This window comes from Podarcis liolepis, assembly GCF_965112155.1.
Source record: "Podarcis liolepis genome assembly, chromosome: 12".
Classification (NCBI taxonomy): Eukaryota; Metazoa; Chordata; class Lepidosauria; order Squamata; family Lacertidae; genus Podarcis; species Podarcis liolepis.
The window spans coordinates 38,684,900-38,973,257 of NC_139563.1; the positions used below are offsets into that span (position 1 = coordinate 38,684,900).

The following is a 288,358-nucleotide window of genomic DNA, read 5'->3' on the forward strand; positions in this document are numbered from 1 at the left end:
AAGAGACCACCTGGGTCAAGGTGGGCAGGGACTGCTTGGGTGTGGCACCTTTGCCCTGTAAACTGTTCAGCGGGCCCTCCCCAAATCGACAACTGCCTAGGCCCCTGAAGAGCCTGCCCTGAGCACTCAGACACTCTTGAGTCTGCCACTTCAAACCATGACAGACGCAACATAGTGAGTCGGGGTGGTGCAGTGGTTAGAGCGCTGGATTCAGCCATGGGAGACACAGGTTCAGTCATGCGCTGGGTGACCTTGGGACCGTCGCTATCTCTCAGCCTAACCCACCTCACTGGGTTGTTGTAAGGATAAAATGGGCGAGACGGAGAGCCATGCACGCCACCTTGAGCTCCGTGGGCAAAGGTGGGATATCAATGTAATAAATAAATAAATCCAATACACCCCTCCACACCCTGTCTCCTAACCACCAGCCCCCTTCTCTCCCTGCTTCTTTTCTCTTGTTAAGATTGTAAGAAGAGCCCCATGACCCATCTAGTCCAGTTTCCTGTCCTCAGAATGGCCAACTAGATGCCTGTGGGAAACCCACAAGCAGGATCTGATCCTGGGATTTCCAGCAACTGGAATTCTGGTTCCTTTGGAATTGCAGCTCCTTCAGCCCCCTGGTCTAGGGTCAGGAAACCTGTGGCCAGCGCTGGATTTAGGGTAGTGTAGGCAATTCTTCCATATACGGCACCAAGCAGAGGGGGCGGTATTATTATTATTAGCAGTAGTAGTAGTAGTAGTTGTAAAACACATATTTATACAGGTACCTACTCAAATGTGGTACTCTCAACCTGTGGTACTCTCAAGTGTTGTTGGACTCCAACTCCCATCAGCTGCAGCCAGCATGGCCAATGGCCAGAGAAGATAGGCAGCCTTTGGAGGGCTACAGCTTAGCCATCTCTGATGTATAGAACTGCAGGCTAAAAATCCTGTTCAGGAGCATGGACAGGGAGCCTACTATTGCTTCCTGCAGTTACAATGAATTTCAACTCACTTATTACTACCACTTGTCTTTTGCTTCAGGTATAAGGAGGTAGGTGAAGGTGCAGAGTTAAGGCACAAAATCACATTGTCTCTGCAGGGAAAAGAGTAATAGTGAGCCTACTCTTTAGCATGGACGTAGCCAGGATTTTTGTTAGAGGGGGCAGGCTTTTGTTAGGGGGGGGCAGAGCCTCAGATTTGTATTAATTTTTAGTGATTTGGGAGGGGCAGCTGCCCCCCCTGCCTCCCCTTAGCTACAACCATGCTCTTTAGGCTTGTCATCTTACTAGCCTAGAAGTTAACAACTGAATTCAGGCTTCTTTCCATCAGCTAAGTCCTAGTCCCTTACAAACTGCTTAGATACTCAAGTTTGTAGGAAACATGTTGCTTTCTATTCTGCCTATATGGAGGAAAGTGGGTCCTATCATTTGGAAGTGGGGGTTTGTCTCATATGCTACCAAAACCACTTTATCTTTATCACCTGAAAAGCACTATTTGCATTTTTCTGCTGCAGGTACCAACATGTCTTGGACCATGGCTGATATACAAAACAGAAAATTACAAATTCTGATTCAAAACAGGTTTACTCAGAAGCAAGTTCCACTCAGACCCACTGCGCTTGTAAGTAAAATGTGTTTGGAACTAGCCTAAATGCAAGGCTGTAACTAGGATAGGATAGACTGTACGATACTCTCACTTTACATAATAATTACCATCTAATTAGCCTTTCTAACCTTGCTGTCATGTGCTATAAAAGACTAACTATATAGGGCACAGGCTCTTCTAAAGGTTTTTACTTGCTGCCACCTCACAATAGAAAGGAAGCTGCATTGAAGGCTTATTGAGGGATAACAGGTCTCATTTGCAAATAACAGATAATCTAAATTATGCTGCCATCTAGCACAAAATAGAAGGAAAAATAAAAAAAGCTGCCTAAAGGGAACACATTTAGAAAGAAGAGCATAAAACAGGCTCATGTCCTTCATTATGAAAACACTGCCAGGGCGCATACATTTTCCAGTCATTTTACCATCTGACTTTTTATTCTTATCATCTCTTTTCTTCTTTCTCCCCTTGAATTTTCCTTTTGTGTTTGCACTGTTTTCCTCTCTCACACTCTTCCTTTACCTCATCATTTTTCCCCACTCATTGACTTGTCTAGCTTTCTGCCTATGCGAGAAAGCAGCATGCACTCCCAACAGGGGGGCCATATAATTGCACAGGTTTTTGATAGTGGCGTTAAAGCATCTGGGGAAGAGTGAAAGTGCAGCCTTTTCAGTATATTATTACAAGAAGTCGGGTCAGCAGCACTTCCAGCTCCAATCTCATGGGCACTACAGCAGTGGCTTCTAATATCACCCTGTGGATGGTTTTTAACATAAAGGTGAAACTTGAGGGATATCTAGAGCATCAAAGCTATTAAAAGTTAAAACTTAAGAGATGTTTCCTAAAAATAAAGTGAGTATCTCATACCAAAATGAAGCTATTTATTGTGCACTTTATTTAATTCCTGGTATGAAGCATAATTTGGTCAAGCTTTATGTGATTCAAAAGACACTACAGAATATTCTGTCTAGTCCACAGATAATGTTATCAGCAGCTACATAAAGAAATCATGTGTCGTAATAGTTACAGACGGGACTGGGTCTGAAATCTGCAGCACTTTTAGCCTTCACACACTGTCTTATTTGTAGGATAGATTCCAGCACATACTGGGGAACTTAGGTTTGCACAATTAAAATGGATTAAAGCACTCCATCACCCTAGCAGAACAAATTGACCTTTTAAAAGAAGCAGATTTTTTGAGGCTAGGCAAGTGATGCAGAACTGCACTGGAAGTGTGGAATGTAAGAATCAGGGCCGGACCACCCATGAGGCAAGGTGAGGCTAGTGCCTCAGGTGGCAGGATTCACAGAGGCAGCAGATCTGGTCTCCCAATGCAGCCAATGTGATGGGAAAATGGATCTTCAACAGACCAGCATCCTATTCCATGTGGTGCTAAACTTCCTCTTGCAGCTCTCTAATACCAGGTAAAGCCCATCAATATAGTATTGTTTCTTCTTCTTCTTCTTCTTCTTCTTCTTCTTCTTCTTCTTCTTCTTCTTCTTCTAATTTACTGCCCCTTCATTCGAAGATCTGAGGTTTACAGTTTGAGTGTTAGATAGAACAGTAGTTAAAGCTTTCCTACTTGTCAGTGTATTTTGGGCCACATGTGTACCTTATGTAGCTTTCTAGCTAATGTCAAATTGCCTTCGCCATTTTTACATTCCGGGCAGTGAGTCAGGAAACTGCAAAGACCTTTGCATGTCACTTGGCCCTTGGAGGAGCCATGGAGCACATTATTAGCAAATGAAACAAGTACTGTATTTTTCGCTCTATAGGACGCACTTTTCCCCCTCCAAAAATGAAGGGGAAATGTGTGTGCGTCCTATGGAGCGAATGCAGGCTTTCGCTGAAGCCTGGAGAGCGAGAGGGATTGGAGCGCTCCGAAGGCTTGTGGATAGCAGCTTGCAGCCCAACTGCCGCTACGCTCCCTGGGCTTCAGGTAGCTATCCGCAAGCCTTCTGAGCCCGGCGGGAGTTCCCGCCGGGCTCAGAAGGCTTGCAGAAAGCAGCCTGTTCCCCGCAAGCCTTCTGAGCGTGGCGGGAGTTCCCGCCAGGCTCAGAAGGCTTGCGGAAAGCAGCCTGTTCTGGGGTTGGGGGGAGCTCGGGCTTCCCCCGTCCCAGCCCCGTGGCTGAAAACAAAGCCGTGCGCAGCTTCTCCCGGCTGGAGAGGTTGCGTGTGGCTCTTTGGGGCTGGGGGGTGGATGGATAATTTCCCCCCCCCTTTATTTCCCCCCTAAAAACTAGGTGTGCCCTATGATCCGGTGCACCCTATCGAGCGAAAAATAGGGTACATTCAATTATCGGCATAATCACAGGGATTATGCTGGGAAATATGCTTTCCTAAAAGCCTTAAAAGCTGCCAGCTAGGGAAGACAATACTAAGCTGTTTAGTTGTTGTTGTTGTTTTGTCACTTTTAAACCAAAGTAACTCAAAGCTACTTACAATATATAAACACACACATACATTAAAACTGGCATAAAATACAACATAAATCTAAAAGACAATTCCGTTTTTAAAGGGCTGAATTAAAGCATCCCACCCACTCAAGAACGTAATTAAAAGTCAAATACCTAGCAAAAAAAGGAAATGAGCTAGATGGATTCATGGTATAAGTCGGTACAGGGCATCTTCCTATGTTCATGTGTCTCGCATTGGGACATTTCCCTTGAGTAGAAGTGTTTGAGTTGCGGCTCTGAGCAGGCACAGATCTCAGGCATGTCTACATTAGAGACCACAAATAATAAAGTATAACTGACTTAACGGTTTTAATACCCTAGCAGTGAGTCAGTACATCCCAAGAATCTTAGTTTGTTATAACTTCTCTTTGTATTTGAAATCCTTAAAACCCAAGATACACTGCAGTGACTAGCGCAATGAAAATGTCAGCTCCATGTGCAGCAGATGTGAAAAAAGGCAAATTTCATGATAGGGATAATTAGAAAAGGGACTGAAAAATAAAACTGCCAATATCACAACTCTGTTAATTTCTATCTATGGTATACAGTGGTACCTTGGGTTACATATGCTTCAGGTTACAGACTCTGCTAACCCAGAAATAGTACCTCAGGTTAAGAACTTTGCTTCAGGGTAAGAACAGAAATCGTGCTCCTGCGGCGCGGCAGCAGCAGGAGGCCCCATTAGCTAAAATGGTGCTTCAGGTTAAGAACAGTTTCAGGTTATGAACGGACCTCCGGAACGAATTAAGTACTTAACCAGAGGTACCACTGTACAAGAATACTGTGTAGTCTTGGTTGCCACACCTTAAAATGGTTATTGGAAAAGATTTCGACATTTTGGGTTTTTCAGTTTAGAACAAGGGCAAGTCAAGAGCGCTGCCATGGCAGAGGGGCATGATATGGAAAAAAGTTGACAAGGATTAAGTTCTTCTCACTTTTGCATAATACTAAAACTCAAGGTCATCCAATGATGCTGAATGTTGGAAGATTCAGGGGGGGAAAGGAAGTACAGTGGTACCTTGGGCTACTTAAGCTTCAGGTTACATACGCTTCAGGTTACAGACTCCACTAACCCAGAAATAGTGCTTCAGGTTAAGAACTTTGCTTCAGTGTGAGAACAGAAATCATGCTGCGGCGGCGCGGCAGCAGCAGGAGGCCCCATTAGCTAAAGTGGTGCTTCAGGTTAAGAACAGTTTGAGGTTCAGTACGGAGCTCCGAAACGAATTTAGTACTTAACCCGAGGTACCACTGTACCTCTTCACACATTGCAAGACATAGTGAAACCATGGTACTTGCTATAATAATATGCATGCCCTCCAACCTTAAAATAGGGGTGCCCTATTAGTAATAATAATAATAATAATAATAATAATAATAATAATAATACCCTGCCAACTGACTGGGTTGCCCCAGCCACTCTGGGCAGCTGCCAACATATATATATAAAATAAAACATTAAACTTCCCATACTGGACTGTCTTCAGATGTTTTCTAAAGGTTGTATAGTTGCTTATCTCCTTGGCCTGGGGGTTGCATAGTATGTGGCAATAGTCACCAACTTAAACAAGTTATTTTCCATGTGGTTATGTACTGCATTTGTGTTTGCCTCAGCAATCAGGATGTGGTTTCTGTATTAGTTATCTTTCATTTTCACCTTGTTTCCCCCCCTATTTAAGCCCATGTGTGTATAGACCTACCACCTTCCCAGAATTTACCTTGACAGGGTAAGCTGAGGTATAAAGAAGCTCATGTCAAAATAAACCAATGGGTCTCTAATGCACTGCAAGCAACTCTCTTTGTTGCTAGACTAAGTCATGACAGCGCTTCTGAAATTTGTAGTAATACTTAAGCCTAACACCCCATCTGCTGGCCAGTGATTATGTTGCAGTGGAAGTACAGTATTATAGCCCATGTTCAAAGTCAAGGAAATATGCATCTATTCTGTCACTTCTTATATTACAATGTGCTATCATGCCAACCAGCAAGATTCCATTATGTTTGTGAGGACCTAGGCTAGTGTTTCCGTGCGCTGTTCTGGTTTGCCAGAAGCGGCTTAGTCATGCTGGCTACATGACCCGGAAGCTACGGACAAACGCCGGCTCCCTCAGCTTATAGAGCGAAATGAGCGCACAACCCCAGAGTTGTTCGCGACAGGACCTGACGGTCAGGGGTACCTTTAACTTTTAGGCTAGATATATCTAAACCTATAAATTTACCAGAAAATCAGTTACATTTTATCATTGTTTGGCAATACCCCCCTCTGCAAATAAGCACATATATATTAAAATATTTGCATTTTGCCTTTTCACATGCATATGTACATACATAAACACACACACACACTTACTCCAGCAGCTAGATAAAGGGACCGCTGACCATTAGGTCCAGTCGTGACCGACTCTGGGCTCATCTCGCTTTATTAGCCAAGGGAGCCGGTGTACAGCTTCTGGGTCATGTGGCCAACATGACTAAGCCACTTCTGGTGAACCAGAGCAGTGCACAGAAACGCTGTTTACCTTCCCGCCAGAGTGGTACCTATTTATCTACTTGCACTTTGACATGCTTTCGAACTGCTAGGTTGGCAGGAGCAGGGACTGAGGAACGGGAGCTCACCCCGTTGCGGGGATTTGAACCACTGACCTTCTGATTGGCAAGTTCTGTGGTTTAACCCACAGCGCCACCCACATCCCTCTCCAGCACAGCTGCCAATGGTTAAAAGCAATGTACAGGCAAAAATTCTAGATTACACAAAACAAGGCTGGCAAACCTTGGGTCCAGGGGCCAAAATGTGGCCCTCCATAACTTTGTATGTCCCTAAGTCATATCTCTCACTGGCCTTGCTTAGCAAGTGTTTGTGCCAGCTATAATGTGCCTTTGAACCCTAATAACCCATCCTGTTTATCACAATGGAAGGTAGAGAAGGGTGTGTGCAGAACCCTGCAGTGGGGTTTTTTTTGCATTTGTTGCTCCACCCACTTTTGCCTCTGGCCCCACCCACCACTGGCAATGTGGCTCCCGAAAGGTTGCCCAGCATGAAATCTAGCTCCCGGCCTGAAATTTCACGAGCATACACACACACTGCCAACTTATAGAACACATTACAAGCAATGAATGCAGCAGCAATCAATGGAGCCATGAAATGACAACCACATTGTTACAGTGTCTGTTCTGGACACCCAAAAAGCTCTTTAAAACAGGATCACCTTGGCTGGGTTCCTAAAAAAGAGAGGTGGGCCCAAAGTGAACCTCCCTGGAAAGCTCCTCGGTTATTTGTTGCTGCCGCACAGGCGGCTCTGTGCTGCCCTCGTAAAACACGAGTGACTTCATATGAGAAACAGCAGGCAGTAACATATCCTAGACCTAAAGTGTAATACAGTAGTGTAATCTGGATGTCATTAAGACGCGAGTTACATCAACTAGGTTTTGCTTCTCGAGGAAGTGATGCAACTGGCAAATAACTGGTAAAAAAAGAAAAGTGCACTTCTGGCCATTATTTTTGCTTGCGAACTTTCAGATGCAGCCCTGGATCTGAAAGCACCCAAGATGCAATCCTGAGTCTCGAGTCGGAGTGCAATTCTGTCTGGCACTGGATGTAAACCTCCCCTCAGATCAGATGTATTCCTAATCAACAGCATTTCTTTTGTTGGATCTATGTGCCCTGCAATCCAGCAATCCTTGTGGCCACACTTTTAACTGCTATCTGAAGTAGTAGCCACATTACAAGTTATTTAGTAGAAGTAATCCATCCTATAATGGGACTGCTTAGCAACTGCATTCTGCACAGGAAGCATTTATCACCTTAAGCTGTAACACACTATATTAGACAGATTTATGGATGCTGTTCAAGTTTGGGACATAGCAAGTTTTTTTAAAAAAAACATTCTAAACTTGTGGGAAGCAGCCTTTAAAAATGCTAAAATGGTGCATGCATAATAGCTTCACTGAAATCAAAGCAGTATATCAAAGTTTAAATTTTATCAAGGTTGATTACATTCCGTAACTACAAGAGCTGCTGTGGGAACCAAATCTATGGCAGGATACTCTTGCTCTTCTGAAATATTTCCAGTTCATGGTTACAGGATTCTTCGAATATATATTCTCTTGCAAGTATAAGTTATCTGAACTTAAAAGTCCTGTATAAAAGGTCAAGCTTTAAGTACACAAGTTAAGTTGTTTCTGGCACACAAGGGTTTATGTATAGCTGCTTCTGATCTATCAGCTCAAGACTGTGATGGGACAGCTGGCAAGTGAAATAATGTGTATTGTTAGATGAGTTGACCTCGGAAAGTACAGACTATAGTTGCTTATTTGTCTGTATATTATTCTTGCCCTAACTACAAGGTTGGAGCCCATGTAGATCCTTTTATCTTGACGGACTTGGGAGTGCTGCAGCCCAGCCCCCTAATAAATTTAGATGTTACATGTGGGTCTATGCATGGAGGCAAGTTCAGAGGTCTGCTTTTTGAGATTATAAATTCTTTCCCACCCAAGTGGAACAAATTATGCCTATTGTTGCCCTCTGTGTCTTGTTTGACTGACATCAAATGTACAAGCAGAGAACAGGACCAAAACATGTGGGGCAAAGTGGGAATAACACTATCCCCTAATGATTCCTAATTGCTTTCTGGAGCAATGACTTCAGTTAGAGGCATGGGTGTAGCCAAGGGAGGGCTGGGGAGGCAGCTGCCCCCCCATCAATTAAAAAAAATAGCTGAGGTTCTGCCCCCCTAACAAAAGGCCTGCCCCCTCAACAAAAATCCTGGCAACGCCCATGGTTAGAGGAGAAATGTATGAATTCTAAAGAATTTTTAATCATTCTCATGTTTCACCCACACAGTAACTGTGTTAAGACAAAAGTACTACTAACACGCTGTGGTTATCCCTTGGTTTTCAAGATTCACTAAAATTGATAGCCAATCACAAAACAAATCCACTTCAAAGAGTTTATTTTGTGGAATTCTTCTCATATAAAACTAAAGTCTACATAATTAAACAGTTTTACAAATTCTTTGATTTAAAGTTGGTGACCAGTTTTAAAAAGCCCAAGATCACACTGTATAGTACTCATTCTTTCCACAATTTTAGGATATGGCTATTAGCCAAGATGGCTCAGTATAAAAAAAAAGTGCAACTCACCAAGTATAATTAATACCGTTAAGTTACATTCTTGAGTACACTTTTAATTATCAGTTCTCAAACTGATAAAACTAAGCAGCACACACAGTGAATGAAGTCCCCACTGATTGAATTTTTAAGGCAACACTGTACTTATGTACTTCTGGCACTAATTGAGTTGCAACTGGATGTCTTCACCTGATTCAAGTACAGTTCTAAAAATACCTCTGGCAAAAAAAACTTCGTTTTTTTAAGTGTGAGCTGGAAGTAAATAAAAAGTACTGAAGGTACAAGTTAAAATGTTAGAAGCAACTGCCAACATGCAGAAACATACATATTTTAAAGCTTAGGAATAAACACAACTTAACTCTTTTTTTAAACTGAACTCAAGAAGTTTTCTGGTTAGAAATTTAGAACAGTGAAACATCTAGAAAAGGTAAAACAAACACTTCTAGAAATAGATAACACACAACATTCTAACATGTCTAGAAATAGATAACATATAATTCAAACAAACTCCAACTTGAAACAACTTTTGCCAATAAGGCTACATAATTGTCAAGTGCGTTTTCATATATGTGTGTATGTAATCTCTCTCTTTTAAACGCAATCGATGAAGCACTTCAGGTCAGTGTCATTAATCAAACAGATTTGAGTACAGCTCTGCTTCTTCTAAAATGATGTGCCCTTTTCTCCTACAAAGGTGGCAAGGGGGAGGGAGAAAGAAAATAGAGAAATTAGAGCACAATTATACTTTTTATGAAGTTCTTTCCTCCCACACCCCTGCCAGTGAAAAAAAGAGGGGGAAGAATTTTTATTAATTAATTTGATTAATTTGATTTGAACTGATTTTATAATGAATTGATTTTAGAATGCTGTATTATTTTACTGTTGTTAGCCGCTCTGAGCCCAGCTTTGGCTGGGGAGGGTGGGATATAAATAATAATAATAATAATTTGGTGGCATTTATGTTGATTTCCCCTGAATAGCTTTCCTCCATATCAAAAAGGAAGCTTTTTATATTTATTTAAAGGAAACTATCTTTTTGCTTGCTTGCTTGCTTGCTTGCTTGCTTGCTTGCTTGCTTGCTTGCTTGCTAAATGGAGAAACTGGTGGGAAGAGGGCTGCAGCTGGGGCTTCTGTGGAGGGAAAGATTTAGCTGGCTCCCTTATGCTGAAATGGGAGGTTGGGTACTATGTGAGAATGATGCATAGGGCATTTTTCAGTAAGCAGTGCAAGGAAATGAGTGTCTACTCACAAGCAAGCCCTACTTAATTCAATGAGGCTTACTCCCAGAAAGTAGAAGAAAGTTTAACTGAACTCAGGGGGCTTATGCATGCACAGAATCCATTTTAAGGCCCTCCACCACTGCCCCTCAGCTGCTGCAGGGAAGCATGGCACACCTTTCTCCTGCCACCACCGCGGGGAGTACAGTCAGGACCCTCTGCTGCTAGGGGAAGTGTGGCACACCCTCTGCCACTGCGAAGAGACACTCTGCCACCGTGGTGAGGCGTGGCAAGGCTCTCTGCTGCTGCAGGGAAGTGCGGTGCACCCTCCACAATCGCAGGCAGGTACGGTGGAACACTCTGCCACTGTGGGGAGCCCAGCAAGGCCTTCTGCCACCGCAGATATATATTGTGATATATACAGATATTTACTTGGTGATATATTGTGATGCTGAGAACCATTTATCGCCCAGCCCTACCATCGCCTTACTAAATTTAGTAAGAACGTTTCAATGCCAAATTAAAATGTGGCGATAAGGCTTATGAAGGCAGGTGCTTATTTGTAATTGTCACTGTCAAGTCTGCAGCCAGAACACGTGATTATCCTGATTTCTTTAGGTCCCGAACAGGAGCAGCAGTAAGCTTTAAAGGTTGGCTCCAACTTACTTTTACCCAGAATACCTCTATCAAAATTAATTACCATGACCAATTTAGATACATTAATTTAAATGGGTCTACTCAGAATGCAGGGACACGGGTGGCGCTGTGGGTAAAACCTCAGAGCCTAGGACTTGCCGATTGCATGGTCGGCAGTTCGAATCCCCGCGGCGGGGTGCGGTCCCGTCATTCGGTCCCAGCGCCTGCCAACCTAGCAGTTCGAAAGCACCCCCGGGTGCCAGTAGATAAATAGGGGCCGCTTACCAGCGGGAAGGTAAACAGCGTTCTGTGTGCTGCGCTGGCTCGCCAGATGCAGCTTGTCACGCTGGCCACGTGACCCGGAAGTGTCTGCGGACAGCGCTGGCTCCCGGCCTATAGAGTGAGATGAGCGCACAACCCTAGAGTCTGGCAAGACTGGCCCGTACGGGCAGGGGTACCTTTACCTTTAATTCTGAATGCAAGTTAGTTGACCCAACACTTTAACAAATTAATAAAATTCAACTGATTAATAGTTGCTGCCCTAATGATTTTATCTCCTCTAGTAGTCTGCAATCATATTCATACCTTAAGATAGTCCTCCTGAGTTACAATATTGTTCCTCAATCTGTTGTCTGGGTTACATAGACATGACACTACCGTCTGTATGCTTCGGTCCACAGATTTCTAAAGTAATTACATTTTATTAGTTTATTTTCAATACAGTATGTACACCATTGGTAAAAACAAATAAAGTTGTCTGTACCAAGACCTTTGCTGCAAAGGTTGGTATTTCCAAAATCAGATCTTTATTGTTTTCGTAACCTTTCTAGTAGCCACTTTGGAAGACACCACAACACTAACACAAAATGAAAGTTTTATTAAAACCATTCCTTCTCTTTAAAATAATACCCTTCATCTACAGTGAGGATTTCCTAGCATTAAATAAATTACATCCCAAATAGCAGTCTTGAAAATAGTCTTGTTAGATTAGGTAGATCCTACCAACAATAACGTTATCAAAATCAACTTTTGTTTGATTGCTGCATTCTAGAACTAGCAACTAGGGAAAAACAGAGAAGAGAACAAGAAATAAATTATAACCCCAATGTATCATTTGCTTAGGGGTACAGGGGGTTTGGACAGAATGAACACAGTTTTTACTATGATTAAAAGTTACATAACTATAATGATTGATCTCGAATTCAATGGACAAAGTTCCAATACAACTCCAAATTCAGAGGTAACAAAATTGTAGCATACTGCTAACCTGTGAATATTTACACAAACTAAGTACATACACCATCCAGGGGACAGATATGAAGGACACATTCCCCACCTCTATGGGACTCATCCTCCACTTAAAAGGTTGTTCAGACATGCAAACACAGAACTTCAAAATGGCAAATATATATATATATATATATAGAGAGAGAGAGAGAGAGAGAGAAACCATGCTGGGGTCAAAGATTTCAGCAGTAAGCCATGATTCATAAACAAGTGTACGTCTCTGGAATAGAACATTCTACTCGGCAGAATACTACTGTAGCCTCCTGCCCATTTGAGGCATTTAATCATCTTGTGTAATAAGAAACAAGTAGATTCTGGTCTGGCCAAGGACCTCCAATAGCAGAAATACAAATCCCATGCTAATGAATTTAGGCCACATTGCTTTAATTATCATTGCCATGCTACTTTCTCCAGCAATGGGCTCACGCATAGGAGAATGCTAAAATGTAAAGGCCAAGCATAGGACAAGAGGCTGACTGAAGCAAGACAGTAGCCTTTTCTCATTTAACTAGAGTATTTCTATTCACCCTTGGTCACAAAAGAGAGGAACAGAGAGAAGCAATGCACACACACCCCTTTTTCATACTCTGCATTTCCTTATCTCTCATGTTCCCCTTTGGGGACGTTGAAAGAAATCATGGGTACCTTTTGTGGACTGTTTCCACAGGACTGTGCAGTCTCGGCCATAGAACACTCTGCCTGTTCTGCGCCTACCTCCAAATCACCACCATAATTCATGGTATAAGCCTATGTAAAATACAAAGTATGAGTTAATATAAATTGACTCTGTCTATTCCAGGTGCAGAAGAAATGGAAGTATTATATGCAAACTATTATATGAAATCATGACCTTTTGCTCCCACACCAGTTAAAAGCTCAAAGGGTTGGATGGGCCATCCAGTAATTAAATAGGAATGTGGCAGCTATCAGAAAGGTCTGTCCTTATTCTTCAAATAGCTAAAACCTTAGGCTGGCATAGGAGCAACTATAGAACCAGTAGTCACCATGCCAGTGAAGATAAACAACAAACCACAGGTTTTCATAGCATAGTATTTATTCATTTTTATTTTTAAACTCTTAACATGGATTGAGCTGTATCTTTGTTTACACTGAAGCTTATGACATGGAAAAATTACATAAAATTTAAACAAAACAATAAAAACTCAGATAAATGGTTCTGAATATATTAACAAAGCTATGTTGAAGTATATATACAAAAATTATTACGGATATGAAATAATGTATAGTAATGGGTATCTGCATAGATTGGTGACCATAAGTAAAAAGTATTTTCATAGAACGATAATAGCAGAGTTGGAAGGGATCACAAGGGTCACCTAGTCCAACATGTGCAATGCAGGAATTTCATACCCAACTCCTTCAACCATTCCTCATAAGGCTTGGTTTCCATACACTTGATTATCTTGGTCATCTCCTTCTGCACGTTCCATCCATCTTGTCACTATCCTTCCTACTGTGGTGCCCAGAACTGGACACAGTACTCCAGGTGTGGTCTCACCAAGGCATAATAGAGCAGGAGTATTACGCATATACAGGAATTTATAGGAAGAGGGGAAGGAGGGAGTGGGGGAGGAAAAAAATCAAATTTGCACTTCATGCACACCCGATAGATTTTTGTGGCTTTCTTGAAATGTCTAGTGCAAAGAATGGGATCTAAAATTTAACTCTTAATCTTAACATGTGCCAGATGCACAACTTCAGCACTACTCCGAAAAACAGACTGGGAACCTTTTTCAGCACTCACTTCCACTGTAGAAAAATCCTTCCATTTTTAATGAGACACTATTGTGGCAGTACTTCAGTATCTGAATTATTTTTTGTCAATTTAGCTTAATCAATCAAGCTTAAATACATGGTGTGACCCTCTTACCGGAGGCACAATATAGTTTCTGGGTTCTCCAGGTGGCCATTGTGGTGGAACCTTAAAAAAATAAACAAGATGTTTCAATATGCAGCAGCCTTTAGCAGTAGACAGTTCAGCAAGTTTATTTATTTCAAAAAAAACTTTACCTCAAAGAGGGGTTTTTTAATGTCAGTCCTAAGATATACAATAATGCTATGTGTGAGCAGAAATCTGAATGCATTTTCACCAAGTTTATGAAGATCTGTTGAATCAGGATTTGCACAAGCTGGATACAGTACTATAAACAGAATACATGATCTCTTCAAAGGGGCGAGAGGAGGAGAGAGAAGAAGCAAGCCATCTCAGTAACAGAACTGGACAAGGATAGGGCACCAAGAGTTGTATCCAACTAAGTAATCCCATTGGCGCAAGGACTTTTGCCTTTGTAGCAAGACATGCCTCACTGTTGCCAACATTTTATTCTTTTTAATGTGGACACTGCCCTTTTATTGTAAGTATTGTCAGGATTATTTACAATAGACTGAAAAAAGGTCCTATGCTTAAAGCAGCTCAGTGACCACAAAGGTAAATTCAATCAAATATCCATTCAGATATACTGCCAGCACAGCACTCAAGGCTACTTCCATTTTGGTAACTGTTCTTATAGAAAATCTTATTAACAAATCAAAATCATTTTATAGCCATTTATTCACAAATCTAAATCAATTTGAACAATCTGCCAGACATATTTAAACTAAGTATTCATCTAAAATTAAAGAGATCAGGCTTAATCAAGCTTGGCTTTCACATTTCAGTAGTAGAAGTGAAATGTATTTCAACACAAACCTGATAGTTGTAAGCAGGCTGAAACCCTACAGGTACCTGTTGCTGAATTAATAAAGCTGGTGACCCATAAGGATATGCCTAAAAGTTAAAAAAAAAAACCTATTGTTAGGCAAAAGCATATTCTTACAAGGCAACTATCATGGGCAAAGTGCCAGGTTAGCTAGTAAATGTATGGTGTGGTGTATACCCAATAGCAGACGATGACTTGTTAACCATGGCACAGCCTCATGCATCCTCTTCACCTTCATGCATAGACAGGAGACAGTATACTTCTTAATACCAGTTGTTGGGAATCATGAGTAACTTGAGTGCTATTGTCTTTGACCAGATCCAGCAGAGCTCTTAAGTTATTTAAAACTTCCTATTTCTTGCTGCATCCAAACTTGGCAAATATTTTCCTCAAATCACAAGTTCTTTTTAAATAAAAACAAGAAGCCAGGAAGCTTTAAATCTCCTTCCCTCGCATGTAAAGGGGGGGAGAATATGAGCCTGAGGTTACTGCTGGTTCGTTTATGTTTAAACCAAATACAGTGGTACCTCAGGTTACATATGCTTCAGGTTATAGACTCCGCTAACCCAGAAATAGTGCTTCAGGTTAAGAACTTTGCTTCAGGATGAGAACAGAAATCATGCTCCAGTGGCGCGGCAGGAGCAGGAGGCCCCATTAGCTAAAGTGATGCTTCGGGTTAAGAACAGTTTCAGGTTAAGAATGGACCTCCGGAACAAATTAAGTACTTAACCCAAGATACCACTGTATATATCTCCACAGGTCTAAGATAAGTTTAGTTAAACCAGATTTGAAGTGGAAAGGACCTGCAAACATTAACTGTATCTGAAGTTCTAATAGCAAGACACCACACAAAAAGGCTGCTGTCTTGAGCGAACTGACTAGTTAAGAGGTACATAGGAGTTATGACAAATTCAAAGCTGCATTTAGTTTAGTAGAAAGCTTTGTTTCAAAAGGTAAAAAGGCTGTTATACAGCTATTTACTGTACAAAGAGTCCCCCCCCCATATGAAATAATTCATGAGAATCCCACCTTCCCTGATAGACAACTTAGAAGATTTACATGCGTCTGGAAAGATGTAAATATGGAAGATTAGCAGCTTTGGGTTTAGATTAACAGTTTATGTCATATGGGAGGCACAAACTACATGAATATTCTGTGTCAGGAGAATGAAGCCTTTACCCCACATGCATTTTATGTTTGCCAGTTCTCATGTAATTTTTCAGAAGTATTTTAATCTGGGCTTTTTTCAGCCGGAACTAACTGGAACTGAGTTCCAGCACCTCTATAGAGTTGCTGTTCTCTGTCACAGTGCTCAGTGCTGTGCTATAGAGGCACCATGGCACTTGGAGCTGCGTGATGTAGGCAGTGGCAATTTATATTAAATGCCATGGTGAGCGGGCGAAGAAGAGATGTCCTCCTACATGAAAACAACTTTAATTGGTTGCTCGCCCCGCCCCTAACCAAAGGTTCCGGCACCTCTTTTTCTAGAAAAAACGCCCCGATTTAAATAGCTAAATGTAACCCATTCCAAGCCTTTGCAATAGACAAGGAAGCAAGGAGTAATGGTTACAACATACAACCCTTATTCTTGTAGTACTGCTTAAGTCACATTTGTCCACCATTTATGCAGAAAACACTGAATCGTTAAATTCATTTTTTTTTAGTAACTCGAAATATGAAATAGCTGTGGAGGGCTGTTCATTTGTATTAAGGCCCTACTTTAGAAAATGTTACCTGAACATATTGTGTGACAGGACTCATGACAGCTGGAGGCTGCAAATATGCTTCCTGGTTGCTCCAAACACTGTGGAACTGAGGTGTGGGCGAATTAATAAGCACTGGTCTCGGTGGCACATGATAGGCACCTTGGAAGACAAGGGAAGCATTGAGAACTTTCATATACAGTAAAGCCCACAACTTACGTGGGGGGGTTACATTCTGGGCATAGTTCCTAAAGCCAAAATCACATATAGTCAAAACACATTGGGTGCAATGGTGGGTGCTATTACCAAAGTTTTTTTTTTCTTGGGTGCCCACCCCCTTTTCAATTGTGTGTGGTTTTTTTAATTGCCAAGCATGTAAAGCTGAATACGCACAAGTTAAATGTGCCTAAGTTGCAAGTGTACTGTATTTTAAAATACAAGTTTAGGCTTCTTTATCCTGAAGGAATTGTACAGCTGGTACTGTAATATTTTTCTAGTTCCATAGAAGTCACAGACAGTACTAGCAGATATGCCACTGAACTACATCATGCACAAGAGTTACTCTTGTGAATGCACGTTCACCAAGTAGTAAATCTCACTGTCTTCAATGAGGCTTACTCCCTAGTTAGTGTTTAGGATTGCATCCACAAGAGGCAGTCAAACAAACACCCTATGTGAACTGGGTGAGGCACTAGGATAGCATATAGTTGTATCTCCACTGGATTTATTAAGAGAAAGGAATTGCCAGCTGAGGAGAGTTTTGCCATGTTGGCAGTCCCTGCTTTGCCCAAACAGGAAGCTATCACTGAAGGCTCTCCTGCTGGTGGAAAGCTCTGAACGTGTTTTAGGACAGGTCGCCAGTGGAGATCTTCTGAATTCAAAACTCCATGGATGCTTGGGCCTTTAAGCTATGTCAACCCAAAGAGTCTAGCAACAAGCCAGAAAACACCCATGAACACCACATTCTGCCATGGCTAGCACAAGCAAGCAGAGCTTGGGACATCTCTGCAGGTCTTCCCTGCTGTTCCCTGGGAAGAATTACAAATGCTCTGTAAAAATATTTGCTTTTATCAGCAAAACAACACACTATGGTACAAATCCGTATACATTCTTTATGTTTAAATTCCATAATTATTGCTGTGATTTATACTTATAAATTATAGTAACAACATTAAGTTTGGTACTACAAAGTTTCACCTGATATAGTTGAACGTATTTAACGATACTCACATAGGTTTGGGTGTTTTCTTATTGCAGGTCCTAGTTTGAGTTTCTTTCCATGGAAGTTGATTTGTGACTGAAAAGAGAGTTATGTGAGAGTTTGATCCCTACATTTTCTTAATTGGGTTAAACATTGCAGACTATGGAACATACAAATGCCACAAGCATCTGCAACTGCTTTCATGGTATGTCATTCTAATTAGTACTTCCTCTATTATAATTTATTTTTTCTAGAATTGTTAACTGACAAAACGGAAGCACAAATATATTCTGTAAAATAAGCAAAAAGGTGGAACAGTACCAGAAGAAGAAAAAAGATTTTTACCACACTGGTAGTGTACTGATACATTAAACACAGATTTCCAAAGAAGAGTTTCTTTTTAAACTTATTCGGGCAAAGAACTTTGATGTACCTTGATCTGGTGAAGCAGCTACCAGAAGCTTACTCATTTCTTCAATGAATAAAGTCAGTTATTCAGGAGTGATGTACACTTATCAATAAATCATTATTTTTCAATAGCAGTTTAAAACCTGCAAGCATTGTCTAATAATGCAACCATTTCTACAGAGCCTAAGAACCTATGTGTAAACAAATTATAATCAGAAGTATAGCAGACTGAGCACAACGCAAGAAGATACAGAGTTATCTGCTAGATGAACATTTGGAATGAGAAGAAGCAGTCTTTGGGTAGAAAGGAGACTCTTGAAAACAGTCAATTTGCATCCCACCTGAAACCAAGATTAGCCACTCTAATCCAATGTTCTCTTTACAAGTTGAACCCCTTACCAATCCCATGCCAAACCAGAACTGAACCCTTGGATATTGAAGATAATTCTCACATATAAGACATCCCAAATGACAACTTACTTCTACTATTTTCTGTACATCGACATTGTCCAAAAATGACACGAATCCATATCTGCAAAGGTAAGTCAAAATTAGCTACAGTAGTGTAACTTTTCAGCATTGGTACCACCACTTAAACTGAACCTCATAGACTAGAAGAAAAACATCAAGGCAAGTACAGTCCCAAGCCAAACTGAGATGAAGAATGGATGACGGCAGTTATGTTCCTGAAAGTTGGGGGTGGAGACACTACTAATTTCTCAAACTTGATTGTCACTTCCTTGTAATTCTCAAAGTCAAGGACAAGTGGATTTATTGATAGCCACATTGCTTCTTAATAAATTCCATTTATTTTGAAGATTTATATCCCACCCTTTGGCTACAAGATCCCACAAAGTGGCTTACAATATTGATTAAACACATATGTATTATTTTATTTGTTGCATTTACATCCCACTCTTCATCAAATTGTCAGAGGGAAAAAATAAAATACTTTAACAGATATAAAATACACAGCAGCATCACATGTAAAACAAGAACAGTATTCTACAGGAGGCAACTACTTTAAACTCCTACCTAATCTCTTCCGAAGGCCTGCAAACATATTTAGCAGGACAAAATCAAAACACTATTACAATAAAATACAAAAACACGAGTTAAAAATCAGAGAGACACTAAACCATTTACAGTGTTCATGGCTGCAATTTACCAATTCACAGCTCACATAGATCTGCGATGTGCTGGTATCTCCAATAGCAACTGATACTTCCTGTGCTTATCTTACCCCATCCACATTTGCCCTAGCAGCTAATAGGCTAATTTGGTAAGACTGACACCTTATTAATGGTCACATTGTTATCAAGGCAATCTACTCACCCCTTGGACACACCAGTTCTGTCGGTGATTATTTTCACTTCTTTAACAGTGCCATATCGTGCAAAGAAGCTCCGAATTTCTGTCTCATCCATCTAGAAGTACATGGCAGCATGTGAACAAAGGCACAGTGAAAATCATTGCAGTATCATGAATCTAACAAGTATGGCCTCAAAATTGTTTTCAAAGTGTTTGCAGCAAAATAATTAACTCTGAGCAGTTTATTATCCCGCAGCAACAATAACTTATTGTTGCTTAACAAAGTGCTAGAAGCTGAATGGAGCCAATGTACCTATTCTATGTGCTAGCAATATGCTGACTGACAGTGTTCGAAACTCCCATTGTTCTAGGCGTATTTTGTGACCGGAAATTTCATTAGCGTGAGCAGTTTATGAGCTCTGGGCACAGTACTGTGCCTAAGATTTCAGATTAAAACTGCAGAGTGGGAGGAAAGGAGGACCTTTTTCTGCCTCCCCACTTCCAGCTACTCTCTGAAGACTGGAGAAGACTTTCTTAAGAATATTAGGGGGTGGGCAGGGGAAGGACTAGAGCATGTGAAAAATGAACATAATATTTTAGCTGCAGTTCATTCATTTTCAGCTTTGTATTCTTATTAAAAAAGCACGCCTAGACATTCCAATGTTGTGCCCATAACCTAGGTTTAAGTTGCCATTTTGCTTCTAGATTTCATCTCAGTTTCTAACACTGCTGACTGAGGATATCTTAAAACTTAAACAAGACTTAAAATAGCTAGCTTCAGTCAGCAGCATAAGAACAGAAGGTAATGGGGGAAAGGCATATATGAGTGAGAGAACTGGAATCATCCTTAGTATGATTGCTGAGGGAGGCTGAGAAGTACTGAGTCTCAATGTAAGAAGGCAGCACACTGCCTAAAACTTCTCATTGGGTTTCTGAGACTTACTGCATATATTTTCTTCAATGCATCCTGAGCACAAGATATTTCTCCAAGCGAAAATAAGGTTGTAAAAATCATTTCTAAAGGCTGTGCAGTTTTTTGAACTCCAAATTAGAGATATTTTGACTAAAGTAGTAATGCTACTAGCTCTCCAGCTGCATTTGAAGATCTTGTGATTACAATGTGTCAAACATTTGCTCCTACTCTGGACAGCCACTGTTTTTTTAATTGTGGCAAGATGAAAATTCTGAAGTCTGAATAATGTATTTAAAAGCAGCACTAGTGATAATACCTCCACATAAAGCAACCAAATAAGGAATCTCAAGTAATGTCCGGGCTAGAGTAGTTTTTCAGTGCAATGCTATGCATATCTAATCAGAACTAAGTCCCCTTAAGTTCAAAAAGACTTAAGTTCCCATAAAAGCTTATTGTGCCTTTATTGTGCATATACTCATCTGCCCCAAGTCCTCAAGACAGATCAATGCACCAATTTTAACAAGTCTTAATAAGATCAAAATAAAAAGAATACATACCCGAATGTCAATTCCACCCACAAAAATGGTATTTGGCATGATTTTCCCTTCAGGCAGAACATAGCCTTGGCTTGTTGCAGGCAACTGAGCATTTTCCTCTCGGGTAATGTTTTGGGAGTCTTGATTTGCAGCAGACTATGAACAAATTTTATATACCATTTTATAAGAATTTTCACACTTGTTTATTAGACATTTTCTGCTCTATGTGGATAAAACTAACATGCAGAACAGAAGACCAAGTGCATTTTTCTAGCTAACATCAGGATTCTTTTTACTTTCCCTTGAAGTTTGTCTGCAACATGACTGTTTTAGAATGTTGCATTGGAAAATTTTAAGTACTGTGCCGCAAAGAGAAACACTTTGGTCGTATTGTAGATTCATTACAGTCTAAGCAACACATGCCTATACAACACATGTATAATAAAAATATAATAATAACAACAACAACAATAATAATAATAATTTATACCCTGCCCATCTGGCTGAGTTTCCCCAGCCACTCTGGGCGGCTTCCAATAAAGTGTTAAAAACAATACAGCATTAAATATTAAAAACTTCCCTAAACAGGGCTGCCTTCAGATGTCTTTTAAAGAGAAGATAGCTGCTTATTTCCTTCACATCTGAAGGGAGGGTGTTCCACAGGGCGGGTGCCACTACCGAGAAGGCCCTCTGTCTGGTTCCCTGTAACCTCACTTCTCGCAATGAGGGAACCACCAAAAGGCTCTCAGCGCTGGATCTCAGTGTCCGGGCTGAAATGATGGGGGCGGAGACGCTCCTTCAGGTATACAGGACCGAGGCTGTTTAGGGCTTTAAAGGTCAGCACCAACACTTTGAATTGTGCTCAGAAACGTACTGAAACTATTCTATGTGCTAGCAATATTTGAAACTCTTAAAATCTTAAGGCCTCGATTTAAGAATTAAACCGAATATTTGAGCAATTCTGTAGTTCTGTGGGGTCTTTACAAGATCAAAGCTACCTGTCCCTACCTAGATGCAGTGTGGGTTGCTGGTGCAAGTGTTGCACCCCCTTGGTGGACTGGGCAGCTGCCCTGCTCCTTCCTCCCCACCTTGTCCCACCCCACCCCGGAGGCCCCTCATGTCCCATGAACGTCGCTGCTGCCTGGACACTGAGAAGCAGCTGGAGCCCCTCAGAGAGAAAGGGGGAACAAGCAGGAGGCATTTTCCTTAGGCAAGAGATGGCTCGGGCTGCAAAGCAATCGCCAGGATGCTTAGGAGCCTTGCGGGCTGCTTGGGATCCCAAACCCTTGAAATAAAAGTGCATGCTCCCTACACCCTCCCCGCCCCCGATCTCGCAGGGCAGCTTGCACCGAGGCTGCACAGACTGAAGAAGCCCCTTCTCGCAGTTTCCTCCACGCCGCTACCTCCTAGTTGACAAGAGTTAAGTAACTACTAGACATGTTTCATCCAAGAAAGAAGCGAACCACAGCGAACAGGTGCCCCGCACCCCGATGCTTATTAGACACTTCCCGTTAGCCGCGAAACCAAATTAAGACGGTTCTTCTTTGGTCGCAAAGCGGCAGGGCCTGGCGCGCGTGCGCAGCACGAACGCAGCGGCGGTGCCCGCCATTCCTGCGCTTTTGGAGCCGCTCGCTTCGCACTCCACACACACAACACGCGTGCTCAAATTCAGCCTTAGCTGATCCGTTGGAGAGGACTATTCTCTTCCAGTTCCAGACACCCAGCAAATGAGTGGGAACCGTTTTGCGGGAGGGACAGCGGCTTCAAATAAAGTTTTTTTTAAAATCGCCGCGCGACAAAATGGTGCCCTTTTCTCCTCACCGCCTTCCCTCCTCGCGCTCTACGGAGGCCTTTCCGACGGCTTTTCACGAAGCCTTTCGAGGCCCGCTTCTCTTCCCGTCCCCCACGGCAGCCTCGACCCCTCAATAAGTGCGGAGGAGGCGACGCCGCCTTCGCCCCAAGCCGCTATTTCGAGGCCGAGTCGATCCGGCCTCTCCTCCCCTCACAAAAAGCGCACCTCGGCGCGCGCGCCGCTAGATTCCGAAAGGGGCGACGAACGGACTCCTTTTCCCCTTCCCTACATGGATGGGGGGGGGGAGCTCCCCCCACCTCCATCCCCCGACTTAGCCCTCGCGGTTCTCTGAAAAGCCGTTCTTTTTACCGACGAAGTAAAAAAACGTGGCTGCCCCTGAAGAACTTGGAAAACCACCTCTTTTACTTAACTTACCATCTTCTAGGGCAAACCTTTGAACTCGTTGAAATGGAAAGCAAAGGTTTTCTCTCCCCCCCTTTAAATAATAAATAAATAAAAACACCCCACCACCACCACAACCAAATCCACAATTTTCCCCTCCCCTCCCTTTAAAACATGTCAGCAGCTGCTCCAGAAAGCGCCCCTAGAGAGAGACCCCGCCCACGGCTCTTCGCCACACCCAAAAGGGGCCAAGGCGGGACTTGATCCTAATAATTTGCTCACTCCCCCCCTCAATTTTTAACGCTTATTCGGTTTATTTTTTAACCCGAGAGAGGCTGCCATATAGCGTGTCACGTAGGAAGACCGTTTCAAAGATATATATATATATATAAAAGACACGCCACCTCTGTTTTACTTCCTACCTTTCCCCCGCGCTGAGGTAAAACTTTAAAAGGGATGTTTGTTTTTTTTATTCATTGGGGAGTGCGCGCGTGTCGCCGACCCCCATTTTTCTTCACCGTTCAGGACCGTCCTGAGTAAAAAATAAATAAATTTAAGAGACCTTCAATCGACTTTCACGTCAGCGGCTTAAAAGCGCCATTGTGAAAAGCGCTTTTTTAAACCGACACAGACCCTCGTGAGGTTACAGGAAGGGGGATGGTTGCGCATCTGTTAATCTGGGTCTGAATTAAAAACGTTTTTTCGTGTAAAAAATAATAATGAAGTGCTTAGATGACCTACCTTTTCTTATAGATAGCAACTGCCCTTATGCATAGTCACTATGTGGTATGGTGCTGTCTTTTTTTTTTTTTTTTGGCAGTCTTAACACCTTAGTGGCCTTAAATTAGGTATGTGGTAGAAGATAATAGCTTTGGGCCTGCAGTCCTCCCGGGTTTAAAAAGTCACATTGAATTCAGTGGGGCCTAATTCTAAGTAGACATGCATAGGATTGTGCTGTTAGTTACTAGCAAAGGGGCCATTGGCTGGACTTGGGGGTTCTGTGAGAAACATGGGGTGCAATATTGGGGCCTGGGTTTGGTTTGTTCTCCCTTGCCTCAGAATCCACCGATTGGCCACACTCAAAAGTGCGGTGAAAGGCAGGAGGAAGGTGTTCAAAATGGCTGTTGCCTTATTAAAAAAAATAAAAATAGTGTGATCATACAGCAACCATTCATAATGCCTGTTAACTATGTAATTTTGTGCTCCACAATTTTGCACTAGGTTTAGATTGATAAAGGGTTGTTGAGATGCTAAGTGCAAAACAGTGGGATGGAACCGCACCTCCTTTTTTGAAGTATTTCTTTTTAAATAACACTTTAACTGTGTCCTCAATAAAAATTTGGCTAGAAAAATAACTTATTTTGGTCAGCTGTAGGTTCTCTGCAGGGAAAGGATTTTTGTCATGGGTCCGTGGAGCAGTAGGAGCTGTCTTGGGAGAGTAATATTTCCCCCCCTGAAGAGATTGTATTCATTGTAATAAGTGAAGTTTGCTCTATTTTAAGCATCCCTGAAACAAATTGTGTTGTAGATATGACTTAATAAAAATGTGTATTATAAGAATCATTATTTATTGATCTAAGAGTGGTACACATTGTGTTACAAATGATCAGCTCAGGATTGCAATAGATGAAAATGGACAGAACAAAAAGATTTCAGGACTGAATATTAAACATAATGTATATAATATGCCAAAAGAAATTAAGAGAAAATCTCTCAAATTATCTTAATGAATGTGTCCTAGTCAGTATCAAAGAGCTGGCTACCTACCTACATCATGTGAACCCTGCAGCCAACACATGGCTGTACTGATTCCTTTATAAACACTGAATGATATGCTACAGAAGCTCATTTCAATATGCTACCAATTAAGCCAGCTGGATCACAGAAGTCATGATATGAGACGTAGCACCAATCAATGGCAGCAGCACAGCCTTGTATCCAGTCCTGCACAAGAAAACTGACAAAGTCACAATGCATTCCACCAACTTGGATGACTTTAAAGAGGATTAGAAACATGCACGGGGAATAATATTTATCTTTATCAATAGAACTAACTATGATGGCTATGTTCTTCCTCTGCTGTTGGAGCCAGTAAGCCTACGAATATTAGTTACTGGGAATTGCAAGTTGGGAGAGTGATCTTGCACTCAGATCTTGCTTGCAGGCCTCCTACTGGCATCTGGTTTGCCACTGGTGAGAACATGATGCTGGATTAAATGTGCCTTTGGCCTGAGCTACCAGGGCTGTTCCTATGTTCTTACTAAGCAAATATGATTTTATTTCTGTTTTTTGAAATGGCATTTACACACAGACACATATCTTTGAACATTATTGATTATTCATAGAAAAATACCAGTGAAGCTGTAAAGAAGTGTAGAAACCTTGCCCTGCAGATCAAGCTAAACACAGCAGTCAGCCTAGAGAGATGTATGTTAGATGAAGGAAAGACAGCTGGTAAGTGGTGAACCAAGCTATTCCAACAGGCAAAATTGATTTCTTCTGTGCAAGAGACAACCCCTGGTGCCAGTTCTGAGCAGGGACTGCCAGGCTGGGGTCTGAGTTAAGAATATACAGCACAATCCTATGCATGTTAATTCAGAATAAAGTCCCACTGTTTTCAATGGGGCATAGTTCCCATAAATAGGGACAAAGCATGAAATGGCAACCTTTAAGAATCACACTGCCTTTCAATTTATTTCCAAACACAGTGATCTTTATCGTTCCTATTTTAATTTGTGGAATTTTGAAAGGATTGTTTCATCTAGAAGTGAAGCAAGTCATATTACAAGTCATATTGCACCTCCAATATTGCACAGATAAGAAGTTTCTTGCTCTTCACAGTCAAAAAATACTTTTCTCTATTATTATTTTAAAGAAAGGAATGGCACCGTATGGCCTGTAGAAAAGATTGCTTGCTTTTAGGATAAATGATAATATGGGGAGGTATGACTTTTCTGTGATGGTCTTCCTAAATGGAGTTATGAAAATTAAGAAAGTTGTTTCCTAAGTAACTTGGTAGAAAGAACAGCAGGTGCCTCAATGTTCTAAGGAAACATCTGGATTCAAGAGGAACAATTACCATTCTAGGGCTAACATAGTCTGGATTTTCCCAGACATTACTGGGATTTCCAAGGCAGAATTGATGTCTGGGGAGAATTTCTGAAAGGCAGTGCATTGTCCTGGATCTTAGGTAGTCAATCGAAAAAATGGGGGGGGGGGTTGCGTTTTTGTCTTTAAAAATTTCAGCAACTTTTTGGGTGTCCTGGTTTTTACTTTTTGAAATATGGCAACCCTAAGTTAGGCTGTCAAGGAACAGTGACATATCCTTTGTGATATCATTAACATAGTTTAAAAGTCAGCTAGTCAGACAGGTGTCAAGTGAGAACAGACAGATGAAGAGAGTCAGTCTAGGTTTGGCTGCTGTTTTGGGGAGAAGGGGAAGGGCTCTTACGCTTCCATGGACAGCTCACCCTTCTCATCTTCACCCCTTTCTGGAAGAGGTGCTTTGGTTCTTAAGGAATTGTTAAAATGACTGTTGATAATAGTATTAATTAATCTCCAAATAAGAAACAGAATATATTTTATATTTAAAAAGCAAGTCATGGTCAAGTGAGAATGGTCCATGATAAATAATTAAGAATCTAAAGAGGTAAAGAAGTAAAAGCTATACTTGTTTTAATGAATGAATGGTTTGTTTTCATAAACAAATTAAAATATTGGCTTATAATACTACTGTTTGGGGTTAATGGTTTATCTAAAGTTTGAGAAACTATCATTCAAAGTCACAAAAGTACTTTTAAGTTTTGTTCATCACCTAATGGTAAATAAATTTTGAATTAAGGAATGTGTAAGCACATTTCCTCAGAGAAATTTCAGTCAAGCTCCCTGGATGTTCTACTTTTATTTACCACTATCCCAACCACCAACAAAACCTAATTACTTGTGACTATTAAAAAACAACAACATGAAGTCATTATCCTCACCAGTTTTTTACTAAGAAGAAAACGGCTCCTGCCTTCCATCGTTTTGACCAATGAGAGCAAAGGCACTGGAATAACAGGTAAGCACCAGGCATTTATTTTTAAGCTTTATTTGATAAATGTACTTTTATTAAGATTTAGTACAATTAAATAACTGCAAAACAGATGAGGTTATCTAGGGTATCAAAGTCTTCTACACTGATTTACCTACTGTATGTCCCATGTATCCTTAAGCCTTCTCAACATAACATTTTTTGCTAAGAAGTGGGATAGATTTTTCCCACTTTGACAATGCATACTGTTAGGTTAATTGAGAGTCCTAATGTAGCACCCTGCTTGTGGTTAACGCTTAGCTGGAATGAAATATTCAACGCAGCAATAGAGAATTTAAAATAATTATTTATTTGTCAGACAAATAAATGAGAGGCACAGTGGTATATGGTTACCAAGCTCTGGCCTGGCCTCCTGCCATTATGGCCAGCACTTATATTCCCTTAATCCAGCCCCCTTTGCTCCTCCTTGGGCTGCCTCTGTCCAATCAGCCTGGTTGGATTTCCTATTGGCTGATTGCTATAACCAATCACAAAAAGATACACCCATATCCTTCTGTCCTTATAAGGAACACAAACAGCTATATATTGTTACATCTATAAATGACAAATAAGTAGTAATATATCTTACATGTGTCTCAACAAGGAATCTTAATTACCAGCTCACCTCTTGCCCTCCCTGCCCTATTGCCTTCTAAAACAAATGGTTAATCTTAAATTTTTATCTTAAACATATGTCAAGGATCTTGAGTTTCACATCAACATTGAAAGATATCCTTCATTTGAAGGTTTCTAAACAAATGTCTGACAGCTAATATATCAGGACAGCATTTGATGGCGTCTTCTTGTCTGGCAGGGGGCTGGACTGGTGGCTGACTTAATTCCAGGATAAATACAACTCTTCTAGCATTTGTTAAATCCTTTGCATAATTACATTTAAGCCAATATATTTAAGCTAATATATTTCATACATTATCATAGGTAACCTTTTAAAAGAATAAAGCTTCTCAAAGTAGAAAGGAAGGAACTCAGTTTAAAACAGTTTCAGAAGAAGGCTCTTCAGTTTACATCCCCCCCCTTCAGCAAGCTGCTTTTCCCATTATCTGTTTAAGGAAGAAACAGCTTTAAAAAGACTTCCCAGCTAGATGCTTTAAAAAGACTTCCCAAAAAGCCTCTCTTTCTCTGTCAGCTAGATGTTTTTTCTCCCATTTGCCTCTGGCCTTAGAAAATACAGCTCAAGGTTTAAAAGAGGCCCATGGTATCATTTTACTATTTGCCCATTCCTAATTATGTTTATCTCTGCTTTTTTATCTTCTGTAACATGTAGGGTCAATGTCCTGCTTTTAGTCTGTAATTTCAGCTTTTACGACTTTGAGAATTGCTTTCTGCTATCAATCAAAAGGGGCCCCTTGTCTAGGAAAACAGTGCCAGTGTTTTCTTAAGCAGCTAGCCTTCTTGCCTGGCATGAAACATTTGAAAATCTTTTAGGCTCTCTCTAATATACAAGTCCTGATCAAACATTAATAAAATGCAGGCTTATGCCTGATGCCTCATTCCCCCCTTTCAAGCTCAAGGACCTTCATCCCAAGTGTCCTTGATAGCTTGACCTTCATCATATTCCTGAGGTAAAGCTCTGTATAGGGCCATGATATGAGGTAGAGTTTCATTTGAAACCATCTTGCTAATTGTACTTCTAAAACATGAAATGATACATGGCATCATACATAAAACCATTACCACTACTGTCAAGAAAAACAAGCAAGACAATAGTATCCCTTTGAGTCCTGTGACATTAGGTAACCAATTGGTGAGCCATCCCATATCCCATCCTTCCCATGTTTGTACTGGGACATATGCTATATTCTCCATTTTTGTGGCCAACACACGGATTGCCTCACCATTATCTGAAATGTTAAAGCAACAGGCATTCCCTGTCAAGTTTAAGACTCCACATAGGCCTCCCTGCTTGGCAAGTACATAATCCATTCCCATTTTCAGCTGCAAAATGGCGGCTCTACTTTCATCCAATTGTTGTGCAATAAGTCTCAAACTCCGGGCCGTTGCATTGGTTACAAGTTCCACTACTGCTTGCAATCGAATTATTCTGTTTAGATTATAAATAGGATCCCGTGCCCCTTGTATGAGCTCACCAGGATTCCAGGAGGCAGGATCATAATAGGCTATAATGCGCTCTGGTGGCCAATCATCAGTACCGCTCCAACTTTGGGTACTTCCTCCTGCTATATGAGAAATATCAGCGTTTCTTCGTGTACGCTTGGCCAAATTAGTAGGCATAATCCACATTGGTGGTAATACCCATCCCAGGAAACAAGTCCCACTCCATTTGGAGGGGAGTTTCTTGTATGCCCATTCTCCACATATCCACCACAACCATCGTGTCTGAGGTCTTTGGTACGTGGAGTACAGAAGGCGAAATAGCAAAAGAGGTAGAGAGTTCACAGTGCAGTATGTTAGATTGCCTTTTTCTGTCACAGTTATGTTCCATACCACTTTCCATGCATGAATAAAAGGAGGTGCACAGGGCAAGGCATCCCGAGTTCGATAGGTAGTATCGTGTGCCCAGGTATTCTTAATATTATCCCAAGTATAGTGACAATGAGAAGAGCCTATCATGGTAGAATCAGCTGCATCTGATGATTTATGTACACAGAATTCCCCTTGTACAGGTATAACTCGTAATGGTTTAGTTGAGTTCCATCCGGGAAAATTCTGTACTTCTGTCTGGTGTGGTATTTCGCTTACCATACCAATGGCATCTAATGGTATCGGTAATAAGGGCATACCTCCCTCTGAATCATCTGGCCCGAGAGAGCAAACAAGGCAATTGGTCCTATTTGCAACATTGGCTACCATTTCAGCTAAACCTACCCACATATTGTGGTCATGGTGGAATCCATATTTAGTCAATTTGGCCAGATTCAAGGACCCTTCCCCTTCCCAAGGGATCAGGATTAATAATAGAATCATGTTGATGTCTAGCATATGCATTCCTTCCACAAAAGATTACCTTATAGTGATAGCAAATAAATATTAGTCCCAATATAATTCCCCCAGTGACAGAAATGGGGAACCACCAAGACCAAAACATATATCCCGAGGATCCCCAATGAGTAATATCTCTGATAATTGTTCCACAAGGGGGTGGGCAGTCAATTAATTGTATAAGAGAATCTTTCCTTTCACAATCGCTGGTTCAGATGCTCCTCAAGCTTCAGGCGTGCGCAGGTCAGCCAGCTTCCAGGTTGTGGCTGCAGCAGGCCGGTCGTCTAATGTTGCCCGTGACCTAGCCCGTTCCCGGTAGGGCTAGATACAGGGGTTTTTGGAGAGAGTCAGTTTAAGAGGATTAGAGGGGTCACCTTTGCACGTCCAACTGCCTTCGGACTTCTTCAAACGGGAGTGATGAATCCAGGGGGTCACCTCAGCTACCTTCACCGCTGTTGGAGTAGAGAGCAAGACGGTGTAAGGTCCACGCCACTTAGGTGCAAGTGGATCACGTTTCCACTCTTTCACCCATACGCTATCGCCAGCCTGGAACTGATGAATCGGCTCGGCAATGCTGCACGGCGTGCGCTCGAGGACCCACCTGTTAAGAGAAACAAAAACACGGGAGAGAGATTGCACTTGTCCCTGTGTCACATGGTCTCCTATTTGTTTAAGATCAGCTGGAATATCCTGAACAAAGGAGGGCGGTCTCCCATACAGGAGCTCAAAAGGTGACAACTTAAGTCTTTTTGTGGGTGCACACCGAACACGAAACAGTGTTATGGGTAACACATCTACCCATCCCAATCCCGTTTCCTGGGTTAATTTTGCCAATTGGGTTTTCAGAGTCCGATTCATTCTTTCAGTTTTCCCTGAACTCTGAGGCCTATAGGCTGCATGCAGTCTCCATTTCACTTGTAAGACTCGACATACTTCTTGTACTACTTGATCAATGAACGCTGGCCCATTGTCACTTCCAATGCATCTAGGTAATCCAAACCTCGGGATCAATTCAGTGAGGAGTCTCTTAGTTACCTCTCGTGCCTTTTCAGTTCGGGTGGGAAAAGCTTCAACCCATCCGGTAAGAGTATCTACAAACACAAGGAGATACTTGAATCCCTTAGAAGGGACCAGCTCTGTGAAGTCCACAATTAGGCTTTCCATGGGGACATATCCCACATGTTGGATTCCAGGAGGTTGTACCGGTCCCTGCCTGGGATTGTTTTTAGCACAAAGAACACATTTCTGTGAAATGCAAGTTGCTAATTGTGATAGGTTAATAATATACAACTTCCGACTGAGACTCTCTCTGGTTGCAGTACCGCCAAGGTGAGTAGATTCATGATAATTTCTTACAATTGTGCCTGCTAGATGATGAGGTACATAAATCCTATTGTCTGGCAGGATCATCCAACCGTCCTTCACAACTGCTCCTTCCTGTTCAGCCCACTTCCTCTCTTCTGGGGTATAGTGAGGTTTAACTTCTTCTGGAGCTACCTCTGGTATGAGGGCTGCTATAAATCCTCCCACAGGCTTTTGGGCTGCCTCTCGAGCTGCTTTGTCAGCAGCATGATTTCCTCTGGTTATTGGATCCCTTCCTCGTCCATGACCTTTGCAGTGCATTACAGCAATCTGTTCTGGAGCCCATACTGCTTCTAACAGGATTTCTACTTCAGGTCCATATTTCAAGGCCTTCCCGTGGGCTCCTATTAGACCTCTTTCTTTCCATAGAGCACCATGTGCATGCAGGGTTAAGAAGGCATATTTAGAATCAGTATAGATGTTTGCCTTACATCCGGCTGCCAATTGCAGAGCTCTAGTTAAACCTATAAGTTCAGCTTTTTGTGCTGAGGTGCCAGCAGGCAAAGCTTCAGCTTCCACAACTTCCTCATTGGTGACCACAGCATATCCTGCTCGTCTGGCACCTTCATGCAGGTAGCTGCTACCATCAGTATAATATACAACATCTGGATTTTTCAATGGTTCATCTTTCAGATCGGGTCTACTGGAATAAACTTCATCCATTATTTGGAGACAATCATGTGATTCTTCATCATCTACCTCTGGTAGGGGCAGCAAAGTCGCTGGATTGAGCATATTCACTACTCGTAGATGAATCCTGGGATTTTCACACAATAGGCCTTGGTACCTAGCCATCCTTGGGTTCGTTAGCCAATAACTACCCTTATATTCCATGAGTGTCAGAACAGCATGAGGTACATTCACATACATTGTCTGGCCGAAGGTAAATTTATCAGCTTCTTTGACAAGGCTTGCAGTGGCCGCTACTGCCCTTAGGCATGGAGGCCATCCTTTTGCTACTGAGTCCAATTGTTTTGACAAATAAGCTACTGGACGATTCCAACTTCCTAATCTCTGGGTCAGGACTGCCGCTGCAATCCCATTCTGTTCATGTACATACAGCTGAAAAGGTTTTTCCGAATTAGGCAGTCCAAGGGCTGGGGCCTCCATAAGTCGTTGTTTGATAACTAAAAAGGCTTGTTGCTGCTCAGGTCCCCATACGAATGGGTCCTTTTCTGCACCTCGAGTGCTTTCATGTAAGGGCTTGGCCAGACTGCTGAAATCAGGTATCCATAGTCTACAAAACCCTGCTGTTCCCAGGAATCCTCTGAGTTGTTTCCTTGTGGTAGGTTCCTTGATAAGGCAAATAGCTTCTTTCCTCTCTGGCCTCAATGCTCGTTGTTGGTGTGAGATGTCAAAGCCCAAATATTTGACCTTTTCTAAACATAACTGTGCCTTTTTCTGGGAAACTCGGTAGCCAGCTTGCCAGAGCAAGTGGAGCAGTTCCTCTGTACCTTCTTTACAGGTATCAAAATCCTTTGCTGCTAGTATAAGGTCATCTACATATTGCAGAACCACCTTTTCTCCAGGTATTGAGGGGTAACTTGTTAGATCCTTCGCCAAGGCAGTGCCAAATAAAGTTGGGGAATTTTTGAATCCCTGGGGCAATCTCGTCCAAGTTAGCTGGCCTTTTGTTCCTGTTAAAGGGTCTTCCCACTGGAAGGCAAATATAGGTTGGCTCTGTGGTGCCAGCCGGCAACAGAAGAATGCATCTTTCAAGTCCAATACAGTAAAAAATGTTGCTTCTGGTGGGATCAAACTCAGCAGGGTGTATGGGTTTGGTACATTTGGGTGCAAGGTCTCGATAGCCTGGTTTACGAGCCTCAAGTCCTGCACTGGCCTGTATTCATCTGTCCCAGGTTTTCGAACAGGCAAAAGGGGTGTGTTCCACTCTGATTGGCAGGGCTTAAGCAGACCATATTTTAATAGGCGGTCCAAATGTTTCTGGATGCCCTCTGCTGCTCGCCGGGGTAAAGGATATTGCTTTACAGATACAGGGGTAGCCATAGGTTTTAAGGTTACTACAATTGGAGCTATATTCTTGGCCATTCCTGGTGGGCTATTTTCGGCCCATACTCCTGGTGGCACCTGTAGAGTTCGGAGGAGCTTGTTTAACTCTGTATCCAATGTGGGTTGGACTTGCAGGGCTGACATTAGGCGCCATGATTGTTCCTTAGGTACGGAGAGGGAAATTATTCCTGCTGCCTTTGATGGCAGTTTCATTTCTGGACCTCGAGGAGTGAAGGTGATTTGGGCCTGCAATTTGGACAGCATATCTCTACCTAAGAGAGGTATTGGACACTCAGGTATATACAAAAACTGATGGGTTAAACGATGTCCCCCAATCTGGCATTCCAAAGGTTGGAGGAAAGACCTCTTAGCTGACTGACCAGTGGCACTTTTAATGACTACACTTTTGGATGCCTTTTTCTGCAATAGTTCTGGGAGTACTGAGTATTCAGCCCCAGTATCAATCATAAAGTCTATTAAATGGCTTCCTAATTGAATCGTGACCGTGGGCTCCTGGAAGCCTAACTTTATGGAGTCCGGTCTTTCCTAGTCTTGGGTAAAATCCTCCTCTGCCAGTCCAATGACATTGTCCCTACTCCGTCCTTGTCCAGGTCTCTGATATCTTCCATCTCGGATCATTCCCCGTCCCCGTCCCTGGTTTCTTGGGCCGGAGCCTGGGCCTGGGCCTGGGCCTGGGCGTACTTCTTCCAACCTCAGGGGTTCAGGACACTCCCGCTTCCAATGACCCTCCTTCTTGCAATTTGCACATTGATTCCTTCCCAGTGGTGGATTCCTTCCCCGCCCTCTTCCTCCATTTAAGGGGCGGTAGTCTTGCTTCACTGCTGTGGCTAGCATTACCATCTTTTCCTTCTGCCACTTCTTCTTCTCTTGTTTCTCAGCCTCATCCCTATTCCGATAAACTCGGCGTGCAATGGCCATAATTTGGCTCATCAGCATCCCTTCCCATCCTTCTGATTTCTGAATTTTCTTACGAATGTCAGAAGCGCACTGGGCCACAAATGTAGCAGTAATCATTCTGCTGTTTTCAGGGGCTTCAGGGTCAAAAGGAGTCCATATACGATAGGCTTCTTGCAGCCTCTCTAAAAAGTCTCCTGGACTCTCATTTGGTTTCTGTTCTACTTCTGAGACTTTAGACATGTTAGTGGGCTTCTGGCATGCCCTGCGGATACCTTGCACAAGCGTCTGGCGATAGGTGGTAAGCCTGGCCAGGTGAATTACATTGTTTGGATCCCAATTAGGATCTTCCAAGGGAAAGTTGTCTTGGAGATGATGGTCAATATTAAAAATATTTCCCACTCTGGCCTGCTCACGCAAATATATCTGTGCCTTTTCAATTATGTCTCTCCTTTCCTCAGTGGTGAACAGAGTATTCAGGAGCTGGCGGCAATCTGTCCAAGTAGGACTATGAGTATTTATTATTGAAGTCACCAAGTCCATCATAGCCTGAGGTTTTTCTGCGAAAGATGGGGTGTGTGTTTTCCAATTCATCAGATCCGTAGTTGTGAATGGAATGTACTGGAGGGTCGACGTTCGAGGTGGCCTTGGTCCAGGTAGCCCGTTAACCAGCACAGGCTCCTCAAGTGCATCAAATACTCTTCTGAGAGGGGCTACTACGTGATCTTTCTCTTCGCTTTGCTCTAGGGGCCTTAAATCATAGGGGATGGTATTTGTCCCAAGGCGTTCTTTTAGCAGCTTTATACGCCTGGCTGTATTGCTTGCTGACCGATTAAGGTCTCCCTGTAACTTCTGTAATAATTCTCTAGGACTTGGATGTACAGGAGTTTGGGGTAGGCAATCAGTTGTTTCACTAAAAGAGACTGTAGATGGAGTTCTACTGGGACTCACAGATGGAATAACCACTTCTGCTTGGGCTTTATTATAGGCCTCCAATGCCTCCTGAAGATATTTATCATAATCTATCAAGGAATCAAGTTCTGTGACTCCAGCCCCATTATTCATTCCACTTTCTTGCCTTGGGGTTACAACTGGTGGAGGGTTTGGATTAGGCTCCCTTCGATGTGGAGCATAAGGTGGAGGTGGAAGCAGCTCTTCCTCTGGTCCCTCAAAAATGGGTTTGAGTTTATTTGGCAAGATTCCTTTCCTAGCTTCGGCTTTTACAGCCAATAATTTGCATCGTTGGACTTTGCATTCCCTTATCCATGGAGGATTTTTATTTAATGTGCTCAGCCAGGAATCTATATATGAAAATTGTTCTGGGCACCCTCCAATTTCTTTGGCGATGTTAGACCAAAGTTTGCTTACTAAATTTATATCAAAAGTTCCCTGAGATGGCCATCCAGTATTTTGCTTCGGCCACTCTAATTCACATAGCGTTCTCAGGCGCTCTGGCGTCATTTTGACTCCATATGCCCCTGAGAAGGCTTTCTTAAAATTATTTAACATACATTCAAGAGGTGTATTTTCCCCTTTTGAACCCCCAACTCCCATTGTATGGCCCTGTGAAGTATCCACTCAGTCACTCACACACACGCTTCGTGGGTTTCCTTGCCCAGATGGAGTCGCCTCACTGGGAACCGAAGTACTACCCACTCCACACTCAGGTCAGCTACAGATTGCTCTGTACTTTCTCACACATACAATGCGCTAGATACTTCACCACACACTCTACCTCCCAACTTTCCCTTTTCCCCCACCAGACCACCATCTGATATACCCAACCACCTAGCGTACTCAGTTCCCACTTACTGAGACGCAGAAGTTTGATCAAGACTTCTCTTCCTCCCAATTAATTGGAGGGCCAAAAATCCCTTTGTGCACTTACCCCTGGTTGGTTCCGTTTCCCCCCGGTCCGTCGCCGCCAGTGAGCAGGGTATCAGACAGACGAGACTTCTGCGTTCCCCCTGGAAAAATTTACCAGTGCGCGCTTGGGTAAGCAGTTTAGAGATCCTCTCTCTTGTACCCTGCTCAGTAGAGCGAAGGGGCTGCGTTCCAGCAGACCACTTATCCGAGTCACAGGGCACCATAAAATGTAGCACCCTGCTTGTGGTTAACGCTTAGCTGGAATGAAATATTCAACGCAGCAATAGAGAATTTAAAATAATTATTTATTTGTCAGACAAATAAATGAGAGGCACAGTGGTATATGGTTACCAAGCTCTGGCCTGGCCTCCTGCCATTATGGCCAGCACTTATATTCCCTTAATCCAGCCCCCTTTGCTCCTCCTTGGGCTGCCTCTGTCCAATCAGCCTGGTTGGATTTCCTATTGGCTGATTGCTATAACCAATCACAAAAAGATACACCCATATCCTTCTGTCCTTATAAGGAACACAAACAGCTATATATTGTTACATCTATAAATGACAAATAAGTAGTAATATATCTTACATGTGTCTCAACAAGGAATCTTAATTACCAGCTCACCTCTTGCCCTCCCTGCCCTATTGCCTTCTAAAACAAATGGTTAATCTTAAATTTTTATCTTAAACATATGTCAAGGATCTTGAGTTTCACATCAACATTGAAAGATATCCTTCATTTGAAGGTTTCTAAACAAATGTCTGACAGCTAATATATCAGGACAGCATTTGATGGCGTCTTCTTGTCTGGCAGGGGGCTGGACTGGTGGCTGACTTAATTCCAGGATAAATACAACTCTTCTAGCATTTGTTAAATCCTTTGCATAATTACATTTAAGCCAATATATTTAAGCTAATATATTTCATACATTATCATAGGTAACCTTTTAAAAGAATAAAGCTTCTCAAAGTAGAAAGGAAGGAACTCAGTTTAAAACAGTTTCAGAAGAAGGCTCTTCAGTTTACATCCCCCCCCTTCAGCAAGCTGCTTTTCCCATTATCTGTTTAAGGAAGAAACAGCTTTAAAAAGACTTCCCAGCTAGATGCTTTAAAAAGACTTCCCAAAAAGCCTCTCTTTCTCTGTCAGCTAGATGTTTTTTCTCCCATTTGCCTCTGGCCTTAGAAAATACAGCTCAAGGTTTAAAAGAGGCCCATGGTATCATTTTACTATTTGCCCATTCCTAATTATGTTTATCTCTGCTTTTTTATCTTCTGTAACATGTAGGGTCAATGTCCTGCTTTTAGTCTGTAATTTCAGCTTTTACGACTTTGAGAATTGCTTTCTGCTATCAATCAAAAGGGGCCCCTTGTCTAGGAAAACAGTGCCAGTGTTTTCTTAAGCAGCTAGCCTTCTTGCCTGGCATGAAACATTTGAAAATCTTTTAGGCTCTCTCTAATATACAAGTCCTGATCAAACATTAATAAAATGCAGGCTTATGCCTGATGCCTCACTAATCCATGACAATGATTGTGAATTTGGAATTAGGGTGATGGTGTTGTTATTACAGATTAATAATTAGTGTGAAGTGTTGGCTGATTACTGAAAAGTAACATCTAGATTACTTTTTTTTTATTTAACAGGATTTGTATAGTGTTTAATCATCTAAGGTTATTATGATCAGAGGCAGTGTTTGTTTTCAATCCATCATATTTTAATTCTGCCCATGAGTTCAGCAGCATGCATGATGTGACCTCAAGTCAGTAAACTTTATTACTGAGCCAGGATTTCAATATTTTAAGATATAAGAAGTCATAAAGCAAGGGGTCTGCTGGCACTGCTGCTCTTTTTGTCCATAATTTATGTCAGTGATGTGTTAAGGGAATATTATTTTTCACCAAGCTGGGGATCCCATCCTGTGTTGAAAATACTCCTTATTGACAACTTGGTGCAATTATTTCAGCCCCAATTAGGTGTGCCTAGTTTTGTATCATACACAGCTGTTAAATCCTGAATTTCACTCAAGATGTAATCGACAACCATTTCACGTGGGGGTTCTTTTCCTGCCCCCCATGTGTGTCAGCATGAGCATAAGCACTTAAGTGTGCCCCATTCCGCCCTGCCTCCATTCTGCCCCCCTCCCACCCCTGTTCTGCCCTTTTAGTGATGTGTTTAGTGACACTTTCGGTCACCTCTGGGTTCACCGCTGTGCACATGCATACAATCATGCGTCATTCAGACATGTGTTAATCGGTTATTGCCTGTATATCTAAGGCAGGAGTGAGTACCAAAAGTGACCATCCAAGTTTCTCTGTTTGGCCCTTGAAACTTTCCCAAGGCCACACACCTTTACTAACTGTGCCCTATACCCTCACTGAGTGTGTCTGTCTGGTTTGAATGTGTCCTAAACTGTGATAATGCCTTTTGCTTGCCTGGATGGAGATTGGAGAGTTGTGGGTGGGGATATGTAAAAAATCTGGCTTTTGTGTGGCTGGAATAAAGTGTGTTGTACAAAGGTAAAAGTCACATCCGTTGCTTGGTCACTTTTGCTAGAAGGCTGCCCATATGAGACTGCAGCCCTTGGTCTGAAAATGATACCTCGCCAAAGGGCTAGCCAATTCTAAAGCTGCTGACAGCAGAAATGAATTGACTGCGTAGGATCAGACTATAGTTTTCATCGCCAACAAGATAGGGAGATAGAAAAGAGACCATATGTAATGATTGTATAGATGAGGGAATTTCAGCAAGTATAACTTGACAGGAAATGCCTATGGGCACTTTGATACTATGCAGTACATATATAGTTTTTACATCTTCTGTCTTGAAAAGCTCAGTTATATTTTATATCATAAAATATTATCTTTAAGAAACCTGTAATATATATTCTGTCCCACTGAACAACTTGCACTCAAATAATTTTAAAGTTGGAAGACACCCCAAAAGTCATCTAGTTCAACCTCCTGCAATATAGGAATCTTGCCCAATGCCATCCCTGGATGGGTTCGAACCACCAACCTTCTGATTAGCAGCCAGGTGCACTGATCACAGGTGAAATGTTACAGCCTACATGAGAATACATTGAATAAATTATGAATGCTCATATAAGTAACACAGCTTCTAAACACAGCTAGGAAGGCAATAAAATTACCTTTTCTTTAAAAAAAATTAAGCCTGTTCTTTAATTTTCAGTGATTAGACAATGGTGGGCATTCTATTTCATCCTATGCTTTGCTTCCTTCTTAGCATTTCAAACCCTTCCAAACAAGAAACAAGATTTAGCCCAACAAGAAAATGTAAACATTACATAGAAACTATTTGCGATCATTCAGAACAGCAGTAATTAATGATAATGCAATCATTCTGGCATGGGCAAATAAAATAAACATTTGTGTGGCAGAAAATCATTGTCTCTATTTGTACTCAAATGAATACAACCAAACTTCATTATTAGTTTGGAATTCAACTATTTCCCTTTGAAATTCTTCTGTTGGAAAGACTTCCACTGTTCTATCTTTGGATCAGTATTGTCTATGTTGGCTGCTTTTCTCATGCTGTTCTTTGTTCAACCTACAGATTTGTAAATGGATTTTAAAAAAATACCATAAACTACAGGGTGCTGTTTTCCAAAGTAAACTGAGTCTGCAAAGGCTGCTTATTATGCCACTACTCTGGGATGTGGAGCAGCACAATAACATTAAATAACTGCTCGTGGAATGTATAACTTCCAGAGGACTCCTATCAATCTTTTTCTATTTTTTGCACTTTGTGCAACAGGAATGTTCTAATGTCTACTATAGCTACAATGCTATTTAGGCATAATTACTTTAGAGGAAGTCCCATTGAACTCAGCAGCTGAGGCTGCATGTCTGGTTTAAAGAGAATGACAGGGGGACAAAGAAATGCCTAAGTTCATGGACTTAACACAAATCCAGAGAAATGTAATTGAATATCAGTTCCACATTAAAAACCATTTTTGAAATTCCCATCTAGTTCAAAAGCTGCGCAAGGTCTGGTGATTTAAAAAAGCAGGGGAAGTATGAAAGGTACCAAGGCTCATTAAATGAAATTCACAGGTTTTGGAGCCTGACAATTGTTTGGTATTTCCATAACTCATAAAACAGACAAAAGACCTGCAAGGTGCAAGGAATGACAAAAGAGGACAAAATGAGCAGCAGGTATAAAAATGAGCAGCATATGGGAAGTTAATAAGATGTTGAAAAAAGGAAGGAACTTGGTTATGTGTAATATTTTTATTTATTTTTTTAAAGGAGGAATTTTAACAGTTGGCATTTCAGGAGATGATTGTTTTGGATTAATAGGCAGAATAATTGTTGCAGTATACATGGCTAAGTAATAATATCATAATATGGTAATATTTTTTCAGATTTTCTGATCCAAATACATGGGTTTACTGTATATTTATGATAACCTTTTAAATTTTTTATCCTTTAAAATTCTATGACATGAACATACAAACTTTAACAACATTTTAAATATATAAGCTTTTGTTTGTGTTCTTACATTCCAGCCCAATAAAATTCTGCATTCTTAGCTTTCTCTGATGCAGTGTTCTAAGCACACAGATAGACTCTGGAAGCAGCACACTTCCGCCACATGGAGCTGTTATGGGGAGAAACATTCAGTTCCAAGATCTTAAATTTCTGTTGGAGCCACGTGTCCACATCTCTCTAGGCCAGTGTTTCCCAACCGGTGTTCCGCGGCACACGAGTGTGCCGTGAGACGTTGCCTCGTGTGCCGCGAGATGCCTGGAGGGAGGCGGGCGAGTCGGGCGGCGAGAGGCGGGGCGGCGGCGGCGAGGAGAGGCCGCGCCTCCTGCTGCTGCCTGGCGCTCCTCCTCGCAGCCGGCAGCGCTGCCTGGGCGCCTCCGCGCAACTCTGCCTCGCTGGGTTTGGTCTCCCAGCAGAGATGGGTCACACGCGCCCCTCCCTCCCTCCCTCAGCCTGCGCGGAGGGAGAGCCAGAGAGAGGCATCGCTCCTGCGCGGCGGGAGAGGGAGCAGCCGGAGCGATGCCCCAAACGAACGCATGGGACCGGAGGGGAAATCCTCTCCGAGGCGGATTGAGCGCAGCTGAGAGAAGCCTTTCGAGGAGCTGCCGTGTCCCCTGGAAACCCCCTTCCCAGCTCTGCCTGCCTGCCTGCCGTCGGGCTCGTATCGCCCTTTAAAGGGCGCGGGAAACTAGAAATGTGGGGACTTGGGGTTTTCCTCAGGCTGAATTCCGAGCTGAATTCCGAGCGAGGGACTGAGGGACGGCGGCAACTGAGGCGGCGGCGAGGATCCGCGTCGAGCCGGGGGCGGCTCCGCGGTGGTGGTGCCGAGCGGCGGGGCAGCGCGTGCAAAAGGGAGGAGCGCGAGACAGCGGAGGAGGAGGAGGCCGGCATGTCCGGGCAGCAGCAGCAGCAGCAGCAACTCCCGGCGACGGCTCCTCAAGCCCCGCCGCCGCCCCCTCCTCCGCCCGCTATCGCCGCCACCACCACAACAGCCGCCGCCACCTCAGTTGCCGCCGTCCCTCAGTCCCTCGCTCTGCTGCCTCCTCCCACCCCCAAAGCTTGGAGGTTCCCCAGCAAGGGGAAGGGAAAAAACTTTCACTTTTGTGCGTCCCTCCCGGCGTGACGCTGCGCGCTGACGTCACGGGGCTGGGCTTTAATGGTGGTGTGCCGCGAGATTTTTTTTCAGTAAACAGGTGTGCCGTTGCCCAAAAACGTTTGGGAAACACTGCTCTAGGCATACTGCATGAATTTATTTATTAAGAGTACTTTTAGTCTACCTTTTATCATATGAGGCCATGGTGGGGTACAATATAGTTGAAACAACAAAAATGTTTCTATATAGTCAAAAGACCAGATAAAAACATAACAAAACTTTAACTCCCATACCATTTAAAAAACCACAGCCCTACTCATTGACTCCTTAATTGCAGCAGCATACTGACACTAGTACTGTATCTAACAGTCGCGCAGGCAAGGTAGGCCTCTACTTAGTGTCAAAATGGTCAGTGCCAGTCACACTTCTAAGCAGAGGCCATCCCATGATTTATTGCATGAAACACTTGTAACGTCTGAGAACCGGGGGGGGGGGGGGAGGCGTCTAAGAACCTTTGCATCGCCATAATTTTCTTCCTCTGTTGACAAGAGTCAAAGGCTGTGAGAGACAGCAGCAGCAGCCCAATGAGGGAAGCAGGTGCTTGGGCCTCCATTTCTTGGTTGGGATTATTTCCCAGGAGCATATTTGAGGACTGGGACAAGTATCTTCTTATTTATTTATTTTAAAAAATTACCGCCCTTCAGGCCCATGCAGAGATTGACTGAGGCCTGGAGCAGGAGTCTTACTATAATAAAGTTATAACAGACACCCGAAGAATTACATTTGCTTCGTTAAAATAAAAAAAATTCCTTCCAGTGGCACCTTAAAGACCAACTAAGTTAGTTCTTGGTATGAGCTTTCGTGTGCATGCACACGAAAGCTCATACCAAGAACTAACTTAGTTGGTTTTTAAGGTGCTACTGGAAGGAATTTTTTTTATTTTGACTATGGCAGACCAACACGGCTACCTATCTGTATTTGCTTCGTTAGTAAGTTTATAACTTCAATGGAGGAGACTATGCGGATTGGTTTTGGCAAGTATGTTGGATTGCATTGTTATACATGGAATATGCTCTTCACAACTTATTTATATGGAAAATAGCTACAGCATGGGTTTTTTTTTTTGGAGGGGCAGAATCAAGTTGTATTGAATTACAAGTTGACCAATTAACTGTTTTAATTTATGAAAACTAAGGTATATCTCATTTCACCACAAGATGGTGTGTGATATCAGCATTGCTAGGATATGGATAAAAATATGTTGCTTATCCAGCTGGTCTATGAAAGCTTTTGTACTAAAAAGCAATATATTAACTGTTCTATAATGCTCTCTATCTCATTGGCCTGCCTAAGTGAAGAGTCAAATCTCAGTTTCCCTATCATGTCAAAAGGATATACTGTTAAAGGCTGCAATCTACATTTGAAAAGGACCAGTTTTCTCTTGATAGCATTCTCTTCTCTTTACACTGTGCATGTAACTTCTTATTTGTGAATTCGTCTCTAAATGAGACAAGAATCAGTTTGGATAATAAACAATAGACGACAAGCTGTGTGCAAACATCAAGAGTGCAAACAAGCAACCTTCCAGACCTAGAATAACTGATAAGATTGTGACTAGTGTTGATCTTAATCCTCTGTGATCTTTTAGCCCAACAGCTGATGTGCCTGAGAATTAAAATGCATTACCTTGTTCATTACAGAAGGATAGTTGAATTGGCTTCTTACAACCACCTGTAATGCCCGTTACTTCTTTTATGTAGTTTTGAAATGCAAAACCTATCCAAAGGAACTACTTTTTCAAACCAGATTTTATTTGTATGTGACTGACAATAAATTTGCTATCCCAGTATGATGAAGAGTGCCATAGCAAAGTTTATGCAAAAATAGTACTTAGTAAATATATAGTGTTATCCATTAGTGCTCAAAGCCTTTCATTTTACAAAGATTATAATGCAAACCCATCCAGTTTTGGATATGTCATTGTTAGCGTCCTAATACTATTATGTAAAAAGTGAATTTTGGGTGTTACAAGGAGGAGTATTAAAAGCTTACCACAGGCCAGGAGGAAGCCAAGCTGAAGTCAGGCAATATTCTGTATGTGTCTAAATTACATAAATTAATACAAATTTATTTGTTTAATTGTGAAATAATTTTTACTAGGTTTTTTTAATGTATATCTATCTGTCCATCTCCTTTGAGAATTGGGCAATGTATACTTTTACTGTAACTTTGAATCAAACTAGACCTTTGGCTATTTTTGTTGCTAAAAACAAAACAAAAATAAGATGCTTCTTTTAGTCTTGCTTTAAAGCTTAATAACAGACTTCCATTATGTAAATTCTCATAATGTGCATTCTAATCTCCTACTTACATTGATGAAAAATGATGCAATTAGGACTTAATTAAGAACTTATGCTTATTTTTTATATTGTTTTTAATAGTGTGTTAGAGTGTTTTTTTAAAGAGCAAAAAAGTAAAACAATTAACAACAGCTTAAGAAAACCAACCTTAAGGGAGAAAAGACATCTATAGTTGATTTAAGCAAAGTCAATAAGCTAAACCTGAAGCCAAAGACAGGTAAAATAATTCAGTGCAAAGTGTTAAGTACAACAAAGAATCCGGTGGCACCTTAAACTAACAAAAGCTTTATGGCATAAGCTTTTCTTGACCATACAGCAGTTTATCTAATTCATGGTTATCTTGGGTTGTAGGTGTAAGCCACCTTTCATTGTACAGTAATTGAGAGTACATTGAGTAAAAGAATGACATTATCCTTATTGCGATGAGAGAAATGAATAGCTGCCATATAATATATTTCTGCTGCGGTGAGGCTAGAGGGCCTGCGCCCTTTGCAAGGCCTTTACCATCTGGCCTAGGGGACAGGGCCTGGACTCACTGGAACAAACCTTGGGGCATTGCTGGGGGGGTGTGGTTCTGCTATTGTTTCCCTTCTTCTACTGTCTAATGTATTTTAAAAGGTGGTCAAGTAGCTTTTAATCTATGGGGTTTAAAATTCGGGGTGTTTTGTTTGTTTTGGGGTGGTTTTAAAGTTTAAATGGGGTTGTGTGTTAGTTTAATTTGTGTGCCATTGTAAATTATGCTTTTATTATTTTCTAGTAGGTTTATGGGTTTGTTTTGTTGTTTTTATAAGAAAACTTGTTTGAATTGAATTGGCTATGTGATTCAGGGATAGCCAACAAATCTTTTATAATCTTTAAACTATGCATTATCAATACATGCATGATTTGATCTCTGCCCAAATTAATAGCGTGTTCAAGAACTTTTGTTTTCAGTGACCTGGTTGATCTTGAAGCTAGAACTCCGCCATTAATAATAATAAAAACTGTCTCTCTTGTAGGATAATTAAAGGCAGATGCATTTAATTATAGTGGATGGTGCAATAATGAATACAGAATACTTATTTCCTAGTCAACTTGAATTTAAATATACACATTTTTAACTACTATGTGGTTTTACTCAAAGAATGGTTATAAGGCACTGATGTATGTGTGGGGAGTTCCCCGTTGCCTTTTTCTTGAAACATATGAGAACTTATTCATTCTTCTTGCATTATTATTCTAGCATGGCAATGGTGCCCCATCTTTCCATTGGAAGATAATTTTTCAATTTCATTTTAAACTAAATGAAATTTAGTTTAGTTGTCCTCTTTATGTCTTGCCACCAAACATAACTGCTTAATATTTACTAAATGCCTTGTGTCCTTTGTCACTGGTTTATTTCCACTTAATTTCAGCAGCAGTGAAGTAAATGTAGCAAGAGATCTTCAAAGCATTCTATAACACCTGGTGGCCCAGAATGCATTTCTGGAGCAATGCAAGGAGGACACCCACATACTGTAGTTCCTCCTACACTGCTAAACCTCAGAAGGGGCCTTGACTTTCATTGGAAGAGCAGGGGTGCTTCCAGATTACCTTTTGGAGCATTCCATTCTGATTTGTTGCAGTAGATCAGACAACATTGGCTGTTTACTGAGCGTTAATATTGATTCATTTGCTGTGAAGGTAGGCTATGTTGCATAACTGCAAGCATTAACCTAAAATTTCCAGTGTATTTTCTTCTCACTTGCCTTACTGCAAAAAGTCTGATCTTTTTGGGAAGCAGGTTTGTTGCACAAGATCTCCCAGTAAGCTTTAATTACACAACCTGAACTTGCTGGTGTGTGCCCTGGTTGAAGCCTCCAGAGGGGTGCATTGAGGCTCCCAGCCTCTGTGTGTATACAAATGTGAAGGGTATGTGTGCCAAACTCAGTGGCGTAGTGTGGGTTGTCAGCACCCGGGGCAAGGCAAGTAATTTGCGCCCCCTAACCCGTGGATTTGCGCCCCCTAACCCGTGGATTTGCGCCCCCTAACCCTAACCCCCAGATGTTGCGCCCGGTGCGGCTGGCCCCCCCTGCACCCCCCACGCTACGCCACTGGCCAAACTGGCTTTTTGACCCAGGTGAAACAAAGCCTGGTTTTGTCCCTGCAGCCTGGAAGCCCTCTAAGCTTTTATTTTGGCAGAGGAAACTTCCAAAATAATAGTTTTCATCAGCAGGCTTCACCCCTATCCATATCACTCTTCACTGGATAACAGGCTGCAATCCTAGGCACACTTAGCTTGAAGGAATCTCCATCAAAACATAGTGCAGGTTACTTCTGAATTAACATGCCTGGGCTTTGGACATACCTGGAAGTGCCACAAACATCCTCTTTCCATTCATCCTCTTTCCATGCTTATGAGTACTGTATTGGAGTACTGCTTTTATATCTGTCCTCTAGAGAGATGTCCAAACTCTACTACATCTAACTCATGCATGTCCCACAGCAGAGATGTGAAAGTCGCTGTTCCCAATGTTGGGAAAGCACATGGTTCCCACGCAAAATGTTTCCAGGTTTCCAGGGCATGGGAAAGACTCCTGCCTGAAACCCTGGGAATGTCGCTGCTAGTCAGTATCAACAATTCTGAGCTAGATGATTCAACGATCTGACTTGGTTTAAGGCAGCTTCCTATGTTACTATGTTTCTTGTAAGTGTTAAAAGAGGCGGCACTTGTAGATGACCAATTAAGCCACCTGGATTACTCAGTAGAACCTGTCCCACTTAGTCTGATAGCTGACCTTTTTGTATAATCTTTGAATTAAGGCATTTGTCAGGAGACAAGCAAAATAATACCATCCAGTAATGTACATCTCTCTCTCTCTCTTTCACTTTCTCTCTCTCCTCTGGATTAACTATAAGTGTCTGTCTTAATGTGAAATATTAAATAGAGCATTCAGTAGTCAGTGCCTTGTAGCCATCTAGGAAACATTTCTTTATTTAATTCATAGAGTCATGATATATATTACAGTAAGCTGATGCAGCAGTGTTCAGCGGGGGCGGGGTGGGGGAGAAAAAAGAAAACGCTTTCTATGTTGTTTTTCAAAATATGCCATGTATGTTAAATACTGACATCTCCAAGAAAAATACTTCAAAACACACTTTCAATAATTCCTTGAGGTTTAATAATCATTTGATTTTGAAGTGTAGCTATGTATCAGCATTAACAATAAACATACACTTGTGCTTTTTTAGATCAAAGAGAGCTTGTAAGACATGAGAATTGGAGGCACTTGCTGTCATCCTAACTTCAGGTATGTCTGTGCTCACTTTTAAGTTAGTTGTTAGAAGACAGTAGAAGCACAGCAAAATGTACACACAAGTCCCGTATCTGAACCAAGACCCAGACATAACCAGTTTCTCAAGAAGATAGTATTCTAACTTTAGAAAGAATTGGTAGGATCCTAGACTCTGTGTTGTTGGCATCTGTCTTGGAAGGTAATAGATTGCATTTCTGGGGGTGAAGTGAAATCAGTGGAGAATCACAGCGCCTGCTGTGGCTGCAGAGACCAGTAACTCATAACTTCTGCCTCCAGCATTGTTTTTGCTGCATTACTAGCACCGAACTGACCTCTCCAGGGCACAAGCCTGGGTAGTGTGTATGGAGCTTCTGGGCTGCCCAAACACCAAGATCCCCCTCTCAGCCTCATTGATGTCCAAATGAAAACAGAGCAATACATTTGGCACCAGCTTGGCTGCAGGAGTTGCTGGAAGGAGGTATACAAGATGCCATCCAAACACGTTAGGGGCTCTGTTCCAGATTTGTTTAGGGTTTACTCCTTAGCATTTTCTTCACCTTGGGTTTACTTCTTGCATATGAGTACAGCTGTAAGGCAGCTGAAGTTTAGGATCAGGGTTTTCCTTCTTCTAAATAGGCTACCTTGATGAGCCCCACCTGTCCCTCATTTCCCTCTGCAGCGTATGCGGTAACCACAGGGATGGACTTTGGCTTCTGCTAACTGCTTTCTTGACTATTGGACTAACCTATTGGTCTCGTCTGCTCAATCTGCTGGAGCCTGTGTTAGCATGCAGAGGAAGTCCATAGCTTACCAAGGGCTTGAGATCCATTGGCTACCCTCACCTGGTTTAACTGGCCAGTCAAAGCCATTTCCTGGAGTGTGGCCACTGTCACGTGCTGACAGCTTCTAGGAACCACAGTCATAGCTGAGTGCAGAGTAGGGACCAAAGGTGTACGAACTACCCCAGAAGAAGCACGATGTGTCTCCCACCAGATGTGTGACCCACCAGAGATACTACCTCTCCCCAACACCCATACACCTTAGATCAGGCATTGGCAAACTTGGCCCTCCAGATGTTTTGGGACACAACTCCCATCATCCCTGACCACTGGTCCTGTTAGCTAGGGATGACGGGAGTTGTAGCCCCAAAACATCTGGAGGGCTGAGTTTGCCTATGCCCGCCTTAGATTATAGACCACTTAATTATATAATGTGTGATACAGGAGTAACTTTGATACTATAATGTTCAAATTTCTGGGAATGGAGTATGCCCAGTTTTTGAGTACTATTTTTTGAATAATTCAAACATACACTAATAAACAACTTAAATTTTTCATAGTGCATTTATGAGCTCATACTTGCATTGTCAGCTTGAAAAAATGCCTTTTATATTTTAACCCACACACATTATTTTACAGGGTTGTAAAATAGCGTGTGTGGGCTAAAATATAAAAGGCATTTTTATATAAAAGATGCAACCCTATGCCAACTTATTATATGAAACATATGTCCCTTCCATGTGGGCTGCTTGTTCTGTGTCTTCTTATAGCATTAAACTGATGGTTTGTTCAGAAGGCAACCAAACTGTTAGAATTGTTGGGAGCATTTGTGTTTCCTAGTGCACGTATACAACCTTGACAACTATTGTCTGAAGCAGAGAAAGGTGTGCACAGGAAAGATGTAATTTGGCATGGTTGACAGATGTATTGTTTGATATCCATTACCAAACTGTATGTAAAGTGCTCAGTAATTAAGACCTTTATCTCTGTCACTGAAAACTGAGTAGAAATATTTATTGTCATTACTTTTTAAGAACAGCTTTGCATAAACAACGACCACTGCTTAAAATACAGGAGGTCCTCAGGATCATTCCACTAGCTAGGATGAACACAGCTTATGACACCGCATTGGGCATCCTAAAATGCAGTTTTGACAGAGAACTTGCAACCAGGTAGCAGGCATCTTCCCATGACTAGCAGAAATAGCTGAAGTAGGCTAATGCACTTAATTTGCCTGATTTACACAGGTTACAGAATCCAGCTTTTTGTGATGCAGAATTTAGGTTACCTTCATTCAGTATGTGTGTATGTGCACAAGTATCCAGATTTTACAAGTGTCCTATTAACCTAAAATCCTATGCATGTTTCGGCTGAAATTTAGGCTTTCATCATTTTTACCGTCTGCAAGTGTGTGGAACCTACTAGGGTGGCCCACTCTTGAAGGCTGATGAATCCAGTTTACTTCAAGGCAGCTCTGGGTGATATGGATGTCACTCTGTTAAAGTTCTGGCTGATTTGTGGGAAATGTAAATGGGCCAAGTCGTTGACAATTGCCAGTGAGTGCCCTCCTCTGTTTTGTAGAGCTTGCTTGGTTTCTTGATATACATCAGAGCTTAGGACAGTGAAAACTCCAGATGAATACAGTTGAACACTATTGAATGCTCATTATCAAGCCTACTCAGTGGCGGCGAAGTCAGCAAAGAAGGAATACTTTGCTTCCTCTGTTGCATCCTCACAGTGCCATCCAGCTGTGCCATCTAATCAACATATAGATTAAAAAGTGCCAAAACATTTATCTAATTCTTCACTACCATTGTGCTATCTTCTTATATTCAGTGTAATTTTCTCCCAGTAGCATATAAAAATATTAAATGGTGAAGAGCAGATTTAGGATAGAACCCTGCATAGCCCCAGTTCATAATATTCTCACTGGTCTATTCGCACACAAGTCTATTAATGCATTGGAAGCCTTTCTGGTTTTCAAAACATACAACCTAACACAAATCTAAGAAAGTACCACTGGCAGCTATACCCTACCTACTGGTTGAAATAAGATTTATTCTGGGCTGAACACATGTATTTGGTGAGAATTGTTATTTAAAATGTTATTCCAAAATTTACTCAGAATGAATTATGGAGATTTACTTTGAATTAATCCATCAACATACAATGGGACCTACGCCTAAGGTGTTGTGCATAGGATGGCAACCTTATAGATCAATCCTAACCATGTCTGCTCATAAGTTTTACTGAATTTAATAGCGCTTACTCTCAGGTAAGTGGGAGTAAGACGACAGCCTTAGCCCTGATTGTTGAAGCATCCTCTGAGCATGCAAGCAGAGCAATAGGCAGGTTTCTGCACGTGCAGGTTTATAAATTTGCTGACTCTAGTGTCAAGCAGTAACTTATACAGTGGTACCTCGGGTTAAAACTTAATTCATTCTGGAGGTCTGTTCTTAACCTGAAACTGTTCTTAACCTGTGGTACCACTTTAGCTAATAGGGCCTCCCACTGCCGCTGTGCCACCACCGCACAGTTTCTGTTCTCATCCTGATGTAAAGTTCTTAAACTAAGGTACTATTTCTGAGTTAGCGGAGTCTGTAACCTGAAGTGTCTGTAACCCATGGTACCACTGTATGTGCAAGTCTGCCATGTATTAGTCACCATTGTCAAGTCAAATAATATTATTCTGTAGTTCATAGTTCACGTATTGGCTGAAAGATAGCAAGTGATAAATACTGTATGTATGTATGTATGTATGTATGTATGTATGTATGAAAGAGCCTTGTGTCATAGTGAGCCACAGAACATATTCTCCATTGCATCTACCAAACACTAATACCAGGTTAAAACTGAATCTATCATTTTTTCTCATAATAGCCCCACCATCTGTTTGCTTGCAAACTAGTTCTCTTAGTATTTCTCTTTGTATTGTTTTGCTACACACAGCACCACACTTTGCTGAGTGATTACAAATATGATGATTGAACAGAAATAGGAAAATATGTGTTTAATTGATATGAATATATATTAATATTACACAACTATATCTATAATAAACATACAGGATTGCAAGTTATCCATATGTATAACTGTATTTAACTTTGTATTGTTTTTATACAACAATACATTTTTAAAAATGCTAGGGGCTGCCAGGATATGAATCTATTTATTTGCAAGGACAGAGCACTGGAGACTCATGACATTTTTATTTTACTACAGTGGATTTCTTTTTATTTACAAACAGACATTGAGCATAGGGGAGCAGGCAAGCACCCAGACAGCTTGCAGTGGTCTGTAAAGCAGTATCGGTTCCCTCAAAAAACAAACACCCCCCACCTTTGTGCTCTTCTTCCCCAATCTCTGACTCATTCATTCAGATAGCTGTAAAACTCAGATTTCTCTCATTGGCTGCATCTCTACTTCTCGCCCCATTGTATGACATGAGTCTTACTGATTTAGTAGCCCTCATTCATCATCAATGCTCGGTAAATAAATGTTTTCTTGCCATCAAATTCCCATTGCATCTTACGCTGGCTCTTTTTTCCTTTTTGATGATTAACTTTTGTTTCCACCATACCAGTCAGTATCAAAAGGTTTATTTTAGAAGCAAATTTGAATTTTCCACAGCTGGTGACTTATTGTTTGCTTTATAAAGGGCATGTACTCTTAATACTTTTCCCTGGGGCCATATATTCCTTTTGTATGACTGTAAGTTAAGTTTTTTGTTTTATGAAAAAGACAGTTCAACCAGTTTCCCATTGATGAGGTGAATTTCCCGTTGCATTTGAACTTTAGTTTTGAAAAGCAATTGAATGAGACAAATGTCATTAGGGTTGGAGTTCATCCCCAAAGCAGACATTAAACTGGACATCATTGGAAGCATATGAAAAAAATATTATGTGGACTCTTACAAAAACATCCTGCAGTTTCATCATTATAATCACTGCCAGACAATACACCTGACCTACTTGTAATTAATCCTTCTGCACAACAATTTCTAATTTTTCAAAAATTGTCTATAAATCTGTGGCAGTCTAGTTCTGATGCATAGTATAAACAGGTACCAGGTAAAGTAAGGCTTGTAGGAATGAATTCTATATTTTATCTCTGCACTGTGTGAAGAAGTACTTTCTTTTATCTGTCCCAGATTTCACAACATTCAGCTTCATTGAATGTCCCCAAGTTCTAATCTTATGTAAGAGGGATAATAATATTTCTCTAGCCACATTCTCCACAGCATGCATAATTTCACACACCTCTATAATGTCTCCTCTTACGTGCCATTTATCTAAATTAAAAAGGCCGAAATGTTGTAACCTTTCCTCATGCAGGAGTTGCTCCATCCACTTAATCATTTTGGTGGCCCTTTCCTGAACCTTTGCAATATAGTTTTTGAAATGAAGTGACCAGAACTGTATACATGATTTCAAAAACAGTTGCACCACCACTGTGATGTTGGCAATTTTATTTTCAACCTCTTTCCTATTGATCTGTGGTATGGCATTTGCCTTTTTCGCAACTGCTGAGTGCTAGGTCAACATCTTCATCAAGCTATCCACTACAACCTCAAGATCTCATTTCTGATCAGTCCCCACCAGTTCAGACCTCATTAGTGTATATGTGTAATTAAACAGGGTTTTTGCTCTAATTTGCATCACTTTGCACTTGCTTACATTGAATTGCATTTGCCATTTTACTGCTCAGTTCTTCAAAGATCCTTTGGGAACTCTTCACAATCCATTTTGATTTTAACCATCATGAACAATTTGGTATCATCAGCAAACTCAGTTACCTTACTGCTTACTCCTAACTCTAGTTAATTTATGAACAAGTTAAAAAGCACAGGTCCCGATATCAATCTTTGGGGACTGTCTCCATTTTCTATATCCCTCCATTGGGAGTACTGTCTATTATTACTTCTGTGTTCTCCCTGTTTCTTAACCAGTTACAGATCTACAAGAGGTGATATGTCTTGAGGCTATCTTTCTCCCTTAGCTAGGAACAGTGCTTTTTTTCTTTAAAAATGTTTAGGAGTACTCTCATTTTCCTACTCATATTGAAATACTGCCCCTCAATGAGGCCAAACTTAGATTCACAAAATGTTTAGGGGTATGTGTACCCCTGTGCCCCCCCCCCGAAAAAAGCACTGGTTATAAGCATGAGTTTTAACTCCCAGGTCTTTAACAGTATTGCCACCAAGGCTTTTTTCTACTCGTACTTTATAGTAGGCTGCTAAAATGAAGAAGAAGAGGAGTTTGGATTTGATATCCAGCTTTATCACTACCCTAAGGAGTCTCAAAGCGGCTAACAGTCTCCTTTCCCTTCCTCCCCCACGACAAACACTCTGTGAGGTGAGTGGGGCTGAGAGACTTCAAAGAAGTGTGACTAGCCCAAGGTCACCCAGCAGCTGCATATGGAGGAGCAGAGACGCGAACCCAGTTCACCAGATTATGAGTCTACTGCTCTTAACCACTACACCACACTTTCCCTTGCAGGGATGCACTTTCCCAGGCATGGATTTCAGTGTAGCAAGAAACCTGTACTGATATTGAAAACAAATTCTTCAGCTCTGCTCTTGCTCAAGATTTTAATCATGTGTCCTCCCTCCCCATGGGCAGTCATTTCCTTCCCCCTCAGCTCATGGAGTTTATAGAGTTTTAGGGTGGTGTTTTCTTTATAAAGGTGATCTCACTAATCCAACATCTGTCCTACATAATTCAAGCTACCATATGGAATTCACCTTGCTGAGAGGCACTCTTTCTACCTGGTTAACTAACCCCAGGTGCATCCATTTTTCTAGCTGAAAGCTCTGCGAGATCTGTTTTCTAATGCTGGGCTCCAGCTCAGCACAGTTTTCTTTCCAATTCCTGTTTTGGACTGTTCAAATCAACCAGAGGCCTCTTTCAGTTCCTTACTAGCTGCCCTGATATTGGGCCCTGTAACACAGCCAGAGCCAGCAAGCAGCAGACAGGCTTTTTTACTCCATCAAAAGAAATTCTCCTTGAAAAACTGCACAAGGAGTCGCCCCCTTTTTTGAGCAGGTGCCCCTCTCAGGGGCTAGCAAGGGAAGAAATGAAGCAGTTGCTGCTGCTACTAGCATGATCTAAAACTCATTTAACCCCCAGTCTTGCTGCCTTCTCTTATATCAGTGCATTCCCCCACATGGAGTTTCAGATTACTGGGTTCCTCAAAATAGATTCATAAGCGGAAATAGTAACTAAAGAGCTAAACCCCCTCGTTGAAATGGTTTCTATTTTAAGCAGAATGTTAAGAGACTCCTTCCCCATAAAACATGCCAGTCTTCAGCTACTGTGATGAAAACAAAAAACAATTTCCTGGAATTTAACTCTTCAGCTCCCCCACAACTGTTACTGGTATTTAACATGTATTACTGATCCATTGCCAATAGCACACTGAGGGCTGCAAGATAAGGGGCTGAACTCATTGGACCAACTCAGCTTGCTGTTCTGTCCTATGCAACTGGCTCTGATGACAGAATAATTGGTCTCAAGAGGATCACTTCAGTGTCAGAATGATACAGTGGATGGTGTTGGGTATCTTTCAGGGCTCTTAACATTTTATCCTTTCTGCAGCTGGATGCATGAAGGAAAAAGGTCATGGGATGGGGAAAATGAGTAATTGCCAGGCTGTTTCTGCAGTAAGTTCAAGGTTGTTGTTTTAATCTGCTTTCATACCATCCGTGTTTACAAGTTCGCCTGTTGTGTAGAGCAGGGATGTGTGGGAGAAAATAGATCAATATCTACTGGTGTAGCCATGAGTGATGTGCAGTAGACAGCAAGTGTTTCTGGCTCCTCCTTACTTGATGGTAGTGACAACAAAATTTTCCTATCCAAATTTGGCAGCTGAAATAGAGAAAATTCATGAGAAGTGGACTTTAATGTGAAAATACTCTGTGTTCAATTCATTTATGGTACCAACAACAAATTCCTAGGCTCAGAGACACTGTATTCTTTAATTCTAACTGCATGTCCATGGCTCTAGTAGATCTTGGCGTTATAGGAAAAAAACACAAATTTGATCTGAAAAGCTTAAAGTCTTCCCTCTCCTGAAGTAATGCGCAAATGATGTCATCCACCAGATTTGACAACTGTGTTTTCTTGATTCCTAAAAGTGATGCGGGTGGTGCTGTGGTCTAAACCACTGAGCCTTTTGGGGTTGCCGGTCGGAAGGTCAGTGGTTCAAATCTGTGTGATGGGGTGAGCTCCGGTTGCTCTGTCCCAGTTTCTATCAGCCTAGCAGTTTGAAAGTATGTCAGTTCAAGTAGATAAATAGGTACCGCTGTGGTGGAAAGGTAAATGACGTTTCTGTGTGCTCTGGTTTCCGTCACGGTGTTCCGTTGCGCCAGAAGTAGTTTAGTCATGCTGGCCACAAGACCCAGAAAACTGTCTGTGGACAAACGCCGGCCTAAAAGCGAGATGAGCATCACACCCCATAGTCGCCTTTGACTGGACTTAACTGTCCAGGGGTCCTTTTATCTTTACTTTTACCTTTATTGATTCAAAAAGAGAAAAAGAAAAATGTAATAGACCTGTGTAGTTGACATTATATAACATGCATGTAAGAAGTATAAAGTTTTAATACTTTAAACATTCAGATTAGGACAGATTTTATGTCACTTTGAGCAACAGGTTGCCATTACCTCTGTGTGAATGTGCTTTCTTACTACAGTACGGTGCCTTATAGGCATGAAGTGTGCTCAGAATAGAGTGCATTGCGAGTGTGAGTGTGAGCGTGTTATTATGTTTATAGCATATTTGTAGCTCTGGAGTTGTTTTGTGATCTTTTATGACTTATGACATCATTTATGAGCTCATTACTTTGATCTCCAGCTAATTTAGAAGGTTTGCCACTGATCTTTATGACCTTTATTTGTGCAGTGATTCTAATTCTATTTGCCATAAAAGGTATAGACATAATCCAAAGGAGGCTGCTGAGGTTGCCTCCAGGTCACATAAGAAAGAGTTTTAGATACCACCATTGCAGATATGAGTAGAGCAGGACTGTGTCCATTACCTGAGCAGAACTGAGCAGTAGAGCATATCTGTATCAGTTAACAACACAGCCTTTGGATGAGGATGTTGGGAAAACAAAAATTAGCATCAGAGGAAGGAGTCCCTGCTCAAGAGGCTATCCCATGCAATTAAGTGCTTGATTTGGCCAGGAAGTGTGTCTGAAATGGCAATTTAAGTGGACCATGTTGCTGGGCATCTGTAAGCTACACTCAACACAGCACTCCTACATGAGGTAAAGGTATAGAAGAAGACATTGCAGGGTTGTTGTATACTACTCTCTCAGCCCAGCCTACAGTGGTGGGGATAAACACAGTAGATAACCCTGCAGGGTTGTTGTAAACCCAACTTCTCTCAACTTCAGCCCAACCTGCAATAAATAGGGTCCAATACCTCTGGACAACATGGCAGGGTTCTTGCAAGCCTGAACTATACTGCAGGACTGTCATAAACTACTTCTAAGCAGCTTCCAAGTCTATCCAAGCAACAGCCCCTTCCAACCTGCTATTTGAGGTCATTTAGCTGCGTTGTCTGGAATTTGGATTGGCAAGATTGTTTTTGTTTTAAATCATACTAAATAAAAACTGAGTTAGAAAAAAGTTGGAAGCCTCAGGGGGAGGGGGAGTTGGGCACAAGTGTGTCCACCTCCAGCTGCATTAAAATATTGGGTTTCTCCACTGATATGTGTGGGTGGCTCTCATTTCTGTCCCTTGGGACATAGTTTTTCAGTATGAACCAGGTAGTGACATCCGGGCAATGGTTCTCCCTACAGTGTGTATGTGTGTGTGTCCTCTTGTTCCACCTTCTAAATTCTATCCTTCCCTCATATTCAGTTGTCAGTTTTCTCTCTCTTAGTGCTTCATACACACCATATATTTAAAGCACATTACTTACTCCAGAGAATCCTGGGAAGTGTAGCTTACCCCTCACAGAGGTACGATTTCCAGTACACTTAACAAACTGCAGTTCCAAGGATTCTTTGGGGGAAGTCATTTGACTCAGCACAAGTTGATATGGGAGTTGGGGGGTAGTTATTTTCCCCCAGTATATGTATTTTTTGTGTTCTTGGGGGTTAATGGCAGTTTGCTGATTCCTCACTCTTCTCAATGGGTCATTTTGGATACAGAGGCCTAGGGCTATCTTCAGGGAGGCGAATAAGCCTTGGACCCTGTTCTGTAAGGCACACTGTGGCTGGTACTGGTGGCCATGGCTGGCAGCCCTGTTGCCTCCCTCCCATTTGACAAGGCTCTCTCAAACCATCCCTTCCTAGAGGGAGCCTGGGAGGGAGGATGTGGAAATAGAGGACCTCACCAGCAAGGTTGCTGCTAAAGCAATGAATAGTAGGTGGGAAGGAACTGCCACTGCCACTGCCACTACCATCGGAAGGACAGTGCAGATAGGAGGATGTGGGAGCAATGGAAGAGGGTACATAGTGTTATTTGCCCCAGCCCTACACCCCCTAGAGACAGGGCTGTATAAGCATGAACATGGCAAGACTCTAACAGGTACAGTGGTGCCTCGCAAGACGAAATTAATCTGTTCCGCGAGTCTCTTCGTCTTGCGTTTTTTTCGTCTTGCGAAGCACGGCTATTAGCGGCTTAGCGGCTGTTAACGGCTTAGCGGCTTTAAGAAAAAGGAAACAAACTTGCAAGATCTCGCAAGACGTTTCGTCTTGCGAAGCAAGCCCATAGGGAAATTCGTCTTGCGAAGCGACTCAAAAAATGCAAAACCCTTTCGTCTAGCAAGTTTTTCGTCTTGCGAGGCATTCATCTTGCGGGGCACCACTGTACTAAACAATTTGATTCACACAGGAAGCTGCCTTATACCTAAGCAGACCAATGGTCCATCTAGCACAGTATTGCCTACACTGACTGGCAGTCACTCTTCAGGATTTAAGCCCCACCTAGAATGCCAGGGATTGAAGCTGATATCTTCTGAATGCCAAGTTTGGAGCTGAGATTTTCTTCATGCAAAGCCAATGCACAACCACTGAGCTATGATTCTTCCCCAATAGCCTCTGCACTTTTAACCACTTTAGGATTTACTTGGGGTGGTTGAGAGATTGTAGTTCTACTGTCCAATGTTAAAAGATCCCGCATGGAACACTAGATCAGTTTCATGAACAATTCCCATGCCCAGTTTGCATATTTTGGCAGAAAGCAAGCAAAATAAAGAGCTAGGCAGAAGCAAATTCCCATGATGAGGCTTATTTTTCAAAACCATAACTTGAGATAGGAATCTGCATTCCAGTTAATCTTACATCTCAAAATGTGGGTACTTGGTATGTTAGGTTTGTGTATGTCACTTCTCTGCTTTAAATAATAATTTAAGAGGGGTGCTGCAGAATAGTGAAAGAAAGCTGTTTTTATCTAATCTTAAAGAATGCAGAAACATAGACTCCCCCTTCACATTGCACACTGCCCTCTGAAATTAGGAATTGTCTTTCTGTGGGATGTATCAAGTTAACACAATTGGCGGCAACAGTGAGTAATGCACCTGATGTCTATCATTGGCATGGTAATCAACATTTCCATTATGCTGAAACATAAGTTATTTACTGGATAGCTGTTACTATGTCCCCCCATCTTCCAAAAGTTCCTTGTCATGACCCCGCAGTCCTGATCAAGCCTAGAATTATCGTTTCTATGTGACCTGTATTTTGTCTAAAGAGGGATGTTCATGTTACCAGTGCAGTGAATTTGCCCTCCCCTTTCACAGCTGACCCCCCCAACAGCTGTTCACATCAGCAGGGCATCAGTTCATTTCTGTTGTATACACACCAGGGGTCATAGACGGGGATGTATTTACCCTATGCAAAGGTGTTCACACCTTGGCTAGACATGAATTAGGAAAGGCTTAAGGACTCTAATCAGTGGGAGGCTGGGTTGAGAAACAATACACCAGACAGTAGTATAAAACAGTACAGGTGGCATGTATTTTGGATAACGTGAACACAGATTATAAATGCATCACTGGGAACAGTGTGTGTTCAGTATACAGTATACAGGTTGGTTGGTTGGTTGGTTGGTTGATTAAATAATAAATAATGGAGGTTATTGTAATGTTGGTCACACAGATGCTGGAAACAAAGTACCTAGGCCTCCATTCAAAAGTTAGTTTAGTTCTTGGCCAGTCAACCCCCTCTATCCTTTCCTAGAGTCTGACATACTTCTGACTCAAAACATCAAGATTTGATAATCTGTGAGAATAAAAATTAGGAAAAGCCATATTCAGTGACTTCCAGTCCAGTGGCTTCATTTCCAACACAGTCAAGAGACAAAGCAATGCCTTGACACAGCCTTGGTAAAAGAAAAAGCAAGGCACTTGTTCTCAACACTGTACACAACAGTGACCAATGTGGGTACAAAAACCACATTTCATTTGGTGAATTTAACTCCCCGTGGGCTCTCTCACTCCCAGTTAATTCTTGCATTCTCCCCTTTCCCTGCTATTACACTGAAATAATGTAAAGTGGCATTCATCAGTAAGCTAAGCTTCCCAGCCAAATGGAATGGGTGTGATTTGGCCAGAATCCTGCATGTGCTTTGCTTTATTTGCTCCTAATGTTTGTTTTTTCATTTTGATTGTACTGATTTTCTATAAATGAGTTTGCAGGGTCCAAAGGGCATAGAATGGAAGAAACAAATCATAAAATAAAGATTAAAGACCCTGCGGCACCATGGGGCATAGGCAGCTGTTGATTGCAAAACATTATGTCCTTGTCACTGCTCTTCCCCCCATTGGTGGCAACACAGCTGCTTCTTGCCCCTCCATTGGTGGTGCTGTAACATCCTCCCAGTGGCGTAGCGTGGGGGGTGCAGGGGGGCCCGGCCGCACCGGGCGCAACATCTGGGGGTTAGGGTTAGGGGGCGCAAATCCATGGGTTAGGGGGCGCAAATTACTTGCCTTGCCCCGGGTGCTGACAACCCACGCTACGCCACTGCATCCTCCTCTCTATCCAGAACATCATTTAAGATGTAAAGGGTTGCTTTATATACAGCTTGATGTTGGCTGATATTAGGTTGGCCGCACTGCCATGGTCTCCAGAAGACTGCACACACACACAGCTCCCCCATTAAAAGAAACTAGAGTTGACAAAGCCTCCCCTCATCTGAAAACTGTTGCCTGTCTAGCTCCAGTTCATAGGTGGGCAGAGTCAGGGCTCCTGCTCTGAGGATGTTCCCTAGGGGGACCAGATGCAAACAAGGATGAGATTTCAGTACAGTGGTACCTTGGGTTAAGTACTTAATTCGTTCTGGAGGTCCGTTCTTAACCTGAAACTGTTCTTAACCTGAAACACCACTTTAGCTAATGGGGCCTCCCGTTGCTGCTGTGCCGCCGGAGCACGATTTCTGTTCTCATCCTGAAACAAAGTTCTTAACCCGAGGTACTATTTCTGGGTTAGCAGAGTCTGTAACCTGAAGCATATGTAACCTGAAGCGTATGTAACCCGAGGTACCACTGTATCCCTAATAGACAGATGGTGCTGTCTGCACTGGTTAAAAGTCCCTCTTCTGTGCAACTATCAACTCCTAGCCTAGCTGCAATATTGGGAGCCAGATTGGGAAGTAAAGGACAGAGTGGCAAGGTAAGGTAGGAGAAGGTTCAGCTGCCTTCAGCCATGGGCACCTTTTGCTCGGAAATTTAGATTTCCCATAGTTCTCATCTGCTATGTGAATGGTGCAGAAATGCTAGCTTCTTCAGATGAACATCTCCAGCAAGGGGCCTTTTACATCTGTAGTAGATTTTTTAGAACTCTGGAAAATTGGGTGTTAAGCAGGTAGGCATGCTTTGGGGAAAGCAGCCTTGTGGGTCAAATGAAGAAGCCTGACATGTCAAATCTGGCCAACGGACCAGAGGTTCCCCACCTGTAATAGTGAAAGAGCAAATAAGACATTCCTGAAAACTTCCCAATTGCAGTAGAAAGGCTGGAAAAATTCTCTGCTTATGGCAGGTTCTAACTGGCTCTATGAATGAATTTCTACCCTGCCATATATTCAGATATTCCCAAGAGAGGCAGACCACTCTACCCCACCTTCTTACTATTTTCCATATCAAACCTTTTAGTGCTCCTACTGGTGACTCATATAGTCAGTGGCTTTTATTAGAATGTACCTGAGAGCTTAATCCAGCAGATAGATAGCTGTAGGAGCTGTTTTTATTGTAGTGATTCACCTAATTGATTTCAATTAGACTAATATGAGTAAAATAACTGGGGAAGTATTTACACACTTAAGGCTCCAAGATGCTGTGCTATAGGCTGGCACTTTACTCTCCTCACCTTGCCTCATGGGCGGGTGGACCTGCAAATGTGGTTGCATATGTAGAAAACAAGAATTCCTGCCTGTGCTGAAATGTTCTGCTTTGGGGTTTACTCACATGAAGAAGTTAATATAATATTTCATTGCCCGATAGATATACAAACAACTTACATTGGAGCTCCTCTTGCGACTGGCTCTTTCGCTAGAGATAACCTCTAAATTAATGAAGTGTCTCTAAATGCCAGCAATCACTGCATCTCCCTTTTCCTCCCAACTAGAAGCAACAACAAACACTCAAAAACATTAGCCCAACTGCCATTTATGATAAATGTTCCAAAGATTAGATGTTCCCAGCATGTCACCCTAATGTGAGTCTTTACCACACAGTTCCTTTCCCTGTGGCAGTCTTTTCAGAAAGGTTCTGGGAGGACAGCTCCCCTTTTCCGGGGGGGGGGCTGCATTGTGGGAGGAGTTCCAGGACCTCCCAGTGACCAGGGGTGGGCAGAGGGATGCTGCCCATGTCAATAGGACACCCGCCGCACTCACACCCCCTGCTGACCATCGGGTTAGCTGGGGGGGCGTGGCCACTTGCCATTTAAACCGAGGAGTGGCTGGGAGAATGACCTCCATTTGTCCCCTTCATCGGATCTGGGCTGGTTCTCCTGCGGGGTTTGACCTGGGCCTCGCCATGCAGTCATTATGGAGTATTCACCTTCCTCCCTGATGTTCAGAGCCTTTGTTCTTCCAGGGATCATCTCTATAACCCCATCCCTATCCCTTCCATTTCCTGTAGGAATGTGTCTCTCAATTACAGCACTCACTACACTGTTCTTGGTGCTTTGCCTAGGACAGCAGAGGACAGATCTTGATCTCCTAGGTTGCTGGATGATTTGCAGTAAGAGATTCTGACCCCTAATTATTTAACAATAGGAACGACCAAAACCTGCTAAATTAGGCAAATTATCTTTTTCTGTTATAGCTCAGATGAAACAGATGTATATCTGTATATTCAGATCATATAGCCACTACACTACCCTGCTACAGTTCCGTAGTTGGTGGAGGGAGTTATAAACAGCAAGTTCACAGGGAAAGGGAACAAGCTTTTGAGTTCTCCAGAATGCTTCATCAGGCTAGATGATAAACCAAGTAAATAGGGAGAGAAGGGGGTGGGGGAGTTAGCTGGTGGCAAAGCCATGAGTCTGTATCTTGTTTTTCTTCTTCTTCTTTGGCGATCACTCGTAGCCGAGTAAGATTGTCTTCCATAAACACGGTTTTAACCATGAGTCCGTAAGTGACTGTGGAGGCCAATTCTGGACCTGCATGTCCTTCCACAGGGGGGACATTGGTTCCTGGGCGGGAGTTGATCATGGTGTGGATTTGCCAAGCATGCCTTCCTCTACATACTTCTAGCTACCATCCCAAACATACCAAACAATCCATTGTATATAACCAGGCCCTCCGTTACAGCCGCATCTGTTCCAACTCTACAGACAGAGACTCTCACCTAAGAGATCTACAGCAAACCTTTTAAGAACTAAAATATCCACCTGATGAAGTTAAACAACAGATCAACAGAGCCAGACGAATACCCAGTCAACAGAGCCAGACTGCTTCAAGCCAGACCCAAAAAAGAAAATAACAGAACACCACTAGTAATCATATACAGCTCCCAAGTTAAAACAGTTCAACGCATCATCAGAGATCTACAACCTCTCCTAGACAATGACAGTTCTCTTTCTCAAGCTTTGGGAGGAAGACCTTTCATTGCCTACAGACAGCCACCCAATCTTAAACAACTCCTCACCCACAATAATGCAACAACCAGACTTAACATGGACACTGGTACCAGACCCTGCAATAAACCCAGATGCCAACTTTGCTGCCACATACACCTGAACAACACCATTACTGGCCCGAACAATATCAAACATACCATCTCAGGACTATTTAATTGCTCATCTTCTAACATTCTGTATGCCATCAGATGCCAACAGTGCCCTTCAGCCCTCTATATTGGACAAACAAGCCAAACCCTACGCCAAAGGATAAATGGACAGAAATCTGATACCGGGAATCACAAGACAGAGAAACCAGTAGGAGAGCACTTCAATCTCCCAGGACATTCTATACAAGATCTCAAAGTAGCTGTCTTCTTACAAAAGAATTTCAGAAATAGACTGGAAAGAGAAGTTGCTGAATTGCTACTTATTACCAGACTTAAAACCATGGAGAGACCTGGTCTGAATAGAGACATTGGATTCTTATCTCATTATACATGATAAAGCTATTTTTAGCCATCTCACCCCTTGCTTTTTCCTGTAAGACCAATTGCAGTCGTTAACAGTCGTCAACAGGTTTACCACACCTATCAGCCAATCACCCATTCCCACCACCCTTCTGAGTAATCCCCCTCCCCACCCTCTAACTTACCTTGCCAACAAAGGTCCGTATAGTTAAAGTCATGGTTTTCCCAGTAGTGATGTATGGAAGTGAGAGCTGGACCATAAAGAAGGCTGATCGCCGAAGAATTGATGCTTTTGAATTATGGTGCTGGAGGAGACTCTTGAGAGTCCCATGGACTGCAAGAAGATCAAACCTATCCATTCTTAAGGAAATCAGCCCTGAGTGCTCACTGGAAGGACAGATCATGAAGCTGAGGCTCCAATACTTTGGCCACCTCATGAGAAGAGAAGACTCCCTGGAAAAGACCCTGATGTTGGGAAAGATTGAGGGCAAAAGGAGAAGGGGATGACAGAGGACGAGATGGTTGGACAGTGTTCTCGAAGCCACAAACATGAGTCTGACCAAACTGCGGGAGGCAGTGGAAGACAGGAGTGCCTGGCGTGCTCTGGTCCATGGGGTCACGAAGAGTCGGACACGACTAAACGACTAAACAACAACAACAACACCCTCTAACTTCTGTTTCAGTGTATCTGAAAAAGTGTGCATTCACACGGAAGCTCATACAGTGGTACCCCGCAAGACGAATGCCTCGCAAGACGGAAAACCCGCAAGACGAAAGGGTTTTCTGTTTTGGAGGCGCTTCGCAAGACGAATTTCCCTATGGGCTTGCTTCGCAAGACGAAAGCCCATAGGGAAATCTCCGGGGACATCTTTTAAATGCTGGTGGTGGGGAGCAAAGCCTTTCCCCCCCTCCGGCCTTCAGAAGAGGTCCAGGAAGGCCGGCGGGGGCCGAAAGGCTTTGCTCCCCACCGCCAGCATTTTAAAAGCAGTCCGGCATAGCAGGGAAGCGCTTCCCGCTATCGCGGACGGCTTTTGAAGGCAGGCGGGGGGGAGCAAAGACTTTCGCCCCCCGCCCGCCTTCAGAAGAGGTCCTGGACCTCTTCTGAAGGCCGGCGGGGGGCGAAAGTCTTTGCTCCCCCCTGCCTGCCTTCTCGGGAGAGTGGAGAAAGGCAGCGCCTTTCTCCGCTGTTCCCGACGGCTTTTGAAGGCAGGCGGAGGGGGGAAGACTTTCGCCCCCCCGCCCGCCTTCAGAAGAGGTCCAGGACCTCTCCTGAAGGCCGGCGGGGGGCAAAAGTCTTTGCTCCCCCCGCCTGCCTTCCCGGGGCAGCGGAGACTTCTCTGCTGTCCCGGGCGATCTTAAAATGCTGGCGGGCGGCAGCGAAGCTTTCGCTGCCGACCCCCAGCATTTTAAAAGCCCCTGGGGCAGCGGAGACTTCTCTGCTGTCCCGGGCGATCTTAAAATGCTGGCGGGCGGCAGCGAAGCTTTCGCTGCCACCCACCAGCATTTTAAAATCGCCCCGGGACAGCGGGGGCTTTTAAAATGCTGGCGGGCGGCAGCAAAGCCCTCCTGTCCCCGGAGCTTGCGGGGCGGGAGGTGGGGAGAAGGGCTTTTCTTCCCACCCCCAGCCTTCAGAACAGCCTTCTGAAGGCTGGCGGTGGGAAGAAAAGCCCTTGTCCCCCCCCCCAGCCTTCAGAAGAGGTCGGCGGAGGACAGACTGTCCCCGGACCTGGTCTGAAGGCGGTTTCCCTAGGAACGCATTAATTGATTTTCAATGCATTCCTATGGGAAACCGTGCATCGCAAGACGAAAAACTCGCAAGAAGAAAAAACTTGCGGAACGAATTAATTTCGTCTTGCGAGGCACCACTGTACCAGTAAACAAACTTAGTTGCTCTCTAAGGTGCTACTGGAAGGAATTTTTTTTTGTTCCAAATGCATTTGTTGAGGATGGTATTCAATTAAATTTTAATCAGAGTAGACCCATTGAAATTTAGTCATGCTCATGAATTTCAATGGGTCTGCTCTGAGTAAAACTTACATTGATTATCACCCAATGTCTTTTATCATAGTCATTGACAGCCAAACACTATTTCAAAGATAGCAATACAATATCCAGAGCACAGGTAACATGGGGAAGGTAAACAGGGCATAGGCTATTGCCAGGGGAATATCTGTACAGATGTGGCTTTCTTTAAATACACACACACACACACACACACACACACACACACACACACTCACACACTCCCTCTCAAGAGAAATGTGTGTTCCAGCACTGAAAAGATGCTTAGGCCATCACTTAGCTCAATAAATTTTCCTGTTGCTTATCTCTACCAACTGCTTGAACATTTCTTACAAATTTTATCTCATCTATATAGGAAAGAGAATAAAAAGTGATAAATGTGGTAGATGGTTGCTGGATTTCTAAAGATCAGCTATAGTTCTGGCAGCAAGGATGTATTGAAGACTTGTCTTCTGAGGCCTCAGGTGGTGTGATAAAAGATTTGACAACCTGCTGTGTGGCATGATCTCCATCATTTCTTGCTTAAGTGCAAGAAATTGAAAAGCAACACTCTCAAGACTGACTCAGCTCCTGTTTTCTAAAAACAAAAATCCTTACACTGTAGGGTTGCCAACTTCCAGCCAGACACAGCCTTCTATGTCCTCCTCGTAGCACCTGCTTGCCATGTGACCCAATACCTCTACCCTCATAAAGTGGAATTAACTGCACCACACAGGGTAGCCTAACTCAAGAGGGAAGCTCTGTTTTTAGTACCATATGCAGCTGCATAGTGTTTGAGGAAGTGGAGAAGTTAAAATAAACAAGCAGTTCAAGATTGTGTGAATAGGACAAAGGAGGGATTAATGACATGCCTGCCAGTGATGTCATAGGCACTGTCCAATAGGGTCCTGCAACATTTGCATAACCACTGTCCCCAGCAAGTAACAGGAAGCACAGCAGCTGTGTTTTATGGGGCAAACAACAGTTAAACATATTTCACTTACGATACTAGAGGCCCAAGTGGCACCTGCAGCATACAGCAGATTCCACCAGATGGTGCTGGTGTGCCAAATGCGACCCCTCCTGGACAGAAGCAGCCTGGTCATAAGTATCTGGTAACCTTCAGATCAGATTGCTGCAACTCTGCTATAGGCGGGACTACCTTTGAAGAGTGCTTGGAAGCTGTTGTTACTCCAAAATTGTGTAACTGCTGGGCTACAAATTGGGACCAGGCAATGGAAACTATCTCCCTGGTTTTAAAACAGCTGCACTGGCTGCCATTTCATTTCTGAACTCAAAGCAATGGGCTTGATGATGAAAGCCCTATAGAGATTGGGAGCTGGGTAACAAAAGGACCACATTGCCCCACATAAGCTTGTCCATGTGTCAGGTTATCTGCTGGCCTGTATTGCACCTTTACATACCGTATGTGGGTTGTAACACACATGTCCAACTCACAGGTGGACTCTGCATTCATTTCTACTGTGCAGGTTAAAAGCTTTCTGTGGTGGGACATCATTGGCTTCTATGTCCCGAGTGCACTAAAAATATACATCCTTGGTTCTGAAATATTTAAAACAAAACAAAACAGGAAACAGTCATTTGCAGAGGGTACCTGTCTTAATTTGTTGCAGCAAAAACAGTTATTCTGTCATCTTAAAGACACATTTATTGTAACATGAGTTTTCAAGGTCTGCAGTCCACTTCATCTGATGCACTATGTGTTTGTTTACATTTTTATGCTGCCTTTCCTCCAAGCAGCTCAAGGCTGGTACACACAGTTCTCGCCTTCCCCATTTTTATCCTCACAACAACCATGTGAAGTTCAGCCAACAGAGCATGACTGGCCCAAGGTAACCTAGTGAGTTCATGGCTGAGTGGGGATCTGAACCTGGGTCTCCCCAGTCCTAGTCCAGTACACTAGCCACTATACTATACTATACTATACTATACTATACTATACTATACTATACTATACTGCCACAGTTATATAGTCAGTGGAGGGGATTATAAATAGCGAGTTCACAAGGAAAGGGAACAAGCATAAATGCAACAAAACAGTGCGCAAGCTTTTGAGTTTTCCAGAACGCTTCATCAGGCTAGATGATAAACCAAGCAAATGGGGAGAGAAGGAGGGTGGGGGAATTAGCTGGTGGCAAAGCCATGAGTCTGTATCTTGTAATAGTCTTAAGAAGGGGGAATGTAGCAGACATTCAAATGATGCGTTATAGGTGCTTTGCGGGTCTTTGGCTACACCAAAGCCTTTTGGGAAGGTGGAATACACAACTTTTCCCATCTCTGGAAATGGAAGAAGCTGCTGTTACCCAAATCTCTCTCCAACCTTAGGTGAAACACACAGATTCCTTGGTAGGTAGAAAACAAGAATAAAGACAAACTGCATATTTTTTATATTAACAAAGGTGCAAGTTAAATTAGGTGGTTTGGTAGGCAAATTTCCATAATTATGTGATTAACAGTGGTCATTCACAAAACAGCTATTGTTGCTGATGCAGATATACTGGGATTAGTAAGCCAATTAACACTGGTGGTGTAACAAAAACCCTTTTACCCTATTCAGTTCACAGATAACAGCAATGAACCTCTTAATGAATTGTAATTGAGCACTTTCACAGTGCAGTCTCCCTTTGAAGTCCCTCTGTACAGACACTTTAAAGTCAGTAGCAGAATAAGCTGGGAAGTTGAAAACCCTATTAGTTTCTGAATATATTGCCATTTCTGCTGTCAGATCTGTGCCCATTCTTTTAGGTAGAGACTAACCTGTTTTGCCCTATGCAGAATGCAAAAGCAAGAAATATAGCCTTCAAACGTTAGATGTCCACCACCCAAATATTTGCTTAGGAATAACAGCATTTCACAACAAGAGTTTTTTTCATGACCTTATTGACTCAACTCTGCCATTAATGATTGTGTGAAGCCCAGCTGGAAGTTCACAATAATATTTGATTGATGCCATCAAAAAATGGACCTGCAATCACATGCGCAGGAGTGGTCTACCAGACTGCTTCCTCATAATAATCCAAGCAGCTCTTCATTTGATTGCAATTCACTTCTGTGTCTCAGTTGTGCTTGGTTAGCAGTGGTGATCAGAAAAAATGTCACACTTCAAGCATACATGGTCTCCTTTTGTGTATATATTTAGCTAGAACCTCAGTGCCCTGTGATTTTTATAAAAAAAGTACAAGTCTAGAGTAAATGCTCTGCATAGTTAGGAAATCCTCCCTAACTGTGGGGAGACTTAGACCACAGTCCATCTATTTCTACATTGCATTTCTCAAAGTCTATTTGAAAACCCCACAAATGGAATACGATGCTGATAGCCCACCCTCTGCTGCTGGTCCCTGGTATCTTGAGATAAGAAGTATGCTTCCTTTGAATATTATGGTTCCATCTTTGGCTATTATGAGTAAGAGCCATCAACAACCAACTTCCTGCCCTTGAATTTGTCCTATAAAAGGAAAAAAGCATCATAGGGTTAGGGCACAATTTCATTTCCGACTCTCTTCTGCTTCCTAACTCTTAAATGGAAATAAGGGACAGAGTGGCTGCAAAAGAGTGAAAATGTATCTTCCAGCATCCAATAAAGCTGAATGTTGGAAGATTCCAGACAAATGAAAGGAAGTTCTTCTTGACACAGCACATAGCTAAACTATGGAATTTGCTCCCACATTATGTAGTGAGGATTAGATAAATTCATGGAGGGTAAGGCTATTATTAGTGGCTAAACGAACAAAAGAACTTCAGTGGGAGGTTGCATTGTGAAACTGCTCAATTACAGTTCATCAACTGCTTCACTCAAAAACTGAACTAGGAGAAAGGATTTTTATCACATTACATCTGTTAATTGATTTACCAATGTGACCATTGTTAATTAAGTAATTGTCGCTGTCTGCATTTTCTGCATTACAGTTCCCACTGTTTACCATCCCGCCTCTATCTGTAACTCAGGATAACGCTACATGCATCTGATGGAGTGGACTGTAATCCAGGAAAGCTGATGCCATAATATATTACTTACTCATTAAGATGCAATAAACCTCTTTCTTGTTTTGTTAGGTAAATTGCTACTCTAGTCAATTTTTTTAAAAAAAATGGATTAGGAAAAAGTATCCTGACAGCCAGACCTCTTTTGAGTGTTTTGAAGGAGACAGCCATCAGAGTTTGAAGAAGGTGAAACATACTTATCTACAAGAAGAGGGAAGGGGTGTGGGTGTAAGTGAGAGAAAAGTATAGGGGAAAGAGAGATAAGTTTATCCTTTTCAGAAGAGGTGTATAGATGGAGCCAATTTACAGCTGGGAATTTGATATGGCCTTGCTTCTTTTCTTATCTTAGTGAATACTCTCTTTGTATATTTGTAAATAAAGGAAATATTACTACAATGTACTAAGTCTCCAGTGGTTTCACTTCCAAAAGAAACCATACTTGGGTAGTACTTCCCCTGGAACTTTTAATTGATTGAGGAAGTGGGCAATACACAAAAGAAATCTCAGGTATTCTCAGGCCGTGGAATGAAAAGATCCCAGCTTTATCACTGGCAGTTCCAGTAGGGCTGGAGGGAGCATACTTAGTGATAGAATGTCTGCTTTGTACACAAAGATCCCAGAATATCCCTGGCATTTCCAGTTAAAAACTTATGGGGAAGACAACTGAGACTCCGGAGCCACTGCCAGCCAGAGTAGGCTGTACTAGGATAGAGGGACAAATAGTCAGATCTATGATGGTATCTTGGGTCCCTTCTATTGAAATACACAAAATCTATGCCTGCCGTTTCTATGCAAAGATCTAGCATATGCAAGAGAAGCCAGGGACTGTTGACCACAGTTATTTTCTGTTCTCCAAACAGTGGTTACTAGCCACAATGGTTACGCTCTACCGTTACTGGTTGTACGCTTCTGAATACAAGTAGATGGGAATTGCATGTGAGAAGAGCACTGTTGTGCCAAGGTCCTACTTGCAGGTTTCCCATGGTTGGCCCATCTGGTTGGCCACTATGAGAACTGGATTCTGTGCTGGACTGGGTGGATCAATGACCCAGCAGAGCTTTTCTTAAATTCTCCAAATTCTATAATTGGGAGATTATAGGATGATTGGTCAGGAATGCGATAGCTATATGGAATTTGGTTGCATGAATGTAATGTTTTTGGTGAGGTACAGTTACGTTAATACATAATTTCCACACATAATACATTTTTGTGCTATCAGTGAAAAGGTACACAAGCTATGCCTTCACCAGGTTGTGAACCTCTACAAAAGATGATGTTTAAAGTATTTTCTCATTGTAAGATGCTTGCATCTTTGTTCTACAGCTCCAGTGTAGCAACACATTAGTAGCAGAGGGACATATGGGGAACGCTGCCTGCTGGTACATGATTCTCTATGACTTGAATTGACCCTTTTGTGTATTACTGCCAACTGCATGGTGTTGCAAGCAATATCACGTTTGGGTAAGGATCTACAGTACCAGCCAGAATGTTAAGGTTGACACATTATTGGCTAAAAATACGCAAGGAATCCATGTGTTCCGGGCTGTAGAACTGCACTATGTTTGAGAATTGGAGAGTGGGAACTTAAGAGGTTTGAGATTTCATTTCACCTCCCCCCGCCATTAGTTTCCTCCTGCTGCCAGATGGAACTTTTTATTGTTGTTATTAAGCCAAAGACCCAGGTTGGCCTGTGAAACACCATTAATAAAGCAAAGTATCCAGTTCATGAATGTAGCTTAGTGATGTGAGATGTGTTTTCCAAGTCTCATCACAGCTTGGAAAGACACTTCCTTGAAAGACAAAACTGCGTTGGAAAGATCATGGTCCGATTCAGTGTGGCCATTTCATAGGTTCATATGAACAGAGAAATCAGATGCTGGATTAACTGTCTCCTGTTTATTTTAAATGTAATAATTTGTATTAATGGGAAAAGCCATTTGGCCTTAACATGTCAGATATATAGTCTACAAATACTTAAGAGATTGCATAGGGTCAGAGCTGCAAACAGATCTTTCTGAATATAACCTAGCCCCTAGTGGAGGAGCCTGATAAAATAAAAAAGCCCTCAATCTGTTAAGTCATTGTTAGGTCAAAGGAGGGCACTGTAGCCATCCACTTTAACAGATTGGTTGTCTGGGATGGGGGTGGAAGAGGGAGAAATTTCATCACAGAGATGAAGTGATTTCTCAATTGCTGAGGAAAGGAGCAGAGGAACTTGTGAGTGTGTAATGTCACATAATTCTTTATCACCACACTGTGAAATATAATCCCAATGTTTTGCAAGCCAATAAAAGACAAGATTACATTACAATTTTAACGTTCACACTACAAATTATATATCCACTGCAGATTCCAGTGTACAATACGAAATGTAGATTTACATTTCCTGTTGTAGAATTAGGGTTAAGCCATTTGGGGGTGCTGAATACAGGGAGGGGCAGTTGGTTAGGGTCCCAAAGATTTGCATATGCAGGCTCACACTCAGGTACACACATCCTTCCACCCACCCCCCACAGAGACATGCACACAGCCACACAACTTTGCAGGCCCATGTGCAGTGGGCTGGGGGCTACTGGGATGCAGAAGTAGCAAAAATGACATGACACCAGCTTGGGATCGAAATGGCCACATTATTATTGATTACAGATGCAATGAGGTTCTCCTTCATAGCTTCATGCAGCTACTCCTTGGGACAAACGCTAGCTCAACCACCTCCCCAAGCTCGGCACTGGTGGGAAATATAGGGACATTCTGGGATCAAATCAGAAGCCAGGATGACTTTCATAATTCCAGGACAGTCCCTGGAAAATAGGGACACTTGGAGGCAATGGGAAGGAACCTTTGTAAAACATAGTAAATGCTCAGGCTAGTGCTTTGCACCTCTGCTGTTAAAACAAATGGGATGCTTAGTTTAATCCTGTGCTTGCCTATTTGGAAGTATAGAATCATACAGTCATAGAGTTGGAAGAGACCACAAGGGCCATCGAGTCCAACCCCCTGCCAAGCAGTAAATCTCACTGTGTTTAACTTGGGCCTATTTCCAAACAAGCATGCATAGGGTTGCAGTCTTACAAATGCCCAAGCTTGGCTGGACTGGATGTTGCCTATTAGTATTTAAAAGGTTACCTCCCCAGGTACAAAAGGTCGAGGAGAGAGTGTGCCCAGATCCAATAGAAACCAGGGTATCTGCAACTTTAATAGCTGTGTAGAAGAAGAAATTTCAGCAGGTGAGAGTTTGTCATGCAGTTAAAATAAGCAAAGAAATGTCCATGGAACATTCAATGCAACAATGAAGGTTATATAACAGTAGGCTGGTAATTTTAGGTGTTCCACCGTCTAAAAGTTCTGTGGCTTGGTTGGTGTGTATTTGGAAGCTTAAACTTTCTGAAACTTACTCATTAGGAGGTGAAACTTTGCCAGGATATTCCCCTGTTTTCCATCTAAGAAATCAAATAAAAAATTATCACACAGTGTTCGTTATTGCTGGACATGCATGCACAGCCATATCATTTGGTTGCCTAGCAACCTGGGGGTGGGGAGAGGACTGGCAAGAGGAAGAAAGAGAAAGAGAAAGCTTAGCAGAAAACACTCTGAGCGGCAGAAGAAAGGCAGTCTGACATTTCATTTAAGGTAGGTTTGGATTGGTTCTGGCACAGCACAGTGTGGTCCAGGTTATTGATGATGGTTCATAAAGGGGAACCTCACCTGTCTTGCAAAATGGCTAAGGTTTTGTAGCAAAGCTTGCTATGTCAAATCCTGTGAGTTTCAAATCTTTCTTATTTAGAAACGGGGAGGAAAAGGTGAGGGCTTGTTTTTGTGGAAACAAATGGCATTCAGTCTGCAACAACACAATACTTGTGCTGTGGACTTCGGTCAAGACAGTCTGTAAACATGAGAATTGAGTTGCTTTTGAAATATAATAGCTTCTGTGTAGAGGAGTGAGGGCATATTTTTCATCACCACTATTGTTGAGTTGCAGAAATACTTTGTGATCAGAACATGATCTGCTCAGAGGGTAATAGAATGCCCTTTCTGAAAGCAAGAAATAAAATAAAATAGTATTACTCTTAGCAGCAGGAAGACTAATTTTTAATACTGTGTTTTGATTGTTGCAAGCCACTCTGGGACCTTGCGGGTAAAAGGTTGGCAATAAACGGTAATAATTATTTTAAAATTATTTTTGTCTTACTTGATGTGTATGTTACAAAGTATACCATTATTAGAGCAGCAGGAATAAGAAGAATTATTTTGATAAAATTGGAGGAGTGGTTAGAGTTCATGTTTTTCATGCAAAAGGTTCTGAGCTATGATCAATGGTCTGACATGCTAAAAGCCAACTTTGTGTTGCTGAGTATAAGGTACAAACGTGATTAATTAATTTTCCATTATTTGTTACTCCTCCGTACTTTGAAAGATCCTGGCAGAAGTAGGCGGTTATTTTCCTCCACCCTCAAAACGCAATAGGTTTTTCTGTCTGCCTCTGGAGATATTGAAAAAACACACAACTGTTGACACATTATATGACAACAATTTGACTTGGGAAGAACATGCAACTCAAATGGATTTGAGAAAGAAGTTTTAGTTGTTGAGTGGGCAATGTCACTTGAACCAGGCTTTCTGATATTTGATAACTAGTCATTCATTTAGTCCACAGGGACATTACAGATATTTAGACACTGTTCTAAAATTTTGATTAGCGACTAGGCAGATCCTATTGCACTTTTTGTTCTACAAACAAAGGGAAATGTCAGTCTTTCAAGATCCAACAATTAAATTCTATCTATGTCTTCTTGTTGTTCTTATTCTCTCTAAGCACATCCACCTTGATTTTCTTCCAATGGATTACCAATTTGATTTCAGGCAATCGGAACAGGAAGTTCCATGTGACAGCCCTTTAGATATTTGAAGATGGCTATCATAGCTCCCTCCGCTCAGTCTCCTGTTACCCAGGCTAAACATACCCAATTCCTTCAACTATTCCTCATAAGGCTTGGTTTCCAGACCCTTTATCATTGCCTTCCTCTGCACACCTTGAAACCTCCCAATGACAAGAAAGATTGCTGCCAAAATGATAACCACTTTGGCGGCAAACAACCTTGCTGTGTTGCACGAGGTAGCATTCTGGATGGAGATTTGGCCCCGTCAAGGTCCTCCGAGTTACCTGTTGTCAGACTCTTCACTCTGCAAACAGGCAAGCTTTCTGAGGACTGAATTTTTCTAAACAAGAGAAGCCTATCATTTTATCATCAACTTCAGCTCTTTGCAAGGTAAGTGCTTGAAGTTGTGTAATTGGTAGCACTTAGTGCCCCACATCCGACATCTAAGGTACTTTTTCTTCTTCTCCTTAGATCTCTTAAGTTTAGATTACTTGAAAATACACCGCTCTCCCCCCCCCCCGCCCCCATTTCTGTTGTGGTTAATAATGAGAATAATTAAAAATGCCATTTAATTTACAGTAATTCTTAAGTGGCATTCCATTTGCATAACAACTAGAACACACTGGATAAACAGTTGCTAGGTAACTGGAAATTCTTCTTCACTCTTCTCCACTATTCCAAAGGAAGCTCCCACGCCCAGAACCTTTCACATCGTACAAGGTAAATACTTTGTCAGGAGGATATGGGAGGAAATGCTGAGGATTGGGCGTAAGACAACAACCCCTGGTTTCACGTTCCATGAACCAGGGAATGTAGCACATTTTGCTCCAATATGCCATCATCAGTACGCTAAGAAATAATCTTAGCTGCAGAGCATAACTTGCTGAGAACCCACAGTGAATGTAGTTTATTTGCTCTCACTGGTAGTGGAGTGGAGCAGAACAGACTGAAAAAGAGCAATTAACAATAGTGTACCCTGATGCGCAGATAAGGCCAATATGATTGATGCTGGACTTTGCCGCTTCAGGAGACTGGTCTAACTAGTCTCCTTCCTATTGTGTGAGTGCCAGATTTCCCATTAGGCAGGTGATCTGGGTTTAGATCCTTGAATGCCTTTTCTAAAGCTTCAAAGCAGCTATTGAGTAGGGCTGTGAATTTCTTGAGGATAGCAACAGGGAAAGGGCATATTTAACCCTTTCCCCTTGTGACATGTTCATGACTGAAGTCCTCTTCCTCCACCCAAGCTGAAGGCATTAATACAGAGGTCGGCAACCTTATCAGAGGACGGGCCGGTTGACGCTTCGTCCTCGGAGGATGGGCCAGAACATGTGCACACGCGAGCTCTTCCAGGTCAGAGGAGCGCCCGTGCGCGTGCGCACGCTATTTCCCGCGCTCCTGCGACCTGGATGTGTGCTGGAAATAGTGTGCGCACATGCTCATGGGCGCTTCTCCATCCCACACACGTGTGCACATGCTATTTCTGGCGCACATCCGGGTTGGAGGAGCACCCGTGCGCATGCGCACAGGTACCATCAACTCGGATGTCAGTCCCAGTGCCATGTTGGTAAAAGCAGGCGACAGGGTGCGCCATGAGCCTGTTAGATAAGCCTCGTGGGCTGCTACAGGCCCATGGGCCTTAGGTTGAGAACCACTGTATTAATATAACTGAGGGTAGGGAAAGAGGACACTTACAGAAGCCTGAACCACTTTTTGTCACCATTTGCATTAGGCATAAATTTGTTGCCATTGGGAATTCTTAAAACAAGACTAAGTGTTAACCCAGTAACACTTAATAAAAACTGTTATTTTAAGGATGTGGAGTCGGTGAGAAATTGAAGTATTTTAAGGGTAGCCAATCTAGTTGCCGCCAGATGTTGTGGACTAGAACTCCCATCCCTGACCATTCGCCATGCTGGCTGGGGATGATAGGAGTTGTAGTCCACAACATCTGGAGGGCCCCATGTTAGCTACTCCTGGTGTAATGCTTCGTTGTATGGAAGGGAAAAAAATATAGAAACTAATCTGATATCTCGGCAGCCAAGTACACTATGGTGACTAGTGCAGAGAAGGAACTAAGAGATGAACTATGTGCCAGATATTGATTTATTTATTTAGGACATTTCTATCCTGCCTTTCCCCTAAAAATAGTGCTCAAGGTGGCTGATAGAAATGAAAATCAGCAGTGCAAATACCATCTAAAAAAAGCTGCCCGAAATCAATAAATTAGTAACAGCAGGAGTAAAACCACACAGTGTGAAAAGCACAGGTGAACAAGATGTTAATGACGAAGTTAGGCAAAGCTATCTGGAGAGGGGATTCTAAACACAGCAAACATTCTCTCTGGAAGGCACCCTACAAATATGTAAGGATCAGGAGGGCACAGAGAGAGAGGCCTCATTCTGAAGGACTTAATTTATGTTACGTTTGTTAGGGAGTAGTGCCTTCAGGGATCATGGTCCCAATCCAGTTAGATCTTTAAAGGTTAAAATCAGCACTTTGGACTATGCTTGGAAGCAAAACTGGCAGCCGGTGTTGAACTTTTTAAAGAAGTGGTGGCCGAAGATCACCCATATGCCTTTGTGGGTGATTACTCAGCAGAACAAAGTAAACAAATATAGACAGAAGTGAGATTCTGCTGAATCCTGAGGAAACAGACTGAGGGTGTCTCTTTAGAAGGAGCAATCCTGTGTCAGGTTCTGAGGAATATTAGCAGGCTTGGTCAGTCGTGCCTTCTGTTAAAGTAGGGGCGGGGAACCTTGTTGAGCCTCAAGGCTGCATTCCTTCATGGGCAAACTTCCAAGGACTGCAAGCTAGTGGTAGGTGGAGCAACAGGTGTGACTCATACCTTTCTACAGTGGGCTACATTCCAGCCGAACAAAGCTGGAGATTTCTACACCTAGATCTCCATTCTCTGACCAGGTAAGCAAGAAACACCATTGCAGTTTCAAGGCCAAATTCTTGCCAGGCAAAAGCACTCAAGCAATATGTGGAGCAGGGCTAGTGATGGATGTGGTCTGGGGTGAGTTCCTACAGACAGAGAGGCAAAGCCTGAGGTCCCCCACCCAAGGCTCTCTTCCTCCAGCTTTTGACCCACACAGCTCTGAGAGAAGAGGCAACCTTTGGCCAAAATGTGGCTCCTTGGTCTTCAGCAGTCTTAAACTTCTGGTTAATGTGTGTACACAACAGAAGTTGATTGGGGACAAGTGCCACAGAGGCCTTTAATTTCACACCTTGCCATTGTGTGTTCATTGCATTCTGGTGCCCATGTGTTGGATAATCCTATGGATGTGGTTTACAACAGTATGCAACAGCCTTCCCCTTCCTCCATTTTGTTTTGTTTTGTTAATAACTTACTATTGAAAAGTGTATTGGTTTATACAGATAACATTTCCCAACCCCCTACTTCCACTTTACCTCTTTTTCTCCCTTTAAACCAGTTTTCTCCAACCTGGGGCCATCTACATGTTTTGGATTACAACTCCCATCATCCCTGACTGACATCCATACTAGATGGGGATAATGGGAACTGGAGTCCACAATCTGGAGGACTCCAGCTTGGGCGAAGGCTGCTCTAAAGCATTAATTGCTATAAAGTCAATTATCCAAAGCTAACAATATTATTGGCACCTAACTTTCACCATTTTCACGTTGAGGAAAACACCATCAAGCTGCACATTGTGAGCCACACTTATAGGCATGGTGACTGCAGCAGGCAGTGTAGTAGATTGGGTGAGGACTGCAGAGACCTTTGGAAACAATATTGGTACCTGTCTGAGCTCTTAAAAGTGGCAGTCTCTGTGTTGGGGCATAGCAATCCTACTTATAACAAAACACATCTACTGTAGAACTCTTTATTGTGCACATACAGTAAGCCTGCAACTTAAGCACATTTAACATTCAGCTTTATGCATTTGGCAAAATAATAATAAATATATAATATAATAAATTATATTATTATATATTATGTATGCACGATGGCGAACTCTGCATAATCAGAGTTACAAATCACCAGGGCAGGGAGTGGGATGGAGCCTCTACAAGTACAAGAGATTCCCTGCTTTAACCTAAGGACAGCTGTAAAGACGGAGACCATGATATGCTGAGAAGAGGACGGGGGCTTGTCAGCATGGCTAAATAGGGCTACAGCTTTATGTAATTCAAATTCAGTCAAACATAGCCAGCCATCTTGGCTGTGAGTCCTGGAGTACCAGCCCCTTGTCTTGTTGGTCTTTTTGACATCTGGCTTGGGAGGTCAGGGCTGACTGACTCCCGCTACAAAAGTTGAAGTTGTTGAACAGATATTGGGCTGGGGTATTGTTTGGGCAGAGCTTTCCAAACTTTTTATGTTGGTGACACACCTTTCAGACATGCAGCATTTCACGACACAGTAATTCAGTTTTGCCAGCAAACCAGAGATTAAACTAACCCCTTTCGGGCCCCGGGAGGAGCGTGGGAAGCGTTTGTGCAACACACCTACACACTGCAGCCAACAGAGTAACGTGTCGCGACACACAGTTTGGAAAGCACTGGTTTAGGGGGTTGTGTTGCTGCTATTGATACTAAAATTTTTGTGATTATTTTTTAGATATTATTTATGTGGAAGTTCTTTAGTTTGGTTGTGTACTTTTTGATGTGTTTTATTATTTATGACTACTTTCGATGACGATAAAACAGGAAAGCGGATAGAAAAGTTGTGCCTAAATTTCCAGTTGTGAAAATGGTTTCTGATTGTATTAGTTTTGAAAGTTGTTACTGTGCTTCTTCTCTCACATCTGGTTAAACATTCCTGATATTTACTGACTTTTCTGCTCCGCAAGGGCTCCAACTGATGTCTATGTTTTAAACAAAAGAATTCTCCTCTCTTTCAGTATTGACTCAACAAACATAGCTACGCTTAGGGTCTCCTCAAGTATTTGGGTTCTTGCATGGTCAGCACGTAATGGATTGATCTCAAGGATCAGAGATTGGGACAAGCAGTTAGTACTACTCGGCCAGGTGTAATCAAACAGAACATCTGAATAGCAGGGAATATAACATTGGCACTGAGCCAAAGTGAAAGAAAAGGAAAACAGAATCGAAGTGCCAGTAACAGCCCTAATGAGGATTTCTGAAAAGAACTAGATGGAAATTGATAGAAGAGCCATCATATCCTACTGTGCTAAAGAAAGAGCTGATGTTTCTTTTTGCTAAATTACAGAATTACATTACTGACAGACTCTGCTAGTGCAAACAGTCTCTACTAGTACAGCATAGGTGGGGAAATAATCATGGAAACATCCGAGCATAATGCACGTTCACATTTACATTGTGAACATCTGTATCATGCTTAGTTGTTGTTGTTTAGTCGTTTAGTCATGTCCGACTCTTCGTGACCCCATGGACCAGAGCACGCCAGGCACTCCTGTCTTCCACTGCCTCCCGCAGTTTGGTCAAACTCATGCTGGTAGCTTGGAGAACACTATCCAACCATCTCATCCTCTGTCGTCCCCTTCTCCTTGTGCCCTCCATCTTTCCCAACATCAGGGTCTTTTCCAGGGAGTCTTCTCTTCTCATGAGGTGGCCAAAGTATTGGAGCCTCAGCTTCACGATCTAGCCTTCCAGTGAGCACTCAGGGCTGATTTCCTTAAGAATGGATAGGTTTGATCTTCTTGCAGTCCATGGGACTCTCAAGAGTCTCCTCCAGCACCATAATTCAAAAGCATCAATTCTTCGGCGATCAGCCTTCTTTATGGTCCAGCTTTCACTTCCATACATCACTACTGGGAAAACCATAGCTTTAACTATACGGACCTTTGTTGGCAAGGTGATTTTAAACAGATTCATGCCCCCAGTTGACCTGAGCCAATATTATTGCTCTTATTGTGTGACTTTCAGATTAAGTTCTTTGTTCGCCCAGTGATTCCTATTTATAGTTTGAGCCTTAGCCTATTTAGGTTAGGTTGGTTTTGCAATTCCTTCACTTTCGTTTACACAAAGTTCACACTCTCTTGAAGCATTTGATGGAAAGATTAGAAACATCTGAGCCCAGGCAACTTCTATCTGTGGCAAATCAACAGCGTTAAATACTACCAAGCAATTTGATCACATTTTTTGTAACACCGAGAGCTGTTAAACACAACATTTGACTTCTTACAAGCAATTTAAGAAGAAATGTTTCTCAGTGAAAAACTGAAAAACGTCATCACACACAAAAACAACAACAACTCACCTATACAATGCGCTTCAGTACCTCCGCCGTCAGGTAACATGCAAGTTTATACTGGATTTTCTTTCCTTATCAGATTATCCACAAATCAGGAGAATCCTTATTTACCAGTGGGAAGGTGAGGACTGCCACTTGGATCAGGATAATGTCATGTGGACAGTGAAAAAAAACAAATAATTAGTGATAGAAGCAGTTTCAAACCCACATTAAGCTCCACTGTAGATGAGCCCTATTAATCTTGGAACAGGCGCATACAACACTGGCTGTAAACTATAATGAGGTGAAACTATATTGAAATATAGCTATTGGAAACCACAGACTAGTTATACTGGGAGGCAGGAATAATTTGAACACTGATGATCTAGCCTGTGCTCCTGGTGTTTCCTGGCTGTCTCTCCATTATTCTTGGCAGCATCATTCATGACTAATCTTCCTACTGGTGCTCCTGAATCTTTTTCTAATGTGCAGAAGGAATGAGATGTTGCAAGATCATGAAAGAGACATCTTAAAAAAATAATGCAATATCTGTTTTAGTATTGTTACGGACTGCAGCTCAGCTGTATCTTCTAAAATCTTCCTCACATTGTTCACGGAAGGCTTCCCAACATCTATGCTAGAGAGGATCTTGTGTGAGCTCCAGCAGAGGAGAAATTGCCGCACACACACCCTGGATGATTGACTGCATCTGCGCATTGATGCTCCCTTTCAAATAGCATATTAATAAACCAATGGTACAGTCATCTCTATTCAGAGAGTTTACCAAAGTAGCAATATTAGTACCTGTATAGTTCATTAGAGAGTATTTCCACAACCAATAACAATCATGGGTGCTATTTTCATATAACCACAGAAGAGTGCTTCTGCATGTTTACTACTTTACATAATTTCCAACATGGAAATGAATGGCTTTGAATATGCTCAGCTGAGCAGCATGCGCACAAAGGGTAAGGGGGATGGGGGGGGGGGCAAAAACAGAAGCCTGTTCACAACCCTACATCTTGCATTTAAGAGTTGAGGGCGATCAATAAGATAATACTGTAGTGCTGAAAACGCAGATGTTTGTCATCCAAGTGCCTCTTGGCTGTATTGATGACCCTGCTTAAAATTGTGAGCAATGATACATTGCTGTTCTGCTGATTTTCATATATTTCCAGTGCACATTTCAGATAACACATTACAGATGCCTCAAATTAGCATTGGCCTGTGCAAAGAGCAAGTTGTTACATAAGCGGAAAAATGTCCTTTCTGATATAAATTTACTGTCATTTTTACCTCGATGGGGATAAAAAATACATTTTGTTTTTTTCTTTGTCTTGACTTCTTTAATCTTAGCAGCATAGAATGCCAATTCCTTGACTCCAAATAGCTGCTTCCAGAGTTTCCTCCAGAGAAAATATTAGCTGCATGAGATGCCTAGTGAACCAAATCTCTATTTTGGGCAGTGGAATAAAATGAATAAAAAACAGAATAAAAGAAGCTGCTATTGTATACATATGTGTTGCAAGAGCATCATGCTTAGCTCAGTGGTGCCTGCAAAAGTTTCCTGCTTCAGTCCCTGGCACTGTGACTGAAACCCTAGAGAACAGCCCTCAGTCAGTATAGACAATATGACTAGATTAATCAACAGCCTGATTTGATGATAAGCAGCTCCCTGCGATCATCACTCCCCTTTCCTTCTCCAAAACATATTGTGGAATCAGCTACCAGAGGAGCAAGAAGAGGTGTTGCTGGCAGACAGTCTGCTAGACTCACATATCCCTGGAGATTGTGGATAAAGCTGTGGGAAGGGAAGGGGGATAGAAAGAGAAATAAGGCCAGAGGAACAAGCTGCTGGGAGGAGCTCTTGCAGAGTGAAAAATGTCATCATGGCTGCTGGAATAGGAAAAGTTTCAATGGTGGTGATGGCAAGGTTCAGGAAGGAGATGTCCGGTGTAGTTTTATCCATCTGTACTTAGAAGTAGTTTGTTCAATGGGATATACGTTGGATTGCGGCCTTAGTTGCATCAGCTGTCATCTTGTGGCTCTTAAGCGTGGGGACTTGAGATGTCTCATTGTCCCTTTTGTCATTTTTGATTGTACAAAATGTAGTTGTGCTTGCACTGCAAAAGGACACAAGCCCCGCCAAACACAATTTTTATTAGCACTGAGGCTTGTAGGATGAACAGCAGACAATGTCTTCCTATTACTTAGTACATTTCACCCTCAAGTGGAGTAGCTGTGCTTCCCTTTGTAATATGTTCAGATTTTGCTAGGCTGGTGACTAAGGAGAACATATCACCTTGAAATCCTTTAATAATATTCCTTGGCTGAGGTAAAAGCAGAAAACCGCATCAGAGCAAAAGGGGGAAAGCAGAGTAGCCCAATGGCTTCTTTGAACATAGCATTTTTTAAAATATTGCTGTACATTTGGGGAGGGGTGTTAGTCTGCATGATGCCTGGCTCCTGGATCCAGCAAGGGCTAAAATCTAATGGAGGATTCAGTTGTTGAACTAGCCAGGCTAGTTAATGGGCCTAAGTGTGGCTTTGTACCAGAGGGCAATGGGCAGGTCCTGCTTCCCTCACCTGACTGTTAGTTAGAAGGACAATGGCTAAAATTATGTGAGCTGGGCTAGAAGCAGGCAGAAAGCCAGAGAGTGAGAGCCATGCTTGATTTCTGCTTGAATCCAAGGCTCTGAGGATGGGAGAAGCAAGACCTTCTGGGGTTTTAATGCTGTAAGTCCTCCCCCTGCCATCATAGTCTCAGGTTGTATATATGTGCAAGTAAATGGGTGGACGCAGGTGGCGCTGTGGGTTAAACCACAGAGCCTAGGACTTGCTGATCAGAAGGTCAGCGGTTCAAATCCCTGCGACAGGGTGAGCTCCCGTTGCTCAGTCCCTGCTCCTGCCAACCTAGCAGTTCAAAAGCACGTCAAAGTGCAAGTAGATAAATAGGTACCACTCCGGCGGGAAGGTAAATACCGTTTCCGTGCGCTGCTCTGGTTCGCCAGAAGCAGCTTTGTCATGCTGGCCACATGACCCAGAAGCTGTACGCCGGCTCCCTCGGCCAATAAAGCGAGATGAGTGCCGCAACCCTAGAGTCAGTCGCGACTGGACCGAATGGTCAGGGGTCCCTTTACCTTAAGCCATATAGCATAAAGACCACAATCTCTGCTGTCCCTCATTCCAAGGAAACCGAATCCTAGGAAAATACCTGGAATCTCACACTGCTCAAAGATTGAGCAATTTGGATTAACCATTTATTCTGCGCAAGGTGCACTCCAGGAGAGAAACAAATTCAAAACAAAATAGATGACTACACACAACGTGTGTAGTTGTGTGCAGATCTTCATTACCATGTGTAGGAACACTGTCTTATACTGAGTGAGTCCCTTCATCCATCTAGCTTAGAATTGTCCACACTGACTGTTTGCAGCTCCCCAGGATTTTAGATGGGGGAGCCCTATTTGGAGATGACAGAGATTCAACCAGGAACCTTCTGCATGCAAAGCAATATTCTACCATTGAGCTAGAGGCCTTCCATTGTAGTTTGAGAACTCCTGGTACGGCAAAATAATAATAATAATAATAATAATAATAATAATGGCTGATAGTGAAATAATACCTGCACCCAGTGGTACAGGGGCAGGGGTACGCATACCCCTAAACATTTTATGAATCAAAGTTTGGCCTCATTGAAGGGCAGTATTTCAATATGTGTGGGAAAATGAGAGTACCCCTAAACATTTTTTTTTGGGGGGAGCACTGCTTGCATCTATAATTAGGGTTTCAGTGGTGACAAACAAAGGATTTATTTGGAGTTTGGTTATTTACCATTACAAGATATTCCTCTGTTTCTCTTTTTGAGTATTCCCAAGGATACTAATGCCCTTGATGAGGAACAAAAAATTCTTATCGACATTGAAAAGTTCTACTGCTTTGATAAGCAGCATGCTTTCAGTCCCCTTCTGTTGTGTACTTGCTCCTTAGACAACAGATAAATGTGTGACTACTGTACACTGTTTACAGCAGGGTTAGGAATATTTACAAAATATAAACAGAAAGACAAGGCCTGAGCTTCTGATCCCAAGGACACTGGGCTTCACAGGAGGACACACCATCTGGCTAAAATAAGCCCACACAATTCATGTATTCAGTGTTCTCCTTCCTTGGCTTCTCTGTTTTGGCTGATACATTTGAGTGCCATTAGGAGTATGCAGTGCTCTGTATACAGTATTGGGAAACGATTTTGTTGCACAGGAAACCTTTAGTCCTTGTGTCTAAATCTCTTCTGTTAATAGTAGGTCTTTTTCATTTCCTCTCTGTTCCTCTCTACATCTCATTGACTCATTATAGACAGAATGTTTCTCAATCTAGAATCTGAATACTCCTCCTTCCCCCTCTGGCTTGTGTGCTGCTTCTAACCTCACTTGCTGAAATTCCTCCTTTTCCCTTTCAGTGCTAACTGTGGTGAGCATTACAGATGCAATGAGTTGAAAACTCAGGGTACTTAGCTTTAAACTGGAGCACTATCTGTGGTTAGCATTCAGGTTGAGGCAACAGCTGCTAACCATTAGTGCTGAAAAGGAGTGAGATGCTGAAATCAAGTGGCAGGGAGTGTGTGAACCTCAAGAGGAAATGGGAGGAGTTTGGGGAATCGTACCTGCACCAAGCCACTGATATAAAGTAGGCGTATTCCAACAGACCAGTGTACCCTTTCTCCTTTTTCTTCCTTCTGCTGTTCTCAGATTCCTCTCCAGTGGACTTTATTTATTTCCATTCCCCATTCATGAATTTTATGCTCCCTATGCATAAAACAGCCCCTTCCTCTATTTGTCAGGCTGTCTTTTTATCCTCCACATATGTTCAAAACACACTTATTTGAGGAGGCATCCACATGAGCTGTTTTGGCCAGATTCAGTCACAGTTGTTATTCAAACAAATGAACAAAAAAATGGCTGGTTGTAGATGGAGGAGCTGATTAAGGTTTTCATTGTTGGCTTTTGTTTCAGGATCTGCTGTTAAGATAGGGTTGCCATATTTCAAAAAGTGAAAATCCTGCCAAAGTCTACTGTTCCAACCTGGGTTTCTATATGTCCAGATTTTCCCGGACATTGCAGCGCTTTCTTCCCGGACACTGTTTCCGATGGCTAAATCCTGGCTGTGTCTGGGAAATTCCAGACATATGGCCACCCTAGTTAAGATCTTCTGCAATCCTCCTTGTAGTGTCCCAGATTTCTTGAGGAACACTGAGTTTGCAGGCTTGCATTTGAAAAATAGCAGATTCATATACTTTTGAACTGATCATCTTAGAGCAAGTGGTAGTAAAGGGATCCTTCTCCACAACATCATTCCAAAATGCCAGTCTCTATAAAAATAAATATGTGAATATTTATAAATATAAATAAATAAATATGTGAATACGTCAAGGAATGTACATTGGAAAGAATACTAAAGCTTGTCTCCTGCCTCTGGCAAACCCAGTGTAGAGATGAGGGGAAATGTTCCCTCAACAACTTTACAAATTATGGCCTATTTATTTTGCCCTATAGAACTCAATGGGGCGCGGGTGGCACTGTGGGTTAAACCAGTGTGCCGCTTGGACTTGCTGATCAAAAGGTCAGCGGTTCGAATCCCTGTGACGGAGTGAGCTCCCGTTGTTTGGTCCCAGCTCCTGCCAACCTAGCAGTTTGAAAGCACGCAGTGCAAGTAGATAAATAGATACCGCTCTGGCGGGAAGGCAAACGGCTTTTCTCTGCTGGCCACATGACCCGGAAAAACTGTCTGCAGAAGCGGACAAACGCTGGTTCCCTCGGCCTGTAAAGCGAGATGAGCACCGCAACCCCGGAGTTGTTCGCAACTGGACTTAATTGTCAGGGGTCCCTTTACCTTTACCTTTATAGACCTCAGTGCAGGCTATTTAATACAACGCCAATTCACAAGGCAGCATTGCACAAGGCTGAAGGTCTCTCTGGTTCTAGCCCAAGTGTTCCTGGCCACTCCCATTTTCGGCCATAGTGGCAGAGCATCTAGTATCCATGACCAGCACCTGGTGTGGAGACTGAAGCAGAGCCAGAAAGAGTTGGAACAAACCACAGTGAGGGAGGGCTCCTGCACTCAGTTCCTGCTTGTGGGTTTCCCACAGACATCTTGTTGGCCACCATGAGAAAGGATGCTGAACTTGATGGGCCATTGGGTTGATCCACCAGGCTGTCCTTATGTCTTTACAATCTCTTGGAGAACTCAAGAAGATTGCTTTAATTTCCATTAATTTTTCCAAAACAGACATTGGGCCAACTAGCCTATAGCTTTATGCCCCCTCCCAATTACCTTTAATGCTAATACTGTAGCATCAAGATCTGTCCTTAAGAGGAAATCATAATCTATGTTTATGGTTGGGCAAAGGCAGGCATCTCAAAGTGTTTTATACTAGGTTTAATCAGTCCTGTCTCATTTTCTTTTCAGGAGGTATGTATCATATAATACTTCAGAAGCCATTTGACTAAAATAGAATGATGTAACTTGTATGCCACATATCAGACTGATACTAATTCCTTTGTGATCCTTATCACTTACTCCCATTGGAGTATAGTGCGTCATCAGCTTTCAGACTGGCAAGATAATTGCTAACATCAGAATGGAGAAACTGTACAACTGAAATGAATATGTGTCAGATTTCCATCTTCCTTTAGGAGGCTGGGCAAGAAGAAACATGGAGATATGTGCTATAGATGTATCCATGAATGAGGAATTCTCAAAACAATTTTCTTTTCTAAGAACCACTGTGATGATTGTTAACTTTTGACTGGAGCAACTTATATTCAAATAGTGACACTGTATCTCCTGACCAAATGAAAATGGTATTTGAACCAGGGATGTAAGATATCAAATTAGGACTCTTCCTCTGAACAATTTACAAATAGGTTCAGTGATTTCAGATATGTAAATTATAATGGCGATAATTTGTTTCATAAGGTTGCATCTGCAGAAATAATGAAATTGGGTTCCTTAGCTGAAGAACATGAAATAGTCATACAATATTAGGATCCAGAGATCTAAACTCAGGCATAGGCAAACTCAGCCCTCCAAATGTTTTGTAACTACGACTCCCATCATCCCTGACCACTGGTCCTGTTAGCTAGGGATAATGGGAGTTGTGACTTAGGTTTTAGTGGCAACCATGCAAATAATGCCTGTATGCAAATAAGACCCATATGCAAAACAGTGACTAGCCTATCAATGGTACTTTAATTCCTAGAAAGGTTCAGTATTGGAATATGTGTGTAAGTCATGATGACTTCAGGTATCTTCCTGCAAATTACCCAGCTCAACCCAGCTTATTGTCTATTTACAAATTCAGGGATAGGAAGCTCCATTTCCTGCCACCTTGTCCTCCCCTTCAGTGTAGCTTTAGAACAAAACTTTCCAAACTGTGTGTTGCGACACAACCCATTAGTTTGTCAGCTACATTGTGTAGGTGTGTCATGTGAATGCTCCCCATGCTGCTTCTGGGGCTGGAAAGGAGTTAGTTTAATTTCCGGCTTGCTAGTAAAATTGAATTACTTTGTTGTGAAATGATGCATGTCTAAAAAGTGTGTCACCAACTGAAAAAGTTTGGAAATGTCTGCTTTAGAAGATGAAGCTTTTCCACCAGCATCTCTAGGCAGAGAAACCTGTCAGGGGGAGGGGGGGGAAGATGGCACTCTCCTGCTACACCGTGCAGCTGCAGTCAGCTACATACTGTTTAGAACCACACCATTGTGTGCCATATTACCTTGGGGTTTCCTGCAGCCATACCACAGTATGCGGGTGGCGCTGTGGTCTAAACCACTGAGCCTCTTGGGCTTGCCAATTGGAAGCTTGGCGGTTTGAATCTGTACGATGGGTTGAGTTCTCGTTGCTCTATCCCAGCTCCTGCCATCCTAGCAGTTCGAAAAGCACACCAGTGCAAGTAGATAAATAGGTACCGCTGCGGCGGGAAGGTAAACAGCATTTCTGTGTGCTCTGGTTTCTGTCGTTCCGTTGCAACAACTCATATCACCCTAATCATGGGCCCTGCTGGATGGGGCTGATGGGAGTTGGAGCCCTATAATGCCCCAAGGGCCACTGCTCTTCCATCCCTGTTTCAAAAGTAGACAAACCCCTGTTATTGCCTTCAGGTTAGCACTGTACGTATGAAGTTTTAAAGCAAATCTAATTATTGCAGGGATCTATCTCATGACTTTATGAATGCTTGCCTTTTCAATACTGCACTGTGTAACCTAGGCATTGCTCAGAATTAATCTTCAGAGGGTCTGAAGATAGAATCTGGTATATAGCTTCAAAGTCTGATACATAACTTACAATTTATTAACATTTATGTGAAGAAAATTACTTTTTCTCTCTCTCTGTTTCTCGCTCTCAGCTGTAAGTGTGTGTGTGTGTGTGTGTGTGTGTGTGTGTGTGTCTCTCTCTTGCGACCTTGCTGGTCTTAGAGATTTCAAACAGGGAATGAGACAAAAATCTGTATCTATTAATAAGTCAACCTAGAACAGATTTGTTATCCTCATCTTTTCAGGAAAACATATGTGTTTCAGTTTAAGTGCATGTGGCTCAAGAGTTGATTCTCTGGGGTGTGGTTTTTTTATTACTTCTGCTCAAAAAAATTAGCAGGAAGTTAATTTATAACCATCATCATCACAAGTACAAATATGCAGAATCCTAACATTTGATGATGATTATGATAAGGCTGTACTTGAACAATTGTTCCCCCTCTTATCAAAAACAATACACAGACTGTATGGCAAATGCATCCTGTTTATGATTGGATATTGTGGCCAGGGGTGGAGGACCGGGGGTGCGGGTCACCCTGGGAGTCACCACTGGGGGGGGGGTGACAAAATGACGGGCGGCGCTCACCGCGGGGTCTGCAGCGCACTCGAGCCACACATCTCTCCTGGGAAAGATGCAGTGGCTTGGGTGTGCAGGCTCCACGCTACCCAAACGGTCTGCCCACTGCCTCCCCCCCCCCAGCTGTAGGGCAGCTGAGTGGGAGGAGGCAGGCAGACTCTGGAGGCCCCACGGTGCATCCAGCCACTATGGAAGGCTCACCCCACCCCTGGGTGTACCGCCCCAGGCGCCCGAGCGGCTTCCTCTGCCGCTGATTGTGCCACTAGACAACCATTGTGGCACCTGAGTTCTGATGCTAGACACAAGACAAGGACTTCAAGATTTGGTTTGGACATCAATTCAGTGCTTTGAAAAACAACCCATCTCAGTCAGGAACGCTTTGTAGGATGGCTGATTTGCCTTAGGGTCTGCCCAAGTTTGCTTTGCTTCCCTTTTGACAAAAGTGGATGAAATCTGCAGGTATGCTACCCTTCTGGAATGAATAAAGCCTGCCAAATTACAGGCAAATTGTGTGTGTGTATGTGTGTGCAGGGCATCTTCTAAAGTTCAAATTTCCTTTTCCTAAAGGGGAATTTTTAGAACTTATGGTATTTTGGGGTGGAATTGGATGACATTTACAGGCCAAATTGAAATTTCAGAATGATAGTTGCAATGGTTTACCCTCAAGGGCAACCTTCACAGTTTTAGGGTGTTTTCCTAGTGCTTGTGGGCAATTAGTCTAAAAATTGAAGACTTGAGATTTGTGCCCCGGGGCAATAAGCCTGCCAAACTGTAGAGAAATTGTTCCAAAGGCTATCATTACCTTTAAAGTTGGTTGAAGAAAAGAATTAAAGGGATTTGCTGTCTGGGTAAACCCATTCCCTCTGATTATAACTTGTCAGCTCTCACTTTGCTCTTTCCCTGTACTGATGTTTAATGTCCTTTCCCCCATCACCCCACTCTGGTGTTTTCCTTATATGATAAGATTAGAGACTCCCAGTTCACTTTTAGCAGACACTTTGCAGCAGTTTTTTTGATGTTTAGATTGCTGAGGCACCACAAGGTGCTCCAGGAGCCTGCGTTGAACTCATACAGGTTTTGCTTTGTCTCTGAGAAGTCCAGAGTCCCTCTGAGGCAGTCCACTATGGCTTGAGAGTCTAGATTTGTGCAATCCCAGACAAAACGGGTTTAATAAACCAGTTCAATTGCAAATTGTAGTTTGGGAAGATTGCTTGTTTCAACGATCCATAGTCAAGATTAACCATAGTTTAGGGCCTGGAAGTACAGTGGTGCCTCGCAAGATGAAAATAATCCGTTCCGCGAGTCTCTTCGTCTAGCGGTTTTTTCGTCTTGCGAAGCAACCCTATTAGCGGATTAGCGCTATTAGCGGTTTAGCGGATTAGCAGCTATTAAAGGCTTAGCGGCTAAAAGGCTATTAGCGGCTTAGCGGCTTAGAAAAAGGGGGGGAGCGGGGAAAAATCGGAACAGTCGCAAGACGTTTTCGTCTTGCGAAGCAAGCCCATAGGGAAATTCGTCTTGCGAAGCAGCTCAAAAACGGAAAAACCTTTCGTCTAGCGGGTTTTCCGTCTTGCGAGGCATTCGTCTTGCGGGGCACCACTGTAAAGCTAAGCTGCGGTTCATTGAAAAGGAAGTCAATGCTTCTGATCTCCTCAGTGTAACTGTGCCAGAGGAGTTAGGGAAGGGGAGAAGCAGCATGAATACAAGGCTCAGGCACTAACACTAAATCTCATCACAATTACAACATGTCCTTGCTTCCCAAACTTATTTCATTGATGCTTGTTGGCATCACAGATTCATTAAGCATATATTCAGAGAGATTTATAGCTAGACATCTTTTGCCATGAACAACTGCTGCAAAGGATAATCTCTTTATGGCCAGCATGCTTTAGGAGCATTCTGCCAAAGTTTAATGTTAATGCTGCAGCTCTTACAATATCCGTTATTGTGCTATACTGTACTGATGCAGAAGTCAAATTTTGTTATCAGTCTGATCAGCAGTGGCAAGGAGATTGTTCTGTACTTGCATTTTAAGTGGCAAAATGGCTGAAATCATTACTCATGTTCACTGCGCTGCTGGAGAGGCTACATGACAAAGAATTCTAATAACTTGGGGTTCCTGCAGCTTTTAAATTCAGAATTTTAATTTGAGGCTAATGAGGGAGAGACTGTTTGTCCAGAAGGGTTTGTAGATCTAAAGATGTTACTGTAAATCCATACTTAATTTCAGCCTTCCATTTAATTTAATTTGTGAAGCAACACAAAAAATAAATCCAGCCCAATCTGTGGATTTATCACTAGCAATTTAGGCATAGTTTTATCTATTTCTTGATGATTGCATTGATCCCCAATAGTTAGGATTTCAAATGGTCTGGAATTTTTATATGAATTGTTCTTATAATATCTGATAAAAAGTGTGCACATTAATATATTTGTAAGATTAATATATAGGACTACCGAATCTGTTCAGAAAACAGTTTGAATAATAATATTTATGCATGTGGAAAGCTAAAAACAACCAATTATTTTCCCTAGAACAGGCATGACCAAATTCGGCCCTCCAGATGTTTTGGGACTACAACTCCCATCATCCCTGACCACTGGTTCTGTTAGCTAGGGATGGTGGGAGTTGTAGTCCCAAAACATCTGGAGGGCTGAGTTTGGTCATGCCTGTTCTAGAACATTGGATGTATGGGATAACTAGCCTCATACAACCAGTATGCTTAAATCTGATTAATGCATGAAGGGAATGTATGAAAGGGTTAATGCCATTGAGTGAACTGCCCTGCCATGCTTAGCTCACCTTGGGAGGGACTAGGTAATCAAGCCTATTGTTCCCCCAGTCTACCTAATAGGCTTAGCATGTAAAGAGGTCTGGGCTGGTTTTTCCAAGTTCAGACCACATGGTTCTAACAAGCCTCCCTTGAAATCTTATACCAATAATTTAGGAACTTTCACCACTGTAACTAAGCCTAGTAACTAAGCCTGTGTTTTCTGAATGCTGTATGGAAAAGCACACGAACCCAACCTTTGGACAGTCTGCAAGTACACCATTTTAAACTAACAAAATGTGTGGTCTTTTGCTATGCTGGTTGAAGAGGGGAGTATTTTGGAACTCAGGTTTGAGCAGCTTATATTTCCACACTTTACTGCATATTGTGATTTTAAATCTCTGCTGGGGTTCTCTCCACAGAGAGTACTTGCCCCAAACTTGGAGCCATGCAACCAGGAATTCTCTTTTTATATCTATTTTTTTTCCTTGTCACCAACAGGATGTAGAAACAGCACAAACAGTACAAGCAATGAGACACAACCATTGATTTTGGGCCAGCAGCATTTATTAGGTAATTGACTGGTTATTTTGTTATTGATTAGTTCTTAATTTTGTTATTGGTTTTTTTTTTAAAAATGTTAAATGAAAATGACCTCTTCTCTGCTGTTAGTAAGTGCATTTTTCTAACTACATTTTCTTAAATGCATTTTCTACAATGCATTTAATAGTATATTCTGGGTGTAATTTGAAATTATTAAACAAGCTAAACTAAGAGTTGTGGTGGAGAAAAAGACACACCAGATAAAATTACCTTCTCCATCCAACTCCTAAAAATACAAGGACTCTTTCAGGGTCTTGCCAGGGAGAGCCAGTGTGGTGTAGTGGGTAAGAGTGGTAGTCTCGTAATCTGGGGAACCGGGTTTGTGTCTCCGCTCCTCCACATGCAGCTGCTGGGTGACCTTGGGCTAGTCACACTTCTTTGAAGCCTCTCAGCCCCACTCACCTCACAGAGTGTTTGTTGTGGGGGAGAAAGGGAAAGGAGAATGTTAGCCGCTTTGAGACTCCTTAAAGGGAGTGAAAGGTGGGATATCAAATCCAAACTCCTCCTCCTCCTCTTCTTCTTCTTCTTCTTCTTCTTCTTCTTCTTCTTCTTCTTCTTCTTGCCTTGAAAATCTAAAGGGTCCATGAGGCATTTAAGAGGGGAGATAAATTTTACAAACCTATTTTGAACCAATAAGCAAAATCCACCAGGAAGCCAGGAAGGCAAGGCTAGGATGGACCAGAATAACAGTAGCAAGGCTCTCTCTCCGTGTTTTGCTGCTGTGGTAGACTAGCAAAGGGAGTCCTAACCAAAGCCAAGGACTTAACTCTCTGGACACAGCTCACAGACACTCCATCAATAGTAGACATGCTGCTGAATCTTATGCATGTTCCATCAGACGTCAAGCCAACTTAATTAATTGTAGACATGCTTAAATTGAGGTGGATAGACTTGTAACCTTGGAATGTTAGTGTACACTGTAATGTATGGTGGAATGTGCCTAGTGACTATTTTAATACATTGGTGTCCACCAACAAAGGATTTTTAATTGTACAGTGCTTTTCTAAATGGAGAAATAGGAAACAGAAACTTACTGAATCAGAGGACTGACATGGCTGAGCATCAATGCCATTAAGACAATGTTTGTCTCTTCCATTTGTCTTCTAACATTTCATCTCCCTAGTTTTCACTCCTGACTCTTGCTGTCTTTCAGCAGTGGGTGCACAGCATGTTCTTTCTGTTCTTTAGTTATCTTGCCGATGTCCTCTATTCTACTCATCTAAAATGACTGTTACTAAGTTTTCAGCTATCTTTCTTTCCAAACAAAATCTATTTTCTATCCTAGTCAACTTGTCTTCTGTCTTTTAAATGGTTGATATTCCATCTCTTAGCTTCTTTTCACTGTACTGGGTCTAAGTTATGGGACTGGATATGGTGAAAACTGCACATTTGATAGCTACAGTATATACGCATAGCAAAACTCAGCTTCATGCTGCTCTACGAGTGACAACCAACAAGCCCCATTTGAAGGTCATGTGGAGGCTGTGCAGTTTGAATGAAGATTTGTTCAGAGGGGAGGGCAAGGTACCTGCTTTTTCCAATAACACCCCTTGTGTTGCCAGTTGTAATCTCTGTGTCGGTTTTCCCCCCAATTGCTCAAAAAGTTAATGCATCACAGAGCAGACTTACAAAAACACACAGCTATACAAAATTCCTTTTTTGAGAAGTGGTTTCCTTTCATTTCTCACATCAGTGAAGGTCTCTTGGGAGTTTTATCCTCCATCATCTCAATTATTATTTTGAAAAGACACTTGTCTTATAAAGCAAATTATAACATAATTACTGTAAGTAAGTCTTTGGGGCTATTATTTCATTCCTACAGTATTTGTTATAGACTTACTTATTCATGTTTGTTTTTGTTATTTATTTTGTCATGTTGCAATGCATGTACTTGTACGTCAGTGATTTTTTTTAAAAAATGTCCTTTGAAAAGCCTTGCTTCTTCTTTCTGTTCTGCATTTTCTCTCCTATAGGCAATGACACAGCCCATCACTTATACTGACCCCCTGTGGATTTCTGTGTCTCTTTCAAACTAGTCTCCGTCTGTTCCAGACCTCTTTTCTTCACCCCGCTTTTATCCTTTCTTGCTTCTGCCTTGTTGTACATTCAGAAATGGTTATATGCTTGTTTACTCAGAAGGAAATTCATGAGTAATCCTATCCTATTACTCAGAAGGACATTCCACTGTATTCAGTGGGGTTTACACCCTAGTAAGTGTATTTAGGATGCAGTCCTGCTTTTCCTTCTTGAACTGTGCTAAAGCTTGTCTATCAAGTTATTCCATTCCTTTTTTAAACACTCTCACAATATCTGTTTTCTTTTGCAAAGTGTTTTCAGGGCCATGACAGATTATTCAGTTCTGCCATGTGCTGTTAATATTGCAGTTGCTTTATCAAACCGTCTAATCTCTCTTTCAACTTTATCTTCCATGATGTCACTTAATGTATTTACTCAAATTCATTTAGCACAGACTCATTTAATGCAGATTTGTTCATTGCTCCTTAACCAACTTTGAGATGCTTAGTGTAGATTATCAAGGTCAGTGGTTCCCAACTGGTGGTCCATGGACCCCAGGGGGTCTGCATAGCCCACTCGGGGTCTGTGGCACCATTCACATAACTAAAACTACCACAGGGATACCAAAGTTTTCAAAAGTAGGGAGTCTGTGGCTTGGTTTTGGAAAAAAAAGGGGTCCTCAGTCGTTAGCTAATTGGGAACCAATGATCTAGGTAGCAAAAGAGAGTGAGTGAAGCAGAGGTGTTTCCTTCCCCAAACCCTTTTGGTGTGTGTTTGTATTAAAGTTAGTGAGTAAACAGCAAGAGGGGTAGTAGCTATAGCACATCAATTAAAACAAAAGTGAAAGAGTGAACTCTTGTGTGACTGTTATGCTGCCTGTTTTCACAGGATCCCTTTTGTGTTTTTGTACAGCATGCAGAAGGCTGGAAAATAATTTATTATTAATATAATTATATAATTTACCTGAAATGCCAGTATGCTTGTATAAGGGCAGGCTTTGTGGTCATTAAGTGGCTGGTAGACTTCACATCAAGAATGTGCTCTGGGCTGTCATGATGTGGTTGGTGTATGTAAAGCATGTGTAAAAAACACATATATCCTTGCTTTTTTATCAGCACACTTATTCTGTTGTTTTTGTTTTGTCTGCTCTCTGCCTCTTTTTGGAAGCGTCATCTATATGTCCTTGAGCATACGGCATGTACACACATCCATTTCAATTTGATTTACACTTTGGAAGCCATTAATGGACAGGAAAAGGATTGATTGTCCAGGAATGTGACTCTAACCCAATCCAGATGGTCCGATGGGTTAACCACTGAAAGTCCTGAGGGCATTTTTACAAGTGAAGCCGAGAATGCATTTTAGTCTGGAATGTATCACTTCTTCTGCGCATTATTAGCGCAGGAGAGAGCCAGTTTTAAATGGAACGCATGTTCTAGCCAAACGAGGCTTTAGATTCAATCACAGAAGCGGAAAATGAAAACAAAACAATTAAACCCATTTGTGAAAGTGCCATGTCACACGCGGTTGTTCGCATCAAGGTAAAAAGTCTGGTTTTAAAAAACAAAATAAAATGAGAGACCAAGGAAAATAGCCCTGGAAGAGGACAGGAGAGGAAGGTGTGTTGAAAAGCAAAAAAATTAGAGGAATATGAAGGAAGAGCACTTTAGGCTGAGTTCCTTCGCCATTAAAACAACCCCAAGCAACTGGTTATTTGGGGGGGGGGATAAAAAGGAAGGGGGTGTCTGTGAAGGCAAAGCGCCAGGTCACCCCGAGTGGGCAACATTTGCCTGACAGATTGGCTTCTCCCTCCCTCGGCTCCACTGTAGTGTGTTGGGCTTGCCGGAGGGGGTGCTGGGCGGCTGCCCAATCTGAGCGGTGCTCGTCCGTCTGATTGACAACTGGGTCGGGCCCAGCCGGCACCGGTGCAAGATACGCACAGGCAATTAGACGGAGGCGGGGGCTGTTTTCGCGGGGCTTTTCCCTGCCTTCCCACAGGCGGGGGCGCTCCGGCGTCACGCTCGCAGCTGCCCCTTCACCTCAGGCAGCCCAGGAGGGAAGCCGCGGCAGCCGACGCCCGCCACCCTTTCTCCCAACGGGTGAGGCAAGAGACGGGGTGGGGGAAAGCAAAGCCCAGGCACATGAATCAGTCTCTCGGCGCGTATCCGGCTTCAGGCAGAGGCGGCGACCATAGCGGGGAAGCGGGAAGGGAGGGGACGCCTGCTCTGCGGCCGTGCCGAGAGCAGCGGCGGCGACTCTGTCACCTTGCCGTGGAGGTGTGCGCATTCTTTGGACGGGGAGGGAGAGCTGCTGGAAAGGTTGCGGGAGGGAAAGGAAGGCGGGAAAAGTGACAGCTGGCCGAAACAGCGCCTGAGCGCGGGGAAGGGCAGTTTGGGGGACCCTGCGCGCGCGCAAGAGAGAGGTGCTGCCCTGGAGCCCAGAAACCGGGGAGGGGCGCGCGCGCTCTTGCTTGCCTGCCCGGTGGCGGGGAGGGGCAGGTTAAGAGTAGCGCGTAAAAATGCCCCTGGGTGCTGGAGGAAGAGGGACGTGTATATGTGTGTGTGCACAAGGCGGCTCTCTGCGTGTGCTGACTTTCTCGCGCGCGCGTGTGTGTCCCCCGTGTCGGCACAGGTGAACGCTTCCGAGGCGCCACTGCAGTGCCCTCAGCTGCGTGTGCAGCCGGTAGGAGAGGACACAAAGAGGCGGGACGGCTCTCCGGCGAGGAAGGGAAGGAGGCGCTCCTTGGCCCTCCGCGCACGCGGGAATTATAACGGCGAGCGGGAGGAGGACGATGCAAGCAAGCATCGATATTGTGAGGAAGTGACTGGCCGCGCGACTTCCTCTCAGAGCTTGCTCGCTCTCCTCCCCGCCTTCCAGATAATGCACAAATAATCACCGCTGCTTGGAAGTCGCTGTTGGTTTAGTAGCGACGGCAGCAGCAGCAGCAGCTGCCGCCTTTTTTGCAAGGGTGCTGCGCCTCGCGCGCGCGCCCGTGCCTCTAGCTCCTTATGGGGGGGGAGCTCTCTTGTCTCCTCCCCTCCCTCCTCCCTCGGGGAGAGCGCCTTTGTTGTTGTGTTTCGGGGAGGACTCCTATCCTTCACCTCTTCGTGCACGCCGCGTTGCGTGTGTGTGTGTATGTGTGTAAGGTAGTGCATCGCCGCCCCACCGGATGCATGCAGTACGTCGTATTTTTTACAAAGTATGTTATTGTTTCGTGCGCCTCATTTGAGAGCTGATTGTCACGTTTCATCCCGCCCCCTCTCCCCCCCTTCTCTCTCGTTTCCTCTCCCAGGTGCTGAAAAGCCACGGCTGGCGCTGGCAGAACCGGGATCTGTGCGATCGCTCCGGCGCTTTGCAACCTTTGCAGTTTGACCGACGGTCGGAGACGGGAGAGTTTTGCAACCCGCCTCTTTAGAGCCTTTGCATATATCGGGGAGGAGAAAGAAAGAAAGAAAAAGCGGAAGGAGAAGCCCAATCATCATCATCGCCGAGCTGCTGCAGCAGCAGGAGGAGGAGGAGGGAGAAGAGAAGGGTCGTCGATATTGTTGCTCCTCTAGAACTGGCGAGGCTGATGGCGGAGTTTGGCAGCAGAGGGGGTGGCACCAGCAGTGGGGGCATAGCGTCCTCCCCAAGCCCTGCACACGGGAAGGTAGCCTTCAAAGCGGGAGATGGGGAAGGTGGTGGTGGTGGAGGAGGAGGTGGGGTTGCAAGAACCCACTTGGACAGTGCCGGCAACGGGGTCTCCAATGGAGACTGTGCTCTGATGGGCACCAGAGAAGAGACAGAGTCTACTCAGTCTGGCAGCCCTGCCACAGAGAGAGGATGTCCCACCCTGCAGCCAGATGGCAAACCTGGTCACCCCAAGAAAACGAGCATCATCAAGGTAAGAGTATATGCTACCTGGGGTTCTCTGCTATTTGGGGGTAGGAAAGGGGATGATGGAACGGGACATGCACAAATGCCAGGCTCCAGGTGAGCCAACTCAGCCGTGTATGTAGCAGTAAATGTGTCTGCTGACTTGTGCAGGTGAACACACAGCTTTAAAGCAGGGAGAGGACACAACCTGGCCATTGAATTTTGATTATATGAATGTGGAGCTTTGGTGCCTGTGTCTGTATAAAGAGGTAAAGTTGGGGGCATTGTGGGGGGGAGCGAGAACTTGTGCTTCTGAAATGAAAGAAGGAAGGAAGGTACTGCTGCCTAGTTAAGTACGGAATCAGCTTGCCATGCAGAGATTTCAGACTACGCAGGTTTTTGCTGATTCTGTGGGATGCTGGGTGCACCTGTGCAGAGCAATTTTGTACCCTGTTGACAGACGCACAGCAAGTGATGTGAAAACCAAGGATAAATGACGTGGGTGAGGGGGAAGAAAGATGACCGCCCTTCTAAAGGTGACAGCGCATCCATCAAGAGACTGTTTATGGCAGCTTATGCCTATAGTCTTAGCCTTTCTTAATTACTTTCTAGATATTATTGTCACATATCAAACAGGTACGGGGAGATAAGACAATGCTGGTAGGTGAATAATAGATTTACAAAATGAAGTATTCCTGGTTGTAAGTCTGATTAGTTTTAAAGAAAACAGTTGGTTTATTTTTTTTTAAAAAAGTGACAGTAATCTGTCTTTGATCGCTACAGGGCATAGGATTCATAATAGCTGAATGGCATATAACCCATACTGTTAGTTTTAAACACAGATTAGCTGCATTAAAAGTTACATAAAATAATACAGTTGCAGTATGTATGAATATAGCAAGTCCTTAGCCAATGATATCTCCTTGCTGAGAATAGGTATTTTCAGTAGCGTGTTGTAAAGTGAAATGTTTCTATAATGAATACTCCATTAGCAGCAGATCTCAAGTTGTGCAGCAAGCTGCAGGATCTTGTTTTCAGAATCAAGGGGAGAACAAGGACAGTCAGTGGTAGAGTGCATTTGACAGTCTTGTACCCACCCATCCTGTCAGAGAGAGGTGGTGCAGGTTTGTTAACCACTTGCAGCAGTGTGCTTGTGTGACAAACATCTGCAGCACAGTGGCAAACTTCTGTTGCTTCTTGTTTAGGTATAAATTCAATACTGTATTCATTTAGCCTGCCAAAATATCTTTTGAACCAAGCACAGAGTTAATTTATAACTCTGCAATTGTGATCCCTGGTAGTCCAAACAACAATATAATTGCTGTATTACTGGAGTTTGTTAAATAGTGGTGTGTGTTTTTTTTTAGTTTCTGTAGCAAGCTTGTGCTTCGAAAGGGTAGGAATAAAAGAAACATTTTTTCAAACCATAGCTTGCTTTAAAGCTAGGATTGGGATTCAGAATTTGGTAACTTGAAAGTGGACTTTGCCTTCCACACATCTATGACTTATGTGGTTCATCTCCCTAACTACAGGTTAAAACTGTAGATTTGTTTCCTAATGTTTTTCTTTTTATGATAAAGTGGTATATAAGTATTTTTAGAAATAAAGTTAGTTGCTTTCCTCACTATCTCTTTCGTATTATTACTCCCATTAGTGGTTCAGCATGGTGTGAACTCCAAATATTACTTATTAACATGCCTTGGCTGATAATTATTTTGTATTGGAGTGTCACCCATATTTACAGCCACATCTGATGTGTGTTTACTTGGAAGCAAGTCCTACCAAGTTCGGTGGGAATAGGAATTTTAAATGAACTAAGGTTTGGAATTTATTCAGAATTTGTTTATTGTTCAAGGTCACCTTCATACATATGCAAAAAATTTAAAAGCCCTAGATGTGCAATTTTAAACATGCTGTTGATTATGGATATCCATATTGAAGTTTATGCAAATACTTGCCCTATAGACATGCAGCATAAGCAAATAATACGAGTTTTTTGCGTCAGCTGTTACTTTCCATTTAGTTGAACACAACTATATTATCTATTTTACAGTTGGCATTCTTTTTGAAGTATGTGGCTGCCAATACAAGAGTTTGGCAAAAAACTTGTGTAAGTTAGTGGCACTAAAATAATTGCTTCCTTTAGTATAATTTTAACTTCATAAATGTGGATTCTTATTGAAACTAATCTTTGTTTAATGGTGCTTCTACCTGCCAAGTACACCTGGAGCTCCTAAGTTATATACTAAAAACTGATGTTGAAATGTAGGCGCAAATATGATAATAAATGCCTGCTTATGCAAATAATATACTGTTGTTTAAGCAATGCCCACCATACTGGCATTCTGAGCCTCTTCCCTCAGTGTAGTCTATTACATTTCTATGAACAGTGGCTAGGCTTTTTGAGAGCTGGAGTAAACAATTTTAATCTTACGAAAAGTATGGGCCTGCAAAAAACTACAGTGCTCTGCTTTGGTAGCAGGCTTTAGGATTTGGCTGTAGTGTTCCAGTTCCAGCAGAAGTCGCCGTTTTATCCATTGTGGAACCTGACCCTTGGTTTGTTGCTAGGCTTGGCTGCGTATGTAAAATCATAAGAACTGTCACCACTTTTTAGGGACCCTGTGCTGTGCTCGGGATTTGTAGTAAGAGGATTTCTGCGTTCAAAGGGCTGGCTTGTGTGCTACGTCTCTGTGGTAGACCGCTTCTGTGTTGCAATTTTACATGCCCCATCTGTAACCCTTAGAGTTGTTTTACCACGTGGGCACTCCTGATTGCAACAGGAGTTTTCAGTGCAGCACTTTATGAAACTAAATGGCAAATGGAACCTCATTTGATCATTCTTAGAATAGTGCTTTATCTGTGATGGTGTTCATCTGGCTGAAGCTAACACAACCATTTAGGAGTGGGATGTTGCACGACAAACTTCAACTCTGTTCTGTATATTGAAGTTTTATGCATATGTTACTGATGGTGACGATGTTATACAATATGGTTTGTTTGTTTGTTTAATTAATTAATTGGGAGTCCCTACTTTTGCTGTATACAAGTGCTCTGCTTACATTTACATTATCACTTTTTAAAAGCTGGACAGTGAGCCTGGCTTGATGAATGCTGTTAGCAAACTGGAAAGTCTTTTGCTTTCTTAACCTGTTACTGGCTTAGCCCTCCCTTCCTCCCACTTCCAGATGATTTTGGCATGTAGGACAGCTTGCCTGCATAGCCTGCTGGATTGGGCAAGCACCACTTCTGCACAGAGATCCTGTGCATAGCAAACAATATTTCTAGCTCTCCGCGCAGCAAGACTATTTTTTCTGTTCATGCTTTTTCCTTCCCCCTACTTTAAGTTAGGGTATGTTCTCAATTTCTGCTGGAGATAAATGCCACAAAAGGCAATGCATTAGTAACATTTATAATGCAGTAACCTATTAAAGCTTCACTTTCTCATTGTAACACAGTTCCTGCATGTTTTCATTCGGAGTAGTTTTTAAAACAAGCAGTTAGGAAGGAGATGTCTTTGCCTTAAAAAATATAACAAAAATATTTGTTATATCCTTCCCCGTCCAAGTTGCTTGAGGTAGCAGATGTGGTTCTCCTCTCTTTTTCCCCATACAGCAACAATCGTGTAAGAAAGGTTAGGCTGAAAGGTAGTGACTCTTTCAAGGTAACTCAGTGAGCTTCATTGGGTGAGTTGGGAATCAGAGCAGGGTCTCCCCCAACCTTAGTCTGAAACTCTTACACCTGTACTGCATTGGCATTCTTGTTTTTACTCCAATCACGGAGTTAGAAATTATAGTTGAATCGACATTTTGATTGACTAACAGCACATCTGAATGTACATACCATTTACATGTGAGAATCCTAGAAGTGTAGAGTTGGAAGGGACCCCAAGGGTCATCTAGTCCAACCCCCTGCACTGCAGGAATCCTAACTAGATCATACATGACAGGTGGCCATCCAATCTTTGCTTAAAAACCACCAGTGAAAGAATGTCAACCACCACCTCTCGTGGGAGTCTGCTCCACTGTTGGACAGTTAAAATAGAATTTGGTTATCCCAAAGGAACAATACTAAGGACACTGAAAGTAGAAACTTCTGAAATGGAATAATGACATCTTTTTCACAGATTATTTCATCATATCTCATATGTATGTATGTATGTATATATGTATATGACTATAAAGCAGGAATAGGTTACCTGCCAGATGATGTTGGACTACCAGATTCCTACATCTTTGACCATTGGGCATGTTCATTAGGCCTGTTGAAAGCTGGAGTAAGCAGCACCTGTAGGGGCACAGGTACCTCATCCCTGCTGTAAGGTAACATGTTAGGATTGCTTTCCCCCTTTTGTTATATGTACAGTACTAGGACAGATAGACAAATTAGAAGTACCATTTTCTTTCTTTTCTTTCTTTATCCTAAAAAACCCCATGATAGTAGCTTCTATGGCCCAAGGTGTAATGAACAGAGCACTCCAGAACTTGGGCTCCTTTTCCATATTGATCTGGGAATGGAGGTGGGGAGAAAGGAAAATGCCCGGAAGAAAATGACCAACAGTTTTTATTGCTAACAGTTGTTCTATCCACACTCAGCCCTAAATGCTTATAATCACTAAAACAACTTCATCAGCTCTTTGATATATAAAGAAAGTGCAAATAATTTATTGCAATGTGTCAAGCTGGCTTTGTTGTGGCACTATGTTACAACAAAACCAGGAGTTGAATGACTCAACATAGTCTTCATTTGTTTTAAGAGGAATTGTTTAGTCTGTGCAAAAATAATTCTATCACAAAGGACAGGAATTCATCAAGTTGGTTGTCAGCCTCTGTTTAGACTGGACCTAGCCCTCCAATAGGTCTTGCTGTTGTTACTTGGAGTCCTTCTTTGTTTATACAACAGCCACCTAAACCTCAGGAAACAGAAAAAATGTTTCCAAAAGTACATACTTTTCAAAGTAGTAAAAAAGAAAAGAAAAAAGAGCACACCAAAAAACCAAACCCAGATATAGAGCAAGTATTTTATGTTAGCAATCATCTCAGGTTCAGAAACAAGTTGACAACCATATGTCAGGAGTGCTCTGATGGTGTTTCCTGCTTGGCAGGGGGTTGGACTCGATGGCCCTTGTGGTCTCTTCCAACTCTATGATTCTATGATTCTAAGTTAAATACTGTAAGACTGCCCTAAATGTATATATGACATAAAATATTTCATTGCTAAAATACAACTTCAGACCAGTAAACAATATTTACCGATACTTGTGATGCATTTTATAGATGTTTAGCAAGAATGTAAGGCAAAGGATTAGATCTGGTTAAAAAACTCAGTTGACATTTTAAGGTTGCAGTCCTGTACATGTTTAATCTTGGGGTAAGTCCCATGGAAGTCTGTGGATCTAACTTTTGCATCCAAGATTTCCTAAAGCTTTTTTCAGATGATAACAAATAAAATGACCAGGTAGGTTTATTAGTGTGTTGGTACTAATTCAGATATAGTGGAAGCCAATGTACAAGGAGGTGAGTCCTATCGTCTTATGAAAGGGATATTTCAATAGGTCTTACAATGCTTTTCTTAAAATGGCTGGCCAGCCAGGTTTTGCTAGTGATAAAAATGACTTGATTTCCTAAGCTCAATAATTTTGATTGAATTCTTTAGGAACTTGCTTCTGCTTAATCATGTCACGCTGGTAGAGAACTACACACTGTTTTCTATCTTGAATTTCTTAAAATTATATTTAATTCTTGGGGTGATTTATATTCTTTGTTCATCTCCTTTTTTCTCTTGACTGTTGCAGGTGATTCTGTGATGCTGTGCCCTTTTGACTTAAACATGCAATGTGTTGGTGTGTTTTGTTTGGTCTTGTGTTTTTGTGGGACAGGGTTGGAATGTGTTCTTATTCGTGTATGTGTGAAGATGCCATCCCACTGCCAAGTGACAGACCAGAAAGGCATTCATAGCTATGTTGTGGTACTAGGAAATAGTAGGTGTTACTTCCTTACAGAGTCCAAAAGCTTGTTTGAACTGTTTAGTAGTAATATTCTATATTATGCCTCTGAAAAAAGATCATCTTGATTAGGAAACTTAGCTTTCAGCTACGGTTGGATAAATTCATTTGCATATGACCAAAATTGGTAGAAAAATGTTTCACAAGGCTGTCCTTGGTATTAATAGCAAAATAAAATGCTTTTACACTTTAGGGTTGTATTTTGCAGCTTGAATCACAAAAATAGAAATCACATTCATACAAAGATATGACTGTTTCAAAGGCTGGATTGGCATTCTTTACTGTCTGTAATATTAGACAGGAGCCCAGCTGAATCTCCTTCCACTAACACACCAACCCGACCCTACCAAAAAGAGAGGTTTGTTAAAGATAGTGCTGAAATTAGAACCCAGGTCTTCCCAATCCAATTCTACTTGGCTGTTGGCAAGATCACACTGCCTTTCAACTCTGCTGTAGAATGTTGGCTTGAGAAACAAAACCTAGGGTTTCTGCTCTTCGTAGTTGCAGAAGTCATGTTCAAAATATGAAGAATCCTGTGAGCCATATCCAACATTTCTCAAAAACAGTTGCATGCTTCTAGACAGGTGCTGCTCATGCAAGTTTTCCATAGCATCCACATGGCATCATTGGCATCAAAATGCCACCCTATATTCTGCACCCCCCCCCTTTAAAATGAATTTCTGCACAAAATCCTCTAAATTACAAAAACAAACAATTGCTAACAACCAATGTGCAGTATTAAGCCTCTGTCTGGAAGCAGCTTCATTCTAGATATTCCTGATGCATAGGTCCATCAAAATTCCTCTCTCCCCCCTCAAATACTCTGCCAAGTTTTTAAAGCTAGGTTTGAAGTGTATCTACAAAAGCTGTGCAGTAGCAATCACCAAAGAGGAGTTTGTGGAAAACTCTGGAATGGCATTGTTAACAGTTTGGTGTAGTGGTTAAGAGCTGTAGTCTCGTAATCTGGTGAACCGGGTTCACTTCCCTGCTCCTCCACATGCAGCTGCTGGGTGACCTTGGGCCAGTCACACTTCTTTGAAGTCTTTCAGCCCCACTCACCACACAGAGTGTTTGTTGTGGGGGAGGAAGGGAAAGGAGAATGTTAGCCGCTTTGAGACTCCTTCGGGTAGTGATAAAGCAGGATATCAAATCCAAACTCTTCTTAACAAGGCATGTATTGCCTGACTTTATTCTGGGCTGAGTTTTCCCAATCTTTTTTTTCACTAAAACAGCCAGAGGAAGTTATTTTCAATGCTTCCACTGTTGCTTTTCCACATGGAAATCCTAGGGAAGTAGGCTTCTCTCCTTCATAGTACTGTACTCAAATTGCTCCTCCCTCAAAACATACGACATTGGTGTTTCAGGGTAATGCCCACTTGTGCATGCAGTACCAAGATTGCAGTCGTCACCTGAGGTCAGCACAAAATAGAAGCAATCATTGTGTAATATGAACAGCTACATGCACATTCAGAGCATGTGATTTTACTACCTTAGTGTTGATTGGCTTTTGTCATGCATGCAAAATCTGCATTTAGTTTGTAGAGGAATACAGAAGCTTGTATCCATGTTTCTGTGTGAGTAGTGGGTGGGTTTAACTGTATTCTGTGTTTGTTTGGTTTTTTTACATTTAGATCTTATCTATCTTTCAATGAGCTCAAGGCAGCATATATGATTCTTTGCACTTCATTTTGTCTTCACAACAACCCTGTGAAGCAGTTTAGGTATAGGGTGCGAGATAGTGGCTGCACCAAGCTCACCCAGGAAAACATATGTATCTGCTTGCAGTACATATTTGCATTGTTCACATACCCAAACCTGCCATGATGCTTCTAAAAGACTTGGAAACTATTTTTCTTTCCCCTAAATACATTGTTGTTGTTTTGGGGGGGAACCCAAATGCCCTGTTTTTTCAGCTTTAAATAAATAAATTAAAAAAGCTATAGGGCCCAGCCTTCACTAACCTAGTGGCCTCCAGAAGATTCGAACTACTCATAGGCTGTAATGTAGAGAAAACCCTGAAACAGGAGGGTATCTCATCATATAAGGATTGCGAATAGATGAACTTGTGAATAGATGTCCTTACTTTTTTGTTTTCATTTCCCTTTATGGAACACAGAGGAAGAGAGAACCTATAATCCCTTCTTTCCTCCTGCTATTTCATTGCCCTGGATTCTTTAAAATTGTACATTTTTAGTTTGTGGCTTGGCTTTCCTTCCTCTGAATCTGCTGGATTCTTTTCTTCTACCTGTTGCTGTTATTTGTGGCACAATATGGTAGGTACTCTATGCTTTGGTTGTGGGAGGTCTCATGTAGCCAGAGTTTGAACCAGGCATCGGTTTACAATGCCAGTTCCAGTTCACCCTCGGAACACTGAAGTGACGACTGGAGGAACAGGAATACAGTGGATGCTCGGGTTGCGAATGTGATCCATGTGGGATGCACCTTCACAACCCGCAGCGGCGCATCTGCACACGTGTGGGTTGTGATTCGGCGCTTCTGCGAATGTGCAAAGCGTGATTTAGCACTTCTGTGCATGCGCAACCGCCGAAACCCGGAAGTAACCCGTTCTGGTACTTCCAGGTTTCGGCGGTCTGCAACCTGAAAAAACGCAACCTGAGGCATCTGTAACCCAAAGTATGACTGTACTTCTCTGAATGTGCAGGATTTTCTTGCTGAATTGATTTTGGGGGTTGAATAATGGCAGCTTATGTCCGTTACCACAAAAGTGAAAGACAGATGGGCCTGTTCAGACGTTGTTCCCACTCTCCGGATGGTCATCTGTTAGATACTAAGAGTGGGCCTTTAGGCTTGCATTCTTCCACCTTGACTGATCAGGAATAAATGAGTAGGTTATTACTAATAATCTGGCAAATTGTCATAATAGATTCCTATACAAAAAAAATCCCAGCACTCTCTTTTACTTTAATTTGAAATAAATTACATAACAATTGAGGTGCTAGTCCTACATATTTTTATATAGACATGAATGAAATGTGACTATGCGTCCCTAAGCCTTTTTAGGATTAGGGATTTATGATATTAAAAATCTCTGTATTTAATGTTGTGGCAGATTATGGCTACATTGTGTCTAGATTCAATTTAACCAAATAATTCCTTGAATGAAATCAAATCTATACCTTGCAGCTTCTAACATAAAGACCAGTCGATCTTTTTTATCCACTATTTCAAAAATATTCACTTGGAAGTAAATCCTACGGATTATTTGAAAGTAAGCTCAGTTTTGATACACTTGATATCTCAGTCTAAGACAGTGTTATTTTAACACATAAATGGAATGTGCATTTTCTTCTAAGGCACTAAATCCAGGAGTAAGAGGAGCTGTGATTTTTGTCGCTGCTTCTCAGGCCAGCATGACTCTTTGCAGGGTTATCCCAATGGAATATATTGACTCCTCTTTATGAAGTTCTTCCAAATGTCCCTCTCATGATAGAAGGCACTTTGACCCAACAGAGGCTTCTCAGTGGAACCAGGGAGGGATGTAATTTTCACCTTTCCCCCATGCAGCCCCCAATCTGCTTTCAAGGGTTGGTGGGCCTTTTGCAACAGAATGGGAAGTCATGGAGGGGATAGAATGGGAAGTCATGGAACAGATCAAAATCCCCTCCCTGTTCCTTTGGAAGACTCTACTGGATCAAGGGGCACTTGTCAGTAGAGGACAACCATGGAGTACAAGCCTAGTATGTTTAGTAAACCAGTTCCAGCACAACTAAGTAGAAAGCTGTTCATTCTTGATCTATTTATTATTTATTTATTGAATTTATATACCGCCCTATACCTGGAGGCCTCAGGATGGTTCACAGAATAAAATCAAAATATAAAACCATAGAATACACTACCAAAATAAAAACAACAACCCAGTAACCCTCCCCCACCCTCCAAAAAACCCACCCACATTTTAAAAGGGCATAAGATGTTAATCAGATCAACCAAAGACCTGGTTAAAAAGGAACATTTTTGCCTGGCACCTAAAGGCATATAATGAAGGTGCCAGGCAAACTTCCCTGGGGGGAGAGCATTCCATAGACGGGGAGCCACTGCAGAGAAGCCCACCAGATCTCTCGAGGAGGAGGCACACAAGGAAAATGACCTCAGAAGATGATCTAGCAGGAACAGAAGTTTTCTTATCCAGAGAAGGCAAGGGTTGCTTAGTCCTGATCGTTGACTGAGGCAGAAGACCATAATACTTGGTTCTATAAGACAACAGGGGGTAAGTAAAGGAGCTGTACCTGTGGTAGTCCTTAGTAAGTCGCTTTTGAAGCAATATGGTATACTTCATTGGGAAACCAACTGAGGCTCTGGGCTTCCTAGCAATAGAGGCTGAATTTGATTGCAGGAGATCAGGTTCCACAAATGGCAGGGCATTATAGAACTTAATATGGAACGTGAGATCTGGATGAGGTGCTTATAGGCTTCCCAGAGGCATTTGTGAGAGCAGCATGCTGGACTAGATAGGCCTTCAGTCTGATCCTGCAGGGCTCATGCTCTTATGAGGTGGTTGTCATTAATAATAATAATAAAAATAAAAATAAAAATAAAAATAAAATAAAATAAAATAATCTATATCCCGCCCATCTGGCTGGGCTTCCCCAGCTACTCTGGGTGGCTTCCAAAAAATATTAAAATACTGTGATACATCAAACATTAAAAGCTTCCCTAAACACGGCTGCCTTCAGATGTTTTCTAAAAGTCTGGTAGCTGTTGTTCTCTTTGACAACTGGTGGGAGGGCGTTCCACAAGGAGGGCGCCACTACCGAGAAGGCCCTCTGCCTCAAGTATTACTGTGTGATAGCTATTTATAGAAAGCTTTTTGTGTTAAATGTAGATAAGAAACTATTGGTGAGGGAGGGACATTTAATTTCAGTTACAGCATTTCATTTGTTATCCTGTCCTTTTTCTTCAGAACTCAAAAGTTATCTCATTGTATCCTTGCAACAACTCAGTGAGGGGAGAGTTGATGACATGCCCTCAGTCAGGAATTTGAGCCCATGTATGCCTTGTCTAAGGCTAATACTTTATCCACTACAACACACTGTCTATAGAATTTACAACTTTATGTGCACTATTTCAAATAGTTTAAAAGTTAGGTAAATGCTTATTGGTTAACATGATTCACAAAAATAATAGCATGATATCATGAGCCACATAAGTAGCTACAGTCAAATGTTTCTGTGATCCTTCAGAGGTGATTCCTAAAGTTATTTTTAAATAATGATGTAGTTAACCACATTTCTTAGTAACAGCCAGCTAGGGTTGTCTTCTGCAGTGGCCATTCTAAGTATTTGCTTTTCTGTAAGCTACATAGCTAGCTAGCTAATCCACTTGACTCTTTACAAAAATAGACTGCCTCTACATATTTTTTTTAAAGTCTTTGAAAAAATAAAATCATGTTACCCTATTTGGACAAATATTCAAATGTACCTTTATTCTAAATCCATTTTTAAAACCTCTTGACTGTAAAAATAACCATGTTAGAATGAGAAGCTTGCCGAAGAACAAAATGTGTTAGTATTTGGTTTTGAGCCTTCTTCATGAATCCATACTTACAACATTTTAGTTGGTTGTAAATGCATGTCAATGCAGATTGATACAGTGGTTACGTACTTAATTCATTCCAGAGGTCCGTTCTTAACCTGAAACTGTTCTTAACCTGAAGTACCACTTTAGCTAATGGGGCCTCCTGTTGCTGCTGCGCCACCGGAGCCCGATTTCTGTTCTCATCCTGAAGCAAAGTTCTTAACCCGAGGTACTATTTCTGGGTTAGCGGAGTCTGTAACCTGAAGCGTATGTAACCTGAGGTACCACTGTATTAGAGATGGGCCTTTGCTCTTACATGCTAGTGAGGCTATGTGCACCAATGAACTTCTTTTGTAGATATGGAAATAGTTTTCCAATCAATTGTCAGTTTTGCCTGCCTGACTAACCTGCTTAATGCTTACACATTGTGTTGTGCCAGCTGTGTTTTGCAGGGGGGGAAAAGCGCATTCTAAAATACCACAATTAATCTATGAAATTCTTTCAGTTTATACCATAGCTATGAGGATTTAACGTCTAATTCCCCGTTACTGCATCAATTATTTGCTGCTATATTTTTTGAAAGTTCCTAACTTAGAGAAGCTTTGTAATTGCTTATAACATGTTACTGCTAATATAGTACTGAGGAGAGAAAAATGTTCGGTTAGGAGGCTATCCAAGTTAAATAAGAAAACTATGCACAGGTATGTGACAAAAAGGAGGCTGTGCCATAATCAGGTGAGGCTGGGTCAGTGTCTGGCAGTTGTAATGGGCTGGATGAGGACTGATAAACTCAAGTTGGATCTCAACAAGATGGAGGTGCTGTGAGTGGTTTAAATAGATGACATGTCCTTTTCGACAGTGGAATGGACTCCCTTGGGAGGTGGCGGACTCTCCTTCCTTGGAGGTTTTTAAGCAGAGGTGGGATGGTCATCTGTCATGGATGCTTTAGTTAAGATTCCTGTATTGCAGGGTGTTGGACTAGATGACCATTGAGGTCTCTTCCAACTTTTATACTTCTGTGATTCTAGATAACCTTTTAACTATACTATTGTAATGTACTCTTTGAAGGGTGTCCTTGGAAGATGGCCCAGAAGTTGCAGCTATGGGTTGCAAGATTGAATGGCCAATTGGGATAAACATAACATTTATTCTGAAAGAACTATGGTGGCTACCTGTTTGCTTCTGAGCCACGTTCAAGGTGCTAGTGATTATATAAAGCCCTTCTCTGTTTGTGACCTAATTTTTTGAAAAAGTGCCTCTGGAGCGAGACAAACCATAACACTAAACCAAACCATGGCTTGCCTCTGGGCAGCAGGAAGAGTGGGAGAGGAGCAGAGCAGCCCCACTTTTTTGCTGTAAGTATCTGCATGCTTCCACACACTTGGCCAATTTCTTTTACTACTGCCTGCAAACTAGGTCACTGAAATTACCCCATTTTTATGATGTGCTCTAGGTGGGCTATTGAGTGATGAGTGAGGAATAACCATTCAGTCAAAAGGAGATGAACTATATGTAGAATAACTGCTCTAGACTGAGCACTGCAGGAATGGATGCTGGGCACTTCCTGTTCACTGGAACTATGGAAAGAGAGGTATGAATTGGGAAGGAGCTCCTCTTGAGCTCCTTTCGGATGGAGTTAACTAAGAGGGAAATATCCCGTTGCATAGTCAGACAGAGCTCAGTGTTTACAAGTTTAGTTTACTATGGTACTGTGGAAGAAAGAGTTTTTGGGCAAAGGTGTGGGAGATGATTCCTGTATCAACAGGTCTTTTGTCATTTTTACTCTTGTTATTGTGGATCCCTAGAAACGCTGCCTACCTAGAAAGAGGCTGAAGGAAGTGGAGTTACTTGGTTATGGGATAAAAATCGGGTCTCAATGTGTCTAGTATGTTGGCTGACCAATGGCAATCTGTGGGATAATAGAATTGTAGAATAATGGGGTTGGAAGGGACCATGAGAGTCATCTAGTCCAACCCCCGCAATGCAGACATCTACTGTGAACCTTTAGGGTGGAAGGAATTAAAACATTAAAATTTATGTTTATAAATACATTAGGCCAGTTGAGTAAAATGGGTGGGTTTATACTATTCGTGTTTATATGTTCATTTGCTTGAGTGATGGTGGGACTACACATATGGGTATAAATGCAAATGAACTGGTTATTTCTGGTACTTCATCTGTGTATACAGGCACCAGCCCTAGGCAGCTGATTTTTCTCCCCTAGAAATATCTCTTAACTCCGGACAAGCTCTGTTGCAACATTTTGTGGTTGTTCCTTCCCCATCAGGAAATGGTAGCATAAAAAGAGATTGTGTTGCCACCTTTCCTGAATGACATGTAGGCGTTGGCCTGTAGTAGGACAAGTTTTATTTCAAGGATGAATATTCTAGGCAGCTGAGAAAGATCCACTAGGATTTTTCATCCCATAGACCAAATGATATTTTAAATTCAGAAAATTGTAAACAACTATTTCCATGTTGGTTTTCCTATTTTGAGGTTCATATTCATGTACAGCGTGGTGCCTTATTATACTATAATGAGTGTGTCACAACCCTGCTCACTTAAGGTGGTGGATCATCTCCTTTTAAAGTTTCTTAGGAGTTTTTGCTAAGATCTTCTGGGATTCACCATTCATGGCCGCTGATGATGTATCCTGGGTGCAGATATGACCTGCAGTCTCTCTGGATGCAGGGTTTCTATTTTAGTAAGAACTCTCAGAAACTGTAAAAGGAGGGCTAGCAGCTGTATGGCACACCCAGATTTCTAGTAATATTGCTTGAACATTTAGGACCATAGGGTTATCACTGAGTGTACAAAACTACCATTATATTTTGATTTTATTTAAAAACATTTATAACCTGCCCTTCATCAGTAATGATACCAGATAGGATATAGAATATAAAGTGCAGCAGAACCAATGAAAACAACAAAACCATGGTCATAGCAGAAAAGCAGCTAGATATAGGAGAATAGGCAAAAAGGATTGTGGATCATTTATATATGGGGTTGGGGAGGTATTCTTATTGTACTATATTAAGAGATAAAGGCATGAAAATGACAGACAATCTTGGAAAGAAACCAAAAGAGAAAATATTTTTTATTCTATTCTGGCTTTTCATTTATGGTAGTTTGTTGAGCTGGTGCTGAGGACTTTGACAATTATTAAGCTAATGACTGGCATCAACATGCTCAGGACTAAATCAGAATCATGAGGGATCACATTGTTCATTGATTGGTAATTTCTGAGTTCCCCTGCTGCACCTGTAAGCCCTGCTTCTGCCCTCCCACAAGGATGCTTTTGAAGGTGAAATGTTGCTTTGGGCATCTTGGCATGGTGACTTTGGGTCACTTGCAGATTAGGAACCGGCCAGTGGTGATACGAGATCTGAAGGTAATCCTACTGGATGAATAGGCAAATGAGAATGAGGAGATTAACTGTCTTGTCAGGGTAGAAAAGTTCCTTAATGCTTACCAGTAAGCTATGCACTTAACTATCTGCAAGCAAATATTTTGTGACCGAAGAGATGGTAGAATCCCTAGAAGCAAACATTCTGCTCTTAGCTTAGGGAAGTCTTGGCTCATTTTTTGAAAGCCCTGTCTCCTAAGCATAACCCAAAAGGGTTTCTCCATCACTGTGCCACTCTGCAATGTGGCAAGGCTCTATGGGGGATGTAGGATAATGCAGGATATAGGCTGTGCTCTGGGAAACACAGTTTCTTTTATATTAATAGCAGGTGCAAGATGTTGCTTGACATAAAGGGTCCCAGACTTCTCTACTCTCTTAATGTGAGGGAGCGGTGGGGTGGGGGTGGGGGTGGGGGGGAGGCTCAGGTGTTTTAGGTCTTGTACAGTGGAGTTGGAGGATGGCAGTACTGCATGTGTGTGTGGTTTTTTTGGTACAAAAATATTAACTTTCTCTGTTGGTGAAAGAATCAGAATTTGTCCCTTCAAGGAGCCTATAGATGTTTAAAAAGTAGTATATAATTGCATGTTTAATTCTTTCCCCTCGTTTGTAATTCAAACAGGTTTGAGTTTCAGTCATTTTACAAAATTAGATGTGGGTTTTGTTTAAATGTAAATAGTTGTAATATTGACCTTGCTGATCAGCGGTGTAACGAAAAGCTCAAAGCTGCACAACAGAAATTCTTCCACCCTAAAATAATGCTTTTTTCAGAGGCCTTATAAAACTTGTCCAGAGTCATGTGGTGATAATAAGCATTGGAAGCAAGTCTGATTTTCTGTATAACTGGCAAGGTTATTAAAATACAGTTTAAGTGAAATTTATTGCAGTTGGATCAAAATGCTTTTTCAAAATGTGGGGAGCAGACCACTCTTGGGAGACACAGCATACCCAGAAGAGGCGTGTGTGCAAAGATATTTACTAGACTAGTTGCTCCTTTTTTTTACTTCTGACCTTGATTTTTATTTTTCTACTTAAACTTTTGACTCTCTGACTGCTTTAGGCCTTAGCCCAGTTCAGCAACTTGTAGCCCATTTTGACTGAATTATCGACTTGTTTGCTGCCATCCCCTTTGTCATTGCTAATTGCCTGCCAGCCTTAGAGCATCCATGTATCTTGATTCCGTGAACTGTATAGCTTTTCTCCTGCATCTTAATTTGTGTTAGACTATTCCCTGCATTTGGACGCTTGTGTACACAGTGTTCCTTGTAGGGTTTTCCAGATCATAAAACCTAGCCTGTATCTTGCAAAGATGGTAAGCCTCTTTTGTAGCTCATTCTGTGTGACTATTGTTCTGGCAGTGCTTATTCAGATGTAAAGGATGGAGAGGGGCAACTAACCCATCTATCAGGGTAAGCAATAGTATGGGTTGACCACCTCACTCTGCAAGGAATATCAAGGGAATTTGTCTTGCTCACCTGGCATACCGTCCCAAAAGAAAAACAATCATAAAATTGTAGAACCCGTAGAGTTGGAAGGGATCACAAGGATTATCTAGTCCAACCCCCTGCAATGCAAGAATCTTTCGTCCAACATGGGGCTTGAACTCATCACCCTGAGATTAAGAGCCTCATGCTCTACCAACTGAAGTTCCCCTCTTCTTTTCAAGAGGTGTTCACTGGTAATCAAACTATCATATCGATCCATCCACTATCATATCCACCAGCCATATGATTAAATAGATGGATTCCAACTGGCAAAGACTGGGGTGATTGGTACCAATTGCTAGGAACACTTCACAGTTTCAAAAATAAAGACTCCAGGACTGCATTGCCAAATATAGTTCTAAATGGAAATTTTATTTGTATATATCTGCGGACTAAATTTTATGTAAATGTATGACACACCAACATGTCAGTTTACAGTTTGGTGAAAATTGAATCTGGCAGCACCCACTGTTATCAGCCCCCAGCCATTTTAGCTGTCTGCTGTTTGGCAGCTCTGGGGTAAGAGATGGTCTCTTTACATAGATTGATTTCATCCAGCTGTAAGCAGAAGGCTGTGGCACTATATTTTAGAACAGGAATACAGCCTTCCTTGGTGTATTAGCATGGGTTGTTGTTGTTGCTGTTACGGAAAATATGCATTTCACGTGACTCGGGTTTGGGAGAGAAAGAATAGGTAACATATATTCATATATTTATTAGGGAATTTTGTTAATGTAGGTAGGATATTTTAGGGATAACACTTTGTTAAGCTAGTGTGCAGTAGTATGTTGCCAGTGGGCACAACTGAAAAGCAACTGTTTTATGCTGCTGGCTTTTTGCAGTTTGCTGTTCTAGAGATTTGGAATCTTTCTTACTGGAAATACATCTGGGTTTTTCTTAATGCTGGTGCTCTGCCTAGCTTATATCTATTCCCAGATATGTATGCATAGAAATATATACTGATGCTCAGTGGTGCTCAAAATATCTGTTGACTGTAATGGGAAATGGTTATGTAGACATGTAAAAATTTGTCTCTATCCTCTTTGCACTTTAAGCTTTTGACAAACATCACATGTGCCAGAAATGAGTTCCCAGAAGGGGAGGCAGCATGCTCTGTTTTCTCTCCCAAATCCCAGTGGGAAAACAAAAGGGGTTGCTGCTTTTCACCTGCTCTATAACATGAAGGGAAGACTCGCTGTGTCACTTTTTTCTGTTTTCCATTTCAAAACTAGCATTAGGCATTCTCTTAATAAGCACAGTAGAAGATAATGAAAAAATGAGAGTAGGAGGCAGAAACTTAGGGTAGAGAACTACATCTTAACTGTAAGCTAATGCAATTGCAGAGAGGGGGGGCAAGAGTTAAAGGTTAGAGGGTGGGTGCAGAGTCATTTTATAAAAAAACAAGCTTGGAAGAGGAACAAAGAGGGATTGCAAACTAGGTACTGTACCTAGTTGGCAACTAATTTTTAACAAGGATCAAAAAGAGCAAGTTTGGCTACTTTTGTTGATTCAGTCCCATGAGAGCTGACACAGGCGAATTGCTCTCTGAATCTCAATATAGCCATGTGAACAGCCATAGGCCCTTGAAAGAGTTCCCTTGTGAAAATTTTGAACTTTTTTTATGGACAGGAGAGGGTGAAGGCAAATTTCCTAGGTCAGCACTGAAAAATAGCCAAGTTACATAATATTTGGAAGCCATGAGATGGGAAGCATTGTTGAGCTCCATATCAGACATCTCTGAGGAACAAAATAGTCCCTCAAAGGTGCTACTTGCCAGTTCCTAGTATATGTGTTCCAGCCATTAGAGGACAGATAAATAATTGGATTAAAATTAGATTAGCGTGGTGGAGAGACTCTGGGTCAGCTTTGTGGTGACCTGGCAATCAATCAGAAGGGCCAGGTGAGTCAGAAAATTATAACTTTTCAGTTATGGTAAATTGTCAGATGGGAATTTGTCAGATGAGAAGTTATGGCTTGGGGAAAAACCTAGATAGGGACCTGGGAAGTGGGTGACATGTCCTGATAGGGATTGGGGTAAGCTAAGTATGGCAACCCAGGCTAATTCCCTGAGGGCAAAGTAAATATTTTTGAAGAGGCTGAGGAAGAGTTGTTGTTTTAGTAATGTTAATAGCCATTCTAGGTGGAAATAAAGGCGGTAACCATTTTGTGTGTGTTTGATTGGTGTGTGACTGCTGACACGCATGCCATTTTCAGCCCTGAAAGGGCGCAGATTGGGGTGGGCTGGCATATGCTTCACTGATGCATGTAATGACCTGGAACACAATCCCCGTGCAAACGGGGAGTCGTCTGTAGTCTATCCTGAGACAAGGTCTGAGAGTATAAGTAAGTTCTTGCCTGTCTGTGATATGAGCATGTGCCTGTAACTAAGTATTGTTAACATGAGTAACCATCAGGCTTGAACCCTCATTGAGCGTCATTAAATAAAAAGTCTAGAAGAATGTTCTAGAAGTGCCTCCTCTTTAAACTGAACCTCTGTGTTTGAGGTGGAAAAGTTTATACAGCACAACCTTCACATGCCGTATTTACTCGAATCTAATGCTCACCTGTTTTGGCCGAATTGCGTTGCGAAAATTAAGGTGCACATTAGATTTGATGGTGCATTAGACTTGAGTAAATACGGTAATACAATACCTTGCTACCATAAACAGTTAACTCTGCACCTCTCTTGCGTTATTAGCAGGGAGAGTTGAATCTTTTAAACCACCAATAAACATGTTGATCGTGCTACCCAGCTCCTGTCATTAGAGGGGGAGTCTGTTACAGTTAGATTTAATATTTTTACCCTGCTTTCCTATTAAACTGGCATACAGTACAAAAGTGGCTCACGGTAAGTGGCTTACAGTACAAAAAACCAAAAAAGCCTACAACGAAAAGAATATTGTTTGAAAGCATATACAAAGCAGTTTTAATGCTGAAGCTGTGTAGCCTGAATAGGAGAACACCTGGGAACCATATATAAGTTACGCTGAGATCTTTGTAGGAAGAGTAAATTTTAGTTTAAGGAAACGAACATTAAGAGCACAGAAGAAGCATGTGGAGAAAAATATGGTACACATATAGCAACCCCACTAATAGCAAGTCCTGGTGGTAAATACAGTGGTGCCTCGCAAGACGAAATTAATTCGTTCCGCGAGTTCTGTCGTCTTGCGATTTTTTTTGTCTTGCGAAGCACGGTGTCGGAAAAGTTTTGGAAAAGCTTCAAAAATCACCAAAGTCTTCAAAAACCTCAAAAAAGGCTACCACACCGCGTGCTATGAGTTGCTCCTCGAAGCCCATAGGGAAAATTGTCTTGTGAAGCAGCTCAAAAAACAAAAAACCCTTTTGTTTTGCAAGTTTTCCGTCTTGCGAGGCATTCGTCTTGCGAGGTACCACTGTATTGATAGGAATGGGGCGACTAAGAAGCAAAAGTTGCTACTGGCATGCTTGGGGAAACCCCAGAGTTTGCAGAGGTTTATGTAAAAGTAACAAAACTGTAAACATAACACCCCCCCAAAACAGCCAAATGAGGACTAAGTATACTCGGTAGCTACAAAATATTGAGTTCAAATTGGAAAATAAAACTTTAAAACAGAAATGGGAGTCTGGAATGTAGTGGCCTGCTTGAGCGCCTTACAGCTAATATAATATAATATAATAGAGGAGGCCATAGATGACTGGAATTTTGAGCCAGGGACACTCATTTTTAGTAGGCAAGGATAAATTTGCAACATGGTATGGCCCCAGGACACAGTCTGAGGTCAGCACTTGGCTGAAACTGAGGAGCTCTGGGTCTGGCCAGTGCCTGGATGGGTAGCCTCCTGGGAACCATGGTGGAAGAAATGCAGGATATAAAAGTAAGTAAACAGGTCCTACTTACAAAGGTAGAACGGTGACTGCCCATGGAAAGGATTGCACATAAGGGACAAGAGGATTGTACTAGATTTGAAAGTGGAGGCTAATTGGAAGATGAGGAGAGTGAGGAGATATTTAATGATCATAAATCAGTTGGGTGTTAAGTATAACTTTTCCTCAATATTGGCTTCTGCATTGAACAGCCTGCTGAAACATGCCCTGTGGAATTTGCAGATTTCACCCCTGGTGAGATGCATGAGCTCCAGGGGTTGTCAGGTCAAAAGTATTGATGCATAAAAAGAGTAAAAGTGTACCTGTAGCTAACTTGTGCTTTTGTTTTCTACGCTTCTGTGTAACTTTTGAACCAGGTGCCAGCTATTATGACTGTTTTGTCTTACCTGGTGAGACATTTTGCTCCCAACAGTGAACGGGAATGGACGAAGATGAAACTCTTGATGGTACATAAGCTTTTGTGCAGAATTCCATACACATTTAAAAGGTGGGAACACAGGAAACTCAGAGTCAGGCCTATTGGTCCATCTAGCTCAGCACTGTCTAAACCAGGGGTAGTCAACCTTTTTCTACCTACCACCCACTTGATGGTAAAATTTCCTTACCGCCCACCAGTGCTCAATGGAAGGAGGATTCAGCTTGTGCCATAGAACCCCCTACTGCCCACCTAGAATCCTGAAACACCCACTAGTGGGCGGTAGGGACCAGGTTGACAACCCCTGGTCTAAACTGACTAGCAGTGGACCTCCAGGATTTCATATGGGAGTGTCTCCCAGGCCTACCAGGAGATGCTGGATATTGAACTCTGGGACCTTCTGCATTCAAAGCATGTTCTCTGTCATTCAACTACATTCTCTCCCTGCGTTCTTAAGCTACACTGCTTGGTTTTTATTTTTAATCTTGTTTTTAATCTAGTTTTCAGGAAACGCTACTGAATGTTTTTGTGCAGACTTAGAGCTTATATAAATTACAGAGTAGCGTGCACACACACACACATCTCACATGTGTGCTGGATCTATTGCATGTTGTGCTAGAGCACCAAGGACCTAATCTGTGAGAGAAGCTTTGATGGTGCATATGAGATGCATTTTGGGGTCAGTGTGTGGGTTAAGAATTTTTTGAATGTAATGTTTGGCTCCATCAAATCTTGAATGTGTAAAACTGAATGCATGCCAGCATCTTGTTTAAGTTGGACCTATGATCTGCGCTACAGAAAACAGCTCAAGTGCTGGGCTGCTTACGTAGTCACCCATATTACTGAACTGTTTGCATTTCCAATCAGCTTTCAAAATAGTATTTTTAAGGTTAAACTTGTTGGCTTTTCTCAACTGGTGTGAGTTTGGTAACTACTATCTCCATCTTAAGGGTTGAATCCAAGCAGCTTGCAAACCTATGGATGGCATCACCTTCTGTACTGAATCCATTCACATTACTCTGTAAATATATTGGGTTGATCCATGCTCTACTGTCTTCTTCAGCCAGCCATTCCATCCCCTACTTGGGATACTTGGATGAGATAAAACAGTCTGTCCCCCCCATTGTATCTAACTTCTAACCCACTTAATATTAATATTCCTATATAAAAGCAGACTTTAAACAGAGTGCACTAGCTTCCCTCTGTGGTGCTTGCTTTCTGTCATTTCACATAATTCATTTTCTACTTGACATACTTCAGCCATCTCTTTGCAAATGAATGTTTTTGGCTTTTTTTCACCAGAGGCGAAACTTGGCTTTATTTCACCCAGGTCAAAGACCCAGTTTGGCACACACACCCCTACGCACACACACACTTGCGCACCCCCACAGGGGGGAACCTCAATGGCTCCCCTCTGGAGGCTTCATCTGGGGCAAAAAACCTGGCTAGCCCCCCCCCCTTGTATCTACAGCTCTGCTTTCACCCTTCACCTAAATGATTGCTGAGTACAGAATCTGTGGCTTCTGAAAAGTTCAGATTAATAAACAAAACAAAAGGGGGTGATTTTGTGGGCCACTGCTGTGATTCTCCCAAATGCTTGACTGTGTCAGGAGCAAACCATGAACCTTGGCTTGCCATATGACCTGAAAGGCCACATAATCCAGACCACAGTTACGACACAAGCAAACAGGGTCAGGCAAGGTGCACTGCACCATAAAACAGATAGCTCTGTAGGACTTGCAACACAATCGTTTGTTTACTCAGCCCACTGTGTTCTCTGGGTAAGGATGGCTTAGTATTGTAGCATTTAGCATCTAAGCTTAAGTCTAGGGGTCACTCATCACTCTGACTAAATGGGAGTGGGTGGGTGGGGGATTTTGCTTCAGTGCCAAATGCAGTTTTGTGTAGAATTTACTGGTCTTGCATGTAGTTCCTACAGAATAGCAGGAGAGCCGCCAGAAGGTTTAGAACTGTCAATCTGGGAAAGCAGCCATGGGCAATTGTTACTGATGGAGAGAAAAAACACATTCTTGAGCTGGACAGCTGATCTCACAGCTGCCCAAGAGAACCCTTGAATGGTTTTTACTGAAACACACTGAAGGATAAAGGCCAAAAAGAAGTGATTGAAACTACCAACAGGCGGTGGCATCATCAAGATGCATTGCAATGAATTTTATGTCCTGAAACATGCCCAGTTTTCCTTCATGCTACAATATTGTGCAAGGCAAAATGTGAAATTATGTTTCATTCAAGTCAGAAATCTCATACAGAGAAGAAGGAACAAAATGTGAACTTTTGTTGTCACACAAGATTAGTAGCTGAAAGCAAATTGGGAAACAAAGAGAGTCATCTACTCTCCTGTGGGATTAAAACTGTGGTAGGTTTGTGCTTTTCTCGTATTTGTATTCTTCAAGTAGAATCCCAAAATGACCAAAATCCGAGTCATGGGTGCAATGGAAAATGAGGGGAGTGGTGAGGAATAAACAGTAGTTGATGGGAAAAATGTATTTGTGTTCCGTCTCATCAGTCCCAGTCACACTGGCCATTACTCCACTAGTTTCCTAGTTTCAGTCGGTGCTTATCAATGTCACAATCAAAGCAAAAGTTATGCATGATATAATCCTGAATCAGGCTGTCAGTCTGGTATGCATTACTGGAACCTGACTGAATGAGGCAGGGTTGCCTGTTTTGATCCAGATGTTGCCAGTTGAGTACACAAAAACAATAACATCCTTTCAGATGGTAGGGAAGTACAGCTGTTATAATCTAGAAATATAATAAACCTTTGGTTAAGTATCCAATGGAACTAGCGTACTATCCACCACTCTTCCTGAGCTGACAGAGGCATTCTTTGATTTTGTATTGAAGTCACCTAGAGGGTCCTCAGTTTCCTTTCTAAGGTTACCTTGATAGAAAGGTATAGCTCAGGTATATATGATATAGGTTTATCTATTGGGCCCAGTAACATATGTGGGATTTGTTCTTGGCTTGTGCTGGGAATTGCTATGGGCAGCTCATGACCTAGTTAGAGCTCAGGCTACCCCTGTAAAATTGGGAGACCAATCTGAATGGTCTGTCCCTGGATCAAGATGGATTCTGTTATGGTCAAGAAATCTCAGGGGATTTATCCCCTGGCAGCCTTAGCTCTTCTAGAGTCAATGTCGTAGATCTTTGGAATGCAGAAATGATTGGACACCATTGCAGTTTTGGTACAATCTCCCGTAGTCTGGAAGTCCAATGACTCCTTAGTTCAGTGAGCTATTGTGAGAAAAGCTGGAACACAGACAGCAGAAGGTGCAAATTGAGTTGCAGCTGAAGACAACATATAGCTTACTTGAAGGTCTGCTTTGTTGTGGTGATGGTTGCAACAAATGGTGGCTTTATGGTGTTGCTGCACTAAAACATGATTTCATTCAGTTATCTGTGGCTAATTAAAACCTTGGAAGAGACCCCATCACCAGCTACACCACTTCCATTTTGTGTAACTTAATTGTGTGTTGTCACACAGCCTTTCCCAGCCTTGGAGCCCCAGATGTTGCAAGACTACAACTGTTATCCCTGACAATTGGCCATACTGGATGGAGAATGATGGCAATTGTAGCCCAGCAACATCTGGGGGGCTGAGGCTGGGAAAGACTCCTGCTTCTTCTCTTCTTTGGCGATCACTTCCATGAACACGGTCTTAACAGTGAGTCCATAAGTGACAGTGGAGGCCAATTCTGGATCCACACATCCTTCGACAGTGGGTACATAGGTTTCCAGGTGGGAGTAGATCACGGTGAGGATTTGCTAAACGTTTCTTCCTCTTAGCACATTTCTCCCTTTCGTCCTAAGTTCGAGCATTGAACTACTCTTGCCACCACTATTTACCCCAGTCAAGTAGTGGCGAAGAGGAGCAATCCCTGGAGGAAGGAGCTGGAGCTCTCTCCCTCTGGGCCCCAGTCCAAGTCACTGGTGGGTCCAGAGGAAGAGAGCCCAGCTTTTGTGGCAATAGCTGCAGTATCTGTATAAGGGAGTTCAAAGAGATGCTTTGAATGTTGTTTGTAAGCAGGTTTTGGAGAAAAATCATTTGCATTTAACCTCCTTTGGGCACCACTGTCAACAAAGCACCCATGAGCTCATGTCACAATATGCATAGTTCTCTTAGAAGGAAGCTACCTTATAGTGAGCCATGGAGTTCAGTATTTTCTCTATGCTGACTGGCGGTGGCTCTCCAGGGTTCATACGGGAGTTATTCTAGGACCTGAATTTATACAGATGCTCTTTCACTGAGCAGTGACCCTTCCCAAGTACATCTGTTGTTTCTTCCCCCAGCAACAATTCTGCTCTTTGATCTTCATCTGAATAGCAGCCTGGTATCTTTTTCAAAAAAACACAGTTTATAAAGGTTATAAAATGAATCATAACTCTTTCAAAAACTTTTATTCTTGTTTACACATCCACGTTAAGTACATTTTCACTTAGGAAAATATTCAGTTGATTTCAATGCAATTTATTTGGAAGTAGTTGGAAAGCTGCTGGTCTTGTATTTTTGTGTGTGTGTGTTAGCATTAAGTGCAAGAGCATATTACTGAAAGGAAAGCAGAGGATTAGTGTTTGTCCCTTACAGAAAGGATACTACTTAAATTAAGACTGGGATATAAGCAAATACAATTTGGGCAAAATCCTGAATCACATTAGGAGTGTTATTTACAGATTTTTTCTTTTATTATTTACAGATTTATTTATTTTTGGAAGAATCCAAAAGTTTGATACAGCTTTTTTCTGTCTTTGCATAATATACAGTGGTACCTCGGGTTACAGAGGCTTCAGGTTGCAGACACTTCAGGTTACAGACTCAGCTAACCCAGAAATAGTACCTTGGGTTAAGAACTTTGCTTCAGGATGAGAACAGAAATCGCACAGCGGCAGCAGCGGGAGGCCCCATTAGCTAAAGTGGTGCTTCAGGTTAAGAACAGTTTCAGGTTAAGAACAAACCTCCAGAACGAATTAAGTTCTTAACCCGAGGTACCACTGTATAGCTTTACAAACAATAATGGCAGCTTGCACTTTCAGAGGATAATCTTGCAGCATTTTAATCTTTTGCGGTGCAATGTTTATCTTCCTAGAAATTTACGTTGTTCAATGTTTGTAGAATCTCTTTAAAAACGTAAGTCTTCAGTGTGTACTCAGCGTAACATTTTGGTGAAACATGGAGGACGTGTTTAACTAATGCTTGGAAGGTAACACAGAATGTAAAACAACTGTTGAGGTTCATAAACACTCTGCCTGAATGTAAATAAGCACTATATACGTTGTAAATCTCATTCCTATAAAACTAGCTTTTAAACCATAGCAGATGTTACAGGAGCACCGTTGTGGTCGAGAAGTGCTAAACGGATATTATGAATAAATAAGTAAAAAGCCCATGACCACAAAGCTTAAGGTTCTTGACAAAAGACCTTTCAATAGATAAAAACATTTCATATTTTGTCAGCGTTGAGCAGTACTTACTTGGAAGTGGTGTGGGTCAGGGAGGGAATCTGTTCACTAGAAGGCCAGGGGGCACTTGCTGGCGAATGGATTTCTAGATGCCTCATCAGAAAAGCTGATGTGATAGGAATGTACAGCAAGGCGAGAGAAAACAGATTTGATAATACGGTGAAACAGCTTTCCATTAGAGAACAGTCTATTGGAAAGCAGTGTCATTCTTTCTCTTGACATATTGTTGAAGCCAGAATGGGTGCAGCATGAAAGAAAGACTTAATGGATAAGAATGCTGGTCTTTATTAAATCTGTTTATATTTGTTGACTAACAACATTTGTACACTGCCACGCAATGTCAAGTTCTATGGCCTGCCTATAATAAATATGTATTTTTTTTAAAAAGATATTTATTAAAAGTTTTAAACAATACATTACCCAACACATAAAACACCATCACCAGCTTGAAGAAAGAAAAAAGAAAAAACAGAAAAAACAAACACAGAGCAAATAAAATACAGCATAATTACTTTTCATTTAAACCAAACTTCCATAAACCTTCCTTTCGGACTTCCTCACATCTCCCCTTCCTGCGTTCCCATTTATAAGATTATATTCAGCAGTACTTCACCTTCTTTCAAATATTATTATGTAATTTTCAGAAATTATACCTCCAGTTTTGAACTTTATTTTCAAGTATTTAGATATTTAAGTTTAAACCTGCTGTTAATCAAAATTTCAACCTTGTTCTTATAGTTAGCTTATTTTCATACGTCTTTCCACTAATTTACTAGTGCCAGATTATTTTCTATCCTGCAGATAGGGGGGAAAAAAACACATACACATAAATATGTATTTTTTTTAAAGTGCATTGATTACATAGCCTTCTAATGGTGCATGCTGTTAGTTTTAATCTGTGCACTGGGCAGTGGTAAGGAACAACGGGGCTGAAACTGCAGCCTCAGCTGGTAGATGTGTGGGAGCAACAGGAGGGCATGGATGGAAGTCAGCAAGGGGGCACCAGTTAGCAGGCACATCAAAATCTCTAAGCCTACTTCATGGAACAGTTTGGCATTTCTGGCTCTGAAATCCAAACCAGCCCAATTCAGGATGTTTGGGCAGCGGGGTTGGGGGTGGTTGGGTGGGTCTTCCTTAATGCCACATTTCTACTTTCCAGCATCATGATAAGGTGTGCTGTCTATGTGCCAGTTTTTCCTATTTTGTAGAGCAGTGTGAGCCTCCCAAGAGGTTTTGCAGTCCAGACATATGGCCCACAAGCTGAAGGGTTTTGAAAAGACATGAGAGGAGGACAGGGAAGAAACAGCTGAGAGTAGAGTCAACAAGAGGCAGAGGAAGAAGCCAGAACAGCGAGGACAGAGTTGAACCAGGATGAAGTGGAGCTTCAGCCATGCTGGGTATCCAGGGGAGCTGGGAACAGGAACTGACAAATGAGGAACAGTGCAAGGTTAGAGACAAGTCATGAGCAAAGAGCAGCTGAGGACAGTTTGAGCACCTCTCTGGGCAGAATACTGCTTAGGCAAAGACTTGCAGTGGACCTGGAAGGATTTATCTGCAGTAGGATCACTAATTAACTTAGCAATTCCAGTTTTCTTGTCTTTCATTGTAGCTAAGAAGTGGGGTAAAAGAGGTGAGGACTTAAATATTAAGGATGAAGCCCATTCTCTTAGAATTCAGAAGCTGACACTTAATTTGATTACACTGTTATATCTCCACTGGGCCAAAGTTTCAGTTTAAGAAGCTCTTATCAGCCTTTTTCTTCTGCGTATGATCAAAGCTGTCATTTTAATTATCTTGATAACTTTGCTTTATTTATGTATTTTTTTTCTTACTTGGGTCTTGGCAACTCCATGCAATGCACTTTTATAATCAATAATAATATCATCGTGTGATAGTTAGGTTACCTGTTTTAACTTATTGCAAATAAAATGCTTATTAAAAAGATAATTAAAACAGTTTTAAGGGTGGGTATTGATCTGCCACTTTATAGCAAGAAAGCTAAAGAGTTTGGTTAGATTTATGCATCTTAGGTTTAATGATATTCGATACCTCTTGACTTTTCATGAGACAGGGTAATCTCATCTCATATGCAGTCATTTTTCATTTTGGAAATGGTTTTTTCCAGTGATAGCCAAATGCTAGGCTATCTTAATACTAGAAAAAAACCCTTATTTAAAGTTTTAATCTTTTTTAAAAAAGAAAATTTGCATGGTTTTTAGAAACGTAGTTTATTGCAGTTGGTTGTACAAATAATACGAAAAACGAAAGTACTTGAGTAGTTAAAACCAAGAAAAGAATGCAATGCTATATTAGAACAGTATTCAGTTCTTCATTTGATATGAGGAATAATTATGTAATAGGGTTTAGGTTATTTCCCAGTGAAGCACATATTGAACAATCCTCCTGACTTTATTTCGCAAAATTTGTTTGACTGTTATATGATGCTGATGTCAAGTGGCTGTTACCCTGCACTTTCCATTGTATTTTCCCACCACTTTCCTTACTGCAAAATATCAATTTTTAAAACTCTCTTTGTTGTGTAGGAACATTATTTAGCCTTTGATTAATATCAGTGTATGGCCTTTCTTTCTGGTGGTTTATGAAGCGGCACTCTTAACACAGAAAGGACATATGCCAGCGTTTTACTGAATGTATGAGAGATCTGTGCAGAAGTGCCCAGAAAGAGAAGAGAATTGGGTCTTATTTCTGAGCAATGTACAATTACAGTGGTACCTTTGTTTAAGAACAGCTTAGTTTATGAACAACTTGGATTAAGAACGCTGCAAACCCAGAAGTAGGTATTTTGGTGTGTGAACTTTGCCTTGGAATAAGAGCATGTTTTGCTTCCTGTTGAGTGTGTTCCATTTGTAGATTGAGTCCTCCGCTGCTATGGGAAAGCACGCCTTGGTTTAAGAATGCTTTGGTTTAAGAACGGACTTCCAGAACGGATTAAGTTCGTAAACAAATGTACCACTGAATTGTGGCATGAATCTATGCTAGAAATTGTGGCAGCAGGGACTACTTCTGAACCAAGACAGACACTGAGGTGCTAGGTCTTAGTAAAACTGCAGTATTTAAAAACTGCCCATCCTTTTTTTGTGAAGGATTGAGAGAATCAGAACAGACGGGAAAGAGGACATATTTCCTCCCAGCTGAGTAACAATTGTGACAGCAAGGATCCCTTTTGAACCAGGATGTTGTTGCTAACTAGTATTTCAGTTAAGCTCAGAATTGTTGACAGCATTTAGTGATTATCATAGAATAATAGAATTGTTGGAAGTGACCTCAAGGGCCATTTAGTCCAATCTCCTGCCATCCAGGAATCTCCAGCCCAGTGTGGGGCTCAGACCCACAACCCTTGGGATTAAGAGCCTCAAGCTTTCCAGACTGAGCTATGGTCAATCTATGTACAGTAGTAAGTACACTCTGGATATTTTGGAGTCAGGAAGAATAATTATTACATGCAGTTTATGAGTGTATTAGTTATTTTAAATCTTTCTTTTGAGAGTGGGTTTATAGTCAGATTGTGGTTCCCAAATCATTCTACTTCAAAATAAGATCCAGATTAATGTATGAGAGCATTTTATTCATTAAATTCAACTCAGAACTATTTATTACCGTATTTACTTTTTAGACCATGTAGATTTGGAACATTGTTTACTCTGGCTTCCACAAAACCTAATATTTGAATATTAGCCTATAGGTGAACTGGAGAGAAGCACAAATAGCCCTTCTCTGAATTGCTTGAGAGTACAGTATCTTTTTCAGTAGTCCAAAATTTAGTGGCTGTGATACAGGGCTCCTCGATACAGTGGTTCCTCTGGTTAAGAGCCTAATTCATTCCGGAGGTCCATTCTTAACCTGAAACCGTTCTTAACCTGAGATACCACTTTAGCTAATGGGGCCTCCCGCCGCCGCCACACAATTTCTGTTCTCATCCTGAGGTAAAGTTCTTAACCCAAGGTACTACTTCCAGGTTAGCGGAGTCTGTAACCCGAGGTGTTTGTAACCCGAGGTACCACTGTAACTACAAAGCATACATGCATCTGCATGAGACTTGATCTTCAGTGTTGGGTAAAGTTCTGTTGTACATACAAAGGACTGCGCAATGCTGCTTATAATATTTTAATATTAATATATGTGTATGTATCAGTAGTGTGTGTGCAGGTATAGAGCAGCCTCTTGACAGTGTCTTCAGTTTGATATGTAGTTCTCTTTTGGAGGAAAAGTGGAGTCTTGGTTTCAAATGAAATCTAGGTTGCTTTTTCCCTTTTTATAAATGACTTGCATTATTTATTTATTACTATATTTATATGCCACCTTTCCTGCAGGGAACTTTCTTATCAAATTCCAGTTTGAATTAATCATTAAGCTGGAATTTGAAGATAAACTCTCTCACTGAAGGAATTTGATATTGTTCACCTGCAGGAACTTGCAGAGAGTATTTGTTAAAATGAATGCTTTACTAGTGATCATTGTATTATTTTGTATGCAGTTTTAAACTTGCATTATTACATTGTATATACTATTTTTGGATATAACTTAGGCCTCTTTATTTATTGGTTTTAACTAGAACGGAACATAGTTCACGTAGCCATTATCCTAAGCCAGCTCTCCCCCAGCTCAGTCAGAGGTTGGGGGGGGGGGAACTTCCCTTATGTAAGGATTTTTTTAAAAAAAAGTCCAAGTAACACTGAAAAATATCACCACAGTACTATATAACATATACCCCACATGCTTCATGGAAAGCTTTCTAATAAATTACGACACATTTTCATTTTGTATAGTGCATTATGGGTTGTTGTAAATGTGAAGCTTAATTTATTTTTAACATTCGAAACAAAGCCTTGCTTGCTGTTACATCAAATTTATGTCTGCTCTCCAAAAGCAACACTCTGTATAAATACAACTGTTAATTCATTGCTAATGCTTTCCTGCTGATTGTTTGGATAAAGAGAATTTTAATCCACCTGCCAAGAGCATCCTATTTCTTATAGCAGGCAATTGTACGTTGTAAATTTGGTGAAATTATTAAAACCGTGTGTGTTTGTATGTGTTTACTTTGATTTCTGAAATTGCACTAAGCTATTGTAACATACATTTACTCAGTGCTATTTTTCTAGAAAAAGCCATGCCGGAACTCGCCATAAACTTCTCCCTTGTTCTCTTATAATGGCAATGGCACCCACCTGAGTGGTGCCAGAACTGAGTTCTGGTGAGTTCTGGCTGGGAAAAGCGCTGCATTGTTTTTAATACTTGATTGGGAGCCGCCCAGAGTGGCTGGGGAAACTCAGCCAGATGGGCGAGGTATAAATAATAAATTATTATTATTATTATTATTATTATTATTATTATTATTATTATTATTATTATTTACTATATGTACTATATAGAGCTGAGGTATAATTACGTTGGGTATTTTGATCCTCATGCAGCAATTAGACCATTACGAATTTTGAGTTACTTGTTAATGTACATGTGAATACTATGAGGCTCTCAGTTCTGCAAACTAAAGAGAATTTTCTGGTCATTAGCAAAACTTAACAACCTCTTATAACAAATGTTTTGTAATATAAGATACAAGAGAGATTCGTGGTTATAAAAATATATATGCAATGTATTTGAACTGAACTTGCGGATTCCGTGTGAGAGTATTCTTCCGGCCCACTTGGTATGAAATTTGGGTTGCTCTGCTCCAGGGCCTGTTGACTTTTTCTCCCCTGGCTTCTAGCATAAGATAATATGTTCCTTTTGGCTGCCTGGAAATGATAAAGTAGAGGGCAGGCTGGCAGTGAGAAAGGAGCATATGGAATAGTGGGGAATCTGCTTTGCTCCCACCTTTTAAAAACCAGCTCGTTTCCATTTTTTAATTTCAGTTTTGTGCCAAGTGTGTTTCTGCCACCCTAGAATCTCACATGCTTGGCTCTCCTCATAGCCCACGTTTTGTTCTTCAGTTCTATAGGACTTAACACCATTATTATGACAAAGTATAAACAGAAAAATTGTCCGCAATAGAACAAAAGGATTGGAGCACAAAGTCATCTGTACAAGTAGTGTCTGATATTTTGTGCCATTATTTAAAATGTACCAGATGGTTGGCAAAGGACTATCCCAGAAGCACAAAGTAAATTACCTGGGGATAATTTAACATCTGCAGCACTGTTCTCATCAATTATATACAGTAAATGGCTTGTATACCACTTCCTAGCATCAAGTACATTTGTGTATAGCAGCCTTTATAGATTCATGGCTTTACAAATCTATCAGTATGATAATCTGGTCTGTAGCTCTTTGGCATTTATTCCCCTGTAATTCCAGTGTAAACTAAACTCTCTATTTTTATAAGGGATGTTGTTTATCATATCACATGATTAATTCTTGTGATTATTTTCTAATGGGTATTTGGAGTTGAAGAAAAGTGAATACACACACAAACACAAACACAACACACCATCTTCCATCTACTGGTTTCTATTACACCTATAAAGGTAGTGGGTTTAAGGAGCTGCCTACAGGCAGAAACCTATTCTGTACAGATGTGGGTATTGTTGCTCAGAACCAAATCTGAACAAGCCAATTGATTCTACTTCAGCACAATGGTTACCAGCACCCACCCATCTCTGCAATTTCTGGCAGCAGGAATCCCTACTCACATTTGGGATCACTTTTTAATCTTTGTCTTAGATAAACTTAAGCAGACAGATCTTCTTAACTCTTCCTCTGATAAAGCAGATGTTCCAGTCCTCTAATTGTTCTGGGAGCTTTTTAAACAAACCTTTTACAGACGCATTTAATATGTATTAGATGAAGTCTGATCAGAGACTGCATTAACTGCTTAATGCATGGGTTAGTAAAGATCTGGTAGGGCTGCCTGAAAAAGAAACCCCATAGATATAATCTGTATATTCACAGAAACATACAGCACCGCAAAGGCATGGTTTGCAGATAAAACACAGCCTCTACACAGAACATCACATTTTTACTAGTGTGAAGTTTCTTGCACAGTTAAAATTGGTTTTTGTCAACCAGCATGGAATGGTGCATCCAAGATTCTTGGGACAAGTTGTGCTTGCACCCCAGATCAGACACGAGAAGGGCCTCTCCCTAGGGGATGAGCAGCGTAGTATAGCAGGAGGTGGTAACTCTTAGGTGTAAGTTGTTTGTGGTTTAAAATATTGTGAGTCGAATTCAAATTCAGTCATAATGTAACAACGGGTAAATCTCAAAGAAACTAAAGAGAATAGAGGAGAGAACTAACGAACATGGATAAATGCACAGTTTAAAAATAACTTAAAGTAAAGTTAAGGGAAGAGGAAGGGAGGGAGATCAAGAGGAGGATAATGCAGCAGTTTGAGCTCGTCACTGAATAGAGTCTTCCAGAAGGTTATCTGCGAAGATGGGAAGTTTCCCTATGGAGGCATAGGAAAATAGGGAATCAAGTTGTGGCAAGCTGGATGGTGCAAATGAGTTTCTCAGACAATACTATTGCACCTATACTGGCCCTCAAGGGTAAAGTCTGAGAACATCTTCCATCCTTCCGTAATAGACATTTGGGCTGCTACAAGGAGAAATGTCCATAGATCCTCATGGATGAATTTAGGGCCAGTAAAGAGCAAGTGCAGGGCACTTCAGAAGATGTTGGAAGATTCTGGACAGATAAAAGGAAGGTCTTCTTACACAGCACATAGTTAAACTATGGAACTCAATCCCACAGGAGGCGGTGATGGCCGCCAACCTAGATGGCTTTCTAAGAGTTGTAGACAATTTCATGGAGGCAGTAATGGTTCCACAGTTGGAGGCAGTAATGGTTCTGAATACCAGTTGCTGGAAGCCACAGGAGGGTAGAGTGATCTTTCATCTTTTAAACAAATTCCTCCACCCCAAAACCAGCCTCTGAATTAGTCGCAAGGTTCATCTTCTTAATAAATATACATACAGTGGTACCTCGGATTAAGTACTTAATTCGTTCCGGAGGTCTGTACTTAACCTGAAACTGTTCTTAACCTGAAGCACCACTTTAGCTAATGGGGTCTCCTGCTTCCGCCGTGCCGCCGCCGCATGATTTCTGTTCTCATCCTGAAGCAAAGTTCTTAACCTGAAGCACTATTTCTGGGTTAGCGGAGTCTGTAACCTGAAGCGTATGTAACCTGAAATGTATGTAACCTGAAGCGTATGTAACCTGAAGCGTATGTAACCCGAGGTACCACTGTATATATATACAAAAGACTCGCTGCATGTTTCGATAATAATTATTTCAATGAAATTTATTTGGAATTCTCCCAAACACACCATATTTCAATACAGCATATTTCGAACTTACATTGCACAAAAGGATTATTATTTTTTAAATCCCCTAAGCATGTGATTGCTTAGTGGCTACTAGCAGTGTCTAGGGTGGGCCCTGATGTTGCTTCTAGCCACTCAAACAAACCAGATCTGCACAGTGTTGAATTAGCAACTCTCAAGCTTTCACCACCACCTCACAACATCCTCCAGTGAGGGTGCTAGTTTTTCTTCTCCTTTTGCAGCTACGCTGGTAGCCTCCGGGGAACTTACCATGAACTGTTGCTAGATTTGGTTATGAAACTAGTATATTTTATTTTAGCCTTGCACCACAGTTACATAGACTAAGATCTAAAGAGCCTGTTAGACAAATGCAAGGGGTTTGCACCAGCCCATTTGACCCCCCCTTTTTTTTACTTATTCTACTCCCTTTAAACAGCTGGTTCCAATTCCATTTATAAAATGCTTTTAGAATGCTTCTTCCCCCTCGGTCCCAAAACGTTTGTTATGGAGCTAAATTCCACAGGCTAGAATCCCAAGATTTACATTTGACGTGCTCTCAAATTTAGGTACATCCAGTGCCCCCCCCCAAAAAAACCTTGTTGAATTCCATTTCCAATTTCCAAAATTTCAATTTCGGAAGTGGTGTGCTATAAGGTATTGCTGCGAAGGGGAAGGACTAGCATTAGAGATAACACAGTTCTTTGGATCCCAGCTGCAGAGCTTTGAATTCTGGCCATACAGAAAGTGGCTTGTCTCTTCAGTTGTGCTTTCATGAATTTTTAAAAAGGTCTTTTGCTTATGCAGTTTTACTGTTGCTAGTGCAGACTAATCCTTGTACCCAACTTTGAACCAAGCGTACAAAGTCTGGAAGGCTCCAGCCAGTTTGTGCAGCTAAATGTTAAGGGAAAATATTTGATCAGGGCTTAGCTCCGTGCCTCCTGTTATTTGCGGATATATATATATTTTAGGGCGAGAGCTGCATTTATTTTATGTGCTACTTTTCAAATAAACCGGTTCCCAGAGGGACAGAAATCCACCAGTTGTGCCGCAATTAAAACCTAAATGTAAAGCTGCAACAGGGAAGAAAAATTTGAAGTAACATTATGACACATGTTAGCAGGAAATTGCAAGATACGGAGGGAAAGTGTACAAATTGATGTTTTAATGTAATGTCTTTCAACTCGATCTAGCAAAGGGAGAGAGAAAAAGATGTCACATTTACAGGGTTTTTCTGCTTTAAAGCCGGTTGTCATAAAATGCAAAAGAAAACCCGGTGTTTAATTTTCCAAGACACTTTGATCAATTGTATTAATTTGTCTCAAGGAAGAATTAATAATTCTACCAGCAGTATAATGAAAATGTTTCAGCATTAATGCAGAATGAAGTACAGTGAATGGAGATATTGAGCCAGTTTTACCCATTATCTGTTTATTATTAAGCCTTCCAAGACTAATAACATTAGTGAAAGATATATTTCTTTAACATTTATTTCAAAGTGGTGCAGTAGCAGCTTATTGGTTGGTATATCCATGATTTTTAAAGCTGCAACTATAGTTTTTAATGCTACTTTTTCCCTTTAGGAAAACATAGCTTGACTCCTCTGTTTTCTTGCTTGCATAATGATTGTCCTATTCAAATAGCAACATGGACTGTGATACCTCATTTACATCTCACTCAAGTATTTCCCTTTTACTTCTAAATTGTTCTAATTTAAGACAAAATAAAATTTTCAAGAGAATAATATATCCAAGGGCTTCCTATAATACTCGGCTCCTATTCTGAGCTGCTAATCAGATGCCTTTGATTAAGCTGGTGAACGTAACATCTACACATACAGCAATTACTGGCCTCCAGAGACCATTTTTTCCATATAAACAGCTGTGCATAGTTCCATGCATTGGTACAATTGCAAATGAAGATGGGAGAGCCAAATGAGATGGGTGAATTGTAGAGAATTATCTATCCTCTCTTAGAAACCCTAGCAGAGTTAACTTGTTTGTTTTCTAAATGAGAAAAGCCTGTTATTGTTCTAGCTTTTCCCATCTTAGAAGATGCAAGTAACAAGGGGCCTTGAAAGAAGGTCATAGCTCAGTGGCTACGCAAGGTGTCCCAGGTTCCAATCCCTGGCACCACCAGATGGGACTAAAACCTGTTTGGCTGTTGCCAATCAGTGCAGATTAATAATGGTCTAGGTAGACCAATGTCTCACCCACCTAGATCATAGGTTTGTTTTTAAAGTGCAATTCTATACAATGTTCTTTTGTACATACCTTGCTTGCTTTTAATCTGCTGTCTTATCTCCCTGTGCTATTAGTAATGCATGCAGCATTGCTTAATTTTTTAAGACATCATTGAGCCCTGGGGTCGAAGAATAGCACACTAATTGAGGAGGAAGATATGTTAATTAAATCTGTACTGTACTGTACTGAACTGTACGTACGCCTAAGCTGGTATGGTGGCACAGAATGTTCAGTTGCTCAGAGAACTAAATAATGTGGTATCCAGCTTCCGTAAGAGAAGGGAAATGTGTCAGTTTGGCTGGGTACAGAGTAGAGAATGAACTAAGATGGGGAGCGGAAGAAAGGATAGGTGGCTTAAGGAAAGGGATTGAGGGGACAAGGAATTGAAGCTAGAGAGATAAATATGAATCAATTTTGCATTGAGGGTCTGTGTATTGTGGTGGGGACAGAAATGAGGTTCATAGACCCTGGTCAGGGGAATTCTGCCTATTGTGGGTTCTCCTGTCTTTGCAGCACTGAGGATACAAAGAGGACTCAAGTACAGTAGTGATGGTCAGGACACTAAACTCCACAGACTGATTTCAGGAAGTACTCAGTTCTTTGGCTGCAGATTCTATTAACCCTAGAAGGATATTGAAACATCACTGGAAAGCTGATAGCTGATATTAGCCAAGCTGGCCATTATGTGATTTGTTGCCATTCATAATGTTATTTTTGTGGTATGAAACTCTCTGAAGCTGATGGGAGAGCTTTTCTCTGACATGGTTATCTTCTCAAACAGGATTATCCCTTTACAATGTTTGAGTTATTAAAGCAGAGTAAAACAAACTGCTTTTAATGGAATATATCCAACACTTTCTACTTTAAAAAACCCCAAACTGAATCATTTGACCTTTCTCCTCTTCCCCGCCCGTATTCCTAGAGTTTTTTTTCCAATGTGATGTTAATTTGGATTGTAAAGTTTTCCCATGACTTCAGGCTGCATTGGAATAAGAGGAAATAAGTTTTAGCTTACTACAGTTACAGAAAACATTGGGCAAGAGGGGAAAATATTTTCTCAGATTTAATAATAAGGGCCCACTCTTTCCCCATAGGGACGCGGGTGGCACTGTGGGTTAAACCACAGAGCCTAGGATTTGCCGATCAGAAGGTTGGCGGTTCGAATCCCCACGACGGGGTGAGCTCCCATTGCTCGGTCCCTGCTCCTGACAACCCAGCAGTTCGAAAGCATGTCAAAGTGCAAGTAGATAAATAGGTACCGCTCTGGCGGGAAGGTAAACGGCGTTTCTGTGTGCTGCTCTGGTTCGCCAGAAGTGGCTTAGTCATGCTGGCCACATGACCTGGAACCTGTACACTGGCTCCCTCGGCCAATAAAGCTAGATGAGTTCCGCAACCCCAGAGTCTGCCATGACTGGACCTAATGGTCAAGGGTCCCTTTACCTTTCCCTTTCCTCATAGAAATCCCTTACATGCAGCTGATATGAGGTGCTGCTGTTCCGAATGGCCCATGGGTGCTGTGGTTAAACTTTTGGACGATGACCAAGGAAGACCCAGCTTCAGATCCCTCTCTGCCATTAGATTCTCTGTGGGTGATGCTGGGAGAGTCACACACTTTCAGCCTCACTGTATTGCATAGGGTTGCTGTGCATAGAAAAAATAGGGGAAGGGAGAGGGGAACCGTTTCTACTGCTTCGAGTTATTTGCAGTAAACATGGTGTTGAAATGTAATAAATACCACAATATGCTCATACAAAAAATTATATAACACCAGCTATTCTAGAGGCACCACAGAAAAACATTGATGGTAGATTACAAGTTCAGCCCTGTATGCAATTACCCTACCAAAAAAGTGAAGACCCCTTTATTGCATAGTTTGTTGCCAAAGGGGACGGAAGGGTCAGGTGTTGTAATGAATAACTGAGCCCCCCCCCCCCCCCAGTTCTCCACAGAGGGGCGCAAAAATGTTTATGAAACTTATCCCAGTGGTTCATCTCTGCACCAAATAGACCCTCGCATTCCTATTTGAAATTATTTTTGCCCTGCTCATGTGAAGTACACCTGTACACATGTTGCATTGATAGCACTTGCACAATCGATTGCATTGCTGTTTAAATGTAATATGAGTCATTCAGCATTAGGGCATGCCTCAGTCTTTCAACAATCACCATTTTGAGCCATGCTGTGTCGTACTTTATTATTCTAGTGGAATGTTTTGCTTAGGCTGTCTGATGATTTTGCCGAATCATAACATTACCTTCAAAAGCTGAGAATTGCAGAGAAGAGAGAGAATATGTTGAGACTATCAGCAAAATTTTCCAGAGGCTTAAAGCCGATCTAGAAATAAAACAATATTCTTCAGTTGCTCGTTAAACCCATGAAATTAAGGAAACTTTTATAACAAAATAATTCATGCAACTGAAAGTCTGTGCATCTCATTTTAAAATTAGATTAAAAGATAAATACAGTATGCAAGCCCTCTTATAGCTGCCATAAATACAGTTTGAGTGGTAGGGTGTGCGAGAGGATGGCACAGAATAAATGAAAGCTTTTCTGTAGAAAAATATTTGTCCCCTGCAGCACAGCCCTAATATTGAAAGGGTGGGTCACCTGAAGCTGTTTATGTTTTTGCCTTGATGTACGGGGGTCGTAGAAGTGCTTTTATTATGTTTCTCAGGCAATGTGGATGTATTAATGAGGATTTATAAAGGCAAAATAATTTATAACCATGTTATCATCACAGTATCATTTATCATTTTTAAATGGTCGTATTCACCTTGATTTTTCAAGGCAACATGGTGCTTATGGCCAGTAAACACCTTACGCACTTCTGGGCTTGAGCGCCAGGTGTAAACACGAAGTATAGAACTGTGTAGCAAACGTGCAAAACTGTATCTCCAATATCTTGAGCTCCAAAATAGATATTACATCACGCTATGTTTTTATTTTTTCTCCTTGCCCCGTTTGAAAACAGATGCATGGATCAAGCATGTGTTTGAACTATGTTATGTTTTCAATGTGAACTCTCAATCTTGAATCCATATATCACACTGTGTTTTATTTTGCATCTTTCCTGGGCCTCCTTAAAACTGATGACCAAGCTTATTATTCAGCCTTGAAACACAGAATTGTGCCTTTATCATGTGTGTTCATTTATTTTACATTTTTATCCTGCCGTTCCTGTGAAAACTCAAGGTAATGTGTACTTCTATTTCTCTATCTCCCCTCCCCCCCAATTTTATCATCACAACATCCCCACAGGGTAGGGAGAACAGATAACTGGTCCAAGGTCACCCAGTAACTGAGTGGGAATGTGAACCTAGGTGTTGATGTGTGGTTTGTTTATGGGGTGCTGAGTATAGTAGCTCTGTGAGGGGATTTTTGGAATTCTTTGGGGGAAGTCATGTGCTTTAAATGCCCTTGCCCAAGTCTGATAATCTAGCTACGAGTTCACACACCTTCTGCACTAAAGTTATTTCCAGTATCTCAAGTTCATTGGAGCTATCTCATTTAAAGAAACTTCCAGGTGAGCAGAATGCAAATGCAGAAGTTTAAATCAAAGGCCTCCAATTATATATATGAACTTTACTTTTTATAAGTGAACATAAGGAGACGCTGTATGGCCAGCTATCTAGAAAGAAAATTAGTAAACATTCCACACATGTACCAGTAAGGCAACTGCTTAAAAATATTGTCATTTTCTTTTATATGATTAAATGGCTTCACACCAGTATGTCTGGAATTAGAGGAGTCCATTCTGTTTATCTAAAGCTGACAGCATAATGTAGGATCTGTTTATCTTCATAAACAGCTTTCTTCAACAGTTAATTTTTCAACCATGAGTCGGGAGCCCTCCTTTCATCTCATGTGTAGTGTATGAGCCTTGTGTGAGTTTTACTGAAAATGAATGGCTCTGTGCAGAAGCAATACTGGTTGGATCATGCCCTTAGTTGCCAGTGAAGTCATCAACATCCACACCATCCTTTCTTTGGGCTGTGCAGCTGTATAACATTACAGAGGTTTAGGAAACATAGAAAACTGTCTTATACCAGGTCAGTTTATTTGCACATATATTAATTTAAGGAAGTTATACCCTGCTTTTAACTATATGCCTTGAAGCCCAGTTTTGTCTACTGACTTCCAGGAACTTTCCATGATCTCTGGTAAGGATGTTTCCCAAATTCTGTCGTCCCCCCCCCCCACCAAAGAGTATGAAATTCAAGTTGGATCTCTGAGCCCTTCCAAAGGTGCCAAGGAACTTTTTAGTACCATGTTCTGAGACTTGACCTAAAATGTGGGTAATTTTGAGTTTAAACAGGGCATATAACAGCGTGAGTCACAATTAGCCTATTGAAGTTAACTGCAACAATAATCTCAGTTGTTCAGCCCTGGCTGCAATAACAGTCTAATCTCAAACATTCAAATGTTGTGTTCAATTAATCACTGTTCGTTTTCTGGCTGAAAAAATGGCAGCCCCACTATCCATTTGGAGAGCTGTTCACAGTGCAACTCTATTCAAGATCACTCTGAAATAAGTTCCACTGAATTCTAAAAGTCTTACACCCAAGTAAGTGTGCATTAGATTGCATTCTTTATATCTGAACTAGATACCTCCCCCTTTATATTAAAAGAAACAAAGAATTCTGGAAATGGGAGATCTGCATTAATAGTGCACCTTCTGTTGAAATATAAAGTGCCGTATTTTCCCTTCAAAAATAAAATGAAAATAAAAAAAATAAATGCAAACCAACAGATTTTCCAGATTTGTGTTGGAAGATTTGAAACCCTTTAAGTAGTAACAACTTATCAACAACTTTTGACTATAAAGAGGGTCATTTTTAGCATAGTCTCTCCATCCCTTTAGGCAAGGAAAATGTTTGCATGTCAATGCAGAACTGTCTGTGTAATTTAATTATTTATAGACATCTGGACTGGCTGGCTTGCTGTTAACAAATCACAGGCACATATTGTACTTCCCACTTGAGACTTTAAAAAAGAATAGAAGGACACCAGGTCATAATTTCTTTTCATGTTCTGTTTAGTGACCATAAGAAATTAATGTATTTCCATTTGCAGCATTTAGGGTTTTATGTTCCATTTCTTCCCTTGTAATGCATTTGTGTCTGAGGCTAAGCCAAGCAGTCTGATCTTAAGGAGCAATTTTAGCTATAAACAATGGTTTGTGCTGCTGTGTAAGCATCATTTAGTGGGGCAGAGCTGCCGCTTAACTGAAGTAACTGCAAAACATAAACAAGGTGGAATTTGATTCGAAAGCTAACCTTGAGATTTATTGAACTTTGAAAGTGATTCAATTATGTGGTGGTCATTTGCCCCACAAAACCGCCACAGAAGGATTGCCTTGATACGGAGCTGAGGTTCAGAAGGGGAATACGGTGAAACAAATGTGTAATTATCCACGTAACATGGTGAACTGAGCCAAATCCTTTACCAGAGTAACCTCATAAGCAGCAAGAAACTGAATAGGCTTTGTACTGAAGGAGGCAGAGCTGAATGCCATAAACATGTACAAGGATCCTATGAGGATTTAGTCTTCAGTATACCATACAGGAAATGAGGAGTTGGCAGTTGCAGTAGACGTTTGTGCTAATCACATGAGTCCAGCTGTTCAGAAGGGTAAAAGTACCATAAAAATCCACTTGGTTAGTTGTGCTAGCTATTTGCATAAGCTTGACCAGCTGTTTGAATCCCATCTATTGCCTGTGACGTATCCTGTAAATTTAATAAACTTTTGTCATTATTACAAGGCACCTCTGAGCTTTGAGGGTGTAGTAGAACACCTTAGCTAATAATTCTGCAGTATTTCTGGCATGTTGTCATTTGAATTATCTCTGAATTTTCCATCTCTGCAGGGCCATTTGTTCCAGTGATAAATAAAGTGTAGGCAATTGTTGCTGCCAAACAGGATTTTATAGTATTCTTTACTAAAAAGAATATTCTTGTTTTGAAGAGTTCACTTTTAAAAAAACAATACTTAATAATCTGTTCCCAAACTTAAGAAAGGGTGACAGCTTCAGTCCAAAGAATAAATAAATAAAACCTGATAGATGTGTTTTGCTTTTTTGCCAAGAGGCCAATTTATGGAGCCCAAGCTCAGAGTGGCACTTCATTCACACTGCTATAGATTTATTCATACAAATAAGAGTGTGGGCTTAAACCATATACAGTGGTGCCTCGCAAGACGAAATTAATTCGTTCCACGAGTTTTTTCGTCTAGCGAATTTTTTGTCTTGCGAAGCATGGTGTCGGGAAAGTTTTGGAAAAGCTTCAAAAATCACCAAAGTCTTCAAAAACCTCAAAAAAGGCTACCACACTGTGTTCTATGAGCTGCTCCTCGAAGTCAAGTCACAACTGTATTAATGGTGTTAAGAAAAAGGAAACAAACTTGCAAGACGTTTTCGTCTTGCGAAGCAAGCCCATAGGGAAATTTGTCTTGCGAAGCAGCTCAAAAAACGCAAAACCCTTTCGTCTAGCGAGTTTTTCGTCTTGCGAGACATTCATCTTGTGAGGTACCACTGTACACAAAATGTCATTGTAAACTACTACCTGATGAATCTCAAAGTAGTTTTTGTTCCTTTCTCAAAGCTTTATTGCATGCAAAGTGACTGGCTCAAACATCTGGTCTGATTGGTATAATTTTAAGGTTCGTTTCAGATTGTACAACAGAAGTGTGAGAAGCAAATTGCCCACCATATTTAGCCTTAATTGTTAACATATGAAATCAGTTCTGTTTGGGTGTTTTGCACATTTTTCTGGGCTTTAGTGGAAAGCATATGGGCTTAGTTGCTTGAGTGCAACATTGGAAGCCATGTCATTATTTTGGCATTGCTGGGATGTTATGCTGACCAAGTATAGACAACAAACAAAACTATTTTGTGCTCCCTGTGCTTTGTGAATTTGCTGTCTATGTTAATTATAGCCCACTGGACTCTTTATCGTGGTTCCCACATTAAGTAGCTGCCAGTGCCAGAACTTTCATTTTCTCGGCACGGCCATTTTGTTTCATGCAGTATCAGTACGTTGTAGCTGTCTCAGTTTGGTACTAATCGAGATTGTTGCCAACAATCAGAATAGTGAAGAAGAAGAAGAAGAAGAGTTTGGATTTGATATCCCGCTTTATCACTACCCTAAGGAGTCTCAAAGCGGCTAACAATCTCCTTTTCCCTTCCTCCCCCACAACAAACACTCTGTGAGGTGAGTGAGGCTGAGAGACTTCAGAGAAGTGTAACTAGCCCAAGGTCACCCAGCAGCTGCATGTGGAGGAGCAGGGAATCAAACCCAGTTCACCAGATTATGAGTCCACTGCTCTTAACCACTACACCACGCTGGCGTAGCGAACATTCTGTGGATCCCAGTGAATTAAAGGATGAAAGCGAGTGGCTTGGTTTAGTGAAAAAGTGGCTTTTCCCTGTTTGTGAAATTGTAGAGTAGCCTCTGGATTGTGGACTCCTTTCACCATGGGCAGGAATAAATGGCCAAATCAGGGAGATTAACCAGGAAATTGAATAGACAGAGAACACCGAGTGAAGATTTGCTCGTGATCTTGCCATGGTGTCCATACACAGATTAGGGAGTAATCGGTGTAGCTGTTAAAATAAACTATAATAGCTGCTATTTGTTTTTTTCTGTCTTAAGTATTAGACTAAACCTGCTGAAATTACATCCTGCTATAGTGCAGTGATGCAGTATTTATTTATTTTTAAATGTTGCTGGATATTCGTGTATGTGGTTATACAAAGGGTCCTTCTAAGCACCCATAAAGGCACACCTTTTAAAAAGGGCTATACAGTGGTACCTTGGGTTAAGAACTTAATTCGTTCCAGAGGTCCGTTCTTAACCTGAAACTCTTCTTAACCTGAGGTGCCACTTTAGCTAATGGGGCCCCCCGCCGCCACCACGCGATTTCTGTTCTCATCCTGAAATTAAAGTTCTTAACCCGAGGTACTATTTCTGGGTTAGCGGAGTCTGTAACCTGAGGTACCACTGTATTCACAGTAGCACCAATCCAGAACCAAAAGCAATCATTGTCTCTGTGTAAGGGGAGAGGTACTACACTTGGGAATAGCTATACTGTTTTCCCCCCTGCTTGAAATGAGTAAATCAGTCAGAGGACATCACTGGAGTGGGTGACTGTAGAGCTTTCAAAGTTAAATAACATTTTGCAAAGCAGCAAACTACCTATGAAGTAACATGGTATTACTGTAAGGGAGATGAGGTAGCTCTGTTAGTGTTGGACAGTTTAGAAGAGAACTGTCTGGGTTTTATTGTGTTTGAATGATATAGGAGTTTGTGTACATGTTAAGAATTATTATTTTTTAAGTGTGAGGGGAAGAAGCATTAAAATACTATGGTAAGGGGAACAGATGAGCCTCTTCACTAGTGATGTCAGGGCTGTGAGTGATTTTGTGAATAGTTATTACATGCATTAATAATGATCAATCGATTGATCAAGTTAAATCTCTTCATTTGATGAGGTAATTAATTCTCCTGAGCGAGAATTATGTTTGAGATACAGTTTCATTTGTAGAGCAGAGTGGTGAGTCATTGGCTTCCACCTAGCTTTGTTTCTTCCTGATTTGCAGTGATAGAAATCCATCAGGCTAAATGATTAATGTACACTAGTGATATATTCTACAAATGATATCTTACTGCATTGCAGGGGTTGGACCAGATGACCCTTTAGGTCCCTTCCAGCTCTACAATTCTATGATTCTAAGCACAGCTGAAATATTCTCTAGAATCCAGACACCAGGAAGTACTACCATATATTAGAAAATATTTTACTGCGTTATGAATTTTGCAGACAACGGGCCTTCATCAGCAACTTTAGATTTGTTATGGTGTTCTCAGATTTATGGAAGAACTACAACTTGGTTCTCTTGTTTTGTAATGAAAAGCCATTTGAAGCTATACTGTTGTGACTCATATTGTATCCTTTGCCTGGTTGTTTCTCTCATATCCCTGGACAGATGTCAAAAGAATATACTTTCAAAAATACTTAGGATTGTAGCCACAGAGATGTTTTAGTAAAACAACTCATTAAACTGATGCCGTTGTGTTTCATAAACGGGACTGATTTATTTGTATTTTTAAAAATGTTTTACAGTTTTAATGTAATTATTAAAATTCTTTGACAGAGCTTTGCACTGGGAAGCAGCATATAAAGAAAAAATAAAAATAAAATTTTGAATGAATTATCTGATGCCTGTTAAAATGCAGTTTGAAAATTAGGTTGTAAATTTAAGATAGTGTGTAAATTTGGGGTGAAGAGGTGTGCTCTCCACCCCAAATTCTTGAAATTTCTCTTGTATGTAGAAACATCAGTTGCAAGATGTACCATAAACATGAATGCCATCATTGGCTTCATTAATTTCAGTTATGGAAGTAGATGACTATATATGCATATATTTATTTGTACATAGAAATGGCAAAGGCTCAGAGCTGCAATCACATGTGAATATCAAAGCTGGGTGAACACTCTGGAGAATACATGGGGCTCTATAGATGGAGGCATTAGCCTTTCAATTTCTGTATGCTATTAGTTTTTCCTTGCATGTTTGGTGGTTAGCCACCTTCCATTTCCTTGCAACCTTACAGCATGTCTACTGAACACTAGTTCCTCACATCTATTGCCATCGTTAAGTGTTCTCTTCTCATGTAACAGTTGCCATGTGGAGAGATAATTAAAGTGAATTTTATGTAGCAGCTATAAACGTGTAAACAGGCCCTTGTATGTTAGATGTTATGACCATCAGTGTGACAGGTTTTGCTTTAGAATGAGCATTTTATCAGAACTTTGCTCTGCTTTATTATTTTGATAATTTCAGAAATTTAACCTGGTGATTCACATCCACTGTGCTCAAATAGCATTACAGTAAGCCCACAACTTATGCACATTCAATGAACTTGGCCAAAAAAAAAAATGGAAAAAATTAAAGTGGGGGCAGACATCCAGGAAAAAAAGACTTTGGCAATCCCACCTTCCATTGTACCCAATGTGTTTTGACCATATACAGTTTTGGCTTTAGGCGTGATCCCTGGAACATAACCCCCTCACCAGAGTTTTACTGTTGAGCTCTGCTTCCTATCAGCTTTGTGTCCTTGATTTCGCTGCAGAAATACTTGTGTAGATATCAATACTGTTGCTTTAATTTTGAGTAACTTTGTGAAGTTACTAAGACCCATCAAATCTGATATGTAGGGGTGTACAGACATGTATGGGGGGTGGGATACGGTTCTGGTTCTTTTCCCAATCTTCCTTGCCACTTCCAAATCCTCCTTTCTCTCCACCCACACTCCCACTGCTCCCATCATATGTGGATAGGTGTTGCAATGGGCAGTATAAGTATATATCCCCTCATTCCTTCAAAAAGGTATGCAGCCTCGAGGACTAGGTATCTTTTCATCCTTCCCACCACCAAAGAAAAACAGCACGAAGAGGAATGCATAAACACCCCTTCTTTCACTAGTCTTCCTCTCAGTCTCCAAGCTTGCTGCAACTGCTGTGTGTTAATAAGAAAAGTGGGGAAAGAATTATGAAGAAGATTTCATGAAGAATAAAATGACATTTTAAGTTATAGGCCTTTCCTGATTTTTTTTTCAATAAATAGGCCAACCTTAGTCCATTTCTAATAGGCAAGGTGACATGTAGATACTAATTGTTGATGGCCATTTGATCCCAAACACTAAATATGCAAAGACTAGGACAAGCCAGACTTGCGTGGCCCATTAAGAAACCATTCCAAAAGCAGTTTATGCTCACCCCCCACCCCACTTTTGTCAGTTTCACTGTGCAGCCAAGTTTTGTTATGCATCTTCAGTTGAAGTTGGCAGAAGCTAATGCTCCTAGATTCTGCACTGGGTCTTTTGCCAGCAGGACATTTGAATTCTGACTTAAAACTACTGCTTTTTTCAGCCCTGTTCAGCAGCCCTGCAATGTGTAACTTAGCCTCCCACTATACCTGCTATAGTGTAAACAAAGCTAGAATTCTACCTTTTCTAGGCAGTTTTTCAAGCTGTACCCATTTCCATGTTCATGCTCAGGAGCAGGATCTCAATTTAAAGCACCCCTTTATTCCTTAGCAGACAATAGTGGCTAAGGGAGTGTTTGAGGCCATGGGAACAGTAGCCACAGGTTCCTTTCTCCTTGGTTAGTTGCTAGGAAGACATTGCTAGGCTTCACATCACTCCACTGTTTGCTCCTTGGTTCAGCATCTCATATCCTTTGCTCTCTCCCCCTGTCATGGGGCCCATTCTTCTGTCTCACGTTGCAGAGGAATCAGTACCCAACCCACACACAAAGTATATGCTTCTCTTCTGTCCAGGACTTGTAATAAAATTCTGGGCATTTGTATTAATATGTTAACAATTGTGGCCTAGAATATCAACAGATATTAAAATATAGCTATGCCCACAAACACATTAGATGTTTATAGAGAATGTACAGTAATCCTTGGATGTGTACTGTTGAGGCATAGTTTGGTTGGTTTGATGGTCTTCAGCAAGTCTCCTGCCTGTGAGTGTAAAAAAGAGAGAGGCAATAATATATACTACAGTGGTACCTCGGGTTAAGTACTTAATTTGTTCCATAGGTCCATTCTTAACCTGAAACTGTTCTTAGCCTGAAGCACCACTTTAGCTAATGGGGCCTCCTGCTGCTGCCGCGCCGCCGGAGCACAATTTCTGTTCTTATCCTGAAGCAAAGTTCTTAACCTGAAGCACTATTTCTGGGTTAGCAGAGTCTGTAACCTGAAGCGTATGTAACCTGAAGCATATGTAACCTGAGGTACCCCTGTATCTTGTAGGGCTGTTGCAAAAATGCAGAAAAAGTGGCCACAAAACACCATTGACACCTAAGGATGCAATCCCTTGTACACTTACTTGGTAATAAGTCGTACTGAGCTCAGTTGGACACAACAGCATAAGGGTAAATTGTATATCTGTTACCTTTTAGTGTAGCTTTTAATTCATTCTGCATAGATGTCAGTACTGGTGGACATACATGTTAGTCCTCAACAGATCTTTTAAGAATATTTTGTTTTTGTAACATGTGGCAAGTACCTTACCAACTTTCCCTTCCTCTACTTTTCAGGATGGTACGAAGCAAAAAAGAGAACGGAAAAAGACGGTGTCATTTAGCAGCATGCCAACTGAAAAGAAGATCAGCAGTGCAAGTGACTGTATTAACGCCATGGTTGAAGGCTCAGAACTAAGAAAGGTTCGCTCCAACTCTAGAATTTACCACCGGTACTTCCTTTTAGATGCGGACATGCAGTCTCTACGTTGGGAGCCTTCAAAGAAGGATTCTGAGAAAGCAAAGATTGATGTTAAATCAATCAAAGAAGTGAGAACAGGGAAAAATACAGACATTTTTCGTAGCAATGGAATTTCGGAACAGATTTCGGAAGACTGCGCATTTTCTATTATTTATGGAGATAATTATGAGTCTCTAGATCTCGTTGCAAATTCTGCAGATGTTGCAAATATTTGGGTCACTGGACTGAGATACCTGATATCGTATGGAAAACACACATTAGATATGCTAGAAAGTAGCCAAGATAAAATGCGGACTTCATGGGTTTCACAAATGTTTAAAGAAACAGATATTGATAATTTGGGGCGCATATCCATGTGCAGAGCTGTACAGTTTATAAAAAATTTAAATCCTGGTTTAAAAACTAGTAAAATTGAATTGAAGTTCAAAGAGCTACACAGAACAAAAGACAAACCTGGTACAGAAATCACAAAGGAAGAATTTATTGAAGTCTTTCATGAGCTTTGCACTCGCCCTGAGATCTACTTTTTGTTAGTTCAATTTTCTAGCAATAAAGAATTCCTGGACACAAAGGACCTTATGATGTTTTTAGAAGCAGAACAGGGTATTGCACATGTCACCGAAGAGATAAGCCTGGATATTATTCACAAATATGAGCCATCTAAAGAGGGCCAGGAAAAGGGCTGGCTTTCCATAGACGGTTTTACAAATTATCTTACTTCTCCAGAATGCCATATATTTGACCCAGAGCACAAAAAAGTGTGCCAGGGCATGAACCACCCTCTATCTCATTATTTCATAAACTCATCTCATAACACGTACTTGATAGAGGATCAGTTCCGAGGCCCATCTGATATCACAGGATACATTCGTGCTTTGAAAATGGGGTGTCGATGTGTCGAGTTGGATGTGTGGGATGGTCCTGACAATGAACCAGTAATTTACACAGGGCACACCATGACCTCGCAGATAGTCTTCCGCAGTGTAATCGACATTATAAACAAATATGCATTCGTTGCTTCGGAATACCCTCTTATTTTGTGCTTAGAAAACCATTGTTGTCTCAAGCAGCAGAAGGTGATGGTTCAGCATATAAAGAAAATATTGGGAGACAAGGTCCACACGCAGTCTCCAAACACAGAGGAATCTTATCTGCCTTCTCCTGAATCTCTTAGAGGGAAAATACTAATTAAAGCCAAGAAGCTGTCTCCTAATTGTTCTGGGCTAGAGGGAGATGTTACAGATGAAGACGAAGGCGTAGAAATGTCCCAGAGAATGGGAAAAGAGGGTGTGGAACAACAGAATATTATCACAGTAAAACGGTTTCAGCTCTGCAAAGAGCTTTCAGAACTGGTAAGCATGTGTAAGTCGGTTCAATTTAAAGATTTTCAGGTTTCATTTCAGCTTCAGAAATACTGGGAAGTTTGCTCCTTCAATGAAGTGCTTGCTACCAAATATGCCAATGAAAACCCTGGAGACTTTGTGAATTACAACAAACGTTTTCTCGCCAGGGTTTTCCCTAGCCCTATGAGGATTGATTCTAGTAATATGAACCCACAGGATTTTTGGAAGTGTGGCTGTCAGATAGTAGCAATGAACTTTCAGACACCTGGATTAATGATGGACCTCAACATTGGTTGGTTTCGACAAAACGGTAACTGTGGCTATGTTCTTCGACCTGCTATCATGCGGGAAGAAGTCTCTTACTTCAGTGCAAATACGAAGGACTCTGTGCCTGGAGTTTCACCTCAGCTCCTTCATGTTAAGATTATTAGCGGACAGAACTTTCCTAAACCAAAAGGGTCAGGTGCCAAAGGTGATGTTGTAGACCCTTATGTCTATGTAGAAATCCATGGGATCCCTGCAGACTGTGCAGAGCAAAGGACAAAAACTGTGCACCAGAATGGTGACAACCCAATTTTTGATGAGAGTTTTGAATTTCAGATTAATCTGCCTGAACTCGCCATGGTGCGCTTTGTAGTGCTGGACGATGATTATATTGGGGATGAATTTATTGGGCAGTACACAATTCCCTTTGAGTGTTTACAGACAGGTTATCGCCATGTCCCCCTTCAGTCTTTAACAGGAGAAGCTCTGGCACATGCTTTCTTATTTGTCCACGTTGCTATAACTAATAGAAGGGGTGGTGGAAAGCCACATAAACGGGGCCTGTCTGTCAGGAAGAGCAAGAAATCCAGAGAATATGCCTGTATGAGGACTTTATGGATTAAAACCATTGACGAAGTATTCAAGAATGCTCTCCAGCCCATACGGGATGCCACAGATTTGAGGGAAAACATGCAGGTACCGTCTTTTATTCACTACCATTTATATGAGATTAGCATTTTACATACAGATATACAGTGGTGCCTCGCAAGACGAAAAGAATCCGCTCTGTGATTCTCTTCGTCTAGCGGTTTTTTTGTCTTGCGAAGCAAGCCCATTGACGGATTAGCGCTATTAGCGGCTTATCTGCTGATCGGATCAGCTGATAAGCGGCTTAGCGGCTTAGAAAAAGGGGGGGGGAGGAAAAAACCCCGCAGGAACTCGCAAGGCATTGTCGTCTTGCGAAGCAAGCCCATAGGAAATTCGTTTTGCGAAGCACCTCCAAAACGGAAAACCCTTTCGTCTAGCGGGTTTTCCGTCTTGCGAGGCATTCGTCTTGCGGGGCACCACTGTACTGGTGTAATTATATGTTTCCATAATAAATAATGTGACATAGTTAAGCATAGTAAATGTGCTCAGAGGTTCAGTGACTTTGCAGACAGTTAAAAGTAAGGATTAGAGTTATCAGTGCCCTCAAGTGATGGCTGTAAGATACTCGGGCACGGATGCCACCCTAACTGGATTCAGTTTTTGTGCTGTAAGGTAATTTCTGTTATCTGACTGTTGTTCTGAAGGATGACTGATTATGGATATGTTTTATAGCAAGGTTGGCTAACTGGTTTTATTTATTTACAGTTGTTCCTTGGATCCCAAACGCCTTGCAAGTCGAACATTTTGGCTCCTAAACGTTGCAAACCCGGAAGTGAGTGTTCCGGTTTGCAAACGTTCTTTGGAACCCGGATGTCCGACGTGGCTTAGTAGGTTCCGATTGGCTGCAGGAGCTTCCAGCAGCCAATCGGAAGCCGTGCTTTGATTTCCGAACGTTTTGGAAGTCTAATGGACTTTCAGAATGGATTTCATTCGACTTCCGAGGTATCACTGTATTTTTATTTTTAGTAGTATTATAGATCTGCCCTTCACCCTAAGGTCCCAGGGCAAGTTACAACGATAAAACAGTCCAACAATATTTTTTTTAAAAAACCGGTTTGAAACAACTTATAATCACAAACTACCTCACTTGTCCTCCAAGGAGCTTGAGGTGGCATGGCACTTCTCCCTCTTCCCCATTTTATCCTCTCAGCAACTATGTGAGGTAAATTAGGCAGGTAAATTAGGCAGAGAGAGAGAGACAGAAAGAGAGAGAGAGAGAGAGACCTAGTCCAAGGTCCCCCAGTGAACTTCATGGCTGAGTCAGATTTGAACCCGGGTCTCCCCAGTCCTAGTTCAACACTTAACTATTACACCACACTGACTCTCATTAAAATCTGTTCCGGAGTAGAATTTTAATCTCAGGGCTGCATTACATGCTGACTAATCTGAGGGCTACATCCCAATGGCGCCTATGGTCAACGCACTAGTGGGTTCTGATGCTCCAACCCCACCTTTGCCCCTTTTTCATGGCACATATACGCACAGTACACACACAGCATATGCCATCTCACCCCACACATGGCTTGCAGAAAGCCCTCATTCCTTCTTCACAACACCTTTTTACCCATGGCAGATAGGAAAGAGGTTCAAGTGTGCCAAGGAGCCCAGCATTCGACTTGATGGAGCAATGGTATACTGCAGCATCCTGAGGTGGACTTCTTCCTTTTTAGTGCCATGTGAAGGATGGGAAGAAAAAAATGCTCCCTCTGTAGCTGTAGTGTTCTAGCAGGGAGGGGGAAGTGGGGAGGGAAACTTCCCCCACCGCTCTGCCAGAGAGAAGGCAGTCTTCCTCCCTGGTGTCCCTTCCTCATGAGCGTTGAATGAAGTGCCTTTCCTTTCTATCCACTGCCACCGAACAGATTGGCGGTCTCTGGAAACCAGAGGGAGTACTCTGCTCTGCTCTGATGTTTCCCAAGCACTCCCAGCTAGGGGTGTCAGAGAGTTCAGACAAAAACAGAAAAGAAATCAGAAATTGCTGCAGTTGGCATGTTCATGTGTGGTCAGGAATGGTAAACAAATGTGACTGGTCTTTGTTCAATGTTGTTCTTGTTTAGTTCTATGAACAGTAAGTAATTAATGACCTTTCTGCATTGTTTTGACATTTCCTTTACACTGAAAGGGATGTTAAGATACATAAATAGTTATGCAAGTTATGTTAAATTGCGGGCAGCAAGATAATAACGTAGTACTTTGCAGAAGCCAGACTGCAGCAGAATGGATACGCTGTTGATTGTGGTGAATATAGGTCAGAACAGAAAGCTGCTGCCTTATTTTGATACTCCACTGCTCAGGTTTCCAGTGCTCTGATCTGCTAAGTGTTAGTGGATAAATAAGAGGAGAGGAACTTTGTTCAGTGGCACTTCTAGGCTACCAGAAAAGGCTTGGTGGCTTGGATGAGGCTTGCAAGCCTGGGGTTCAGCATAACTGTTTTGCAGAAAATAGTTGTGTTTGTTGGCTTGCAGCTGATTGTATGAGCTAAGGGCATCAAAAAGCATTGTGTTTATGGTGTGTGATCTAAAATGGCTCATTCATATATGCAAGCCATCACTTGATTCTGCAGTCATCAAGAGATGTAAAGGCATGCATAAACTAGTGTCGGAGAAGGGGACAAGTCAGAGAAGGGACTTGTTTACAAGTCCCCATATTAAATTGTTGCTGAGGCAAGACCTTCCATATCCTCAGCATTTCTATGTTGTTTCATGCACTGTTGTGTCAAGTAGGTTGCTGTTCTCATAGTTTGGTACTAAGCAAGTACTAATATTAGGTATTTTATTTAATGTTAAATTATTCTAGGATAATACTTCCTGCCTGTGATTCGTTTTACCTTGTTAAAGGATGAATCAAAGACTAAAGTGAATTGAAACAGATACACTAACATTGGGCAGGATCAACAGATGTTGACCTGCATCGTAGACATCATAATACAGCACTGGAAAAATATACCGTATTTTTCGCTCTATAACACGCACCCGACCATAACACGCACATAGCTTTTAGAGGAGGAAAATCCGTAGGCATGCCACCCGTAGGCATTCCCTCCATAACACGCACAGACATTTCCCCTTACTTTTTAGGAGGAAAAAAGTGAGTGTTATGGTGCAAAAAATACGGTATATCTGAAGAGTAATGTAAAATGACCCATGATCACTTAACTCCTAGAGAGAAAAAGTTTGCATGACAATATTGATGACTGAAAGTTTTTCAAGTCAAGAGCATGAGCTGGAATTTCAACTGTTTCTCTGCAGGGAGAAGAAATGATTACAGTACTGTCAACTGCAGCTGAAAAGTGGGATTACTTTAGAATGTAGAAGCATTCTAAAGCATATCTTCTTAATTTTAATTCTGGATAACTACTGCAAGCCTTGTTGGTACCTTAATTACTTCAAAAAAGTTGATGTTTCTGCAGAACATGGCTACAGATATGGGGTGTTTTATTTTGGTAGCTATTAGGATTGTACAATGAGGCTGAAATATATTAAACTAAAGATAACTGAGATTCAAATTGTGTATAAGTGAAATATAACTTCTTCCTTCCTTTTCAACAGAATGCAGTGGTTTTATTCAAAGAGCTGTGTGGCCTCTCTCCTGTAGCAAACCTCATGCAATGCATTCTGGCAGTATCTACACGCTTGGTGAGATCTGATAACACACCCTTGGTTGTGATGAATCTCAGCGAACAGTATCCCGTTATGGAATTGCAAGGAATCATTCCAGAAGTTTTGAAAAAAATTGTAACAGCATATGAAACAGTGAGTAGCCTTTATTAAACATATTTTAGACAATATATTACTTTCAAAATATTAGTCTAACCTTCCAAATCACGTGGATGGAAGATCATTTGCATGAATGCAGAGGGTATAACAATGTTTTCGTATGAAACTGTAGAGATAATAACACATGAACTGTGGCCTGTGCAAGTCATTGTTACCAAAAAGAACATTTGTTTGATGTGTATCTGATGCTATGCTCATGTGTGTGTGTTACTGCTGTGCAATTTTATATATATGACCAAGCTGTAGCCTTGTTTTTAGTCTGAGGGGGGAAAGAAAATGGTGTTGTTTTAAGGGTTTAGTTTTATTACAAAAATGTGAATTACATTAGTTTCAATACCTGGTTCAGTTCAATTTTTAGAAACTTTTTTACAAGCTTTTTTAAAATATATATTTTTATTTGCTTTTCTGTTTTATCAAATCATCAACACATACTGTGTTACACACAGGATAATAAGAAAGAAAAATTACATAAATATAAGACATATATATGTATAGTGATGATAACATCTTATTCCTCCAATTTATTTGAGTCTTATAAACCTTAACTTTTACTCCCACTCTTTCCATGGTTTCCTAACTGCTATCTTTTCCACTGTGTTATCTTACTCTACTAAGTTGTTTTCATTACCTTATATTATCCCACATTGTAACCTCTACTGCTGAGTATTTTTGTCAGCCTGTTATGATTATTTTCTTGTTACAATATTTTTCCATATAATCTATATATAATGTCCAGTCCTCTTTAAAATTTTATCATCTTTATTTCTTACTCTATTTGTCATGCTGGCAAGTTCTATATACCATATTTTTCGCACCATAGGACGCACCAGACAATAGGACGCACCTTGTTTTAGAGGGGGGGAGAACAAGAAAAAAAATTTTTCCCCCTCTGACCAGCCGCCCCTTCAGCGAAGCGGCAGGAGGCGCTGCGCAGAGAGGAGGAGAATTTTCCCCCTCTTGTTTTCCCGCTCTAAAACAAGGCGGCTACCTTGGAAGCCTGGAGAGCGAGAGGGGTTGGTGTGCACTGACCCCTCTCGCTCTCCAGGCTTCAGGTTCCTTTTGACCTGCTCTTTGGGGCTGGCGGGGGGAAGCCCACCACCAGCCCCAAAGAGCAGGTCAGGGAGCAGCGGAAAGGCGCAGTGGAGAGGCTGCTGCCATAGTCGCGTGTCACCTCTCCAGCCGGGAGAGGGTATGCGGGGCTTCTTTAGCCCCACGCGCGCTCTCCCGGCAAGAGAGATGGCGCACGGCTATAGAGGCTCCTGCCATAGCCGCGTGTCACCTCTCCAGCCGGGAGAGGGTTGCGGGGCTATGCCGTCTTCGCTCCATAGGATTCATTTTTGAAGGGGAAAAAGTGCGTCCTATAGAGCAAAAAATACGGTATTCGTTCTTCTTGTGATGGTACTTTGTCTGTTCTCCACTTTTGTGCTACCAGAATTTGGGCAGCTGTGGTCACTTAACAACAGCAAGCAAGCTTTAACACCTTGTATAGGTTTCAGAAAATGTGTTTTAAAGCTAGATGTATCCTGAAATTCATAAAAAATGTGAATATTTTAATGCTTAGACTACCTAGCAAATACAATTATATCTATTAAATTATACAGCCTCTGGAACATGGAAAAGGGAAACACTCGAGAACTGTTACTTAGCAAGCTAAAATGAAACATCTCCCATTATATTTCCCCAAACTTGGTTCCCTTCTCAGTGAGTCCTGTCTTTATTGAACAAATGGACTTTGAGAGTAGCTCATTCCATTTTCACATTAAGACACTAAGAAGAGCTTATGGTCTTCTTGTAGAACCATCTGATCCATGATACTGTTCTGTTTCAGGGGCATGAGGGAACCTGCAGAGCAGATGGGGTGATGATGGTTGCAGAAGCTGTGGGGTGGAGGGGAAGTTGGCAAAACTGGCTTCCCTTTCCCCATTCTGCTAACCATTTCCTTTTGTTAGTGGACAGATAGACAAAGTTGCATTTCCACCATTACCTTTACCAGGAGCTGATGACGGGGCTCAGATAGGGATGAGGATATATTTGCAACATGCAAGCAATCTCTTTAAACTTTGCACTTGGAATATTAATTGTTCTAAGCATTTTGTTGAGACTAGAAACTGCTTGAAACTATAATACAGTAGGTGCACATTTGCCTAGCTTTTAGGAGCAAAGTTCAGTTTCAGACAAGAAATGTCATAGGAAACTTAGTACAAAAGCTATTTCAAAACTTAGCAGCAAAGGGCTCCACGTTGAAAGTTAAACGTTGCTGCTATAAAACTATACTTGTCGTTTTTCGTATGTCACAGGAAGCATTGCAATATGTCATTAGGAATTGGTCAAGAGAACATGATTTGGTAGGATATGTATATATGTAAGGGGCAAGGAAAGCCTCTATTGGCAAGCAATGCTGCAAATGTATAGGTATTGCATGTAAATCATAGTGATGTTTATGGTAGAGTTATGTCGAACTCTTCTTAAATTAAATAAGAATAGAAACCCTTTTACTTTTGTGCTGCATAGCTAGTTTATAACTTGTGTTTTAACATGCTGCAGCCTTTGCTCTGCACTAGAGTGAAAACATGGGCATTTCCTTATGGAATGTTTTAAAAACAAACCTTGGTTTCCATGGTGAGTGCATGGGCTATCTCTGATTTACATTGTTTTCTTCATTCTCAGTATGCTTCGTGGTTTTCATGGATGTTTCTGAAAGTACAACAGTTCCTGGGTCAATCCCATCTCAGATAAATATACTAATTTAATATTTAACATTTCTTTGTCAGAAATACCTCCCTTACCATAAAAATTAGAGCAAACATTTACACTGGTAACTGAAGTAATCCTCTCTCTAGTTTAGTATTTTAAATTTATTTTTGCACAATGAGTAACTAGGGAGCTCAATATATTTGTTCATTAACCTACACAAGGGTGTAAGCTCTCTCCAGTAAAAATGCTAGCCAATATCAGAGTAATTTAAAATGACAAAATACTACAGGGAATTGAGGCATTATAGAATGAAAATGTGTTCTGTGTTAAAGGAGAAACTTATAATTATTAAAGAACTAGTGTCAAGTGAGCAAGTATTTTCAGTTAATTAAGATGTCCCTGGATAGTTGTTAGATTATACATTTTCCTCATAAAAATATAAAGCACAATACAATTTTTTAAAAATTCAGTATACATTATTGCATGCAAATGGTTGGGTTTGCATTTGGGAATTTCCCCCCAGGCTATTCTTATGTGGACTAATGGAGAAATTGCAAATTATTTCAGTTGGGAGTTGAGCCTGAATCCACATTTGGATGTATTTATAGTATTTATAGTAAGTGGAGAGATGCTAGAACCATAAGTTACAGAACAGGAACATTGCTATATCTAGTTGAACGCGTAACATTCTTGAAACAAGCATGAGGCCCCTGGTTAATATACAGTGGTACCTTGGTTTATGAACAGTCCAGTTTAAGAACCATTTGGTTTACAAACTCCACAAAACTGGAAATAGTGTCCCGGTTTGAGAACTTTACCTTGGTCTAAGAACGGAATCCGAACAGTGGAAGGGCATCGGTGGCAGGAGGCCTCATTAGGGAAAGTGCGCCTTGGTTTAAGAACTGACTTCCGGAACGGATTAAGTTCATAAATTGAGGTACCACTGTACTCTTTTTTGGGCAACTCGATTGAACGACTGAAGGATTTGGCACACTCAAATCTGGGAATCAAGAAGACTGTAACCAACCTGGAATTGAGAACATAGCTCCACCCCGAAACTAGATTAAACACACATGGTTCTATGTTCAGTTCCTTCTATAGATTCATTATGGCAACTGATAAGTTGCAATGAGACAAAATTGTTGTACAATATTGGTTTATCCCGCTCACCATGGGACTAGTAACACCTACTGTCCTGCATTTCCTTGAAACCCTAAGAAAATGCTTTCCTTTAGCTAAAAGTTCTGATAAAATGGGTGATGAAATTATGAGGTATAAGGGGATAATACAAAAAACATGTTTATTACACTTTTAATGCAAAGAAATGAGACCCCCCTCCAAGATTAGATTGCATTGTGACACTGAGAGATATTTTGTGACGGATCCAAAGAGTTCTTAGGAATTGTGACTAGGACTGGACAGCTGGGATCCAAAAGGGGGATATGATAGAGGAATCCACATGTGCAGACAGAGTTTTGCTTTGTTTTTGATGTAACCATTCCAAATATCAAGTACATATGCTGCTTTTAAAAACTGCAGTGCTTTCCCAGTTTGGCAGTGGGAATTCTGCAGCAAAAAAAAATGCAGGCAAAACTTTGTTCAAATTCCCGTTCCCTCCTGCTAAGTCTTTTGGGAGCCACCCAGAGTGGGTGGGGCAACCCAGTTAGTTAGATGGATGGCATACAAATAATAATAAAATGATTAGTAGTAGTAGTGGTAGTTTAGTTTTATGTATTATTTATTGATTTGTCACTTTCCACACGCAGAAGAGTGTCCCAAAGCAACTTATAGTTTAGGGGGAAGACGATGAGTGAGGGGGGAGCATGTTAGATGTGTATAAAATGTATGCATCAGGTGTAGAAAGTGAGTATAGGTTTTTCTCCTTCAAAATGCTAGAACTTGTAAGAACAAGATGGTTCTTTCTCCCGCATGGCTTTTTAAAAAAAAGTAGTTAAAGTAGGGAAAACGCTTTTAGGCAGTTCTAGAGAGGTCAGTAAAGTTCTTTTCAAGCTTTGTCTACTTGTTTCATTGATGAATAGCACCATGGCAGTCCACAACGTACAAATACATGGTTTTCAGACCAATTGGGAACACCAGACAAATTCTGTTTCTTAAACCTCGTCCATGCAGTCTTATATGAATGACAAGTACTTTATTGTAAACATAAGTAACGCCCAGAAGATTTGTTTTCTTACAATGACAATTTTGGACAGCATTTAAAGCAGTAGAAAGATCAATTACACTTCATTATAAATCGACTTTGATTGCCTGGGCCTAACCACAGCTGGTCGGTAATGAGGTTACTATTGATTGCCGTCTTGTTTGCAAGTTCTTTTCCCTATGTGCTGTCACAGAGGTTGACGTAAAAAGCTCCTCTTAAGTGAAGGTCTGTACTTCACCAATCCCAGAAGTTATCATTGAAATTATAAGGTATACGAAGAAAGTAAAGTTTCAGAGAACATTTTGATAGGCAATAGCTATTAAGTTTATTTACATGCTATGTGTTATTGCCAATATAATTATAGAGGTTATGAAATGCTACACATTTGCTAGAGCGGTAGGTATAATATCAGTGGCCTTCTCCAAAGTAGTACTGTTTCTGTAGTAACAACTTGTGAGCCTGCAGCTCTGGAAAAGCATTTAATGAAGGCTACTGACAAATCTTGAGATTAGGTTAGATTGGAGAGTCAGAAATGAAGCCCTACGACTCTGTAAAATGTTGAACAAACCAAGAACATTGCAGTTGTTTGGACACACTCATATATTGATCTATAGCGAGAGCAGGTAACTTGCGGCTCTTCAGATGTTGTTGGACTACAAACTGCCATGTAAGATCTTAATTAGTATCTGTTTTCAAGTGATCTGACAAGTGTCACTATCTGATAAATAGTATTTTAAATCATCTCTCCATAGTTAAATCGTTGCCTTGTTTGGTGGGTTAGCCTAATTCCCTTACTGGATGTGCTGGAACCATCACAATTTGATATATGTATAGATCCTGGGGCCTGATTAATACTTAAGATGTTCTTAACTTCTTGAGACATTGCAAATCTGTACATAATTTTCTAGTTCTGCAATCTCGTCATTAGGATAGGATTCCCAGGTCCTGATGAAGCTCTCATACCTAGATGTGACTCCAAGCCAGTTAATGTATTTCAGAAAAGCTGTGCCCATATTTCCACAGAATATGGACTGCGTATTTTCTCAAAATCTTAATGTTTTGGGTAACATTTGAAATGCAGCTCCATGTATACACCACTCAAGCGGCTCAGTCACCGAGTTCTCTTTATTTTGAGTTCTTAGCACAGTTCCATGAAAAATGGAAATAAATAAACTCTGTATTTCTAATGACAAAAGAATTCTAAAGGAAAAAGAGTGATAAAAAAGACCTGATAGACACTAAGAAAAGGCTGGATAACTGTTTCTTATATCAATACTGAGTGTTAGGTTAGGACTATTTAAAAGTTGCTTTTTCTTGTCAGATTCAACCACTTAACGTGACCTACTTTGCTAGTTCAACTTTTAGTATAACAGTGTATTGGGTGAAAGAAATTCCTAAAGTAAAATCAAACCCTAAGGCAAGTAGCTTTTGCCCTACAAGACTGAACTAAACAATTTTGTATTCATCCTTAGTGACCTGTCTTTTGTTTTAACTTCTTTTGCATGTCCTTTAGAAAACCCCTCTTTACTAAGCTTATGTCTTAATTGCCATCATATTGCCACTAAAAGCTTTTCATGCTATCACATTTTAAGATGTGTCCCATTTCGCTTTCTGATTGGAATTGTTTTTGGTTGGACCTTCTTAGGCTCCTTTCCACAGCTCATTTGGAAGCTACTAACCACAGTTTGCAGTTCACTGGAAACTATGGTTAACTGCGGCTCCGTGACTTGTTTCTGCACTTTCCCCAAAGGAGGAGCAAAGGGGCTGCATGTGGGTGCATATCCTGGCTTATTTAGTCATTATTTGATTGGGCCAATTGGACAGTTTGGTCTGGAAGAGTGTAGTTTCAGGGTGAAGCAGGAAAATACACCATGACAGAAGAAGGCAACAAACGAGAATAAAGCTAAAGTAAATTAACTCCACTGAGGGGAGGTAATGAAAAACAGGTTTTTGAATGTGCTCCAAAAACCCAGAAAGTGAGACACTGAAATAATGAGTAAATGATAATCTGAAAACAAAAAGAGGATTACAAAGGATTTCTTTCTGCTATTGGATTTTCTGTATTTTGGAGATAGATCACATTAACTTGACAACCAGCTGAAGATATTGCTATAAGGTATTGCTTATTGCTATATATTGAAGACTTATTGCTGTATTGAATCTTCAGAAAATAATCACTAACTGAACGGTGGGATTGGCTTCAGAGTTTGTCATGCTTAGAGTAAACCAACTGAAATCAGTGGGATGTAATGGGTTTACTGAAAGCATTTCAAAGCCCTTCATCATTAAACTTGTGACTTTATGAACCAAATTTTTAAATCAGTTGGTGGGCACAGGATATACAATCTAGCACAGGGCACGGTGCAATTCCCCACCTGCTAATTCAATGTGCTGCCTTCATTAAATGTTTCTTGAGGAGTCTTAAAATAATTTAAAGATATTTGCCTTTCTGTGCATTATTTATAAACTATATGGGTTGCATGATCTTTTGCCCCTTATTTTTAAAGGAGAGAAATTGAGACCGGGCTATTCATAGTCTCCATAATCCTAAAAAACTATATGAAGTTGACCTCACCTGGCTTGGAGATGTTTCTGCAGTGTTGTGGCCGTTCCCTTCTTTAGTGAAAACTTTCAACTCATCAGTGTAGTGCCATGGTAGTGACATTTCCCTGGCCGCCTTGCTGTTTGCTAGGCAGTGGATATGTGAGAAAATATTTGACAGATCTCGGCCCTGTTTGACTGCATTTTGTTCCGACCAGCAATACTTGGCAAGATTCAGGATTGTGGACTTTTATGTATCCACACAGGGCCAATTTAAACTCTAGCCATGAAATCAATGTTCAGCATTGCTTCTGGGATTTGTGGGTCGAAACATATATACAGAATGTTCTCATGGAAGCACTGTATTCTAAAAGGAGCAGCCTATGCATTTTATTGCATAACTACACCTCTAAATCTGTAGAATCCACAAACACTCAGACACAATTAACATGGCAAATTCTGACACTTTGAAATGCCTGTTAGTAAAGAAGGATGACTTGGCAAATTAGCAAATAAATAAGTGAGTACAAATAACAGCCCTGTGAATATGTTTTCCTTAGGGAGGCAATTATTATAGAATCTTGTACATTCGCATATGATCAAATTACTAGAACATATGTGAACTTTTCAAAGGCACCATATTTTTTGCTCTATAAGACGCACCAGACCATAAGACGCACCTAGTTTTTGGAGGAGAAAAAAAATATATTCTGACTCCCAGAGCCAGAACAGCAAGAGGGATCTGGCTTCTGGGATAGCCGCGTGAAGCCTCTTCAGGGCAGCGGGATGAAGGCTCCCCCAAGAGTCGCGCTCCCTTTAAAGAGCGCACGGAGCGTGTGTGCGGCTCTTTAAAGGGAGCGCTGAGCAAAGCCTCCTGTCTGCATTCGCTCCATAAGATGCACACACATTCCCCCTTACTTTTTAAGAGGGGAAAATTGCATCTTATACGAATTTATGCGAAAAATACGGTACTTTGAGTCTCAGAAAAGTGGGGTATAAATCTAAATAAACAGCTTTTTAAAAAAGTAATGCAGTAGTGTCCATAGGCTGCAGCTCCACAGGGCTGAGGTGTCTTCAGCCCCTCAAGGCTGTTGGGATGGGACTGAGGGCCCCACCCCAATCTTGAGGGTTTGGGCCTCGCGACACCAGGCCTCACAGGGGTGGCAGCAGGCCTCATGGCGTGTGTTGCTCGTAGGTTGGACAGAACTTGACGCTTCTGGTAGTGTCACCAGCAGTGTAGTAATCTGAGATTGTTAGAATACAAAGTTTAGAAAGGAGCCACAGCTTGTAGCAGAGTTTATCCTTTGCAAGTGGAAGGCCACAATTGTCCCGTTTTAATCTCTAGCAACTTCAATTAAGAAAAGAGCTCCGGTAGTGAAATACGTTCTGCCTGAGAAATGGCCAGTTCATGCAGGCTGTGGGTCTGGATTTGCCAGTGCTCTGACTTCTAGTTTTCATTGCTCATTTTCTCATTGCTCAAGTTATTCTCTTGTTACAGATGATTCAAACTATCAAGACTCTGATAGAAAATGCAGATAATGTATATGAAAAAATAGCCCAGTGCCAAAAAGCAGGTAAGGACACAACTCTGCTTTTATTCAGCTTTCTGCAGTGGATTAACATATTCTACTAAAAGTGTAAAAATAGTCACACATCAATGTATTATATAACCAACATGATTCAACAGATGAATTTCAATTACTTACTTTTTGGTTTTTGTGTTAAAGATTTTAGGAGCTATGTGAGAGTTATGTTTCTTTGATACATGGAACATTGCAGCTGATTATTCTATTCTTTCATTTTTTATTTCAACTTACAATGAGTAAAAAACTTGCTTTTTGGCTGAGTGAAACGTTTAGGCAAGTGATTTGCCAAAGGTCTCACATTAGCCTTAACTCGGAAAAGAATCAAGATTTGCCTCAGTCTGCCAATGCCAAAATTTAAAAGCGTTAACTGGAACAAGAATTAAATGAGCAGCTTCCACCTGACAGGGAAGTTTAATAGCATTTAAAATCACATATAATATTTATAATACATAGTATACAGCTTCCCTGTCTCAATTATTTCCATCTTTTATGTGACAATGAAATAGTGAAAATATAGTGTGTTGGCAGGGTTTCTCTAAGGATGGATTTATGCCATTTGGAAGCAATGTATATACAGTTGTGAGCCAGAGGATCTCACATTATAGGTCATTTAATTTCTACCTATTTTGTTTTGTTTGTAAAGCAGAAAGTAATACATGTCTTGCAGGTGTAATTACATTTTTTAGGACCAGATAGGAATGCGTTTTTTGCAGTTGAGTGGAACAGATGACGATTTAATTATCAAAATGCTGGAAATTAATGTGTAATTGATACCATTGCATTTATCACAAAGAAAATATAAAGATGTTTTTGTTGGTCTAAACGGCATGAAAAGCTTTTTCTTCCTGCCTGATGAATTTTCTAGGAAGGTTGTGATCTTTAACCCTTTACCTGCCAGTAAGCCCATTGGGTGGTATTCAGTACTAGTCCTAATCAGAGTGGGTCCTTTGAGATTAGTGGACATGAACTGGGTTCATTAATTTAAGTGGTTCTACTCTAAGTAGGAACCCATTGAACTTAGCAGACAGAGCAGGCAGGCACAGGATTGCACTGCTAAAAGTATCAGTGGAATTACTTATTACCCAAACTAAGCAGTCTGATTAGCACATGCATTTTGGAGGTGTTCTGCCTTCAAGGGACCACTTCTTGGTGTCAGTGTGAAGAATGTTGTGGTCCTTATACAGCTCCTAGGGACTGCTTCATATGACGGCTGAGATTTACGATGTTTCTGCAACATGTTCTAGTGCATTAGTCTTGTATTAGTTTGTTTTGCAATGCTTTCTCAAGAGGGATTATAGCTTTTGTTAACAAAAGTACAACAAAAACAAATGTGATTCAGAGATACATAGAGTTGGAAGGGACCATGAGAGCCATCTAGTCCAACTCCCTGTGATGCAAGAACCTTTTACCCAACGTGGGACTCAAAACTCATGACCCTCAGATAAAGACTGACAGAGCTATTTGTGGTATAAAAAGTTACAGGATTCCACCAGATTGGATGTGCACAGATTGGAGGTGAAGCAAAATTTTTGCATGTGCAATCATCATAAATGGGCAATAGAAAGGATGTCTGATCCTACTAACAATGTAGACTGTTTCCATTCCCAGGCATTTTCAGTAAGGCATGTGGCAAACTGTTGATTCAAGTAGTTATGGCATGGAGCCCCACAGTACACAAAAGCCTCCAGTGCTGAAGTTGCGTTGGGGAAGGTGGATGCAATTGTTGAATTGGGTGTGCGTGTGAAGTCTGACTTGCTCCATGGCTCAGGTTCTGATTTAGCAAGCCACTGTATATGGTTCAATATTAACCTATCAAATATTTGTATTAATAAGTAACCTTGGTCTGGCTGATAAACCTCCAGTGTTTAGTTATCCTTATGTTTGTTTTGTGCAAAAAATAATAATGTTGCTGGATATTTTTTGCACTGCATTTAATTATGACCAAGTCGTCTTTTATGAAGGAGTAAAGAGAAAGGTAGATGAGGATTTTTGACATAGCATCCTGATTTTGCAAATTCTTTCAGGAAGCAACAACCTTGACTTGCATTTTTAGTCTCATAAACACATGGGGGTGTAACTTTGTTTGCAGTGGAATTTTCCCATGGGCTGTGTTTAGGATTAAAAATCCTTCTGTGTATCTTGGTCTATGCAGATGCATGAGTCTACATAGATCTCACTAACTTTTTAAGGTAAAATGTACAATAGTTTTATCTTTGCTCTAGGGGCATGTGCGTTTGTGTTGTCCCACCTCAGATGGAGGTTCGCATGAGTGAATCCTCTTTCATACAAAGTAATTCCACATTTAAAAAAACTAGAAGGTGAGGTAGAACAACTGTAGCCTAGTCATCTCCCTGACAAGTTAATACTTTTATGCATAGTATTTAAAAAAGTGATTTCTCAGTGTCTTAAAGTGGTATCCTCAGCTCATCAACCAGGTGAAGCCATCTGCATAGAGCTATTATTCTGTTTCTTTGCATCAGAAAGATACTCTCCTTGTTATGACTTCATTTCTTTTTCTTATATGAAGTTTTATCAATAGTATTCATTCTAGCAGTAATACTCTTTAGCCAAATGGCAGCCTTCTAGTGTGTTTCCTGAGGCAATTTATCATTCATGCCATTTGACTATTTTGCCTTTTAGAACCTTTCAAGACACTGCATTGAAACTTTCAAGAATAGTTCTAAAGGGGAAAATATTTTATTCATCTATAAGGGCTCTGAAATTGCCCTTTCTTTATTTGCTTTCCTCTTTTGAAATTGCAAAGATGATTTGTAAGTCACTATGTTTCAGAATTAATGAGCTTTCATCATTAACTGACACCTTGTCAGTTGGTAGAAACCAAGCATATCAGATCCAGTATGTATTAATGCAAAAATAGTTAATGCACTATCATGTTGTATTGCTTAGCAGAGGCAATGATAAAGAAGAGAGGCAGGACCAGGTGAACCTCCCTAGACCCTTGTGAAAATGAGGTGATCCCTGTTATTTTGTGTTCTCTCTCACATAAGTTTAGAGCAAATTAATCATTGTGCTGCAGCAAATCTTACATGACTTACATTGGCTTAATATATAGTTGGCAGAGGTTTCTTGTATAAGTTATCACTTCATTTTCTTCATATTCTCTTAGGTCACTTTTGTTTTGTTTTTCCTCCCCCCAGCGATGGAGTTCCATGAGAACTTACAAAGTATAGGAGCCAAGGAAGGTTTAAAGGAGAGAAAGCTACAAAAAGCAGTGGAGAGCTTTACCTGGAATATTACAATCCTAAAGGTATGTCTTTTTAAAGTTGAATACTTTTTGAAACGTAAACCACCATGCTTAGACCATTACCAGAAATATGATAATTAACATTACACTATACCAAGTATGGTTCTACTGAATACAAAGTTTGATGATACTTGGAAATGCTGTCCTTTTATTGAATTTACAGAAACATTTGTGTCTTGGATATGAACAGTATAGCATCACCCTTTATTAGTTAGATGCAGCTGGAATACTTGTCTAGTTTTAGCCATCAAAGACATAGGAATAAAAGCTGCACAGATGATGAAGGGTGGAGAACATCTGGTTCTCCAGATGTTGCTGGACTACCAGCTCCCATCATTGCCTTGATATCTGGGGCTGACAGGAGTAACAGCAACAGATTCTGTGACAGGCAGCAACTCTCCAGGGTCTCAAGCAGAGGTCTTTCACAAAGGTGGCATTTTTCCATCTCCACCATATTAATCAGTTGGTCCCTTACCTTTCTCGCCCTGATCTGGCCACAGTGATCCATGCGACGGTCACATCTAGGCTTGATTACTGTAACTTGCTCTACACGGGGCTGCCCTTGAAGCTGACCCAGAAACTCCAGCGGGTGCAGAATGCTGCGGCGAGGCTCCTTGTGGGGTCCTTGCCGCAGGATCACATTCATCCAGTGCTTTACCAGCTGCACTGGTTCCTGGTGGAGTACAGGGTCAGGTTTAGGGTGCTGGTTTTGACCTTTAAAGCCCTATGCGGCCTAGGACCTACGTACCTACGGGACCTCCTCTCCTGGTATGCCCCGCGGAGGACCTTAAGGTTCACAAATGACAACACTTTGGAGGTCCCAAGTCTCAAGGTGGTTAGATTGGTCTCAACTAGGGCCAGGGCCTTTTCAGTACTGGCCCCGACTTGGTGGAATGTTCTGTCACAAGAGACGAGGGCCCTGTGGGACATGACTTCTTTCCGCAGGGCCTGCAAGACAGATCTGTTCCGCCTGGCCTTTGGTTTAGACTCAGTCTGACCCTTATGTTTCCCTCCCCTTATGGTTTTGATCTATGGGCTACTTTTAAAATGAGGTTGCATTTTAAATTGCCTTTTAAATTGGCCCCCCGTTATATTTTTATTGTGATTTTACTGGTGTTGGCCGCCCTGAGCCCGGCTCTGGCCAGGGAGGGTGGGATATAAATAAAATTTATTATATTATTATTATTGATGTGTTTGACCTTCTTAGCTGGAGATTATGGAAAAGTGATGAAATGAATGCAATGCAGTGAAAATAAGTGTGGGCAGAGGCCCTATTGGGGACAGGGGCTCCTAGGTGTCAGGTGCACTTGTGAAGTAGCACTAATCTGCAAGGATGAAGAACTACAGATAATCTTCAGGATTTTCTAAGCAAGCAATTCCTGAAGTCTCCTTTGCATTCATGGCGCAACCTTAGTATCAACCCTCAACGTAACTCTTCTTTAACCTTTTCAGCTGCCTTGTGCACAAAGGCCGCTACTTCCCTGTAAAAGATCACATGTCTAAAATAAAGGCCACTGGCACATGGAATCAATGGCCTGGGGATATACGTTGTGTCATATTTAGACCCTGCCCTTTGACACATGGAACTTGTGCAAATAAAATGAGGTTGTCAACAGCGATGTGAAGTAAATTACACTTAGAGACCATTATGGCCATGGCCATAAGCTTCATGGTTGAACCTCATTGCTATATCCACACCTCAGTAACCTCAAGAGGCGATTAAACATACTGATTATGCTGCACCCCCTTGAATAAGCATGGTGGTTTACTAGTTGATTTAGACCTTTGCATGGCCATATTTGAGATGGGGAAATGATAGACATCAAAGATCATTGCACTTTTTGTTTCTTTAAAACAGTTATTTAAAAGAACATTTGCCAATGTTGTTGTGTTCCTGTTTTGATGTTTTCTTTAAAAAAAACATTCTAGTGATATCAGAATCCCCCGTTGTCAGACTATAACTTGGCATCATTAAAACCGATTTTTATGTGAAGTGGCTACGGCTCTAAAGAGGCTCCGTGAAGCTATTAGAAATCTGTTTACTTCTTTGAAAGGAAGCAGCTGAATTAACATTAATGCAGTTAGGAAGAGAAAATTAAATACTTTGCCGCTCTTTTGAAAAGTATCAATGGTACTTAATGAGGTACACAGGAGGGAAAGTATTAACATCTTTTCTTTTTTAGGCGCTGCATATGTTTGCTTCACACTTCTCTAGGCTTAACTCCATCTTAACATTTTTGCTTTACATTTTGCATGAATTTAAAATCATATAATAAACAAAGCCTTTTTTCATATGGAGTAGACAATTAAAATGCAGAGTTGTTTCCATTTGTTCTCAGCAATGTTTTCCATTCAGCAAAATGGAAGAAGTGGCAAAGTTAGTGCAGCTGCCTGCCTGTAATTCATTCCCTGTCTTTCTTCCCCAAACAGATAAAGGTTCCATTTGCCCACCGAATAACTCATCTCTGCACTAAACTCTGGAATCTATTTTAACGACATCACATTTCATGGCACTCTCTCTCTCCCACACACTTTTGAAAGCTTTCTTTCAGGTTTTCAAAAATACAGTTTCATCTCACCTCCTCTCAGCTTCATTCTTCCCACTCACTAACTTGTCATAGAATTCTATTGTAGAAACACATCCAACATACAAACTGTAAACCTCATCTTAATTCCCTCCCACACATCTCAGCAAAGCAGCCCATCTTTCCTGGCCTCTAGTGCTGCACTTACGAAGCACCTGTGGAGGGATGAACAAAGTGAACAAGTCATCTTAAGAAAACTCTTGCTGTTTGCCCTCCTAAGATACAAAAACTAGCAAATTCAGGACCCTATGAAACAATTCATTTACTAGTAATATTTCAGAAAGCAACATTTTATTTATCAATTTACCTCTTGGAAGCAATTTTGGCATATAAGCCATTTACAACTATAAAATCAAGCCAAAATTAAAATACACAATAATGTTAAAACATCCTTAATTAAAATGTACGTAAAGCAAATGAACAATTCAAACAGTTTAAAAACAAACCACAAGTTCAATTCAGGGAAATGTTTGCCTAAACAAGCGCATTTTTAGGGAGCTGGCGAAATGTCAACATTTTTAGGGAGTCTTGTATTTCAGTAGGGAGAGTCTTCCACAAGCACTGGTGTTACCAGTAAGAGAGTCTGCTCTGTGTTACCACAAGCCAATAATTATCAGCCTTGAAGAAACTAGCCAGATTCCATTAGCCGATCACAGTGTCCTTATGGGGCAGTGAATATGCCATTTGTGGAAAGTGTTATTAAATTATTTCCCATTAAAATTAACTTGCTCACCTTTAGGAACAGGCCTCAGAGCTCACTCAGTAGCAACTGTTCTCTGGAAGCCATGTATCAGCCTTAAGCTTCTTAAATAATTTGCTTTGCATTTGTGATCAAAGACTTATTTTGGAGTTTTGATGGATTTGGCTATGCCCTTTTTGCAGAGAAAAAAATTCCAAGTATTGAGTTTTGCTTGGGGTTCCTCTGCAGTTGCTAGCAGCTTCTGAATTTTCTGTCAGTTATAGCTCACTTTATTTACAAGTAACAGATAAGCAGACAAGGCAGCTAAAACTGCTTCAGTTGGGCTGCAGTTGGAAGCGCTCTGAAAATTGCACCCAGCATTTAATTCACTCGGTTTATTTTAGCAAGAGTCAGCCTAGATTAGCTTAGATTTAAACAAACCAAAGTGAAAACAACATGAACTAAATAAATGATTCTGTGCTGAAGTTCATAGAAACATTTGTGATAACGTACGTATGATTCATCTGCTCTGCCATATAATGTTTCATGTATCTTTCTTTGTTTCCTTTTTCATGGGAATTTTAAAAGAATACCAGTTTTGTTTTGACAGATTAAAGATTGCCACTGAAGCCAGAGTCCAATGAATAGATGTTCTTCCCTACAGAAAAAAACTCAACGTTGTCATATGAATGTTCATAGGGGTTTTGGTCTTTCTGTTTTATTATTCAGCTAGTGGTGTCTTTCCCAGTTCTATAAGATTTGCTCTGTATTCTTGGACCATGATTTTATGGTCCAAGCTGCTTTTCTTAGAAGAATGCAGTGTCTGCCTTATCCTCAAGGTCTGGAACTTTGCCAGACTTGTGGTTTTCTGCTCTGCAAAGGATTCCACCCTCCAGAGAAAGTCGGGAGAATTGTCTTAGAAGCAGTTTTCCTTACGCTTACGAAAGGACTATGCTGCCATCCCACCAACAGCTCCAAAGGAGTTGCTAATGAAAGAATGTGATTATTGTATCACCCAACCCTTCCTATATGCTCATTTTCTTTACATACAAGCACTGCTCCCATAAGCCATTCAGCCAATGCAAAAACCACTTATTGGAACTCCAGTTCAGAACAGGGCTCTCCTGCCTATGCCTGGAGCGCTGGCCAATGAAACTGAAAATAACCTGAAGCCTGTGATCATGCACACACATGCATCTTTCTTTTTTAAAAGGTAGCTGCTATCCCTGGGCACTCTCTTCCTAACTCTGAATGTTACAAAGCAGCTCAGTATAAAAGCACTGCAGTTGCTGGATCACAATGAATAATAAACTCCTGATGGCTCTTGGATTCCATCCACAACAATAAAACTCTTAGCAAAAGTTATTTGCCCAGAATTGTTTGGTGGGAAATATTGTCTTTTAAATGCATCCAGCCAGTTGAATGCAGTTCAATCCAGTGTGTGTGTGTCTTAGCTCAAAGTAATCTGGTTTTCATCTTCATGAACTAGGCTGTGGTACAATAAATCAAGTCTAGAAAATGGTCTCATTATTGATAGCTGCGACTGCTTTTGTTCTTAACAGGGGCAGGCTGATCTTCTCAAAGATGCTAAGAACAAAGCCCTGGAGAACCTAAAGCAAATCCACTATGCTACTGTTTCATGTGGACTGAATAAGCCAGGATCAGAAACAGCCGAGGGTTCAAAGCCCCGTCGAAGCCTGGAGGCTATACCTGAAAAGGCGGGTGAAGAAAATGGAGAATGAAAGAACATTCTCATTATTTTGGAGTTTATAACTCTGCAACCATTGTAGCTGCACAAGACATTTTGCTTTGCACTTACTACTAGTGGGAGGGGAAATCCTGGAATTTTAAAAGCACAACTGGAGAAGCTAATTACTATCCATGAAAACTGTGAATGTACATAGCAATTCTGGGTGCAGAGGCAACTGAATTGTTCTAACATGGGAATAATATTGCTGGCTAAAACACTCTGTATATGTGTAAAAGATGTCACGATTCAATAATCTTGTGCAGAAAAATATCATTGTCATTTAACAGAAAAACAAATTGGTTTTCCTGACTGGAAATATGTTATAATGGCAAGGGAAGGAGCTTTTGTCATTGCTCAGAAAAGTGCCTTGATTTTTGGGGAAAATCTAGGTGTGCAGTGATTCCTTGATTTAGGAGCAGTGCAGTTCTATAATAGTTTGTTGTGTTAGGCCTGTTGTTGCACATCTAACTTAAAAATCAGGGCTGAAAATGTAAGCAAATGCACAGATTAAGCAAAATTCTATGATGAAGATACTTGGCAGTGTTCAGCTTTGAAAGTGCTACTCTTTTGGTTTTCTTTTTTTGTTGTTGAGCCATAAATAAAAAGGGGAATGTAAATACAAAGTGCTTACTCCTGGCACAGTGCACTGTGGGAGAGCCGTTGCATAGAAGGAACATGTGCAATCAGTCAGCCATTAAATGCCTGAGTAAGGTGCATATACCTATTTCCACCTAAGAACATCTGCAGATGTCTACAGCTAATGTAAAAGTGACCAAACTGCAAACAAAATACTGTACATAGTTTTATCATTTTGTGGAAGTGAAGAAGTAATTCACATTAAAATGTTTTATGATACAATTCTCATGTTATTGGCCTAAAACTGAAATTCAATTTTTGTTTTGTTTCAGGTTTTTAAATAGCCTTTTTAAACTTCCAGATCCATCAATCTTCCCATTACGTGGTTTTAACATGGATTTGTTTTTCGAAATTTCATACTCACTGTAAGCTGAATATACAAACCAAGATCTGCCTCCTAATGTTTCTGCTAAAAATAATAAAATGGGGTACGACATCACAAGGTGCAATAAATTTGAAGCAAATGAAGTCAGTTTTAAGAGATTTAAATTGTCTTTTTGTTGAGTGCCAGCGTCAACCCTAATTTTGTTAGAGACAAGATAATCAAGTGAGTGCTTACCATGCTCAGCGGATAAGACAAGCTTGATCCAAAATGTTCTGTGCACCTCAGAAACACCATTCCCTTCCAGCAAAGCCTTCTCAATAAGAGATACACCATTTAAGCAACACAGTTAGGATTTCTTACTCAAATGATTTCAGTTCAAGCAGTGCTATTTTTCTGGGAAAATGTTCTGTTCTTTTAATCATGGCAATGGCGCCCATCTGAGAGGTGCCAGAACTGAGTTCTGCTGAGTTCCAGCTGAAAGAAGCCCTAGGTTCAAGTATAAATAGCTGCAATGTTGTAGGCTGAAGCATTAAGCAATGAATCAGGACTACCACCTGAACAGTGGATCAGCCAGTAACAATACTAGAGGCAGTCCTATAGTGAAAGGCTATACAGAGTAGATTGCATTAACTTTGCATCTGCAGAATCGGTTCACCAATTTTGTTGCCACCAAGAGATGTTTCCCCTGGACACTTTTTCTTTGCCAGTTCTCTGCTGAATGGGTGGAGACGGGCACAGCCTGGGTGTGGCCAGATAAGAGGTGCAACCAGCAGAACAGCTCACTTCCCTTTTCACGAGAGAGATGGGGGTAAGGGATGGCATTTAAATAGGCCTCTAGCCTCTGAACTGTGGGTCGCCACTTAAGCAAAGACTACAGTTGTGTTAGTCTTGTGGTTGTGCAAATTCAACGCCCCTTTCAAGTCCAGTGGATGAAACGGTATCAAGTTGTGGAACTAAAGAAGGGCTATCTGTGTTCTACTTATCTTAAACTATGCTGGGATAGACGATACCTTCTTGCTCAGTGAGCTAGCAGCCTTATCATTGCATGTTGCTGTCCTCCAGTTGCCTTCCAAACACCTTTAAAGATATAGATAAGCCTACCAGTGCAATATCAAGCCGTCAAAACACACCTAAAATCACCGGGAAGTTCTGCTTCCTGCCTGTGCCTCATCTGGTTTTGTTTTCTTCACAAAAAGAAACCTCTTCCTTAAAACTTAAGCACAGCAAGAGTAAAGTGCAATGGTTTCCTTTCATGTTGCAATCTCATTTGTGGCGTCCCTTCCTCTGCACTGCACTGCCTCCCAGAGCAAAAACATAACTGGCACAACATCTTTCTGCAGTTTGTGCTGGTGACTTGGCTCATTGGCTCCTCATTGGCTCAGCTGCCTGAGCCCATGGAAATATGACAGAGTCACATCTATTGGCATTTGCTGATCGCATGGTACTGGGTGCACCAACCGAGGAAAGGACAGTCTCTAACAAGACTAAACAGGAATGGCAGAGGGATGAAGAACTTTTTGCTTGAGAACAGGGAATTATGGGCCTCTCTGCTCAAGAACCAGGCCAAATCATGGCTTCTTCAGTCAAGTTTAGTTACCCAAACTAATGCCATATCCTACCATTCTTACCTGCCACAATGTGCATGAGGACCAATGTCACAGGAGCTCCAATTTTATTCCAGTGCCTCCCTGCACCTGCCTTATTAATAAGCTGAGAAAAAAAATGGAGAAATGTCTGATGGACATTTCCAACTGATGTCAGAAAGACTTGTTCACAGTGCCCCCCAAAAGGCCCCAAAGTTGTGCAGGCAGCAACCTGATTTGTCCCTTAGCCTCTGCGTAGGGGACAAATAATTGGCCCTTGCTTGAAGGAAGATAGAAAAAGTCTCCAAAGTGAGATACCATGTGGAAAACGAGACAGCTGGCAACCCTTGTTAAAGACAGGGCTTGCTGTGAAGTGCTCTTAATGTTGCTTAAGGAACAATTCATTGTCATTATGGGATGGACAGGGGAGCAGCTGCACCTGGAGCAATTTACTGGATCGGGGAGCATGATATTAGAAGCCGTTTTATTTTGCAAAAAATTAAAGGGCATTTGCAGTTACATGGGAACTTGCACGATACATTGGCCTAGGTTTATTTCATATGTCCATGCTGCATAGGGTGACCCAATGCATTGGCAACTATTAATATTTGTGTAGAAAAGGGAATTCAACAGCAAGTGCAGTTTGTTGTTTTTAATGTTGGTGTGATTTGACAATGTGAACCTGCTGATATATTTCGTATTCAAGACAATGATGAAAGTGACAAAAATGGCTAGGTTGTCCTAGCATTGTATGAGTCAAATTTACTTCTATGGCTCCCGCTATTGAACTGACAACCTGATACACCCTGGGTTAAAGATGTGGAGCTTCCTCCCACCCCACTCTGAAGCAGTTAAAAAAAAAATCCTTACATTGGAAGTGAAACACTTATCAATACTCTATCCAATTAAAGTGGAATCCAATTTTCTCTGATGAAGTGAGGTGGTACTTATGACACGCTCTGGGTTTCACTTGATAAACTTGTCTCCACCAGCGGGTATCACATGATTACAAGGCTCTCTGTAAGAGCTGATCTGAGATAACCACTCCACACTAGCATGCTATCATATAACCATGTAAGTTATCTGATGGTGAAGCACAGACATTTGAATTACCTTGGGCTGTTCTTGCAACACTGCCCAATGTATCCTGATTTCTGCAAAGAGTATAATACACCAAATACTTCTATCAGTATAGTGGCCCTCAGCAACAGCTTTCTGCTGAATCACTTAAAACTCCCTTTACATGGTTTTTAAAAGGCAAGTGCCCGTTTTCTTTCACACAGGCTTATTCATTTAATTGAAACACTTCAAATGGATATTGGGTTGGGAAAGGTTACATCACGTTAAAACAAAATCATCCTCAGCAGTTGTGCTGAGCTATTTAGCCTAATGATGTCAATCATTCTATGATAAATCAGTCAAAACTTGCTCTTGCAGCTAAACAAACCAGTATTGGCCAAATCAAATTTAACATGTTGAGCCCGACTCAGGATACCACTGCTAAATGGTGGATAAGACTTTTCATTCGGCTAAATGGCATGAGGCGCTCACAACTGGATGGAATTTTGGGGCTTCAGCTCAATACTTTGCACATAGGAGACCTCAGGTTCAACCCCTGGCTTTTCCAGGTATGGCTGCATCAAGTGGTCTGTCCGAAACCATTGCCAATCTCTGTAAAAAAATACTGACATAGATGGACCAAATAAATCTGTATAAGGCATTAGAGCTTTTCAGCACGTAATTGCTGTGTTCCAATTTGGCTGAAAACCATGGTGCTGGTCATCATTTATAGAATGGCAGTGCTGAGATTTGTCGCTGTTCAAAACACAGGCCTAGATACTTCTAAGGAAACTAGGACTAATTCTTAATTATGGGCAATATTCAACATTTGTCATACTCCAAGCAGTCACACTGAAATAAATGGACTTACATTATGTTGATTCCAGTGTGTCTGCTCTGAGTATGGCTAATGCTGAATATCATTATCCCCCTATTATTATTTACTATTTAATAATAATAATTTGGCACGCCATTGCACCCTCCTCGGATAGAACTACTTGGAAACTTTTTAAAGAACTACAAGATACCCTATTGTTTTGTGGTCACTTGGACAACACAAGGCTAGTAAATGATTTCCTGACAAACAACGGTACCAGCTTAGATGTGTTAATATGAAGAAATTCAGTTAGTGGTTAGATGCCACTTTTTGCAGAATAAACCACATTTTTATCAGGCCACTCACCAGCTGTGTGCATACATTAAAGACCCAGTTGGTTGCTTTTCTTTTATTTGTTGTAGACCACCAACAAGTCTGGACAACTAAATGCCACTAATGCAACAAACACACTATGTCAGAAGGCTTGTCTGTTGATAAAATGCAACAGCAACTCAATGTATCTACCACAGAGCTGCAGGCCTACAGAAGTTGTTTGACTATAACTCCCATCATCTTTTCCCATTGGCCATGCTGGCTGGGGCTGATGGGAATTGTAGTCCAGTGACATTCAGAGGGCCACAGACTCCCCATCCCTAATCTACTGGATGTGGGTAAAGCCCTGAGCAGCTTCTGAGCAATTTCCACCGCCAGAAAGGTCTTGGCTTTCAGATGGGTGTTTTCAGCTGAACTGCTCAGCCTCATTTACAATGACATCATTGGAAATACAGTGTCCTCTAAATCACTCCGACGCACGCATTCGCGTTCTCTGCTGAGCACGATTTGCCTCAGTGTTAAAGGGTTTTGTACTTGAAGGGGGGGGGAGAGCAACATTTCATAGTAAGACATTTAAATGCCACAGATGTCACAACATTAGATGGTTGAGAGGTGTGTGTGTGTGTGTGTGTGTGTGTGTGTGTGTGTGTGTGAGAGAGAGAGAGAGAGAGAGAGAGAGAGAGAGAGAGAGAGACAGGCAGAGAGCTTATCAGGGAAACAACATGCAGTTAGTGGCACTTTACATACGGTGCCTCTATGCGCTGGTTCTGTGCAATTTTTTTTTTAAAAAAATGTCATCTAACAGCATAAATTCCATTCAGATGCAGCCATTATTATGAGAGCATCAATAACAGGAAAATCTAATTAGGGGATAAAAGGCTTGCAAGGGATGGAGCCCTTTTTCATATTGAAATGGTAATGAATTAAGCACAAGCCATGAAGGATATTGTTTTTTATGACTAGTGACAAGTACAAAGGCTCACAAGCCCTGCTTTCCGCCACAGGATTAAGTGAAATGTCTTTCTCATTTTCGCACCCGGCCCTTTCCGCTCTCAGTCAAGCAGCACATACCTTCCAAAATCTGCACGTATGTGCTAAATATGCTTGTGAATGCATTAATGTTGTAAAGACTCTGGTAGCAGGTAAAGAACCAGCCTATGTAAGCATGCCTATGCACCTCACCACATATGCATTCATTCACCATTCAGAAAGCCCAATCACATGCAGAGTCTGGAAGCAAGAAAGGGCATGGTTGGAAGCCTAGGTCTAAACACAAATGGACACAACCCACATGACGAAGGTGTCTGCATATGATGTGGAGTGCACAGAATGTTTATCCGTAGCACCAGCCAGGGTCATCCCATGACATTTTGCTGTCTGAGGCAGGACACCAAATTCCCCTCAACCCCACATCATGTAGCCAAGGCAGGCACTGGAAGCATAAGTCTCACAAGCAGCTCTTTCCCTTCCCTGGCAGAGAAACAGTACAACAATATCTACAAGTAACAATGTTCTGCCTTTCTTGACACCCACAATCAGCTGCCTGAGGCAGCTGCTTCACAATGGTAGGGCCGGTGCTGCCCACTTATGTGAAACATAACACAGTGAAAACTGTGTCTCAGCTGTCCATTTACTTTAGGCACAACAAATTAAAATACCGGTAGTAAACCACTTTATACCAGGTCAGACTGCCACTGAGCTGTGGTCCTTTTCCAAGGATGCATGCAAAAGATGGTCGATGAACTACAGTCATGCCGGCTGCCTCATCTAGCAAGTTACCAGCAGGTAGGAAAGAATCAAATGCCATGATCAGCACTACAGAATCTTCTGAGCAGGATTCTAGCAGGCAACATTTCCCTGTCTGAGTCCTTCCTACGTTAAGTAAGACCACTATGCCCCTTGGGCTACTGTAATGAGAATGACTGTGGAGAGCCACTGTCAATCCAAATCACAGAATAAATGAGCAAATGAGACTTGGCAGTAAGAAAATGGGGATAAGTACAGCAGAGCAACCAATTACTGAGAAAGGGGCTTATTTTGTCTCCCTGCTCTGCAAAAAGTGACAGTGCTGAGGCTGCTATCTAATTCTGACATATTTCATGATGTGCCTATTTTAGCTATGATGAGATACACACTTCTGGAACACCAAATACTTTTCATCGGGGGCCTTCTGTATTTTTGCAGCTAAGCAGCACCCACAAATTAAAATGTTTATTATATCTAATCTATCTATCTTATTTTTATTCCACCTGATAAGAACTCATAGCTGATAAGAACACAGAGATAACCAGCTACCGGTAATCATGACCAGACCACAATCACACCGTACATTTAAAGAACTATGATACCACTTTAAACAGTTATGGATTCTCCCAAAGAATTCTGGGAGTTGCAGTTTAAGGGTGTTGAGTGTTGTTAGAAAACCACAGAACTATAATTCCTGGAGTTTTATGAAAGATGAATTGAGTGTTAAGCTACTCTGAGTAATGAAGCTCTGTGAGAGGAACAGGGGCGTTAGTACCCTTAAAGAACTACAGCTCCCAAAATGTTAGTAGTGTGTGCGATTCTTTAGACTGAAGCAGCATACCTCAGGGTAATTTTCCAGCCAGCTTCAGTGTAATACACTATTTCTAAAAAGGTTGAATAATGCAGTGACATAGTTGGCAACCAATTTCAGTCTGAATTAAATTAGTGACCACTTAGCTTTAGGGCAATGTGAATTACAACCGGACAGAGGCAAGACCTGCTAGATGTTTACATTTATCTACCATGATTAATGGTGTTTACGTTGTGTAATGATGTTCAGCTAGTAAATCAGTTTCAAATATAGTACAGGATGACTTGACTTTAGTGCTCAGAAGGCATCACAAAGCACAGCACAATTACAACCCACTTAAACATAAATAAATCCCAAAAGAACAGAGTTAAATCGGTCTGCCAGGAAATATGAACAAACTAAAACCTTTAATTTCAATAACACAGCAGAGTTTGTGTCAATTAGGTACTGTTTGTTCAAGTTGCAAGAGGCTAAAATTCTTTACTAAAAGGTGTGCAAATTTTTGTTTTAATTTCTCAATTCATTTTCATTTTAAAAATTCATCTGAATTGCATACGTCTAGGTCTTCCCAATACATTTTAACATAAATATCACTGAAAGATCAGGTCAGTCTCCTTCTGCCTCCAACTTCTTCCATATGGCACAAAATTTCCAGGTATTCTATTACTTTCCTACAATTTTCTAGACTGGATGAAGGATTAACATTTAGCATCTGTCATAGTTTGCTATCTCTTCTCCTTCCCTGAAAACATTTCTCTGATCTGTATAGATGGGTTTTTTTAATCATTTCTATTGCTATGAAAAACTGAAACAATCAATTTTTGTACTAAATCTCCCTTGTTTCATAAAATATACAATTAAAAGCTACTTATCCCCCCCCCGCAAATGCTTGTTTAATAATGCTACACCACCTTGTATTATTTCCAGAAACAACAACAAGAAAGCACGACATTATGAAGATATGCAGGATGATAGTCAAATATGAATTTAGCTATTTTTGGTTAATGGGTATATGCCCCACTTTCCCCATCCACCAAGAAGTTGCTCAAAGAGGCTTACAAATATAAAAGCAAAACTAAAAGCAAAAATAACCCAACCATTAAAACACAAATTAACTAACTAAAAGGAGCAGCAAAACCACAAACAGCAGCACCATATATTAGATGCATTAAACAAGAACAGAATCAAATGCTTATGGAGAAAAGGAAAGCTTTCAAACAATGAGGAAGATAACCCAACATTCCACACATACAGGGTGCAATGATGTTTTTGCCAAATGCAATAGCTTTTTTACTTCTTTTTTTCAGGGACATTACATTGCTTTCATTAAATAGCAGGCTTAAACACAGCACAAGAAAAACAGACTTCAAGCAAACTAACATAGCATGAACAAGATAAAACACTTCCCCGTTCAGTTATCCTGCGCTCCAGTGATCAGTAACAGGAAGATTCCAGCTGGCCTGTTTGTTGCACCCTTTCACAAAAGCAGAGCTGGAAGGACCACGAGGATCCTCTCCAGTCCAGCCCCCTGCAATGCAGAAATCTTTCACCCAACATGGGACTTGAACCCATAACCTTGAGATTAAGAGCCTCATCCTCTACCACAGGGGTCAGCAAACTTTTTCAGCAGGGGGCTGCTCCACTGTCCCTCAGACCTTGTGGGGGGCCGGACTATATTTTGAAAAAAAATAATGAACGAATTCCTATGCCCCACAAATAACCCAGAGATGCATTTTAAATAAAAGGACACATTCTACTCATGTAAAAACACGCTGATTCCTGGACCGTCTGCGGGCTGGATTTAGAAGGCAACTGGGCCAGATCCGGCCCCCGGGCCTAAGTTTGCCTACCCATGCTCTACCAGCTGAGCTATGTCAGGGCCTACAATGAACCCTCAGGGGTCAGACCCCACCTGAGAGATTTATATACTCTTCCACAGTGCTATTTTTCTAGAAAAAGGGGTGTCAGGACTCACCATGAACGCCTCCCTCATTCTCTTAGAATGGCACTGGTGAGCACTGGAGAGGTGCTGGAACTGAAAAAAACTCTGCTCTTCTAGACTCTTGGTGGCTTGCTGGCCTAATACCCAAATTCAACCCACCTGTCAAACAAGGCCAATCTACAGGGAGCAGCACAGTTAATCAACTCTGCAGCTGCATTCCTGCTGGCAGGTACTCAGCCTACACCTGGCCCACCAGCAGGTCTTCCCACATTCTGCTGCTACTTAGGCCTGGGTAAAAGCAAACAATGAAGCAAACCCCAAACCCTTGCCGCTTGCCAAGGTGCTACTAAGCAGGGAGGCAGAATCTTACAGACCAATCAACCTATCTCCTTGAAATACAAGTGCCTTTCACAGTAGGTTTCCCCCACATATGACACATGCAAGAGGGCCAGAACATCCGTTCTTAAAGGATGAGCAGATTGCCAAAAGAGATCTTTCAAGCAGCTTGGTCTCATGGGCTTTATAAGCTATAACAAGCATCTTTAGATTTAGATTCCTACATTATGCTAGCTTTTGAAGCCCATTTAGCCACCGGTTCCACCTGCACATTTGTAAACAGATTACAGATCACTCACACTTTACACGCATTTAAACTTGTACAATTTCAACTTGACATACTTGGTGACTGGCCAACTGAAATTGCACAAATTAAATGCAATGACGGTGGAGAGCTTAAAAGCTATTTCCATGCTGGGAAAACCTTGCACAAAAATAGCTTTTGAGCTCTGGGAGGCTCTCATGAGATCTTGCAAGAGCTTCCCAGAGTCCATGTGAGAGCCTCCACTGGAGTTGCTACATTGCTGGAAGAAACTCTGCGAAGGCTGCCCTTGCAACTCAGGGCAATGGGAGAGTGAAATAGTTGCATCAGAGAGGAGTGCTTCTGCTTTCCAGTTTGCAGCTCTTATCTTTTCTCAGTAAATAATAAAATCACATGGCTACAATAAGAGGAAACCCTTTGTTTGTTATGGTGCCTGGGGTGAAGACTCATCGATACAAACCCCATATAATTAAGTGATAATATTTATAGACTTCAGCTTCCTGCTTTCTTTTTGGTGTCCTGCTGATGGACTAACAGCAAACAAAAGCTCATGTTCTTAATGTTAGAGGCACAACATTAATGCTGCTGGAGAAACGGGAGCGGAAAGCCAGTCTTCAAAAGTGAGCTGCTTACATTCTTTTTCTCTTGTCCCAGGAGAGCAGCTCTAAGATTCTTGCTATATAGTACATTATTTCCCCTGCATTCCACACTTCCTCCAAAAGACAACTGGAGTCAAGCGCATCTGGGGTCCCTGCCTTTCCCTCTCTGCTCACAGTTCAAAAAGCAGCCTGAAGGCAATTTGGTGCTAAAAAAAAGGAGAAGAGGGGAAAGGGTTAAGCAGACCCTCCCTCTCTACCCTTTTTTCCCATTTGGCCATAGCCTGGCCTAGGAGTCCCACGTGATGCAATGTCTAAATTATCCTAACAAAAGGGGTAAACTTTGTTCCTAATCTGCACCTCCACCATCATAGTCTCCTATGGTTTGGCCTCATCCATCGTCCTCAACTTTTCCTAATAGCCAGCTTAGGACCTATTCTAACTACAGCTGCCCCACGTTTCCTCCCAGAAAGCCACACTTGGGAAAAAAACCCGCTATGCTAAAACAAACAAACACCACCTCTAGAACTGGAGTGTAACTTCATTCCTCTGCAATCCATGCAATAGTAAGCTCTCTTTGCTTCCCCTTGTGGTATGAAGGGTCAGTGCAGCCTTTTGCAGAATCCATGGAATACAGGACACTTAGGTCACGTCTATACTATCCATTTAAAGCACTCTCATGTCACTTTGCAGTTATTACTTTCCCAAAGGATCTTGGGAACTGTGGTTTGTTAATGGTCCTGAGAGTTGTTAGGAGACTCCTATGCCACTCACAGAACTGCAATTCCTGGAGTTCTCTGGGAAGAAGGATCATTAAACCACTCTGAGAATTGAATCCCCTGGTGAAGAATAGTCAGTGGCCTAGCGTGGGGGGTGCAGGGGGGGCCGGCCGCACCGGGCGCAACATCTGGGGGTTAGGGTTAGGGGGCGCAAATCCACGGGTTAGGGGGCGCAAATTACTTGCTTTGCCCCGGGTGCTGACAACCCATGCTACGCCACTGAGAATAGTAGAGGCTCTTCCAATCCTGCAAGGAAGCCGGGTTTCAGCCCTTATCAGCGGATGCACAGGAAGATGCATACCTTGCAGAAAGGTGGCGCAGTGAGTCGGTTAACCAGAAGCTTGGTGGTTTGAGTCCTCCCAATGGTGGCTGTGGGCAGCATTCCTTCATTGCAGGGGGTTGGACTGGATGACCCTCAGGGTCCCTTCCAGCTCTATGATGCCATGATCAATTGCACTCATTTGATGGTGATGTTTGTTTCTACCTGGGTACAAGGCTTTTTACAGATGACATGCTTCTTGTCAGCACTCGTTCAGGGTCGTGGGATCCTCCCCCCCCATATATAGGTTGAGCAGAAGATGAGCAAGCAGGTACCCACACTGGCTATATTAGGCTTGGAGTTTCTTCCTTCCGCTGGAAACCTGATTTTTCTCTAACCAGCAGCAAAAGGGTGTGCTGCGACTTTTATAGCAAGCCCCAAACCCACCCCTATTTCCCTCACTTGCCCTGAATACTCCTGGACAGAACACGGGCCTCAGCCCTTACCTTGGCCACTGGGTACCACCTTCCATTCCTAACTTACCACGACTGCCAATTAAATTTATTGTTAGAGGCCAAGCTAGTGAGCAAGGCCACAAGTAGCTCGTAATAATACGCAGGGTCCTTTTTGGGGGGGAAAATCTTCTCTAGACTCTTTTATTGCTCATGTGGCTTTGTTCTGAATTAACTTGTTACCTCTGGGAAATCTGTCTAATTCGTTCATGGCGTTTCTTACATGGGCTTAGTCATGGCTACTTGCTTAGATGGCTTTAAAAGGGAATTAGATAGATTCATGGAGAGTAATGCCTACTCTTCATAAAGGCAATGCGCAACCTTGTGCGCACTCATTTCACTGAATGCCAGACTCTGGGGAGCAACCGCCGGAGAAGGCTGCTGCCTTTGTGTCCTAATTCTGAGCTTCCCAGAGGCATATGACCAGCCACTGTAGGGAAAAGGATGTTGGAGCAGGAGGACCTTTGGTCTGATCCAGCAGGGCTCTGCGTGCATTCCTACGTCTCTTCGCAGAAGTGCATGACGAAGACTTGGTTTCTTTAAAAAGAGCAGACATGAAAGGAACATTCCTCACTTAGGAGTGTTAATATACAAATGGCTGAAAGACTCCACCTGTTCTACTGAGGATTTTCTGTCCAAATTAATTAATATCATGGTGCTTCTTTTAAAGGGGAGGGGAAAAAGTATCTCACTTGTACGAGAGACTTGTGGAGGAACAAATGCAGTTCTTAAATGCTGGATTGTGCTTGTCGGAATCTGCAAAGGAACATCCCCCTCTATTTTCTCTAACAAACGGTCTGTGTAAAACACCCCATGGCAATATCTCCTACGGAGACATTTTCAGCAGACAACAAAGGCTGGAGCACTGGGGAAAAATGTTTTCTTCTTTTGTAGGGAGGTAATGATGTGATCAAACAAGGACATAATGGCAGCTCGGCCTATTATCATGGTCCCTGGACAAAACACCAGCCGGTTTGAAATAGGTGTTCCTGTAGGCATGAAAGGAAGCCATCAGATTGAGACAGCGTGTGTAAATGTGTATTTCCATGCTTGGGTGTTTGAATGGCTTCCAGAATTTGGTTATGGGGGAGATGGTAGCAGTGAACGGAGACTCTGCCATCTATAGGCTTGAAATCCTATGTGCATGTTTCCCTAGGGAGGCAAATGAGGAGCCGCCACACATTGGCCCTTTCAAAACTGGGTTCCTATTAATACTGCTGAAGCTTCCATGCCAAGCTTGAACCAGAATTGAAAGCGTGTTTCCAGCCTCAGCTGCTGTATTGGGAATACAGTTGTACCTCAGAAGTTGAACAGAATCTGTTCCAGAAGTCCGTTCAACTTCCAAAACGTTCAGAAATCAAGGCGCAGCTTCCGATTGGCTGCAGGAAGGTCCTGCAGCCAATCAGAACCCACGTCAGACATCTGGGGTTCCAAAGAACATTCGCAAACCGGAACACTCACTTCCGGGTTTGCGGCGTTCGGGAGCCAAAACATTCGTCTCGCAAGGCATTCGACTTCTGAGGCATGACTGTATTAATTTTGCCAGTTATCCAGCACCCTGGACACTTCCAGATTAAAATAGTCATAGTGTTGCACGCCACCCCTAAGGAAACAAAGCGAACAGCTCTATGCTTGATGGGAAATGAGTAGGTCCCCCTTCCTCAGCTGGCTGGTGGTTATAATAATAATAATACAGTGGTACCTCGGTTTACGAATTTAATCTGTTCCGGAATTCCATTCTTAAACCGAAGCACGCTTTCCCTAATGAGGCCTCCTGCCACTGGTGCCCTTCCACAGTTCGGATTCCGAGGCAAAGTTCTCAAACCAAGACACTATTTCTGGTTTTGCAGAGTTTGTAAACCAAATCGTTCTTAAACTGGACTGTTCTTAAACCGAGGTACCATAATAATAATAATAATAATAATAATAATAATAATAATAATAATATATTTATACCCTACCCATCTGGTTGGGTTTCCCCAGGCACTCTGGGCTGCTTCCAACAAAATATTAAATACAATAATTCATCAAATATTAAAAGCTTCCTTAAACATAAAGACAAAGGCTACAGTTGAGAATTATGTGAGCCTCAAGCTGGCAGCAAAGCAACAGGCTGGGAAGCCACAGAATCAGAGCCATGCCTGATTTCTGCCTGAGTCCAAGGCAGCAGCTATGGGGGAAGCAAGGCCCTCTTGAGGCCTAGCACAGAACTGCTCCCTTTGTTTCCTTAATGGCCTACAGCGGTACTACCTTGGGTTAAGAACTTAATTCGTTCCGGAGGTCCGTTCTTAACCTGAAACCGTTCTTAACCTGAAGCACCACTTAACTAATGGGGCCTCCCACTGCCGCCGCATGATTTCTGTTCTCATCCTGAGGTAATGTTCTTAACCTGAGGTACTATTTCTGGGTTAGCGGAGTCTGTAACCTGAAGTGTCTGTAACCCGAGGTATCACAGTATTGCTTTATCAGGAAGCTAGCCAGGAATTAGAAGGGTCTCAGCATACAGCCTACTCTCCCGCCAAAAACTTAGAACACTACCTGGGTCGTCCTTGGAAATGTCTGGAAATGTCAATTGGTGCAATATGCATTGGTGAGGCTTCTGATGGTAACCCAGTTTATTCAGCCATATTACAAAACACTGATATTAGATCAGTGACACTGGTTCTGAATTTGTTTGCTGCTGAAATTCAAGATGCTGACCCTTACCTTCAAAGCCCTGTAGGACTAGGAGATGTTTAGTTATTTATTCCTCCACCCTGTGAGATGTGAGAACAAGGATGCAGGACCAGATCATCTCATCAACAGGGATCAAGTTATGGAATTCATTGCTTCAGAAGATCTATCTACCTCATTGACTGAGTTCAGATGGCAAGTTAACCCTGTTTCAATGCAATTATTTTAAGAAATTGCCCACTGCTGTTCTGGGATTCTCCCAGCTGCTACGTGGTGCTCTGGGGACCTAACAGGAATGAAAGCATGATATGTAAGTAATTAGGGAAATGAATATAGTTGGAATTTCAAAGAATTAAAAAATGGGCAAGGGCGGAACAGGCTGGGGACAGGCAGATAAGTAGAATCAACATTGTCAAGATAAAAACAGCAGTAAAGATACCTACTTGTTTTGATATCTTCAGGTTATTTCAGTTCACCCTGCAACCATTTCCTTCTGTTTTCCTTTAGCTAGACTCTTTTCTTGAGCCTGTGAACCAGGTGACTGTGAAGTACATTTCACTGCATTTGGCCCTAACAGCGTCTTAATAATATTCATGTCTCTCACTGTCTCTTTCTTCTTAAAGCGTGACTCTTCCATCCCCACCTTCATTCACATTTTCTACACTTGTGTCCGGTTTTAGCTAAGAAAATAGAAAGAAGCAAGCACTTGTTTGACAGGCAAATACAAACAATGATGGAGAACACTGCGAGGATTTATTTATTTTTTGTAAGCCTCAGAGTTCTCCAAAGGTTTTGTGCTATTTTGGCTTTTACAGAAGTTGAGCAATCCCCTATGGATTCCTTAAAGGAAGTTCACCTTCTTCAGGATGTGGAAATGCCTATACAAAAGAAAACATTGATTATGGTTTGTGAGTATCTGTGACTGCTCACACAAGTCCTGATCCAGGAAAAAAAGCACCTTTGGTAGCAAGGCAGCCATGGGAAGGGCCACAGCTCAGTGGCAGAGGTCACAGGTTTGATCTCTGGTATCTCCAGGTAGGATGGGGGGAGGGAACCCTGCCTAAAAAACCTGGAGAGCTGCTGTCAATCAGTGTGGACAATACTGAGCTACATGGACCAATGTAGATGGACAGCTGAAACGGTGAGGCTTTATCAGCATCAGTTGTTTGTTAAGGGAGGCAGAGAGTCCGGGTTCATTCCCGTTCCCTGTACCACACAACACAGAGCCCCAGATGCTCTCACCATATGAGTAATCTACGCAGCATATATGGTAGCACTGAGAAAAAGGGGTAAACAAAACATATTTGTACAGTATGACTCAAAAGGCAAAAATGCATTAATTAACCGGATTCAGCATATCTGACATCTGCTGTTCACACTGAGAAAGATCCCTGCTTCTCCAATTGGCAAAGCAGGGACTAGCAAGGGGAGTCTAAACAACGCAGCCCAGAAGGGTCATTGCAAAGGCTCACCTTAGATGCAGAGAAATAGAAATCTGTTTTGCGCCGATATTATTCCAAGCTATTTCTGCAGTTGGCTAGGTTTGTAGAATTCTCAGGTTTTTCAAGCTCTCAAGAGAGGAGTCTTTGGACTCCCAAACAGGTAGAGTAAAAAATTTCTTGTACTAGTGAGCCCCTGAATAACCCCTCCCTCCTTTCTTCCTGCTGGGCCCATAATTGGAGCTCTTTTCTCCAGCCTTTGTGCATCACTCAAGAAAAGAGAGAATTACTCAAAAACTAAAGCCATGCACACTTGTTATTTCCATGTAGAGCATACCTGGATGCAGACTGGAGAGGAGCCACTCTTTTCGCCCTGTCCCAGCAATGGATCTTCTTCTCATAGCAACTGCATGTGGTTGTCTGCATGCAAAAGCCAAGCCAAGGTGCTTGCGCCTCCTCACATGTAGGGGGTGCTGCCCAATTAGAGCAGTTGGTTGTGTGAGTGTGCCAATGGCACACAATCCACACATGCAAGGAGGGGCTGGTGCTTTAGACATTGTATTTGGACAAGGAAACCCAGACAATGGGGCCGGGGCTAAAAGTGCAGCCCTGCTACAGCCTGCCCTTTGTGCAAGAAAGGAGTGCAGAGGGTTTATTCACTGTCTCAGCCCAGCACTGTAACAACAACAACTACTACTACTTATTATTTATACCCCACCCATCTGGCTGAGTTTCCCCAGCCACTCTGGATGGCTCCCAACAGAATTAATGAGGATGTCAGGGGTTCAGGGACAGAGGCACAGGTGAGGGGGGAGACGGAGAGCGATGGGGAAGAAACCCAGGACAGTGAGGAAGAGGATGACAATGACTTGAGGTCTTCCATGAGTCTCTCAAGTGAATCGGAGGATTCCCAGAAGGGGGCGCCCCTGGTCAAGCCAAGGGGGGTCACAGGGGGGACTTGCCAGGAGCAGGGAAGCAGCAGGGAAACCCCGAGTGGGAGTGGGAGATCGGGGTCGGCTTCTCAGGAGGAACGGAGTGAGAAGGGTGGAGTTTCCAGTGTGACACACGGAGCAGAGCAGGAAGGAGACAGGGGAAGGAGATCGGGGCAGGACGTCCTACCTGAAGGGGCGGAGAGTAGTACAGGGAGCAGTGTAACTGTCAAAAGGAAGGTCAGGGGTAGCGAACGCACGCCAAGTTCAAATGTGGAGGCGCGCGGAAATGCAGAGAGCCCGGAGGAGGAGCCTGGCCCCAAAGCACGAAGGAGGGGGGAGCAGGCATCTGAGGGATCCGCGTCAGGGGAAAGCAGGAGGGAAGGAACCCAGGGGGGCAGAAAGACCCTGCGGAAAAGAAAGGACAGAAAGAGGTGGTCTAGCACAAGCCTCTTAAACTGGTGTAGAGGTGGGACCGATTCAGAGGGGACTTCAAACGTCTAGGCTAAGAGACGCGGGGCTGCGCGCCTCGGTTGTGGAACCAATAATGAACTGCAATAAACATCCTTGTATATAAGAAGAGGAGGCGTTGGTCTTTTGTGAGCTGAGACCTGAGGCAGCCCCGTGACAGATAATAATAACAATAAAAAAGCAATAAAACATCAGACATTAAAAACTTCCCTTAACAGGGGAAGCTTACCTGACACCAATACTGATTGCCGTTACTGTCTTATGTATTTATTTATATACCACTTAATACCAGGATAAGCATCCAAGCAGTTTGCAAATATAAAAACCAATTGTGCAGGCATTAAAATATAAACACCCATAATTGAAATGCACGATAAAAATCCAATCAAAATATAAAAATTGCAGCTGGGACAGCTCAGTTGGTAGAGCATGGGATTCTTAATCTCAGGGTTGTGGGTTCAAGTCCCACATTTGGCAAAATATGCCTGCATTGCATGAATTTGGAACTAGATTTGGAACTAGACTACATTCCAGCTCCATGTCTATAATTCTATATAAATCACCATAGTTAAAATAGGCAATAACACAATTTCATCAAAACAACTCAGAAGACTAAAGAGATGAAGTGAATGCTAAAGCAAACAATATCTTTAAAAGCCAGTAGAATGATAACACCATTTTACTTCAGAGAGTGTAAATATCACAGCACTGGTGCCACCAGAGAAAAAGCCCAACTCTGCATCACAATAATCCTGAGGATGCGGCAAGATTCACTTGGTTTACATCAGGCACTTGAAGACATGTAGGGAAATGTAATCAGACCCAGTTGCTATTGCTACTGCAGCCAGTTAAGCCAATGGGCAGGGAACTGGTTGGCAGAATGGCCAAATAGGTATTGGCATCAGCACCAGTGGGACCCTCCCAGGACACTTGGCCAAGGGAGCTACAGCACCCAACAAACTACAGGAGAAGCTGCTGTCTGGACAGGCCTTTGCAGCAATGACAGCTATTTTCTGCTTTGAATGTTTATGGCCCAAGAAGAAACGAGGGCTTGACTTGCATTTGTCCCCCAAACAGAAGAACTTTTCATTCCGAGTTCTGCAAAGGCTCTTGATAATTACCCCGATTATGCCTGCCACTAAACAGCAAGTGCCATTTATAAATACTCCGAACAATTCTGAGTTCCAGCACGCTTATTACTACCTCTGTTTGTTTTCATTAACTAAAGATTTAACTGCCTTGGTAACCGGCAATTCTGGCTATATTTGTAGTCTGACTGAGGTCAGGACAACATGTGAATGTTTCTTTTCAGGGCTGAAAGTCTGTGATTTGTGTCAAGGTACTAATTCATTATTATGCCTCGTCTGTCGCCATTTTGCAAAAAAACTGACAACCACCAGCCAAAAAAGAGACAAGGAAGAATAGAAAATTTAATACACAACTGTGATTGAGCTAAATTAAGAGGAGGGGGAGAAGGAAGATTTAAAAAGGAAAAGATGCTAGACAGAGCAATCCTAACTTGGGGATGATCAGAGTGGCAGAGAAGGGTGGTGTTTTTTCCCCTCGCTCCTCCAAGGAAGCATAGCAGAGGCATGTTCTGGGCCAGCCTAGGATCCAGCAGATCCTGCGACAGACTTGCTCCACTCCACACCATTTTGCTACTGCCGGCAGAAACACCAACACCACCAGCTCCCAAAGCACCCACACCTTCAGTGGGCACAGCAGGTGCTTTTGTGGAGCTGGATGAGCTTGGGGTGGGGGTACCCTGGGGAAAAAGACATATTTGCCAAATCCACACCCACCCACCCACCCCGCCATCCCAGAGCAGGAGTTAGGAGAGCTCCCTAAATGGAACAGACATACCCAGAAAATTAATCCTATATATCAATAGCAAACTCAAGATTTTGAGTATGGAGTCAACATGGGCCATCCATGTACACAACTAAGGCTTGCAGAAACACAATGATCTTTAGAAATAAATTCTATGTGGGATTTCCTCCTCTCCATCCCTGCTCATTGAAAACTGGAAGGGATCAGTAGCCATGAAACGCTGACTACTGGGTGGGTGAGCAGGGGGAGAGGAGGAATGGAATATCCTGGGAAAGAGTACCTAGTGACATTCCCGACAGGAGCAGTCCATGCCGCAACATTTTTTTTGTTGCAGATCTCAGTGCATTGCTTTAAGAAAGCAAGATTTATTGATTGATTGAGTAGGTATAAAACATTTCCATTTCTCATTTGGGCTTTAAAAGAGCCCCACAGGTTTCATTCTTTTATTACAGTGATTGAATACAATGGTTCACAGCTGTGTCTGTAACTATGCAACTGTAACAATACTTCTTGAAAACGTGATAAAAACATTAATGGGTAAAAAAGAAAACCACACCAATACCTAAAAAAGAAAGAAAGAAGAGATGCTCAAGCCACAGAGAAAGCGTAAAATTACAATGCATGTAAAAGCCTTGGGGAACAAAAATATATCTATCACCCCCTTAATATGCAACAAAAAGGGGTCAGTCTAACTTCCTTGTTGTGCAGTTGGGGTGCTCCTACTGATAAGGCTCTGTCCCAGGTCCCTACCGATTACAGGACACAGAACAGAGCCCCCAGTGACAACCACGATTGAAAGACAGGCAAGTTCATGTAGGAGGAGTCAAATCTATATAGCACTCAGCTTCTTCTGGTGGTTCAGCTGCTGAACACAGTTGTATCTGAAGTGCCATCTACCTTAATTGGATGGCATGGAAAATACAACTGACCACATTTTGCCCAGCAGTAGTGATGGTGGGGATAAAGTTTAACTGATTGATTTGTGCCTGTTGCATAGAAATGTGCTTAACAGGCTTCAGTATGAAACCAAGGGTGTCAACCCAAGTTCCTATGAGCAGAGCTTTTTCTGAGTGGGCCCAGCTCAAGATAAATGTTAACAGTAAGCCTTAACCTTCAAATAGTGGGAACTTAAATTTCAAAATGTCCTTAATAACCATTAATGCATGCATCCACATCTGAGCTCAGCAGGTAGGGCTCTCTTGGGCTGACTTCCAAGCTGGCTGTTTTTAGAAACCATCAATTGCTTTGTCTCAGTTTAAGCTGCTTCCTAATCTTCATAGCAGGAATCCACGATCAAATATGGCCTTCCGGGAACACCATGTCTCACTCCTAATCTTTCCAGAAGACATGAAAGAAAGCGGTAAATGGTGGGTGAAAGGGGCAAATGTACATACTTGCAAGCCATGCATGAGTAAGGTCAGACTAGGGACGTGGCCAATTTCAGTTCTCTTGTAGTAGAGTCTCAAAATAAATGAGAAACCACCAGCTCAGCATGGGTCAATAGCTCTGCTTGAGTCATGGACTGCTTTGCTTTGGGCATGCTGAGGAATTAGCCCTGATCATGATGAAAACTAATTTGTTCAGGGGAGTGTAAACAGCTCATTCTCTCATGGGCAATTTGGGAGGCGCTAAACTGTCAAGACTTTGGTACACCAAACATTGACTGCTCCAAGAAGATAATGAAATCAAGCAAATGGCCTGATGCTTGGGGTAAGCTAAGGCAATGTATTTGCTTCTTAGCAAGCAGATCCATTGAGCAGGTCACATGCAACACAGAACAGTTCTAGGCTACACAAACAGTAAACTGAAACATCAGCCATGTCTTTAAGCAGAACACTCTCCTCTCCTGAAGCTCAGTCTACCCACACACACATATATATCCCACAATTATCTCTAATAGGTTTAGTGGCTTCTATGGTTCTCTCTTTCCTCTTTTGATCCTTACAACAACCCTCTGAGGTAGGTTAGGTTGTGAGGTAGTGAAGAGCCCAAAATCACCCAGTGAGCTTCATGGCCGAGTGGGGATTTGAACCCAGGTCTCCCAGGTCCTAGTCTGATACTCCTACACCAAACTTGCTCTCACTTTCCTCCCTTATTTTAAATACTTTCGAAGACATCTCTTGGTTTTTCTCCATAATTTCATACATTTGTTGCATGTGAATGAAAATAATTTGGTTTTTAAGCCATTTCTGGATATTTTTTCTTCCTCTCAAGAGTGGCCTGATTCAATTTGCAAGCCCAAGGAACCTTGTCATCAGCTGAAACTTTGCGGTGTGTTCCGCTTATAAACTGAACTGATTTCTCAATAATGATGTTATCCACAACAGAGCCTAACTCTATCAGATAACAAAGGCGCCAAGTCTGGATGCACATGCAAGTTAAATTTACAGCTACAGCAAAATGCACCCAATGTGTTTGCTGTCATGCTGGCATTATTAAATCTCTACCCATGTGTTTTGCCAAGATTTGCAATACAATAAATCTGCCACATGGTATGCAAAGATGATACAAAGAGCTCATGGGAGCCGTGGGGATGGTTGTCAGACAAAACTCAAAAGAAAAGAGACTGATTTGCAGTACTACAGGAAGTGGGAGAAAATTAATTTCCTGGGCCATCATTTATCTGTTGTGAAAACAGCCCTCCTTCTTGCCCAGCAAAAGGGTATGGGAAATGCTCACACTATTTTGAATGTCTGCATGTGGATTTGGGCTTGATGTAACATTATTACCAACAACTGGGCAGATTGTTTATGATGGGGAGGATCATAGCTCGGTTATATCAGTGGCATTGCTAAGACTGAATCCAAGCCTGGGGATCCCCCCATACGAGTACCAGAGGCATGCACTGGTGACTGATGCAAAGCAGGAAACAGGGCTAAAGTTAGGAACACCAGACACCCTTTTCTCTTTCCCCACCCCCTTTACACATCTAAAGGGGTTCAGGAGCCTAGCACTCAGTTAAATCAAACACCAGTGATCCAGGCACACCTGCCACCTTCCGTTCTCTAGTGTCTTTCTGGACATGGCCTAAAACAGGGTGGTCCAGCTTTTCATACCAAGTGGGCTGCTAGTGTGGAACCCATGGACCACACACTGCCTTGTGGTGTGCAGGCGCCTGCGAGTGGGAGTGAAGCCTAAATTTGACACCAACACACCAGCCCTTGCACTGCCATCCCGAAGTTGGGTAAGCGAGGTGCTGGGCTTTGGGAAGAAGCGTGAGGGCACTGGGAGTCCTAGAGCTGTCCCACCTCCTTCTCAAAAGGTGGGCAAGAGTTTACTAGGCTTGGGGAAAGTGGGGCCCTGGAAAGCTGCTGCTAATCAGGGTTGACAATAGTGGGTGAGACTGATGGCCTTACCTGGCATAAGACAGATTCCTCCAAGAAATCACTATCAGGCTTAGCGGTCATAAGAGTCATAGAGTTCCCGCCGGGCTCTGCAGGCTTGCGGATAGCTTCCTAAAGCCTGCATTTGCTCCATAGGATGCACACACATTTCCCCTTCATTTTTGGAGGGGGAAAAGTACGTCCTATAGAGCGAAAAATATGGTACTTCACAACCCAACAATGTGTTTTACATTAAGGTATCAAGTAACAAAATCACTAGCAGTGAACTTCCACAAAACTCAACTTGTGATTTGGAGGTGTAAGCAATAGAGAGAATCTGGTGCCAGTCCACCGTGCCACCAGCTGGCAGGGCACTGCCATTCCAGAGTAGGCTGCCATATCTGAGTAGAACATGTGCGTTTCTAATTCAGCCACTGCCCTAGATAAGCAGAAGCAGGTGGTGTCCCTGTCCTCCTTGCATCGGGATCAAGTGTTATTGGGACCATCTATCATGTTACGTGTTGGTGCCACTAGAATTTATTGTAGACAACATGCAATTCAATAGGCACTTCCTACTCAGAGACTTCCACTTGCCTCAAAGGGCCAGGCTACAGGTTACACAGGAGATTTGTGTCTGGGTATCCCAACCTCTTTTCCACTGGAGTGCACTCACAGTGGGGCAGTGCTGGTTTCTTTGGAACAGTGGTGTGGAAAGAGGTGTTTAATTTTTCCCTTCCGCCTCTGCTGTTTTTCCAGACAGGAGCACCCCTCCAGTTGCTGTTTGCTCAGAAAAGCAGGAGCCTAGGCAAGGGATTTTGAAGAGGAGAATCCTGAAGGAGATGAGCAAAGGGCTAACTGCCCCTGACTTGCTGTTGCTAACACACAAACCCCACAAGAAACCCAGACAGGCTTCCATTGCTGTATTTTAGTAGGGAGGGGGGAGGAAGAAAGGAAGAAAAGGTGATCCATTCATTGATCTCCTGCATAATGTGTAGTTTGGCCCTAATTTTAGCTAGCGAGTACAATGAGAGAGTTAACAGCCCCGATGATTGTCCTCCAGAGAAGAGCATACTGTGGTAGGCAGGATGATTACTATCCTGCACGGAGGCAGGTTTGGTTTCCGAAATTACACCTTTCATGTTTAATCACTGTCATAAGTATACACTTGAGAGCCCCATACAGGAGAACAGTAAAAGTAGTCTTTAAAAAACGCTGGCATTCAAAAGCCAGGAAGCTGACCAACGTAGCTGTGCCACCATTTAAGCAGCCCATTGTTTTCAGAGGAGCACTGAAACCCAACAGTTGTTACTGCTTTGCACCAGGCCTACATTAGAAGGAAGCTATGAGAAGTCTTTAATTTAGAACTCAGATGGTTTGCAAAGTGCAACACAAGGGACTCTGCACCGTGCCCTAGTATTCCGCATTAATCAATCTGAGAAAAGAATAATCTATTTTTTATTTATTCATACCTTCAAAGCACTTATCTGCCCCTTTTCAAGTAGAAACAACTCCCAGGGCGGCTAATAGATCAACGGAAATAACATAGTCCCTGCCTCCAAGCTTACAATTTTAAAAAGGCAAGACACAAAAGGAAAAAGGAATGAGGAAGGAAGAGGAAAACCAATAAACACAGGCAGCAAAATCATTACACGGATTGCTCAGTTCAGAAAACAGCCCTGAGAAATAGTTTGGCGACCCAACCTTCCTGAAATAGGCTTATGTGGATTCTTGTCCTTCCCACTGCACAAGGTAGAGTCATGGGGATCCAGGTGGTGACATCACACCCAGGAACAGATTGTCTTTAACAATTATTAGAACATGCTTTTCACTTGGATGTGTCTATAGAAGGGGGTAGAAAATGCACACACCATCTGTGTTACACATTACTCAGTATGATCCCTTATGAAGCCAGGCTGGATGGCATGCTCTCAGTCTCCTAACCCTGGTTGTTGGGAATGTACTGTGAGACCCCTTGTTCCTTCCTGCTGCCCTGAGTTCCATGAGGTTCTTTCCGAAGAGTACTTTGCCCTTGGTGGTAATATTACTTTTACACTGCACTAATTATATTTCTTCTGTTAACCAAAATTTGAAACCAGGTTTATAAAGCTTGAATAATAATTTAACATCAATTACCTGGGAAGGTGGTAGATTCTCCTTCACTGGAGGTTTTTAAAGAAGAGGTTAGATGACCATCTGTTGAGAATTCTTCAGCTGTGATTCCTGTATTGCAGGGGGTTGGACTAGATGATCCCTTCCACCCCTACAGTTCTCTGAATTGGGAAGAGAGTGGTCAATGGTGCTTCTTTGTACCTACCCAATGGCAAAGCTGCTATACTTGAGTTGTTCTGCTAGCTGCTGGCTTCAACAACTTCTATCTTAAGATGTACTGGATGAGATCCAATGTAGAGGGAGTCTGCTTCTTTCTTCCCTTGCACATCCCTGAAGTCTACACTACAGGGCTCAGGGAATCCCCTGGAACAAATGGACAGGGGTTGCAAAGGGTTGGAGAAGAGAAACTAGAAGTTCCATTGTCACCCAGTTTTACACCACTTACTGTCACTCAAAGATGGTAGGGTTCTGTTCCAAACGTCTCTTTGTTTTCTATCTAGTTGATTGTCCTTATGTTCTTGCTCTTCAACACAATGCAATGAGGATTTGTATGGAGATGGGCCAGAATGGATTGCTCTTTCCATACTTTTGTGTACATTCCTTTAACTTTCTCTTTTGCACACACATATTTATACAAATTGCTGACTCACAGGAGGACATGAGGCACACAATAACTTGACGGTACTAGATCAAATCTAATTTTCCTACCTTTTGAGCAGACTGAACTCCAAGAAGGCGGGTAGGAACTGCCCCCCCTTTTTTAAGGGAGACGATGTAGGATAATTGTCACTTTCGCAAGAAAAACTCAAGGGGAAATGCAAAGCGTCTGCATATTACTTCTTTCTTTAATAAAGTACGTCAGACATTCTTCTAGAGGAAAGATACAAATTTCCACAGCTAAAAATGAACATCCAGTCACTATATGGTCATAATCATTCTGCAGTAATGTGGACATTACATGCAACAGACTTGAAAGAGCCATGTGGTGAAGATGTGATAAGAATCAGACGAGACTCTTAAGAGGCTGGAAAAAAAACATTTTAGAGTTCCACGTATTAGTACTAAGCAGCCATTTATACTGCATATTATTTTCTATTAGATTACTGATACCCATGAACAAGATGAGTAGGTTAATTTTAGAATACATAATAAACTGGTACTTTAAAGTGGAAAGTACCATCTAGGAATCCAAATGTAAGGCAATATGGGATTATTATGACCTAATATTATGGTAGTCATTCTGGATCGACATGCATACAAAACCAAGCACTTCCAGAATTATCAAAAAAAAGCAAATTCCAGTATAGCATTGAGATAGACTGTGTCATAGGGTTACCAATTTTGACTCCTCTAATGGAGTTACTTAGGTTTCATTGCTGTCCTTCCGTAAAGCACTGTTTATTTTCTGAAACCAGAGATAATTACAGGCATTGAGGAAGTAAAGTTATACTAATTATAGCAAACGTGTTTTTTTAAAAAAAATCCCAGCAAGATAATAGCAAAAAAATAAAATAAATTGCATTGTTTCATGGCACTAAGACAGCTCTGACAAGAAAAATAATATGATCCCTGAATTATCTGTAGACAGCAAGGGTCAATCATAACAAAATTACAAAACCCTCTATGAACTCCCCCACCCCCACCTGATGAAAGATGATATACCATACTCTAGTTTCTCTTACTTGGTTTCCCACTTTTAAATAGCTGTTTACTCTAAATGGCACTTTCCCCTGTTTTATAACAGAAACAAATCTAAACAGAAAGGTTAGTCACATTTAAAGGATCAAAATTAATCACAAGCTGTGTAATCCTTTTTTGTCATCCTTACAAATTCAAAGGATATTATATTAAAAAAAAGCCTGCACAGGCCATAAAGGCTGAATCTTGAGGTGGTTTACTGTGTAAGTTTAAATGAGAAGGAGTGCTAAGCTGGCACAGAAACCTTGCCATAACCACAGTATGTTTTAGGTCTTGCATGCAGAAGAACAGCAATGTGACCTCACAAACTGTATTTGCTATTAAGCTCTTCACACAACCTCTCAGTATTACTCCCACTTTTACAAGGCACAAGGGCATCATCTTGTGAAGAATTACTTGATAGTGTCTGAATATGTAAATGTGAACATGCCACTGTTCAATAGCTATTACCTGTTAATTTGGGTAATCTGCCCAGAACATTCATGGATACAAAACTAGGGGAAATTACCACTGTATTGCTAGCTCAACTGACTTCTGGGAGAGCAAACTCACCCAACAATCTTATTCCATTCACTTCAGGGCAAAATATGATCCAATAATCTCCCACCACTCGCTTCTCCCAACCCCACAATCCCCTGTACAAAATGACAGGGGCAATATTCTCAGGAGAGCTATCCGTTATGTAACACTTATGCTTTGGGGTCAGGTTGCAATTTGGTTTAGCATGACTCATGCTGCAGATGGAGGGGTAGAAGTATTCTTAATGTAAGTTACAACTGCAATTAATCACCATTAACATCTTCATGCCCTATCACTTACCATGCAACTGCATTACATGACGGTGGTTATACTTTGTGTGTGTGTCTGTAAAAGAAAACTAAAGCATACAAGCAAAGTGTCTTACTTTGAGATAAATCTTTGAAATATCTTTCACCAGCATCTGTCTACAGAACAGGCTTTTTGGGGGTGGGGGTGGGAAGTACGCTGCATTAATATTAGCAACCTTTGTTTCTTTGTTACCTCCAAGGGTCCTAGAGATAATTATATATAATGAAGCACAACACCCTTAGTAAAAACTCCTTCCCTAATGGGTTACACATTTCACGGCTAAGAGGTTTCCTTTCCAAATGCAGTTAAAAAGAGAGAGACCAGATTAGTGGGCTAATTAGGTCTTTTTTGGAGGCTGACATCATTGAACCATTGCCTATCTCTTGATGACATCTGGAGAAACCCTGTCATGGCATATTTGCATACAGAAATGGATGGGTGGGCATATCTGGACACCCACCCACCCATCCCTTGAGTTTTCTTGTGTTCAACCTGCAAGCCAGAAGCTTTCTGAAATTCAGTCTGTTCGACACCAATGTATTGCTAAGGTGAAAGATCCCCAACAAGTTAAGACACTTGGGGCTATTAATCTCAATAAACCCAAATTCTCCCCCTGGCTTAGTGACATTAGTCAGTGTAATCTAGAGAAATGCTGCACATAATGTTTAGCACTGGCTGCCTGGGAAAGGAAGAAGCCTTTGAGAACAGAATATGTCTCTGGGTATATGCATACTTCCTATCGTCCTGCTGTTTTTTCCTGGGGAAAACCACTCTTTAGCTCTCAAGTGGAGAAAACAGCAATTGGGTTTTCCATGGATTGCTGTTTGTTCTGATTTAGAGCTAAAGGCTGGGTTTTCCCTGGGCAAGGAGCAGGTCCATGGGGAAATCGCTCAGACCTGTGCTTCCCTGATTTGTAGCTCTTCTCTGCAGTTACCTTCTGGTTATTCTCAAATTGGCCATGCTGGGTGTGAGATTTAGAGGAAGAGCTACCTTGAGAACTTACACTCTTAAAAGCTAGAAAGGAACATAGCCACTACTCCATCAGCATTATTTACTATGCACTAGTTATGGACACTGACATATCAGTTGATGCCAAGGCCAGAATCAGCCTTGGGAAATATTTTAGCCTACTCTTAAGATTGTGAGAGAAATTTGAGCTAGAGTGAAACATGACATCCTTGGTATAAAAAAGCATGAGGAATCTTGTTGCCCTTTGTGGGAACCATGTGGTGATGTATACATAATCATGCGCACTCATATCAAATTAAATTTTAAAAATGAGTGCCAGGGAACCGTTTCTACATGGCTAAGGAACACTGCTGCATTATGACCCTACAATGAGCCTTGGTCCTGGGCCTGAGGGGATTGTGGACGTCCTGAAATAGCTATAAAAATATGTTCCAGGCTATAATATACAACAATGAACAACAATTTGTTCATTGGGAGACAAGTTTATATCTAGTGGAGACTAAAGTCTAAATGTTTCAAAGCAACTAATGTGCACCTAATTTGTATTACTTTACGAGGAAATTTTTGCACGACAGGAACAGCAGTTAGTGGTTTCTGCTGTATGTAAATTCAGCATGGTTCAGGAGGCCAGCCAATTGTCTTAGTGCCTGAGATGCAACCAGGATGCAATTCTGAAACCTTTACTTTTCAGATTTTCTAGCTGCCATGTTTTGAGGAAGAGTGCCCCCGCTCTCTCCTGAGACCAAATCAATCTGCCAGGATCCAAGCTGATGCTCAATTGCTTTCCCCACATTTGGAAAAGATGCTCACCTGTCTACCCACGAGATTATATACTTCATGTTATTCTACATGATGAGCGACTATGAGCTACTACTTCAATATTCCAGGAAGTTGCTAACAAAGTAAACCTACGAGTACCTTTAGTATACATTAGATCTTGAGATTCACATGTGCATGTTTTAAAGGCAATCATTACATAATTGTTGTCTTGATTTCCTTGCTGAAAAAGGACTGCCTTTACCACATCTGTGCTCTGGTTTTATGAGTTTCCCAGTCCCATGAAGTGTCAGATGCACACGCCAATGTGCCACAGCTGACCTCACAGGCTGACTTAAATTTCCAAGGGACTAACAATGGTGAAATCAGAATCCTTGCTGTTGCTGCTGCTGTCGTCATCAGGGCTGGAACTGAGGTTACTAGAAGAGGCCGATATGGACCCCATCAATGGATCAGAAAAGGCTAAGGAAGAGTGACATGGGACCTCACTCTTGGTGGTCACATCCTTGCAGGTTGGCACAGTCTGCACATGCTCCGGAGCAGGACAAACATTCCCTCCCTCCTCTTTGGAAAGTAGAATATAGTCATCCGTGTGCCTGTTAGCAGAGTTTCCACTCGAATCGCCCACAGCCTATGAAACAAAAGAATTTTGAACAGGCAAGCATGTCAGAAAATCCATTTTTAAATACCACGCCTATTGCATCCATCATCACAGCTAGCACATACCTTTACAGGCGTGGCTGCCGTTGCCTCCACCATCGTTCCCGTCTAAAGGTACACACCAGTAAAGGCACATATAAAGGGGGTCCTAGTTGGGAACTCTTTAAGCAGGGTCTCTCCTACAGATTATAAAGGATGAGTGGGTTTATAGGGTCAGGGTGTCCCCTCTCATAAGCATGCACAGGACCGAAGCCATTCAAAGCATATGCAATTCTCCCTCCCGCCACAGTTGTGCTGTCGGTTTCCCGACACATTAGCAACTGCACATTCTTTACAATGATCCTGTACATTTCAATTATCCCTGTGCAGAAAAAATGTCACACGAGAAGCGGCTCTTGGTGACTCGCAAAGTGCAAACCGTTAATAAGGCTTGACTCTTAACTACAGCATTGCAAAAATATATATCTTAAAATAACTCCATTACACATTTTAAAACGAAATCTCTAAATTTATATGTAATTAGTTTCTCAAGCCATATATAGATATATCTCCCTGCAGCATCCTTTGCAACATGCTAGCTTTTTTTTCTTCTGACGCTGCTATTTTCAGAGGTGAAATATCTCCCCACTCCTTCCTCTGCCAGTTTCGGTTTAGGAAAACTCATAGTGATATGAAGCATGTTTTCTCCCATCTGCTGCTGCTACTGAATAAATGGAATATGACAGAATTATACTTCCAGTAGCTTTGAAAGTTAACAACCTTACACCCAGTGCCATATGGCTTCTTGGAACATTTTTTCCTGATGAGTATCTTCTAGTTGGATGAAAGTTATTTCCATCATGCATTAAAGCAAGCAAACCCTCCTGATACTATGTTTTAAACAGGTCTACATGTTTTATGGGTTCATGTGTGTGCCTCCCTTTAGCTATCCAAGGGGGGGGGGAGAGAAATAATGTCCTGTGTAAGAATCACAAAATAAATTTCTGCTATCTTTTATTGATTGAATGATTGCATTTCTATCCTACTTTTTCCTTCAAGGAGCTCAAGCGGGCATACGTGGTTCTCCCCCTTCCCATTTAATCCCCACAATAACCTTGAGAAGTACATAAGGTCGAGAGGCAGTGACTGGCCCAAGGTCACCCAGTGAGCTTTGTGGCTGAGTGGGGCTTGAACCCTGGTCTCCCAGGTCCTAGTCTGACACTCTAACCACCACACCACACCGGCTCTCTGCGTCTGCAGGGCAGGTGATGAAAGACTGGAATTGGTGTGGCTGATGGGAAGTGGTAAAGTAGTGAGCAGTGAAAGAAGGGGTGTCTGGAACCAAATCATGGAAGAGAGATAAATCAGCTGTTCTTCCCTTCATTTCAACAGCAGTTTTAGAATAAGCAAACTCTCCCTTTCCATTCCACCTTATAAGGCACCACAGCCCTCTCCCTTAAAATTTGCAAAGGAGAGAATGCCACCAGGCGCAGCTTTTGTGACAACTGTACTACCAAGAGAGGAAAAGCAACATCCTGCTAAAACTTCCTCTACTCAACATCTATACTGATGCAATATGCAAAGAATATGCAAACCCCTCTAAATTTAAATCCAGCAAGCAAAACATTTGAAGCTGATTTCTCCCTTGTGTGTTGCCAGCCCTAATTGTAAGTATTACAGTGGTTCTGAATTTTGACCGTTCCCTGGTCTCGTATAAAGAAAACATAATGTGTTGATCATATAACTGATTGGCCTTTTGTAAAATTCTAAATTAATTCACTCCTTTCCCCTCCCTATTGTAAAGCTATCTCTCTGCAAATCACAACCGGACATACACAATTGCTTTTGTTTATTATGAGATGACAACTGGCATCTCCAATAGATTTATAGAGAAAGGTCAAGTCCCAATCTTCCTATCAAGCATTCAACTGTCCTAGCTCCAATAAAGTCTATAATGACTAGGAAAGGCTGTTCAGCCCCCCCCTTCCTTCTAGAACTTTCAACCTCACTAATCTTATTGGAAGAGAGTTAAGCATCTGTTTAACTCTGCCACTGAAATCTATGGGACTTAAAAATGCTGGATCATTTTTAATCTACACGTTGGATTACTGGCTATTTCAACACAGTTGCATCTGTATGGAAATTACTGTGTGCAGGTAATCATGGCAAAATAAACTTTATGCATGAATAAGCCCAAGGCTAAAAAGAAGAAGCTGAAATGTGAACAGCCACAACATAATTGCAATACAGTGGAGTAGAGGTAGCAGCCTTGAAGCTGCCTCACACATACTACAACGGAGGGGAGAAAAAGCAATACACTTAGTTATTTTGGTGCTAATACAGAAAAAGCTCAATCCAAAGCATGCCTGATCAAAGAGACTTGCAGCCTAGTCTAAGTTTAGAACTACTGCCTTTGATAGGACAGATACTGATGCATTAAAATGTTCCAATTAATTCATGGCAATATTTTAAAAGCTTATGCTGCACTCATAAAATTCTTCCAGCCTGACCTAAAGACATCACAATACGACACCGTGCCTCATTAAAACTGAAAGTTGGCTCTGGTGTCCTTTCTGTATAGGCCATTGAACATAGCACTTATTTAACTTCTAAAAATTCATTATGAAGCTTTTATTTCTTTAAATGCTTCTGATTAAAGTTAAAGCTAAGCAGAACAGAGGAAGACATGAAATAGAGGTATTAATGTTTTCCTTTCCTCTCATTTTTTGAAATAAAAAACATAGTAAGCATTACATGTTATATATATTGGAACCGATCTACATAATTTTTGTCTAAAGTAAGATTGTTCCTTTATAAATCCCACAAAGAGAAGGAAAAAGGAAGAAAAAGAAGAGGACAAACAACTATCTAGCACCTCAGGGTTTTTTTTTAAATTCAGGATACCCAGGGCCCAATTTCAGGCAGAATTCCTACTGAGATAGGCCAAGCAAGATATATAATTTGGCCTCTTTCCCCCCTCATAGTAATGAGCTTGAAACACCATACTTTGCCCCTAGTGTCTGCCTGCTCTTATGGTAAGCTGCATATTCTTGGCAATGGCTGCTCACCACCTTCCCAGGGTGGGTGGGGCGACATTTGCGGTTCCTCGTGCTCCAGCCTCGATTCCCTCTGCTTGACCGTTGCAGGAAATTCCCCATAGCCTGAGGATCTAGCGATGGATTCCTGCCAAAAATGCCCATTCAAACGCCCCAATCAGTGACTGTGTCGATAGGGCAGAACCTTGCTGACTGGCCAGGCAGCAACGCTTAAGAGGGCCACCTGTTCAGTGCAACCCTTGGGCAGTTGGCCCCAGGAGCGAAAAGTTCCATATTCTTGGCAGTGAATAGATACAGTGATCTAGATTTGTGGGAAGTGGCATTGTGAACACCAGCTGACAAGCTCACAGCATGGAGAAACCTCTTCCCCACCAAAGCTATGTGCAATGCTCACCGTCTTACTCTTGTTCCATAAAAGTACACAAAAAGCAACACAACCACTACCCCTTCTCAGGGCTCTCTAGCTTCACTTTCTAGTGGAGCACACTCCACCCAAACATCTGACAGCTTGCCAGAGTCTGATCTCGCTGTCTTTACCTATTTGAACAAGCATTTGCCCACTTTAGTTGTAAAGATGGTGGCCTCTATATAAATCTGCACAACAGCATGATGGATAGAACCCTACCTCCATGAAATTCAAAAGGGCTAATTTAATCTATTTGAGTGAATGAGGGTTTCATACTATGCATTAGTATTCTGCTCTCATTTTGTCTCTAAAATGTTTAGCAGGGCTTTCAGCAGACTGAAAAGCAGGTGCAATTGCTTAGTAAACACCTAGACCCATTGGATATTATTTGCAAAGTAAGTAATAGAAAGGCTATCATATTTGCCTTAAATGTAAAAAAATGCAGAAACCATCTATCCTAACATTCATAAACAGGAAATCCTATTAAGCCACACCCGCCTGTTCTGTGAAAAGTATCAATTGATTATTTTATGAGATGAAATTTACATTAAATGGTGTGCAATTTCCTACATTCTCTGCTAATAAAAGTATGCTGACATTGGAAGTCCAGTATGTAAGTGGAGCCTGTTACTTACTGTAGACCTGGCTTTCACAATGTCATACAACAGGTAAGCAGACATAGCCTGTTTTCTAAACAGAAGTCGTCATATGGAAAACAGTAACTTCTTCCTTAGATATCCTGGAGGCAGACTGTAATTCTCAGTAACACCCAACCAGTTATAGGCTTCTGAACATGTGAGCCATCACGGCAATGAATCCAGTCCAAAACATTTTGAAATCACATTTTTCATGTTCAAACAGATATTCAAAGCTGACCTGGTCCTAAAATGTTGAAGATTCAGAATAGATTTACCACTGAATAATGACACTGGTTAATATGATTTTGGGTTGCAGTCTGCATCCCAGCCCCGTCAATGGTTCAGCAACATCCCATAGCTGGACAGCTATGCACAGAAAACTATTATACTATGTTGCAGGGGTGACAATGTAGATCATGTCCACAAATCCCAAATTTACAGACAAAACTGAAGCAGGATGGGGCGCAGTGCCAGCTTGACTTGTATTGTATTGACAAGACTGCTGGGAGGCTATTGGCCAATCCTGCAAGTTTCTATTTTCACTGAATGGATTATTCTCTTAGGCATGTTTAATACCTGACCAATTATGCAGAATTCTTTTTTAAAAAACAGTTTATATATATATATATATATATATATATATATATATATATAATTCCATAGTGTAAACTATGTTTTGTAAAACTTTTCTGATTCTGTATTTTTTCTTTGGTCATGAACTTCACTGGTCAGCTTTTAGGCAGAAATCTCTGAAGTGCTCACCATATTAACTTTTTAATTAAAAGGCTATATTAAAGTGAATCCTGAGTTAGGGCTCTCCAAGGTACTGAGACAGACAAACTCCTTCTCTTAAAAAGTTGCACACGTCTTAAAGAGGTTTCTGAAACACATGCACTTTACCTGCTTCCTTAGAGGCAGGGGCTCCTTTGCAACTGAAGGCTCTTCTACAGCTTCATTTGTCTCCTTGGTCTGATTGTTGGAACAGTAGTGATCATCTTCTATTGTGATTTGTTCATTCTCCTCAGCCTCCAACTGGCTCTGATTGAAACGTAAGGAACCTTTCAAAATATCCTTGATCTGTTTATCAAGAGGGGGGAAAGTAATTTAGCTGCATTGCAACACCTGCCACTTAAAGCCAGGCCCTCTTCGGAATCAATCTTCTTATGCATTGATTGCCTAAATTGTTGAAGACATTTATAAAAATGACAACTGTGTTTCTGAGTAAAAGCATTAGGGTGCCACTGAATCTTCTAGCAAGAATGATGAGATAAAGGAAATGCATTTAAAAGGACATCAGTTCCCCTGGATGCCATTAAAACATTGAAACGTGCCATAGTGTATCGACCTGAGCCCTTTCTGGATCCAGCCTATAATTCCACAAAATACTGAAAAATTGCAAGAGAGAACAGACATATATTAAAACTGATAATCTAACTGAAAGCACCCATAGTGCATGATCTTACAACTGCAATGACATTAGAATATGAAGAACAAAGACTGGGCACCATTAAAAGGTCCCCCACCATTCATCCCTCAGTGGTAGTGAGTGTGGGAAGAAAGTAGGCAGGGAGGGGCCAAGTTGCCAAATTCCCTTAGAAATCTGCAAGGTTTGGAGTTCTTGACCTCAGAAGATTTCTGGGAAATGATAGTAATGCTTGAAATACTGTGAGATCTTGCAAGGTGAGGCTGTGTAAACTGAAGGCAAACCAAAACTGGAACACTGAGAAGAGTCAGACATTTCATCTAGCCACTCACCCTGTTGGAACATCATGGGCTTAAAAAAATTCCCTTTACTGGGCACTAGAATGTAATCTTTACATGCCAACCTGACTGGCTGTTTATTTTTGCTCTTCTATGGAATTCCAAAGGGCACAATTGGTCAAATTAAGGTTATTGTTCTTGCTGACCTGAAGTTTTAAGGTCATTTCATTGGTTCAATTGCTTATAGTCTTACTTGTCATAACTGAGGTAGTAAAGCATGAGATTTTTAATCTCAGGGTTGTGGGTTTGAGCCCCACATTGGCCAAAAGATCTCTGCATTGCAGATGGTTGGACTAGATGACTCTTGTGGTCCCTTCCAACTATACAATTCTATGATTCTAATTTTGATGACAAGAGAATACAGAATCAACAGGGTTCCTGGTGTTTCACTGGGGGTCCTGTTAGTTAAGGAATTCATTATTAAAATGGTTTGGCCTATCATGGATATGCCCTGGAGGACTCGATTGGGGCTGGCTAGATTACCTCTGAAATGGCCTTGGGTAATTTGAGTTTGGTTGCCATGTTGCTTGATAAAGCTGTGACCTTTTATTCTGGCTACTGTTTCTTTAGCTCACAGCAGCAAGAAGAAACTGAAAGTCAGAATTGTCTACCAGCATTATTATTTCAGTAAGTTCCACAGACTCTTCTTTTGCTCACTATCATAATAAATCTCAACAAACTATTAAAGTTCAGCAATTATAATCCTGAATAATGCAAAGTTCAGAAAAAAGCACATAAATTATAGAAGTGCCATTCAAAAAATTTCATACATAGAATCTTCATTTTGTCAAAAGATATACCTGCTTCAATCCAGCCAAGGACACTAGAATTTCATCTTCCTTCTCCAAGTGTTCCTGAAGAATGACTTCTTGAATATTTCCTGCAATGCCAAAAACAATTATTTCACAAGAAAGAACCAAGATTATGTACCTCAAGATTACATGCAACCCAATGGCCACGAAGATGAATGTATACTTTGATATATATCTAAAAAAATACGGAGTCTGGATAAGAACCCTTAAAAAAATCACTTACAGTTACAGTTCAGCTGAAACACTGGCTTATGGGGCTGGCTTGTTTCAACAAACCACAATTAAAATTAAGCACAGTTTAGGGTTCAGGTGTAAGGCTAAACTATGGCTATATAAAAACAAGAGCATTTTTTTCTAATCTCCTCCTCATGAGGAGGGGAGTGGGTGATACCAAGGCTTGTTTAGGCTAATTTTCATATGGCAGGAAACCAGTATTTATTGTTACATACGAATGCAGCATTTGACTACAATTTATCATGAATATTTCCTGCAATGCCAAAAACAATTGTGAGATCAAGAGTGAAAGGGGCCATGTTTTCTATTTGAAGGCTGCATTGGCTCTCCATCAGACTACTGATCTTCACTGTCTTATACTCCCCAATTCAAGAGGAAATATCTGGGTAGCATTGTAAATTAAGAATGAATACGTGCAAGTTAGGTTATTGCATTTGCAGTCAGGTTCCCTTAGCACCTGAGTTAACAGAGCAAATTAAACAGATGACTAAAAGGCAAGTACCAAGTTTGCCCAATTAAGTCATGTAGGCAGGAAAAAAACTGAACACCTGGAATAACAACAGATGGGATATTTAAATTCAGGAAAGCAGGCAAGAATTTTATAGTTCTGCCCCAGTCTGAGTCTATGTTTGTATTGATAAGCTTGTACTGCATAGATGACAAAATGCCCATCTGGAAACATTTTTGCTTTGAAATATTCTTCCTATCTGATGTTGCTGTTATTCAAATTGTAAAACTTGAAATCTCTCTCTTAAAATAAGAAAAGGTTCATGAGCTGCATCTTTTATGGAACAATGAGCACTGATACCACACAAATGAATTATGAGACTTATAAATTATTTGCAAGGCAAACAAAATCTGTTTCTGTGTCACAAATGGCTTCCTTGAGTTATGTCTCATGTTGTTTAAAAGCAGATGAAAGTCATGATTCTGCTTCAGGAAATCAGCAGCAAATATACACACTTCAGAACTTGTCTACTCTTGACAAAAGATTGCTTTGTTTCCAGACAGCTGATATATTTCAGTAATTTTTCATACATAAGTTGGGATTAAATCACAGGCACTAGCTGTAACGATGAATGACATCAACAACTCAACAAGCAATTCTAGGGAAAAGATGTAATCTGCAGCCCACACTACTCAGCCAAGAGTAATGCTATGTACCTCATTCAAAACTTGAGGTTTAAATGCCAGGGGATGCAGAATTATATAAACTCTGTTATGTAACAGAAAAAGGGTGATATGTAATTGTACCCACCCCTAAGGGAACAGATTTCTGCTCATGCAATAGAATTTGTACTTCCTTCCCTCTTCCCTGCAGCCCCTCATGGTCCTGCCAAATCTGTTTTAGAGGGTTGGGGGACTGTGGAACAGATTTGTTGGGGTGAGGGGCAGGAGTGGCACAGGAGCAGAGAGGAAGGAAACTGATGTTGGATATCATTCAAAATGAGCAACCTGCACAAGAAGAAAGTGGAAAAGGGGCTACAGCAGAAAAAAATGTAAAAGACCAAGGGCCATTACAAAGGTGTAGATAGTTAGTACTATCTGCATAAATATGATACAGGTAGTAAACCAGAGGAAGATGAGCTAGAAATCAAAAGCTGTCTCTGAGAAACAAATGCAATGTATAGAGCACCTCCAGATCAGCTAAAATAACTGCAGAATTAAAATCACTCATTTTGCACATGCATTCATCCACTGTACTTTACTAGATGAATGCAAAGTACTTCTTTAGAGATTTCCCAAAGTTTAGAACTGTCCTTAATGCAAACATTTATCTATTTTAAACTAAAGTCATCCTCCCCTTCCAACAGCACAGAAAGTTGTAATGGGACCTCAAGGTGAAGGACGGGAAAGAAATCAATAATCGCCATTACAATAGCAGCAACGTTTTAAAAAGATTTGAGTTATTTGATCTTTTCCCAGATATTTGATCTTATCCCAAAACAACATGTTAAGAGAATGGGTTGGATCCAGACTCTGCCTATGATATGCTTCACTTAAGGGGAAGAGACAGCTAAATATTTTTGGATGACCCTGATTTCTAGTGTTATGAGTGAAGCAGAAAACCCCTATGTTTCAAAGTGTGGCAGCTAGTCTTACAACTCATTAGATCTGCTCAACAGGTACCGAAGTGATGTTCTGCTGAAACAATAATAAGTAAGAAAGTTTCTCCAATATTATGCTGAAGAAATGTGCTCGCAAAGCTCTTTGCACCTAACAAAATGGACTAACTACACAATCTGAAGCCTTTCCCCCATTTATCAGTTTTCACCACAAGAACCAATTTATCATTCTTACACATGCTATACTTATGTTATTCAAGACACCACATTTATTTCCATAGTAACATAGAGGCAGGGTCCCAAATATATAATTATGTTGTCATTGTGTGGTACAGCAAAAGAAGTGGATGAACATTTAATGAGAAAGCTTTTGTATAAACACACAAACAAAAATTACTGCTCTAACTCATCTTTCCCTCCTTCACATTCCAGGGAATACAATTATAATCTCGGCAGCCTCAGGATCAAACCCATGGTAACAAAAAGGTATGTCTGAGTAGAAGTATGATGATGCCATCATACAGATATGGAAATTTGAACATTTTTAACAATCACATATCTAATTGTAGTATGTGGTATAAGAGAAAAGTCACCTGGTTAATTATCATAAAGCTAATGAACTTGAGAACAGTAAAGAGAGCTGCATTTGCTTGAACAACTTCAAGTGGTTTGTGCCACATCTGTGATTTAAAGACATTCTGCCTCAATAAAGAACAGTAGGTGTAACTTAGCCTTTCAGTATATACCGGATTACCAAGAGGTTTCCTACACAGGGATTGATCAGAGCTGCTTAGCTTCAGCATTAAGGTTGCTGCTCCTGGTCCACCTGTAGATGGTTGTGGTACTTGCAGTCATGCATCATTTTAATATTTTTCCTCCCATCCACTTTATGTGATGCAATGACATAACAGAGTTGGCCAGAAAGATGAGAACTTACATATGAAATGGTGAGGACCTGACACAGCACAGCATGATTCTCCAGGTCTTGCATAACACAGTTTCTAAACTCTGCTACAGATCACCAAAATATCACCCCATACTTTCTAGTTACCTCCCCAGATATTTAGCTAAGAGCAGAAGAGCAAGCTTGCATGAAAAAGCCATTAGAAATACTCAGATATATAGTGTAAACTAGTCTATTGACCCAAAGTCTAGGAGCTGATAAAAGCTCTAACACCAAATAATCAGCATATGGCTGACATAGTTTCAACTACCTTCTGGGTGCAGAACTGTATTTTTTTTTAGAGTTGGAATATTTCCAAGTGCACTGGATGCTAAGACAAAAAAATTCCAAATCATACTGTGTTTTAAAGCATGTTTTTTTTAATTTTTTTTATTCATCCTTTCAATGGAGAGAAAAATAGCTGATGCCTAGAATATAGAACTGATGTATTTATATGAGAGTTATGAACTTCTATGCCTGGAACATATTTCAATCCTAAATAATATATTGATGTGTTTATATGAGTGGGGATTAATTCAGTAATAAACATCCTTCTACCTTGTATTTCCTGGTGTGGTCATTGCAATGACAGATATGCAGGCCTGGTTTAATTTTTTTTGTGTGCTTTGCTATCCTTAAAATCTCAAGCGAACCTGTGCAAAAGAAGTGCTCTTTCTACAAAAAGAAAAATGAAAATAAGTGAAAGTCCCTTTCTTGATGTTCAAAACAGCACGTCTTCAGTACTCTATTCTGAACAGCAAGAAAAGGCCTTTCACTGACTGGCTGAAGGAAGGAAAAGATTTAGCTGTTTTCTGCCCGGCTGGGAATTGTTCACTTTGCTCTCTAGTGAAACTGCCAAGCTAGGAGAAATCTTACTTGTTTTTTTTCTTTCTCTTTTCTTAAAAAAAAGAAGAAAAAGATTACTATCAAAAGCATTCCTAAATAGGTCATTAGTGGTCTTGTTTCCTACATGCAGAAAGCCACTTGCAGGTTTCTTAGTTTGTTTCATGCTACAAGTCCCTTGCACATACACACCTTCTGAAGGATAAAAGAAAACTACCATGGGCTTAGGGAGAATTTAGTGCACCTCTCTCAATGTATTAAAAGCAATGAAATCTGCAAAATGAACTCAAAACCTGTTCCTTTTAAATAGATCTCAAAGGAACATTCTGAGGCTGATGTGGATAAACACCTTACTAGGTAAGAAAAGAAAGCTCACACAAATGGAAAGACATGCAAACCTGGGGCAAAAGTATGTTGCCCATGCATCAGCTCTGAAAATTATAAAAGTTATCTATATGCAAACAGAAAACAGAATTGTTGGCATAAGCCAGGAGTAGGCAACCTAAGGCTCATGGGCCACACGTGGCCCACAGGGGTTGTTTAACCAGCCCCCAAGCCGAGCCGCCACCTCAGCAAGTCCCTGCCCGCTGCGCTAAACTGGAGCAGCGCAGCACGGCACAGGGACTTGCTTCCGCAGTGCCGAAAATCGCAGGCCCATGGACAGATCTCCACTGGAGTGAACTAGCCCAGGCAAGGTAAACCTTGCTGACCCCTGGCATAAGCAATCCACTGGAGACTTACAGAAAGGAATGGAGAAAACCCACACTCTTGTTTCTGATGGCCTTTCTATTGTGTAAAATGATCATAGCACAACAGTTATCACAGCATAAGGTTAAGTGAAGATTTATGCAGAGGTTTGGCAGACTATCTGAAGGTCAGACACACTTTGCATTTCATTTGTCTGGTCAAGAGAGTAAAGTAATATGAGCCTCAATCATGTCAACATAATCTGGCAATGCTCCCATTGCACAGTTGAATTTTCAAAAGTTGCAAAATTGTTCCATACACAAAACTTTGGGCATAGTGATACGTTTCCTAAATTTGGGAGACAATACCCAGAAGATGGTTCAGAAACCTCAGCTAGTGCAGAATTTGACAGCCAGGTTGCTCCCCGGGGCAAGACTGTTTGAGCATATTACACCAATCCTGGCCCAACTGGACTGGCTGCCAATTAAGTTTCCGGGCCCAATTCAAAGTGCTAGTTTTGACCTACGAAGTCTTAAACAGCTCAGGACTACGATACCTCAAGAACTGCTTCTCTCCACATGAACCTACACAGACCCTGCAATCACCATCTGAGGCCTTTCTTTGTGTGCTTCCTATTGAGAGATCCCGAGGGTGGCAACACGAGAATGGGCCTTTTCTGCAGTGGCTCCCCATTTGTGGAATGTTCTCCCTAGGAAGGTTTGGCTGGCTCCTTATACACCTTTAGGTGCGAGGCAAAAACGTTCCTCTTTAACCAAGCCTTTGGCTGATTAACATCTAATAGATACCCTTTTAAATCTGTTGTGAGGGGCGGATTATTGGTTTTGTTTTGTTCCTATTTTTATTCTGTATTTTTTATAATGTTATGGTTGTGAACCACCCTGACATCTATGGAGGTAAGGCAATATACAAATTTAATAAACAATGACATTAATAGAGCAGCATCTTCTTACCCAGATGTGTATTCATCATCTTTGCACAGTATTTGCACATGGCCTCCAACTCATTCAATTGCCCCTGGAGAAATGAAATCTGGGCTTCCAGTTCTTCTTCCTATAGTTAAAATTTTTAATGAATTAGTTAATAATAAGTATACTGATAACATATTTTATTCATGATCTATCTAAATTGCATTTCTAACAAACCCTTTCTCAAAGGATCTTGCCCCCCTCCTCCATGTATCCTGCCTACAACCCTGTATTCATAACTCTCCAGAAATTAATCCATTGATCTTAGATAATTCAAGCTGTTTTAGAATGTACTAGCTTCTAACTTAAGCAGAAATAGTCCGACAACTCTTAACTCATGTTCCCCTTACCCATTTAGCATAAGCCAGATCCTTATAGTTTCAACATACTTTTTTGTTACAGTCTCTGCTTTGCAGAATACCACCTTGCATGTCTTCAGTCAAAACATGTACCTAGACAAATGATTTATCTTCTTTAGGGTAGGTAAGTTCAAGGACATTTACCAGATCTCAAGGCTGCCTATGGTCTTTTGTAGACAACCGTGATGTTCCAGCTTCTTTAACCCAACATCTCTCAAGGGCTGACACAGCACTTGGGTCAGATCCAGAGGAAATTGGTTTTCCTTAGCTCCCATTGAAATCAATATGAAAAATTAGTCAAGACTAAAACTTGTGGTGATCATAGACCTGAAGAGTTGGAAGGGACCATGAGGGTCATCTAGTCCAATAATTGAGGAAAGGTAAAAGTCTAACTTAAATCCACAAGTCTTGCAGTAAAGGCAATGGAATAGCCCTGCTTTGCTATCTCTCTCTCTGGTGCAGCCTCATATAAAAATACTCTGTGACTGTCAGAATAGGGGGCATAATTTTGAAACTGGCTTTAACATTAGGCAGGGCGAGGCAACCTTTTTAATCAGTTATACAGTTATTTACAGCAGAGTCCTAACCATGGCTACTCAGAAGTAAATCCTATTGAGTTCAATGGGGCTTTCACCCAGGTAAGCGGGTTAGGATTATTATCACTACTGGGAGCATCATTTTTCTCTCTGCCAAAGTGGTCTGGGCTATGGGCCATCTCTAACGGTCTGCATTTATTTTATTCTACAAATTATAAAGGCATCACATGTTTCATGCTACCGGTAATTATGAGTGTAATCTTCTTTTCCAGATTAATCAAACAATGCAATTCTACTTTGTTACAACAGACATATGGGCAGGATTGCAAATTGTGTTATATTTGTAGTCATGAGTCAGTAGCATTAAATTAACTGCAGATTTCTTAGCTATTAACAGATGTAAGTTTACTAGAGGGCCCTACATAACTCTAATGCTTTTCAAATGCCCTCACAAAATTCTTTTGTGCGGAAATAGGGCTGAAGAGTATCTGTGGTGCTATTCAGACACACTTGCAGAGCCAGACTTTTAGAAGAGCAAAACAACCGCGTTTCACATGGCTTCCTGTGCCATTCTAAATTTAGACAGGACCAAGTAAATGAAGAGTCTAAATTCGGACCCCAATTCAGAGAAATGGCAGGTAAGATGTATGTGTAAAGGTTTGCTATGTTGGAAACTGTTTTTGAAAGTAGTTACGTCAGTCCTTAAACCCAAGTTTGGGAGGAACGCTTTCTGATACGTTAACCAATTGCTCGTAGGACCATTCTATTATGGTCTCAGCAGAATGGCAGTCTAAAAGCGATTCTAGATTCTAGATTAAAAGGTACTTGCTGCAGCTAAAGGTAGCATCTAACAGTTGCATCTTATCAGCTGCTTACAATCCTTTCTGGAGACCAAGGATTTGGCAACCATTGCTTGGCAAAGGATTTCATAAATGTTACATTATGAAGACAAATATTTACGTCAGCCAAGCATTATGGGGAATTATTCAACTAGTGAAAACCTCTACAAAATGAAATCGCCTATGAGGTATTTGCTTAAAACAGATTCAATATTCCTTAAGCAAACCTGTTAAGTTTCCATCTTAACAGACACAATAGAGTAATTGCTATATTGCCACTTAGAATTTTTTTTTTAATGGTGCTTAAAACTTTTAACTTCTTAAAGCTCACCTACTCTCACAGCTAATAATTTCAGGGCTGACAGGAACGTGTCAGCAGTAATGCTAGTAGAAGCAAGGAATGCAACAATAGTAATGATGAATAAGTTGTTCCACTGTGAAAACAACTAAGAAGGAGAAAATTCAACCCATGAGATTGTTCTGCTGAGGGGAAGAAAACTGTCACCAGTTCTGGGAAGTTCATTTCTAGGAAACTGCAGCAAGTACTTCCCACACATTTATACCTCTAGACCACTGTAATCTAAAGATACTCAGCAACCACTTCAATTAAACACAAAAGTGAGCTGGATGCTTTACTTGCAAGCCAGTATTCATCTAGGTCACCACTTTCACAACGTAATTTAAGATATGTTTCTGTTCATTACAGACTATACTACTTGATGTTTGTACGAAAACCACACAGCATGTTACATACAACCAAACCTTCAGTAAACATTTTGAAAATGGGTTTACTTCCTTACACATGAGACTGTCACACATACACCCAGTGCTTTTTTTCGGGGAGAATGCAGGGGTACGCATACCCCTAAACATTTTGTGAATCTTTGTACTTTTGTCCATTTACTGTATTTATTTTCCTTGATTTGAACTATAAAATGGTGATTTTCTTGAGTCAAAACGAGAGTAACCCTAAACATTTTTTAAAGAAAAAAAAGCACTGCATACACCTATCTTTATTTAAGGGAGAGTTTCTTCTGTATGGTGGGCCCACAAGGGTTTCCTTTCCATCAGACCCGCGTCAAGCTGCCATGGGGAAGGGTTTTCAAAAGGCCTTGAAGACCTCTCTTTTTCAATTGGCCTTCCAGGAGCAACCTTTTATTGGCTGGATGCTATTTCTGTTGAATTCAGCTTTCCCTCTTTCTTTTAACGAGGTTTTACTGAGTAGTTTTTTAAAAATGCATTTTTCTTTGTTGTTTTATGCTGTTTTATTGGGTGCACATGGCCTAAAAATTACCCTAAAATATTTTTAAATAAATAAATACAAATGTTGTTTACTTTGCTAATGTCACATTTTAATCCAGCTTTTAAATCACTGAGCAAGTAAAACCTCTGCTCGTGCAATGGAACAACCCAAAATTTGTTCCAGGGAACTGGAGGAAACCCCAGAGCAGATTTTGGGGGTGGGGAAGGTACCTGGCCAGGGTGGGAGGAGAGAAGAGGAAGCTCCATTGCACAAGTGGAAGTTATTCCTCTATATCAACATGGTAATCAATGCAAGGAATGCAGCTTTTTCCATGAGTTGACTGAATTGCACTCTCAGTCACATGGAAGAGTCTCCACGAGTACATTCAGTACCCTCTTTAGATTTTTGTCCCATATGTAGATAGCAGTTTTTTGAACCAGGCAGGCATGTGATGTTAAGGTTGGAGTCAGGAGACAACCCCCACCCTTCCTTTCCCCCTGCACTAGTCATACAGATGGTAATAACTGAAAGGGGCTCAGGAAGTCCCCGAATCAAATTTCATCCCAGCCGTTAACAGACTAGCTGGCCTTCAGATTCCTCCTACTAATAATGGCATGTTTTACCAGCTGTTGTAAAGCTTACAGAGATGGATACCTGTGACATGCTTTAAGCTTATGAAGGATACCATAAAAAATGCTAAATATGATGATTATGAAACAGAAGTGAGGACATTTGCTTCACACACATTGGAAGAATGAAATGAAAACTGCAACATTCATATTTTAATTGCACAAATCCTGTTTAAACTAGAAACCATGTTTCTTACCAACATCTTGGGAAATAAATAGTGCTGTCATATTAATTGAATTTATTTCCCCTATAACTGGGGGGAAAAGGCACAGAGAGGTGCCTTCACAAAGCACATACAACGTACACCGTCTTGTGATTAGCATCAAGTACAGCCTATTACTATTGTAAGCGGCCAAATGGATGGCAGAATGAATTTTCCTTCTCGCGTCATTCACCCAAGGTTATTATGGCTACGAAAATATCATCTAATGTTTCCATTCTTTTGCAACAGTCTGCTTTCTGGCACTAATACATAAATGCTAACTCATGATAATGTTCAAGTGACATTTAAGGAATTGTTGTATTGTCTATGCAAACAGCATGTGAGCAGCGATTACTCCACTAATGCCAAAATATTAACAAATCTTTCAAAACTTAGCAGGCATAGTATTTAGAGGTGTCTGTTCCTAATTTTGAGAATCATTTAGGCCAGATGCCCTGAGTGCTCTCTCCCTCTGTGAACCCACCTCCTTGCACACATAATCACTGCTCATTCACCTGCTTGCTCCCTCTGGCTCAATCTACACTCTTGTCCAGAAGAGGTCAATGTCTTCTGGACATTGTGGATGATGCTCTTTTCATGCTCACACACAAACCTAGAGGGGGCAGGTGACCAGGTAGCAACAGCAAGGAGCAGGAGAAGGGGGAAGGGACTCTGTAGGTCAAAAGTGGGCCCTCTGCTGGAGTATGGGCCTTGGTAGGTGTCCAGCGATGCTAACCCCAACACCGCCCCTGGCTTTAAGCGCACCAACACATCCTGTCAAAATATGCATGTAGGCACTTGATCATATACATTCTTTATAAGTTAACTCAAAAAGTATAGGTACTGAGGGGAAATGGAAATGTATGGTTTCACTTTAGTAGTATTCATTGCTACTATGCACCTCAGACAAATTGCATACCTATTTAATTAGTGCTACTTATCACTCCATTTGCGTGACTTTTGCATACTGGGACATATTTTTTCAGTTGTGCCTTGCTTCTTCTCATCCAGCCCAGGCAATGTCTGGAAGCTTAGAATCCTATGGGCATGACATGACCATGGCATGGGCAAGATGGAGAACTGCATGAACCAGTCCTGATAATGATATCTTGAAGCCCACAGAAGTTGCAGAAAGAAAGATGAAATGAAGAAATCACCTAGCTTAAACTTGTATTGGAGTTGTTGATGACTAAACCTTACAGATGCTTGTTTTAAAATTACAGCTCCAGTTTATCTTGAAAAGGACCAAATATGTGGATTCTGTCCAATACTGGTTTCTGGCCTTGCTTAACCGGATAGATGAACTGTGGCTGTGAGATGGGCAGGAGGAGTATTGCCTGTTGGTTCTCCTGGCCCTCTGAGTGACTTTTCATTATACTGACCATCAGAATTAACAATGACCTTCTGGGTCAGCTAGCTGGAATCAGTTACAGCACCTCAAAAGCATTAACAGAATATAGGAGTAGATACTTACTCATAGCAAGTTTTGCTTACGTCCCTACATGGCTGGACTCTGGAAATACACAGAATTGCTTACCACATAACTAACCATGGGGTGACACTTCAGAAAACTGCAGTAAGTATTGTTTGAAGCCGTATTTATGAACAAGGCATTCATTAATAACAGATTTCTACTGGCCATAGGATGGCAGCACAGTCAGCAACATTAGATGAGCTATGTTAAGAAAAGAGACACAGGAGAAAGCAAACCTCTTCAAAACCGCAACATTCACTTTTACTCAGTATCTTCAGATTTGTAGGTTATAACATTTCCATGGTAATATGATGTCATGTAGGTATGGGATTGTTATTTCACATTTTGGTTTCTTTACAGCTCTGATGACTATGTTCGGAAGTTAGGAGTAATACTGGCATAATAATTAAATGTAGGCAAATGTTTACAAACACTGGCACCAAAATGCTTATTTAAAAAAGTACTCTTTCATTTGCTTGTGAGGAAGCACTAGATGCCTGAAACTATAGAAATGGAAACAGGCTTAATTTCACCAAGACACTGCATGATTAAATTTTAAAAACATTCTATTTATACGATCTTCATGAGTTTTCTTAGAGCTTACTTTATCGTAATTATCTTTCATAGCGCATATGTACTATACAAATAAAATAATGTATCTTGACATACACATTCATCCCCTGTCTCAGCTCTTCATATATCTGAAAATTCTTCTTTCTCCCTTCCTCTCTTTTTTTTTTTTTATATTAGTTTTTTTATTTGCTTTTTTCCAGGGTAAAAATACAACATCATTGACACTACAAAAGCAGTTTTTACAAAAAAGAAAAAGGGTTATAAAAAGAAAAAAGAAAGAAGAAAAAAAAGAAAGAAAAAAGATTCACTTTTCCAAATCAATTTTCATAATCAACCAGATTTCCCCATATCTCCCATCCCCTGCTTTCTTTACAATAGAATAAACAGCAAATTAATACCTTATTTCAGTTGTTTTTGTGTTTTCATTTAGTTATATTATCCATAATTTATACATTTCTAAATCTTAAACTTAAATTCTCTCATTTACCAATTTCAATACTGAGGCATATTTTTCCAAAGTACTTAGCAAATTGTCAACATTCATATAACTTATAGTGTTTTTGTAAATAGTCCTTAAATTTTTTCCAGTCCTCTTCCACTGCCTCTTCTCCCAGATCTCGAATTCTGCCCGTCATTTCAGCCAGTTCCATGTAGTCGATCAGCTGCGAATGCCATTCTTCCAGCGTGGGTAACTCCTGTGTCTTCCAATATTTAGCTATAAGGATTCTTGCTGCTGTAGTTGCATATAAAAAGAAAGTTCTATCTCTCTTTGGCACTCTCTGGCCCACAATGCCCAGGAGGAAGGCCTCTGGTTTCTTGTGAAAGGTGTATTTCAACACCTTTTTCAATTCGTTATAAATCATTTCCCAAAAAGCCTTCACCCTCGGGCATGTCCACCAGAGGTGAAAGAAAGTTCCTTCAACCTCCTTACATTTCCAACATTTATTGTCAGACAGATGATATATCTTTGCAAGTTTGACTGGGGTCATGTACCACCTGTATACCATTTTCATAATGTTTTCCTTTAAGGCACTACATGCCGTAAATTTCATACTGGTGGTCCACAACCTTTCCCAGTCTTCAGACATAATGTTGTACCCTATGTCCTGTGCCCATTTTATCATTGCTGATTTGACTATCTCATCTTGGGTATTCCACTTAAGCAGCAGATTATACATTCTTGAAAGCACTTTCGTCTTAGGTTCAAGTAATTCTGTTTCTAATTTTGATTTTTCCACCTGGAAACCAATTCTTTTATCTTTTTTAAAAGTCTCTAAGATTTGGGCATAGTGGAACCAGTCTCGCACCTTTCCTTTCAATTTTTCAAAACTCTGCAACCTCCAGTTATCACCATCTCTTTCAATTATCTCGCAATATTTCAACCAGCCACTCTCCATGTTACGTAGTTTTATAGCCTTAGCCTCAACCGGTGATAGCCACCTCGGGGTCTTACTTTCAAGTAAGTCCTTGTATTTAGTCCAGACAATAAGTAGAGCTTTCCTGACAATATGGTTTTTAAACAATTTATGAGACTTTGCCTTGTCATACCAAAGATATGCGTGCCACCCAAAAGCATTACTAAACCCTTCCAGATCTAGGACGTCAGTGTTTTCTAACAGGAACCAATCTTTCATCCAGCAGAGAGACGCAGCTTCATAATACAGTCTTAAGTCCGGCAGGGCAAACCCCCCTCTTTCTTTTGCATCTGTTAAAATCTTAAATTTTATTCGGGGCTTTTTGCCCTGCCAGACAAACTTCGTAATGTCTCTCTGCCACTTTCCAAAACATTCCACCCTGTCCACAATCTGAAGGGTTTGAAACAAAAACAGCATTCTTGGCAAAACATTCATTTTAACTGCAGCAATTCTTCCTGACAAGGTAAGTTTCAATCTTGACCAAACTTCCAAATCCTTTTTAATTTCTAACCAGCATTTTTCATAATTATCCTTAAACAAATTCAGATTTCTCCCAGTCAAGTTAACCCCCAGGTATTTCACTTTTGTAACCACATTTAATTCTGTTTCCTTCTGAAACCCATCTATTTCTGACAATGTCAGGTTTTTTGCTAAAACCTTAGTTTTTTGTTTGTTCAACTTGAATCCCGCCACCCGACCAAACTCAGAAATTAATTCTAGAGCTCTTTTTGTACTGGTTTCTGGCTCCTGTAATGTCAAAACCAAATCGTCTGCAAAAGCCTTAAGTTTGTATTGCTTTTCTCCGACCTGTATTCCTTCCACCAGCTGATCCCTCCTAATCAAGTTCAGCAACACCTCCAGGACAGAGATGAATAACAAAGGTGATAAGGGACACCCCTGTCGTGTCCCTTTTTCAATTTTAAACTCCTCTGTCACCACGCTGTTTACTATCAATTTGGCCTTCTGTTCTGAATAGATTGCTTCAATACCGTTTTGGAACGCCCCTCCCACTCCCATCCCTTCCAAGTTTTTCTTCATAAATTTCCAAGATATATTATCAAAGGCCTTCTCCGCATCTATAAAGATCAAAACTGCTTTCGTGTTCATATTTGTCTGTAGTAACTCCAAAACATCTATAATGTTCCTGGTGTTGTCAGACAAATGCCTACCAGGGAGAAAGCCTGCTTGGTCCTTATGAATTACTTCATTCAAAACTTTTTTCAGTCTATTTGCTAAAATGTCAGCAAAAATTTTATAATCCACGTTTAAGAGTGAGATGGGACGATAATTTTTAAGTTGAGTCTTTTCAGATTCCAATTTTGGTATCAGGGTGATGAATGCTTCTTTCCACGATTCTGGTGCCCCCTTCCCTTCCATAATCTGGTTGCAGACCTCCATTAATGGCTGTATCAAATAATCCATCAGTGTCTTATAGTATTTGGAGGTAAGCCCGTCTGGGCCTGGGGATTTGCCTATTTGCATGTTCTGAATGGCTCTTTCAATTTCCTGTTGTGTTATTCTACAGTTCAGGGCTGTTCGTGTGTCTTGTGTTAACTTTTGCAGGCCATAGCTCTTTAAAAAGTTATTTATTTCCATCTCTGCTTGTGGTCCTTGAGTATATAGCTTTTTAAAATATCTCTGGAAACACTTTCTGATTTCTTCTGGTTTCTGAATACATTCTCCTTCAACCTCCAGATTGGTAACAAAGTTCAATTTTTGCCTCTTCTTCAGCTGCCATGCCAGCAGCTTCCCACATTTATTTGCCGATTCAAATGATCTTTGCTTCATCTGTTTAATTTTCCATTCAATTTCTTGATTTATCAATTTTGTATATTGTACTTGGTAAAATTTTATTTCTCTTAATACTTCTTTTGATTTTGGGTTTAGTCTCAGTCTTTTTTCTCCATCTCTTATTTTATCCAAAATCTTGTCCTTTTTACCATTCCAGAGTTTCTTCTTAATAGTGTTCTGTTGTATCAGAAACCCTCTCATGACGGCTTTGCTCGCGTCCCAGACTGTTTTCTTTTCCACTGAGGTGTTCAAATTTATTTCAAAATAGTCCTTCAACGTTTTTTGGGCCTTCTTCACAATCTCCTGATCTCTGAGCAGATGGTCATTCATTCTCCATCTGAAGGATCCAGCTGGTGTAAGTCTCAAGTCCATTTTTAAAGCATTATGGTCGGAGCAGGTTTTAGGGCAGATCTCAGCCTTTTTTATCTTGGGTGCCAGTCCTCTTGATATCCAAATTTGGTCTATTCTTGTCCATGATAGGTGGGCCTCAGAAAAGAAAGTTCCCTCCATGCCTAGAGGGTTCTTTGTTCTCCAGATGTCTATCAAGTCCATGTTGTCTGTGAGTTCAAAAAAAGTCTTTGGCAGTCTGCCATCCTTGTTCAGATTTTGGTTTTGTGACTTATCCATATGGGTAGAGACTACCCCGTTCATGTCTCCCATCAAAATGATATTTGTATAGTCAATATAGTCCAGCATTGTCTCATGCAGCCTCTTGAAAAATTCCGACTTCCCATCATTTGGTGCATATATTCCAACTATCAGAAATTTTTCTCCTTGTGATTGTATTTCGATAGCCAAAATTCTTCCTTGTTCATCTTTAAAAACCAGTTTTGGTGACAGGCTCTCCTTTGCATAGATCACTACTCCTCTTTTTTTCACCTTGTCTGATGAAATAAACTCTTGGCCTAATCTCTTGTTAATTAGTACTCTCCTGTGGAGCCTGGTCACATGTGTTTCTTGAAGGCAGATAACATCCAATTGTTCTTTTCTTAATATATGAAAAATCTTCTTCCTCCTTTCAGGAGAATTTGCACCATTAATATTCCAACTAAGAAGCTGCAGAGACATCCTGGGTCAATTTATTTGTCAGCAGGGGGCTCTTTTTTATCTTCTTCACCTGGAGGTGGAACCGGATTGAAGCCAAACGAAGGAGGTGGCCAGGGTCCTGCTACTCCTTTCCGAAGATCCTCCCCGTGGTCGTTTAGAAACTTTTCTTGCTCCTCTGCTGTTCTGATTCTTATCTTCCTCTCTTTCAGGGTAAAAGATAGTCCTTGAGGGAATTCCCACCTATAAGGGATTTTGTTGTTTCTCAGTAGGCTTGCTAAATCCTTATATGTAATTCTTAAATCCAAAAGCTGTTTTGGTATATCTCTGAAGATTTCTGCCGTCTTCCCCTGAGTCACCAATGGGTTTTTGAAATGTAGGCCGAGTATGTTGTCTTTTTCTTGCTTAGATCTCAAAATGATCAAGCAATCTCTTGATTTATCCTTCTTAACCACTCTTCCTAGTCTGAAAGCGGTGACTATTTTAAAATCCTTTTCTTCTGTCAATCCCCAAAATTTGGAGATTTCTGTTGTCAAAAAGCCAATCAAGTCCTCCTTCTCAGATTCTGGGATATTTCTCAATCTAAGATTATTTTCCCTATTTTTCAATTCTGCCAGGGACAGGTACGCTTGCTGTTCCGTTACCTGTCTACTGAGTGGCCTCACCTCCCCTCTTAATTCCTCTATCCTCTTTTTATTTTCCTCTGCTTTAGTATTAACTTCTTCAACTAATTTCCGATTTTCTGTTGTGACTTTTTCAATTCCACTTATTGCCTGTGTATTTTTAGTAACCTGGTCTGTCAGTTTATTAATGGAAGCTGTCACCTGGTCAAATTTAACAGATTGTTCATCAAGTCTAGCTGCCTGTTCGTCAGCTTTCTTATTCAATGCTGCCAGTTGATCCAATATTTCTTTAGAGACAGGATCTATCCCTCCAGCAGCCATCTCCCCAAAAGATGGTTGTGTAAATTGTCCTTCTTGCAGACCTGTCACAATTGGGACAGACGATCTGCGTAACTGTCCAGGCAGAGTTGTTTGCACAAGTTCGGAATGTTTTGCTTTCCTTCCAGCCCTTGTTTTTGATGCGCCACTCATTCCACAGCTGTCCCGGATTCAAGGTCAAACTGTAAATCCCATGGGAAACAGTCCTGAGAGAGTAAACATCCAGAAAAAAAAACAAAGAGCAAGGGAAATCGGCAGTTCTGAGTCTGTTAGTTCTATAATCCAGTAGAGGGAGCTCCCAAAAGCAAACTTGGAGGAGAGGAATAGAAAGATTCCGCCATTAAATTCCCACAAAGGAGGAGAAAGAGAAAAAATAAGGATCAAATAGCATCCAAAACAGGGGGATCTTGCATTCAATTTTAACTGCAGAGAAAAATAGTTCTTAGCAAAGGTGCATGCAACAGTTCCCTTTTCTTTTCCAGATACAAAATAGCCCGATCTAGTTTTGTAGATTGTATACAGTTACCGCAGTCCGATACAACTTATATCCAGGCAGGTCGGGAGCCGGGTTTCGAAACTTTGTAATCCACAGAAAGGGAAGAGGAGAGACCACAGTTTTAATCCAGATACGAAGCTGTTATAACTTCTTTTAAAGTCAAAGCAGTCTAAATCAAGTTTGCCAAGTAAATTCCAATTTCTTTTGAACTCCTTTCAATGCTTCCGTTTTAAAAGAGTCTTTGCTTGATACTTTAGGCAGAGCCGGAAGACTGACTTCCTTTTTAACGTCTCCCGCTTTCAGCCGAATTTCACCAATTTAGTTCTGATTTAAAGCTTTAAATTTCTTACTCACGAGTAAGTTGTTTCGATCCAATTGTTGAAGGAAGAAAGGTCAGCGCTAGTCAGCAGCAGCCGCGCGGCTTCGCTTCCGCGGAAAGAGCGATGGATTCACAGCACCGCTACCCCCTCCACGTTCCGATACCCCTTACGGGGTCTCTTCTGCGTATCCGAGGTCGCTTCTGGTGCCCGCCGAACCCCACGGCCACGAGCTCACTCTACCCGTGGTTTATCTGGATGGGTCGTCGCTGTGCCGCAGCGCACGACCCTTTTCCGCGGAGCCCCTCTTCAGCAGCTGAAGAGGACCGCCATTGCTGAGCGCGCCGCCTCCGGAAGTTCCCTTCCTCTCTACTACTGTCCTTTCCGTCAACTTCTTTCCCCTTTGTTGTGTTAAAAGCCTCGTTGCTCTCTTCAAACCAGTCTCCATTTGCACTACCATTCTGAGGTTCTGTTCCTATATTTATCTCCTCTTTATGCTCCAAGGGATGGGATGTAAGGATTCTACACCAAAACTAGAATTGGATGAGTCTTAATATTGCCTTTAAAGCATGCTGTGGCCTTATGGTCCCACGCTTTAAAAGAAAAAAGATTTGCCTTATCCTCTAAGGAAGGCATCCCCAAACTCGGCCCTCCAGATGTTTTGGGACTACAACTCCCATCGTCCCTAGCTAACGGGACCAGTGGTCAGGGATGATGGGAATTGTAGTCCCAAAACATCTGGAGGGCAGAGTTTGGGAATGCCTGCTCTAAGGCCAAGGAGAAATAGGACTAACATCCAGTTTATCTTTATTTTTTGCTATGGTTACACTTGAGGAGTCTTGATGTTTCATTACTAAATAACAATGCCTTGCATTTGGGCTGAAGAGAGGTTCAATTTATTGCTCAACTCTGAACTGTATTGGGCTGAGGGCTTGGGTTAGTTGTGTTTCCTTTCAAAGTTGAAAGGCGGTGAACAAACTACTTGATGAAGCTTTGCTGCATGCAATATAGTGTCATAAAATGTTAAAGTAAGCTTTCCCCATTTTACTTATTGTGTATTTAACAGTATTGAGAACATCTGCTTTGTCACATGATACTGTCATATGATACTGATGAAACTTGTTTGCGTGCTTTCGTGTTAACATAACCACAACTCATTTAAAGTAATGGGAAAATATATGTCGTTCTCGTATGTCCCTGCCCCCACTATGTTTACAGCTCTGATTACTTAGTTCACGTGTTTTATATATCAATGTGAGTGTGAGCTCTAGGAAGACAAGGATTAATCATATGTATGAACCAATCCTGTCTTACTGATTTCATTGGGTATTGAGCACATATAACTTGATTACAACGTAGCTTCTGTCACTTGAAAATGATGCAATGAACTACTCCAAATACAATTTCGATCATCATTTTGATACTGATTAGTGCTGTTTCTTTAAAATAAAACAATAAAGAAGACTATTTGTTTATAGGCACTCTCCTTCTTCCTTTTCTCACATTTATAGATTGTCAAGAACTCTAAGTAAGATTATAACAAAGAATCAGAAAAAAATCTTTTACAACCTAATGTTACAAGATGAAAGAAGCATTAGGCTTAAATTCTGACTATAGTAAGGAGAATATGGATCATATCTGAGTAAAAGTAGGAAAAGCAGTTGGCTCTTATATAATATTTGTTGACAAAAGCTTCATGAATTCATTTTAAAAGGTTAAACTAATTCAAAATGTATTAGTTTCTATTGGTGTATTTAAATTCTTAAATGATGAATTTTCTATACTGTAGATACCTTCTTCAATTGTGCAAAATATGTTTGCTATTTTGCAGTTGTAAAAGATATGTTCTAAATCTTCTTTTTTGTCCTTAGCTGGCAGAACACCTAAAGCTCAGACACTGAGGTAAGATACAGGGAATGAGCAGTGGGGTCAGGGGTGCTCTCCACGGCCTCCCACTCTCACACATTTCCCCCTCCTTCCAATGTGCATCTTCTGCCAAGCCAGGTTAAAAGGACCCGAAATATGCTCCCAAACTCGCTTTAAGAACCCAGTTTCAATTTCGCAACACTTTACAGTAGTATAGGGATGATACAAGGAGAATTCATAAAAGTGAGCTCCTCTGGTTATTCAAAAGGATATGTGGGTTGAGCAACTCCTCTTTGTAGTCTGCTACAAAGCAATGCCCCACTTGAACACACATCAAGCATCCTCCACAGTGCCTGCCTGCCTTCTCCTAATCTCAAAGGCTCCCTCAACTTGCTCAGGGCAGAAAGGAGATGTGGCAGAGGATTTAGCTCTTTGGCAGAGCTGTCTTTCCAGTCAAGGGATGCACAGTATTGCTTCAGGTGGCTGGCAAAAATGTGGCTGTTTAAAAAGGCCTCCACAGTGTGTGTGGTTTTTTAAAAATGTGTGTTTCCTTTTATTTCTGAAGTTTTTGTTTTAATGGCTGCCTTGGAACTTATCATTGTAGTTTAGGGTCTTTATGTCAACACTTATGACTAAGGAACGGGAACTGGGATATATTGTGTGATGTGATGTATGGATTTGTTAGCCACCTTGAATTTATTTTTGAAAATTTGGCAGGTTATAATATTTTACAAAAATAAATACACACATTCCAATGTCTCCAATGGGAACGTGACACTGTTCACATTGATGACCACTGACGGAAGGTGCAACCTGGCAAAAACTTATACCTTTTCAGTTGCCATGTTCTCTTTGCCTGCACTAGAAAATGATGATACTTTCTGTGTACTTACTTGCATCACACGCAAGGGATCAATTTTGGAATGCGCATAGAGATGGTGCATTCCTACTTTTCAGTAAAGGTATCAAAAGATGCATTACAAAGTTGATTCACAGTATGATTTGTAGCACAATGGCAACAGACCAGGAGCCAAGATCTTAGCACCTTTCCTATTGTTTGATGGGGAAAGGCCGCATTGCACCTTACACTGAGGCATGAGAAACCATTACTTCCCTATAGTACAGGCACTGAAGAGATATGTGTGAAGCTATTTTGGAGGCAGTGACAATGGCTGTGGCTCTGCACTTGCTCTTGCATGAGCAGAAAAGGCTGAATTTAAGGAGAACCTAAGGAGGCGTCAGAGAGAATTGGGATACATCTTTCCTATTCCGTCTCCCCTGCCCTCACAACTTTATCAGTGCCTTATAAGCTTCTATGGCAACAGCAGCTAAAGCAGGGAACATGAATGTGCTGCCTAGACGACTGGTGCAAAGTCTGAAAGTCTGACGGAGCATTTGTCAAAGTGGTCCTCACTGAGTCCTCTTCTACATCAGTGAGTCCTTGGGCACCAACTTTCTGGTGGCAGCAATGGGTGACTGTGAGCCACCATTTAATACTCCCAAATGCCCCATTGCAATGTTAAACATGGGAGACATTGTGAGAAATTTAAAACCTAGTGCCAGGATAGGATGGGAGGGGTGGGGTGCATATCAGGTGTCAGAACCAGTAAGCTTTGCAAGTGTTCTGGGACCTCATCAGCTGCTGAAGCCTGTCAGATCTGGTGCTGAAGTGGGAACAGTGTTCCTTTCTTATTTAGAGGACACCATGGCTGTTCATGAGTTAAGGAAGACACACAGAAAAACAGAAAGTAAGGGAAATAATCCTCCATAAAAATTCGGAACAGATCTTTCCTGTGTCACAAGATACGTGCCTGCCTGTGTACATAGGTCCCTGAATGAAAAAGCAGACCAGTGCAAATAAGGGAGACAATATGAGATCAATAAGCAGTAGGGACTTACAGACTCTTTTTTGCTCATACTTCTGCTGTGCGAACGAGAATGGGAAATAGTACTGAAAAAGGACTCTTTCTTGGTTGCAGACAAAGGTGGAGACCCTGTGTATTCACGTCCCCCAGACAAACTTTCAATGCTTGGAGAAGCGCTGACATTTTTTGAACCCTGCCCTGAAAAGCAAACAGAGGGAAACAAAAAATGATCAGTGGAATACATTGCCATCAAAGAGCTCCCTATCTGAAGTGTCACTCAGTAACCTTCGTAAACAGATGAACACAGAGTGAGATTTTGTGACATCAAAGCACATTTGTCCACACACAGAGGGACTTGCCACTGTGAGACAGGCAGGCCTGCCTAGTGCCATCCCTTCAACGCACACTCTCCACAAGACAAATACAAGTCAAACACATAAAACAAATTCTGTGCAAAAAACATGGACAGTGCCCTATGAAAGGCGTGCATTCAGTGCTCAGTCTATGCACAGCAGTGTAAAAAAAATGCTCAAACAATTTCTCTCTCCCTCCTTTCCAAATACAGAGTTTTTAATATTTGCTAGACAAGGAATTTGGAGGTAAGCAGTGAAGTGTTAGCTTGATAGAGGAGGCATTGCTAAGGATAAAATGGATGTATGTAATGCAGTGGAATCCTATGTACCAACTCAGTTCTCCAACCCGATCCTTGCATAACCAAAACAGCATGATTCATAGATAGGAGAAATATGTGAGCAAGTTTAGGGGAACCCCAAGGTTTGCATAAGAACAAAAGATCTTTAGAAAATAATTCTTCAGGGGCCAGAAAAAACCCCAAAATAGCAAAAAGAGGGCTGAGCATCTTCAATTGGCATGGAATGCTGGCAATCTGCTGGAGAGGAAGGAAAAACAAGAAACTGGGGGGTAGTGGAATGGAGTATCCTGAGAACATATGTGCCTGCCTGACTGGAACAGTCCACACTGGAATATTTTGTTGCAGGTTTCATTGGTGTGACCCTAATCCCAAAATCAGTTGCATGTTCTTCCTGTTCATTAGGTGCAACAGTTAGGAACACTGGCTTAAAAAAAAAAAGGCAATAGCTCAGATCCTGTAATATATATATGACCACTGCATAAATCAATGTTCACTTGCATGTGTGATGTTTGGAGCTTAAGACAAACAGAGCATGATATGAGAATAGCTTCACGACATTTAGCAGGTACATTGTGCTTATTTATCAATAATAATAATAATAATAATAATTCCCTTACAAATACTCAAGGGAGAAAATACATTTAATATAAAAAAACTAAAATGTAACAATAAAGTAAGAATATAAACAATTTCAAGAGACATATGATTACAGAAGCTAAGGAGCCAGGGAGATGAGAAGCCAGTCAACAACTCAGCAGGTAAAACAACCCCTGGAACAGAAAGGCCTTCACACAGTGACAGAAGAGGCAAAACGAGGGAGGCAAATTCCAAAGCCTGAGCACAGCCAGAGGAGAGGAAAGGCTCTGGCGCTCTCTCTCTCTCTCATTTCAACCAGATTTAGATGGGCTATAAAAGAGTGTCTGTCCAGCAGATCTTAATGAGTACATAGGCTTATATAGGAAAAGGCTGCCCATTAGGAATCATGGTCCCAAGCCATTTAGAGATTTAAAGGGCAAAACCAGCACATACTAATTCAGTCTTGCAAATCACCCAGAAGAGTAGAAATTAAGATGCTGAGCTCAGCCATGAACACACTTGGTGGCCTTTGATGTCTCTCACCCACAGTACAGCCTCTCTTTTTTTTACTAAGATGATGCTGAGCCTGTTCAGGCTGAAAGAGAGCAGGGGCTGTGCATGACTGCCTCCTCAACAATATCCCAGACTCTGCCGGCTGCAACCACAAGTCCTTTGTGCATTGGGCGGAAGATCTGAATGTGCACAGAATCCTCCCAGCAACTGAGAACCTCGATGATGCATGATTCCCAATCGCAGGGAGGCCTCTGGGTTTTTCTTGAACACCCAAACGGGGGTTTAGTTAGATTGGAATTGTGCAGACTACACCGGCAATTTCAGATCACCCCTGTCTGTAATCCTCGACAGCTGCTCCTAGCCAGTGCAGAGTCTACTGAGCTAGAAGGACTAATGATTTGACTCAGTACAAGGCAGCTTCCTATGTTCCTAGCAACTATTCCCTGCCAAACTTCAGTGATGACAATAAGGAGAGCCTAATCTGATTGATAGAAGTAATGTTGACAGGCCTTGCCAGACACCTCCGCTGACTGCTTCCATCAAGACAAAGGAATAATGCTAAGATACATGGTTAGAGGGGAAGTGCAAGCCAAAGAGGGAAGGAACTCTCATGTTTATTTTGGTCCCACCAGCTTTGGTTCACTCTTTTACTATACATCGTACCAGTTGGCAGTTAGTCTCCTACCAGATCCTCAGCAGCTATTTCATCACAGGTGCCATGCTTCCAATAAAATGGAAGAGTATCTAGAGTGGTACCTCGGGTTAAGTACTTAATTCGTTCCGGAGGCCCGTTCTTAACCTGAAACTGTTTTTATCCTGAACCACCACTTTAGCTAATGGAGCCTCCAGCTGCTGCTGCCCCGCCAGAGCACGATTTCTGTTCTCATCCTGAAGCAAAGTTCTTAACCTGAAGCATTGTTTCTGGGTTAGCGGAGTCTGTAACCTGAAGTGTATGTAACCTGAAGCGTATGTAACCTGAGGTACCACTGTACATACTATCTGTAATTAGGTTTTCTAGTCAACAGGTAGGGGAAAATTGCCCCCATCCCATTCTTTACAGTTCTGTGGAGTGGTATTTGTGAATGCTCTCTTTTGATAAATTCCTATCCTTCACTCTTTTGTTTACTGTTAAATATAACAAGAAGATCATGGTGAAGAGGAGTATACTTGAATCTCTATTTATACCTGAGTTCAAGTCCCCAGCTGTTTATGGAAGTCAATAGGTTGTCAGAGGTAGACTGCTTTAAGTGTAAATGGTGCTCATGGAAAACCAATGTATGAGCTCCTTGATGGGCAGGATAAAAATGGTATTTTAAAAATACATATATTAAGAAAAAACTTGTCTGCTAGCTGTAATTGTACATATACTAACGTCACCCCAAGTGTTGGTTTCAAATCCCCATTGTAGAACTCTATTTTAACATGAATTCTGCCCAACTAAAAAGTGGTTTTAGGTATTTTTAAAATGTTTTCAGACCGGAGGTTACAAAAAAAAGTGTACTTTGCAAGTGGTAAGCCACCGAACAAACCTGAGGTACAAATCATGGTTTTTCTAAAGTGAGATAAACCATAAGCCCATGTGTATTGCTAAGCCAAACCATGGCTTTGCTCACAGCAGGAGGACCAAAGTGCCCAGAATCTTCTCACCAGGAGCCCGTGAATTTTCAGTAAGTTGTGGCATGGCTTTGAGTTATTTGTGAACTGGATCAATATGTACTTGCAGGTTAAAAGTGTAAACTTCATAAAGCAGCTTTTTAACTTTGGGATAAATCAACAATTAGAAGTTCTGCTGCATTATTTAGATTGTCAGTTGGGAAAGTCTGCTAAAAAGTTGCAGAAGCAGGATAAATTATATGATCTCTGTGTAAGATATATTGAAGACTCTACCTTTGGAAGCTGTATCTATTCTATTTTATAGAACTTATTTTGGGGGGAAAATTTAATAGTGCCAAGGCCAATGACCAATATAAATCTATCCATCAACAAAACAAGTAGCAAAGTCTGATATCACTCCTTTTTTTCTGAAAGCAGGAGACAGGAGAAGAAACACAAAATCTGAAAAACAATTTAGAATAATTCTGAATGCTTAAGCAACTTTGCTTTTAAAATAGAGAGAGTTAAAAAGAAGAAGAATTTGTTTTACTTTTACAGTCATAAGTGACAACCATTTTGTGTGGGAGTTCCATTCCTGGCCCTCATGCCCCACCCTTGTTCCGCCTTCTTCCAGGTCCAAAAGGATCTGCACATCAGCGATTGCGCATCAATTGGACGTGCCTAAAATAGCCGCTGCCTGAACTCTGATTCAGCATGGAAATTAAGGATCTGAGCTATGGGGATGTATCTAACACTCAGAGCAGAATAACTGAATTAATGGACATGACAAATAGTCCATGAATTTCAATTAGACTACTATGAGTATAACTTAATTGGATACACTCCTATGGTTTCAGCAAAGTCACAAAATAATCCCCTTCCACATAATACTGTCAAATGTTGGAAAAAGACTCTCTCTTTGCTTCGTATAAATACTCGCTTTCTAAATGAAGGGAACCTTTTACTTCATTAGATTTACACTGCACTACTTCAGATGTAGGCTCTTAATTGAAGATTTTTAAAAAAGCATTGTAGGCTAAGAAGATATTCTTTCCGAAAGTCCTAAATCAAAATTCCTACAGTGTACCTGAATAGCATAATACTATATGCAACAAAATGGTAATAATAATAATTTTTTTAAAAAAATAGTAGATTCAATGGTGATTCAATAAAGGAAATTTCTTTTTTCTAAACAACAGCACCACTTAGTGGAAGTACGATGTATGAGACACACTGGAAATGACAACACCACAAATGAAACAGGCGTGGGTCTGGCTTTCCAATAAAAATGTGACAGGCAAACATACCATGGGTTGCTGTAGCAACTATCCCTTGGAGGGCAGTGAGATTCTGGACAGGAACCGACACTTGAGCATCACTGCCTGTAACTACATCTCCTAGTAAATAAAGTTAAAAAAAACTTTACCGTAACAGAAATAGAAGTCTTTCATTTTTTGTCTAACTAAGAATGGGAAATGACCCCTTTCTATTGCAAATACAATGTTTGACATCTGATCGACTTTCCCTGAGATATATGCTTGTCATCTGATTCTTCCATTTTACTTCCCTTTAATGCCAACATTCCCTACATTTACAAATCTACCACTCCACAGAGTATGCGTTTATTTGAACAATTTGTAAAATCTTAAAAATAAGAACACACACTTTTTTTGAACCCTGTAAAACTTGGTAAACAAAGACCACCACAGATACTTGGTGTAGATTTAGGATAATGATTATGTCTAATTTCACATTACACCTCTTAAATATATGTCAAACATGAGATCTAAAAGGATTCTTGAAGTCAGTTCTTGATAAGAAAATGGGAATAATAAACTTATTATTAAGAAGTATTAAAGCAAAGTTCTTTATCTTAAGAATAAGTTAACAGTTATAAGAAGTGTATTCTATTGATTTTCAAATATAACAAGAGATATTTTTGAAAAGAAGACTGTCTTCCTCAGTCCCTGGATGCCTTTGTTTTACAAACCAACATTTTACAAACCATATTACAAACCAACTGGAATCTTTTCATTAGCTATTGCTTTTACGATCAATTTACAGCATTTCCACAGCAGGAACTCAACACACAAAGTTTCCAATAAGAAAAGGTATAAATTATTGGTAATTAACAATGCAACCCTATACATGTCTACTCAGAAGTAAGTCCCACTGAACTCATTGAGGCTCAATCTCAGGCAAATGGGTATAAACTATTTATTGGTAACAACCCCCTAAACATTAATCAGAATTATATATCATTAGGGTTTAATATGACAGTCAGATCAACCAAGCATTTCTGTTCCTACTACAGCATGAATTGCCCAAGAGGTAATGCCAGTATAAAGGTAAAGGGACCCCTGAACATTAGGTCCTGTCGCAGACAACCATGGGGTTGCAGCGCTCATCTTGCTTTACTGGCTGAGGGAGCTGACGTACAGCTTCCGGGTCATGTGGCCAGCATGACTAAGCCACTTCTGGAGAACCAGAGCAGTGCACGGAAATGCCGTTCACCTTCCCGCCGGAGCGGTACCTATTTATCTACTTGCACTTTGACATGCTTTCGAACTGCTAGGTTGGCAGGAGCAGGGACCGAGCAACGGGAGCTCAACCCGTTGTGGGGATTCAAACCGCCGACCTTCTGATTGGCAAGCCCTGGGCTCTGTGCTTTAGACCACAGCGCCACCTGTGTCCTTTAATGCCAGTATAATGAACCACTAACACTACAACAAGAAGAAAATAGTCTAACTTCAGTTTTAGATTTTAATAAGTATTCTGAATATTTGTTTCTGACGATAATGAGACATGCATGGTTTTTAGTCTGACATTTAGAGCACCATTACTGATTAACAGAAGAGGACCAATAAAGAAACAATGTGCATTTGGGGCTGGTAGTCTGTGCTGGAAAGGTGATGAAGATACAGAATCTAACATTGCACTTTTCCTTCAGTTTTTTGTTTAGTTTTGTAGATTCTCTCTCACATGCAGATCTAAGTAACAGGAGCAAGGCAAACGGTCAACCTCCTGCATGCTGAAATAAATACACCCTCATAAGTATCTGCAAGATTTGTGGCTTGTTCTGTGGTTGTTATGTAATCATATTGCTTCCCTATGTAACAAACAGAAGGTAAATCAAATCCTAAACACTGTTATGAGTTTGATGGTGCCAGACTCCTATAATCCCTGGATTAAGCAAAAATCAGAATTTAATCTGGCCTTGGGGGGGGTTAAAATGGGTGCAAGAGGACTCTATTCCCTGGCTCTAGTAAGTGTTAAGAGCTAATTAAGTCAGTCTAGCTTCCTCTTGAGGTGACTGTTTGAATCCAGGGATGCAACTGTGGGAGAAGCAAGACCCTCTTGGGGTGCTGAAGCTGTGAACCCCTACATTGTAGGCTCAGATTGTAAATATGTGTAAATAAACCAAATATTGTAAGTACATCACAGTCTTCGCTGCACCTCATTTCCAAAAGGAAACACAAACCCTGTGTAAGTTCCTGGAACCTCTGGAATCCTGCACTACTTGGAGGTTGGGGTGGTGTGAAACAATATCAATTTGGTAATTGACTAAATTTACAAGAGTGCCTAGCATGCCATGTCATGAACCAGGCCTATAATGGTCATGATTTCTATGGTCTGGCCAACTTCCACAATACAAATAACAAAACAAAATCCTACTTTGGGGCATGCAGGCTAAAAAAATCCAGTTACAAGAAGTTATATTTTTTATGTTCCATTTCCTTCTATGAAATCATGTTCGCTAGTTACAACCATACATGTTTGCTTTTTTTCTTTGTTGATTCTGCTTGTCTGTCCTCCTTTCATGGAATTCCAGCATTTGAAGTGCTAAAACCTTTGTTGTTAGGCTGATGTTCCCCACTTTGTTGGGGGGTGGGGTGGGGGGTGCCAGCCTTGATTGGTTTTTAACAAGCCTTGCCTATTGCTCTTATGCACACTGTTGGTTGGTCATTCTTTCTCTCATCCTGACAGCTTTTCCCTAAAGGATGGGACACCAGAGATTCAAAACCGATTTGCAGATTGTATTTTCAGTTGCAGTTTTCTTACTGTTGAGTAAATTTGCTTGTTTCTGTTCCATTAACTTAGAACTAATGGAGGCAAGTACCAAACCTTCAATGTCCTGCTATGGTTTTGGAAAATGGACTTGTAACTCTTAGAAGTTTCTAACTGTGCAAGTATAAACTTTAGGTGTTTGGGGGTTTTTTGTTTACCTACTCAGGACAATGAAATTCTGCTTTTTCAGGTGATCTTGAGATACCTCCTTTCCGGTATGTGTGAATGCCATGCGAATTGAGATGTCCCAAGCATCTCACAAAATTGTAATGGTGATGCCTGATGACTAGACGGTTTCGTGATCCTTTGAATTTTTATAGGAATAGGCTAAAGATCTACCTAAATAAATAAGTATTGATTAGCACATAGTGAACAGCCAGTTTGGGGATTACTATTAAGTTAACAGCAATACTTCAGAGGAGTTTAGCAAACTTGATAGTGGTCTTTCAAATCCATATGTGTGTGGCCTGCCCTCAAAACACTTTTAACAAACTTTAATGGTAGCCTGGTAATCTGGGATTGCTTTTACATGCTCAGTGGCTCTTTAAACTAATAAAAGGAAGACCAAGCATGATTTTATACAACAACAGTGAAGCCTAACCCATATAGAAATATTAGTCATAGTTTTAAGACATCATCATGAATGGAAGGCATTTACAGTGAATGCAAATCGGAAGCTGCACCTTGGTTGTCAAACATTTTGGAGGCTGAATGGGCTTCCGGAACAGATTAAGTTCAACAACCAAGGTTTGACTGTACAAGGATGTTTATAAATAACAACAACTTCTCAATCACTTCTGCTATACTAAATACAGAACTACAAGTTAAGAATAAAAATACCAGAAACCAACAAACTTCAAGTTCACTAAAAGGAGTATATTTTACAGACATTTCTCAAATCTTATGTAGTAGATCATAAAGCAAACTGATATGTCAGCAGAAGCAATAAGAGTGTTTCAGGCATCTTAGGGTTAGGTAAAAGTAAAGGGACCCTGACCATTAGGTCCAGTCATGACCAACTCTGGGGTTGCGGCGCTCATCTCGCTTTACTGGCTGAGGGAGCCAGCGTACAGCTTCCGGGTCATGTGGCCAGCATAGGGTTAGGTAGTCTGTCTTAATTGCAAGACAGCCTTTACATGGAGTGGTGGCTTCTTCATAATCATGACCTCCCCGAGAAAGCACAAGAGGAATTGTGAGGAAACACTGTGACCAAGGCTCTGGCAGAGCATTTAGTGTGCGTAAGTGTGGTGTGGTGAGATACACATCTGATCATCTGGTTGAGCTACTTCTTTAGAATGAGAATTTTAGGAGTAACATGACCTTTATAGTTATTTGACTATGCTAATGCATGCTTTTCTCTTATTGCCACTAATAGAAAAGAGAACGTTTATAAATCATGAATGGAGCTTAGACTCAAAATGACATATGAATAGTCATGCTCCTTTATCTGAAGCCACAAAATACAGCAACATTTCTTCAGAGCTAAATCAGAACAAGTGATTCAACAACTTGTTGGATTTAGTAGTTTTCCCACGAGTGTTATAAATAATCAAAATATACCAATATATATTCACAGTATCTTCAAAACAGACCAAAAATTGAATTTTTTTTTTTACAAAGTTCTAATAGTGTTTATCAGTAAAAATGAATGAATATACTTAAAATACCCCTTTGCAATACCATATGAGATTCTATATTGCAAAGCACTGAGGAATGGTGTGGTGATGACTGACTGAACTTTCTCACTATAACAGAAGTAGATTTGGGCAGGGCAGGCAAACACATAGGGAAAGGGTACGGAATCAGGTCAAGGAAGGCACTAGGAGATGGCAACTAGAGAAGGTAGCAGTCAGAAGCAGCAAGCAAAGGGGTTAGGTAAAGAGGGTTGGCAGATGCAATAGCATGGAAAGAAGGTGAAACAAGATGGAGAACTTGGAGAGTGGCAGGGTAACTGCAGAAAGGGTTTTAGTTTAGAAGAGAGATAAACATGATCAGGAGCTGAGAAGCTGTGGAAGGCTGAAGGTCACATGTAGACTTGGTAAAACTGCCCAAATACTGGGCTAAAAGCCTCTAAGCTTTGCTCATTACAGGATTCCGTCTCAAAACCAAGTAATGTCATGTATTTACCTTTGCTTAGTTGAACTGGTACACTTTCAGATTTCATAATTCTCTGTTGCTGCTGCTGCTGTTGCTGTTGTTGCTGCTGCTGCTGTAGTTGTTGTTGAGGGAGCTCCACTGAGCTCCTAATGGGCACTGCAACAGAAGAAAAGCTGCCACTGCTACCTACAACTAGCCCAGTGGCACCACCTGATGTCATGGCTGGGGAAATCAGCTTTCGGCCAAAATTCAGTAAGCTACTAGAAACTTTATTGATGTTCAGCGGAGCAACCTTGGCACTGACACTGTAAAACAAGAGGAAACACAGCGCTGCTACAATAGTGTTGTATGTGGTATTGTCTAAAACTTTCTCTCTCTCTCTCTCTCTCTCTCTCTCACACACACACACCCTCAAATAGGACTCTATAAGGACAAGCACTATTTTTCAGAGTTCTGTTTTAATGAAAGAAGAGCCATTAGCCTATAAGGAATGAACCTTATTGGCAATTTCAGGGACTCAGGAAATAATTTCCTCCTTGTCTGAACCACCTGAAAACCACACTGAATTTTCTCCCACAGAAGCAAGTGTTTAACATTTATTCAAATGGGGGTTGGGGGTGGGGAGTTCTCTCACAAATATTTTTCAGATGGAAGCAACATATTTCCTTCACTTGTGACTATAATGGTGACCTTGGTGTCAAGTGTAGGTGGCAGTTATTGTCTTCCACACCAACGATGCCAAAAAGGCCGTGCCATAGACATGAATCTGATAGTCCATTCATTTCAAAATCACAAGCTGAGTCGGTGAGGTTAGGTAAGAAATCCCCTCCCACATACAGACATGAACACCAAGGCTCAACCTTTGTCACTGCTGAGAAGGAAATGCGAAGCTTCCTTTCCACTCCTTAGAGGTTATGATTTTAATTTACACTCCACTTTCCTTTTACTGAAGCACACAAGACAGCTTACAAAGAAACCAAGATACTGTGAGGCTAAATAAGGTAAGGCGCCACATAAAATCCCAGCAAAGACAAATCAATTTAAAACAGGAGCAGCATACATAACATCAGAATCCTATGGAAGTCTACTTAGGCAAAACTTCACTGCACACCTAAAAGCAGACATATGCCCCTTTCTTTCCCTCTGCTTAAGAGGTAATGGAATACAGTGGTGCCCCGCAAGACGAACGCCTCGGAAGACGAAAAACTCGCTAGACGGAGTTTTTCGTTTTCTTAGCCGCTTCGCAAGACGCATTTCCCTATGGGCTTGCTTCGCAAAACGAAGCTTGCCCCGCAAGCTCCGGGGATAGCGGGGAAGCGCAGCGCATCTTCCCCGCTTTCCCCGGACCCCTTTTGAACCAAGGGGCGGCAACGGGGAGAAGCGATTCTCCCCGCTGCCCCTTCCCTTGCTTTAAAACAGGTCTGGGAACAGAGGGGAAGGCGCGCTGCGCTTCCCCTCTGTCCCTGGACGGTCTCCATAGGAACACATTGATTGATTTTCCATGCATTCCCATGGGAAACCGTGCTTCGCAAGACGAAAAACTCGCAAGAAGAAAAAACTTGCGGAACGAATTAATTTTGTCTTGCGAGGCACCACTGTAGCTCAGGCACTGCTGCTGTTGAGAGGAAGATGCTGAGGTGGAGAGACTTGGGTCCTTTTACTGGACTAGCTGTGAACAAGCTGTGATCCTGTACAGTGTTCTTAGGAACTCTCCTTTCCCAAACAATAATTCTGATGCTCCATCTGCTTGCTTATTCCCCCCTTGCTATGTCCTTGACATAGCAGTGACTTTCCGAAGCAGCAGTTTAAGCAAACAAGGATTGGGACAGGAAGTTATAGATAGAAGAGATTTGACAAATTAAGTGTGCTCTCTCGCTTTCGCTCTGCTGCCTTTGAATGTTTCGATATATGGATGTAAGAGATGGTTTTAGCCACCAAACAAGGATCCATATCTATGGCTTAACCATCAAGATGCATAAAAATTACACAACGATCACCAGAAAAATGGGGATTGATTATGTTACACAGCCATTAAGAAAAAAATTAAAAGCAAGGTATTACTTTAAAAACATGAATGTCAAGAAGATGTGAATCCAGACTCTGGAGAAGATGATTTTGTTTCAGCACAATAAGCATCATTGACCTTGGATATCAATGGATATTTTTAAAACAAGCTGTGTTTTGCTCAGATGAAAATGCTTTGTTTAAGAAAGCTGATTCAAATATGTTCCCATTATGTAGCCACTGGGAAACTTGCTATAAATACAACACAATTGTGTGGTTTTTAATTCTGCATTTTTAATATATACATTAATTAAAATTTGAATCACAAAAGTGAAATCTACTATATATTTTGGAAAGTGGCTTGTCTGTCTGTCTGTCCATTTGTTTGTCCTCAATACATTCCCAAGGTGGGGGGGGGGGTTGCTCTTCATTGACATTTAGATGCCAGCCACCATACTGAATCAAGATGGCAGACCAAAACATCACTTTGGTGTGATTTCGCCTTTTTTTGCATAGTTTGGGCCACCTCTTAATATATCATCACTAAACTCGGAATGACTGCTTCTGAGGTGCAGTGGCAGACTGTTTTAAATCAAAACTGTGTGACTTCGCCCAGTTTTTAACATAGTTTCAGTCACCTTTTAAGATATCACCAACAAATTCAGCTCATGGGTCGCTGAGGTAGAGATGAGGGGCCTAAGTTGATGTTCAGGTGCCAAGTGGTATTTTGAATCAAGATGGGGGACTAAAATGCGACCTGTGGCATGACTTTGCCCATTTTTTGGCATATGTTTGGCCATCTCTAGAGATACCATCACCAAACTCAGCACAAGGGTTCCAGATACGGAGACCACAGACTTCATTTTCATTGCTATGCTGGATGCCATTTTTGAAGCAAGATGGAGGTCCAAAATGTGACTTTGGCATGACTTCACTCTTTTTTTATACAAGTTTGGGTGCCTCTCAAGATACACAACACAAGCGTTTCTGAGTTGGGGTTGGGAGTCTTTGCCACTGTTTGGATGCCAGGCCTAATTGTGAATCAAGATGGTGGAATGAAACATGACTTTGGTATGACTTCACCCAATTTTTGGTATAATGGGTCCAAACTCAAAAATTAAACTATCAATTTAAAACCACAGAATTTTGTGGTTTCTAAAAAATCCTAGAGAGCACTTAGCGCAGGCTTCCTCAACCTCAGCCCTCCAGATGTTTTGAGAATACAATTCCCATCATACCAGACCACTGGTCCTGCTAGCTAGGGATCATGGGAGTTGTAGGCCAAAAACATCTGGAGGGCCAAGACTGAGGAAGCCTGACTTAGCGCTTCTAGCTAGCATGTAATGCTATGCTTGTTCCTCCCTCTCTTCAATTTCTGCTTTTATAATTGTTCCCTATAGCAAGGCCATCCACTTGTGCTCCCCCCCACAGAACCCTAAACTCGCTTTCCTAACTGACACTTAACTGTTAGCATTTTACACCCAGTGTCCTTTACCTCACCTTGAGATTAATCCATTTTGCTTCACACAGGCATGCTGCTATGTTGAACTTGCACATACTTGATTCAAAGAATTCAACCTAGAAATGCTGTAGCTATCTATAACACTGGAAAAATGGTATCCTCTTGTGAATTGTGGGGACAAATTTTGCCCTAGGTTTTAACTGAAGGCTTAATTAATTAATGCAACAATTAAATTAACAAACTGCAGCTCTTATTTGAAAAAGTACAATTATTTAATGCCTGAGCCAAGTCTGTGTATCCCACTCTTATATACAGATATCCTTATCTAAAGGGGTGGAGTGCCAAGATGCCCTTTAACCTTGTGGCTGCCGACAACTGACGTTGTCAATCAGATTGTCCCTGAGAAAAAGTTTTGCCACCACTTGGTAAACTTTGGTTCCTGACTAAATCTTATTTTTATTTAATGCTCTTACTAGAAAGTGTGCCTACTGTCATGAGTAATTACTGAGACCAGGAGCCTGCCAGGTCTGAGAAGGTCTTGGACAAATCGTCCTCTGGGGCGCTTTTTGTCTTCTCCCTTCACACATTGCCACATTCGCCCCCTCCCTGCTGAGGCTCTACTGCTTTGTCTGCAGTTTTCTTCCTTCTGCTGCTATTTTTCTGCTAACCCTAACCCTTAATCCTAAACCCTAACCCCAACCCTACTACCCTGACTTATCTCTTTACCAAGCAGCAGTGGGAGTCAGTAAGTGGTCCTTTTTTTCTTTTTTAACATTTGGGGGAGTGGGTGGGATTTTAATACAGTGGTGCCCCGCAAGACGAAATTAATTCGTTCCGCAATTTTTGTTGTCTAGCGAATTTTTCGTCTTGCGAAGCACGAAATCCCATAGGAATGCATTGAAAATCAATTAATGCGTTCCTATGGTCAAAAAAAGTCCAAACAAAGCCAAATTTGGTACAACAACCAGTTTATTAACTGCTCTTTAAAGTCACACATACTGTAAAGAGCAGTTCAAAAATTTAAGGGAAAATAAATTAACTTTATAAACAAAACATGTCTTTGTTTTTAGTCAAAGAAAAAAAGTCGCGAGACGTTTTCGTCTTGCGAAGCAAGCCCATAGGGGAAATTCGTCTTGCGAGGCAAATCGCGAACCGAAAAACCTTTTGTCTAGCGAGTTTTTTGTCTTGCGAGGCATTCGTCTTGCGGGGCACCACTGTATGGGTCTCCCTGCTGCTACTTCATTTATCAATCTATGCTGGATCAATGGTGTGAAGTCGAGCAAGGATCTACTTATTTAACGGTCAGGTAAAGGTCTCTGAAATATAACATAGGGCCGCCATCACCTTTACCTATTTTGACATTTGCTAAAAAAGATCAACACATTCTTCTTAGACTAGATAAAGGACTCTGGATGAGCAGGAGTTGCTCACTTTATGTTGTCAGGGTCAGTGAGTGCTCCCTGTGAACACAGCTTCATATATATGGAATCTCCAAGTTTAATGGCAGTATACCACCAAACATTTATTTACTTAATATATTAGGCACCTGCTGGGAGCAACACTACAAATAACAATTGCCCTCATGTCTTGCTTCACATAATCATCTGGCTGGCCACTGTGATAAAACAGGACACTGAGTTACATGGACCGTTGGTCTGATCCAGGCTGGGGTTTTCTTAGTTTTTCTCATTTGTAAAAACCAAGTTCAATGATCAGCTTTACCTGTTACCTAGTAATTTAAAAACAGAAACAAATCATGGTTGCAACCCTATGCAATTCTACTCCTCTGGTGTACATGGAACTTAGTCCCAAATGAATATAGGATTATTAACATGTATAAATTTTTTCTAAACACATTTTATTTTGGCAAAATATGACAAAGGCTTACCGAGTTTTATTCATCAAGTCTGCTCCACGTGCTTTGTAGTAATCCAAATTTTGTTGAAACTGGTAAGTCACAGGTCTTGGATTTCTCTAAAAATATAGAATGATCATACTGTATAAGTAACAGCAAATTGTCATTATACTGTAACATAGTACTATTCATATCATTTGTCCCAGCTAAAAGTATTAGGGAAAATTATGGCTATGTTTCAGGTTACTATTCTTTTTCTGACTAAATCTAGCATAGCCACTAGATGGTGCATACAACCTTCTCTCCCACTATTACAAACAAATACAGGATAGAATGTTAGCCCACAATGGGAGGCTACATGTTTTGTACAGAATATTGAAATAGCTGTCTTATTTTTCCTTCAAAGGTGGCAAATGAAAAATTAATATTTTTAATTTAAATTAAACTTTGCTTTAAGTAAATTATTCTGGATTAATAATCTATTTCTATAAAAGAACACACATTATTTGATAGTACCGTTAAGGAACATATGCAGATAACACAACAAACAAACAAAACTATGGTGAGATATATATATATTTAAAAAAAACCTAATCATAATTGAAGAAGTTTCTATGATTTGGTTTTGTGCTCCAAGATCAATTTTCTCTTAAACGTAGAGAAGATTGGTTTCAAACTGCTTTTAGAAATAAAATTTCCATTAATGGGAGACTTGGTATGGTAGCATGCTATAACCTCTATATCAGGGATAAGGAAACTGTGGCCTACAGATGGTCTTGTACTACAGCTCTTCCCCACCCCTAGTTTTAAGCCTCAAGGGATTTCTGCTGGGATATTTTTCATTCGGGTTGCTAAAATTCTATATTCATTGCTGTCTAGAGACACTACAATGTCTATTCTATCTTGAAACCTTCCAAGCTAGAAATCAATAAAAAGCAACACTATTTTGAGCTCATGAACTGTAATAGGAATTAGCAGGAAAGTTTTCATACCTGTAGCTGTAAGTTTTCTGAAGCTATATCAACATTTTTATGCACATGAATGACAATTCAATAACTTCAGGGGAAGAAACGTATCACCCCCATCTTTTTTTACTTTGATTGTAGATTTACAAAGCTTTCTATTTTACTGTCAACAACATTTTTGGTATATTTCTGTTCCAGAAATTAACAGGATTTAGAAACTGCACTACAAAATAAAACTCATGTTTCTTGAGTGCTAGGTGTTTATAAACTTCAGGTTCTGCTTATTCATTTTTGAATGTGTGTGTGTGTGTGTGTGTGTGTGTGTAAAACAGCTGCAGCTATTAGAAAGGAATTAAAGTTGAGCACTGCTCTAAGCCAGGCATAGGCAACCTTCGGCCTTCCAGATGTTTTGGCCTACAACTCGCATGATCCTTAGCTAACAGGATCAGTGATCAGGGATGATGGGAATTGTAGTCCAAAACATCTGGAGGGCCGAAAGTTGCCTATGCCTGCTCTAAGAACTACTATTCCTAAGTATGCCATTAGATGGTAGATGGGGGCAAGGGCAAGGAGTTGGAAGGCAGAGGTTTGTGTGGCACGAGTCCTTCCCTATGTCCCCTAAGTTAGCCTGCTGCCTTCAGCTATGGTGGAACAGGCTGCCGCATCATCAGTGTTGAAGTAAAACTAAACCGTTAGTCTGGTCTTCTGAACATGGAATGGGTACGTGTGTGTGGCCACTTTGTCCAAATCAGGCAGCAAGGTGTCTTGGGCTGTCCCTTGATTTTATTATGAAAAACCAAGCTTGTAAACACGCCTTCATTTTCGTGAGCAGGACTTGTAAACAGGGGCATTTGCGAGGGTGACCTGCAACACATGTGCCACGTCTGTCTTCTTGTCTGAGAATGTGCAAAACCACACCTGCGGCAAGTGCAAGCTGGTTGCCTTGCTGGAAGAGAAGATACAGCAACTTGAGGCCTGTCTATACACACTTTGAGCTACTGGGCAAGATGAGGAATTTCTTGAAAGAGCTGAGCGGACTGTTCTGCAACAGTGATGCGGGGGGGGGGGATGCCCCTAGGGAGGAGATTGCCCATTGCAGCAGATGAGCCCCTGGAGGAACGTGACACACAAGCACTGTCAGGAGTCATGCTGGCGCTGCAAAGTTGATTCTACCCCAGGGGTCAGCAAACTTTTTCAGCAGGGGGCCGGTCCACTGTCCCTTAGACCTTGTGGGGGTCCCAACTATATTTTGAAAGAAAAAATGAATGAATTCCTATGCCCTACAAATAACCCAGAGATGCATTTTAAATAAAAGCACACATTCTACTCATGTAAAAACACGCTGATCCCTGGACCACCTGAGTGCCGGATTTAGAAGGCAATTGGGCCGGATCCGGTCCCTAGTTTGCCTACCCATGTTCTATGCCCTCACAGAATTCAAAATGACCTTAACAGATTGGAGAACTGGGCGCAGGCATACGCTAACAAACTGAATTTCAATAGGAACAAATGTCAGGTTCTGGACTTAGGCATGAATAACCAGTTGCACAAATATAAGATGGGGGACACCTGACTTGTCAGCAGCACATGTCTTAGTAGGAGTCTTAGTAGATCACAAGCGTAACATGAGTCAACAGTGTGATGCAGCAGCAGCAAAAAGAAAAGAAAAAGAAATCTAATGCCATTCTAGGTTGCATCAACAGAAGTATAGTGTCCCGATCAAGAGAAGTAATAGTACCACTCTATTCTGCCTTGGTCAGAGTACTGTGTCCAATTCTGGGCACCACAATTTAAGAAGGCTATTGACAATTAAGAATGTGTGTGGAGGGTGGTGACCAAGATGATCAAAGGTCTGGAAATCAAGACTTATGAGGAAGTGTTGAGGGAGCTGGGTATGTATAGCTTGCAAAAGAGGAGATTGAGAGGAGGTACAATAGCCTTCTTCAAATATCTAATTCTATTTATTTATTTATATTCATTTTATATTAAATTACAAGCAATGTATGGGCTATTCTTTCACTTTTTCAATCAAATTTCTCCTTGCAAGTACTTATATCCTGGATTTTGTTGTAACAAAACATTGCTTTGATTGAAAAATTCAATAGAGTTCTGGTGAGCGTAGGGAATAACCTCCCATTGATACCTATGATGGAGATGGAGCCACATACTTGTGGATCTGCTGCATATCACTGTCATGCATTTATAGATCCTTACTCACTGGTAGGGTTGACATATGTCCGGAATTTCCCAGACATAGCCAGGATTAGGCTGTTGGAAACAGTGTCCAGGTAGAAATCCGGATGTACAGCAACCCATTTCAGGAGTGAAGACTTTGGAGAATTTCCTTAAAAAGAGTTCAACAACTTTGGGGAAAACTTAAAAAAGCTGAACAACTTTGGCAAAAAAAACCCAACAACTTTTGTGTCTGGATTTGCACTCTTTGTTGTTTTTTTAAAAGATATTTATTAAGATTTTCAAAATATTACAAAATGAAAAAACAAAAAACAAAAATACAAAATAAAAGTAGTTAGAAACAACTCAATCTTTCCGTTACTTATCATTCATTTGCTTGTTTCCCGGACCTCCTCACGCCTCCCTTTTTTGTATTCCAATTCAGTTTGTTAGTTCAGCAAATCCTTCCCCTCTTTGTTTATCCTAGTCTTTAATCTTAAAATATTGTGACATTAAATTTTTACCTGTTAATAATCCATTTTTCATATTCCCTTATAATATTACAGCTAAAAACCACTTAATTTCTATCCAACATCATTCTAACATTCATTAATTTTGTCATATTTCTGTAAATAGTCTTTAAACTTTTTCCAGTCTTCTTCCACCGACTGGATTTGCACTCTTTGAAATATGGCAGTCCTACTCACTGGATCAGAATGAACACCTGCACATACAAAATCATGATCCTGCATTATTAGTCTAAGAGAAAACTAGTACTGTCTGGGCCCATACTTAGAGAGAACACAAAGGTAACATTCCCAGCGTCTTAAAGAATTAGAATACTAGAACTGTAGAGTTGGAAGGGACCATGACAACCATCTAGGCCAATCCCCTCCAATGCAGCAATCTTTTGCCCAACGTGGGGCTCAAACCACGACCTTGAGATTAAGTGCCTCATTAGGGTCACTTAGCTTCAAACCATGGGTCAGGATCGCGAGAATTCTGTGCACTTCTATGCACATAAGAATATTTTGCTGATTTGCTTCTGATTACTCCAACTTGTTCTTTGCTAGATGCCACTACAGAGGTTTTAGTGGTCTTTTGTGTGTGGGACCCCTCCCCTCAAGAAACATTCTGGTACCACATGGAAGACTGGCACAATTCTTTAGTTCCAAATCCTTCTTCACTGAAAATCTATCCCAAATCTATTGGTTTAGAATAATCTAAAGCAATTTAAACTTTTAGCACTTCTTTATGATAATACCATATATTGTTTCTGGGTATCAATGCTAAACAGCCTTATTTCAAGACCCCTTCAGCTACACCACCGTTACTGATAGGAGGTTCGTTAAAGTTTTTTTTGGCAGACATACTTGGGACAACTACTGTAAGTACTCAAACAAAATATAGCTGGCAACTTCTTTGTACATCATCTAAAATGGTAATGTTCTATATAGCAGTTTAGCTTCATAATAAGTCATAGTGATAAGGTTAGCGCAACCACATACACCCAAAGATGAAAATTACTTTGCTTATGTTGCTGTATTAGAATTTTATTTGCTATAGGGTAAAACAGATTTGCAAAATTCACAGTTAACTTAAAACAATAGTTTAAAACCTTTTATTCCTAGGCTTGACTGCCTTCAGGAAGAAAAGAACATCTGGTTATTTAAGGAACACAATATGTTCACATTTTCTATGACTTTTGTTTCTAATTGAGTTTTTAATTTTTCTTTATTTGAACAACTCTAGTTAGAACTGTTTTTTAATCGCTTTATATTTTTGTGATTGCCATCCCTATGTATCTATTTTCCATCTGAAAGCGTCTGCTTTGAAAAGTAACGGCACTTCTCATTGGTGGTGGTGCAGGAAAAAAACAGGAAACTGCCGGATAGTAAAAATACAGCAAACACCTACTCTAGGTGCTTTGGGCAAAATAATTGGTTTTGTACTCAGCATACTGTCCTTTTCACATCAGGGTAATGCTTTGCTTCTGAAAAACAGTGGAGTGCGTACGTTTGAACATTTCTATTAAGAAAATGAAAATTTGGAGACTGCTCTCCATAGCAGTTTTATATTAAAGACATGGAAATTAGCATTGTTTTAAGAAACCTCAACACGGTCCTTCTAGTATATAAACTAACCACTTCTGAAATGTTGCAAATGAAAATAAAGGGTTTATCACAGCACATTTTATAAGAATGGCTGCCAATTATCTACTGAGCATAATTCAAGCTGCTGATAACTGGTGTATGAAGCCCTACACAGTTTAAGAGCAAGGTATCTAAAAGATTGTCACATCACCTATACACCAAATTGATCACTGTGCTCTGCAGGAGAGGTGACCCTGCAGATCTTTTCAGAAGGTCTGTTCTGCACAATGTAATAATCAGGCCTTTAGCACAGCAGCACCAGCCTCCTATTACAAGTGCCATCTTTTAGGTGCTTGCTAAGGACTATCCTCTTTCAAAAAGTCTTTTAAGTGGAGATTCCAGTTGCTACCTGTATTCAAACTGAACTTTATTAGGTTTTAAAATTGTTTTATATGCAATTTTTGAAAACATTGTTTTTATGTATGCACATATTTTTAATTTTGTTTTTATATATGTATAATTGTTTAAATATGCTTTTATTGTAAAACCGCTTCAAGATGCCTCATTGGAAGCAATTCATAAATGAAATAAATACTAATAATATCAAAAAGAAAGACAAACTGTAAAAAGGAGAATTCTGAATGATTATTAGATTGTCAGGAAATAAATTTAAAACAATCAAATCAGGCATTTTACATCTATTGTACCTAAATAGCTCAAAAACTGCATGCAAGCAAATATTTACATAATTATACTTCGCATAAAGTTGACAGAGGCTTTATTCAGAATCTGATATTATAATATATATTTTTTGCAGAATTTGAGATCCCTTTTTCCATTCTAGGGCTCATATCGCTTATACTCATGAATACCCCAAGATCGACCAATCAGAGCCAGGTGCAAAAGAAACACTGTTAGAGGAAACGATGCCTCTGAACTCATTCTAAACTACGGTATTTGTTTTCAGTACCAGAACTGAGCTAAGCTTGCAGTCCTTTCACAAAAAAGTCAATTTCTGGTTATCCCAAGCTTTCTTCGTGTCAGTAGCCTGAAAAGGCATTTTGTTGCTGCTTTGTTAACAACAATTGGACGCCAAAAAAACTCTGGTCCATCTACTGCAAATCACCCAAAGATCAAACAGTAACCCATCCCTCCTCTCCACAATTTGAATGAGGAAAGAAGGGAAATTTACAGGTAATCCCAAAGTGAGCAAATTATTCCAGTGAAATGGAAGAAGTCATGCAAATGTACATAATTTATTATTGTTGCACATTTGTTTGGGAAAGAAGAAAGGAAGATGATGGTCACTTGCAGGAGAAGCAGGTGTGCAAAGGCAGAAAATAAGGTTTGGCAGGAGCAGTATTATAGCAGTCATTTGTGCTTAGTAAAACATGTGTAAAGGTAAAGGTAAAGGTACCCCTGCCCGTACGGGCCAGTCGTGTCCGACTCTGGGGTTGCGCGCCCATCTCGCTTGATAGGCCGGGGGCCAGTGCTGTCCGAAGACACTTCCGGGTCACGTGGCCAGCGTGACAAGCTGCATCTGGCGAGCCAGCGCAGCACACGGAAACGCCGTTTACCTTCCCACTAGTAAGCGGTCCCTATTTATCTACTTGCACCCGGGGGTGCTTTCGAACTGCTAGGTTGGCAGGTGCTGGGACCGAGCAACGGGAACGCACCCTGCCGCGGGGATTCGAACCGCCGACCTGACGATCGGCAAGTCCTAGGCGCTGAGGTTTTACCCACAGCGCCACCCGCAAGAAAAATATTATGTTGCATTGCTGGGCTGGTTGGATCCTGGGTTGTACTGTAGGCTCCTTTCTGGTGGAATGAAGATGTTTTCTTAGAGATTGCTCTCTGCCAAAGTCCGTAAAGATACTACAAGGAATATGTGGAAGCTGGGATATTTAGTTCTTTGCATCCCTATGAGAAGTTGTCTGAGACTATACTAGGACTGCAATTCTATGCTCACCTAACTTAGAATAAGTCCCACTAAACACACTGCATGTTCATAGGCATAGGATTGCACCATAAAACTATTTCCCTCCCTTGGAAGTATAGTTTTGGCTCAGTTGTAATCGCTACAATAAACAAAATTCACTGAATAGTTCCCAAATATCTATTGGTTTTTGATGAAACCATTTTTTCACATATGAAACAATATCTATTTTTCACAAATAAAATGAAGCCAGCATCCACTACAACTGGAGGATGGTGTGATGGGACAGAGCTGGCCTCTTGACCTCCCAAGCAGCTGAGTCACTGCTGCTTAACAGGAGGAAGAGGGTTAAAGGGTTGTTGACATAGCAAAATGCAGAGCCAATCTAGTGCTCTTGCTGGTGTGCTTGCACCATGCTGACCTTCCCAGCACCTTTCCCTTCTCCTTCCTGGTAGGCAGCAGTAAGTCATCTACTGCGAAGTCATTTGAGCTCCATCATGCTGTCCATTAATGCCCACTACCCTGTACAGTGGTACCTCGGGTTACATACGCTTCAGGTTACAGACTCCGCTAATCCAGAAACAGTGCTTCAGGTTAAGAACTTTGCTTCAGGATGAGAACAGAAATCGTGCTCTGGTGGCGCAGCGGCAGAGGGAGGCCACATTAGCTAAAGTGGTGCTTCAGGTTAAGAACTGTGTCAGGTTAAGAACGGACCTCCGGAACGAATTAAGTACTTAACCAGAGGTACCACTGTACTGTTTTAAGAATTGGTCTCTCTTGTTCTTGCTTCAATTACAGGTGCCAATCCATGAAAATGTCTGCAACACCTGCATTTAACACTGAGTGAATAGTAAAAAATCTATTTCTGAGACTAACTGGGTGGAACTTATCAGAAAAGACTTTCCTCCCCTTGACCTTTGTCATAGGGCCCATACAAGGAAAATAGTATAATAAACACCTATTCCCCAGAATGTAGAGGCATAAAACCAATGAACATTTTTTTTTTTTTTGCTGTAAAGAGTGGCATCCTGTTTTTAAAGTGTATCATTTTAAACATTTTTCTGCTTTAGTGCCTATGTGCGCAGAATGTTCAGATTTATAAAAGACCAAAATGCTTTCAAGTATCATGGAGATGGTGGATTTTGCTTTTCGTCAGAAAGGAAATTTTATGTACAATAAAGAGTAGCGGTGTATGCAAGCAGTTCTATGCAAAACCAGAATTAAAAATGACGTTTTAAAAAAATCTACATGTTTAATGTAACAATTCTTGTAGAAAATAATCAGTAACCAAGAACAGTGTATAAAATTCCGATTCTGTTTTTATTAGTATAAATTCCCTGAATTACTTTTATATGCTTTTATGCTACTTTTATGCTACTTTTGTGTTGAATTTGTTTTAATAATATTTTTAACAGCTTTTACATTGTACACAGCTTAGAGATCCTTAAAATATTAAGCAGTTTATAAATGCTTTAAATAAATGAATGAATATCAATCAATGCTAATCAATGGATGATCAATGTGGACCTCTGGCTGGCCAGCTTAGATCCACCTGCAGGCAGAAAGAGGCTCTGAAGCCAGTTCATACAGGGGCACAGAATCAAGACTAGCTCAAAAGGAATTTTAGAAGAAAAGCACTTTGGGGGTTTAGGTGCTCATGGTGTTTTAGGACTGATGCTGATGTGACTCTATATGTGCTTGTTTTTGAGACCCTAAGACCTTGCCAGACTGAATTTTGTACATATCCAGATACAATAGAGGTACTGTGTGAGCTCTTGCAAAGTGAGCAGATGACCTGTTCTGGACAGGATCACTCTCCTCCAGAGTGATCAAGTTGGAAGTATTCATTGATCCTGGCTCACCATTTGAAACTCACATGCCTTCAGCTGCTAGGGGCACCCATGGCTAGCTCCAATCAGTTTGCCAGCTACAGCCCTTCCTGGACAGATATGGCTTTGCCGCAGTGACCCATCCCCTCATAACCTTTAGACTAGACTTCTGTAATTGGGGCTGCCCTCAAGGATGGTTCAGAAGCTGCAACTGTTGAAGAATGCTGGCGAGAACTTCTGCCTGGGCACATAATTACACCAATCCTTAAGGGTCTGCACTTGTTCCCTGTGTGCTGGCAGCTCCACAATGCTCCACAAAGTATGTGCATGAGAGGGCCTTTTCTGTGGTGGCTCCCAGGTTGTGGAATGCCCTTCCCTCTCATGTGCACCTGGCACAATCGTTGGATAAATTTTGTTTTACATTTGCCTTTGGGGGTAGAGCACGATCTCAGAGTTATCACTCCCTCTGCAGCACTGTTGCTAGTTTTGCTTGCTGTTTGATATGGGCTAATTTAGTGCTGTTATGCAGCACCTACTCTTTGCTTTAAGCTGTATGAAACCCACCATGAGACTGCAAGATGAAGGGTGGGCCATAACATCATATAAAGACACTAACTAACTAACTAACTAACTAACTAACTAACTTACTAACTAACTACTGCTTGGGGCAAGCCCTTGAATGTTAGCCCACAGGGAGTAAGAGATGGTAAAAGATTGCAAGCCTCCACAATCCTTGGCTGCTTTTGACAGCTTTGTTCATTCCGGAAAACCACAACGAGGCTTCTCCTGGCTGTTGGAGGCAAATATTCAGAACTGCAGGTAATGGAATCTTTGAATATCATATCTCAGGCCAAAAAGGCTTCCAACCAGGAGATATCCCAGAGTGACCTTCTGAGAAGATGAATTTGAGACTTTACATTGCCTCTTCCTTCTTTGAGACAACCCACCAAAGCTTGTATCTGGGCCCAGGTCTCACCACCTTTGCTGGGGTCTTTTTATTATTATTATTATTATTTTTATTATTATTATTATTATTATTATTATTAATTGAACTTATATACTGCTCTGTACCTGGAGGTCTCAGGGCGGTTCACATAAAAAGATCACAGTATATAAAATAAAAATAAAAGCAATAACCCAATAATACCTCCCCCCCAAAAGCCACATTTTAAAAGGGTATGGGGTTGATCAGGTCAACCAAAGGCCTGGTTAAAAAGGAACGTTTTTGCCTGGCACTTAAGAGGTGTATAATGAAGGCGCCAGGCAAACTTCCCTGGGGAGAGCATTCCACAGACAGGGTGCCACTGCAGAGAAGGCCTGTTCTCGTGTTGCCACCCTCTGGACCTCTTTATTAACATTAGAACACAACACCTACAATGAAAATACTAAAACCAGTTTGGGACCTTAAATAAGATGGGTTGGATCCAAAGGGTTCCCCTCATATATCCTTGTCGAATGTAATGCAAGAGGGGCTATGCTTGGTAGCATGTGAAAACATTGCCACTTGAGATTACATTTCAAAATGCTGGAGATACAGTGTGAGGCATATGACCTCAGATTTTAAAAGAAAAAAGGGTGGGATTTGCTGGGCATTCATTCTGAATGGCCCTTAGTGAACAACTCAGAGCTATCACGTTGCCATCCAAAGCTAGAAGCTGACAACAAGGGCCTAGGTCAAAACAATGCTAGTTCTCTATGACTCTGAGCCTAGATACTTCTTTTTGAAATGACAATTTCCCCCCATTGTTAACTCTTCCCTCTCCTCATGCATTAAACAAGGACTGTAACGATGTTTTAAAAGCAGTTGGGATGTGCCACAAGTGCGAAGATTTCCAAGTGACTTACCTTTGGATCTCTGAGAAAAAGAGCTCTCAAGATCAATGAGTGGACATCTCCAATTGGAGGATAATGCATCAGAAGTCCCAAGCAGGTCTGATAATTACTTGATATCACTAAAAGTAATAGGAAATATGATAAGTTTTCCCCCCTCAGTTTAACATAAAAGTAATCACTCTAAGTACAATTTGTAGGGTTCTGGGAAAAATTATCGTCACCAAATAGTATACAGCTCCTCTCTCCCTTTAGTTAAAGATAGCCTCAAATGGTTGAGGTCTGATTTACAACTTTTGCTTTGTTTCCCAAATGTGTTAATCCTAAAATTAGCTTAAAGGTAAAGGACCCCTGACAGTTAAGTCCAGTCGTGAACGACTCTGGGGTTGTGGCGCTCATCTCGCTTTACTGGCCGAGGGAGCCGACGTTTGTCCGCAGACAGCTTCCAGGTCATGTGGCCAGCATGACTAAGCCGCTTCTGGCGAAACAAGAGCAGCACACGGAAACACAGTTTCCCATCCCACCGGAGCAGTACCTATTTATCTACTTGCACTTTGACGTGCTTTCGAACTGCTAGGTTGGCAGGAGCTGGGACCGAGCAACGGGAGCTCACCCTGTTGCGGGGATTCGAACTGCTGACCTTCCGATCAGCAAGCCCTAGGCTCTGTGGTTTAACCCACAGTACCACCCACGTCCCTTCTAAATTAGCTTAGAGAACCACTTATTGGCCCCTCTTAAAAGCTTGCTACATATTTTAATAGGATGTATTACATTTCCATTATCTAACCTCCGTCTAGTTAGCATACACTGTCCCTTTCTGGGTATGTGATGAACTTAATTATGGGTGAAATTAAATAAATCTTTTCTGCCAAGACTATGTAAACTACTTCATTTCTTTAGCACCATCTAAATCTTGGCAATCCATCTACTGGAGCTGTCAAAGGAGTGCCAATTATTTTTGAATTGTTCGCCTAAATTGCTAATAATAATAATAATAATAAATTTTAGATAGTGCAACTTTACAGTTTTGAGAACTTCAGTTTTAGAAATAACATCATTTTTATTAATTAAAAGCCTTTGTGAAAAATGTTCCTGCAACACAAGGCAAAAATCATTGATAAAAATAGAAATCCAAAATATATTGACTGCTTTATGGCCTTAGAGACTTACTAAACAGCATCCCTGCACCCGCTTCCATGTGAGTCAATCTCATATCCTTTGGTACCTTCCCATCTCTCCCTGAAGAGGTTTATGAGGAAAAGATTCAGAACTGGGCAAAATGAATAATTATAATCTGTGTAGGGAGCCACTTTATCATCTTCATTTCCGTTGCTGATCCGACAGCTTGTAATTTTATACATCTGCTTTCATTTGTAAAGCACTCACTTATCCTACTCATTTTTTATCTGTTCTGCCTGTTTCTTTTTCTTTCCTTTTGTTTTTCTTGTTCATGTTCAGATACCTGCTTTTCTCTCTTCTCTTTGAAGTTAGCATAATGAATGCAATACAATGGGCTCAGTCAAGAGTTCTTTCTGCCGAGTATAATAAATGAGACCACGCATTATATAGAACCAATGAAATCAAACGTAACACAGTATAAGGCAGTTGTGATAAGGATTCTTTATACTTTCTTAAAATAAATAAGAATGCTGGGAGTAGTTCATCCTAAATGGATTTTGTAAGACAACATCTGATGTATTTTCTTCAAACATACCTTTTAACACTCTAACTGAAGCCAGATTTTAGACTTTTTATTTGTTTCTTTTTTGGAAAAAAAGACTAAGTGTGATTTGATTCAATAATGAGCATTAAAATATTGATCGTAGGTATTTGCAATTATAAATTATAGGTAAATGCAACAAACAGAAGAAATGAAACTTCTCTATTATGTGACCAAAACCAACCTATTTTCTTAAACAGGGGGTGGCAAATGGGAGGTGAAAACTTTTTGGGGTCTTTTTTGTGATAGCTACTTTCCTTACATGTGTAAGACAAAAACAGACACTCCTTTATATAATACTTTGTTCTAGTTCTATTTCATCTTCAAGGTTGAAAAAAAAGAAACCCTTATGAATTCAAATTGGCGGAAACAGTATGTTGCAACATCAGTGAGGATAAGCTGATACATTTGGATACCAGAATCATTTCTCATTTATATCAGTTCTTTGAAATATATAGGCAAATACCTGAAAATATAGCTTTGGGGGGGGAATATTTCTACTACAAAGTTCTTTTTGAAAAAGAAATATCTAGCTCATAAGTGAGCAATTATATGTCTAGAAGGCTTAAAACATCCTAAGAATAGTAGTATTGGTGCGGAGCAAAATTAAAAATACAAACTTCTAACTCTAGATTAACTAATCTGGGAAGACTATGGTTTTAGAAACACGGCATATAGACATCATTTGCAATCTCCACAACCTATATAACTTTATTTTTTTAAAAAAATATTCAGATTAAGAGAATAATTAAATCACTTATAACTTACGTGCCAAAAGCATTAACAGTGTAAATTAAGGCACCCTTGGCTAACTCCTGCACCACAGCACACACTCTACAACAGAGGTAGCCAATGTGGGGCCCTCCAGATACTGTGGTCTATGACTCTCATAATCCTTGACCACTGGCCATGCTAGCTAGGGATAATGGGAGTTGTAGCCCACAACAACTAGAAGGCTCCACCGTGGCTAGTCCCATTTTACAGTTTCACCCATAGTAAAGGTAAAGGTAAAGGGACTCCTGACCATTAGGTCCAGTCGCAGACGACTCTGGGGTTGTGGCGCTCATCTTGCTTTACTGGCCGAGGGAGCCGGCGTATAGCTTCCGGATCATGTGGCCAGCATGACTAAGCCACTTCTGCCGAACCAGAGCAGCGCACGGAAACGCCATTTACCTTTCCGCCGGAGCGGTACCTATTTATCTACTTGCACTTTGACGTGCTTTCGAACTGCTAGGTTGGCAGGAGCAGGGACCGAGCAACGGGAGCTCACCCTGTCACGGGGATTCGAACCGCCGGCCTTCCGATCGGCAAGCCCTAGGCCCTGTGGTTTAACCCACAGTGCCATCCGCGTCCCATTGTTCACCCATAGTACTCGCTTACAAATTAGCCTCCATACACCCACACTTCCATTTGGTCTTTTAGTCATAATCCTTTTCCTCTGCAAGTTGAGAGGCACTATAGTGCAGGACTCTATGAGGCAGTGGCCATCTAGATGCACACTGCTTTCCTTATATGCTTTCACATTTGGGTTAGAGAGAGAGGGAGAGATGCAAGACTGGAACAAGGTGGGCATTGGTGCAAGTGTCTGTTTCATCATAAGGTGGCCTAAGCAAACAAGTGAAAGGAGAAAGCAGGTCCTTTATTTATTTATTTATAATACTTTTTATACTATCTCTCACATCAGTCTAGAAGTGGTGTATTAGATATGAAAAACCTACATCAATAAAAACTTAATACAGCATAATAAATAAAAGCAGGTGGCTAAACTGTTTCAGAAAAAAATACCTTAGAAAGACATATATTTTTATTCACATGGTAATATAAACTTGATATTCTTTTTCATTCATTAGGATTTGAATAGTTACTTAGGCTATAGGAAGGAGCTTGTGGAAGGTCATATTGCCTTATAGGACACTAGTAAAACAAATCTAAAAAGCTCTGTTGGGCTTACAGAACGACTTTTATGATACTTTGGGCCATGGGCTCTATTTACAGCCTGCTTGACTATTTACTTCCATGAAAGACTGCAGTAGTATTTTTTTTTAACCATTCCATTTATTCCATAGTTCTGGCAGTTTAAAAAAGCCACTTCCTATATTAGCTATTGCAAGTGATGTAAAAAAAAAAATTTAAGGGAACAACTCTCTTCACAAGAAACGGCTCAGTGAGGACTAATCAAGCTCAGTAGCTATGGAACATTAACTGATAATTGGAAAATAAAACCTGAAAGTAAGTGATGGCAGTGGGCCGGAATGGAGTATCCTGAAGGTGGGGATGGCTGGAACCCCTAACAGTTTCAGTGCTGTTAGAAGGTGAAGATACACAGCAACACTTTGTTGCAGGTTCCTCTTAGATGGGATGTATTGTTTTTGTACCAGTGGTACTATATTGAATGCTGATATTTATATATTTACACAATTCTTCTGAACTGCTTTGTGGTTCCTTACAGGGAATCAGATTGTAAATTCAAAAGTAATAAGGGTCTGGTCCAGCCTTTTGGGGGTCGTGTATCTACGTATGGAAGGAACTTCATAGGACACAGACACAAAAAAGACCAAAAGGTCCCTTGCAGACTGCAACTGCCTCACTTAGGGGTCTTTTTGCAGTCGCTGCCATATGCTACCCCAATGCACTGTTCCCCTTTACAATAGTGCTAAGGCCTTGTGCAGGAAAGCCTAGGGATGAACTGGAAGAGACGAGAAAAGAAAGAACACTTGATAATTTCAAAATTCTGGTGGTTGTAGAAAAATGGATTAGCAACAATTCAATGTCCTCTATATAAAAAAAGAACAAACAAACAAACTGGAAAAAACCCATTTTTAAATGGTTTCAGGAATTTCAGTCCAAATGCTTTTTTGGGGCCAACCTCAAGATCTTAGATCATTGGGAATGGAGCATTTGAGGCAACAGAGTCTATCAAAGAATCAAGTGTGAATAATTGTTTGCAAGATTTGGCTCTCAGGTAGTACCCACAGGTGTGCTGGAGACTTCTGCATGATTCCTGCAAGTCAGCTAACGCACACAAAATCTTTAAAAGCTTATTCACAAAGACTTCACAGACTTTTGCAGTTGGAATGTTACCAGATGCATACAAATTTGCCCTGGAAAGGTGGGCTGACTTTAAAATACAATCTACTGGAAGGCCTGGTTATTGATAACCATAATTTGCTTAATTTACCTTTTTGTGGTTCTGCACATCTCTCAACTAATTAGGATAAATTGGTGGTTTTATTACAAATTTATTTCATTTACTTTTTTACCTTCCCAAGTATTCTCTACTTCCTACTTGCTTAATAGAGATTTTGCTTTAGAGTAAATCTCCACATAGTTATCTATATGAAAATCAAAGTTTTGTTCTAAACATTCCCCTGAAGTTGTGTGTTAATTAAGTTTATGGGACTCTAATACACATCAAAAATAATTTAAGTGCTCATGTGACATAGTTAAAGGCAAAATAAAATAAAATGCAGAGAATTTTTGTAAAAAATTAATTTGGTTTTAATACATTTTCTCTTATTTTAGAAATCCATAAAATATGTCAGTAGTGAATGTATAGTTTTACTCAATACACTACATGTGACAGAAGGTGGAGCTCTATACTTACCTTGGCCACTTTGTTTCATGCAATGCCATCTACACTTCTGTGTTTTAAAAGAGGCATAGCAGGAGGAAGAACATCCCAAAAACCAAAATGTGTTTTTAAGTTGTTGCTTTCTTATATATTATGAACAACTTTAAACAACTTCCAATCAAAATGATTTTTTAATTTTTTTATTTCAATTAGAAATATATTGCATTATATAGGCTATATGTATAATGTAATGCATACTCACAGGCATCTCTAATGTATAGCAGCATGGCTAAGAAAACATAGTCAACTAGATTGAGAGTGATGCTGTCAGCAAATAAAGCATCCCAGATGACAAGAAGGTCCTGGAGGGGAAATTCTCTCCCAAATAGAAGCCTTACCCATCGCCTGCAAATAAAGTCAACAAAACATATCAAAAGTTGAACCAAAAAGATCAGGAATTAATAGTTTACAGGGAAATCCAACACACAGTAACTTATGATTAAAATTAATATAGATGTGTTTACGATGTTCTACATTATATCTTAACCTGGTTATAGAAGGAAGTGTGTGAAAGACTTAAAAAACTCTAGCTCTCTAATGTTGTTTAGCAGATCGGCTTTATTAGAAAAGCTTTGTCCCAGTTTACTTATCATTTCAGCTTTATAAGCAAATGAAAGAAGCAGCTGCAATAACAACTCCAAAAAAGTCCGCGGATGAGCTCAGCTGTAACAGGTTTCAGTGGAACTGAGCAGACTTCAATGGAGAGCACCTTCCTTCTGATTTAAAAGAACTTAAACGTCTGAACTGAACCCATAATCTTAAAATGGCATTAAGAGAAACCACTGGGCACTTAAGATTATAAATTTTACTTTAAGGATTTAGTTGCAACTGCCATCTGGTTAAACAACACTAGGTGCAAGATGGAGTAACTTTCAACGAGGGTTTATTTTGTTGTGTGCGTATTAGGAGTAATAAACACTTCATGAAGAATACAGAAAAAAGACAATAATGTGGAATTTTAAACGTATCTCACAGTAGCTTTCCTTTGGCTCCCTATGAATATCTACTTCTAAAATTTGAAGAGGTGCTACAATAGGGGAAGCAGGGGAAACATGGAGCAAAGCTAATTTTGCACAATTAATTCTAACAACATTATGTGCAAGGTGTTTTACCCAATAGTGGGAAATTACCCCTCAGTGACAAGCCTACAGGAAACTATTACCTTTCAGTGTCGCAAACATTACTCAGACTCTGCAGGAAGCCTATCGCTTTAAGTAGCACTTGTTCCTTCCCTTAACCCCCCCACCCCCCCACCTTTCACATTTCACAAACTGTTAGGAGTCATAACTCAGCAATGCTTGATGCATTTGAGCTGACATTATTCACAAACGACCTCATGCAATTCAGGACAGAGGATGGATAAAACTAATACACTTAAAGGCGAAAAATACACCATGGCATAATGGGATTTGTTATTAGTCTTTTATCAGAAATCTCCTTTTCTTCATTACCACTTCATTATGCAGTGTTAATCGTTTGTAAATGTAGGATTCTACTGCTCAAACCAAAATCAGCTTCCCCGCTTTCTTCTTCTATTCTGCTTTTAGAAATTCTCTTGGGAATATTAAGTCTTAGTCCCCAGAGGTATTCTGTTTTCACAGATGTATACAGCTGACGAACTGGACTGCTTTAGTAACCATAATGCTGCCATTAATGATCTGAACCTCTGTGTCTCAATGGGTGTAAGCAATTCACACAACTGAAAATGGATGTATACTAACTGCTATCTGTTCTTTTCCAGCAACATTTCCCTTGTAGCAGCCATAAACCAAGGACCCTATTGTCTCTGAACTATGTTAACCATATGGCTTGACTTCAGCAAGTTTGCCTTCATAAAAAGGGATGCTTTAAGGAATTAAGTTCTAAGTTGGAGTGTTTTCTTACTAATTAACACTCTTTTATTGCTCTTTCAAATATTTAGAGACAATCTAAGTTTCACTTAATGATACTGTTGGACAAGAGGAGCCCCTTTCTTTTCAGATGGCTGTCTATAGTTTAATTATAGCCCTGTCCTGTTAATTTCAGCCTCACATCTGCTACACCTGCAGACTACTATGCTCACAACGGTGTACCCTTTTATCACATTCGGTAACACAATAATCTGTATTTTACCACACCGACATAGCAATTGCAACCAACTGCAAATACAGAAGGGAGTTTTTAAAGCAATAATAAATATAAGAGTTACTACAATCTCTTTGCTGAAATGCATAGCCCCATGTTCTACACATGATTTCTATGTAATTAAACCATAATCCCCAAACAATCTGTAATTACTACCCACAGACAGTGGTTTAATAATGACCTGCAACACAGAGAAACAAATGCTTTGGAAACTTTAAACTACATGAGTGACATATTTTTAAAATCAAATTTAAACTTTAAAAGGAAATAATTTTTATTAAGAGTTACTGGGAACAACATCTTCCTGGAACCTCAGAGAGATGCTTCCCATCAGGGTAAACAGATAATACTGGACTCAAAGGACCAATGATTTGACTCAGTATAAGGAGCTAAACCTCTTCATAGGTTATTTTTTGGTGGTGGAGGGGGGAACCTAATAAGTCATGCATTGCCTTATCTGCGTAAACTATTTCTATTCTGACTGAGTATAACAAGCATTTCAGATACAGCTTGCTGTTTTCTGTACTACATCCATAATCTTTTTCAAGAATGGTCCCACAAAAAGCTGAAGGGTTGAGGTTTCAAAGGCAGAGACGACTGTCCTTTAGGGTCTTAGCCCTCCATAAAGGGGCATGTCTGGGAAATCAAGTGGGGCTGATGTCTTGACCTGAGATTCAAGGTATTCTGAACCTGCTCTTAACATGCCTTTCTCCCACAATACATCTCTCTCGTTCCCTTAAACATTTTAAGCCAACCACAACCCCTTCCACGTTACGCAATTCACTTTCCTTTGCAAATTTAATGGACTCTGCAAGGTAAGAACACACTGCTAACATAGGCAGTACAGTAACAGCAAAGAGATTCTGCACAACAAGTTCCCATCATCAGCTTCCATGTCATTCACAAGCACAGACTCTACACCAATTGTTGATCTTTTTGCATCTGGAAATGTCTACTACCAATATACTGTAGGTGAGGTCTTTCATGCTAGTGACACCAGATACCTGCTAAGCACACGTTCATTTTTTGCGGGGAGAGCAGGAAACAAACCTTTATCTAAAATGTTCTTCCAATTTGGACTGGGGTGCCCCTGAGCTTTGCTTTCCTCCCCACAAGGTAAACAACACTTGGGAGTGGGGAAAAGCAGCCAGCAGCCAGGAGGGAGAATACACATTCATTCAAATGTTGTTTAGTCTTCAGTGGAACCAGGCATACAATGTCCTTGTTTTTGTGATGCCCAACACTGGCTTGTTTCCATATTCTTCATTTATGTATGATCTAATCTATTTTTAATATTGACTTCCCCCCAACTCATCCCACGTGCACTTGTTACAGTTCAAAGTATCTATTCCAAAACGGGTAAATAATAATAATAATCTGTAAAAAACATCACCAGAAAAATAAAAATAGCATGCAATAGAGAAACCTTCACTTCCAACACTTACACAAAATAAATACATGAAATCACTAAGAACTCAAATTCTATTACAGAAAGCTAACTCATATGTACTGAGATAGATTAAAGGAGGATAGGTCTAACAATAGCTAATTAGACATGCTAGTTAAATGGAACCCCTTTCTTTGGGAGCAGTCTACACTTAAATGCCAGTTGATGGGGGGGGTGTGCCAAAAGCATGGGGAGAGTGGGCTTACTAGAAAAAGTGTGACTGGCCACTGTGGAAAACAGGGTGGTGAATGAGAGGTTTTATTTATTTATAATAAAATAAAAATGTGTATCCCACTCTTCCTCCCAAAGGAGCCCAGGACAGCAAACACATCAGTGATAAAACAATGCAATTCTTGGCCTGATCTAGCCGAGCTCTTATGTATATCACGTAAATAGTACAGATGGTTTATACTGCCTACAATTTAGGCTTCACGCACCCATATTTTGCCTTTCTCCCTCTCTTTTCCTCTCCAGTCCTCTTCCACTGCATTTGAACTGGTGTCATTGTTATATAAATGTTTAATAAGAATTTGTTTACAAGTTGAAATTAATGACCCAGAATGCCCAGTGGAAGGAACAGATTCATCAGCGATGCCAATTTGGAAATAAATTCTACTGCCATTCGCAGATCCCACTAACTAGCTTTGAAAGAATACAATGAAGCCGTATCTGTGGAATGTGGAGTGTGGGCAGAGGATGTCATGTGAAAGGTTGGCGCCGGGGAGAGTTTATGGAATGGATGAAATAACTGGGAGGAGTCTCCAGTGATTGGCACAGAAACAAGGAACTGTGTGAAATGATAGGATACGTGGAATGCCAATTGTTTTGTGAGAGAAAAATGTTATTGAGAGGAGGAACAAGAAACATGGGAAGCACAATTATTTCACCCATAGCTGACACCCTACATTTAACTCAATATCGCTTCCTGTTACTGTCCTCACCCATATACGCATAATATAGCCCTCCCACCCCGGCTGAGCTTCGTCCAACCTGACATGTGCTTCTACCTTACCATCACACATCCAACTCTCACTCCCCAAGCAACAGCATATACATACATACATTTTTGGCCATGCATATCCTCTAAAACTTGCTGATGAGTATGCAACACTTACCTCTCAGTTTTGCTACTGATTTTTTTAGTATGTTTTAGCTTTACTCTGATAGTCATATCTGGGCTTTACTGTGATGGTGGCTGAAATTTGTATATTGTCCATCTAAATATCCCAGGGTGGTTCACAACATTTATACATTCTTAAACATTTATACTGTGCTTTTCATTATACAATAAATTCAAAGTGACTTACATACAAATTTAAGACAAAGCTCCAAAGCCCAACACCTAAGAAACAAAACTGCACAAATCGTAAGTGATAAAACCATATTGGGGAGGGGGCATTCATATAACTAGTTTTAATTTATGGTTTGTTTTAGTATTACCATAAAGCACTTTAAGAGGTTGCCTGGACCCCATCCGAGAATCAACATCTGTGTATGTGTGTGTGTGTTTCAAATATACTCTCCATGCCTACCTGTCTTGCATTCTTTAACTGTTTATTTTGTAGCTGAAAATGCAGCATGCACCTATGCCGTTCCCCAGTATAAACCCCCAGCAGCTGTGTTCCAAAAAACATTTGATTACTGTAGTGCTGTCCATTTACACACATCACCCATTTTCAGTCTTCTTCTCCAAGAACAGCCCCACACTGTCTGGTTGTGTACCATAATACACTTTCAAACATGTCTGGTTGATGCCTACCTTCCTCGCCCCCTCAACCTTTATTTATCAGCTTTGTGATATCATAACTAACCATTTCCATGCTTTTTGGGGTCTTAACTCCTCTCATCAATCCCAGTTTTTCCAATAATTCTGATTTCCTATAAGCAGCACCAACTTCCACAGGTCCTTTTTTCGATCCATTGTGTACCGATTCCAAAATCTGGTTTTCTTTTACACCTGAGAACACACTCTTAAGAATTATCTAGCTGCAAACATCCTGCTCTCACTCAAATAATTAAAACATGCAATCTTACCTTGATACTGTAGCAGGTATGGAGAACAGATACATTAAAAATGGTGCAACTGTCTTGTTTTGGTAATCAAGCTTTTTTTCTAGTCTCCCACTCTAAACCCAATGTGCCTTTTCTTGATTCTCTCTTTTTAGTTTCCTTGTCCCATGTTTGCTATTATTTTCAACAGAAGCACCAAGAAGGGTGAGTTTAGTGGAGGGGAAAAACAAACCTTTCCATCACTCTTTCTTCAAGCTCTTCATAGGAATGGGTGTAAAAAGGTAAAGGTAAAGGGACCTCTGACCGTTAGGTCCAGTCGTGGCTGACTCTGGGGTTGCGACGCTCATCTCGCCTTATTGGCCAAAGGAGCTGGCGTACAGCTTCCTGGTCATGTGGCCAGCATGACTAAGCCGCTTCTGGCGAACCAGAGCAGTGCACGGAAACGCCATTTACCTTCCCGCCGGAGCGGTACCTATTGATCTACTTGCACTGCATGCTTTTGAACTGCTAGGTTGGCAGGAGCAGGGACTGAGCAACGGGAGCTCACCCCGTCGCGGGGATTCGAACTGCTGACCTTCTGATCGGCAAGTCCTAGGCTCTGTGGTTTAACCCACAGCGCCACCCCGTCCCTCAGGAATGGGTGTACTTCTCACCTAACCAGATGTAGCAGTGATTTGGTCATAGCTTAGTGGTACAACATCTGCTTTACATGCAGAAAGTCCCAATTTCAATCAACGGTATCTCAAGGTAGGGCTAGGAGACTCCCATCTGAAATCCTAGAGAGCCACTGCTGACAAGTTATGGACCAATAGTTTAACTCAGTATAAGTCAGCTTCTTACACACCTAATTCAGCTCAGTTTGATAAAGAAAATTGTATTGAATAGTTATGGTTTTAACAGAGAATGTAAGATGTTTCAGCTATAGATTTGCCTCTGCAGATCATCATATCCTAATCAAGGATGGAGCCTACTTCTTGATTGTTGGGAGAAGGGGAAAAATTTATCTGTCACCCCAATATTTTACCCATTTCTCTCTTCATTTTCTATCATACAAATTAACGCCTGCCATTCACTTCAACAGGGAAAAGTAAAACAGTCTGCACTTGAGTACATCGTTATGGTGGGGGCACAACCTGTTCATTAACTATTAAGTGCCCAAACCAGGTTTTCACAGCTGGAGCAATGTTCCTCCTTCCTTTTGTGAAGGCAGAATGCAGAAGCTAGTAATATGTTTCCAAAAACCTATTTCCAAAATCCTGCAGGAGTCATGTTTGGAAAAGGAGTGGAAATGAAGTTAGTTTTTCAGTCTTGGAGGGATCAATCCTGTAAATCTTGGCTGGTCTGGAGGAACAGGGCCCAGCCCAGAAAAGCTCTTGCCCTTTTCCCAGGAAGGTGTAGGGACACATAAACCACTCTGCTGCTTGGTCTTGATGCCTATTGCAAACAGTTCTGTGCTTATAGGGTATGGACCAAGAGGGCTGGTCTTGACAGCTCTACTGCTTGGGGAATAGGCACAGAGAATGAAGGAAGCTGCATAAAGGACCAGTATTCTTGATGTTCTGCCTTGTTCTCACATTCCCAGCTATACATGATGGGCCTTTCCTGTGGACCCACAACATTCACTGTGAGAAGGATTATTTCCAGTCCAGCACAACTATTTTATTAAGCTCCAGTTGAGCCCTGCAGATGAACAGCTGATGAACTTCAATCAAAACCAGGTTATGACTTGGGTAGTTCAGGCCACTTTATAATGAAGCACAGAACATTTCAAAAGATATTTGTTCTGCAAATTCGCAACTGAGGAAAAGCTAACATTTCAGAAAGAAGAAATAGGAGAGATTTATGTCATCACAGTATTTCATCTTATGCCTATGGTAAGCTCTAAAACTAAATTAAGCTGCCCTTCAAAGGCCATAGACAGCAGTCCATTTCAATCCATTAGTTTGGCTAAATGCCTTCATACATTCATGAAGAGAGTCATTATCATCAATCTTCCAGTTATACCGACCAGTTGACTAATTGTTTATGCATGTACCCAGGAAATACTGGGTGTTTTCTCATTGCTAACACAGTTCCAGAGAGAGCTCAGTAAACAGCTAGTCCAGTCTGAAATGTACAAAGATGATGATTTAAATACTCTGCTAGCAAAAAGTGCTAAATTGCAGCTTTATTTACTTCCCTAGGTCAGAGGTAAAGAATAATTTTGGGCTTCTTGAAATCTCATAGTACACCTTTTTGAGATGTAGTTTTTGGCAGCGCTAAAAATAGGTTGGGTGAGGATTTTAAATTTGTTAGGAAGAAATTAGAGAACCTTAAAACAGTCTTTTATATAGACGGTATTACAATGTGCTGATGTAACTACACAATTTTGTGCATTTGAAGTTATTCCTATTACTTTTTTAACAGGGCAAAGGAGGATTGTACTAGAAGTACTTTTATTTTTTACATAGAAACACAGTTTACACACTTATTTACTCTCTCACACACACTATCTTACTTTACTAAAGTAGATTGCCTATAGCTAGTAGAGGTTGGGGGGTGCACCTTAGTTGGGCATTTAACATTTTTGGGCAGGAAAATATGGTATCATTTAGTCATTTAGTTACTTACATATTCCTATAGAAACCCTGCTGGCACTAAAGAGTTTGGATGATAAACAGCTAATTCATTAACTACAGTATTTGCTGGAAAATATGCATTAAATAATGCAGTACAGAAATTGTGGTTCTTCTAAGTCCCTGTCTGGAGAGGGAAAGGGGGGAGAGAGAGAGAGACATGCAGAGGCAAGCAATGTCTATGCTGCTTCTAATTATTCCAATTATCACGGCACACTATGAAAACTTGATTAATAACACTGAAGATATTGTTGTGGCAATTAGCCATATGGTTGTGGGACTTTATTCTGTCACGATTTAGCCATTAGCATCTACTTATGTTTGTCAGAACAGTGCATCCGTGACAAGTTGAAGTTCCGCTCACCTTGCTGATTCCCTTGTGAGCAACACTAGAGAACTGTTTATTCCTGGGAGCCCTTTACCAGAGTAAATTTTTCATGTGGCATCAGGTCTGACTGGGGACAAATGTCAAGTAGCTTATGCGACGACCCATCAAGCCTGGCTCTTTCTGCAAAGGTACTTACTAAATTGCTTGTCAAGGCAGACTTCTTTCAAAAAATGATTTGACCAGGAAAATTAGTGTCAAGTGACTTGTACTGAATGTTTTGAATGGTTAGTAATTCAAACAATATGCACTTTTCATTATTTAGACGTAATGAAATGTTCCATTGTGATTTTATACAACTATGTAGCATGCATTACAGTACACGTGAAATGCATACCTACAAGCCCTGGGACTGAGGGCCAAGGCCACCATCACTTCTGACCAGCACAAGTTTGCACACGTGTTTCTTTTCAATGCAAGTCAGCATATATCAATGTTTGCATGTATATTCTCTCTCTCTCTCTCTCTCTCTCTCTCTCTGTGTGTGTGTGTGTGTGTGAGAGAGAGAGAGAGAGAGAGAGAGAGAGAGAGAGATGAATCCATGTGGATAGCTGACCTTCAGGAAGTTTAGGTGAGTCAAGCAAATATTCTGCTGACCTATATGAATCCACTGGTGCAATAACATCGGAAGCATTATGTGAGTAGGCTATGGAAATGGTCAGGAAGGAAAGACACTTCAGTTATTAAGGGAGAGAAGGAGTTAAGAATGCCAGGATTTAAACTGTAGAAATTTCAAATAACTTTCAAGTTCAATAGCTGACTATCATCAAAGAGAAGAACGACCTGCCTATTTGTTAGCTAGGGTATGTCTTAGGAATTAGCCCCAGCTTCCCTGTTTGCTTGACTGAAATTTTATATTCTGTATGGTCTTATTAACAAACCAACTTATTTGGTTGAAATAATCTGGTGTGTCCTGATGGATAGATCCTGAACTGCTGCATTTAACCACACCTGGTTGCCCTGGGGATTTTAGCCAGGGTACTGCACAGGTGTACATCAACCCTGGGGAACTGGTTGGGAAATGGCAGAGGGGTGACTTAAGATTCCACTTAAGTTTCTCCCCCAACCAGATACTACTATGAGTCAGAGAATCATATAATTGTAGAGTTGGAAGGGACCCTGGGGATCATCTAGTCCAACCCCTTCTATGCAGGAATGTGAAGCTGTCTCATACAGGGACTCCCTGGTGCATAAATGACTCTTCTGAGGATCCCAGAGATGTCACATACTTTGAAAGCAGTGGGTCCAGCTGAGGTTGCCTGTCCCACCCCAAAGTGCTGTTACAGAACAACTTAGAAACATTTTGACCTGAGAGGAGGCAAGAGAAGACAGAACAGCCGGCGGCTTCCAAGGAAACTGTCAGGAACAGTAACTAGTGGCGTAGCGTGGGTTGTCAGCACCCGGGGCAAGGCAAGTAATTTGCGCCCCCTAACCTAAGGGGGCCGAGAGCTGCGAGTGCAAGCGCCCCCCCCCGATGTTGCGCCCGGTGCGGCCGGCCCCCCCTACACCCCCACGCTACGCCACTGACAGTAACGCCTACAGCATGGTCAGAATTCAGCAAGAAGTACATGACAGAATTTATTGTCCCTGATCTCTTCCCGCTCCCAGCTTGCCTCTGTGCTGTTACTAATTGTTATCCCGTTGGATGCTCTGCTCTATGCAACAGGAATTTCTGTTGCAGGGTAGGCCATTTTACACCTTGCAAAAAACAATGCATGAAGTGAAACTAATAAAAAAATGTATTTCCACTTTTGCAGGAGTTTCTGCACAGGCATAACTGTGAGAGTTACTACAGTGTCTGCCCATTACAGCACTGAACAAACTCCCATGCAAGTATTTGCAGAACAGCACTAGCACCTATTTTCCCCACTCACAATTATTTTGATCTAATCAGTTGTTTTCAGGTAATAACTTTTTTATTTTTACATTAACCTAGCGTTTTAGAATTGGAAGGAAACAAAAGGGAAAATATATGCCTTACAAATTTAATTGCTCAGATATTTTAGAGCTTGGGTCAACTTCAGATAAACTCTGGGAAAAATTCAACTAACAAGAAAAAATATTTGTAAATTTCAAGGAGTCATGGAAAACATACTTCCAGATGTCTGAGACCCTGGTGCATATGATTTTGACAGTGTACACTGCTGTACCTGCTCATTATGTGGTCCTGTTACTACTGCCAGATATTTTTTGTGAAACAGGAGGAGGTTGGAGGTCTTCAGATCGCATTACACTACTAGAGGTATTATGTTGATTTGTAAAGCCTTATACAGCTCAGGAGCTCAATACCTTAAGGATTGCCTCTCCCCATATGAACCGACCCAAATCCTGCGATTGTCATTTGAGGCCCTTCTCTATGTCCCCCATCCCAGAGAACATGGGTAGGTAAACTAAGGCCCGGGGGCTGGATCCGGCCCAATCGCCTTCTAAATCCGGCCCACGGACGGTCCGGAATCAGCATGTTTTTTACATGAATAGAATGTGTCCTTTCATTTAAAATGCATCTCTGGGGTATTTGTGGGGCCTTCCTGGTGTTTTTACATGAGTAGACTGTGTGCTTTAAAAAAAAAAAGCATCTCTGGGTTATATATGGGGCATAGGAATTCATTCTTTCCCCCCCCCTTCCAAAATATAGTCTGCCCCCCCAAGGTCTGAGGGACAGTGGACCAGCCCCCTGCTGAAAATGTTTGCTGACCCCTGCCAGAGAGGTTCAGAAGGTGGCTACCAGAGAACAGGCCTTTTCTGTTGTGGCTCCCCAATTGTTGAATGCTCTCCCCAGAGAGGCTCCCCTGGCACCATCACTGCATTTCTTTAGGCACCAGGCAAACACATTCCTCTTAATCCAGGCCTATGGCTATTAAATAATCTGGCCTGTGAAAGTGTGCGTGGGAGGAAAGGAGATGACTGTTATTATGAAGGTTATTTTACCAAGTTGTCTGCCAGTATGTTTTTTATTATGTTTTTATCATTTATATCAATTGAACATTTTGGAAGTCGAATGGGCTTCCGGAACAGATTCCATTTGACTTCCAAGGTATGATTGTATAGGCTGCTGTGCTTTAGCACACGCTTGGTGGTTTCAGTAAACAGGAGATGCCAGATAGATTCTCATGTATGTCAACACTTGACCTGAATTCTCATATTTTCAAGCAAAATGAGCGATGGAAGAGCCTCCAGGAATATATCTAATGTTCCTGACCTGAGACTCTGTCTTGATTCCCTCCTGTACTTCAGCAGAATGCTGAGTATGTCTCCAGAGAGATGTTCCTATTTTTATATCTGTTTGCAGAATGTTCCTGATTGTTTAGCCATGGTTAGACAAATTTGGGATTAAGACACATGCTCCCTCCCTTCTTTTATGAAGCTAAAATCCCTTCCACCCATCTTGGTTGAGCACCAAGTTTTGCTAGTCTTAGCTATAGCTAACTATGTTGCTGTCTCAACCCTTAACATTGAAGTAGGTTCCTAGGATAAGGGTAAACTATATGCCAGAAGAAAGGTGTGGGTAAAAGTATACACAACCCCATAGCTCACTTCTGGTTCCCTACAACAAATCCTTTTGCATACTCATGGCCAGAGAACAACATGCTTACCACTTTTGAGCACTTCTCTAGGTTTTCTGGAAGGTAACCCATTTTATTCATATTTCTAGTATCTAGATACCCATTCTAGTCAACTAGATGCTAATTGTGGAGGGCACCTTGGTTGGTGGTGGGGGGGATAATTTGTGCTCCAGAGAGGAAGCCCAATTGTGAATTTAGGCTGTTGTGATAGGGTTAGAGCCCTACCAGTGTGTAACAGTGTACAAAGAGCAGTGTGTGATCTCAGAAGCACCCATGACAGTCTGGAAGAATGTATGAGACTTGGATGAAGCCTGCATTCCTAGAATGGCTGTCTTCACAGCATATGAGGCAGCCACTAGGACAGGCATAGGTGAACTCGGCCCTCCAGATGTTTTGGGACTACAACTCCCATCATCCCTGACCACTGGTCCTGTTAACTAGGGATGATGGGAGTTGTAGTCCCAAAACATCTGGAGGGCCAAGTTTCCCTGCACTACGACATCGTGACTGCTGCCTCCAAGGACTTGAGACTGAATCATAGTAGTATGATTCACCTTTGACAGGCAGGAAGCACCTTCCTTTTGGGAAAGCCATAAAACTAGGCTTGAACAACAAGTCTCCCTTATCCTGCATTGATGTAATTAGTATTAAATTCTGCAGGATCTTTTCTTAGCTTAGCTCTGATAAGGAAAAACATTCTCAGTTCTGGATTCTTTTAGGGAGATTGAATTTTCCTGCTGTGGAAAATGGAACACTTAAGACATTAGCTTCCCCAGTGCTTCCTGGGGCAAAAACTGAAACTGGTTTAGTGCCTTGAACTCTCCTTCCACAGAACTGCAGAAACGAAAGGCTTTTGCCTGCACCTTCTAGAGCCCTTGAGACTTGTTCTCGCATTTCTTCTTTGTGGCTGACTTTTGAGGAAGAGAACTGTTTCCTCTCCTTCCTATTTGGCTTATGATTTTCATGTCGACAAGACTAAAGAGGCCAGAAAGAAATAGCAAGCTGAGAAATGTTCCATAATGAAAATAATTACTTTGTCCTTTCCAGAAATTTCTTAATGCCTTCAGCTGCAGAATGCTGATCCCTGGCATTTCCCGGGTTCTCTTGTGAGGTTCATTGTGACTTTATGAGTTAATCACGTCAGGAATAGTCATTTTAGCTCTCATGCCTTTAGGAGTAATTACACATTTAAATGATTAAACAAATCAGGAAAAAATATCTACCGCCTAACGAAAGCAGTTAACGCTAAAATCCTTTTTTATATATTAGTATCACAAGTCATTTGTAAATAACATGTTCATTTTAGAGATGTAAAGAGTTCTGTCATGCCCTATGAAATAAATTATATTTTATTGGTGCCCGGGTGTTTCATAATTTCTATTTATTTGCTGCAAGAGTGGAGAATTAAGATAGAGTAGTTTATTTCACCAAAAGACTGACAAATGGCTCATTAGATACTTATGGAGCTGAAGCTAATTGTATGATTTTTGGGGGGTATTAATTGTCACTGCCTGCTTAACTAACTAATGCTGGTCACAATTATACTGCCCTTACCCTGCACTGTCATTCAGGTTAAAACACTTTGCATGCTAAAAGAAAAGGGACAATATTTTTTGCTAATGTAAACCAAAACATCACTATTTGGATTGGAAGAGCATGTAGGAGGAGTAACAGAGGATTAATGGTTCCCATTGGAGACACCAATGACAGTCATATCCAAATTGCAGTCACCTCACATCAAATAACAGCTTGAATCACAAATATTCCAAGATTCTACTTCCTCCCACCCCCAGCTACAAATTAAATATAATTTACATTACTTAGGTTTTTTTTTTATTTCATCGGAGACATAAGGTCAGAATTGATTGAATATGTACTACCTGCATATAATGATTTCCAGTTTTTTACAATCATGTGCTAATGCTCTACAGTAATGGCCTATGGATGAAGAGACAGATGTACTACCAGTCATTCGCTACACATTTGCATTAACAAATCATCATTTAATTGAAGCCCATCCAACAAGTTTATGCTACTTAAATAAAGTTCCTTTCAATAAAAGATGCCACAATGACACATGGTTGCTAGCTGCAATGAAAGTTTGGTGGGAGGGTGATTTATTTTCAGTTCATAGATTTAGGTGTATATCGAAGATGCATTTATTAATTTGTATTTTGCTGAGAGATAAACCACCTGACAACTAACACAGTGTTCCAAGCTAGTTCCAGTCTGAAATGAGATCATTTACTCTTTGAAATAATTATTTTGTAACACTACAATTTCATGCCTTGCAGGTTTTATCTCCCATACAAATATATAATAGACCACGAATTGTGTGTTAATATTTTTAGGCAAGCTCTAATAATGAGTCTCATATCCTGCTGTTACCAACGTGGACTAATTCTTTTTTTCCTTTAGATGTCTCGTTGCAGAATACAAACTTTGGCACTACAGTTAGAAATCAAGTTGCTTTTCTATAATTTTGATATTATTGTTCTTTTTTTAAAAAAAACATCAGTCTGGGGAACTATTCTGGTAATTTGCATGACTACAAATTTCAGATGCAGAAGAATACTTTGAATTCTATAATGTATCACAAAAGAGTAAAATTTGAAGGCTGAATGAACGCAACACATTAGTGCAACTAATGATGCAATCCTAGGCACATTTATTTGGGAATAACCCTCATTGTATCCAGTGGGACTTACTTCTGAGTCAACAAGTTTAGGATTGCAAGGTGAAGTGTTCATCTTGTAAAGATGGGCTTACGGTAGTCTAAATGTATCTTTTTTGTTAGCTGCTTTATGCATCCAAAAGTGAGATAAATTTTTGATGATCTCTCTGTCAAATACAACATAGTCACCTGTTTTTACCTGTTCCTGTTTTTATAATGCTGTTTTACTGTTTTTATGGTAAGACATTGCAGATTTTATGTTACTTTTGTATAATGCTTAGTTTTTTATATTAAGAAATTTAGAAAAGCTCTATAAATAAATCACAAAAGGAGCTGTATTTTAAATTAATATTTGATTCCATCTAAACAAAGTCAAGATGAACAAAGGATGCTGGCTGAAATCTTGCATTGCTGACTAATCTCAGTGACTTCAATGATATCTGATTAGTCCACATACAAGACTGCAGTGTCACAGTCTATAGAAAGCATATTAATATGAGTTTGATATCTTGTTGAAACTATTACTACTGAAATCGTATGCTACTGCTATGTCCTTTTAAACATAAAAACAATGAATATGCTGCTATTTAAGTCATGTGAAAAGAACAATGAAATGTTTAAAATAAAGACTATTCTGAAGAACAACATTGCAAAATTAGCATGAATGGCATGAAGCAAATGAAGGTGTTTAAAGGCCCCTTGTATATAAAATGTATTTTGACCTTCCTTTGAACTATTTTAGAATTCTCAAGTGTGAGTTTTTTACTTGTTGATTCAAGGTAAAATGTCATCGTTCAGTGGAATTAAGCTGGTGTATTTTGAAATTCCAAAATTCACAATACAAATGCTCATTTTGATGTTTAAATGATAGTAAAACAAGATCCCCACACTCATTTTTTAAAAAAACAGCACAGAAATCTAACACAATACCAAATAAACACACATACAAAATATCCTACTGTGTCTTGCTGTATGTTCTCAATGATCTTTTTATATGCTAACTCTGAATAGTAATTACAGATCTTGTAAGTTGGCTTCTGTTTTTCAGAACTATGAGTTGCACATAAAACATGCATTTTCATCACAACAATTACCATTAATCAAAACACTGAGAGCTAATACCACTCAAGTCCAACCTACCGCTGTGCCTAGCAATATATCAAACTGTCTGTTGTCAAACACTCTATACAAACTTAAACAGCCTATCACTGCAAATAACAAAAAAAATGCTTGCTAAGTATTTTTTTTTTTTAGTCAAACTGCAATCTTGGTAGTCCATTCTTCAACTGGATTCAGTATTAAGTATATCATCCTAGACAATGAGACATTTTCTGGTTTGTGACAGCATTCACACAGTGGAAATTCCCACACATTTACTAGATTCAACACAAATATTGATAATCTTTATACATTTATTGGTTTGATTATACAGTATCAGTTCAGAAATTATTTCCACCACTGAATTACATACATGGAGTAGCTATATAGTTCTCAGTTATCAGAAATGCCTCTTTTATTACTAATAATGTCTGTCATCAAGGTATGTTTACCTTAAAGCCTGTTTAAATTAATCCTGGGATACTACTACACTCTCATTAGGGAATGGATATTATCAGAAATCTGCATATATGCAAACAGAAATGAATTCAAAGATAAAAATACTTTACCCACATAAGATCAGCACTAAATCTAAGAATTCATTTGATGTAGCACATAGGGTGAAACTGATACTTCCAAAAGTTTGCTTAGATACCTTGCTTTTCCCAACTAGCAAAATTATCCCGTTCTCCTCATACAGAAACACAACTTCTTATTTCTAACACTGGGAAAGTACTCTGCGCTAGACTTAATCAGTCCGTTTTGCAACCAGCACTCAATAAGAAAACTCGTGAAGGAAGGATGAGGTACAAGTTAGGCTAGGCACAGTGGAATTTAACAAACAGATCAGGCCTTTATTACCAGCAAGCTCCATTATGGATTTGTGAGCTTTGTAAGCCAAGCTCCCCCAAGTATAATTAAAATTTTATTTATGTGTTTGTGACTGTTAACTTCATGTTGCCTCTGCTTGTCCCCCCGCTACCCACACACCCCATGTGAAATGGCATGCAGAGTTTACAGCTGCAGAGTGCACAATGTGAAATTTATATCTAGACTAAAATATAAGAAAATGTTGGAAAAAATAATGAAGAAAACGTTGCCTATATTTTCAGTCAGCCTGTGCACACAACTAACACAAGCTGTAAGATTGAAAAAGAGGTATATCATAGTCAAAAGGGCAAAACATATTAAAATGGCATATTTTTCACTAGCAAGAATACTATTTATTACATGCTTACACTGTGAACCAGAAAAAGATTCAGTAACTGAGAAAGATGTAGCTTTTCTATATATACTTTGTGCTTCTTTTGAAATCTATTATTAATACAAATGTAGCAGGAAATGGTTTGCACCTTCAAACAAAGCTGTGTTGAAAAAAATCCATTTCTGTAAAAAAACAAGCATCTATACATAACTTCCACCATTTTTATTGTTCGCATTAACCCTTCCTGCGCTCAGTGAGGTAACCTTAATATACCCAACACTTTTTCATAAAACCTTAATCTAAGTAACCGTAGGGGGATCTCCTCTCCCCTTGAAAAACTGCAAATAAAGATGTCAGCTATTGAGTATATTTGTGGCGTCTCCAGCAGCTGCTGTTAAATACCAGCTGGTCTAGCTGATTAAAATTACCTCCGAGTTGGTATTATAAAGATGCCTGGGCAGCATTGCTGTATTAATGGATTATTGAGTGAGCGATGAAAACCTTGGCCAGCTGATGCGTTTTATTACAGATAGGCTTTATGATGTGTAATCACTGCAATTTTTACAACTGGAGAAAATAGGGGGGGGGCAACAAAAAAAACTCACAGAAACCAGTTTGACTGAGTATTTTTGCTATTCTGCTACCTAGCCGTCGGATCATTATTTCCTCTTTGAAAACTAAATGTGTATATTTGTGAAATTAGCACACATGAATGAATTCAGGGAATAGGAATCCCGTACATCATTCCTGATGTACATGAAAAAGACCGAGACTAACTTAACTGTGCATGGATTTCAATCTTGCATTACCAGAGTCCAACTGGCTGCATTTCAGTCACGTGATAACTGAATTTCCTTGTATTATTCACGAGGTGGGATACACACAAATACACCCCTTATTCAACAAAGTGGGCTGTATTTTTAGAGCCAATACATATAGCTTCTTCTCTCTCTGTCCTTCCCATAATTATCCCAAGGTTTGTTTGTGATGATAATCATGCACTAGGAAAAAGAAAACCTGTTGACCTTTGCAGTGTATGAACATGAGTGTTAAATGGTGTAGTAAAATGTAGTTTACCCTGGGCACAGTGTGTTAGCCAAGAGCCCGTGAGAAAAATCAGTCTTACAAATGTCAGCTTGCTCTGAATAGCTACAAGAGACATACATAGCTCTTGATCCAAAAGAGTTGCTGATGTACATGGAAGGGAACCATGCATGTAGACAGGGATTTCTTGACTGGTTTTGCCAATTTGGAACGTTTGAGGAAACTGATCTTTGCACATTCCTACACAAAATGACCCGATCTACACCTGTCATATGAATGCAAGTTTTGGAACACAGCCATTTGCAGGATTTCACACTTTCCCAACTGTTGCCACATAATTCTCAGCAGTTTGAAATGTACCAAAATGCACATATTTTGAGAGAAAACATACATTAAAATATTTAAAAATTAGGTATTAACAGTCTCTCTCTCTCCCTCTCTCTCTATATGAGATTTTCTGCTAAAAATTGCAGATTAATATGAAAACAGAACAGAATTATGAATAAAAACACATAGAAGTGACATGGACTTGAAACAGGAATTTGGCCACTCTTGCTGCCAATAATGCAAGTTACTTAAAAATATAATCAGTGGTAATTCTACAGACATTTTATTTCCCTAAAAAAGAAAAGCAGCAGAATTGAATGTACAAGAATACACTGTATATAGAACGAACAGAGACTTTTTGGCATTTGAGTAATTTGTTCTGATACCTACCTATAATTAAGCCTACTAGTTTAAATAATAATTTCTAGCAGTATAGCCTTTACAGATAGTGAAACAGAAATAAAAGCAAATAGGGTGGTGTCAGGGAACTGCCATCAGAGCATCAGGTGGTGGAGGGACTCAGGCAGGATGAAAGAGACTCAACTGCTGAAGCAGGGACCAGCAGGGGGAGGAGTGGGTCTCTGAGGGAATGCGAGCAGGAGGGAGGGCTCAGGGAGGCTTCCAGCGAGAACAGTGGGGAGGTATCGGAGTCTCCCATAGGGAGACCCACACCTCGCAGGAAACTGTCACGCCGTGAGTCCAGGAGACGCGTTTCCGTTAAGGAACTTCTTTGCTGGAAACGCTTCCGCAGACAGCCACTGTCGGACTCTACTAGTGACTAGAGCAGACATGTCTGAGGAGCTCCGTCACACACGGAGGTTTGTGGGGTCGCACAAACTCTGAGGGAGCACGTTTTCACGCACAAGCAGCTAATCAAACCCTCACAGCAGTCCGACAGTCTTTGTACGCTGCCTGTGCAAGAGAAGGCATCATGAGCGAACCAACCGGAACCGGAGGAGCAGGGGCTGGAGCTGGTCCAAGCTTGGAAGATAGATACCGAGCGTTGGAGGTTCAACTGGCCCTGCAGACGGCGAGGTTGGAGGAGAGAAGGGCTCAGGATGCAGACAAGAAGGGGAGAGCCACGCAATTCCCCAGAAAGGTACCAGGATTGGTGCAGAAATTTGGGGGGGACCCCAAGGACTACCATGCTTTTAGGACAGAGATGCAATATGCCCTTAATGTGCAGTTCGATGAGTTCCCTGATGAGGAATCGCGAGTTGCTTTTGTAATTGGGCATCTTGAGAAAGGGGCTAGAGACTGGGTTCGACCCCTAATGGCAACGCACAATGAAATACTAAAGGACACAATGAAGTTCTTTCGTGCAATGGATATCATGTTTTCCAGCGATATTGAGGAAGGGGTGGTGCGCAGACAGCTAATGGCTTGTAAGCAGGGAAGTCGATCTGTCCGTGAATATTGGACTGAGTTTACCATGCTGATTCACAGACTGAGTTGGGATTTATCGGCGGCACCCGTTCAAATGCTATTTGAAGAAGGTCTTTCTTCGGGGGTGAAAGACGAGCTGGCACGGAGCCCCAGGGCGGAGTCTATGGATCAGCTGACCAAATCTGCGCTGACCATAGGAGCGCGGCAGGAGGCAAGAGCCTTGGAGAGGCGGGAAGGGAGAGGGGAACGTTGGAAGGAGTTCCGCATTCCAGACATTCCTGAGCCAGCTTTCCCGCCGGCAGAGCCGATGGAAATCGGAACAGCGCGCGCGCGCGCATTTTCAAAAACCAGCGAGGGAGCTAAGAAGGAGGGAAAGGGCCCCCGGAAATGCTATCTCTGCCAACAGCCAGGCCACTTTGCCAGAGTCTGCCCCCAGAGGAAGGAATGGCAAGGGATGGTGGGAGCTGTTGAGGGGGGAGAAGAAGGGGGAGCGGAGCAGGTAAAAGCCAACGCCTGGTTGCCACAATTGGGGCACTGCAGCCAGGCCAAAGAGCAGTGAAAGTGCCCGTGCCAGAAGCTCCTCGACCTGCTCTAGTGATTGAAGTGTCGCTAGAGCTGCAGAATGGGCACCCCCTAAAAATAAAGGCGCTATTGGACTCAGGCAGCTCCTGCAATTTTATGAGCAAGGAGTTTGCTGCTGAACACCAGATACAGACCATCCCTTTAAGCAACCCCCTGCAGGTGACCACGATTGATGGCAGGGAGTTGTTGGGAGGAGGAGTCCGCTTGCAGACTGTCCCAATGATAATGAGGGTGGCAAGGCACACAGAACTGATAGCGTTTAATGTGGCCACCCTGGGAGGCGCTCCCATTATTTTGGGAATGAGCTGGCTAGCTCTACATGATCCGCTGGTTGGCTGGCATCAAAGAGTGGTGTCCTTTGGTTCAGCACATTGCCTAGAACACTGCAAAGGGGAGAAGGGTTCAGCAGGGGCCCAAGCCACCCTAGCAGGGACTGAAGTAATGGGGAAGGTGAAGGTACCACCACAGTATGCAGATCTCAGCGACGTGTTCAGCGAGAAGGAAGCTGACCAACTACCACCTCATAGACCCTTTGATTGTCAGATCAATTTACTCCCAGGAGCACAGCTTCCCGTGGGCAAGTTGTATGCCATGTCAGACAGGGAAATGCAGGAGTTGCGAGGGTTCATTGACAAGAACCTGAAGAGAGGCTTCATCAGAGAGTCCAAAGCAGCAGGGGGGAGCCCAGTGTTCTTTGTGGACAAAAAAAATGCGGACAAGCCGAGACTTGTATGTGATTTTAGGCGGCTGAATGCAGTGACTGAACCGGTGGCGTTCCCTATGCCCAGAATTGATGATATTTTGACCAGGGTGAGGAAGGGAAAGATTTTCACAAAGCTGGATCTAAGGGGGGCGTACAACCTGATACGCATAAGGAAAGGGGATGAATGGAAAACCACCATGTTTACCCCTTTGGGGGCGTTTGAATACCTCGTTATGCCATTTGGATTACAAGCAGGCTCCGCGTGTTTTCAATCTTTTATGAACCACGTGCTGGGCCCTTTGCTCTACAAGAATTGCGTTGCCTTTCTAGATGATGTGTTGGTGTATTCTGAGAATGAGGAGCAACATGTGAGAGACGTCAGAGAAGTGTTGAGCAGACTGCAAGCCAACAGGCTGTGGGTCAAACTGGAGAAGTGTCGGTTCCATACCAAGGAGGTGGAATTCCTGGGGTACCGCCTGTCAGACAAGGGATTGGCCATGGATCCCGGCAAGGTACAGGCAGTGCTGGAATGGAAAACACCCAAAACCAAGAAGGATGTGCAGAGGTTCCTAGGTTTTGGAAACTTTTATCGTAAGTTCATCCGCAACTTCGCCCATCTGACGGCGCCCATCACTGACTGTCTCAGCAGTAAAAAGAAGTTTGTATGGACGGCGGAGGCGGAGCGAGCGTTTGAGGAACTGAAAAGGGCCTTCACCTCTGAAGAACAACTTCTGCATGTGGATTTACGAAAGAAGCTAAGGGTTGAAACAGACGCATCTGACAGAGCCATAGGGGCGGTGCTTCTTCTGCAGCCGGGGAAGGAGGAGTCAGAGTGGCGTCCGTGTGCCTTCTTCTCGCGGAAGCTGAACAAATCCGAGAGGAACTACACGGTGTACGACCGAGAACTGCTTGCTATTCATGAGGCGTTCCGGAGATGGAGGCATCTGCTAGTTGGTGCACAACATAAAGTGCAAGTGTGCACGGACCATAAAAATCTAGAGTACTGGAGAACGGCGCGAGTGCTCAACCAAAGGCAGTTGAGATGGGCCCAAGAGTTCTCCAAATTTAACTTTGAGATTTGTTATGTGCCAGGCCCAGAGAATGTTAGGGCGGACGCTCTCTCACGCAAACCTGAATATTTGGAGGGGGAGGGAGCACCCGAAGAAACCCATATCATTCCAGAGGACCGCTGGGTGTGTGGGGCGACTTTGGTGGGGCAAAGGGAATTGGTAGAGGGTACGGTGCAGGATGCATACGCCCAGGGGAAACTCAGGGATCTCAGAGGGGAGGAAGACAAATCCGGTGGTTTTGAGGAGAGAAATGGGGCATTGTATTATAAGGGAGCGTTATATATACCTGAAGGGGAATTGAGGGAGAAGGTACTCAAGCAGCTGCACGATAGCCCCACAGCAGGGCACTTTGGGCAACACAAAACCATGTGGCTGGTTACCAGGGAATTTTGGTGGCCCAAGGTCAGGGAAGATGTGCGGGAGTATGTGAGAGGGTGTGAACAATGCCAAAGAGCCAAGGGGGAGAGGCAGGCGCCGGCTGGTTTATTAGAACCACTGCCCACACCTGAGAGACCGTGGGAAGCAGTGGCAATAGATTTCATGACTGATCTGCCAAGGTCTAGAGGGAAAACAGCCATCATGGTTGTAGTAGACCTGTTAACTAAAATGGCCCACTTCATAGCCTGCTCACATGCGGTTACAGCAGAAGAAACCGCCAAATTGTTTGTAGAGAATGTGTTTAGGTTGCATGGCGCCCCCTTGAGGGTGGTTTCAGACCGAGGGAAACAATTTACTTCCAGGTTCTGGAGGAAGCTCATGAGCTTACTGCATGTAGAGGTTAATTTCTCGACGGCCCGTCATCCTGAAACCAACGGGCAGGCGGAAAGAGCAAATGGGGTTCTCCAACAATATTTGAGGTGTTATGTTAATGACAGAGAGAATGATTGGGTGGAGAAGTTGGCGTTGGCAGAATTTGCCTACAACAATGCAGAGAACGTGTCCACGGGGATGAGCCCCTTTTTGGCTAATCACGGGTGCCATCCCAGAGCCTTCCCAGGGGGGGAGGGGGAGAACTGGAGCGTTCCAGCTGCAGAACAGTTCGTGGAAGAAATGGAAGCGATCCATCGCCAGCTCCAACTCAACTTAAACAGGGCTAAGGAGGAATATAAGAGGCAGGCAGACAAAAACAGGAGGGAAGGTGAAAGCATCAGGGTGGGGGACCAGGTGTGGCTGTCAACCCAAGGGTTGCCATTCAAAGGAGGTTGTAAGAAATTAAGACCCAAAAGGCTGGGTCCGTTTGAAGTCATACAGCAGGTCAATCCAGTGGCTTTCAGGCTCCGGTTACCGAACCACATGAAGCTGCACCCAGTTTTTCACAGGTCGTTGCTGTCACCGTATAGAGGAGACAGTGAGGGGAGGGTCACTAGGGGACCAGCAATGGAGGAGAAGGAACACAGCTACCATGTAGCGGAGATCCTCGATTCCAGGTGGAAGGGAGATCAAGTAGAGTATTTGGTAATGTGGGAAGGGGAACCGGAGTCGGAAAACACCTGGGTTAGGGCAGAGGATGTCAATGACGAGGTTTTAATAGAGACTTTTCATCAGAGGTTCCCACGTAAACCTCAGCCTGTAGCGAGGTTCCGAAGGGAATACTTTGCCACCACCGACGAGGAAGAGGAGTTGGAGGGGTTCCCAGATTCTGAAGAGGAGGAGGATGCAGCTGGCCAGGACGACGATCGATGGAGAGAATTGTTCGAGACGTCAGAAGATGAGGAAGATTCGTTTCGGGGTTTTAGCCCTTCACCTCCCAGGGGGGAGGAATTGGGAGGGGGTGAGGGGGGCCCTGGAGGGGAGGTGGATGTCAGGGAACTGCCATCAGAGCATCAGGTGGTGGAGGGACTCAGGCAGGATGAAAGAGACTCAACTGCTGAAGCAGGGACCAGCAGGGGGAGGAGTGGGTCTCTGAGGGAATGCGAGCAGGAGGGAGGGCTCAGGGAGGCTTCCAGCGAGAACAGTGGGGAGGTATCGGAGTCTCCCATAGGGAGACCCACACCTCGCAGGAAACTGTCACGCCGTGAGTCCAGGAGACGCGTTTCCGTTAAGGAACTTCTTTGCTGGAAACGCTTCCGCAGACAGCCACTGTCGGACTCTACTAGTGACTAGAGCAGACATGTCTGAGGAGCTCCGTCACACACGGAGGTTTGTGGGGTCGCACAAACTCTGAGGGAGCACGTTTTCACGCACAAGCAGCTAATCAAACCCTCACAGGTGGGAACAGAGTATTTTCAATGGTAAAACATTTTGTACATGGTGCAACTCAGCTGCACCTTTTGCTCACTGTGCAACAGAACAAGGTTCTGGAAACTACCTGTAAAGTACTTAGTGCTTTTTTAAATAAACGAAAAGCTTTAGTTGTGAATACAAATGTGGGTTTGTATTATACAGGGGGTCTGAAATGTTTAGGTAACCTCTGCTTAAAGGATTGGCATTTATGCTTACTATGCAGTTGTGCAATTAATTATTCCAAAACAGTATTTGCTAAATGGGCCTTTATGAAAAGTCAACATGCTTTGTATTTCTCTGCTAGGAAGCTTGCTCACACATTAGAGGAAAGCCATGTCGCAGATGCTAGTTGACATTAATTTCATATTCTTTGACACGGGCGACTCGTATCATCTTATGAATGACAAACTGTCAATGGGTGGGGAGGATTGCTCATTATAGTGCAGTCTTAACTACCTTTTTACAGGCTATGAAGAAACACACCTGCCAGTTTGCCTTAGTGTCTTCCTGGGGCATGAGAATAGTGTTTTTACAGCAGCAGTTAGTGCATTATAACTAAGTGAAATAATCTTGACGTGTCGTAGATTTTCTAGCTAATGTAAATATGAACTGATAATGCCACATACCCGAAAAGCTACCATCCACATTTGGTACACCAAAACATCTAGGAAGATCTTCCTTGGCTTCCAGGCTCGGACACCAGCTTACGCTTCAGGACCAGTACATCGCAGACGACTTTATAGATTGCTCATGTGTGCTGCACATATCCAGCAGTACTCCTAGGTTGCTGCACATTCAGCCTCTGGGCTCTTTCAGCAAGTCTCCATGCCTAGCATACTTCTTTGTACCATTCCGCTCTACTTCATGTTCCCTCAAAGCCTCTGGTGGAACAGTTTCCATAAATCCTTCTATACACAATTTCCGGTCTTCTTAGCCCTGACTGTTTGGTTCCCATATAGCTCAGTTGGTAGAGCATTGTAGGTGTTGGACTAAAGGACCCTCATAATCCCTTTCAACTCGGCAATTCTATGATATCCATTTGAAAGCTCTACTCTGTTTTTTGTTGATGTTTCATTCATTTTCTTGCAGTGAGAGCTTCATGCTGAGCTTGCATATTAGCAGTGTTCATGGCTTTGAACACTAGCAGAAACCAAGTTGGGTCTGATGGTCCCCTGTAACAGATCTAATGTGTTTACACATATTATACACATGTTGTATAAAGCACACCATGCTATCACTGAGAAGAAAAGGGCAGAGATTTGAACCATTACATTCAGAGACGACAAAGAATCTAAAAGCCCGTGTTAGCATCAAAAGGACTGGCAATGTCATAAATACCTATGCTATATTTTATAGTGCATTAAATGCATGGTTTTAAAACAACATTCAGTAACAATTTACAATTAAAACGTATTGGAAAACTGGGAATACTGCCATTTGTTTTTGTTTCTTCTGATGTGGATAGCCCCCGTTCCTCAAACTGTATGGCTGTTACCTAGGAAACTGCCTGGAAGCAATATAATTGGATGGATTTTCAAAGTGATTGTCAGAATTGTGGGCAGACTTTCAGGTGGAAGATCCATGGTGCTATCATGGCCTAAGTTCAAATTTGTCCTGTAAAAATTACAATATCAAAAACTCTTTCTAAGCAGCTCAGATGAGAGATTCTGCAATCATCATCTGAAAAAATACCAAGCAGGCAGAAATGTGTATTTATGTACTGTAGTAGAAGGTTACTAAAAGATCCAATAAGAAAAAAACAAAACACTGCCTTGCAGATGTGTATAAAATGAACCATTTGCGGTTAAAAGGAAGTGCCAAATTAATTGCATGCAACCCATTTGTTACTTCACCATTTCATTTGCCTTGATATCAAAATATTTAATTTTGTATTATTTTCTCTCTCAAGTTGCTTTCTATTTTTCATACTTTTTTTTTGAAATGGCGGTGTTTGCATACTTAGAGCCACAACAAGATCATATAATTTCATTTATATTTCTATAGGGCATAATCTAGAAATTATATAGGATCTCATCTCTTGTAGCAATTTGTAAACAAAGCAAGAGCCAGCTAAAAGGAAAGGAAGAACAAGAAAAATCTGTCATGAACCTGCATCTGAAAAGGTATAATTTGGCTATGTCAAAGTGTTTTCTGATCAATATATCTCCTCTTCAATAACACGGCTTACTTTTATTTTTAGAACCTGAAGTAAAAAACGAAACGAAACAAGAACAATCAAATCAGATTTCAAGGCTACCATAAGTTTGCCAGCAAATATATGTGCCTATAAGTTACTTTTAAACAAATCAGTAAGTTGTGATTCAATAGTTAACAGGTAGATTTAATATTTCCAAAGAGGAGTTTCCCCTCTTCATTGCTTTATTAGCATCCAGCAAGGGGTATCTCCGATCCACTATTTCATGGTCATCCAAAGCTGTGATGTAACTTGGGCCACCAAGGCAATCATTATCTTCGTGAAAAGAGTAGGGAGAGGAGGCCCATCCGAAGGAGACGGCTTTGTATTGGAAATGGTGGGGTCCTATGGCAAACTGGAGGTATTTGTGGCAGCTTGGGTGGAAAAGAATGAGAAGGTATACATCCTGTAGGTCCATGGAAATAAGTCTTTGATGTGGAGGGATTTCTTGGCTGAATAACGGGAATTCATCTTGAATCCTTTTCTGAAGACCACCTGTTAATTGAGTTACTTGAGATCCAGGACCAGAAGTGTTGGTCCTTGTTTGACATGATGAAGAATATAGAGTGGATGTCAAAGCAGAACTCTACTGGAAGTACCTGTTCTATGGCTCCCATGTTGAGAAGGTATCGTATGCAATCCCACGCAATGCAATTTTGTCTGGGGCAAGTGACACTGGTGATGATCCTGTACCCCTGTGATATAATGTTGAGAAACCAGTGGTCTGCAGCTGTATCTTGCCAGGCATTGATGAATGTCTGGAACCTACCCACACCTGTCTGATACCCGTGTCATTGTTTCCATTTACTGGTGTACCGGGTGGGTGGGGTTTGGAGGACCCAAACTTGTTTCCCTGTCATCATCTGGGAGAGTGGCGGTGCTTGTTCCAGGATGGCTTAGACTTGTAGTTGTGGTGCCTGCAGTCTAGTGGTAGTTCCAAAAGAACTAATTCGCCTGGTAAGATGTATAACATGTAGAGTAGCACCTGACATCTTGTTAAGTGACCAGGACCTTCATCTACAGAGCTGCTCCAGGGCCTTTTCACCAAACAGTTTCCACCTACAAAGGGTGCTGTGGAGAAATTGATATTGTATGTTTTGTCTGTTTCCCAGTGTTTCAGTCACTGCGACCTGCAAGTTCCCACGCCTGCTGCCATTGAGCACACTGTGAATTGGGTGAAGTCCAAGGTGGCTTCTGCCACAAATGCCGCTGACATGGATATTTTGAGTAGTGTCTTGTAGACACAGTTGGGATCCTGATTTGGGTTTGCAATGTGGTCTTCAAGAGGTCAATGATCTCAGTATCCAGGATTTGATAATTGTTGGTTAGTTGGACCAACTTTTTGTATTGTGTGGGAGTATCTCATCCTGTTTTAGTGATTCTCTTGAATAGGCCTCGTGCTGGTACAAATTTAGAAGAAGGTTGGGTCTCAGGAAACACCACTGCCCCCTTGGAAGGAGAGGGGGTAGGTTCTGATGACTTAGCATTAAGGTCTACTGCTGCTCCTGAGCAACAGAGGTGT

The 288,358-nt window shown here is 41.3% G+C and overlaps 3 protein-coding genes and 4 long non-coding RNA genes across 54 annotated transcripts in view; 2 read left to right on the forward strand and 5 right to left on the reverse strand.

Moving 5' to 3' along the window:
• Window positions 1-8,972: 8,972 nt before the first annotated feature.
• On the reverse strand, window positions 8,973-23,874 carry DAZL (deleted in azoospermia like). 4 transcript variants are annotated; one of them, XM_083468543.1, is made up of 11 exons: window positions 23,716-23,874; window positions 21,121-21,255; window positions 19,675-19,766; window positions 18,820-18,871; window positions 17,961-18,027; window positions 16,762-16,892; window positions 15,018-15,095; window positions 14,199-14,249; window positions 12,953-13,054; window positions 11,606-11,704; window positions 8,973-9,853 (listed from the first exon to the last, which is right to left on the reverse strand). In XM_083468543.1, the coding sequence occupies exons 2-11, from the start codon at window positions 21,157-21,159 to the stop codon at window positions 9,800-9,802; spliced, it is 765 nt and encodes a 254-aa protein (XP_083324669.1). In that variant the 5' UTR covers window positions 21,160-21,255; window positions 23,716-23,874; the 3' UTR covers window positions 8,973-9,799. The 4 variants fall into 4 exon arrangements, with proteins under 4 accessions (XP_083324669.1, XP_083324667.1, XP_083324668.1 ...); XM_083468541.1 differs by lacking the exon at window positions 23,716-23,874 and adding an exon at window positions 23,327-23,528; XM_083468542.1 differs by lacking the exon at window positions 23,716-23,874 and adding an exon at window positions 22,921-23,101.
• PLCL2 (phospholipase C like 2) lies at window positions 23,626-172,595 on the forward strand. 14 transcript variants are annotated; one of them, XM_083467878.1, is made up of 11 exons: window positions 23,626-23,732; window positions 27,280-27,353; window positions 45,830-46,097; window positions 47,646-47,704; window positions 93,227-93,298; window positions 98,637-99,227; window positions 148,015-150,501; window positions 153,999-154,202; window positions 163,121-163,196; window positions 166,367-166,476; window positions 171,300-172,351. In XM_083467878.1, the coding sequence occupies exons 6-11, from the start codon at window positions 98,916-98,918 to the stop codon at window positions 171,477-171,479; spliced, it is 3,369 nt and encodes a 1,122-aa protein (XP_083324004.1). In that variant the 5' UTR covers window positions 23,626-23,732; window positions 27,280-27,353; window positions 45,830-46,097; window positions 47,646-47,704; window positions 93,227-93,298; window positions 98,637-98,915; the 3' UTR covers window positions 171,480-172,351. The 14 variants fall into 14 exon arrangements, with proteins under 14 accessions (XP_083324004.1, XP_083323999.1, XP_083324000.1 ...); XM_083467873.1 differs by lacking the exons at window positions 23,626-23,732; window positions 45,830-46,097 and adding an exon at window positions 172,396-172,595 and having other exon boundaries at window positions 25,784-27,353; window positions 171,300-171,455; XM_083467874.1 differs by lacking the exon at window positions 23,626-23,732 and having other exon boundaries at window positions 25,786-27,353.
• LOC310690129 lies at window positions 39,635-41,136 on the reverse strand. The gene is made up of 2 exons (XR_014517931.1): window positions 40,996-41,136; window positions 39,635-39,728 (listed from the first exon to the last, which is right to left on the reverse strand). It is a non-coding gene; the product is annotated as an uncharacterized lncRNA (long non-coding RNA).
• LOC310690092 lies at window positions 69,143-75,259 on the reverse strand. 3 transcript variants are annotated; one of them, XR_014517890.1, is made up of 4 exons: window positions 75,172-75,259; window positions 73,344-73,450; window positions 73,137-73,211; window positions 69,143-69,474 (listed from the first exon to the last, which is right to left on the reverse strand). It is a non-coding gene; the product is annotated as an uncharacterized lncRNA (long non-coding RNA). The 3 variants fall into 3 exon arrangements; XR_014517891.1 differs by lacking the exon at window positions 73,344-73,450 and having other exon boundaries at window positions 75,172-75,239; XR_014517892.1 differs by lacking the exons at window positions 73,344-73,450; window positions 75,172-75,259 and adding an exon at window positions 74,417-74,493.
• On the reverse strand, window positions 155,611-188,347 carry LOC310690036. 2 transcript variants are annotated; one of them, XR_014517816.1, is made up of 4 exons: window positions 187,757-188,347; window positions 186,190-187,726; window positions 156,833-156,920; window positions 155,611-155,749 (listed from the first exon to the last, which is right to left on the reverse strand). It is a non-coding gene; the product is annotated as an uncharacterized lncRNA (long non-coding RNA). The 2 variants fall into 2 exon arrangements; XR_014517817.1 differs by having other exon boundaries at window positions 186,190-188,347.
• Window positions 188,348-189,162: 815 nt separating this feature from the next.
• Window positions 189,163-197,921, forward strand: LOC310690030. The gene is made up of 2 exons (XR_014517810.1): window positions 189,163-197,250; window positions 197,281-197,921. It is a non-coding gene; the product is annotated as an uncharacterized lncRNA (long non-coding RNA).
• Window positions 197,085-288,358, reverse strand: part of TBC1D5 (TBC1 domain family member 5) — a 251,016-nt gene continuing 159,742 nt past the window's right edge. For 13 of the 29 annotated variants that reach the window (XM_083468038.1, XM_083468059.1, XM_083468060.1 and 10 more), the window contains 10 exons: window positions 260,390-260,532; window positions 254,852-254,958; window positions 244,045-244,130; window positions 238,721-238,995; window positions 233,833-233,922; window positions 229,226-229,389; window positions 213,586-213,685; window positions 207,830-207,909; window positions 206,169-206,345; window positions 197,085-201,160 (listed from right to left, as the gene is read on the reverse strand). In XM_083468038.1, coding sequence (XP_083324164.1) covers window positions 200,864-201,160; window positions 206,169-206,345; window positions 207,830-207,909; window positions 213,586-213,685; window positions 229,226-229,389; window positions 233,833-233,922; window positions 238,721-238,995; window positions 244,045-244,130; window positions 254,852-254,958; window positions 260,390-260,532 — 1,519 coding nt within the window. In that variant the 3' untranslated portion in view covers window positions 197,085-200,863. Of the gene's footprint in view, window positions 201,161-201,255; window positions 201,369-206,168; window positions 206,346-207,829; window positions 207,910-213,585; window positions 213,686-229,225; window positions 229,390-233,832; window positions 233,923-238,720; window positions 238,996-244,044; window positions 244,131-254,851; window positions 254,959-260,389; window positions 260,533-288,358 lie in introns of all 29 variants that reach the window. The other 16 variants (XM_083468052.1, XM_083468049.1, XM_083468053.1 and 13 more) reach the window with 3 other exon arrangements.

Bases quoted from the DNA above. Each gene is read 5' to 3' on its own strand.
- DAZL (XM_083468541.1), bottom strand. The intron at 14,250-15,017 runs GTTTGTGTTGAA...TATTTTTTTAAG, and splicing joins AGCCTGCTTACAACTATCAG to GTTCCACCACAATGGCCACC. The intron at 11,705-12,952 runs GTACCCATGATT...TAATTACTTTAG, and splicing joins GTGGAAACAGTCCACAAAAG to AAATCTGTGGACCGAAGCAT.
- PLCL2 (XM_083467878.1), top strand. From the start codon at position 98,916: ATGGCGGAGTTTGGCAGCAGAGGGGGTGGCACCAGCAGTGGGGGCATA. The intron at 99,228-148,014 runs GTAAGAGTATAT...TCTACTTTTCAG, and splicing joins AGAAAACGAGCATCATCAAG to GATGGTACGAAGCAAAAAAG. The intron at 150,502-153,998 runs GTACCGTCTTTT...CCTTTTCAACAG, and splicing joins ATTTGAGGGAAAACATGCAG to AATGCAGTGGTTTTATTCAA.